The 288,358-nt window shown below is 34.2% G+C and overlaps 13 protein-coding genes, 9 long non-coding RNA genes and 3 pseudogenes across 25 annotated transcripts in view; 8 read left to right on the top strand and 17 right to left on the bottom strand.

Moving 5' to 3' along the window:
- LOC124448180 overlaps positions 1-33,669 on the bottom strand; it is a 35,819-nt gene extending 2,150 nt beyond the window's left edge. Inside the window, exons 1-7 of the mRNA XM_046999190.1 lie at positions 33,279-33,669; positions 32,816-32,863; positions 29,789-30,028; positions 15,814-15,872; positions 5,618-5,699; positions 945-1,013; positions 1-323 (exon numbers count right to left, since the gene is read on the bottom strand). The exon at positions 1-323 is cut by the window's left edge and continues 1,342 nt beyond it. Coding sequence (XP_046855146.1) covers positions 1-323; positions 945-950 — 329 coding nt within the window. The 5' untranslated portion in view covers positions 951-1,013; positions 5,618-5,699; positions 15,814-15,872; ... (1 more) ...; positions 32,816-32,863; positions 33,279-33,669. The remainder of the gene's footprint in view (positions 324-944; positions 1,014-5,617; positions 5,700-15,813; positions 15,873-29,788; positions 30,029-32,815; positions 32,864-33,278) is intronic.
- LOC124448176 lies at positions 31,439-32,464 on the top strand. The gene is made up of 2 exons (XM_046999187.1): positions 31,439-31,736; positions 31,794-32,464. Exons 1-2 carry the CDS (start codon positions 31,439-31,441, stop codon positions 32,462-32,464), a joined length of 969 nt encoding a protein of 322 aa, XP_046855143.1.
- Positions 33,670-34,530: 861 nt separating the features above from the next.
- Positions 34,531-44,487, bottom strand: LOC124448955. 3 transcript variants are annotated; one of them, XR_006949340.1, is made up of 10 exons: positions 44,338-44,487; positions 44,106-44,203; positions 42,679-43,237; positions 40,589-40,715; positions 39,938-40,068; positions 39,524-39,628; positions 38,962-39,098; positions 36,039-36,401; positions 35,524-35,725; positions 34,531-34,786 (listed from the first exon to the last, which is right to left on the bottom strand). It is a non-coding gene; the product is annotated as an uncharacterized LOC124448955 (long non-coding RNA). The 3 variants fall into 3 exon arrangements; XR_006949339.1 differs by having other exon boundaries at positions 44,106-44,487; XR_006949341.1 differs by having other exon boundaries at positions 42,679-43,201; positions 44,106-44,487.
- A 2,485-nt stretch (positions 44,488-46,972) lies between these two features.
- LOC124448175 (kinesin light chain-like) lies at positions 46,973-48,869 on the bottom strand (the record flags this gene model as incomplete). Its single annotated transcript, XM_046999186.1, has 2 exons — positions 48,584-48,869; positions 46,973-47,035 (listed from the first exon to the last, which is right to left on the bottom strand). Coding segments are annotated over exons 1-2 (297 nt in total), but the record flags the coding sequence as incomplete, so codon positions are not given.
- Positions 48,870-62,547: 13,678 nt separating this feature from the next.
- Positions 62,548-63,821, bottom strand: LOC124448172. Its single transcript, XM_046999183.1, has 3 exons — positions 63,348-63,821; positions 63,133-63,249; positions 62,548-63,009 (listed from the first exon to the last, which is right to left on the bottom strand). Exons 1-3 carry the CDS (start codon positions 63,819-63,821, stop codon positions 62,791-62,793), a joined length of 810 nt encoding a protein of 269 aa, XP_046855139.1. The 3' UTR covers positions 62,548-62,790.
- Positions 63,822-82,485: 18,664 nt separating this feature from the next.
- Positions 82,486-85,310, top strand: LOC124448958. Of its 2 annotated transcripts, none has more exons than XR_006949345.1 (4): positions 82,486-82,825; positions 84,054-84,178; positions 84,366-84,584; positions 85,225-85,310. It is a non-coding gene; the product is annotated as an uncharacterized LOC124448958 (long non-coding RNA). The 2 variants fall into 2 exon arrangements; XR_006949344.1 differs by having other exon boundaries at positions 84,495-84,584; positions 85,225-85,300.
- Positions 83,190-85,257, bottom strand: LOC124448951 (annotated as a pseudogene).
- Positions 85,311-91,246: 5,936 nt separating the features above from the next.
- On the bottom strand, positions 91,247-101,768 carry LOC124448961. The gene is made up of 3 exons (XR_006949348.1): positions 101,757-101,768; positions 98,623-98,629; positions 91,247-92,068 (listed from the first exon to the last, which is right to left on the bottom strand). It is a non-coding gene; the product is annotated as an uncharacterized LOC124448961 (long non-coding RNA).
- LOC124448962 lies at positions 93,932-96,157 on the bottom strand. The gene is made up of 2 exons (XR_006949349.1): positions 96,059-96,157; positions 93,932-95,650 (listed from the first exon to the last, which is right to left on the bottom strand). It is a non-coding gene; the product is annotated as an uncharacterized LOC124448962 (long non-coding RNA).
- LOC124448963 lies at positions 97,817-98,053 on the bottom strand. Its single transcript, XR_006949350.1, has 2 exons — positions 98,014-98,053; positions 97,817-97,914 (listed from the first exon to the last, which is right to left on the bottom strand). It is a non-coding gene; the product is annotated as an uncharacterized LOC124448963 (long non-coding RNA).
- Positions 101,769-103,632: 1,864 nt separating the features above from the next.
- Positions 103,633-105,986, top strand: LOC124448952. Its single transcript, XM_046999904.1, has 7 exons — positions 103,633-103,664; positions 104,254-104,368; positions 104,706-104,886; positions 104,984-105,073; positions 105,184-105,261; positions 105,394-105,514; positions 105,765-105,986. The coding sequence occupies exons 1-7, from the start codon at positions 103,633-103,635 to the stop codon at positions 105,946-105,948; spliced, it is 801 nt and encodes a 266-aa protein (XP_046855860.1). The 3' UTR covers positions 105,949-105,986.
- Positions 105,987-116,263: 10,277 nt separating this feature from the next.
- Positions 116,264-126,823, bottom strand: LOC124448171 (tetratricopeptide repeat protein 28-like; the record flags this gene model as incomplete). The annotated part of the gene is made up of 6 exons (XM_046999182.1): positions 116,264-116,431; positions 118,781-119,191; positions 119,543-119,596; positions 120,634-121,197; positions 124,811-125,206; positions 126,419-126,823. Coding segments are annotated over 6 exons (1,998 nt in total), but the record flags the coding sequence as incomplete, so codon positions are not given.
- A 6,075-nt stretch (positions 126,824-132,898) lies between these two features.
- Positions 132,899-150,473, bottom strand: LOC124448170 (tetratricopeptide repeat protein 28-like; the record flags this gene model as incomplete). Its single annotated transcript, XM_046999181.1, has 7 exons — positions 132,899-133,275; positions 146,245-146,463; positions 146,832-146,942; positions 148,208-148,318; positions 148,421-148,583; positions 149,512-149,667; positions 149,793-150,473. Coding segments are annotated over 7 exons (1,818 nt in total), but the record flags the coding sequence as incomplete, so codon positions are not given.
- LOC124449541 lies at positions 143,309-144,172 on the bottom strand. The gene is made up of 2 exons (XR_006949438.1): positions 143,987-144,172; positions 143,309-143,563 (listed from the first exon to the last, which is right to left on the bottom strand). It is a non-coding gene; the product is annotated as an uncharacterized LOC124449541 (long non-coding RNA).
- LOC124449540 lies at positions 145,021-145,317 on the bottom strand. Its single transcript, XR_006949437.1, has 2 exons — positions 145,249-145,317; positions 145,021-145,123 (listed from the first exon to the last, which is right to left on the bottom strand). It is a non-coding gene; the product is annotated as an uncharacterized LOC124449540 (long non-coding RNA).
- A 12,015-nt stretch (positions 150,474-162,488) lies between the features above and the next one.
- Positions 162,489-165,118, top strand: LOC124449538. The gene is made up of 8 exons (XR_006949435.1): positions 162,489-162,832; positions 162,917-162,998; positions 163,148-163,308; positions 163,504-163,640; positions 163,836-163,950; positions 164,291-164,646; positions 164,768-164,838; positions 164,918-165,118. It is a non-coding gene; the product is annotated as an uncharacterized LOC124449538 (long non-coding RNA).
- On the bottom strand, positions 164,576-173,635 carry LOC124449536. The gene is made up of 14 exons (XR_006949434.1): positions 173,404-173,635; positions 172,753-172,883; positions 172,339-172,443; positions 171,776-171,914; positions 168,776-168,919; positions 168,548-168,649; positions 167,520-168,345; positions 167,264-167,321; positions 167,073-167,188; positions 166,891-167,001; positions 166,639-166,805; positions 165,503-165,576; positions 165,065-165,167; positions 164,576-164,964 (listed from the first exon to the last, which is right to left on the bottom strand). It is a non-coding gene; the product is annotated as an uncharacterized LOC124449536 (long non-coding RNA).
- A 283-nt stretch (positions 173,636-173,918) lies between these two features.
- LOC124448169 lies at positions 173,919-175,629 on the top strand (annotated as a pseudogene).
- Positions 175,630-193,993: 18,364 nt separating this feature from the next.
- LOC124448168 (protein ADP-ribosylarginine hydrolase-like) lies at positions 193,994-195,229 on the top strand. The gene is made up of 2 exons (XM_046999179.1): positions 193,994-194,165; positions 194,865-195,229. The coding sequence occupies exons 1-2, from the start codon at positions 193,994-193,996 to the stop codon at positions 195,227-195,229; spliced, it is 537 nt and encodes a 178-aa protein (XP_046855135.1).
- A 42,114-nt stretch (positions 195,230-237,343) lies between these two features.
- On the bottom strand, positions 237,344-238,076 carry LOC124448167. The gene is made up of 2 exons (XM_046999178.1): positions 237,856-238,076; positions 237,344-237,761 (listed from the first exon to the last, which is right to left on the bottom strand). The coding sequence occupies exons 1-2, from the start codon at positions 238,074-238,076 to the stop codon at positions 237,344-237,346; spliced, it is 639 nt and encodes a 212-aa protein (XP_046855134.1).
- A 4,327-nt stretch (positions 238,077-242,403) lies between these two features.
- LOC124448165 lies at positions 242,404-243,856 on the top strand (annotated as a pseudogene).
- Positions 243,857-244,149: 293 nt separating this feature from the next.
- LOC124448164 lies at positions 244,150-260,905 on the bottom strand. Its single transcript, XM_046999177.1, has 6 exons — positions 260,866-260,905; positions 259,442-259,520; positions 247,154-248,671; positions 245,081-245,977; positions 244,254-244,306; positions 244,150-244,165 (listed from the first exon to the last, which is right to left on the bottom strand). The coding sequence occupies exons 3-6, from the start codon at positions 248,669-248,671 to the stop codon at positions 244,150-244,152; spliced, it is 2,484 nt and encodes an 827-aa protein (XP_046855133.1). The 5' UTR covers positions 259,442-259,520; positions 260,866-260,905.
- A 15,532-nt stretch (positions 260,906-276,437) lies between these two features.
- On the top strand, positions 276,438-278,183 carry LOC124448159. Its single transcript, XM_046999171.1, is given in 4 exon segments — positions 276,438-276,453; positions 276,599-276,751; positions 276,852-277,972; positions 277,974-278,183. Coding segments are annotated over 4 exon segments (1,500 nt in total).
- A 481-nt stretch (positions 278,184-278,664) lies between these two features.
- Positions 278,665-279,727, bottom strand: LOC124448158 (the record flags this gene model as incomplete). Its single annotated transcript, XM_046999170.1, has 2 exons — positions 278,665-279,493; positions 279,579-279,727. Coding segments are annotated over 2 exons (978 nt in total), but the record flags the coding sequence as incomplete, so codon positions are not given.
- A 6,974-nt stretch (positions 279,728-286,701) lies between these two features.
- On the bottom strand, positions 286,702-288,054 carry LOC124448151. The gene has a single exon (XM_046999163.1). It carries the CDS (start codon positions 288,052-288,054, stop codon positions 286,702-286,704), a length of 1,353 nt encoding a protein of 450 aa, XP_046855119.1.
- Between the last annotated feature and the right edge of the window lie 304 nt (positions 288,055-288,358).

Genomic DNA, 288,358 nt, shown 5'->3' with positions numbered 1-288,358 from the left:
CGAAGTGCATGAACAGCATCTTTTGTTTTTTCGTCAAGATACTTTTTAATTGAGTTTGAAAAAACTATTGCATCAAATAATATCGTACAGTCCCATTTACTGGTGTCTCCATTCTGATATTTTTGTCGTGTTTTTTGGTCTAATTTTCTTCCTGATTCTAAACTGTAAAATTTGTTGCCACTTTTGTGTGTATCATCCCATTCTCCATAAGATGATTTGTAATGAATGTTCCATTGTTCGATGAAAAACGAAGCAAGTTCCTTTTGAACAACATTAATTATTTGCCTAATGTAAAATAGGTTTCTTTTTTCTCTTGATTCTATCTGCAAAAAATTGATGTATCAACAATATTAAAATAAAGTACTTTACTGGAAAGTTCACGTAACTTTCCGAAAGACAGACATAGGGATTTAGATTTCTATAATCTTAGATCGTCATTTTTTGACGTCTTATATCTTTTAGACAGTGTCTAAGAATATGGTATAATGTTCTAGCTGATAGCCTTTTCTTGAATCTTGAATATACCATGTAACGCTTATAGTAATGCCAACCATAGTCTATAATGCGTTTATTCAAACATAATTTAGTAAATGTATTTGTTTTGCAACATGCTGTAACACATTATCGTTTTTATCTTTGGCTACGAGGATTGAATGGTAATCGTAGAAACTTTTTATCAAATTTTTAGAAGACCATAAACTACTAAATTAATAATTATAGCTAACTTTGATAAATTTTACTTGAAACGAAAGTTTTTAAATTATGTTGATAAAATGGTTTTTTTTGGGAATACCATTTATTTAGTTGTTGAATATTACTTTTCGATTATGCTCAACTTTTTAAGATGAGTATTTTAAATACTCCTAAAAACTTTAGCATTTTAATCACAATTTTATTGCATTTACAATTGTAATTTTTAACATAAAAATAATTAAAAGTCGCACCTGCATGTCAAAGAGCTACGTCATAAATCGTTTCTGAGCTTTTAGAAAAGACTTTCCGTTTTCAAAATGCTATATATAGAGAGAGAAGAATGTTTGTGAGTTACCCCAATGATATGCTCAAACTGAATACGCGAAAATGTTTGAGCGCTATTTTGATTTACTCGTTGATTGCGTGCCATTTACTTTACAATTGTCTATGGTCTCCACCGATTTACGAATAACGTTTGAAAAATCTGAAGTTATTGAAATGCTTTTGTAAAAAAATTCAAAAGGTTTCAACGTCATTAGGTCCCAAGATATTGCTTCAAATGAATAGTCGTTTTGCTTCCATGTTCATAGAAAAATATAAAATTGTTGCCTTCAAAATGTTCAACGAATTTTTCCTAATCACTACAATTAAGATTATGTTTGTCAATTTTAAATACTGGAGAAAGAACTTTTTAGGACTTATTTCAATTCACTCGCTAGCAGCGAGTTATTTTATTCACTCGCAAACTTCTCACACTCGAGAGTGCCTCGCAACTGCATCGCGAGTCACTCGCTCAATCGCGAATCATCACTCTCGAGTGATCTGCAATTGACTCACGAGTCACTCACTCACTCGCCATTCGATACTCGTGAGTCAAGTCATTTAACTCGAGGTCGGTACTGTAGTGAAGGTCACTCAAACAGAGAAGGTGCATGCTGCAAAAGAATGTCTAAATTTAGAAGTATGGAATCAGAGGTTTGCAACGTAAAGAATGGAGGAAATTTCTAAATTTCTAAAGATAGATACAATGGAAGGAATGGTCAGTGTAAATGATGATGTACTGAAGCATGTGTAGATAGAAAAACTACTGAAGCATGTGTAGATAGAAAAACTACTGAAGCATGTGTAGATAGAAAACTACTGAAGCATGTGTAGATAGAAAAACTACTGAAGCATGTGTAGATAGAAAAACTACTGAAGCATGTGTAGATAGAAAAACTACTGAAGCATGTGTAGATAGATCAACTACTGAAGCATGTGTAGATAGAAAACTACTGAAGCATGTGTAGATAGAAAACTACTGAAGCATGTGTAGATAGAAAACTACTGAAGCATGTGTAGATAGAAAAACTACTGAAGCATGTGTAGATAGAAAAACTACTGAAGCATGTGTAGATAGAAAACTACTGAAGCATGTGTAGATAGAAAACTACTGAAGCATGTGTAGATAGAAAACTACTGAAGCATGTGTAGATAGATCAACTACTGAAGCATGTATAGATAGAAAAACTACTGAAGCATGTGTAGATAGAAAAACTACTGAAGCATGAGTAGATAGAAAAACAACTGAAGCATGTGTAGATAGAAAAATTACTGAAGCATGTGTAGATAGATCAACTACTATAAAATAAAGAAGTGTTATTGTTATTAATATACACCGTTTTGCAGTTGTTGGGATTGCCTAGTGTGTTTCAGCCCGGACTACTGAAGCTTAACGGACACCTTGGACACTGACCCAAACCCTACCATATATTCATAAGCCAAAACGAGGCCAAGCTCCCTATACAAGCGCTTCGGGTGTCCGCTAAACTGCAGTCTAGCCAAAAAAAAAACTGACGGTCAGCTTAATTGAAAAAAACTTTTTGTTGTTCTGACAAGCTTTTTACACTTGAACGAATCCCCCACCAATTGTTGCCAATTATATAGCAATGTAAATGTTAAAAATATTGTCTCGAAGCGCCTTGTGTCATGCCTTGCCAATGCTTTATTTGTTTGCTGTACTAGATGCCCTTGTTGCCTTGACAATTTCGCTAAGCTGAGCAAAGCAATTAAAACAGTGATTCTTTTTTTGATTCGAACTAAACAATGTCCTGTTTCTATGCTGATTTTGTTAGAATTAGCCTTGAAATTAGCAGGAAACGCAGTAAAATGGTCGAAAAGCAAAAATTACAATAACTCATTCATAGAGATAGACAAGGAATTTGTTAAAAAACTCAGAGATAGCTTTTATGTCGATGATCTAGTGTCCAGTGAACAATCCAAGAAGAAAGTAAGAGGTTGTATGAGTCAGCAAGTGAGCGATTGGCTGCAGGAGGATTTAGCCTTAGGAAGTGGCTAAGAGCTGATGAGAATGTTTTGAAAGAAATAGAAACAAGAGAAAGAAAAATTTTAGAGGAAAGAAGGGCAGAATTTAGTAATTCGAAAGTGGTTGATGAGCAAACTTATGCCAAAGCATCAGTTGGAGAAAATAGTATCAGTGAAAGTTTTGAGAAAGTACTATGATCGGGACGGGAGTGTTAGTCGGAGCGCTTTGTATTTGGCCTCTGGAAATTGGCTGAAAGAGCAAAGGCATTCATTCCAAGTAAACGAAGTATACTAAATATACTTGCGGGATTATTCGATCCTTTAGTTATTTTAAGTCCAGTTGTAGTTTTTGCTAAGTTATTGTTTCAGGAGCTGTGTATTGAGAAAGCTGAATGGGATAATGAGCTGAAAGGTGACAAGAAAAAACGTTGGGAGAGGTGGATAGAAGATTTAGAGAGAGTCAGGGATTTAGTTGTGACGAGATGTGTGTATGGTAATTTACTTGGTAAGGTAAAGTGTCACTTGCATGGGTACGCAGTTGCCAGCCAAAAGGTATGATGCCTACCACGTAGAGTTGCTTACGTGAAAACAAAGATAGTGCCAAAAAAATTGCAGACAATTCCTGGACTAGAAGTGATGTCAGCTGGAATATTAGCACAGTTGATGGACACAGTGAACTTGGCCTTAGAAGGTTACGTTCAATTTAATGGTACAAACTATTGTTTGGATAATATGAATGCATTGTGCTGGATCAGTAATAGGGGAGAATGGAAACAGTTTGTGTGCCATAGAGTCAACGAGATTTTAAGATTGAGCAGGAAGGATGAGTGGAAACATTGTCCGGGTGTAGACAACCCAGCGGACTTTGGTTCATGTGGAGTTACGACATCACAATTAAAGGAAAGTGAACTTTGGTGGAAAGACTGAAGTGGTTGTCAGGTCCCCATTGTGATTGGCCAATGCCAAAAGAGGTTAAAACTATAGAGGAAAGTCTTGCGGAAGTCGAGAAGACAGTATTGGCTAACACAAAGGTAGTAGATAAAGATTGTGTGATAAAATTTGGCAAATTTAGCAATGTAAAGACACTAATAAGGGTCATAGCTATCATTGGGCGATTTGTAGACAATTTGAAGGCAAGAGTTAAACTTGGGACAAAGAGGACTAAAACATTGGAAGTGCCAGATTTAGAGCTAGAAGCTAGAGAACCAATTTTTTTGCCTAAGAATCATCACTTAGCCGAACTAATTATTAAAGATTGCCACAGCAAGGTTCATCATAGTGGGGTAAGAGCGACCTTAGTTCAGCTACGAGCCAAATATTGGGAAATAAGGTAGACAGATCACGAAGAAGGTGATAGGACATTGCAGGATTTGTAAAAGACATCAAGGAGAGTCTTATAAAACACCAGTGCAAACGCATTTAGCAGATTTTAGAGTTAAGTATTCACCAGCCTTTTCTAAAGTAGGAGTAGATTTTGCTGGTCCATTGTTTGCAAAAGAAGGTGGACAGATGGTAAAAGTATACATCACATTGATTTCCTGCTGTGTTACAAGAGCAATTTATAATGATTTAGTTGATAGTTTAAGTGCACGTAGTTTTTTGAATTGCATGCGAAGATTTACTGCTAGAATGGGAGCACCCTCTCTAATAGTTTCGGACAACGCCAAAACATTTAAAGCAACTGAGAAAGCGTTGAAGGGGATTTATGAAATTAAGGAAGCAAAATCATATTTGGAAGGTATTCGGTTAGTATGGAAGTTTAATTTGCTGGGGACACCCTAGTGTGGTTGATTTTTTGAAAGAATGGTAGCATTGGTGAATGGCTGTCTGAAGAAGGTGTTGGGTAACGTTAAATAGAACAAGGAAGAATTGTAAGCAATATTAGTTGAGGTACAAGGTACGTTAAACTCTAGTCTATTGACTTAAGTATACGAAGATGAAGTGAATGTAGATGTGCTGACTCTTGCACATCTTATGTTTGGAAGAAGATTAACATCTATTCCAGACGAAGGATTTCTGCATACTATTAATGAAAAAGATGCAGGAGAGGTCAAGCGTAGGTTTAGGTATTTACAGAGATTGAAAAAGCATTTTTGGTCCAAGTGGAGGAAGGAATACTTAACAAGTTTAAGGAAGTGTCATAAGGTTGGCAAAGTAAAGGGTAGTTTATGTCCGAAAATAGGTGATGCAGTTCTTGTGTTTAAGGAAAGTTTGAAAAGAGGATTTTGGAAAAAAAGCGAGAATCGAGAGATTAATCAAGGGAAAAGTTATTATAGTTAGAGGAGCGGAAGTCAAAGTTCTTAGCAAGGGAAGGCCACTGCACATAAGCAGGCCTCTTCAGAAACTGTATCCACCAGAAATGGATGCAAAGGTAGGTAAAGAAAAGTCAGCGTCCTACATGTAAAAAATACAATCATGCTATTCTTCCTCCCAATACTTTTGAACAGGTTTTACTGTTTTCCCTACCATGCACCTTATGGTCAATAAGTAAAAAGTTGGTATATCAACTTAGATAATATTTCTCATGCACGTTTATCCATACTTCATCTAGATGCTTTCTTAGCTAATTTATTAGGTCCGTAATGTGGATGTAAATCTCGCTTTACTTTTGTAAAATTACCTTTGTTGTAGAAGTAAGACTTCATATCTGACGACCTCATCGTCCAAATGAAGCTTGCTTTAGTTCTTTACATGTCACATACCTAACAAAAGATGAAAGATTTAATATAAAAACACCACCACATACTGACATACATATCAGTTTAAAAATGGTGATCATAATTCATACTTTATTGTCGCATCAAACTTTTATCCATATAAGTTTTTTTACATAAACACATTTAAATAGTGAACGAATATGAAGAGTGAGTCAGGAACTCCTTGAACAAACGGTATTATAAAACATTAATGACATCTATGCAGAACATTCTAGTTAAACAACTAAGTATACATCACTGACTGAAAACAATTGTTATTGAAATAAAAATACATAAATAAGAGCCTTATGCAGAGTACGTAATAACATTGAAATGAGTCAATTACCAAAGGAGTACTGTTAAATAATATAAAGTTTAACAAGTTTAAACTCAGGAATAGATAATCATCTATCTAAGACAGGATTTGAATGCCAATGATTAAGGCATGATTTTCGCAACTGTGAATGGATTTTTTCCCTTCATTTATCAGAAATTCCATACATATATATTCTTGCATAAGTCAGTTCTTAGTATAAAAAACCTTTATTATTAAATAAACCATTGTAAATTATGAATACATGGAAAACATCAATTGCACGCAATTATAATTACTTATGATCTATAAAGACACTGTGGATACAACATTAAAGGTTGCAATGAAAATAAATCTTAAAACTGTAAAACATGATCAAAAATATAAATTTAAAAGCTCGCTGTGTTGCATGAATCAACATTTCCCAAAAAAGATTCGGTTGCGTTCTTTCTCTGTGTAAATACATTCTTCCTGTGCTCAACATTTGCTTATTTTACAAATGTTCTTACTTTTAAAATGAAAGGTTTGCTTAATACATTTAAAAACATTTTGTTAGACACACAACGATTAGTCAAAAGTGGCGTCGGCAAAAAATGGATGTGACGTATGATTAGACGTGCTATCCCCTCTACATAAATTTTTATAGATCCCCCTTTTTTCCATAGACAAGTATTCTATTTCACCTCTCCCATACCTTTGAACAGGTTTTGCTTTCCTTTACCATGCATCCTATTGTCAGTAGTTAGAAAGTTGGTATATCAATATAGATATGATTTTTCATGCATATTTAGTCATACTTTATCGAGATGCTGCTTTAGCTAATTTGTCATGTGCTTAGTGTAATTCTAAAATATCGGTTAATTTTTCTAAATTACTTTCTTGTTAGAAGTAAGACGACCGTGTGAACAAAATTATACTTGCTTTAGGTCTTTACATGTCACATACTCAACAAACGGATGAGAGATTTAATATAAACAACGCGACCTTATACATATCAGTTAAAAATGGTGATCATAGTTCATGCTTATTGTAACATAAATTTTTATCCATGTGAGTTTTGTTACAAAAACACTTTTAATGATTAATGTGAATGATTAAGACACAATTTTTTGAAACTTTAGATGGATTTTTTCACTTCGTTAATCAAAAACTTCATACGTTATATTATTGCAAAATTCACTTCATATTATAAAAAGACCTTTGTCATTGACTAACCCATTGTAAATTACCAATACGTTTTAATTATCAACTGGACGCAATTGTAAATACTTATGTTCAATAAGAAACACTTTACATATAACAGTAAAGGATGCAATTAAAGTAAAATAATTCAGGATCTACTTCAACAAACATTATTATGAAACATTAATGACATCTATGTCGCAGTATAGGAAATATACAGTAGGAGCACTTCGTGTGCAGCTGGCTGCTGTATATTTAATTAGATTACTGGCTGCCGTTAGTCATTTCATCATTCCTATTCGTCAAAAAAAGCAATTAACTGGCTGCCACTATGGTAATCACATGCGTAATAAGATATACATAAAAGATAAAAGTTTTTCCCGATTTTTTAATGACTTTTATTGAGCTTTCGACTCTTTGCTTCAAATCGTCATCAGAATGAGGAAATTACTATTTACATGTGCTTTTTTGCTTGTAGACGCTTAAAGCGTCTAATTGGATTAGAGAGTGGAATAATGTGATTAGATGGAGGGAATGCGTTGCCATGGATTTTAGTTATTTCTGTCTTTTAGTTGTTGAAGACAAAACTGAACAAATCCTACACGCCATAAATAATACCACAAAAAACATTACCTTCACTAAAGACGAAGAGCACGACAAACAACTTATCTTCCTCGACATCCTACTAACCAGAACAGATGACGGTACACTAAGCACACAAGTATACCGCAAAACCACCCACACAGACCAAATACTCGATTTCAACATAATCACCCAACACAACACAAAATAAGCTGCATTCTTAAGACTTTTTAACAGAATAAACACTCATTGTAACACCGAAAAAAAACAAAAAAAACATAACGCAACTACTTATACTCCACATTTATTAAAAACAATTATCCTAGAAACTTCATAAACAAAACTATAAAAAAAATACAAAACAAAATACGAACCGACAAAAGCAACAAGAAACCGGACGAAACAGTAAAAATTGTCACATTACCATACATAAACAGAACATCAGAAATGACTGCCAGACTTCTTAGACCATTTAATATTAGCGTCGCCCACAAACCTACTCAAAAACTCAAATCGTGTTTCACCAAACATAAAGACAAAGCAACAATTCGAGATATAACTGACGCAAACTACATGATACCATGTAAAGACTGCTCAAAGCAATACATAGGACAAACATTAAAGAAAATTGAAACAAGACTCGCACAACACAAAAACGCCATAAAACGACGAGATCCGAACTCACTACCGGCAGAATATACCCACGTAAACAACCACACATTCGACTGGACAGAAACTAAAGTACTCAGACGCGCACAGACTAAACACGCACGCGAATTTAAAGAAGCTTGGTACAGTGAAGACAACGACACAATAAACAGACATATCGACATACCCATCATATACTCACAACTAAAGAAAAATGACAAAAAAATACAAACAACACCAAAACTACAACATTATACTTTAATAATATCAACACTGATCATATTAACAATACACCAAAACCCTTAGCAACGCATTCCACCCCATCTAATCACGTTAATCCACACTGTAATCCAATTTTACGCTCTAAGCGTCTACAAGCAAAAAAGCACATGTTAATAGTAATTTCCTCATTCTGATGAAGGCTGGAAGCAACGAGTCGAAAGCTCAATAAAAGTCATTAAAAAATCCGGAGAAACTTTTATCTTTTATGTATTAAATGCCTGTATAACCAATTTTCAAACTTGCAACAAGATATGTGTGGCACGAAAAATTTCAATAGAGTGGCTCTACTGTATGTTCTTGTATATTGTTTCTATGTAGGACATCTCAGTTATATAACTAAGTATACAAAGACTAAAAACAATTGTCATAGAAATAAAAATACGTAAATAAGTACCGCATACAAAGTGCATAAAAACATTGAGATTAGTCAATTTCCAAATGACTAGTTTAAAATGTAATAAAGTTTCACAAGTTTTAACTCAGAAGTTGAGGATCAACTATCTAAGACAGGATTTGAATGTCAATGCTTAAGACACGATTTTCGAAAATGCAATTTTTTTTTTCATTTCATTAATAAAAATTTCATACAAATAAATTATTGCATATGTCATTTCATATTATAAAAAAAAATTTGTTATTTAATAAACTATTGTCAATTATAAATAATTTTCGAACTCCAGCTACACGGAATTATAATAACTTATGATAAGAAAACACTGCAGACACAAGAGTAAAGAATGTAATGAAAATAAGATGCTTGTCTCAAATGTGTAGTAACGATGAAAAATACATTGCAGTTGAGTCTCAGTAGGCAAATTTAAAAGATTAGTGGTACCAGTAAGAGATAAAACACCCACAAGAGCGCATTTACGATTTCCAAAAATGAATGCTTAGAGTAAGTTAAATCACAGTATAGGAATATACAGTAGGGGCACTTGGCTGTGCAACTGGTTGCTGTATATTTAATTAGGGGCTGGTCACACGAGCCCAATAGCCGGGATTCAGCGAAGCGTTAAAACACTTTGGCAGTGGAAAAGATTAAATACTTCACAACAAAATTTTATTTAAGCAATTTCTCTGTACTACGACTTTGAAAATTTACAAAACCTTTAAAGTAAAAACAAATAATTTAGCTTTATTTGAAAATTACGACTAAAATGACTTATGACGCTTAAGAAAAGGTTGTAAATTTTGCGCTTAAAGCTTTAACTCTTTTCAATGACTTAAAATCATTTTACGCCTCGCTAAATCCCTGTTACCGGGCTCATGTGAACAAGCTCTTAGTTTACTGGCTGCCGTTTGCCATATCGTCGATCTTATTGGTCACATAATGCAATTTACTGGCTGCCAATATGGTAATCACATGCGTAATAAGACATGCGTGGCACGAAAAATTTCAATGGAGTGGCTCTACTGTATGTTCCCTATACTGTGCACTTTCAATGGAGTGGCTCTACTGTATGTTCTCTATACTGTGCACTTTCAATGGAGTGGCTCTACTGTATGTTCTCTATACTGTGGTTAAATGTTCTTTTTCATCTCATTCGATTTTTTTTAAAAATATGACAATTCAATCACTGCCAAAAATATTGCTTATTTGTGAAAAATTTTACATTTGACCAGAGATGGTACATAGTTATTCTCTCAGTAAATATCGATGTTATGCAAAGTTTTTCCTCCCATGACCACCCCTAAAGTGAACCTTCTAAACATGTCAAGATTTTAAGAAAAGTTATTTCTTATTGTTTTTTAAAGTTAGAACTATGTTGACATTGCAATTTTAGTGGGGTGTCAATTTTAGGTCTCGTCCAGGATTAAAGAATTGGCGCATGTACCAGGTTGTTTGTCGTGGTCATTTTATTCCTTTAAGTTGAGATTACTTCTGGTAGACGAAGTGCATACAAACTCTTATACAAGTAGTTCATGACCACTAACTCATTCATTACACGTTTGTAATTGATCAATCGGTGTGCATAAATTAAACATTTGTTACTTTTTCAAAACTTGACGTTACTAACGTTATTAACATTGGTTAGTAACAAAGTGTTGCACTACGAGTCTACGACAAAGACACACTATGTTTCATCAATACCAATTTAAAGTCTAATCTACAACGATAGAGTCTCACGTTTTCAAATGTCCTTCCATATTTGCTAAATTTCAACATGCTACGGTCGTTTACTGCATAAAAACAACAGCTTGCATTACTTAACTTTATAAAAGGTTATTTTATGCATGCGCAGAAGCACAACACAAACAGAAATACACGAACGCAACCAAAAGTAAATTATTTTGAGTTTAATCGATAAATTCCATAGCATTTCTAATTCAAGTTGTGCTCTTTTAAATAAGTTGAAACGGTATGTGTTGCGTTGACGCAGGAATGTTGTAAATGAAGATCGTATCGGACAATCTATTTTACGAGAACTCAATGAATGCGATATTATGCTTGGATATAGAGCTATTTGGAGGCTTTTTCAATCTAAGTATAACGGGCTAGTAAGTTATTTGGCTATTCAAACTATACTCAAAGAAATCGACCTTGAAGCAACGAGACCTCGACGAGCAAACAGAGTAAGAAGAAGAAACTACTTGAATCCACGCCCTAAATATACTTGGAAAGATAAACTAAAGCCGACGGGTAAGACAAACTGAGGCCGTATGGCTTTGCATTTCTCGGATACATTGACGGGTTTATATTCAAATTTATCGGCTGTCGGATAGTTATAATTAAAATTATGCGATAACCTATAATTATAAATGAATTTACGCCAAAGGACATCATGTCGTGGTGAATTGTGCGTGAGAAATTGAGTTACATCAAATCATTTTCTAAAGATGATTGATTTTTAGCCAATCGTGGGGAAACTTGGACAGGACTTGTTTTTATTTTTATTTCGGTATTCGAATGAATTTTTTGAAGCATAAGATAACAAAAAGTTCAATCTGAAACTATCTACCGTCGAGGGTTCAATCTCAACAAAAAGCTCTATCTCAAACTATCTACAATCAAGAGTTCAATCTCAACAAAAAGCTCTATCACAAACTATCTACAATCAAGAGTTCAATCTCAACAAAAAGCTCTATCTCAAACTATCTACAATCAAGAGTTCAATCTCAACAAAAAGCTCTATCACAAACTATCTACAATCAAGAGTTCAATCTCAACAAAAAGCTCTATCACAAACTATCTACAATCAAGAGTTCAATCTCAACAAAAAGCTCTATCTCAAACTATCTACAATCAAGAGTTCAATCTCAACAAAAAGCTCTATCTCAAACTATCTACAATCAAGAGTTCAATCTCAACAAAAAGCTCTATCACAAACTATCTACAATCAAGAGTTCAATCTCAACAAAAAGCTCTATCACAAACTATCTACAATCAAGAGTTCAATCTCAACAAAAAGCTCTATCACAAACTATCTACAATCAAGAGTTCAATCTCAACAAAAAGCTCTATCTCAAACTATCTACAATCAAGAGTTCAATCTCAACAAAAAGTTCTATCTCAAACTATCTACAATCAAGAGTTCAATCTCAACAAAAAGCTCTATCTCAAACTATCTACAATCAAGAGTTCAATCTCAACAAAAAGCTCTATCTCAAACTATCTACAATCAAGAGTTCAATCTCAACAAAAAGCTCTATCTCAAACTATCTACAATCAAGAGTTCAATCTCAACAAAAAGCTCTATCTCAAACTATCTACAATCAAGAGTTCAATCTCAACAAAAAGCTCTATCTCAAACTATCTACAATCAAGAGTTCAATCTCAACAAAAAGCTCTATCACAAACTATCTACAATCAAGAGTTCAATCTCAACAAAAAGCTCTATCTCAAACTATCTACAATCAAGAGTTCAATCTCAACAAAAAGCTCTATCTCAAACTATCCACAATCAAGAGTTCAATCTCAACAAAAAGCTCTATCTCAAACTATCTACAATCAAGAGTTCAATCTCAACAAAAAGTTCTATCTGAAACTATCTACCGTCGAGAGTTCAATCTCAACAAAAAGCTCTATCACAAACTATCTACAATCAAGAGTTCAATCTCAGCAAAAAGCTCTATCTCAAACTATCTACAATCAAGAGTTCAATCTCAACAAAAAGCTCTATCTCAAACTATCTACAATCAAGAGTTCAATCTCAACAAAAAGTTCTATCTCAAACTATCTACAATCAAGAGTTCAATCTCAACAAAAAGTTCTATCTGAAACTATCTACCGTCGAGAGTTCAATCTCAACAAAAAGCTCTATCACAAACTATCTACAATCAAGAGTTCAATCTCAACAAAAAGCTCTATCTCAAACTATCTACAATCAAGAGTTCAATCTCAACAAAAAGCTCTATCTCAAACTATCTACAATCAAGAGTTCAATCTCAACAAAAAGCTCTATCTCAAACTATCTACAATCAAGAGTTCAATCTCAACAAAAAGCTCTATCTCAAACTATCTACAATCAAGAGTTCAATCTCAACAAAAAGCTCTATCACAAACTATCTACAATCAAGAGTTCAATCTCAACAAAAAGCTCTATCTCAAACTATCTACAATCAAGAGTTCAATCTCAACAAAAAGCTCTATCTCAAACTATCTACAATCAAGAGTTCAATCTCAACAAAAAGCTCTATCTCAAACTATCTACAATCAAGAGTTCAATCTCAACAAAAAGTTCTATCTGAAACTATCTACCGTCGAGAGTTCAATCTCAACAAAAAGCTCTATCACAAACTATCTACAATCAAGAGTTCAATCTCAACAAAAAGCTCTATCTCAAACTATCTACAATCAAGAGTTCAATCTCAACAAAAAGCTCTATCTCAAACTATCTACAATCAAGAGTTCAATCTCAACAAAAAGCTCTATCTCAAACTATCTACAATCAAGAGTTCAATCTCAACAAAAAGTTCTATCTGAAACTATCTACCGTCGAGAGTTCAATCTCAACAAAAAGCTCTATCACAAACTATCTACAATCAAGAGTTCAATCTCAACAAAAAGCTCTATCTCAAACTATCTACAATCAAGAGTTCAATCTCAACAAAAAGCTCTATCTCAAACTATCTACAATCAAGAGTTCAATCTCAACAAAAAGCTCTATCTCAAACTATCTACAATCAAGAGTTCAATCTCAACAAAAAGCTCTATCTCAAACTATCTACAATCAAGAGTTGAATCTCAACAAAAAGTTCTTTCTCAAACTATCTACCATCAAGAGTTCAATCTCAACAAAAAGCTCTATCTAAAGCAATCTACAATCAAGAGTTCAATCTCAACAAAAAACTCTATCTCAACTTGTCTACCATTAAGAGTTGAAACTTAACAAAAAACTCAATCTCAAACTATCTACAAGCAAGAGTCCGATCTCAACAAAAAGCTTTATTTCAAACTGTCTACAATCAAGATTTATGTCATTATATTTGGTGTTGTTATTTTTCTCTAAATCATTGGTATTTTATTTGGTATTGGAATAAAACACCTCACTTAAAGGGAAAGGGAAAAATTGCCGATTGGTGTCAGCTAATATTTTTGGACCGACCGTTTTACCGTGAGTAATGTAAAAGTTCGTCACATTGCTCATGCTTAAAGCAATATTTTAAGCAAAAAGGACTCACTTAGTGAAATGAAACAATCTCATTACTGACGTAAATGACACTACCATATTGTATAAAATCAGTTTTATTTTCTCGCTGAGTCGGTTGATGCAGTTGATTAAAAAAAACGTTTGTCTTTGAAGATCTAAATCAGGCAGAAAACTTCCTTGGCATAACAAATGATGAAAATGGTATTTATCAAGAATATTTTTCATACAATACACGTTTAGCTAAAACTTGAAACACTGCGAAACTGGTTATATAGAAAGTATTATTTACAAATCTTGAACAGAATTGAAGTAAATAATATTAATAATTTTAATTTACTTTAACTATGTTGATTAAATCTACTTCATTCAGTAGCTGTATACTTGCAAAATAGTAGCGAGAGACTTCCCGAGCGGAAATCGAATTCGTGTAATGAAATTTAACGCCCAACATAAAGTTTTACTTAGAAACATAAAAATAGACCGAAATTGTAAAATTGAATTCATTGTAACGTTTTGTCTTTACTCAAGACATCTTCAGACAATTAATAAATAGGATGTTAAGACAAGATATTATATTTACAAAAGGTGTAAAATTACTACTAAAGGAGGCGGTGTCAAATGGATTATATGATAAGGAAGTTAGGAAGTCAAATAAAGAGAAATTAGAAGAGATTAAGTGGAATGGATATATTTAACTACAAGCTGTTTCCGGTAATCTGAATTGATTAGTAAGGTGGCAAAAGTTAAGTTTATCAAAATCACAAGTCAAAACGATTCCACACCCAGAATACAAAATGTTCATTGCTGTAATTAAATTAAATGATTAGTTTATAATTAGTTAATCGGTCTAATTTTAACCAGAAGAGCTTCAAACGTGGCAGAATTACATTAGAATTTCAGCTGTACACCACCATGTGGTCGAAAAGCTCTGTTTTTACAAATCAGAAATCAAAGATTTTCAGTTTTTTTTAATGCTATGAATTTGCATGTATCATCTTAGCGTCAACAGCTCGACGAAAGATAATTGCAACGTTACAAAACGATTAAATATTAAAAAAAAACGACTATATATTTAAAATATTCAACGATGGCATGCATGAGTCCATTTGCAGTTTCAAAATTTTCCTCCCGATCCATAAATTTCATACTATCACAAGTATAATGAAATAACACATATTTTATAAATATACTGTCCGGACACAAAGATAAATATAATTGCATGCTAGCAAGCAATCTGAATTCCTAGGCAAACAAACATATCACGACAAACAGGCCTTCCTTTCAAGGGCAGTAGTTTTTTTTTGTAAGTAAATTGTTTGTATGTGTAACTTCGTTTTATTGGTATACAAGTACAGGATTATAAATTGCTACTGGTATCTATAATGTATATTTCATAGTACTAAGGTGTGACTAATATTTAGTAAAAATGTATTAATTAAATATGTCAAACATTTTGTATTTAAGGTCACATTTATACATCGTAAACACATATTGATAATTCTTTATGTTTTGTCTTACAAACCTTTTACTGGTCGACGGTTGAAACTTTGAACATTCAATCTTTCAGATAAATTAAAGGTTCTGAAAAGTTAAGCGTCAAATGTCAGCGTCGTTTGAGTTGATACGTGGCAAATAATTTTGTGCAACTTAATTTTAAACATTAAAAGTTTATTGTTATGTAAAGCAAAGATACGGAATTATGATTTTTATTGCTTCTGTCAACATGTTTGAATTTTATTGCCGTTACCTAGGTATTTTGTACGGAAGCCGAGAAGGGCCACCATGGAAATATATTTTTAATCGCAAAATATTTTTTAAATCTAAAAATATATTTCCAGTCTGTAATTATAAATCGAAAATCTAAAAAATATTTCTAAATCGGAAAATATTTTGAAAATCCGAAAAGATATTTCAAATCCGTAAACATTTTTTGATCAGAGCATAGACACCTAAATGTTGTCGAACATGAAGCATTGATCACTAAATTTTTAAAACATGTCATTTCCATAACAAAATGGCGGAAAAAGGAGCGGCATTTTGCTCTTCTTGTAGAAATGAACTAAGTTTTACGGACAGGTTTTGTTTCAAATGCGGATCTAAAGTAGAAGCAAAATTGTCGTTATGAAATCAGGCGAAGACATTAGACCATAACATGTCTATAAAAGGAGAATGTAGAGTAGCATTCAACACGAAGAGCTCGAGCTCGTCATCGAAAAGGAAATCAACTAGCCAATGTCCACTTTTAAAAAAGCCTGTGGATAATCGTGTTGTGATACAGGTAGGCATAATCACCGAAAGCGATGGTATTCTAACAGCGAAAAGAGGCTCCAATGCATTGAGTTCTTGTTGAATATGTCGATGGATCGCGAGTAGTTCAGAACGATTTATTTTATTTAAGAAAATACTAGTTTTACATAAAATAGCTCAACAATAATAACCTCACTAGAAAAACGTATATAGCACGTTTTGTTCATATCACCATATTTGGTATATGGTCAGCGGTTAGTATATTTAATACGAATACTACTTTAAATAAACACCAACAGCTCTATACACTGAGTTCTATTATAACTGGAGCGGCTAACTTTACTGAGGCGAGGACGACAAAAAAATGGCGGCCAAAGGACGTATTTTCGCTGAAATGATCACTTTGCAGAAAAATAATATTCTCGACCTCCCCCTGGTGTCTATAGTAAATAATAAAGAATTTTTCAAAAACAAACACGATATCACAGAATATGGATATCGTTAGTTCCATATTCTGTGACGATTCTTTTTTGGCATTTCTTTTATAATGTTAACACTTCAATCGTTCAATTGTTGGATGTCGTAGTTTCCACAAAAACGAACATATCGCTTCTCACAGGTGAGGTAGTTTTTTGTTTTGTTAGTCCGTCAACGATTGAAAAGCAATTATACATGCACTTGAAAAGCCATTAAATACATATTAAAGATCGTATTTTTTAAGACTGACTTGAACGCCAAATATACTGATGTTTTCCTGTTTTTGTTTATAAAATTCTGCGTACTTTTCTATCATCTGTTAATACATGAAATCGTAAATTTACCCATCTATTTGCAAAATAGTTTCCCTAAAGCAAAAAAGACCCTGCACACATTTTGCTCTGTGAGTAAGTATCAAAAAGAAATGATCTGCCCCAACGGTACCCATGATTTGGAGCAGAGCTTGTTATGATCTATTTGCTGACAACATGCAGGGAAGATCAAGGAGTAAAGATGACTGGAAGATGTTATTCACCAGGCAGAGCCTTAAAAAATGATAATGCTGTAAAGATGATTGATTTATTGTCTGCCCTATCCAGAGTTATTTAATTTGATCGTGGTCAAATTCTATGGACGGAGACAATGGATTCACTAAGGATGCCTTGAATGCTTTGAAGTTAAAGTTCATGATCCAAAGAAAGATGGCAAGAAGGTTGTGTGTGTTTTGATGCTTAATGAAATGTCAATTCACAAACATGTAAAATGGAAGGCCAAAGAGTTTGTGTCTATGTAAACATTTGTACTGAGATTGATGACGACTCGATGCAGATGTGAAGCTTCAAACTTTAGAAGCCATTGGGATTAATGTAACTTAATGTTTCAATCATGTCGTTTCTTTGTCAAAATATTTTAGCTGAGTGTTGTTTGAATGTTACTAATATCTAATGCACTATACTGAAGCATTAAAGATTCAGTGATGAAACCTTTAAAGTTACTGTACTGTATGTTTCTTATATATTTCTTATATTTCTTTAAGAAAAATTTGAGCTTATTTACCTATTAGAGTACAGAATGGAGATTTATCATATGCATTATTGCTGCTTTTTTAAAGAAAAGTTTTTCACTTTTCAAAGCTTTTCTAAAAATTTTTTGCTTCTTATTTCTTATCATGAGATTGATGATATAGAGGTAATATAATCCAATAACTTTCTAATTTCTAAAAGCTTTTAAGCTTCTAGCATAAAAGTACACTATAGGTATGTAATTCATTTGGTTTTATTGCCTTGCTATGACATATCTACTTGCACTTCATCATTCTTGTATGAAGAAAACACCAGATGTGGATACTCATAGAACAAAATGCACTACCAACTGCTTATGAAATTTATTATTGAGGTGAAAACTGTGTTAATCATTCAAATTATAGTGCACTTTTATTGCAAATATAGGAAAAACAAAACAAAGTGAAAAAGAAAGGTAGAAGTATTAAAACTACAAATGAATTATAAACCCCATTGGAAGCATAAGTGTTTTGTTGATTATTTGCATTTTGCCCAATTCATATATCAATACAAAAAAATCAAAATGTGCAACAACTTTACAAGTATTTGATGCAGTTGCACTTCAGAACATCACAAAAAGGTTACTTGAAGTAATTTCTATACAATATTGTTTGTTTTCATTTACCAAACCTATGCAGACTTGAGTCTTTTTGAAATTTCATATGAAACTCAATTACAGAAAATCCGTAAATATCCAGAGATTTACTATGTACTTTTTTAAAGAAACAAGTAAAAATCCTACAATTGTGGCGAAAAAAGCCATTGCCCATTGCATGAAAAGAAGCAAAATAGCAATGATAACAAATAAGCTAACTTCTCTCTCGTGAACCGTGGAGATGAACTATGATATACTTTTTTGTATGGACTAAAGAGTTTAATCGATCAAACAAGTTCGACGCTGCTAAGAAAACGACGCACATCTGCATTCATACATGTGTAGCCGACATATAGGTCTTTCTTCTATAGATATAAATGCATCCTCGTAGGAGCAGATAACTGACAACCACAGTTGACTCGCTGTTATGAATTTAAGCTTTTTACCTTGATTTTCATCAAAAAATTGCTTGCCGAATCCCAAATACACACATACATTTTCCTCACTCTTTCCTCAGGAGGGAGTGGGAAATTGTGAAATTTTTGGAAAAGCGGTCAATTTCGGTAAATCTCAGCGGCAAAGGACGAAATCCGCCATTTTTTTGGCATCATCAGATATCAAAGTTCGCGTTTGAGATAGCCGCTCCAGTTATTATAGAACTCAATTGTTCTATAAGACCTGGAGGGGAAATGACAACCAAATTACTATAAATTATTAGCGCGTGGCCGCGTAGTCAAAAACATGGCGGATTTTGGTTTTCAAAGTCAGCGGAAAGACGCGGGCTCATAAAATAAAATTTTTTTCGCCCACCAGGATTTGACAACCACAATTGCGATTATATAAAATTTCAATGCCAAGCTCAAAAACTTTTAGAAATTTTATTTTTAAAACATGCTGCAAACTTGTTTGGTATACAGATGCTGAAGTAAAGCCAAAAAAGGAAACATTTCATGACACCGGTAAGCAACATAAGATTGTTTACTATTTAAAGTGTTCAGTGTTTTGTTTTAAGTCAATACTTGAAGTGTGATGGTATATATTTTGTGAATGTTTTTACTCCTAAGTTATGATTTAAGTTATGTATATCCAGTCTTATTTGTTCTTTACTTAATAGGTTGCTGGACGAGGCAAAGCAACCAATTCTTATCAAGATACACATGTCTTAAAACTCCTTGTTTCAACTGACTTTACCTCCAAGAAATGGAGGATTTTTTCATGATATTTTTCTGAAAATATGAAGCAAATGTCAAGAACAGAGCTGTATTGAAATCAAATGCAGTGCAGGATTAATTAATGAACTTTTTGGTAATTGGTACATGTCGTATAATAAAAAATACCTATCTTAAACAGCTAGCTGAACAATTTGACAGGTTATGGACAATCATGATGATGGTGTGTAAATGTTTGCTTTATGCTAACAGTTTTAAATGCCATCTGGTGTTTCTGTAAATGAATTGTTTGTTATAGTAAACAGGTTAGTACATCAAAACCAAGATAAAAACTACTTTGTTCAATGTGCCAAATTTTGCTCCAACCTTGAAATTTTTGCTCAAGTAAAGCTTATTAAGACATGCATGAAACATTAACTATAGTATTGCATCATCTGACAAAATCCATACGTTTTTCAATTCCAGGTGATTAAAAATTCACTGGGTTGGTTGCAATGAAGTTGAATGTGAAGAAGCAAAAATTGATGGCAAAGAACTTTTTATGTCTTATGAAGAATTACAATATTATTTAAAAGAATAAGAATAGCAATCTAGTAAAAGAAGCGACATCTGTCTTCAACATGAGACTTTTCCAATTATGTATAGTTTGTTTGTACAAAATACTATTTTAGAAAACATGATTTTTAAGTCATTCACTGATATTTTTACCAAAAGACAAAAAGAAAAATTCAAAGGCATAGTGTAAAATTCAAAAGTTTGTTAAGTTGTTTGAACTTGGAAAAAATTAGTATAGGTACTAGTAATTTGTAAGGACACAAGAGAGAAGTAGTGCAAGAAGGTTAGCATTTTTGAGAAATAATATGTTCTTCTTGACATACATTACACAAGGCCATAATATTTAAATGATGACTGTACAATAACAATTATACAACATGCTAAAAATCTTTACCTACATTATAATTATTTAAACAGGTTTGCCTTCATGCAGCAATAAGAAAAGTGCTATGTCAGAGAAACCAATGCACTTTAATTTAAGAAATCGTATTTTCAATGGGAAATTAATATAGTTTTGTCCAGTAGTAGATCCATGGTTGTCAATGACAATCCAGTTTCTAATATCTTGGCTAAAAAAACAAAACCAGCAACATGATTATAGAATTTCTGAATTTCGTTCTTTTGCTTTCCTAGTTCAAGATATTTTCTTCATAAGTTCTCAGTAGATTTTTCAGAATATCATAATACCTTATAAGACACCTAGAATCAATCCTACCAAAAAAACTCAAAAAAATACATACCTACTTATAATATTATTCCAGTCGACTTAAGTCTTAGGGGTAAGCTAACTTTTTCCAACTCCTTTTTGGATATTTTAAGTAAGATTTACCCATCTATTCAAGAAAGACAGTTGCACCAAGCTCTTCACAAACAGTCAAAAACACAAGTATTGCGCATGAGATATGCATTAAAGCTTAACGACACATTGACAGTATAAAGAATGCCGTTTAATATTTATTTCTAATATAGCTAAAGCATTACTTGACAAAATATACGTTATTTTACCATAGATTTTCCTCATTTAAATGTGTGTGTCTATTTCACAAAAACCTGAAGCATTATTTTCAATATTTTATGCTTACGGTATCGTGGTTGTTTTCGCTGGTTGTCAGTATAAGCAGTAATAGACATTCGGATTCGGGAGGGAGCCAATGTTAAAAATATTTCTCAAAGTGGAAGTTTTGACAACAAAAATCCGCCATTACCGCCATGTTTTTGACCACGGGTCCAGGCCCCTTTTCCCCTCCAGGTCTTATAGAACTTAATGGCTCAATGGCCTAGACTTGTCTAAAGCCACTTAGAAGCTGATTTGCCGCTTCGCGTGTATCTCGCGTGGACTGTTTTATTTGCGTGACGGATTGTTTTGCATACTGCAAAACTACATACTACAAACTGCTAACTTTGAAATAGAATGCTAGCCTAAATGTTTTTTCTTTTTCAAAACCGTTAGCAAAATTTTGTTATTAATGTGTTAAGATGCATTGTGGACGTTCCAAGACATGTTTTGTATACGTAACGCTGTATTCTATAAAACAAAAAAGGAGAACTTGCTTCGAAATATGAATTTCTCATTTGTCGTCGAAAGACCAAAAATTTAAGATAAAACTGATAACAGGTATTCTGTATCTTCGAATGCTATGCAAAATACACACTATTCACTTAATACAACATGTGTCATAACAATTTTATTGCTTTTAAAGTTAGACTTGCTTTGTAAGAACATCACATGCTCTTTTTGTAATGTGTGAAAGTGATGATTTGAAATTTTGAACTGTGGGTGATTGTTGGTTCTTGTCATTTACTTCTCCCACTTCCTAAGAACTGGTGGAAGATTTGACATGCATCCATATTTGTGTATTGAGCATTTCATCAGAAAGTTCAAGCTTATAAATAAATAGCCAAGTGTACAACATGACAAGTATTGCTAATATAACTTGCTCTATATAAATGCCAAAAAGAAACCCTCATCCTCAGTGGTTTGAACCAGGTTTTTAAAATGATTATAAAGCAAGCAAAGCTATATCATGTATCAACATTTTATAGCATATCATATTGATTGTAACATTAGTTTTTTCTTGTAATACAGATGATGATAAATGTATAATTAATAGATTATATTTTAGGATGTGTGTTTAAAATGTTTGGTCATATTTGCGAAAATATATGATGATTCTATAATATTAGGCTAATAATCTTTTTCATACTTGTATTACATTACAATTTTTGCTTAGGTGTTTAAAAGTTATGAATATGGAATGTTATTTGTTTTTTTGTCTTTTTTTTAAGTGGATATTGACCCTTTTTTAATATTGTCTCTTTAATGGTGCAACTAATAATAACACAATAGTATGGCCTAACATTTTTTTTAAAACGAACTCAAAATATTTTGTTGCTAACTTTTTGAAATATTTTGCAAAGTGTTTTCCTTTTTGTTTACGCTCTGAACTTTCTGGGGCAAGCAAATTTTGCTCGGAAACACAAAAATTACCAAACAACATCGTTTTTTGCCCTGACAGCTTTATTTTCAAAGATTCAAACAATATTATAAGGATAGACAAGAGTATTTTACATCCTTTTAATGAAAAAAAACGAGGGGTGTCAGTTTTTTATTCAAGTTATAAGGCATGTTTTCACGTGCCAAAACAAAGTTCGCTTTTTATCATTCTAAAAAGAAGCTTAAACATTTACAAATGTCGTTCAAACTTGTTTTATATTAAAGTCCATACATTGTTTAAGGTTTTTAGACATTAAGCTAGCTCGAAGAGCACTGTTTTTTGCAAAAAATCCGGCAATTTCGAAGTGATGTATTTCGCCTCCATACCCTCAATGGCGGCGATCATGCAGGCTTCAAAGATGGCAGCCAAGATAGCCTTTCAGTTGTTATAGAGTTCATTGGACAATATACAATATGCCGCCAAAATATAAAGTTCAAAATGGCGTCAAACGAATCAATTCGGTGGTTTCAGAACTCTTTTATTTCATTTTTATCAATTTATTATTGAGTTCACTGATTCAGACTAGTTGCAGGAAGAATTTTCCCTTGAAAGACTTATCTTCTTTAATTTCTATAAAGGATTTATGAATAAAGGATATCGTATGTTTTTAAGAAAACATCATGACATACATTATGTTAAACATTAAGCATTGCTACAATTAAAAGGCTAATGGCCAGTTTTAAGCAAAAAACGCGAAATATTGACTACAACTATGATGACCTTGAGAGATAAATTAGGGAGCTCGTTGACGCACATGTTTGATTAAAAGGATATTGTTCCGTTTGGCGTAAATTTCAGCTAAACACAAGTTTACCCACATAAGCTCTTAAACATGCTGTGCAGTCAACTTTGCGAGAAATTGACACAGAAGGAACCTAGACAAAAAAGGGTCATCGACTTTATAGAAGAACTTGCTATAATCCGTCCTAACTACAACGTGATGGATACAAGTAACGGATTTAGCGATGCATCTGGCGCAATACATAGAATTGTTCTTATGCAATCGCGTACGCTATTTTGATAGGATACAATAACGGGCCCTGGCTGAAACTTAGCCCGTGCTGAAATTGCTTTATGTAATCGGTCCTTTACTTAGCTAAAAGTTCTGCCAGCGATTTTTATTGTTTTTTGTTACAATAACTTGAAGTGTTTTATTTGAAGATTTGTGCTAAGATTGATTAAATAATGTAGCCTTACAATACAGTAATAACTAGGGGAATTAAAGCACATATATCAGCGAATGGGGAACAAAGTAAAAGGTTAAAAATGAACCAAACAAGAAACTTCCTTTACATCAAAACAAATGTACAGCTTTACAGCTTCCCTTTTCTCTATCAGTTCGTGTGTCTGCATTTTTCATTTAGTAACCGCCGTGGCGAACAATTCAAGCCAATAGCGGCCATTGTTTGCGCGAGCAATAATCACGAAACGAAACTTAATTGAAAAAACATCTGGCCCCAAGAGAGTCACAACACGATGCTACACACATTACGTGTATCCGCCTAAAAGTTTGTCAATCTCGAGTTCTTTAACGTAGAACGCATGGAGTAGTTATATTATGATGCATTTCACTACATAAGGCCCTTAGAGCGTTAAGTACAAGTTTCGGTTAATAGAAAATATTTAACACTAACAGGGACCTGTTATGACTCACATCACAGCAGTTTCTCTCTATAAATGCCATGTCTGAAAATAGTGACATTTAAAACGGTACAAATCTTATCCTGTGAGAATAGACGAACTTAGTAGCTATTATAAGAGCAACAAGAATCACTTTGGCAATATCGCGAGTATATTTTTGAACGCTTTGTTAGTCATTTATCACACATCAGAAACCAAACAATTAAAAAAATTGTTCTTTGAACAAACGTCTCTACTTATATATGGCAAAATTCGTGTAAATCAAACGTACCTGTGTCGAGAGGAGTGAAGAGCTTGTTCAAATCAGAAATTTGTCATTATACCGTAAAAAGTCTTGAGGAAAATGATGCTTTCTGTTTCAACGTGATTGCTTTTAGAATTTGTGAAGCTCCTTTGTCATAGTAGACGTAGAGTCGCAATCAAACACTGCAGGTTGCTAAGACTGAAGGAAAGTTGATGAAATTGAACGAATCTTATTGGTTGGCAAATAATTAGTTACGCTACTAGCAACTGTTGCTACCATGCAAGAAAAATTTTTAATTAAAAACAGTGGATTTCAGTAAATGGACAGCTGTTTTTACATTTGTAGTTCACCCATTTGATCTAAACTATCCGAAATTATGTCTTCTCATTTGTATTTAGCATTTCCTTGACATATAGAATTAGCATATCTCATAAACTTAAATAGTCTGCAAGTGAAGAATGTCAAGTCACGATAAAACTTTTACACACATAAATTATTCGTAAGGACAGGAGCACTACATGCGGTCTTTCCCACAGGAACTAGCTAATGCAAGCCTGAAAATTCAACTAGCAATCTTATGTTCTATTATAATAAATTACCTTAAAATGGTTTCCATCTTAGTTTTCAGTGTGTTCTCCTCGAAACACATCTTATTCATTTCACTTTAATATAATAGTGAAAGAAATCAAGTTCGTATTCTTTTCTTCCCCGAATGACAACTGACAAATTTGCATTATATAAAATAAAAGCAATAAAACGCCTGCGTTGATTGGTTGATAGCTGAGCCTCATCAATTAAATCAATGAAAGAGTATTTACTAATCAATCATGAATACATGTTAGAGGAAATATTAAAACCTTTGCTTTGAATTTATCTTTATTACATTATTGTTATTTTATAAAAGATGTTTTTGCCCTGATCTGCTTTTGAGTACTCCCAAAGGTCTCCTCGGTTTTTAATATTTCCACAATAAACATCTGCAAATCTTGCAAAGTACACCGAGCGGAAACATTTGTTTCCTCCTTAGAAACGTACGTCAATTTGAAACCTCCACAGCAGCAAACGTTTCTATGGCACTTTAATAAGTTCCCACAAAATGAAATTTTTGCTAATTGAATCGTGTTTTTATTGAATAGTGAACACAAAAAGTCTGTCCATAAGCTAAGAGAGGATGAAAAAGTTAGTGTGGCTAAAACCTGGGCAATTTTTATCGAAGACAAACACTGAATATGCTGGTCCTAGCTGCTGCAACTTTTAAGACATAAATGACTTGAATATGGAGCCTAAGAGTTTGGACAACTATATATATGATAAAATGTTTGAAAGAGACACATAAAGCTAATTGGAACCAAAAAGTTAAAAATAAGCATAATCCGTAAAAGGGCGTCTTGTAATCTCAAGTAGTGTAACCTAGTGTAACTCATAATGTAACCACAAAGTTATAAAACAAGACAATTACGCTGCAATATTCGGTATTATTTAAAACCATCATCAAAAAGAATGACATATTTACAAGTTGCCAGTTGATTGTACGTATATATACATAATTCGTATATATATACAGGTGTTCAGTTACAATACGAGAAAATTTAGGGGCTGTATACATGATCCCGGGTAGCCGGGATTCAGCCAAGCGTTAAAGGATTTTGGCAAATGGAAAAGATTTAATTCTTATCATCAGATGAATGTTCTTCAGCCCTTTCAAAATATTCTGATTTAATAACTATACGCATAACATCAAAATCGAACAACAAATTCGGCCTTATTTGAGAATATACATGACGAAATCAATCTTATTTACTTTTGATTTATTTATTAAACTTGCTATAAATACAATACATAGATAACTAAATGACAGAAAACATACTACAGCTTTTGGAGGCCAACATTATGTCACAAACATTAAAAACAACACAATATTCCACTGGACAGTTGACGTGTCTTGTTACAAGATAGAAATATAGTTTTCCATGTTCTTGAACGGTCAATGTCATCATGTATTGTTTCTAAGGATAATTTATAACATACTCATAGCTTTTCCTTGAATTGACTAAGGCTGATCTTGTTGTCATACATTTAAATTGCTTAGTAATGCATTCTTGAGTCTAATGCACCTATTTAGAAACGACTTTTGGACTGAACTTGTTTTGTAACAATTAGTAACAAATGACAAATGGTTTGGATAGCACATAACCGTGTTTTACATTGGCTTAAAGATTGGTTTGTAGCGGTAAAATTTCTTTATATAATATAATTATATGTATTTAAATAGTTCATTTAGGGCCTGTTTAGGGCGAGTAACTCGCCATGCCGGGTAACTCGTTTTGTGTAAGCGAGTTACCCGGCTAGGCGGGATGAATTTTTCCATATAAAAGCATTTGCCGGGTAACTGGGCGAGGCGAGAAAATGGCTCTGTTCGTACGCATGCGTAATAATACCTCGCCTAGCCGGGTAACTTGGCTCCATATAAACAGGCCCTTAGTTTTAGTTGAAACGAAATCTTTACTCTATAATGATATGGAATGGTCAGACTGAAAACGAGAGGTAGCAACTTCTAACCGTCTTGATAATAAAAGAAAGACTGGTTGTGTGCTAGAGTGAAAAGACAACAGTTGCTTGCTGACCCTACTTTCTGTCTCATCTAAATCAAAAACTTGGACAAACATTGGTTTCGTAAAAAGCATCAATTGTTGGACGGTTTCCAATAACATAAAAACTGAAATTACTTTTTTCAAATTTACAAAATGTTGTACACGATAGACAGAGATGTTAACCAGAGTGAATGTAGAAAACATATTTTAAGAACAAGAATAGGCTTGGAGGAAACATAATGAGAACGAAAGCCAGAACAGTGGAGAAAATAATGTCACTATCTTGTCTAAACAAGTGCTAGCATTCAGAGGAGATGATGAATCCGTATCTTGTTTTAATCATATTCCGTTTTTTGACAATTGCTCGCATGCCAAACAACTTGAGTAAGAACGTAGTGATGGCTAATGCAGGAGGTGTTTTCATCTGCATGTGTATCACCTGATCTCTGGAATTATTTGATTGTCCTTATTGATGAAGTTATTCATGGTCAGATTGATAGGAAAATCAGGGAATGCCAGTTTCATTGTTCCTAATGTGATTAATTTTTGAATAAATCACCCCAAAATCAGCTTACCTATACTAACCGTCTGATTAAAAGCGTGTTTGGAGCATTTTTATATGTATATCGAAGCGTATACTTTTTTAAAATAATTTGTTAAATTATCGTAAGATTAAGTATGGACATGTCGACGGTTTTCATATAAATACAGAAGTTGAATGGGAAAAAATATACATGTTGGGCATTCAACACGCGTTTGTATCTGGAAAATGTGGCTGTCATATACGTTATGGGTGACGTTATCATAATAATGTTTTTATTGCTAAAGGATCCACTTATAAAAAAAAGTTATTGGGGAGCTCAACCAATGCTAAGGGCTACTCTGAACTATAAATAAACTTAAACTACTAATATACAACAGTGGCTTTGTTTGATCATGCGGATGGATCAGTTAAAATTTCACCCAAAGACGCGTCTGATCAGGTGAAGCGAATTGCTTCGAAGAAAGTTTTTTCATTTGTTTAGGGGCCGAAATAGATCAGCATAGCAACAACAACGAAAGAAGCATGGGATATTTTAAGAAATCAGTTCGCCAAAACTTCTATTTTACAGTTCATTCGACTACACCAGCAATATTAATCGCACCAGTTTAAAAGTGAAAACATACTCGACCATATCAGCGAATTGAAATTTCTTCACGATCAACTAAAAGAAATGGGATATAAAAACAACGATCGCCAATTGGCAATGACTTTACTTGCAAGTTTGCCAGGAGAATACAAGCCGCTGATCACAGCTTTCGATGCGATTGGAAAGGAATCTTAAATTTATCAAAAAGTTAAAGGAGTGTTGCTTAATTATGTAAAATAAAATGTTAGGTACAAAGAAAGATGAAGAGGCGTATGCTGCTCACTGATAATTCAGGAGAAAAGAAAAGAAAGAAGATTACAGTAGGAAAGAAAATGAAAACCAGCATTCTTTTCAAGAAGTTTGTGGCTCATGTAAAAAAAGAGAACATTTGGCATGAGATTTTTGCCAAAAGAAAGAACGATTTAAGTAGTAAATTCCACAATAAACGAGAGAGGTCAACATATTGTGCCAAAGAAAATGTGATTGATGAGGAAAGTATTGATAAGGTAGCGTTACTCACAAAAAGAAATGAAAATAGATATGATTAGGCAATCAATTATGTTGCGATTCAACATGTGTAAACGTGACAATTTATCAGACTACGAAGAGTTGTGAAAGCCAAAGAAAGTAAATCTTCAGGATGATCGTGTCATATTGGCTTAAGGAAAAGAAACTCATCGTTTGACCGTTTATTTATATGGCTCACATCAACGCCCTAAAAAACGTACTCTATCTGCCCGAGCTAAAGAGAAATTTGCTGTCTGTTCAAGCTATGTCTAAATTTGGTGAAACTGTAGTGTTTAAAAAAAAACGAATACAAGATCTCCAAGAATTTTAGATTATTGGGAGTTTGCGAGGTGTATGGAAAACTATATAAAGTCATTCAAAAAGAGAAAGCGCATGCTGCAAAAGAACATCTGACTTTAGAATTATGGCATTAGAGGTTTGCACACTTAAGAAGAGAAAACATTTATAAATTGGTAAATACAGGTAAAGTGGAAGGTATGGTCATTCTTTTCCAACAATACAGAGTTGCTAGGAATGAGTATTAAATGAAACCGTCATTTACGTACAATGTCCATAACTCAAAGGAAATACTTGGAAGGAGTGCGAAAGAAATTTGGTATGGAAAATTGCAAGCTAGTTTCCCTCCCATTGGAACTAGGTAAGAAAAACGAAAAACGATCAAAAGGCGTTGAACCATTCGATAAGAAAACATATTGAAAGAGCTATTGTTTTTTTTAACTTATCATGCAAGAATTATCAGCAAAGATTTATCAACTTTTGCTTACCTAAGTTTATGTCAAATCCTGGAGTTAAGCATCCAAATGGAGTAAAACGAGTACTACGTTATCTTCAAGGAACGCTAGAGTATGCTCTTCTATGTTCCACTAACGATTCAAGTATAGTTTGTTAAAGTAGTAAACGACAAGCAAGTGTAGCTAGATCAACAACTCAAGCAGAGTATATAGTAGAGTATAAGCACAGCCAGTCAAGAAGTAGTTAGGCAACGAAGACTACTTGGCAATGTTCTAAAAAAACAAAAAAAAAACAAGATTGTTTTACTACTTTACATGAAGACAACAAATGAATAATAGATAGTCAATAAGTGGTTAGGCAACGAAGACTACTGGCAATGTTCTGAAAAAACAAGATTGTTTTACTACTTTACGTGAAGTCAACGAATGAACAATACAATAAAGCTCACCAGAAATCTTATAAACAAATAATATGTTAAATCATTATGTGTGAGAACAAGTCAAAAATAACTGTCAAGTATTGATGAACAAAGAATATGCTAGGCGATACAAAGACCAAAAGACTCTCGAAAGTTTAATTTTAAAACTTTCATAAACTATTGGGAGTAGTTAAATTTTTTTTTTGTTTTATTTTGTTAGTTTTATTCATATCTTTAGACACGTGACATGAATGACGTGCATATGCATGCTTTCTTCCGTTGTGCTTTTGTATCTGGGCAAGCGCAGATATATTACTATCATGTCTTTTAAGTTTGTAAGCTTTCTCCAAGAAAATATTTTGGAAATCATACAAATCACATCTTAGCTACGAATTACTCACAAACGATAGGCTACGTTTTATTTTTGATTATTCCAATATAGAAACTGACTAAATATAGCGAGGATTTTATAGGTGAGTGTATGTAAAAACCATTGGTAACAGCTCGAAATATTGTCTGACAAACAGCCATCCACATAAATTCGCTGTTTCGACAGTACTGCCGTTGACAGTTTAGAAAATTCAGTAATATTGCTTGTGCTTTCGTAAGACATATTTCTCAAATGTTCTATATTTTGATGATTTGTCAGTTTGTTCGATAGCATTATCAAACGTAAAGAAAAATTATTGACAAATTCTAAGGCACCTCGGACAGTTTAATATATTTATAGCATATTCTGATAAGACAAATCGTATATCTTAACAGGAAAAATACATAGTTATTGCACTTAAATGGCTTGTAAGTTGTTAAAATTGTTTAAGCCAAACATGTAAGGGCGGATCTCCACTAGACGATTTTTATGACGATCGTCTTAAAAATTCGCTGCGCCACATGCGCAGTAGGAAATAAAATCGTCAACAAAATCGTCAACAAAATCGTCAAAGACGATTGCAAATTGCAATGTGAAATTGAGAAAATGGCGGATGTGAATCAAACTTTAATGCATTATTTACTTCTTCGAAGGCATTTGATTTTACTGCATGCATGGAGAGTAAGATCCATGAAAACAAAGCGAAAACGACCAAGATTTTGGATGCGTAAACTGTACGAGGAAAGAAATGAGAAAGGTGAGTACAATTTGCTGGTTAAAGACTTGCGATTATACGATCATGAAATATTTTTCAGATATTTCAGGATGTTACTTGACACTTTTGAGACCTTGTTGGGGTATATTGCCCCGATGATAAGAAAGAAATAGACAAAAATGCGAGAACCAATAAGTTTAGATCAAAGACTTTTAGTCACTCTGCGATATTTGGCAACTGGGGATGCTCATACAACTATCGCTGCCAATTATAGAATGAGCTCAACGACTGTTGGTCGAATTATCTACGAAACAAGCAACGCACTTTGGGACAAACTAAAGGAAATGGGTTTCATGAAAACACCTTGCACTGAAAGTGACTGGAAAAAAGTATCGAAAGATTTTGAAGATCGATGGAACTTTCCTAATATGCTGGGAGCAATTGATGGAAAGCATGTGCAGATGTTTGCTCCTGCTGGTTAGGCATCGAGTTTTTTTAATTATCAAAAGACTCATAGCATTGTTTTGTTGGGAGTTAGTGATGCAAATTATAAATTCACACTGGTTGATATTGGTGATAGTGGGCGGCAAAGTGATGGCAGCGTGTATGCCAACAGCAATCTTGGCTATGCTATTGAAAACAAGCTTCTCATCATGCCCACAGATGGCAAGATTACCCATTCAACGAAAGTACTACCCCACTTATTTGTAGGGGATGATGCATTTGGCTTAAAACGCCACATGATGAAGCCCTATCCTTTTTCAAACCTGTCTGAGAGGAAACTAATTTTCAATTACAGGCTAAGCAGAGCCAGACGTGTCATTGAAAATGCTTTTGGTATTTGTGCTAGTCGGTTTCGTGTGTTTCATAGGCCTATAGTTGCCAAAGTTGATAATGTGATTGCCATAAGTAAAGCTGTTGTGGCATTGCATAACTTCCTTAGGAGCATAAATGAAGATGACGATTCAAATCTATACTGTCCACCATCATTTGTTGATCAAGATGGGCAAATGGGTAATGAGTTTAAACCTGGTGAGTGGCGACAAGATGTAAATTGTATGAATGGATTGGGTGACATTACAGATGTTGGTGTATCAAATAACTATGGTGCAGAAGCTAAGTGGGTTCGTGAACAATTTGCTGATTATTTTAATAATGAAGGAGCAGTTGACTGGCAGTGGCATATAGTAAGGTGTTCAAAATAAAAACAAATTTAAAGCAATTTATATTCAATATGAGCATTAGTGATGTGATGGATTTTCATACGAAAGGGGTTTTTCACTTATGTAGTTAGCAATACATGTTTAAGCTATAATTCTAAAAATAAATTATTTCACTTGCTATATATCTGTATTCATATACTATATATATTATTGCTATATATATAATTGAAGACTTAGCCTTTGCACTTCATACGTTGCTTCGTTGTAGGGTAAGACTAAATTTATAAAAAGTGTATAAATGACTTAACAGTTGGCGAACAATTTACATTTTAAAGTCACATTTATACATCGCGTAAACACGCATGATAATTCTTTGTTTTATGTCTTACAAACCTTCAACTGGTCGACGGTTGAAACTTTCAGGTTTTGATATTTAACGTTCTGGAAGTTGTATGAATAGATTGTTATGAAAAACAAAGAATGAAAGCAAAGGCGCATTAAATTGGACACAATCGACATTGATAATGTTATGTCGTGACAATATACAAAGATGAACAAAACTATTTTGCTGCATTGAAAATTAGGAACTTAAATTTAATAAGCGATGCTGTATATTTTAATGCAAAGATACACCGATTTCATCATTAAAATAATGGTATTTCTGCTTCTAAAACGACCTAAATATTTAACTATTCAATGATGACATGATTACAATTGCAATTTCAAGTAAATTTGCTTCCTCAAGCATGAATATAATAACACATATTTTACAAATATAACGACTTAACCGAACGACAAATAACTGCTATAATAAGCAATTTAACTTCCTTATATACAGACATATCAACACACATACCTTGTTGTAGACGGCAGTGATTTGTTTTTTGATAAGCAGATTGTTGTTGGAAATGTTGTTCGGATAAATTTTTAGGTTTTCATCTTTAACGTTCTGGAAAGCTAAGACTTCAGCAATATCATATAAACTTTTGAGTGGTGAAAGGTGAGAGCTTCAACAGTCGATACAAGGCCAATATCCTATCCACTCTTGCGTGTCCAAACACTTGTGCGGTGGCCGAGGAGTGCCAATACAAATTAATTAATGTATTTATTGTAGAAACTAAAGATCAATGAACAAGAATTGTATGCGTTTGTCAATTCTTTAAAAGTTTCACAAAAAATTAACTGCTCATCGCTTTTGAATTATGTAATAGTACATATATGTATCACGTGATTCGAGACAAAGCTCATAATTAAAGGTAAAATTGGTAACAGTGACTGTATTAAAGTGGAACCCATTTGAGCTCAATCAATTAAATCAATCAAATAAAAAGACTTTTCAAATCAATCATTAATACATGTTACCTTAAAAACAACAAATATCTGTTTTGCATTTGTTATTTTATAAAAGAGAAAAAGATTTTTGACCTTCAGTCTCGAATTTCTAATTATCTACTTTCAAGTTCCAGCAAATATATCCTCGGTTTGCATAAGCATATGCAAAGATGAAAGTTGTTTTTGCCATTGTTCTTCCTTTTGTCTCTATACTACAGCTGTCATAATCTGTGTCATAATGTTGTTATTATGTAAATAAGCTCATCATGTGAGAGATGTGAAATGAACAACTTTTAAAGATAATGATTTTGTTGTTAGTTTGTCTAGGGACTATTACTGCACCTTAATTTACAGCCTATGCTTTAAAAAAGGTACTTGTAAAAAGTTGGTTCAGCCCTTACAAAATAAACTAAAGTTTTTCAAGTCAAAAACTATAGTTTTGAAAACTGTACTAATTTGGAACAAAAACTATAGTTGCGAAAACTATAGTTGTATGAATAAACTATAGTTTTCGGAACTATAGTTTTGGGGATACTATAGTTATAGAAACTAAAGTTTTGGGAGAACTATAGTTTTACAACTGATAGTTTTGTTCCCAAACACTACAGTTTTCAAAACTATAGTTTTCCGTGAACTACAGTTTTCCAATGAATCTATGTTATGATGTAGTTCATTAACTAAGGGTTACATAAACACAATTTAGCAAATTCCCTGTACAGGTTCTAGTAGTACACATTATTGTATACAGAATTCAATAAAACCATGAATCCACGATATTTTAATTATACATTGTATTTTAACCAGATAAAAATATTCACCAATTTTCTTCCTTTATAGAAAAATATCATTAAGTTACATAGATAGAATTAATAGAAAAATATAGTATATACCGCTAATGTTACTCTTTACAGGATTCGTGTTGTTTTTTCCATGCTTGTTCCTCGTTATTAAGTTTGAACTTTACAGCTTTTACAACATCTTCTTCTATAACCTGGCGTGGCATATTTGAATACTTCACACTCGTTGCATGCTCTAGAAAAAAGATAGAGGAATAATGTCCACCTCAACTCTAAAGGATATTTTCTGATAGATCATAAGGTGGGAAGTCAGCAAAAACAAAAGGTAATAAACTTGACTAGGTCTTCAATACAAACACAAAGTATCAAAACAACATAGTAGTTCACAACAGTAAGTTTAAAATATTAGAAGATACATTAAATTGTTGAGTCATGCTCATAAACCACAGAAACATGTTAAGAAAATAGTATGTGCGTAGTTTGGTTTACCAATGTATCCGTTCCCACACGGCTAACAGCCAAGGAACAGTTATTGACTTTAATTAAATTTCCTTATGTACCATATATAGCTTAAATAGAGGAACTATACCGACCAATAATAATATTTGTTGTTTGTAATAAAGACTATAAATACTGCTCTGTAAGATAATAAAAATCAGTTCGATCATTAAGTTCACTCGTGGTTGTTACTGAAGGTATAGAGTATATTACGAAAAGAGATATGGCGAGTAACTCGAACTCAACATAAATTTTCATTATTACCACTTATTGTCCCATACAAGACATGGCACAGGGGATGTTTGAACAATATACTATGTCTGCATAGCAGAACATGTAAAAAATAGATGTTTACGGCTGGTCAAACGTGCTTGAAAATGCAGAGTCTAAATATTTATACTGAAAAAAGTCCTTGAAATGTTTAAAGTTTAATTTCAACAGTACTCAGACTCAAACAACCATATATGCACTTACGAATTAAAGAAGTAGTGTATGTGGGATCAAGCTGAGGTTTGACCTGACCATTTTTCCTTTTTTGGTCCTTGTAGCTGTGGGTAGCCATGTGTTCACGGGATAAGGTTGTCCCCAGTAAGTTAGCAACATATGATCCAACTTTCTTTGCCTCGATTCTTTTAAAGACGTGCTTTTTGACAACCAAAATTGGTCCCAAAGTGACCTGAAATAAATTGAAGAATAACAGCATGTGAAATTTATATTACTGGAGTTGCAAATGTTCCATCTCCAATTAAATGGAACTATTTTATTTACTTAAAGTGTTCATGAAAAAGCAACCCTCAGTTACCATTCTAAAGACAAACGTAAATAATTTTAAAAAGGATTGCTGCATATTACAACTTGAATTATGTCCATTTGATGAGTCAGTATTACATAATTAATTGATTGTAATAGATCTGTTTTAACTGCATGTTAGTTTATCAACCAAATCTAATGCTTAGTACCATTTAAAGCTAGGTATAGACAAAACACACCATTTCGAGGAGAGAAGTATCTTCAGTTGTTGCATTTTAGCAATCCAGAGGGCTTTCTTCCATAGTTTGGTTGGTTTCATTTGATAGTCCATTGATAGAGCTCTCAAACACAGCAGTTGGTATGGGGGAAGGGTTTTCTTCTGGAAGATTTGAAAGGTTTGAGTAAGAGCTACTTCTCCCAGATGAAACTGGGGTGAATCTATTCTCCATCACAGGCAAACCTTCAATGGGTGACAAAGATGTGGTGGATGGGGTGGACGAGGATTTACTGAGAGAAGTTCTAGTCAGAAATGATCTTTGTAAAAGTGACCTGGCGGAATCTTCCAAGGTAGACACATATCTTCTTAATTTTTTAATGAAGTTCTAAATAAAGTAAATGGTTTGAACCCGGGATTATCGTTACATGTTTGTAAATGATAATCGTCCAGATTGGTGTAGTCCTGAGAAGGACTGTTTTTGTTGTTGTTGACTGACTACGTTTCGACAACCTTAGCGGTAGTCGTCTTCAGAGTCAAATGAGTAGAAAACGTCAGGTTAGCCGTATTTGTTATCTGGTTCTTACGTCATTGGATTGTGTGTACAGGAAATGTGTATTGTCATTGTGAATTAGTGTGAAGTGAAATATTTTTATTTTTAGTTGTGATGTGTGATTTAGGTGTGATGTTTTTAGTTGTAATGTGTGGGTGTCAATTGTGTATTGTCATTGTGAATTAGTGTGAGGTGTAATGTTTTTAGTTAATCGTTTGTTTGTATTGTGAATAAGTCGTTTTTAAGGTGCCGGTAATTGCTATGATCTGTTCAGGGGGGTTTGTTCCAAGTTGCTATACCAACTTTCTAATGTAAGCCGTTGTCCATAGTCAGTACTGTAAGTAATGCATTTTGCCGAGTCCCAGTCAATGTTGTGCTTTGTGATTCGGTGATGTTCGGCAATGTGATTAGTTTTGTCTTGTTTCTTAGTAGCTCGTTTGTGTTCAGTAAGTCTTATGTTTAAGTTCCTGCCAGTTTCCCCGATATAGGAGGCGTGGCAGTCGGAGCAGTTTATTTTGTAAACTGCACCTTGTCGTTCGTTGGGTTGTTCTTTGTCCTTTATGTTCGTTAGTACTTGTCGTAACGTTGTGATTGGTTTATGTGCGACACGTATGTTGTAAGGTCGTAAGATACGCGAGATAGTCTCAGACGCACCTTTGATGCCAGGTATCATTGCTGTTGTCACTGAGTTGTTTGTTTCGTTGGGTTTGTAAGTGTTGCGTTTGATAAAGTCAGAGTTATAGTTGTTTTTGTCAAAAACACATTTGAGATAGTTGTTTTCGTTGTGTAGAGCGTCCGGTGAATCACATATGATTTGTGCACGTCTTGTTAATGTTCTGATTGTGGTGGCTTTGTGTGATGTAGGGTTGTAAGATGATTGATCTAGTAGTCGGTCAGTATGTGTTGGCTTGCGATAAACTGTTGTTCGTAGTTTTTGATTGTCATGTTTTACCAAACAGTCGAGAAAAGGAAGAGTTCCGTTTTCTTCGACATCTTTTGTAAATTGTATGTGGCTGTTCTGTTTGTTGATGTGAGTGTGAGTCATCAATCTCGTCTGCATGTAGTGCTGTGATTGTGTCATCTACGTAGCGAAACCAAAAAGGTAGTGCATGTTTGTAAGTCGTGAGCGCCCGTTCCTCTATAGATTGCATTACAATTTCAGCAACTACAACAGAAACGGGTGAGCCCATTGCTGTTCCATGTAATTGTTTGTAGTGTGTACCTTTGTACTGGAAGTAAGTCAAGGTGAGGGAGAGCTCAAGTACCTCCATAATGTCTTCTGTCGGTAATGGCAGTACGTCCGTGGTGTTTGTAATGAGGATTTTTTTACAAGTAAGTGCCAGATTAAGTGGAATACTGGTGAACAGTGATTTCACATCAAAAGACACTAGTATATAGTTGTCCGGTATTTGTATAGTGCTCAGTTTTTTAATGAAAGTTTCAGTGGATTGCAGCTTGTGTTTTGATTTGTTTGTAAGTGGTTGCAGTATGTCAGTCAAGTACTTTGAGAGTTCGTAAGTAGGCGAACCACAGAATGATACAATTGGTCGCATGGGTATTTGTGGTTTGTGAAGTTTTGGTAGTCCGTATAGTCTGGGTGGTCGTGGTACTGAACATCTGAGTCGATAGTAAATACGTTCAGATATAATGTTAGATTTTCTCATAGAGAAGACCTTGCTGTTAAGTTTGCGTATTAGTGATGGTGTTGGGTCTCGTTTGAGTTGTTCGTATGTTTGTCTGTCGTTAACAAGGGTGTCCATTTTGTTAAAGTAATCATTCCTGTCCATGACCACAGTCACGCGTCCTTTGTCTGCTGGTAAAATGACGATGTTGTTGTCGTGTTTTAGTCGTTTGAGTGCTTGTTGTTCGTTCTTTGTCAAGTTGTTGTCACGTATAGAGGACGATTGTAAAGTGGAGGCTATCCTGCTTCTGATCTCGTCTTTGGTTGTCTCTGACAAGTCTCTTTGATACGCTATTTCACATTTCCTGTACACACAATACAATGACGTAAGAACCAGATAACAAATTCGGCTAACCTGACGTTTATTCCTCATTTGACTCTGAAGATGACTACCGCTAAGGTTGTCGAAACGTCGTCAGTCAACAACAACAAAAACAGTCCTTCTCAGGACTATACCAACCTGGACGATCTACATTTACAAACATGAAGTTCTTAAATCTATAAATTTAAAATGATATATCATAAGCTTCTAAAGGTTGATGACACTACGTAATATTGAGTTGTTATTTTTCACCCAAACACTAAATTTCAAATCAAAAATATACTGAATAGAACAAGCAATTTACAAATTTCTCCATTTTGGAAGACAAAAGTGAAAAGCAGAGAAAGCATTGATTTGAAAATACAAATGAAGTAAATTTTCCTCGAGCTTACCATTGCCATTGTCAATTTGCTCATTAAGTCTTTTCATCTGATTTTCCAGCATTTTTACCCTCTCTTTGAGTTCCAAGGCTTTTTTTATACTTGCATTTATCATTGCAAAGTGCACTACCTTCATCTGACTGACTCTCCTAAATAATCAACAAGAACTTAGGCAATATTTAACAATATTTCCTTTTAGTACCAACTATTAAGGTGTACTTTACTAACAACAAGTACAATATATTATAATGTAAATCTCAATTTTTTAATTTCATAAGCCCCACTGATTGAAAATTCTTTTGTATGACTGCCTTATACAAGCCTTACACTGTACAATGTTTGCATTTTAAAAGATTTTTCACTTAGAAACAAGAAATGAATTTCAAATTAACAGCATTTTATGATTAACGGGAACATATCATAAAGTATTAATAACTTTTTTAGCATTTAACCAAACAACATCCAAATTTTATTCTGAAAAATGACCTTAAATCCCTAGCATTCCACATTAATAATAAAATTGCATAATTTAGAGATAAGAATAATTAGTGTTATCATTGTGTATAGTACATACCTTGCTTAATCACTCTTTTATAAGTGAAGCAAGACTGGCTGAGCAGCAAGCCTCTGTTTTCTTTGCCCTGGATGCCTTTAGCTTTTTAGGAATACTGTGCTCCTGCTGGTAACAAGAACAACAATACAAAATTTTATACATGTTGTTTCAAAAGTTTTTTATTAGCTACTATATCTCATTTAAATTCTTAGGCTCATAGCCTTGTTCAGCAATGTAGACCTTCAAACATAAAATTAGTAGCTAATAACATTTGAATCATGAATACCTTATGGAGTACTTAACAAATTTCCATGAATGCATCATCACATTAGTGACATGAGTGCTAACTATAGATGATGGCAGCAATAATTGAGAAACATGCAGTAAACACCATTTAAACAAAATGTGGTCAATGTAATATTTCGGGAAACTCACCACATCATCTGATTCACTATCACTTTCAATTGTAAACTTTGCTTTGTGAATTCTTTTGCGACACCCTTTGCCAGTATTTATAGAGAAAGTTTCTTCTTTTCTCATTGTCTTGAGTAAATAATCTTAACTATCTGTTTATACAAAATAATGGATGACTATTTAACAACTATTAAAAAATAATAATTTTCAATTGGAAGCAGTAGCGTGCCTGAAATTATAAGGAAACAACCTTATGCAAAGTTTGGCCTAATGTATTGCTACATGTATTTAAGAGCAAACAAGTTAAAATCTGGGAAATAGACACATCCTTATTGTCAGTATTGTAATTGAACTATTGCTATGTAGAAGAAAGAACAACATTTGAGCAAAAGCTTTTTATCAGAAAGTATTTCCCTCCTAAAAAAGCAGTAAATTGAATTGATAACAGCAATCTTCATATCAACTATGACTATTTCTACTAACAAGACAGAGAAATAAACAAATAGATTTTCACACAGAAATTTACAGATATATAGCAAAGCTAAGATGTTTCATGAAAGAAATGATGACAAAGAGAAAGAGCTTGATGCACTAGCAATTAGCTTTTTGGCTGAATTATACAAGCTTTTACAAATTTTACAAAAAATTCTACAACAAACTAAAAATACTAACCTGAAACCTCTATTATCTCTGCAGGAAATTCCCTCGACTTGCCGTTTCCCTTTGTTTTTCCATCGCTCCACATGACTAATGTTTTGAATCCTTTAAGTTCATCTTTGTCTTTCGACATATTTTCATCCTAAAAAATGATGTTAGAATATGGAATGATATCCATGTATTTTCGTTGTAAAAATTCACCAATGCAAACGCCATATTTTCGAATATTATCGCTAAAAAAGCTTTTTCAACTCTTAACGTATCTTTGCAACAAGCAACATGCTAATCAGATTGAAGATCATGGAATCGGGTAAAGATTAAAGATTTCAAAATAACAGTCCCAGTCTCCCAACGCTCTCGTCTAAATCTGAACAGAATGAATGAATGAATGAAAATCTGTATTTTGACACGCTGGCCTTGTCAACTGGGGTGGATTTCCACAAGGGGCGTGCTTTTTTTCAAAAACAATTACAAAATTTACTAAGAAATAAATTATCTACAGAAGAGAAGTTTAAATATTTACAGAGTTTAGCTTATTCCATCAGTTACATGTTAAACTTAATCATAAAATGCAAGCAGCAATTTTCTTTTGAAAAAGTGACACGCTTTTGCTATTTCTGATTTCTGCTGGAATTGAATTCCAAACAGAAGCCCCATCATACGCAAAGCTTTTCTTCAAGGAGTTAGTACTAGGCATAGGAAAATTTAGACAACTTGTAATATTACGTAGATTGTAATCAGTGATGTCTTTTTTATAGTTAAACAATCTAGTAAGTGAATTTGGTCCAGCCTTTTTTAATAATTTAAACATCAGCTTTGCTTTAGCTTTTTTTCTAAGTATATCAAGAGGTTCCCACTTCAATTCTTGTAATGCGTTACAATAATCGACATCAATGCCCATGCTTATGATAATTTTTGCAGCTCTATTTTGAAGTTTTGTAGTCTTTGGACTGAGTTTCCCCAATACACCCCAAACTTCACAGCAATATGTGAAGTAAGGATGTACCAGGGCATTATAAATAGAGATAAGTGTTTGTTTGTCTGTGTATTGCTTTAATTTTCTAGGGCGGAGATACCGGCTGCTACTTTTTTGCAAATTTTATCAGTGTTACTCCTCCAAGATAAGTGTTGGTCAATTATTAAACCCAAACTTTCGTACTCATAAATTCTATTTATAACGTAATTGCCAATTGCAATTTGCAAATTAGAAGTAAAAACATTCTTGATCATTTGTTTCGAGCCTATGATCAAATATTCTGTCTTGGTTGAATTCAAACTAAGTTTGTTTGCTATCAACCATTTTTCAAGATTATTCAAGTCAGAGTTTACTGTCTTTTCTAGTTCAACTATATCATTATTTGAAGCAGTTATGCTAGTATCATCAGCAAACATTTTTGGTTTACATTGCTCTAAGCATAAGGGTTAGTCATTTATAATAGTTTGAAACAATATTGAAACAAAGCAAAGAAAAGATTTTTGTTTTTATAAGTTGAGGTTAGCCTGGTGTTTTCCGCGTTTCAAAAACCCATGTTAAGCGTTCATGAAAATACCCTGAAGTAAACATTAAAAATGGCTTATGAAAGTACGGTCGAATTATCCGAGAAATACAAAGCAGTTATGGTTCTCAGTGGAGTGGGGGGGTTAGTCTAGGTTATAAGAATGGTTTGTGGGAATTCTGTTACAGTGGTACTCAAATTCATGAAGAACTAGAAAAACTCGGAGGACTTGATAAAATTGACATTAAAGGATAGAGGGTTAGTGACGACACTGTACTACACATTGCTACAGCAGAAGCGATAGTTTCTGAATGGGCAACAACGGAAGAGTTATTGTGCATTATGGCTACAAAGTACAAGAAGACATGTGCTGAGGATATTTGGGAAAGAGCTCCTGGGCAGACCGCAACAAAGGCATGTTTCATGTTACAACCTCTTGAGGAAAAAGGTTACATTACACCATTTAATGAACGAGGTGGCGGATGTGGTGCAGCTATGAGATCCATGTGTATAGGTTTGATGTTTCCTTGTGAAGATCAAATAGAAATGTTAATTGAAATTGCTGTTGAAAGTGGAAGGATGACTCATAATCACTCCACAGGTACTCACCTTTCATAATAAAACAACGATTTCAGATCATGTATCAATTATCAAGTCACTAATGTCTAGAGTTCTGTCTATCAACACGTCTTGCTTTGTATAAAGTTTGCTAGGTTTTCCTGTTATCTGCATTTCTTTTCATTTTGACAAACCTTTATAGTAATTTAGCTTTTCAATCCTTTTTCTTTTTTAGATGTTTTACCTTCAACTCTTCCTTCGATTACTTACTTGAACAAGCCATTGCCATGAATGTTTCATATCCTTTTATCTAATATCAATTTATAAATGAAATAAAAGATGGTTGAACTTAGGTTTGCATAAGTTTATCCAATCCATCATTTTCCAGAATCACATCTTAAATGCCTCCATCCTTCTAACATTCTCACTTTTAATCACCATATCTTTGATCCATCCTTTTCATCGTTTTCCACATTTCCAAATTTCTGTCTTCTAAAAGCAATTGCCATTGCTGTTTTGTTTTTATATTTTCACTACTACATCCATTGAATCCATGATCCATTTCAAAATGTCGCTATTATGTAAATATGGTCATCATAATGTAAGTGACCTAAAATTAGCAATCTTTAAAGATTATTTTATTTTTAGGTTATCTTGGGGCTGTTACTGCAGCTTTATTTACAGCCTATGCTATACAGAAGATAACTCCAAAAAAATGGGGAGTAGGACTTTTAGATGTTTTACCCAAAGTTTGGGAATACATTGAGAAGGTTGGTCGTGATGTAGAAGAAAACAAGAAATCTTGGGGCTACTTTAAAAGTAGTTGGGAGTCATATCTTGAACTACGGGGATTAACAAATGGAACCAGTGAACCAAAATTTCCAGTGACATATAACATACGTGAACGTGAGGCTTTTTATAAATATGTGAGTTATGCAGGTTGGGGTGGGTCCAGTGGTGATGATGCACCAATGATTGCTTATGATGCTTTGATGATGGCTAAAGATTCCTGGTTTCAATTGTGTTCTTGTTCTATGTTTCATGGTTGAGATAGTGACAGTACAGAAATATTGGCTGCAGCATGGTTGGGTAGTATGTATGGTATGAAAGGGGTACCTCTTGGAAATTATAGGAACCTGGAATTTGGTCATAGGCTTATGGAGCTGGGTAAAAAATTACTGAATGCATCAAAAAAATAGGAAAATGACTGGATAGTTTTTATCTAACAAAATTTATGTCATAAAATTCTGTCATCTCAATAAACTTTAGTATGTTTGTAAATTAAAAAGTACTCCTTCGTTATAACATAAAAATAAATCACTTTAGAAATAAAGTCTAAAGGAGAATGTCAGATTCAGGGCATGGGCAGTTTTAAGTTCTACTTGGGATGATTCCTGGGTTGTAGAGTAAGTTTATTGACTAGATATCAATGAAACTATATATAGACAAGAACCACAACACCTTTAGGTTCATCTTACCTCACAAAATGCAAACTCCGAACGTTTTGTCAGTACCAAAAATACCTTCTCAGGGAGAAGGGAGTTGACTTGGCAGATGGAAGCTTTGCTCCTACGGTCTATGTGTAAAATATAGGCTTAACATAATTTGGAATGTACAATTTTCTTTAAAACACGTAGCTTTTCAACTTTTTCAAGCACATTAACAAGATTGTTTAAAGACGCAGCGACATTAAATTGATTTGGAGCTAACCGTTATTTTTGAATTTCCAGAGCTTTTTCTTAAAATTCTATAGCTTTGTCGCAGTTTCCAGTACTAGAATACACAGCACCAAGATTGTTTAAAGACATAGCGACATCAATATGATTTGAACCTAACGATTGTTTTTGAATTTTTAGAGCTTTTTCGTAAAACTCTATAGCTTTGTTGTAGTTTCCAGTTTTATAAAATTTCAGACCAAGACAGTTTAAAGACGCAGCGACATCAAAATGATTTGGACCTAACGATTGTTTTTGAGTTTCCAGAGCTTTTTCGTAAAACTGTATAGCTTTGTCGTAATTTCCAGTTATATAAAACACATTACCAAGATTGTTTATAGTCGCAGCGACATCAACATGATTTGGACCTAACGATTGTTTTCTTATTTCCAGAGCATTTTGGTGAACCTCAATAGCTTTGTCGTAGTTTCCAGTTTCATAATACACATCACCAAGATTGTGTAAAGACATAGCGACATCAACATGATTTGTACCTAACGATTTTTTTTCAATTTCCAGAGCTTTTTTTAAAAACTTTATAGCTTTGTCGTAGTTTTTAGTTTCATGTAACACCGCACCAAGATTTTTTAAAGACACAGCGACATCAACATGATTTGTACCTAACGATTGTTTTTGAACTTCCAGGGCTTTTTCGTAAAACTGTATAGCTTTGTCGAAATTTCCAGTTATATAAAACACTTTACCAAAATTTTAAAAGACGCAGCGACATCAACATGATTTGGACCTAATGATTGTTTTCGAATTTCCAGAGCGTTTTCGTGAACCTCTATAGCTTTGTCATAGTTTGCAGTTTCATAATACACATTACCAAGATTGTGTAAAGACGTAGCGACATCAACAAGATTTGGATCTAACGATTATTTTTTAATTTCCAGAGCTTATTCGTAAAACTCATAGCCATGTCGTAGTTTCCAGTTTCATGTAACACTGTACGAAGATTGTTTATGACGCAGCGACATCAACATGATTTGGACCTACGATTGTTTTCGAATTTTAGCTTTGTCGTAGTTTCCAGTATAATAATACACATTACCAAGATTGTTTAAAGACATAGCGACATCAACATGATTTGGACCTAACGATTGTTTTTGAATTTTCAGAGCTTTTTCGTAAAACTCTATAGCTTTGTTGTAGTTTCCAGTTTTATAAAATATTAGACCAAGACAGTTTAAAGACACAGCGACATCAACATGATTTGGACCTAACGATAGTTTTCGAATTTCCAGAGCAATTTCGTGAACCTCTATAGCTTTGTCGTTGTTTCCAGTTTTATAACACACATTACCAAGATTGTTTAAAGACATAGCGACATCAACATGATTTGGACCTAACGATTGTTTTTGAATTTTCAGAGCTTTTTCGTAAAACTCTATAGCTTTGTTGTAGTTTCTAGTTTTATAAAATATTAGACCAAGACAGTTTAAAGAAGCAGCGACATCAACATGATTTGGACCTAACGATTGTTTTCGAATTTCCAGAGCATTTTCGTGAACCTCTAAAGCTTTGTCGTAGTTTCCAGTTTTATAATACACATTACCAAGATTGTTTAAAGACATAGCGACATCAACATGATTTGGACCCAACGATTGTTTTTGGATTTTCAGAGCTTTTTCGTAAAACTCTATAGCTTTGTTGTAGTTTCCACTTTTATAAAATATTCGACCAAGATAGTTTAAAGACGCAGCGACGTCAACATGATTTGGACCTAACGATCGTTTTCGAATTTCCATAGCTTTTTCGTGAAACTCTCTAGCTTTGTCGTAGTTTCCAGTTTTATAATACACATTACCAAGATTGTTTAAAGACGCAGCGACATCAACATGATTTGGACCTAACGATTGTTTTCGAATTTCCAGAGCTTTTTCGTGAAACTCTATAGCTTTGTTGTAATTTCCAGTTTTATGAAATATTCGACCAAGACAGTTTAAAGACGCAGCGACATCAACATGATTTGGACCTAACGATCGTTTTCGAATTTCCATAGCTTTTTCGTCAAACTCTCTAGCTTTGTCGTAGTTTCCAGTTTTATAATACACATTACCAAGATTGTTTAAAGACGCAACGACATCAACATGATTTGGACCTAACGATTGTTTTCGAATTTCCAGAGCTTTTTCGTGAAACTCTATAGCTTTGTTGTAGTTTCCAGTTTTATAAAATATTAGACCAAGACAGTTTAAAGACGCAGCGACATCAACATGATTTGGACCTAACAATCGTTTTCGAATTTCCAGAGCATTTTCGTGAACCTCTATAGCTTTGTCGTAGTTTCCAGTTTTATAATACACATTACCAAGATTGTTTAAAGACATAGCGACATCAACATGATTTGGACCTAGCGATTGTTTTTGAATTTTCAGATCTTTTTCGTAAAACTCTATAGCTTTGTTGTAGTTTCCAGTTTTATAAAATATTAGACCAAGACAGTTTAAAGACGCAGCGACATTAACATGATTTGGATCTAACGATTGTTTTCGAATTTCCAGAGCTTTTTCGTAAAACTCTATAGCTTTGTTGTAGTTTCCACTTTTATAAAATATTCGACCAAGATAGTTTAAAGACGCAGCGACGTCAACATGATTTGGACCTAACGATCGTTTTCGAATTTCCATAGCTTTTTCGTGAAACTCTCTAGCTTTGTCGTAGTTTCCAGTTTTATAATACACATTACCAAGATTGTTTAAAGACGCAGCGACATCAACATGATTTGGGCCTAACGATTGTTTTCGAATTTGCAGAGCTTTTTCGTGAAACTCTATAGCTTTGTTGTAATTTCCAGTTTTATGAAATATTCGACCAAGACAGTTTAAAGACGCAGCGACATCAACATGATTTGGACCTAACGATCGTTTTCGAATTTCCATAGCTTTTTCGTCAAACTCTCTAGCTTTGTCGTAGTTTCCAGTTTTATAATACACATTACCAAGATTGTTTAAAGACGCAGCGACATCAACATGATTTGGACCTAACGATTGTTTTCGAATTTCCAGAGCTTTTTCGTGAAACTCTATAGCTTTGTTGTAGTTTCCAGTTTTATAAAATATTAGACCAAGACAGTTTAAAGACGCAGCGACATCAACATGATTTGGACCTAACAATCGTTTTCGAATTTCCAGAGCATTTTCGTGAACCTCTATAGCTTTGTTGTAGTTTCCAGTTTTATAATACACATTACCAAGAATGTTTAAAGACATAGCGACATCAACATGATTTGGACCTAGCGATTGTTTTTGAATTTTCAGATCTTTTTCGTAAAACTCTATAGCTTTGTTGTAGTTTCCAGTTTTATAAAATATTAGACCAAGACAGTTTAAAGACGCAGCGACATTAACATGATTTGGATCTAACGATTGTTTTCGAATTTCCAGAGCTTTTTCGTAAAACTCTCTAGCTTTGTCGTAGTTTCCAGTTTTATAATACACATTACAAAGATTGTTTAAAGATGCAGCGACATCAACATTATTTGGACCTAACAATTGTTTTCGAATTTCCAGAGCTTTTTCGTGAAACTCTTTAGCTTTGTTGTAGTTTCCAATTTTATAAAATATTAGACCAAGACAGTTTAAAGACGCAGCGACATGAACATGACTTGGACCTAACGATTGTTTTCGAATTTCCACTGCATTTTCGTGAAATGCTCTAGCTTTGTCGTAATTTCCAGTTATATAAAACACATTACCAAGATTGTTTAAAGACATAGCGACATCAACATGATTTGGATCTAACGATTGTTTTTGAATTTTCAGAGCTTTTTCGTAAAACTCTATAGCTTTGTTGTAGTTTCCAGTTTTATAAAATATTAGACCAAGACAGTTTAAAGACGCAGCGACATTAACATGATTCGGACCTAACGATTGTTTTCGATTTTCCAGAGCATTTTCGTGAACCTCTATAGCTTTGTCGTAGTTTCCAGTTTTATAATACACATTACCAAGATTGTATAAAGACATAGCGATATCAACATGATTTAGACCTAACGATTGTTTTTGAATTTTCAGAGCTTTATCGTAAAACTCAATAGCTTTGTTGTAGTTTCCAGTTTCATAAAATATTAGACCAAGACAGTTTAAAGACGCAGCGACATCAACATGATTTGGACCTAACGATTGTATTCGAATTTCCATAGCTTTTTCGTAAAACTCTCTAGCTTTGTCGTAGTTTCCAGTTTTATAATACACATTACCAAGATTGTTTAAAGACGCAGCGACATCAACATGATTCGGACCTAACGATTGTTTTCGAATTTCCAGAGCTTTTTCGTGAAACTCTATAGCTTTGTTGTAATTTCCAGTTCTATAAAATATTAGACCAAGACAGTTTAAAGACGCAGCGACATCAACATGATTTAGACCTAACGATTGTTTTCGAATTTCCACTGCATTTTCGTGAAATTCTCTAGCTTTGTCGTAATTTCCAGTTATATCAAACACATTACCTAGATTGTTTAAAGACATAGCGACATCAACATGATTTGGACCTAACGATTGTTTTTGAATTTTCAGAGCTTTTTCGTAAAATTCTATAGCTTTGTTGTAGTTTCCAGTTTTATAAAATATTAGACCAAGACAGTTTAAAGACGCAGCGACATCAACATGATTTGGACCTAAGGATTGTTGTCGAATTTCCAGAGCTTTTTCGTAAAACTCTCTAGCTTTGTCGTAGTTTCCAGTTTTATAATACACATTACCAAGATTGTTTAAAGACGCAGCGACATCAACATGATTTGGACCTAACGATTGTTTCAGAATTTCCAGAGCTTTTTCATTATGATTTTTGGCTTTGCTATACTGTCCGGTGTCATGGTATAAAAGACCGAGGATACTAAAATACCAAGATTTGTCATAACTAGATTCTTCTGATTTAAATTTATCCAATAGTTCAAGAGCAAGATAGTATTTTCCATAATGTCTTAATCTGTCAACAAAATATTGGAAAACATATAATGTATTCATGTTGATTTTTGTCTTGTTGGTCTTTAATAATTGAACAATTTTTTCAAGATGTGTCATCAATTTGATTTCGTCGTCTCTCTTTTTAAACATGTAAAGTGCTTTACATATTTGATCAACGGTATGTTGATAAGAAGTCAAATTGCAGCCTTGCTCCATTTTATGTTCTTCATTCAACTGTTCAGATTGATAAATAATAATTGCTTTGTGAACAATGCGATGTAGACTAATGTCATTTATTTCTGAATGCAACAGCAACGAACAGTTATTTAAACAAAGACATATATCTTCCTTTGATTGTTTGGGATCAATTTCTTGAACATAAAAAACAATAATGTCTCGTGGTATAGGATCAAACGATATCACGGAAAAAAAGTTTATAACATTTGCCAATATTGAGGACTCTTCAGCATTTTGTTTGACAGCTAAAAGTGAAGCTTGTAACATACTTCTAGGATATACCGAGTTAAATTTAACAAAAGTGGCGTCCATGTTTTCTTCGTCTTCTGAAAACATTTTCTCTAAATATTGACTCCAAGTAAATGAGCAGTTTGTTTTGTTTACACGACTTACATAATAACCAGCAGCAGCCAAAGACAGCGGTTGACGATCTAATGCGTGCGATACTTCATTCAACAAGTGATCATCAGCATGTTCAATAGTGTAATGCTTCAACAGTTGAAAACATTCCTTATCATTCATTCCACTTCTGATAGAAATATGTTTGTTAAACTCATCGTCATGAGGTACGGCATCTGTGTTCTGGATGGTTACTATTATTTGTCCATTTATCCACATGGGATTACCAACTTGGGGAAGTAACGAAGAAATGTTGCTGAGCTGTACCACGTTGTCTACAATGATCAACCAAATTTGCCAGAATTTTAATCGTGTGGATACTAACGATCGCAAATTTTTCACTTTATCTGTAATGGAACAGTTTTCATCTTCAAATTTTTTAATCATATACTTGTCACAGTTTAAACGGTATCCAAGTTCACAGTAAGTTTTTAAAAGAGATTCCTCATTTTTTCCATCGAGAGTCATTACAAACGAAGTTTTATTTTTCCAATCACACGATATTTTTTCACAAATCTGTCTTGCAAGTTGTGATTTACCACTGCCAGGATTACCAGTGATGTAAAAATATGTCAGTTTATAATTTTTATCATTCCTTAAATTTTGAAGATCTTTTATAATTTTATCTCGTAATTCAGTGCGTTCAACGAAAAAATGATTAGGTTTTGAAGGCAGAACTTGGAACGAATTAAAACAGTTTCGATGATTTTTTATTTCAATGATTTCATCGAGAGAAAATTTGATATCTTGAAATGATTTTTCAATGATACTGACTATATTATCAAAATCGTCATCTGAGCATTCCCTTTCATACCAATGTGCGCACTTGTTTCTTTCACAACGAAGTGCATGAACAGCATCTTTTGTTTTGTTGTCAAGATGCTTTCCAATTGAATTTGAAAAAATTATAGCATCAAATAATATCGTACAGTCCCACTTACTGGTGTCTCCATCCAGATATTTTTGTCGTGTTTTTTGGTCTAATTTTCTTCCTGATTCTAAATTGTAAAATTTGTTACCACTGTTGTGTGTATCATCCCATTCTCCATAAGTTGATTTGTAACGAGAGTTCCATTGTTTAATGAAAAATTGATTAAGTTCCTTTTGTACCACATTAATTATTTGCTGAATGTACGATAGATTTCTTATTCCTGACGATTCCATCTGTAAAAATTTTTTGTATATATCAATAAGATAAAAATCAAGCAATTCCAAACATTCTATACAACCCTTATCAGATTCCATTTAAGTCCGAATTTACATGATGACGAAATCAAACTTATTTGTTAGTTGATTTAACTTTCCCAAAAACGTACTTAAATTAAAAAAGAATCTGAAAACTAATAATGACACAGAGCATGTATGCTACAGCTTTTACCAACTGCAGTATCCTGTCAAACAAACTTTAGAAAAATTAAAACAACATGATATTTTACCTTAAAGTTTACGTTACAAAACAGACATAGGAATATATTCTTCAATAATTTGCATAGTCATTTGTGAATGTCATGCATCTATAGCTAAGAATATGTTATGATGTTGTAGCCTTTTTTAAATTTACTAAGGTTTATGTTTATTTAATTTCATAGAAAACAAAAAAGAATATCTATTTTAAATATTGAATATGTATTGAATATATAATCAATAAATATTGAATATTTATACTTTTTTAGTTTATTATATTGTTCATTTGTTTAAAACTGATTTCATAGTGAGTGCACACATAAATATTTACATAACTGAATTAAGTGATCGGACTGGGGGGGGGAGGGGATAACTCCAAAGTATGCTTTTTGTGTAAATAATGCACTATCCTTGGATTTCTAGTTGAACCATTTTTAACAGCTTTTCACAAACTACATTTGTAATTATAAAATGAAATATAGATTTTTAACCTCATTTGCAATTTACTTTCAAAAACTCGCAGATAGTTGCTTTATGGAATATTGTAGCTTCTTGCCAACGTCTGTACACCATGGACAAAACACAAATAAATGTAACCCGTTAGCGTAGTTCTGTTTTTTTCTTATCGTCGTCCCTGTGACTTTAGTAACGCTTACTGTCGTCCATTTTTCTTACAGTTAAATTTCATGGTAAAAAACTGACTAAATCAATCTTGGAGACGAGCGGTGTGTACATTGTCGACTGCCATACCGAAATATTTACGTGGTAAGTTTTGTTAATGCTTTGTCAAAAATGGATAATCTTCTTATGTTGCATGACTTAAAATTAAATCGGAGTTGATGTTTTAAACAAGTTTAAAGTTGATTGAAATTATTAGTCAAAAAGGCGGCGCTTATTGGCAGCTCTATGCTATACCTGGATTCCTAGCTAAGACTTTCAGGTTTTGTGAACCTAAAATATCTTCAACTGTTCACGTTTTTAAGGTTGGGTAGAAAGTCGCCTCGTTTGGTGCGTGCAGCTGCTCTCAAACTTGCTCAAGAAATGAGAAATATGATTTCAAGACCGGATGAGGCTATCGTTAGTAGAAACTTGGGGAAGTAAGTGCTTCAAGGGCTTCGAACCGAATGTAAAATTAAATTTAGTTGTGGTTGAAAACAAGAAATGTATATTTTGTTTTGAAGAGACGAAACCTGGATTTTCAAGTCAAAGTTTCACGGCTGAGATGACGTGTTGCAAGTTGATTTCACCAGAACAGCTGAATCTGTGGCCAACAAAAGAAAATTGCCTGTGGCTAAGGTTCAAAACTATACATTTTTTTACAAATTTTATAGCGAGCACCTTAATTTTACAATGGTCAACTTGAGTTGATGGTTGTCAACTTGATTTGTTGGTGGTCAACTTGTCTTTATGGTGGTCTGCTTAATTAGGTGGTGGTCAACTTGTCTTGATGGTGGTCTGCTTGATTAGTGGTAGTCAGTTCAACTTAATACTAACAACTGGTTTTGTTGTGGTTGACTTAATTTTGTGTAGTCCCGTGCACCGCAGTTCCAGAGTCATTTTTGTCGTTTGTGCTGTGAAATTTCTCCAAAAAATACATGCATTGCATGTAACACAGTTGAAAATTTACTGCAAATGAAACTGATGCTCAAATGCATTTATTTGAATAACATTTAGCCCAAGAACAATAATGAAGTTGAACTAACTGAAAAAATTGCCAAGGTAAAGATACAGAAATTATAGAGCATGAATTGGTTTTGAGGACGTTAAAGACTTTCTGTGTTTGACATTTAATAGTTGTTTCATATTTATACCTAAATGTCACTTATTTAATGAGGTTGATTATATACGATGAAGAATTCGGCAAACCCATATCATTTGCATTAATCATTTACATCAACCTAAATATTGTAACTATAGACTTGCCGTGCGGAAAACAGATTCTTAGTAAAAACACGATGAAGAATTGTGCAAAGCCATATCATTTGCATTAACCGTTTACATCAACCTAAATATTGTAACTATAGATTTGCCGTGCGGAAAATCTATTTGCCATGGGTTCTTAGTAAAAACACGATCGCCCAACAGAAAATTTTAACACCATTAAATGGGTTTTTTTAAATTTTAATGAGTGACATTAAGTGATTCCCAGTGTCATAAGAAGTTTGAAATTACATATTACATACATGACTTACTGTTGATAAGTCTGTGCATTTTATAAAGAACAGCATTACTTTTTACGATTACTTTTTGTTCGCTTGCATGCATAAATGTTGTTTCACTTTTTTTCGCGTCATAAAGCAGTAGCATGCACAAAGAAAGTCCTATCCTTCGTTTTAACGAAACATGCATGAAAATTTTTATGAAAACATTGTTTTTTACATTATGATGGAAGTTTCTTAATGACACTTGGGTTGACTTAACGGCATTGTTTACACAACGACAAGCTCCGATGCCAGATTCCGAAGTTGTGAGTTGAATATATCATTGCATTCTTCTGCACGCATCGTGTTATCATCATGTAACCTTTATTGTACTTTGTGATCCCTTAGGAACAACTCGTGGAAGAGTGAAACGAGGATTTAGATGGCATGGAATGTTTTGTGTTAGAAGGAAAGAAATTCACCTGGCTACCTGAGGAGGAAATATGTAGATTTAGGGATTGTATAATATAGTATTATATGAATTAGTCCTTTGAGAGATAATATGCAAGACTCGATGATGTAGTAATCCTAGAGTATTTTGGCCTTATTGCAACAGCATCATCAAGAAAGTCCTCAAACTTTCTATAGTTATTATTATCACACGACAAGAGCGAAGTATAAACACGATTGTCATGTTTTACTTTAGAGTCATTTCTACAGCGGCACGTTTACGTATTTCTGTGTAAAAGAGCGAAGTATTAATACCACTGTAATGTTTTACTTTAAGGTCATTTCTGCAGTGGCACTTGTTACGTATTTTTGTGTAAAAGAGCGAAGTATAAATACCACTGTAATGTTTTACTTTAAGGTCATTTCTATAGTGGCACTTGTTACGTATTTCTGTGTAAAAGAGCGAAATATAAATACCACTGTCATGTTTTACTTTAAGGTCATTTCTACAGTGGCACTTGTTACGTATTTATGTGTAAAGAGCGAAATATAAATACCACTGTCATGTTTTACTTTAAGGTCATTTCTACAGTGGCACTTGTTACGTATTTTTGTGTAAAAGAGCGAAGTATAAATACCACTGTAATGTTTTACTTTAAAGTCATTTCTAAAGTGGCACTTGTTACGTATTTCTGTGTAAAAGAGCGAAGTATAAATACCACTGTCATGTTTTAGTTTAAGGTCATTTCTATAGTGGCACTTGTTACGTATTTCTGTGTAAAAGAGCGAAGTATAAATACCACTGTCATGTTTTACTTTAAGGTCATTTCTATAGTGGCACTTGTTACGTATTTCTGTGTAAAAGAGCGAAGTATAAATACCACTGTCTTGTTTTACTTTAAGGTCATTTCTACAGTGGCAGTTGTTACATATTTCTGTGTCGATATTTTGTTCCTGTTGAGATGTCTGGAGGCAAAGAAGATGAAGAAAATGATCATGAAGAACAGGAAGAAGATTTTCAATGTGTTGTTTACTTCTGGGAGGTAATTGACTTTGAGTCTTTTTCCTGTCGTGGAAAGGATTTCTGAAGTTTGTTTTATTTTAGGGTGGCGATGCAGGAAATATGGGTTGGCTTATCTTCACCTTCAGGTAAGTTTATAATTACTGTATTTTATTATATGGCAAGCGTTGCTTCCAGCTAAATGGCGCGCTTTGATTGGCTCAGAAACATTTTTGCCTGTCCATTATTTTCCCGTAATCGACCACTGTCAAAAACGCGTAATTTTACAGTCAAATGTAAGCAAACTTCCTAATGCAAACCGCAAAACGCAAAAAAAAACGAAACAAAAAACCATTTACGAATGTGAGTCGAAGGAAAAACATTTGGAAAACAATTTAACTATCCAAACGATACAATTTGAAACGATTTATTTTTTATGGACGAAAACTAGAAAAGTGAAAGTCAACTGGTAAAAAAACAGCAAAGACGAGAAAGAAAGCAAGCTTCGTTTCAGGTCAAATAATGCCATATAATAAATCTTTTAATAATCTCGCTTTCTCGGTCTTTATTGAGAAATATCAGACCTCTGTCTTTTCGTACAAACCTCACCCTACGGGCTCTGTCTGTACAAAAATCCTCGGTCCGATATTTCTCCGTTAAAACCTCGCGCTCGGTTATTAAGGGCTTAGTATTGCAATCGTTATTCGTCGTCATCTCTCTTGCCTGATTTATTACTGGGATTTTAAGTTCTTTGAATTTGAATTTTCGGTGTAGATTATTTTCACCACGAGAAAAAACTTCTTTGTATTCTCTATGTAGTTTGCAGAAAAAATTTGAGGCACATTTTGGTAAAAAACCTGAAGTTCTTCGCACTCCACAAGTAAGATGTTTGGGTATAGTTAGGGATAAATAACGATCATAGATGGTAATTTTGGTGAAAAACTTGAAGTTGTCCGCACTTCACAAGTAAGATGTTTGGGTATAGTTAGGGATAAATGAAATACAATAAATTTACATTGTTTTTTATATGCATACAGTTACATATTAAAGGTTCCTTTTGATAACGACAGTGGTGGGATTGTGTACGTTTGGAATGGAAGGTGTGGTTTGAAATGTATATCTTGTTGTTAGAACTTCCTCATTGAGTTTGTGTTAAATTTTTAGTAAAGTAAACGATGCTGATTCGAGCCATGCCACAGTTAATGGACAAGAAAGATGGGATGTAAGTTTTAAAGTTATTATAATTGACAACTAACTCGGGTGATTTTTTGAAGTTACTGGTAACAATATGGAAGTACATGTTGCAATGTAGAAGTACATGTAACAATTTTGAAGTACATGTAGCAATTTTGAAGTAATGATAACAATTTAGAAGTTTATGTTGCTACGTAGTGCTATGTAAAAGTACATGTAGCAATTTTGAAGTATATGTAGCAATTTACAAGTACATGTAGCAATTTAGAAGAACAGTTAGCAATTTAGAAGTACGTACATGTAGCAATTTTGAAATACAGGTAGCAATTTCGAGGAACATGTAGCAATTTAGAAGTACATATAGCAATTTAGCAGAACAAGTAGCAATTTAGAACTACATATAGCAATTTAGAAGTAAAGGTAGCAATTTAAAAGTGCATGTAGCAATTTAGAAGAACAGTTAGCAATTTAGAAGTAAGTACATGTAGCAATTTAGAAGAACAGGTAGTAATTTCGAAGAACATGTAGCAATTTAGAAGTAGATGTAGCAATTTAGAAGTACAGGTAGCAATTTAGAACTACATATCGTAGTTTAGAAGTATAGGTATTAAAAAAAGCAAAAACTAGTTAAAGCATTCTTTGATTGATTATTTTATTAGGACACGACATCAGTTCAGGCCATCAGAGAGGGCGCTGAGCCAGAAAACGTTTTCTGGGCCTCTTTAGGAGGAAAGAGTGATTACGACAAAGTAAGTGAAACATTGCATATCACGTTGTGCAGTAAGTAATATGTTTTTAATGTATGACAATGTGTTTGCGCCTGTTGTGTTTATAGTCAGCGGGCTACATGCGCACGTGCCGCCTGTTCCGCTGCTCCAATGAGCATGGATATTTCAAAGTGTCTGAGAAATGCTCAGATTTTTGTCAAGATGATTTGGCAGATGATGACTGTATGATACTGGACAGTGGTGACGAGGTAAAGAGAAACATTTGCAAGTTGTGCTGTTTTCCTTATCACCTTGGTTCTTATCTCATCTGTTATTTGTTGAATACTTCATTTTATATTAATTTAAAATAGATATTCTTATGGATATCATTGCATATACATATGCCTATCTGTATTGATAAAGTTATAAAATTATTCAATATCAGATTGATGAGGAAATCAGAGAATTTCAGTTTTTTAATTATTTATTACGACGAAACTTTGCATCGACAAAAGACATTTGCGAAGTTACAAAGATTATCTAAAGGCTGCATTTAAAATCAGGAACTATAAAATTTAAAAAGAAATCTTTGATAGGGTACCTAACTTTGAGGTTTTAGCAATGATGATATTCCTTCTTTCAGTGGTCTGTTGTTTTTTCTACCACTAGGAGGTGTGATTACAATCTCAAGTTAACCTCAACTTTGAACTCAGTATTTTACTTCACAGTAACTGAGTAGAAACTTCTGTGCAACTTCGCAACTTCCTAATCACAAACACTGACTCCAGCATTTAGCATATATCGAATTTCACGATCCCTTCGCCTTTTTTATTCTGATATATCTGCAGACAGTGTCTTGTTCGTCACTCTTAACAATTCAATTTCTTTATTTTCATGTATACGTTGCGTTGGTTTTAAAAATTTCTTGATGTTTGTGTTGATTTTTGTTGCAATATATAAACACGACGAATTATTTCAGTGTTGCAGGACTGTCAACATTTCTGCACATGCACAGTTTTTTTGTAAATTACTGCATAAGTATTGTCGTTTACTAGGAATGTTGTTTTTATTACGATTATTTCTGAACAATTTTTTGATTTCAGGAATTTTATATACAAAACTCATATTTTAATACGGGGACACTTTTTTTTGGTCACCCACTGTTGATGTGTCGTATCACTATGTGTGACAACACGTCAAAAATAACATCATTTCTTTTAAGTGTTGCCAAACAGAAGACATGTTTGGTGATATAATGACCAAAAGACTGTGAAAAGTTTAATATCAAAACTTTACAAAGCTATTGGAAATAGTTAAAGTCAAAGAACAATGACAAGTTTTAAGTTTGTATCATGAAGATTTGTTAGTTTTGTTAATATGACTATTAAGTGGGAGTGTTAAAAGGAATTAATAAGTTGTAATATTCATATAGTAGGACACGTGACACTAATGACGTCACATATGCATGCTTCCTTTTACACAGATGTGCAGAATTAATTGATTGCCTAGTTGCATCTATAAAGTTATTCATCATTTAATTTATAAGAAATCAAAGATTTTCAGTTTCTTATTATTTAATGCGATGAATTTCCATACATCAACCTTAGCGTCAACATCTTAGCCTTGACGAAAAGACATATGTAAAGTTACAATAATTAGCAAAATTCTTTGGCCGCCTTTAAAATGCAGACCTACAAAATTTAATAAGCTATTCTAGTTTATGACAAAGATAAACACAGTTGCTGATCAATGATGACATGCATGAGTCAATTTGCGATTTTAAAGTAAATGTACTTCGTGGTGAGTCATAAATAATTAAGTATACTTTAAAAAAGCCTTACCTTGTTTAAGATGGCAGTGATTTGTTTTTGGTAAGCATATTGTTCTTGTTTGGAATTGTAACTTCGTTTGATTTATCTACAATTACAGAATTTACAAGCTTCCATAGGTCACATTTATACGTCGTAATCAAGCATGAAAATTCTTTGTTTTTTGTCGAACAAACCCTTTACTGGTTAACTGTGTGTAGCCTTGAACAGTTAAACTTTTAGAAAGATTTAAAGTTCTGACAACTTAAGCATTATATATTCTTCCTTCGAGTCGATATGTGGAAAATTTTTTTGTGCCACAGAATTTAAAACATCTTAAAAATAGATTGTTATGTAAAGCAAAGATATGCTTTTTATTGTTTTATGCTTTTTATTGTTTTATGCTTTTTATTGTTTTGGTCATAAGTTTGAATATAATTTGGATAAAAATGATCAATAGAAATAAGTATACAATAATAAGTTATAAGAAATAAGAAATAAGTTATACCGTTTTTAAGATAGTTTGGAAGTAAGTACGTGGTGATAAATCTCAGCTACATACTCAAGGTATGAAAATTTACAATGTCAGATTTCGCAACTTTTTCTCGTTTAGTTTAAGATATGACCATAAAGTAGGAGTGTTAATAAGGAATTAATAATTTGCAATACTCATATCTGCTTTAAAATGTATTGTAACTATAATGCGATGGATTTGCATTCATGAACCTTCGCAATCAAAGCTTGACGAAAGACAATTGTAACGTTAAAAAGGTTAGCAAATTCTTTAGCCGCATTTAAAATGTTGACTTACAAACTATTTTATCACAAGGATAACACACTTCCTGATCAATATTTCTACTTCTAAAACGACTTAAATATCTAAACTATTCAATGATGACATGCATGAGTCCATTTGCAATTTCAAAGTAAAAATTGAGTCATAAATTTCCTTCAATAATAACACAAGCCATAAGGTGAAAAATGAAATAACACATATTTTACAAGAAGACCTTGTGGGGGCCAACGACTAATAGTTACTATAACAATCATTTTAACTTCCTTATAAACAAACACATCAACGTAAACATACCTTGTTTAAGATCGCAATGATTTGTTTTTGGTAAGCAAACTGTTCTTGTTTGGAATTGTAACTTTTGTTTGACTTTGATTAATCTACAATTACAGAATTATAAATTTAAGCACATTTACATGTCGTAATCGCGCATGAAAATGAAATATCTGAGCCGTTAAACGAAGCTTAAGCTTAAAAGTCAGTCAGTGGCTTCTCCGTGATGTATGTCATGTAAGAAAAGTAAAATTTAACACATTTTTTTAAAACGGAAAAAGTATGGCGGCCGTCAAATGAAGACATTTTGCGAGAAAATTTTACTTGGTTCGACAAAGTTCTGTAGGGTTAACAAGTATTTTGAGTAATTTTGTGTAATATAAGGGGGGTGGGGTGAAAAATTTCGTGCTAGGAACAGTCCAGGGGGGCAATCAGCTATCACTGAAAATGGCCCTCAAATATATATACTTAAAAAATGGGGCCCAAAGCCTGAGCCGAGAACCTTAGGTGCGAGTCGTGTTTGGGGAGTCCGTGGGCAAATGCTCCCAAGGAAAATTCTTTATTAAGAAGGGCTAAAATGCCATTTTCTGGACTTTGGGGAGTGAAATCATACTAACCGTATAATGCCAAATGCGTTTCTCCAACACAATTTTAAAATTTGACGCCCTTGTTCATTTCAGCGCCTCTTAAATCAACAGCTGAGAGAGCCACGGCCCGTGCCCTCCCCACCTTCCAGCACGACACTGAGAGGATGTTGGTAATTTCTCCACAGTTTTATAGTTTGGATGTTGTTGCTTGAACTGAAACGTCGTTTTATTAAAAAATGCCTTTGACAACATTTGTATTTAAGATTTTGAATACCGTACTACCTTGGAGAAAGTGAGACTGTCGCCATATTGAGTATGATCATAAGATATTATGTGTCTAGCGTACCTTAATGTGTGTTTTTTCGTTTATGTTGTAAATTTGAAGCGACTAAAGACCATTGAAAAATATTTTCTCAAATAGGTTTAATTCTTTGCTTCAATATTGATTGCACCAAAATGAAATATGTATTTGAAATCTAATTGTCGGAACTTATGTAAATAAGCAATTGATAATAGACCCTTTGCACATGACGTCACAGCTGATGTTCAGCTTCTTCTGGGGGTCAAGTAAGATGCTGCCATTTATAAATAAGTATTAGGTAGTAAAACGTTCGGTCATCATAGTTCACTTTTGTGCTGTTTTTGCATGCTCGAATCGATCTAATAGAGAAAAGAATGGACGGTTTTTTCGCCTACCTGCTGTCAAAAGTAATGTGAATGTGAACAAGAAGCAACTTCAACTTGAAAGGCAAAAGGAATGGCTTCGACGAATTTGCAGGGAAGATCTTACGCCAGAAAAGTTTGCGAATGCTCGTGTGTGTAGCGACCACTTCATATCAGGTTAAAAACACTTGTCTTTATCAGTACCAAGATACTAGTGTTCAGCTAAATGGTTAGCTAAATAAGTGATGTGTTATTTGTGATAAATATCTTTGTATTATCTGCATATATTTTGTATTAAATTTTTGTATGGCATTTTGTATTCCATGCAAGGAAGCAGTCAGCAAATGGGATTTTGCCTTAAGTTTCGATCAACCTTTCTTGTAAATGTCATAAAATAGAATGAATTAATTCCTACAAGCAAGCCAGCAGACCTACAAAAGAAAGATGACCCAGACTGGGCACCAAGTCAAAATCTTGGCCACAACAATGTGAAAAAGATAAACACAGAACAATCGTCTCCCTACAAAAAGATAATTAAAAAGAAGAGAAGATCTGAAACTGCTAATGCCCTTATAGCAATGTCAAGCGAGCAGCCCAATGAGGTTGCTGATAAAATGTACACCTCTGAACCAAAGGCAAATGAAATGTCAACACAGACTGATAAAACTGTCAATGAGCTGAGGTTACTTGAAGATGAGGTGGATTTTCTAAGGAAGGAAAATTCTGATTTAAAGAAAAAATTATTGCAAAAGGAACTAAATGAGGATGCATTTAAAGATGATGATGAAAAGGTACTCTTCTATACAGGTTTACCTACCTGGAAGCTTCGCTTGTGCCTTTACAACTTTGTGTCTGGCTTCTTGTCACAATCATTTAGGTGTATGCTTAGCCCTTTCCAGAGACTCATTCTTACATTAATGAGAATGAGACTCAACCTTTCTGGTAAAGACGTAGCCTATAGGTTTGGTGGAATTCATGAGGCAACTGTTTCCAGAGTTTTTATTCAAATGATGGATATTCTACATAGCAGGCTTTGTCCACTTATCCATTGGCCTGAACAAGAAGCCTTATTGAAAACAATGCCTATGGATTTTTGCAAGAACTGCGAAGCATGTGCTGTGATAATTGATTGTTTTGAGATTTTCATTGACCGTGCATCTAATCCTTTAGCCAGGGCACAGACATACTCACACAAACACCATAACACTGTCAAGTATTTGATAGGAATTACTCCCCAAGGTAGTGTAAGCTTCATATCTGATGGATGGGGGTCGTGTCAGTGACAAACACTTAACAGAAGAATGTGGTCTTCTAGAAAATCTTACTCCAGGGGATGTAATTCTAGCAGACAGAGGGTTTGACATACAAGAATCTGTTGGATTGTATTGTGCTCGTGCAAAGATACCAGCTTTTACAAAAGGAAAAAAGCAATTAAGCGGGATTGAGGTGGAACAAACTAGGAAGATTGCTAATGTAAGAATCCATGTGGAACGTGTAATTGGCAATGTTCGAAAAAAATATGGAATCCTTTCTGCAACTCATCCAATAGACTTTGTTGTTTCAAAAGGAGGAAAGACCACACTTGACAAAATAGCAACAGTCAGCTGTGCATTGAATAACATGTGTGATTCAGCAATCCCATTTGAATGAATGTTTATTATTTAGAGGCAATAGTGGATCTAAGGTAGGTCAGAATATGTTGATATAAATATATTTCCCATTTAAAATACTTTACAACTAGCATTTTTGATGATGTTCTGGTTCTTAAATATTTTTTTGAAAATTCTAACCAGCAACATTGCTGTTAAATTATTTTGAATTTAAAATTAGCTACTATAATGTATTCTGACCTACCCTGGATCTGCTAATGTATGTAGCTTTATACATTGAGTCGTATTCTTTTGTCCTGATGTGTGCAAGAGTAAAATTTCCCAAGCAGCTCGGGAAGGATCCCTTTGATAATAAATTTCTCTACTCGAGATACATTTTCTTTCCAAAACTTCTCATCTGGCAAAATTCTTTCTATGTAGAGCATTTTCTCACTCCACACAACAAAATCACAATAGCTGCGTGCACTGCAAAACAATTGAGCTTGGACCTGAAATAAAATGACATTATAACATTACTGTTAAGTAGATGTATGCAATATATATTTGTGTGTTGACTCAGCTGATACTGATTACAATTAACCACACATTTTCGCACATATCTGAAAATGCACCTGATAATAATAACAATGCTTCCTTTTAAGCCGTTTTCCAACTGGTTTTTCTTCCAGACAAAAGTCCTTGTCAGCTAGTGATGTGTCTAATGTGTCATCTTTATGGCAATAGGGACACTAAACATATACAATAACAAAAAATTGCTAAGACTCTAATTATTGATATAATTAATGCTCCATTATGTTATATGCTTAGATATATCATGATCAAATACCTTAATCTCACAGACACCATTGCCACAGCACTTGCAATTGACCAGCCCATCTGGACTTGCACCAATGAAGTCATGATCAACATTAATGAAGAAGCCACATTCTTCTACTTTAAAGGCCTCATGTTTAGTTCTTTGAAAGCTTTCATATGCATCCCTAGCTTGCTTTTCATGGTGACACCCCAATCTTGTAGCAGCAGTGCTAAACTTTCCTAGCTCAGGATGACAAATGATCAAAATTAAAGATTTTGATGGGCTATCTGGGCATGTCCGTGAGGCAGCTTTGAATCTTGAGGCAGTCACCCGGCCAATCCTCATTCTGAACCAAAGTCTGGACTCAGATTGCTGTCTAGTCATCTCTTCGACAATTCTTTGCTGCTCTGGAAGGACTGTATAGAGTAGTAGCTTGTGGGGAGCAACCTCTATCAAGGTAGCAAGGTCAGCACCTAACAAGCTTTTGTCATAAATATCAGACATCACAATTGGCAAATCAGGGCAACAGGACTTTGGAACAAATGGGTCAGAGTCTACTTTCTGTAGGTGGAGGCGGAGGAATTGTTATGGAAATAGGTGTGGGAGATGTTGAAGCTCCATTTTTTGAGAAGCAGATGTGTCTTACTCTTGCATATAGCACTTTCTTTACGGCTGAGGCATTTTACTCAATTAGACCCAGTAGGCTTTTTTGTCAGTGACACGAAGAGAGTCCCTTTTTCTGACACCAGCCTCTAAAGCCCATAGCAATGATGCTACATGGGAGCAGCTTTTCCCTAAACCAGCCAAATAATCACAGTGACCAGATAAAATCTTCCCTTCCTTCTCACAGATAACCCATGGAGTCAGTGGCTTCTCAGACATTTTTTGGGAGTGATTTACATGGATAGCAACAAATGATTGATGAGAAATATGGAGGGTGTTTGAACAAATCATTGCTAATTTTTAAATGTAATAAATTTAGCGTTTCACATTTATCTATTAGAAATAGAAGCCGATATCGTTTATTAAAAGTGAAGATAATTAATGAACACACATACCTTCGCAATCATCAGCCGATTATCGCCAAATTCTTTTACCAAAACTTCTCGAACCCAGCCAATCGCGAAGTTCTGGTAGCAGGAAAGACTTTTGTAGTTCATAAGCTCGTCCTGTGTATATGAGCTTGCCGAAAACAATAAATACATGCCCACGTTTATGTAAGAAACATACGGCCATAATTCCACACAATCTTCCCATTCGTTTTTTGGTATCTCGTATGGGTCAACAGAATGTAACAATGAAATTTTTGCCTCCTATCTCTCCCTACATTCTTTTGACCTTATACTAGCGTAGTAACCGGGCAGGAAACCTTTATGAGTTGGTTTTTTTGGAGGCATTTTACTCAATTAGACCTTTCACACAGTATTGCTCATAGAATAAATCATTGGCTTGCCACAATCATAGAATAGAGAATACATAAAAGGGCAACTTGCGTCGCTAACCTTTGATGTAAGCGTGGCGCGCAGTTTGTTTCGCGCATACCGGAAATGCGACGGCCGCCATTACTCTCGCCAGTAAAGTGTTGAACATTTACTATGAAAATACATGGAATGGAAGCCGTAAATGGGGTAGAAATGTAGATTTTGTGAGTTCTTGGCTGTTATTGGCACCTTGAAAGAAATTTAATAAAAATATGCCACGCGTTTCACCCGCGAGTTGCCCTTCTATGTATTCTTTATTCTATGCCACAATGCCATTGACCCCCAGAACATAACTTCCGGCGGTGACGTCGAAAAATGTGACGTCAGTGCAATGGGTCTGTTGTTTTTTGATACGAGGAATTTATGTTAATACTTTATTAGGTGTGACACGTTGAAAGTCAGGGTTCTTCTGTCGCTGGCTGTTAATGTAAAAGCTTGAGATGTTTAAGATTATATTGTGGAATAGTTATATTGAGTAAAATTGAGAATTGTGTGTCCACTGCGCGTGCAGTAGGATAGTATACAGTCTCAAAAAACGAATTGGCAGACGTATAACTGCTTTGTAATGACGTGATAAGAAGAAAATTGCTACACGTAGTCCTTCGAGTCGGAGATATTTTAGTTGGAGATCTATTTGGAAATTCAAGTTTGTTAGTCCAATAGCAGAATGGATGAATTTATGAGAAAGAAACGAAAGCGCGCAGGACATAGAGGGTCAGCGAGGAAAATTGCTAGTAAATTAAAGAGAAAATACGAGAAACGGACGGCGAGATCGATAGAAACGAACTGAGACAACTACGAGATGGATTGAACGACAAGATCGCAACATTGAAAATCCTTGATGATGCGATTATCGATATGCTGAGCAAAAGCAATGAGGAGAATGCGTAAGAAGAATTGGGAAAAGAAACTAAAGATGCAGACGAGATACGGGCAGAATTCGAGCGAGCAATTTTGGATGTGAACGACATCGTCCTGTAAATACGACATCGTGCGTATTTAAGGAATCTTTTACTCGAACCTGCAAGATCGACAATATCGGGATTCACCATAACTTCAGCGAACTATCACAAAGCTGTAGAATTGTTGAAACGAAGATACGGGAAAAAGAACGTGATCAAGAAAGCGCATAACCAGGAGTTAATAAACGTAAAACCCATAACGGACGAAAGAGACATGGACAAGCTTCGGCGGTTATACGACACCTGCGAGACAAGCTACTGGGGCTTAAAGGCCTTTAGAGTGGACGAAGCCGTATATTCTTCAATCGTAGTACCGGAAGTCATTGCAAAGTTGCCGGACGCTTTTCCATTGACAATAACAAGAGGATTCGATTTCACGGAATGGTCAATGAACGATACGTTGAGCGCAATTCTTAAAGAGTTGGAGCTTCGAGAAGCTCACACACCGTTCGGCGAGAAAACCAAGAGACAGGATGGGGAGAAACAACGAGAAACGTCGTAACAAAGACATATGGCGTCAGCATCAGCACTGCACGCAAAGCACAAGAGTTGCAACGAGGAGTCAACGAACGGTAAAGCGAAAAGAAAATGCGTTTATTGTCTCGGAACACAATCCTGAAGAATGTAAGAAAATAAACAATGTAACTGAGAAAAAACAACTCATTCGTAAGTACGGAAGATATTTAATTTGTTTGAAGAAAAGACATGTCAGTACGAATTGTAATAATGTAATGCATGTGGGAAGGCACACCATAGGTCAATTTGTGAAGCCAATGGGACTCTTACAGGCGATGTTGAAACCAACCATCTATTGTGGGATCTCATTGTTGGTTAGGGTCAGAAGGTCGTTTGATTCAGGAACTCACAATCACTTGTGAATAGAAAGATTATACAGGTAGCAGGTGTTCAGGCTAGTAAAAAGGAATGGATAGAAATCAAGTCGTTTGGTCAAGAGAAGGCTAAAGGTAAGCTGCGAGAAGTATTTCAATTAGAGTTGTCGTCACTTACGAGGGGAGAGAGTGTAAGCATCGAGGCATACAGTGTTGACTGTATATCTCAAATTAGGAATGAACATGTAGAGTTGAGAAAGATGGATTATTCACATTTAAAGGGTCTGTGGTTTACAGATGTTTGCAAGGATAAGGAAGTTTTAGATATTGAAGTTTTGAATGGAGCAAATTATCTTTTGTGGTTTCAAAAAGGGAATGTTTTTCGGGGACAGGTAGATGAAGCAGTTGCTGTGTCTACTAAGTTAGGTTTGGTATTATCCGGCCCCATGAAAGCGAGAAATGATTTGGATAACATGCACACTCAAGTAAACTTCATTGCACATGAAAGTTCAGGAAATTGAAGTTTAGATAAGAATGTCAACCGTTTGTGGGATTTTGAAATTTTGGGAATGGCAGAAGAAGATGAAGCTCATGAATCGTCAAGGGATTCTATTGTGCTTAATGGTAACAGATAGAGTGTCAAATTGCCTTGGAAAGAAAGACATATTTTACACTATACAAATTACAACATAAGCTTGAGAAGATTAAAGGGTCAGTTAGTACGGCTGAAAAGGTAACCAGAAATTTTAGAAGAGTATGAGAAGACAATCAAAGATCAATTGAGGAAGGGTTTTATAGAACCAGAGATAGAACTAGAGAAAGCTGATAAATACATTACTTACCACATCATGCGGCTACTCGCAGGGAAGCGAAAACAACTAAGATAAGAGTTGTTTATGATGCATCGTGTGAAGAGTCACTCAAGGCTTCCTCGCTCAATGACTGCTAGCATGTGGGACCCAAATTTGCACCTTTGCTCTTTTTATACTTTGATAAGTTTTAGAGAGAAGAGAGTCGCTTTAGTGGAAGATATTGAAAAGGCATTTTTGAATATAGAAGTTGATACTTTGGATATGGATTGCCTAAGACTTTTATGGGTTGATGGCATATATAATGAGAGAGGGAGACCTTTAGAATATCGATTTTGTAAAGTAGTGTTTGGGGTTAACTGCTCTCCATTTTTGTTGAATGCAACACAGCAGTATCATTTAGATTCATTACTAGAGATAGACAAAGAATTTGTTAAAAAACTCAAAGATAGCTTTTATGTCAATGATCTAGTGTCCGGTGAAAAATCCAAGAAGAAAGTAATGAGGTTGTATGAGTCAGCAAGTGAGCGATTGGCTGCGGGAGGATTTAGGCTTAGGAAGTGGCTAAATAATGATGAGAATGTTTTTAAAAAAATAAAAAAGAGAGAAAGAAGCATTTTAGAAGAAAGAAGGGAAGAATTTAGTAATTCGAACGTGGTTGATGAGCAAACTTATGCCAAAGCATCAGTTGGGGAAAATAGTATCAGTGGAAGTTTTGAGAAAGTACTAGGATTGGGACGGGAGTGTAATTAGGAATGCTTTGTATTTAGCCTCTGGAAATGCTGAAAGAGCAAAGGCAATCATTCCAAGAAAATGAAATATACTAAGTATACTTGCAGGATTATTCGATCCCTTATTTATTATGAGTCCAGTTGTAGTTTGTGCTAAGTTATCGTTTCAGGAGCTGTGTATTGAGAAAGCTGAATGGGATAATGAGCTAAAAGGTGACAAGAAAAAACGTTGGGAGAGATGGATAGAAGATTTAGAGAGAGTCAGGGATTTAGTTGGGGCGAGATGTGTGCATGGTAATATACTTGGTAAGGTAAAGTGTTACTTGCATGGGTACGCAGATGCCAGCCAAAAGGCATACTGTGTGGTCTCATATTTTGTGACAAAGCTAAACGGTGCCTACCACGTAGAGTTGCTTACGTCGAAAACAAGGATAGCGCCAATTAAAAATTTCAGACAATTCCCAGACTAGAACTGATGTCAGCTAGAATATTAGCACAGTTGATGGACATAGTCAAGTTGGCCATGGAAGGTTACGTTCAATTTAATAGTACAAACTATTGGTTGGACAATGACTCCATATGACTGCATTGTGCTGATTCAGTAACAGGCGAGAATTGAAACAGTTTGTGCGCCATAGAGTTAACGAGATTTTAAGATTGAACTGGTAGGATAATTGAAAACATTGTCCGGGTGTAGACAACCCTGCGGACTTAGGTTCATGGGGATTTACGGCATCACAATTTAAGGAATGTGAACTTTGGTAGAAGAGACCGAAGTTGTTTTCAGGTCCCAAGTGTGATTGGCCAATGCCAAAAGAGGTTAAAACTACAGAGAAAAGTCTTGTGGAAGTCGGGAAGACAGTACTGGCTAACACACAGGTGGTAGATAAAGATTGTGTAATAAAATTTGGCAAATTTAGTCAAATTAAAGTATACATCGCATTGTTTTCCTGCTGTTTTACAAGAGAAATTTGCCTTGATTTTGTTGATAGTTTAAGTGCACGTTGTTTTTTGAATTGTATGCGAAGATTTATTGCTACAATGGGAGCACCCTCGCTAAGTTTTCGAGCAACGCCAAAACATTTAAAGCAACTAAGAAAGCGTTGAAGGAGATTTATGGAAATAAGGAGGTAAAATCATATTTGGAAGGTAATCAGTTGATATGGAAGATTAATTTGGCGAGGATACCCTGGTGGGGAGGATTTCTTCAAAGAATGGCAGCATTGGTGAAAGGTTGTCTGAAGAAGGTGTTGGGTAACGCTAAATTGAACAAGGAGGAACTGTTAACAACATTAGTTGAGGTACAAGGTACGTTAAACTCTAGACCATCGACTTATGAATACAAAAATGAAGTGAATGTAAATTTACAGACTCCTGCTTATCTTATGTTTGGAAAAAGATTAACATCTATTCCAGACGAAGGAATTCTGCATACTATTAATAACGAACATGCAGGAGTGGTCAAGCGTAGGTTTAGGTATTTAGCGAGATTGAGAAAGTATTTTTGGTCCAGGTGGACGAAGGAATACTTAACAAGTTTGAAGTAGTGTCATAAGGTATGCAAATTAAAGGGTAGTTTGTGTCCGAAAGTAGGTGATGTAGTTCTTGTGTATGAGGAAAGTTTGAAAAGAGGATTTTGGAAAATAGCAAGAATCGAGAGATTGATCAAGGGAAAAGATAATATAGTCAGAGGAGCGGAGGTCAAAGTTGTTAGCAAGGGAAAGCCACTGCACATAAGCAGACCTCATCAGAAACTGTATCCACTAGAGATGGATGCAAAAGGCAAGTAAAGAAAATTCAGCGTTTACATGTAGAAAATACAATCATGCTATTCTTCCTCCGCATGCTTTTGAACAGGTTTTACTGTTTTTCCCTACCACTCAGCTTATGGGCAATAGTTAAAAAGTTGGTATATCAACTTAGATAATATTTCTTATGCATGTTTATCCATACTTCATCTAGATGTTTCCTTAGCTAATTTATTAGGTCCCTAATGTGGATATACATCTCGCTTTACTTTTGTAAAATTACCTTTGTTGTAGAAGTGAGACTTCATATCTGACGACCTCGTCGTCCAAATTAAGCTTGCTTTAGTTCTTTACATGTCACGGGCCTAAGAAAAGACGAGAGATTTATTAAAAAGAACGCGACCACATACATATCAGTTTAAAATAAGTTATACCTTATTGTTACACCAATCTTTTATCCATGTAAGTTTTGTTACATAAACACATTTAAATAACGAACGAAGATGAAGAGTGAGTCAGGATCTCCTTCAAAAAACAGTATTATCAAACATTAATGACATCAATGTAGAACATTCTAGTTATATAACCAAGTATACATCACTGACTAAAAACAATTCTTATGGAAATAAAAATACATAAATGAGAACTTATGCAGAGTACATAATACATTAAAATGAGTCAAATTCTAAAGGACTACTGTTAAATAATATAAAGTTTAACAAGTTTAAATTCAGGAATAAAGGGATCACCTTTCTAAAATAGGAATCGAATGTGAATGATTAAGGCACAATTTTGTGAAACTTTAAATGGATTTTTTCACTTCGATAATCAAAAATTCCATACATGTATATTATTGCAAAAGTCAGTTCATATTATAAAAAAACCTTTGTTATTGAATAATCCATTGTAAATTATCAATACATTTTAATTATCAACTGCACGAAATTGTAAATACTTATGATCAATAAAAAAACGCTATACATATAACAGTAAAGGATGCAATGAAAGTAAACCTTAACACTGTTAAACTAACATATGATCGGAAGTATAGTTTTGAAAGCTTTGTGTTACATGAATCTACATTTCACAAAAAATAGATTCGGTCGCGTTTTTTCTCTGTTTGTAAATACATTCGTCCTGTGTTTAACTTTTGCTTATTTGTCAAAATTTCTTACTAATAAAAGAAATGGTTTGTTGTATACAACTATCAACATTTTGCTAGACACACAGAGATTGGTCAAAAGTGGCGTCAGCAAAGAAGGGAGGTGATGCGTGATTGGACATGTGCCCCCTCCCCCCCCTACATAAATTTTTACAAATCCCCCTTTTTTCCATAGACAAGTATAGTTTATAAAGAAAAATTCGGCGTCCTACATGTTGGAAATGTTCTCATGTTATTCTGCCCCTCCATAGTTTTGAACAGGTTTTACTGTCCTTTACTATGCAGCTTATTGTCAATAGTTAGAAAGTTGGTGTATCAACTTAAACATGATTTCTCTTGAATGTTTAGTCATACATTATCGAGATGCTTCAGTTTCAAATTTGTTATGTAAAGTTAGTAATATTATTTCAGAATCTCGCTTTACTTTCAACCAATTATCTACTTTTATAGATAAGACTTCATACATGACGACCGTGTGAACAAAATTATGCTTGCTTCAGTTCTTTACATGTCACATACTCAACAAACGGATGAGATATTTAATATAAACAACGCGACCACATACATATCAGTTTAAAAATGGTGATCATAATTCATACCTTATTGTTACATCAATCTTTCATCCATGTAAGTTTGTTACATAAACACATCTAAATAACGAACGAAGATGAAGAGTGAGTCAGGATCTTTTTCAACTGTAAAGACAATTTAGTAAAAGATTACATTGACATTGTTTAGAACAGAAAAATTTAAACTGATTTTGCTCAGAGATTGATCCAAAAATATTTTGTTCGGTAAAATGCTTAGGCAAGCGGCGCTTGCCTACGCTTGCATGACCGCACGCCACTGAATACACCCCAAACTTCACAGCAATATGTGAAGTAAGGATGTACCAGGGCATTGTAAATAGAGATAAGTGTTTGTTTGTCTGTGTATTGCTTTAATTTTCTAAGGGGAATTCAAACTAAGTTTCTTTGCTATCAACCACTTTTCAAGATTATTCAAGTCAGAGTTTACTGTCTTTTCTAGTTCAACTATATCATTATTTGAAGCAGTTATGCTAGTATCATCAGCAAACATTTTTGGTTTACATTGCTCTAAGCATGAGGGTAAGTCATTTATATATATTAAGAAAAATAACGGACCTAGAATAGAGCCCTGGGGAACTCCACAGGAGAGGAGTTGTTGGGATGAAATAAAATTTTTGCTTTGGCATTTTTGAGTTCGCTTTGACAGATAGGATTCAATTAGGTTGTAGGCTTGTCCTTTAATTCCATACAACTCAAGTTTTCTTAATAAAATTTTGTGGTCTACAGTATCAAAAGCCTTTTTTAGATCAATTTGGACTACAAGGTTGAGCAACCTTTTATACATGTTTGTGTACCAATCATTCGTACTGTCAATTAAGGCAGTTGTTGTTGAATGCGATTTTCTGAAACCAAATTGACAATCACTTAGGACTTCAGATTTAGAAAAGTAGTTGTAGAGTTGATCGTAAAGTATACGTTCAATGATTTTACTGACGACTGGAAGAATTGAAATTGGTCTATAGTTTCCAGGCAAGTTACGGTGTCCATTTTTGTAAAGAGGTATAATTCTTGCTGTTTTCCATTCATCTGGGAAGACAGACAAAGTTATGAACTGATTGAAAATATAGATTAATGTTTCAGATATGAAAGGTGCAGATAGGAATATGGTCATAGGGTTATGGAGCTGGGTAAAAAACTACTGAATTTATCAAAGAATATGAAAAACTAACAGGATAGTATTTATTTAACAAAACTTATGTCATAAAATTCTGTCATCCCAATATACTTTAGTAAGTTTGTGAATCATACAATAAAAATTACTACTTGGTTATAACATAAAAACAAATTAAACAAAAAGAATGATAGCACAGCGCTACAACCAACAACTACAAACAATAACGACCTTATCTAACAACATAACGATCTTATCTAACAACATGTTGTTGGATAAGGTCATTATTGTTTGTAGTTGTTGGTTATAGCGCTGTGCTATCATTCTTTTTGTTTAATAACATTCCAACTATTTAAACCTTGTAAAAACAAATTACTTTAGAAATAAAGGCTAAAGGAAAATGTCAGATTCAGGGCATGGGCAGTTTTAAGTTCTACTTAGGATGATTCCTGGGCTGTAGAGTAAGTTTATTGACTAGATATCAGTGAAACTATATATAGACAAGGACCATTACATCTTTAGGTTCATTTTACCTCACAAAATGCAAACTGCAAACGTTTTGTTCAGTACCAAAAATACCTTCTCAGGGAGAGGGGAGTTGACTTGGCAGGTGGAAGCCTTGCCCCTACGGTTTATGTGTTAAAAATAGGCTTAACATAATTTAGAAGTCACAATTTTCTTTAAAACGCGTAGCTACCAAAGTGTAACTGTAAAGCCTTGTCATATTCCAGAGTTTTATAATACATCACACCTAGATTGTTTAAAAGACTTAGCAACATCAACCTGAGTAGTTCCTAACGTTTTTTTTTTCGAATTGCCTTGGCTTTTTCGTGAAGCTCTATAGCTTTGCCGTAGTTTTCAGTTTTATTAAACACATTACCAAGATTTTTAAAGATGTAGCAACACTAACATGATTTGGACCTAACGATTGTTTTCGAATTTCCAGAGCTTTTTCGTGAAATTCTTTAGCTTTGTCGTAATTTCCAGTTTTAAAAAACAGCAAACCAAGATTGTTTAAAGACACAGCGACACTAACATGATTTGGACCTAACGATTGTTTTTTCATTTCCAGAGATTTTTCGTAAAACTCTATAGCTTTGTCGTAGTTTCTAGTATTATAATACACACTACCAAGATTGTTTAAAGACTGAGCGACACAAACATGATTTGGACCTAACGATTTTTTTCGAATTTCCAGAGCTTTTTCGTAAAGCTCTATAGCTTTGTCGCCGTTTCCAATATTATTATACACATTACCAAGACTGTTTAAAGACCAAGCAACATCAACATGATTTGTACTTAACGATTGTTTTCGAATTTCCAGAGCTTTTTCGTGAAACTCTATAGCTTTGTCGTAGTTTTCAGTTTTATGTAACACCGCACCAAGATTGCTTAAAGACGCAGCGACATCAACATGATTTGGACCTAACGATTGTTTTCGAATTTCCAGAGTTTTTTCGTAAAACTCTATAGCTTTGTCGTAGTTTTCAGTTTTATGTAACACCGCACCAAGATTGCTTAAAGACGCAGCGACATCAACATGATTTGGACCTAACGATTGTTTTCGAATTTCCAGAGCTTTCTCGTAAAACTCTATAGCTTTGTCGTAGTTTCCAGTTTTATCAAACACCATTCCAAGATTGTTTAAAGACGCAGCGACATGAACATGATTTGGACCTAACGCTTGTTTTCGAACTTCCAGAGCTTTTTCATGAAACTCTATCGCTTTTACATAGTTTCCAGTTCTATCAAACACCAAACCAAGATTGTTTAAAGACGCAGCGACATCAACATGATTTGGACCTAACGATTGTTTTCGAATTTCCAGAGCTTTTTCGTAAAATTCTATAGCTTTGTCGCAGTTTCCAGTTTTATCATACACCGAACCAAGATTATTTAAAGACGTAGCGACATCAACATGATTTGGACCTAACGATTGTTTTAGAATTTCCAGAGCTTTTTCGTGAAACTCTTCAGCTTTGTCGTAGTTTCCAGTTTTATCAAACACCACTCCTAGATTGTTTAAAGACGCAGCAACATTAACATGATTTGGACCTAACGATTGTTTTTGAATTTCCAGAGCTTTTTCGTAAAACTCTATAGCTTTGTCGTAGTTTTCAGTTTTATGTAACACCGCACCAAGACTGTTTAAAGACGCAGCGACATCAACATGATTTGGACCTAACGATTTTTTTCGAATTTCCAGAGCTTTGTCGTACAACTCTATAGCTTTGTCGTAGTTTCCAGTATTACCAAACACCAATCCAAGATTGTTTAAAGACGCAGCGACATGAACATGATTTGGACCTAACGATTGTTTTCGAATTGCCAGAGCTTTTTCATGAAACTCTATCGCTTTTACGTAGTTTCCAGTTCTTTCAAACCCCAAACCAAGATTGTTTAAAGACGCAGCGACATCAACATGATTTGGACCTAACCATTGTTTTCGAATTTTCAGAGCTTTTTCGTGAAACTCCATAGCTTTGTCGTATTTTCCAGTTTTATCAAACACCATACCAAGATTGTTTAAAGACGAAGCGACATCAACATGATTTGGACCTAACGATTGTTTTTGAATTTCTAGAGCTTTTTCGTGAAGCTCTGGAGCTTTGTCGTAATTTCCAGTTTGAACAAACACCATACCAAGATTGTTTAAAGACCTAGCAACATCAACATGATTTTGACCTAACGATTGTTTTTGAATTTCCAGAGCTTTTTCGTAAAACTCTATAGCTTTGTCGTAGTTTCCAGTTTTATCAAACACCATTCCAAGATTGTTTAAAGACGCAGCGACATCAACATGATTTGGACCTAACGATTGTTTTTGAATTTTCAGAGCTTTTTCGTGAGCCTCTTTAGCTTTGTCATAGTTTCCAGTTTTAGCAAACACCATTCCAAGATTATTTAAAGACACAGCGACATTAACATGATTTGGACCTAACGATTGTTTATCAATTTTTAGAGATTTTTCGTAAAACTCTATAGCTTTCTCGTAGTTTCCAGTTTTATCAAACACCATTCCAAGATTGTTTAAAAACGCAGCGACATCAGCATGACTTGGACCAAATGATTGTTTTCGAATTTCCAGAGCTTTTTCGTAATGATTTTTAGCTTTGCTATACTTCCCGGTGTCATGGTATAAAAGACCCAGGATATGAAAATACCAAGCTTTGTCATAACTAGATTCTTCTGATTTAAATTTATCCAATACTTCAAGAGCAAGATCGTATTTTCCAAAATATCTTAATTTGTCAACAAAATATTGGAAAACTTGTAAAGTGTTCATGTTGATTTTTGTCTTGTTGGTCTTTAATAATTGAACAATTTTTTCAAGATGTGGCATTAATTTGATTTCGTCGTCTCTCTCTTTAAACATGTAAAGTGCTTTTGATATTTGATCAACGTTACTTTCCATTTCATGTTCTTCATTTGAATGTTCAGAGTGATAAACAGTAATTGCTTTGTGAACAATGCGATGTAGACTAATGTCATTATTTTCTGAATGCAAGAACAATGAACAGTCCTCTAAGCAAAGACATATATCTTCCTTTGAGTATTTGGGATCAATTTCTTGAACATATAAAACAATAATGTCTCGTGGTATAGGATCAAACGATATCACCGAAAAAAAGTTAATAACATTTGCCAATATTGAGGATTCTTCGGCATTTTGTCTGACAGCTAAAAGTGAAGCTTGCAACATACTTCTAGGATATACCGAGTTAAATTTAACAAAAGGGGCGTCCATGTTTTCTTGTTCTTCTGAAGATAATTTCTTTAAATATTGTCTCCAAGTAAATGAACATTTTGCTTTGTTTACACGACTGACATAATAACCAGCAGCAGCCAAAGCCAGCAGTTGACGATCTAATGCATATGATGCTTCATTTAACAATTGATCATCAGCATGTTTAATAGTGTAATGCTTCAACAGTTGAAAACATTCCCTATCATTCATTCCACTTTTTATGGAAACATGTATGTTACACTCATCGTCTTGAGGTACGGCATCTGTGTTCTGAATAGTTACTATGATTTGTCCATTTATCCACATGGGATCACCTACTTCGGGAAGTAACGAAGAAATTTTGCTGAGCTGTTCCACGTTGTCTACAATGATCAACCAATTTTGCCAGAATTTTAATCCTGTGGATACCAACGATCGCAAATTCTTCACTTTGTCTGCCATGTAACAATTTTCATCTTCAAATTTTTTAATCATATACTTGTCACAGTTTAAACGGTATCCAAGTTCACAGTAAGTTCTTAAAAGAGATTCCTCATTTTTTCCATCGAGAGTCATTACAAACGAAGTTCTATTTTTCCAATCACACGATATTTTTTCACAAACCTGTCTCGCAAGTTGAGATTTACCACTGCCAGGATTACCAGTGATGTAACAATATGTCAGTTTATCATTGTTATCATTCCTTAATTTTTCAAGATCTTTTATAATTTTATCTCGTAATTCAGTGCGTTGAACGAAAAAATGATTAGGTTTTGAAGGAAGAACTTGGAATGAGTTAAAACTGTTTCGATGATTTTTTATTTTATTGATTTCATCAAGAGAAAATTTCAAATCTTTAAATGATTTTTCAATGATACTGACTATATCATCGAAATCATCATCTGAGCATTCCCTTTCATACCAATGTGCGTACTTGTTTCTTTCACAACGAAGTGCATGAAGAGCATGCTTTGTTTTTTTGTCAAGATGCTTTCTAATTGATTTTGAAAAAAGTATCGCATCAAATAATGTCGCACAGTCCCACTTACTGGTGTCTCCATTTTGAAAGTTTAACTGTACTTCTTTATCCAACTTCCTACCCGATTCTAAATTGTAAAATTTGTTACCACTGTTGTGTGTATCATCCCATTCTCCATGCGTTGATTTGTATCGAGAGTTCCATTCTTTGATGAAAAATTGAGCAAGTTCCGTTTGTACCACATTGATTATTTGCTGAAAGTAAGACAGATTTCTTGTTCCTCTGGATTCCATCTGTACAAAATATATCATCATGATTGGAATGAAGAAATTCCAAAAATTAAATATACAAAATATGACATTTAAAATATACTTGTTTTGCAGGAAATTGTAACAAATGACACATTGTCTGGGTAGCACAATTGTGTTTTCCATTGGCTATGAAGACAGATTTGTAATGGCAAAAATTCTTTTTTAATTTTAAGAAACCACAAATTGTTTACTAAAATTGTTAATTTATGATAATAATCAAGCATAAGCTAAGGTAAACGATTTACTATATAATTTATACATTGTACGTGAAACGAAAGTTTTTACTTTGCATTAATATGACAATGCGTTTTAGTTGGTGGATCTTTAACGTGTAATATAAATAAGCTCAGAAAAACTATGATAGTAAGCTGTAAGCTATCCCTTTGTTATGCTACTCAGAGAAAAAACAAGAGACAGGAGCTTCTAGCCGTCTTCGTAAAAGAGGAAAGTATGGTTTTGTGCTAATTTCAACGGACAGCAGTTTTTTACTGACCCTACTTTCAGTTTTATCTAAATCAAAACTTAGACAACATTAGTTATGTAAACATATGCATCACTTTTTTGGACAGTTTGCAGGAACGTAAAAACTTAAATTGCTTTTTCAGAAGTACAAAATGTTAAACACGATGGACATGGATTAAAACAAGTGTGTAGAAATTATTTTTTAAAAACGATAAGAGTGGCCATGAAGCAACATAATGAGAATGAAAGCCAGAAAAGAGAAGAAAACAACAGTGATGTTGTCCTGTCTACAGACGAGCGCGCACTTAAAGGACATAATGAATCCAAGTGTTCCTCAAATCAAGACAACTATAGAAAGTTTTCAAAACCATTTGGTAAATTTTATTCTGTTTTTAGCGATTTCTTGTATGCCAGACTACTTGAGTAAGAACGTGGTGATGCAGAAGATGTTTTAAATAATGTATCAGGTGATGTGCTCAATATTTAATTTAGATTGTCTATATTGACGTAGTTATTCAAGGTAAGATTGATGGGAAATCAGGGATTGCCCGTTTCCATTTATTTAATGAGATAAAACTTTGCACGTGACTTAAATGATGTCACACATAAAAGGTCCGTCTTATTATTTTAACAGGTCATGGACTAGGAGACTTGAATGCGTGTCTGGAGCGTTGTTATATGTATATTGAAGAGTCTATTTTTTAAATAAGTCGTTAAATTATCTTAAGATTAAGTATGGCCTTGTTGACGGATCTTTCATGTAAAATACCGAAGTTAAAAAGAAAAAATAATAGAAATTGGGCACTTAATACATGTTTGTATCTGAAAAGTATTAATTTGTTTGATTAAGCGATGGATCAGTTGAAATCCTACCAGAAGACGTGTCTCATCTGGTGAAGCAAGGGTTTGGAATTGCTTCGAAGAAAGGATGGACGCACATTTGTTTGGGGGTCAAAAAGATTAGAAAACCCATGTAAGGAATACACATACAGCGAAAGAGACATGGGATATTTTAAGAAATTAGTTTTCCACAATTTCTATTTCAAAGATTGACTTACTGCGACAAGAATATAATTCTTGAAGGTTAAAAAGTGGTGAAAACAAACTTGATCATATCAACAAATAAAAATCTCATCACGACCAACTAAAAGAAATGGGAATATGAAAATAATGATCAAAAATTAGCAAAGACCTTGCTTGCAGATTTGCCGGAAGGCTAAAAGCAGCTGATTATAGCTTTAGATACGATTGAAGAAAAATCTTATCAAAACGTTAAAGAATGTTACTGAATGATGCAGATCTAATACTAAATACCAAAAAATATGAAGAGACTGACGCTGCTCACTGATCATTTAAGGTGAACGGTAAAAAAGGACTACAGCAAAAACAAAAATGAAAACCAGCATTCTTATAAATGAATATGTCACTCATGAAGACACTTTACACGATATGTTCTACAAAGAAATAATAATTTAATCTGTTATTTTCACTACGAAGGAAAAAAGTCAGCACATTGTGCCAAAAAATATTTACGTGGCGTTTATCACAAATGTAAACAGAATAGATTTTATTGCATAATTGATTCTGGTGCAATTTAATATATGAAGTGTGAACGTAACAATTTATTGGACTATGAAGAGTTTAGAAAGACAACGAAGTAAATCATGAGGATGAACGTGTCATATTGTCTTATGGGAAAGAAACATATCGTTTGAACACTGGGTTAAATAAGTTAAATCAACGTAAAGGAATGGAAAATGTGCTCTATCTTCCCAAACTAAAGAGAAATTTGCTGTATGTTCAAGCTACGAGTAAATTAGGAACAACTGTTGTGTTTAAAAAAGTGAATACTGACAATATGTCCAAGAATTCTAAAATGTTGCTAGTTGGTGAGGTGTGTAGAACACTATATATAGTCAAAGTCATTCAAAAAGAGAAGATGTATGCTGCAAAGAAAGTGCAAATTTAGTACAATGGAATCAGAGGTTTGCAACCTAAAGAATAGACAACAATTCTAAAGTTATAAAGATAAATATGATGGAAAGAATAGTCAATGTAAAGGATGATGTACTGAAGCATGTGTAGATAGATCAACTACTGAAGCATGTGTAGATAGAAAAACTACTGAAGCATGTGTAGATAGAAAAACTACTGAAGCATGTGTAGATAGAACAAATACTGAAGCATGTGTAGATAGAAAAACTACTGAAGCATGTGTAGATAGATCAACTACTGAAGCATGTGTAGATAGAAAACTACTGAAGCATGTGTAGATAGAAAAGCTACTGAAGCATGTGTAGATAGAAAACTACTGAAGCATGTGTAGATAGAAAAACTACTGAAGCATGTGTAGATAGAAAACGACTGAAGCATGTGTAGATAGAACAAATACTGAAGCATGTGATAGAAAACTACTGAAGCATGTGTAGATAGATCACTACTGAAGCATGTGCAGATAGAAAAACTACTGAAGCATGTGTAGATAGAAAAACTACTGAAGCATGTGTAGATAGAAAAACTACTGAAGCATGTGTAGATAGAAAAACTACTAAAGCATGTGTAGATAGAAAATCTACTGAAGCATGTGTAGATAGAAAAACGACTGAGCATGTGTAGATAGATCAACTACTGAAGCATGTGTAGATAGAAAAACGACTGGAGCATGTGTAGATAGAAAAACTACTGAAGCATGTGTAGATAGAAAAACTACTGAAGCATGTGTAGATAGAAAAGCTACTGAAGCATGTGTAGATAGATCAACTACTTAAGCATGTGTAGATAGAAAAACTACTGAAACATGTGTAGATAGACAATCTACTAAAGCATGTGTAGATAGATCAATTACTGAAGAATGAGGAGATAGGAAAACTACTGAAACATGTGTAGATAGAAAAACTACTGAAACATGTGTATATAGAAAAACTACTGAAGCATGTGTAGATTGAAAAAAATTAGAGAGAGCGATTCTTTGAGTGCAGTAGGTAATGAATGAGACTAAATATTTTTTTCAAATCGTAAAATGACTTAACAGTTAGTGAATAATTTAAAAAAGTCACATTTACATATCGTAAACACGCATGATAATTCTTTGTCTTTTGTTTTACAAACCTTTTACTGGTCGACGGTTGAAACTTTCAGGTTTTGATATTTAACGTACTGGAAGTTAAGTGTGATATGAATAGATTGCCAATGTATTTATTAAGATTGCTATGCACGGTGGCCCACAAGTGTCACGGCAATAAACAAAACTCCACGGTGGAAGTGAAATATACTAGACATTATACAATATGTTTGTAAACATATACAATAGGACGCCAAAAAATCAAATTCAAAATGGCATCAAACGATTCGATTCGGTGGATTCAGAACTCTTTTATTTCATTCTTACCAATTTATTATTGAGTTTACTGATTCAGACTAGTTGCACGAAGAGTTTTACCTTCAAACACTTATCTTCTAGAATTCCTCTAAAGTAATAATGTATGAAGAAATTCGTGTGTTTTCAAAAAAACATCGTGACATACAGTATGTTAAGCATTTAACATTGCTACAATTAAAAGGTTAATGGCCAGTTTTAAGCAAAAAACGCAAAATAATGACTACAACTATGATGACCTTGAGAGATAAATTAATGAGTTCGTTGACGCACATGTTTGACTAAAAGATATTGTTCCGTTTAGCTTAAACGTCAGTTAAACACAAGTAAACCCACAAAAGTTCCTAAACATGCTGTTCAGTCAACTTTGCGAGAAATTGACACAGAAAAAACCTAGTGAAAAGAGGGTCATCGACTTAAAAGAAGAACTTGCTATAATCCGTCCTAACTACAACGTGATGGATACAAGTAACGGATCTAGCGATGTATCTGGCACATTACATAGAATTGTTTTCATGTAATCGCGTACGCTATTTTGATAGGATACTATAACGGGAACTGGCTGAAACTTAGCCCGGGCTAAAATTGCTTAATGTAATTGGTCCTTACTTAGCTAAAACCTCTGCCGGCCATTTTTATTGTTTTTTGTTACAATAACTTGAGGTGTTTTATTCGAATATTTGTGCTAAGATTGACTAAATAATGTAGCCTTACAATACAGTAATAACTAGGGGAATTAAAGCACATATATCAGCGAATGGGGAACAAAGTAAAAGGTTAAAAATGAACCAAGCAAAAGACATCCTTTACATCAAAACAAATGTGCTTCTTTACAGCTTCTCTTTTCACTATTTGTTCGCATGCACTGTAAATTTTAGGGGGTAAAAGTTATCTTTTTTTAGGGTAATATTTACTACCTTCAGATGGGTAATTCACTAAAGGGTAATATTTACTCTAAAATCTTGGGTAGTTTGCTATCCGTGGTTTAAATTTTACCCTCAACATAATGGTAATGTTTACAATGACCCTCTTTGGGTGTAAATGCAACATGTGGGTGTAAAAATTACCCCATGCGTTTGGTGTAATGCCAAGTGCAACGCATGTTTTAAAATCAACATGGCGGAATTAAGCAAGAGTGGAAGAAACATGCTTCTTCGTCAACAGAGTCCAAACCACTTTGTCGGAATATTAGCATTTATGGTCTATTTCTCCAAGATTTCTTGAAGAAAGTAAGTATATTAAATATATATATATATATATATTGATTTATAGTGTAATTAACTAACACCTCGTAATGTAAGAGTTGTAAACGAATACTGAATACATGCTCTCATTACTCTGAAGTTCTGAACTTCGTTGTATTTTGAATAGGCTCTTGTATTACTAACCATTTAAGATATTTGCGTACTATGGAAAAGGCTGCATTTAGGTTATTTTGGCAAAATGACCTGGAGATAGAATCTTAACTGTCTAGGGTTCCGACTATTTTCTTTTGAGTACGTTTCTCTTTGCGATTGTTGCTCTTGATCAACTCAAATGCAATAGAGGTTGTGTTTTGTTTCAATAGGAAACATATTTTCCTACTAGAGAAGGTTTATGCTTCTGATTATGTTTTAATTCATATTATGCTCGCCTTTTAATTCAACGTAAAAATGCAAAGTTTTGTTCCTTAAATAACAGGTATTTGATATTTTGGACACACAAATATTTTGTTTTGCCCATGAACTGAAATATTAATCAAATGCAGTGGCAATGGGTATAGTAGCTCTTGCTGTTTAATTATCTGTAGCTCAGTTGTGTCAACCATTTCATATGCACTGAAATGCTCATGAAATTTGACAGTTCCAAGTTTCTGAGTAATGAACCATGCTCTTTCCAAATTCCTTTCTACCACCAAAATCTCTTTCAATATCACAAAACATGGCATTTCTTCTTTGTCATGACTAACCCACAAAACACATCCAGCTTTGAATTTCGTACCATGAACTGAAATCCATTTTGGTCTAAAATATTGAGAAAAACAATTTGTATTTTTGTTCTGTAAATCTACTTAATTGAATAAGTGCATTAATAACTAACTGCCAAAAGCTAAAAAAAACTAGGAAAAGGAATGTTCAATCATGAAAATTGCAAATAGTCATTATTTGTATAAATTTTTCTTAAAATTACATTTTTTACTTCTTTATACATAAAAAAGTATGTGCAATAACTGCATTTTACCTGAATTTTTTAAAAATTACCTTTTCAATTATTGATAAAAGCTTTGCCATGCGTATTTCACTCAAGTTTCAGTGAGTATTTTTAAAGTATACCTGGCAATAGAAGTAGTTTGATGTATGAAGACATCCTGGTTGCTTAATAAGTCATAGTTCTCATGATCTCCTGCACATAGTGTTGGACCTTTAAATTTAAAAATTTAAATTTACATTTGTAATTCATGCTCATTTCTTGCTATAGCTCCTTTAAATTATTTGCTGTACCTGGTCCAACTTCAATGCCTTTTTCAAGAAATCTTGATTCATGATTGCCAGACTGCAACTTATAGCAAACCCATTGTTGGTGTCGCATGGCCAAAGTAAATGGTAAGTTTGTGTAGTTACCAATTAAAGTGCTCAACTTCTTAAAATAATGGTGTTTTGCTTCAAATCGCATGCACCAAGCACGAACTAGAGGGCCCATTCTAGAAGTTTTAAATATGGTACCTTGCTATTTGATTTCTATTGAAGGGAATACTCTATTACTGTTTGATTTTGCAATACCTGATTATAGCACTAGGAATGTGGACCATAAAATGCATTTTTGGAATTATGCTGCAGTGGGGATAAAGCTCCTTGAACTTATTGTGGTGGTCATTGATTAGGACTTGAAGATATGCCACTTCATCTTTTGATATTACAGGTGAAAAGCAAAGAGATGTGATTTGTAGCAAACTAAGAAAAAGTTTCTATCGGTCATTTTCTGGAGGAACAATATTTCCAATTATGAGTGGTAAGTGAATTGCCAAGCACCACATCTGAGCAGCTGCAATCAATTAGAATAAAAACACATACCTCAGCTACCTAGCTGTTGGAACTACATCAACATATTACGATAATAATTATTATAAGTCATTGTGCATTTCCAATGAACAACGTACCATGTTGTTTTAAACTGTTGTCATTTGATGATAACTTTGCTTCTGATATTGGTGATGGTTTGTTGGTGTCATTGTAATATCCAAAGTCGTATTTGGCAATTTTTTCATTCAATGTATCCAGAGTGAAATAACGTTCCTCTCTTATATAATTTTTTAATAATTCCTTTGTTTCGTATTGCAGAACCCCCTCTAAAATGTCATGCATTATGTCTGGTGGTAAGCCACCAACAACATGGTAGTAGCTGCTTAGATTTAGGATTGATGTACGGTTGATGCCATACACTTTACTGAAGTGTTCGCCATACTGTACAACTTGAGAAGCATGGGTGTTATAATTTTCTTTTGTTCTCAAAACAAAGTCTTTTTCATGATACTAAAAGTAATAGTTGCGTTATTGTATGTAGAGTAACCACTAACTAATTCAAGTTTGAATTAAGTTGATAGCTGCTGCAATGAGAGATGTTTTTTATACCTTTGTTTTCATTTCCTCAGCACTTGCAAGACAATATCGACATGGCTTGTTTGCACTGCAACTCTCTTTAAATCCTCCTAACAACTGTGCCCCAAGATTGTCAGCAGATGTGTATGCTATGGATCCACAGAAGGTCTCGTCTACACCTTTAATGTCGAAGGAATGACCACTGTTCAGAAACAAAAGGGGAAAAGTGAAGTTGTTTACTTTATTATGCTGCTGTGTGAGCTGAGCATACCTTTTCTAACTTTTTTAAATCAGTAACGAGTGGTTTTAGTACTGCATCAATTCCATACTCTTTAATGTTAGACGTTTTGCATAGACACAGAAGCTGAATTGCCTTCATCGATGACCGATTTAAGGGATCAATATTACCCAGTGTATAGTAGAATGTTCCTAAAAATTTATATGTGTAATTATGAAAGTTCTAATTTAATAATTTCGCGTTTAATTAATTTATTTTACTTTACCAATTTTATGTTTAGTTGCCCTCGATCCAAGCGGATTGCATGTTTCTAAATCGTCGTAATACAACATAATCTGAAGAGCCTCTGTTTTTTTCGAAAAAATTGGGTGCATTTTGAACTGATGACCATCACAACAGTCTCTCAGAAGGCTATCTGAACTCATGTGAGGATTTTTGACCTAAAATTTCAAGGTGAAAGAAATAACTTCTAAGAAACATCATTGTGAAGATGATAATATCTCAAGTGAAATCATCGTAAATGCAACTTTTCGAATTTGCCATAATGTATATTTGACTTAACTATTATTTAATTTCAAAGACCATGCACCTGACCTCTGCTAAAATGAAGTCGTCATTTAGAAGCTGTTGCAGACTATCCAAAAGTGGTATATAATATGCCTCATCATTAACTTGAATTTGCTCTAATACACCATTTCTTCTTTTGAAGACTCTCTTTTGACCCAGAATAATTCTACGTGGTTCCTGTTTAAAAAAAGCAAAGACGTCCAGGAAAGCTTTTTCATTGTTTTACCATATGTTTCTGCGTTCTCGTTAATAAAATGGAATACCTTTAATCCAAAATTGTCTTTGTAAAAACGTCGTCGTTGTGCTTCAGTTTCCAAGTTTTTGAATGGATTGGCTATTGCGTTGTTCTCTTCAAAAATCTCTTGCATCCCAGGCACAATTTGACACGAAATATTTTCATTACCTAATCACCTTTTTACTTGTGTTTCCACCGTTTTTAATGTGTCTTGAATGAGTGATTTTGTGTTTTCTATAATACTTGTAACAGTAGTCTTCGGCATCGAGAACTCTTCTTGTATCTTGAGAATATATAATGCAGCCAATCTGGTGTTTTCTATGGTATCGATATTTTCTTCCAATACTACGCCTCCATTTTCATCATTTTCATTATTATTTCTTACGTTTGTATGCTCCTCAACATTATTTGGCTGTGATGAATGCTCTTTTTTTACATGCTTTCTCCAAGTATAATAACTTTTAAATGTTCTTGTACAACCACTTATGCCACACAAACAATGGAAATTTGGATCATTCCTGTGACACCTTCCAATGTGGTTTATCAATTGACTGCGATGTTCAGCAGAAAAATCTCCACATATATTGCACTGCCAGGGCATGTAAGCATCGATGTATATGTAGATATGGCAAATTTTCCTTTTATTGTCTTGTTTATTATAAAAGCTTGAGGTTTTTCAGTCCATTTTTAAGAGCTGTTATTTTACAAAGCTTCTTGTGACTTCTTTCCAAAGTACCGGAACAGTGTTTATCCCAATAACCAGGACAAGCAAACAATTTCAAGTAATACAAAATAAAACAAATAAAATCATAGCTAAAATAATTTGTCATAACTGTCATTTCCGCTTGTAAAGACATTTATAGCATTGTATTCTGTAAATGAAACTGTTTTGCTATGGACAAAAATTTGAGGGAGAAACTCGTTAATTCCGGCGTAGAAGAAGCAACAGTTTCTATATTGGAAAATCAAAAAGTAAGTGAAGTGCATCTACAAATAAAAATCATAGCTAAAAATTATGAGGCGCCGTTCGTTGCAAAAATCAAAAATGTTATTCTCATGTATTTAATTGCTCTCACCACACATTGAATTCGTTATCCACATGATTCATAGACTGAAATCTTTTCATTCCATATTAAAAAGCCATAGACTTTTGATTTTGCTAAATTTTACCTTGTTTTGTAAAATCTCACTTTGTTTTTAAATTTCACTTTGTTTTGTAAAATCTCACTTTGTTTTGTATAAATCTCACTTTGATTTTGTTTAATCTCACTTTGAAATGTGAAAATCTCACTTTGTTTTTGTGAAAATCTCGATGTAATTGACGTAAAATTTTACAAATACAAAGTGAGATTTTCACAAATCAAAGTGAGATTAAACAAAATCAAAGTGAGATTTATACAAAAACAAAGTGAGATTTTTACAAAAACAAAGTGAAATTTATACAAAAATAAAGTGAGATTTTTACAAAAACAAAGTGAAATTTATACAAAAACAAAGTGAGATTTTTACAAAATCAAAGTGAGATTTATACAAAAACAAAGTGAGATTTTTACAAAAACAAAGTGAAATTTATACAAAAACAAAGTGAGATTTTTATAAAAACAAAGTGAAAATTTAGCAAAATCAAAAGTCTATGGCTTTTTAATATGGAATGAATCATGAATCATGTGGATAACGAATTCAATGTATGATGAGAGCAATTCAATACATGAGAATAACATTTTTGATTTTTGCAACGAACGGCGCCTCATAAAAAATAATTTGTCATAACTGTCATTTCCGCTTGTAAAGACATTTATAGCATTGTATTCTGTAAATGAAACTGTTTTGCTGTGTTGTTTTTGGGCAGGATGGACAAAAATTTGAGGGAGAAACTCGTTAATTCCGGCGTAGAAGAAGCAACAGTTTCTATATTGGAAAATCAAAAAGTAAGTGAAGTGCATCTTGCATAAATCATAATAAAGTAAATGGTTTGAACCCGGGAGTATCGTTACAAACATATAAATACCGGAGGGTATCGTTTACAAACATATAAATCATAATGTTAAATATCGCATTGATTTCCAAACTTTCTCTATCTAGTTGAATGACTGTTTTATATTAAATGAAGCGGATATCAGTGTTTTGGTTTTGTGTGGAGTAAAGGCAGGTGATGCAATGCGAATTAAAAAAATTTGCGCAGAAATGGTGGTTCAGAACAAAGACACGACTGCATCTATGGTAAGTGTTCATGCTTGTGTGTTGTGTATAAAATAATATTCCTAATATTTATAACCGTGTCACCCACAGTGACTATTATTGATTGACCTTGACTGGTCATATTGCTGGTCATAGGAAGTTTATAATCAGTCATAACTCCTTATCACAGACAGTCTTGAATCAAACTGGTATGTTTGTTAGGTTAAAACTAAACTTAGGATGTTTTATATAAGTGCGCTAGTTCCAGTCTTCAGTTGGAAGTTCGGACTGATGTGGATGATGCCCCGATGGAAAACGAAAATACAAAAAATAGCACACTGCCATTACCCTTTGCATATCAAGAAAAACGAAACCGGCTGTATTTCAAAGACTATAAACTGCTCGAAACGGTACAGTCTAATTTCTCTCTTTACTCTTATTTTGATAAATTTAGTAACCACGGAAAACTATCGTTGAAATGTTCTTATTTAAGAGCAAGTTCTTTTTATTTTACACATATGTTCATATGGACCTGTTTACTTTACCAGTTTTCACCTGCTGTAACATCTGCTTTGGCAAATAATTGCTTGACTCGGACACTAAGGAGCGAATTTATAAGGGATATATGTACAGACATATCATCTCATGGCATCGCTTACATAAACAAGGAGGAAAGAAATAAAGTTTCTTTTGCAATTGTCACTAAATACCCTCATCTCAAGGATGCTATAGGAAGTGGATTGGTATGTCATAACTCAGAGTAATTAAACGTACAGGTATATTTAAATTTTGCGAAATGATCTTGCGTGACAGTATAGTTAGCACAAACTTCTTTTACCATAAACGACGACAGGCAAGCATTTCTGCCTGAATTTGAACTTGTTCCTATTATTGTGTTTCCCATGTAAGAATTAAATGATGTTCTGTTTATAGCTACAAAGCATAACTAAAACTTTTAATCTAGTTAGATCACTGCATGTTCCCTCACATTTATCATAATGATCAAAGTCAAAGAATGTCTAAGCGTAAGTCAACATTCTTCTATTTAAGGAAAATGAACAAGTGTGCGCTTTTCTTCAAAAGTCATAAATATATACAATAAGTGGTGATTTGAAAATTTTTAGGGGTCTTGGTCTGAATCAATCAAAAATCGATTTAAACATGTTCGAAAATACGAGAACAAAAAGAAACGAAAGTCATCGACTGTTGACTTTGATGTCCAGGGCAGCGTGACTCCTCGTAAAGAAAGGCCAAGACAAACAAATATCTGGAGCGAAGTACCATCATGTAACAACACAACGGAGACCATTCACAAGGAGCATATTTTGCACTTGCAAAGTGAATGCCGCAAATCATCATCCATTCAGGATTATGGAATTATTAAAGAATTAATGAGGAGAAGAAACGTATTTTATTATGATCATTTATATTTTTATTACAAATATAAAAGTTAAAAAAACTGAATCAAATATGACTAAAATCAGTGTTTAAAAATATCCATGATAAAGGGACAGTCAAATGTAAAGACAACTTTCCCAATAACCTAGGTCAATATTTAAAGTATGTTTGCGAGTTGAGGCAGATCGACTTCCTCGTATCGCAGTAATTGCTGACCTAATCAGTGCGAAAGACAGTTTACAACGCATCCACGCTAGCGTGATGCCATATTGCAGCTTTCTCTTTTGTGCCAGCAGATCAGCTAGCCGTTTATAAGCAATTGCAGTCTCTTTCGCCATACCACTTGATGTTGAAAAGACCAGTGGTGTAAAAGCAGCATATTCAATCTCTCTTACTCGATCACCATATTCCCTTTTCTTAGCCATCTCATGCTGACGATAGAGTGCAGGTAGATTGGTGTTTTGGTAGCTCGACGCGTTTGGGTGAAATACCCTTACATCAAAAAATGCATCTTGCTGTCTAGACCAAAAACCTTTAGCACGAATATCTAGTCTCGCTTCTTCTTGTCTATTGGCTGTACGAGGTAATATCACTTCCCCAGAAAGAGGTTGTAGTTGTGGCTCTTTCACAACTGTCGAGCAAACTTCTGCCATCCACTGTGCTGTTATGTGCTGTTATATCTCGAACTTCATTATGTCTCACTATTGGTAAACCACCATGAGGACATATCATCGCGTCATCGGCTGCAAAAGCCCTTCCACAAATGCAGTGCAGAGGGGTATTTTTCAATTGCCATCCATAACGTAAACTTAATGCATCTCGAAATTCCCCTTTGTTCAAATTAAAGCCTTGATCTTGTAATGGAAGTACACTTAATCATGATGACGATCCTTTTTCGCTCAGTATATCTAGCTTCCTTTGCATTGTTGGCGTAGAACTATCTCTTATTTCCTGGATCATATCATCCACTTCTTCTTCTTTTGCTCTCGTAAAGTCATTTTGATTGACTGTAACTGAGGTTTATGAAGTATCTCTTTCTGTTGAACAATCATGTCTTTCAGGCATTGACTGATCTTTTTGGAAGCAAGATATTCTTCATTTGCACTTTTAACTGGGTTGATAATATTTAGACCACCAAATCGTATAGGAAGTGAAAGGAGTTTTCGCTCATCTGGATTGCATTGCTTCGTCTGATATTGTAAGTTGAATTCATTAAAGAATTAATGAATTCAACTTACGATAACAGACGAAGAAACATATTGACTACAGTTGTTCCTGTTGAAGATATCGTACAACAATATCCTCCTTTATCCACACTTAAAGGGGTTAGGGGTTGAATACGTTACATTGTGACAAAGTCTTGCTTTCACCATATTTTACAATAAATCAGATATTTCACAAATATTATTTTGCAATTTTAGATTCGCCATGAATACTGCAGAGTGATGAGAGATGATTGTGCCGTTAAAGACATGAAGTCTTCATTCTCTACTTATCGAAAAGCAATCTTAAAGTACTGTAAAGAATTATATCGAAAAAGTCCATTCATCAAGAATACTTTAAGGTGCCTAGAAAAAGCAGTATCAGAAGGAATAGAGGACTCCTCCGGTAGGTAAAAATAGCCTAGTAATAAAGCCATTTTTTTTATTTTTTTTTCGAATTTTATGTTGGGCAATTGTTTCTTTAATACGTATCCGTTTCCCACCTCGCAAGTCTCTCGCTTTTAGTTACAGAGTGTTATAAATTACAAGGTGTAGCGATGACACTGTCATCCCTATATGCTTTCCGCGTGGTAAATCTATTATCACAATATTTAAGGAAAATATAATATTTTATAAATGCTAAGTTGTGTTAACGTTTAAACAGACTTTGAAACAACAAGTTCAGTGATGCTGTTAGTCCATTTGCTAACCAAGAAAACGTCTAAAAACAGCCTGATGGAAATGCTGTCGGTAAGCAATGATAAAGACTTCTTAGTGAACTGCATGCAACGCTTGTGTCGATGTTCTTTAATTTACTAGAAACGTTTTCCATACAGTGCATTCATCGAGGCAACTTTCAAACACTGAAGCATTTTCTTTTTTGTGTATGTTTTAGGAAGATGATGATTTGCCTAACAAAACAACCCGCACCACCTATCCACGGGTTTTGGTTATTGGTGAAAACATACTGAAGAATGACAGGCTACTATTGTGCGTCGAAGGACGACAACTCGTTGACGTAACTTCATTTTCTTTAGACACAGTCCTTTTTACGCTCTATGCAACATACTATGTATTTTCTATAGCTTATCCACAAGATCATAAGGATGTATTTCTTTTTATTGATTCCGTTTTTGTTGGGTTGCAGCACACTGCTATCAATAGAATTAGCTTGCAAAAATTTATTAAAGCTCTTGCCAGTTTAAAGTAAGCATTAAGTGGACATTTAAACCATTACACTGGACATTTAGACAATTTTTTCTGTTACGGTGTACAAATGTTTTATGTTGGCGTAGCTAGCTCAATTATTGAGGGGAGTACTCAAGGGCGGCGGAGTATTGAAAATTGGGGGGCGCTATTATTAATTTGTGCCCGTTCTACTTTACATTGAAATTGATTAGTTTTAGGAATTATAGCATTTGAATATATGAATCCCCCCCCCCAAATATCAATGTTCTGCCAATGGTAGAGTATTTATGTTTGCCAATACTCTGTCAATGGTTGAGTAATTATGTTTGCATGTTGAACCTCGTTACTTTTCCTTGAATCTAATCTTTTTTATTGATAATAACGCGCATTTTTAATATTTGCCTCCCTTCACTCCATTCTCGAGATAGCTACGCTCATTCCTTTTCTGTTGAAATAAAGAGATTGTTTTTTTGATCTATTTTCATTTATTCTTACTATAGATTCAGAGTTCGTTTTAACCCCATTGAAGCATTACCTCCTGTATTTGCTCATGTGCCCTAAAAAATGCAGCATTCTGTGTAATTTATTTTACCCCAAATTATGGGGGAATTGCATGTCCATCAAAATCACCCCTTTAAAATTTCCCCCCATAAATTTTACCCCTTGATAAATTTCACCCCTTAATAGAAGTTACCCCTAACTAAATATTACCACCGTAAATTTTACCCCTAAATAAATATTACCCCCATAAAATATTACCCTTCAAAACTGGGGCATTCTGTGGCACTCATTTCACCCCTAACGTTAAGGGTAATTTTTACCCCTCAAATATTACAGTGGCATGTCTGTATTTTTCATTTAGTAACCGACATAGCGAACAACTCATCCTGTTGGTGGCCATTGTTTGCGCGAGCAATAATCACGAAACGAAACTTAATTGAAAAAATATCTGGCCCCAAGAAAGTCACAACACGATGCTACACACATTATGTTTGTCCGCCTAAAAGTTTGTCAATCTTGAGTTCTTTGACGCAGACCGCATGGAGTAGTTATATTATGATGCAATTCACTACATATGGCACTTAGAGCGTTAAGTATAAGTTTCGGTTAATAGAAAATATTTAACACTAACAGGGACCTGTTATGACTCATATCACAGCAGTTTTTCTCTAGAAATCCCATGTCTGAAAATAATGACATTTATAACGGTATGAATCTTATCCTGTGAGAATAGACGAACTTAGTAGCTATTATAAGAGCAACAAGAATCACTTTGGCAATATCGCCAGTGTATATTTGAACGCTTTGTTAGTTGTTTTATCAAACATCAGAAACCAAACAATTAAAAAACTTTTTCTTTGAAGATATGTCTCTACTTATATATGGCAAAATTCGTTTAAATCAGACGTACCTGTGTCGAGAGGAGTGAAGAGCTTGTTTAAATCAGAAATTTGTCAAAATACCGTAAAAAGTCTGGAGAAAAATGATGCTTTCTGTTTCAATGCGATTGCTTTTAGAATTTGTGAAGCTCTTTATCATAGCAGACGTAGAGTCGCAGTCAAACACTGCAGGTTGCTAAGATAAAGGAATTTTGATGAAATTGAACGAATCTTATTGGTTGGCAAATAATTAGTTATGCTACTAACATTTTTTGCTACCAAGCAAGAAAAGTAATTAATTAAAACAGTGGATTTCAGTAAATGGACAGCTGTTTTACATTTGTAGTTCACCCATTTGATCTAAACTCTCCGAAATTATGTCCTCTCATTTGTATTTAGCATTTCTTTGACATATAGAATTATAGCATATCTTATAAAATTTAAATAGTGTGCAAGTGAAGAATGCCAAGTCACGATAAAACTTTTACACACATAAATTATTCGTAATGACAGGAGCACTACATGCGGTCGTTCCACAAGAACTAGCTAATGCAAGAGAAGAGTTTTACACTTATCTTCTTTAATTTTTCTAAAGTATTAATGTATGAAGAAATTGGTGTGTTTTCAAAAAAACATCGTGACATACAGTATGTTAAACATTTAACAATGCTATAATTAAAAGGTTAATGGCCAGTTTTAAGCTAAAAACGCGAAACATTGACTACAACTATGATGACCTTGAGAAATAAATTAAGGAGTTCGTTGACGCACATGTTTGATTAAAAGATATTGTTCTGTTTAGCTTACACGTCAGTTAAACACAAGTAAACCCACATAAGTTCCTAAACATGCTGTGCAGTCAATTTTGCGAGAAATTGACACAGAAAAAACCTAGAGAAAAAAGGTTAATCGACTTTAAAGAAAAACTTGCTATAAGCCGTCCTAACTGCTACGTGATGGATACAAGTAACGGATCTAGCGATGCATCTGGCACATTACATAGAATTGTTTTCATGTAATCGCGTACGCTATTTTGATAGGATACTATAACGGGCCCTGGCTGAAACTTAGCCCGGGCTAAAATTGCTTAATGTAATTGGTCATCTACTTAGCTAAAACCTCTGCCGGCCATTTTTATTGTTTTTTGTTACAATAACTTGAAGTGTTTTATTGGAAAATTTGTGCTAAGATTGATTAAATATTGTAGACTTAAAATACAGTAATAACTAGGGGAATTAAAGCACATTTATCAGCGAATGGGTAACAAAGTAAAAGGTTAAAAATGAACCAAACAAGAAACTTCCTTTACATCAAAACAAATGTATTGCTTTACAGCTTCCCTTTTCTCTATCAGTTCGTGTGTCTGCATTTTTCATGTAGCAACCGCCGTGTCGAACAATTCAAGCCTTTAGCGGCCTTTGCTTGAGCGAGCAATAATCACGAAACGAAACTTAATTGACAAAAACATCTGGCCCAAAGAGAGTCACAACACGATGCTACACACATTATGTGTATCCGCCTAAAAGTTTGTCAATCTTGATTTCTTTAACGCAGAACGCATGGAGTAGTTATATTATGATGCATTTCACTACATATGGCACTTAGAGCGTTAAGTACCAGTTTCGGTTAATAGAAAATATTTAACACTAACAGGGACCTGTTATGACTCACATAACAGCAGTTTTTCTCTAGAAATCCCATGTCTGAAAATAGTGACATTTATAACGGTACGAATCTTATCCTGTGAGAATAGACGAACTTAGTAGTTATTATAAGAGCAACAAGAATCACTTTGGCAATATCGCCAGTATATTTTTGAACGCTTTGTTAGTCATTTATCAGACATCAGAAACCAAACAATTAAAAAAAATTGTTCTTTGAACAAACGTCTCTACTTATATATGGCAAAATTCGTGTAAATCAGACGTACCTGTGTCGAGAGGAGTGAAGAGCTTGTTTAAATCAGAAATTTGTCAAAATACCATAAAAAATCTGGAGAAAAATGACGCTATCTGTTTCAATGCCATTGCTTTTAGAATTTGTGAAGCTCTTTATCATAGCAGACGTAGAGTCGCAGTCAAACAATGCAGGTTGCTAAGATACAAGGAATGTTGATGAAATTGAACGAATCTTATTGGTTGGCAAATAATTAGTTATGCTACTAACAACTGTTGCTACCATGCAAGAAAAATATTTAATTAAAAACAGTGGATTTCAGTAAATGGACAGCTGTTTTTATATTTGTAGTTCACCCATTTGATCTAAACTCTCCGAAATTGTGTCCTCTCATTTGTATTTAGCATTTCTTTGACATATAGAATTAGCATATCTTATAAAACTTAAATAGTCTGCAAGTGAAGAATGCCAAGTCACGATAAAACTTTTACACACATAAATTATTCGTAACGATAGGAGCACTAAATGCGGTCTTTCCCACAAGAACTAGCTAATGCAAGCCTGAAAATTCAACTAGCAATCTTATATTCTATTATAATAACTTACGTTAAAATGTTTTCCATCTTAGTTTTCAGTGTGTTCTCCTCGAAACACATCTTATTCATTTTACTTTAATATAATAGTGAAAGAAATCAAGTTCGTATTCTTTTCTTCCCCGAATGACAACTGACAAATTTCCATTATATAAAATAAAAGCAATAAAACGCCTGCGTTGATTGGTTGATAGCTGAGCCTCATCAATTAAATCAATCAAAGAGTATTAGCTAATCAATCATGAATACATGTTAGAGGAAATATTAAAGCCTTTGCTTTGAATTTATCTTTATTACATTATTGTTATTTTATAAAAGAAATATACAGATCTGCTTTCGAGTACTCCCAAAGGTCTCCTTAGTTTTAATATTTCCACAATAAACATCTTTTATTTCTGAATTGAACATCTGCTTAGTAACAATTTAATATGGAAATCATCTGGGCATGCGCTCCAGCATACGTAGTCCATTCAACTAATTGTTCATAGCCATGGCAATGACTAACTATATGTTCTTGCACTACATTTGCGGCAATTAGATAACTTAGTCGCAAATTATGAAAGAAATAATCTGGGCTTGCGCAGTAGTGACGTTAATGATACCACAACTTTTGCAAGCCTTTGAATTTTTGTATATATATATAAAGCTAAAACTTCAACTAGTAGATGTCAACTAGCAGTGGAAGCTGGGTGCGATTAGGTATGTAGTGGCTTAGGGGCCCAGACTTAGCCACCGCACTCTCCTTGCGTACCCCGAGCAAAGCCTAGACAATCTCGCAGACAATCTCAGGGTCTGATGGGCTGAAGCTTGCTATTGCATCTCCCAAGTAGGATAGCGTGGAGCCGTCGAAACCTCCTACCGAAACGTTAACATGCGGCGTTCTAGTACCATACGCTTAAGAAGGTAAGAAGGTATGTGTCATACAAGTTTTATTGGTTTATATTTTTCTGATTTAACTCTCTCATTTACTGTTTCTTAAGTATCACAAGCAAACAATCCATTGACTTTGTAGCAGACAGAATTATCTGGTTCCCTTAATTAAAATGAGACGCTCTAGTGCTAAACTATCTCGGGGTCTCAGGAGACATGGACCGAAAACGGATTTTTGTTTCCAAAATTTTTCATTTTTTCTTTACAAGAACTCTTCTCATAAACGAAACTAGTATTAACATTCACCCAACGAGCAAACGAAAGCGATATATGTTGAAACGTTTAATGAGCAAAATACAAAAGTAAAATATATGTGCTTCTACATCTATAAATCAACAATGCCAATGTGCTTATATTACCTCTAAAATAATTAACATAATTAAATTACATCATCACCCAAACAACGACCTGTTAGTAAACTTTACGCGGGAAAGTTATCACTCGTTAACAACTAGAACATCCAAGGATACTGCTAATGTTCAAACAGCTTCTGCCATTTTCACTTATAATTTAAGCCAACTCTAAGCATGTTTATACGTTTTTTACTCATTACCTTTTGCAACGTAACTTTCTCATAACTCTCTCGTGATGAACTAGAGGCTCCTTATACAATATGACTCTCTCATTATGAACGAAAGCATCCATGGGCTTCATGGAAAAAGGGGATTATCTACTTTGTTATAATAGTTTCTACAAAGATAACATTTAATAAGCCAAGCAATTTGTATCGTCTAAATTGAGCCTCGCTTTGAACCATTATGATATAAAATTTCGAATCTTTTTTGGATAGTAAATTTTTTTTTAACTTACAATATTTTCATGATTCAATCTAGAAAATAACTTCTCTCCTCGAGTAATTTTGCGATTAAACAGCACACTTTTCGGATTCAAAGGAATTCTTTTGATCTCATAGAGACAGCCGTCCAATTCATTACATACCTAAGCGTATATAAAGCATTTCTAAATCACGTATAAAATTTCCTTCACATGACCAAATTACCGTCTATTTAAAGGATGTTGTATGTAATAAAAATTTACCTTGACAGCTGAAGCAAACCCTCCTTTTTTTAAGCATTTGCAACACCTCAAATTCATTTCGAACTGTTGAATTTCTCGAAGCGTAGCCGAAAGGAATTGGCATCAAATAAGGATACTCATCTCCATCATAACAGCTATTTTGATTTCTCCCTTCATCTTTTTCAGCGTCAAGCTTATCTGAAGTGATGTTATTTGCTAAACAGTATGACATGGGATTTGGAGAGATAAAACGATGTCCAAGAAGCTGCTGTGCTAAGCATTGGTTAAGGCTCTCCGGATATAGACATCTATACAAAGTATATGACATTAAAAAACAGTAGTTATAAATTCTTCGTCACTTTACTGCTTGTTTTTCTTAATGATCTTCATAATTTCAAGCGGAAGCCTTGAGTGGCAGTTTTCAAGCATGCCTAACATTATATTAACAAATACATATTTCGAGAAGGGTAAAACTTTCTTTTTGACACTGCTATTCAATGAAAAGGAACTTGCATGTCCAAAACGAGCTTTTCAATGTATCCAAAGACCAAACTCTTTTCCTCGACATTAGTTGACTTTTTAAATAAAACACCTAAAAAATGTAAAAAAAAAACCCAAAAATGCCCAAACGCGTTTACTTGCATCATTGCCGCAGAATTCACTGAGTTCGTCCAGAAAATTGATGTGCACTCTGATTCGGTTTGTTTTATGGAGTTTATTAGCAATGAACAATCTACAAAATCTCCCCGACTATTACAAATTTGAGTCTATTTATATGTTTACATTTCGTGACACGTGCACTACTAAAACATGAATTAATTAAGAGAGAAAATACTTAGGAAGTGTTAAGTATATACACCCTAATTTAATTATAATTTTGGCACACATAAAACTCCGCATGGGAACTTATAAAATCTGGCATGCAATAAAAAATATAAATGAAATATCCTAAATTATACAACAATCATAATACCCTACTGGTAAAATTTGATAAAAATAGCAAATAATAAGTCTTTATACATATCTATTGAGCTAAACGAAAATTGTTAACATTTTTTCCCTACCTGTGAATGAACGTGAACTAATCCTTCTACAATCTCATGGAGAATCCACCACATTCTCTGTTGGTCCTTGTACTATCCCTCGTCAATAGAATTTGTTAGATGTTAACAGACATTATGTCAAACAAAAAGACATCCTACTTTGTAATGAAACAAGACAGATAAGTTAATCATAGTTTTTTTTATGTTACTTATTGTAGCTAACTGGGTGTTTTTTCTACTGCTATGCTTACATATCTTTAGTACAGAATGTCTGGTTATTTGACTGATTTGGAAGAACCAACAATGTTTGTTAAGTTGTGCTTGAAGTGTGCTTTGAGAAGTTTTTCATAAAATTAAATTGCAGCTCAACAATAGATAAATTCATTTTGCAGAGTTTATTACATAAAATTTGATTTTTAAGTTTATACAAAAGAACCTCTTGGAAAAAACACCCGAAAGCCACTTCTAATGAGAAGTTGTGTTAAGATAAGATGACTACATTTACATATAAAGTTTTATTAAAGCAAAGCAAAGATTACTGGATTTCACACAATGTCAAATCAGGCATTTGCTACCTGTATTATCCTTAAATACATATTTTTGTCATGATTTTAATCACAGGGTGGATGTTCTAAGTTTTCTTCTCCGACAACATACCTGAAGTAATCCATCAATTCTATATCATTTTCATCCATTGCCAATTCTGATTCTGTGTATACATCTCTCTGCTTCAATATACCACAAACATTGTTATCAGAAACAGTGATTGTACAGTTCCTATGTCTAGTGCTTTCAGGCAGAAAAAAAAGTTTATCAGGTACACCCAAAATCGAGTTGTCTATGAAATGCCGTATGCAATGTATGTTCCATTCTTGCTTTACCTTGTTAAGTTTTGACTGTAAAAACTCTGAATAAAAAAACCAAATACATTTCATCTGCAAGTGATTTCCCAATGCAAGCTTTCCTTCATGAACAAGATGTTTAAAATGATTGATAACGCATCAAGAAAATCCTCATCTATAGTGAGACCGCCAGTTCTCAATCCATTGATTAGCATGAGATGATGAATAACGATGCCCTTGCTCACCACCAACAAGGCTACATTACATCACTGTCAAAATAGTATTCTCTGTTCCACAATCTGTCTGTACCATTGAGTTCTATAATAACTGGAGGGGCTAACTTTACTGGGGCGAGATGCCAAAAAAATGGCGGCCAACGGACGTATTTCCGCTGAAATGATCGCTTTGCAGAAAAATAATATTCTCGACCTCCCCCTGGTGTCTATAGTAAATTATAAAGAATTTTTCAAAAACAAACACGATATCACAGAATATGGATATCGTTAGTTCCATAATCTGTGACGATTCTTTTTTGGCATTTCTTTTATAATGCCAACACTTCAATCGTTCAATTGTTGGATGCCGTAGTTTTCACAAAAAGGAACATATCGCTTCTCACAGGTGAGGTAGTTGTTTGTTTTGTTAGTCCGTCAACGATTGAAAAGCAATTATACATGCACTTGAAAAGCCATAAAATACATATTAAAGATCCTATTTTTTAAGACTGACTTGAACGCCAAATATACTGATGTTTTCCTGTTTATAAAACTCTGTATACTTGTAAAATTCTTATAAAATTCTGTATACTTTTCTGTCATTTGTTAATGCATGAAATCGTAAATTTACCCATCTATTTGCAAAATAGTTTCCCTAAAGCAAAAAAGACACTGCACACATTTTGCTCTGTATCAAAAATGTGATCTGGTATCAAAAAGAAATGATCAGCCCCAACGGTACCCATGATTTGGAGCAGAGCTTGTTATGTTCTATTTGCTGACAACATGCAGGGAAGATCAAGGAGTAAAGATGACTGGAAGATGTTATTGACCAGGCAGAGTCTTAAAAAATGATAATGCTGTAAAGATAATTGATTTATTGTCTGCCCTATCTAGAGTTATTTAATTTGATTGTGGTCAAATTCTATGGATGGAGACAATGGATTCACTAAGGATGCCTTGAATGCTTTGAAGTTAAAGTTCATGATCCAAAGAAAGATGGCAAGAAGGTTGTGTGTGTTTTGATGCTTAATGAAATGTCAATTCACAAACATGTAAAATGGAAGGCCATAAAGTTTGTGTCTATGTAAACATTTGTACTGAGATTGATGATGACTCGATGCAAATGTGAAGCTTCAAACTGTATAAGCCATTGGGTTTTATGTAACTTAATGTTTAAATCATGTCATATCTTTATCAAAATATTTTAGTTGAGTGTTGTTTGAATGTTACTAATATCTAATGCACTATACTGAAGCATTAAAGATTCAGTGATGAAACCTTTAATGTTACTGTACTGTAGATTTCTTATATATTTCTTATATTTCTTTAAGAAAAATTTGAGCTTATTTACCTATTAGAGTACAGAATGGATATTTATTATATGCATTATTGCTGCTTTTTTAAAGAAAAGTTTTTCACTTTTCAAAGCTTTTCTACAAATTTTTTGCTTCTTATTTCTTATCATGAGATTGATGATATAGAGGTAATATAATCCAATAACTTTCTAATTTCTAAAAAGCTTTTAAGCTTCTAGCATAAAAGTACACTATAGGTATGTAATTCATTTGGTTTTATTGCCTTGCTATGACATATCTACTTGCACTTCATCATTCTTGTATGAACAAAACACCAGATGTGGATACTCAGAGAACAAAATGCACTACCAACTGCTTATGAAATTTATTATTGAGGTGAAAACTGTGTTAATCATTCAAATTATAGTGCACTTTATTGCAAATATAGGAAAAACAAAACAGAGTGAAAAAGGAAGGTAGAAGTATTAAAACTACAAATGTATTATAAACACCATTGGATGCATAAGTGTTTTGATGATTATTTGCATTTTGCCCAATTCATATATCAATACAACAAAATCAAAATGTGCTACAACTTCACAAGTATTTGATGCAGTTGCACTTCAGAACATCACAAAAAGGTTACTTAAAGTAATTTCTATACAATATTGTTTGTTTTCATTTACCAAACCTATGCAGACTTGAGTCTTTTTGAAATTTCATATGAAACTCAATTACAGAAAATCCGTAAATATCCAGAGATTTAATATTTACTTTATTAAAGAAACAAGTAAAAATCCTACAATTATGGCGAAAAAAGCCATTGCCCATTGCATGAAAAGAAGCAAAATAACAATGATAAAAAATAAGCTAACTTCTCTCTCGTGAACCGTGGAGATGAACAATGATAAACTTTTTTGTATAGACTAAAGAGTTTAATCGATCAAACAAGTTTGACGCTGGTAAGAAAACGACGCACATCTGCATTCATACATGTGTATCCGACATATAGGTCTTTCGTCGATAGTTATAAATGCATCCTCGTAGGAGCAGATAACTGACAACCACAGTTGACTCGCTGTTATGAATTTAAGGTTTTTACCTTGATTTTCATCAAAAAATTGCTTGCCGAATCCCAAATACACACATACATTTTCCTCACTCTTTTCTCAGGAGGGAGTGGGAAATTGTGAAATTTTCGGAAAAGCGGTCAATTTCGGTAAATCTCAGCGGCAACGGACGAAATCCGCCATTTTTTTTACAACATCCGATATCTAAGGCCGCGCTTGAGATAGCCGCTCCAGTTATTATAGAACTCAATGGTCTGTACTAGGATGGAGCAAAACTTAAATTCCTCCACTGACCGTAAAAAATTAGATGGGATAACTGGACTGTTATTGCTTTTGCAAACTTTTAGGCATATTATTCGTCAAGAAAACCCGTCAACACAACCGTGAATTGGTAAACCGTAGGGCTTCAGATTATCGTATCCATCTACATGCCAGGTTGCATTTGGTCCATCAGATACGTAAGTTCGCGGAAGCAACTTTCTAGCTTTACGGAGTGCCGATGCTTCTGGGTCGAAGTCTTTTAGGATTCTCATAACTGTGTCTCGAGGAACTGTTATATTGTAACTTGTTCTTAACTTATTCCACATACCCCTGTAACCAAGAGTCGATGATGGTCCCTTAATTTCGTTCTTAATGACTTGCCGAACGGTGTCTTCTGAGACAGCTTGGTCCACTTTTTGCAAGCCGTATGACTGAAGCCTTCGCTTTAATGTTCTCATCGACATTGAAATATCATGGTATTGGAACAAGAACAAAGTTATTGCGTTCCAATCATAACCACATATTCCCTTCTTATGCAACCACAAAAAGGTATCCTGTCATTATAGATGCTTTTGAAGAATATAGGTAACTGCATGTAGTTCACTGATTTATTACACTGCTGTACTAGGTATAAATTGCTGGGAAAGTTGCAGTAGTCTAAGAGTTGCAGTAGTCTAGTAGAAAGTTTTATAGCCTAAGAATCTCATCTTAAGAGAAGTATTTAATTGGAGAAAATCAAAATGCTAAAGTTTATGATGGGAAAGGATTTTTCCTCAAGTATTATTATATTGCACTGTATTTTGTTTATGTCATTTGTTTAAGAGTGCATAACTGCTTTCTTTGTGTCATTGCTTTTTTCAGAATTTACAGACATAAACTAAACATGTTGAGCTGTGTTATGCCTGAGCTTGATGAAGGAAATATCTGTCCTGCTTGTACCAAAGTGAGTATGTTCATATTACTTGTTTAACAAGAAAAATTAGGAAAAAGAACATTAGCAATGCTATCTCAAACACCTTTTTGACTGCATCATTGAACTCAAATACATTGCATGATTTTATCCTTCATCATTTTATTGAATATTTGATTTTTTTTCATTTTCTACCACATAGTTTTTATTTTCAATAAATTTTTGCCATGGGCTTTAGGAAATAAAACTCTTGTATACTTTTTTGTTTGTTACATATTGATATTTATAAAAATGTCATGGTTTTCTTGCTGGAAATGCTGTTTGATCAATGAGTCACTACAAAGCTCTTGATGAAACAGCAATCTTTGGACGAGGCTGTTGACATGAATTTCCTAAAAAATTCTTAAATTTGAAACATAGAGATAGGTCTGTTACAAACATTTTTGTCTATTTTTTACCTAAATGTTCTTGGTTTGAAAGAGGTGGTTAGGATGCATGCATTTGATGGTATAAATTTATTTTTTTCAGTTGGTTTGCTACTTTCAATGCTTTGTGCAAGTGCTGAAGCTTTTTGCATACATGTGGTTGCATTATTTAAAAAAATATCCTACATATTTTATAGATTGAGCTATGCAGTTTATGTTCTCCAAAAATTAGAGAAAGATAATGCTGATAATCCTGCACTCAAAATAAACATATTGTATGATGTTGCATGCATGTTGGTGAAACACTTACAGGCAATATTCAATTGACAATAGTTGCTTTGTTACCTGTTTCCTTAGTCAATAGCTTTCCCTCAACACTTTTTTTCTTTGAAAAGGTAGTCTTTCACATGTTTTTCTTTATTTTGTTTTTTACAAAAAGAATTTGGACTATTCGATTGTTGACAATTTTCAATTCCAATTTTTCACTGCTATGGGCATGTTGGACGATGCCAAGTTAGTTGTTATTTTTATTTTTCATACGAATAAACAGATGTTGATACCTGGGTTTTTATGCTATCATAACTAATGGTATTGTAGATAATAAATGATGAAAATTCAATAATTGTTTACTAAATCTTTCTTGTAAAAGGTTAAATTTAGTCCCCGTCGTAAAGAAGGATTTGGCCTAACTGACGGTGAGATGTTGGAGAGATTGTGGGCTTACATTCGCAAATTTAGCAGAATGACTAAAGAAATGCGTCCAAGTCACAGAGTTGATGTACTCAGTTATGCTCTTTTACATTATGGAAAGAAAACGAAGATTAATTTAGGTATAGCTAGTTTTTCTTTCTTTGTTTGAACATATACATAGCTAACATGTCATCATATTATGTAATAGCAGGTATGAATTAAATTTTGTTTTTTGAGGCAATTTGCTGATGGCAAGGATGAAGCGAGCTGTTGACGTGAAAGAAACTGCAAAATTAGATTTTGAAAAGTTATGCAGGTGCTTTCCGTGTGAGTATATGTTTGTATTTCCTTTTGATTATATTTGACTCCGATTTTGGATATAAACTATTTACGACTCACATGAAAGCAGTAGATTTTCTTTTTTTCATTATCTAAAGCTCACAGGATTTCAATAGATGATATTCATGAGTGGATGAAGGACGAATCGACTTTTTTTGGTCGTGAAATTGAGACTGGTTAGTAAATGAGAAATAATGGCTTGTAGCTAAGGAACAGATTTGACACATAATTATTGCTCATTATGTGGAAATGTTTTACCCACAGAAAACTTTTTTAACAAATATACGTAAATCTTCAACAACTTACAGAAGAAGAAGATTGGAAATGCAAGTACGTTATATACCTGGTCTTGTACGCTGATCTTTACCATCGATGGAATGGTTGCACTGATCCAAGTGAACTGACTGTTCGATTTAATCAGATGAAAAAGTATGTTCGAAAAGTTCAACTTTTTTCTAGAGATATTAAAGTCTTAAACAGTGTGAATTTAGAAAAATAAAGTGGGAAAATTTTGAAGCTATTAATGTACGTCGCAACATTGTGAATAATAAGTTGGAATATCGAATAACAAATTATTTCTTGTTTTTATACGTACGTACAAGTAGAGATGTATATGCAACTGGCAGGTGCTTGTCCAACTGTGCCTTATATTTGTAATGATTTGGTATTTACTGTTTAGAATTGACGAGCAGTTGAAGATCATGGAAAGGGAAAACTCAATTTCTGCAAGCTGGCAAAATACTGACTCAGAGTACGAAAATGCAAAACGCGAGGTTGCGTCTAGGAAAGAAAAACGTGTTTTGTCTCGAATGAGGAAAAATGTTGCTGAAAGATGGTTTCTCCTAAATCTTAAGTCTAAATAATGTGGTAACTATACGTATCTCATAAATGTTCCATACAACTTGCAATGTTTGTAAATTACTTTTCATGTTGCCTTCTATGTAATGTTCTCTGTATGTTTGTAAATGTTTCTGTATGTTTGTTCTGTTTTTCAGATGGTCAAGCGTTGGCATCCAGACTTTCGAAGCAAATTACTCGAGTAACAAAGGATGTCAATAAAGATATCGCAGCTTATAACTAGGCGAAACAATCACATTCTAATCATTCACATACCGCATTAACATTTGATGCTGTCAAAGATCCTGATAATGATTTTTGGTGTGAATATCTAGCTGCACCCACTGATGAAGATTGTTCAGTTCCATTTACTGTTAAACGGAAGGCTATAGATTTATGACATTTGCTTGACTGATCCAAGGAAGAGGAAATCCTGTTGAAGTCAGAAATGGAAAATACGTGGAGTCACTACTTTCAGCAGCACGGCAAGATTACTGACTTTTTGAATAGTTTTATTAACCATGAAAACGTACTTGATGTTGAATATGGTGAAGCGATATTTTTACACACGACTATGAAAGCACCAGCGATGATGTATAACAGGGTTGTGCAGTCACTGTAGTATTGGTAGTTATACAATGTAGTATATGATGAAAATTGATGTTTTATATACATGGGTAATAGCCACCCAACGTACGTGCGCTGGATAATAAAGGTGTTTAAATAGGCTTTTTGTTAAACAAATACTTTTTGAACAGTCATATGTAACTTTTTGGTAGTTATACAATGTAGTATATGATGAAAATTGATGTTTTATATACATGGGTAATAGCCACCCAACGTACGTACGCTGGATAATAAAAGTGTTGAAAAAGTTGAGGTTTTTTTTGAATAAATACTTTTTGTCCATCAAAGCACATATGAAACAACTGTTATGTTAGCTAAATAGCTAATGTAGTTTATAGCGTTGCATAGTGGTGAAAAGATTTACTTGTGTTTTTGAGGTAACTATTTTGATTTTTAGCTAACTTTGATATGAAATATATCTATAAATTGGCCCAACTTAGTCACCAGTTCAATTAATCGTTAACTGGACTCTGTTTGACATACTTGTTTTCTACGTCTTGTAGTTGTAATTAAAGTCATCTTTTATTTTAATTATAGACAAAATTGAAGTATAATTGTCTCCTGTACAAGAATTCATTATTTTTGATAAAGTAGTAGAACTTAGCTAAAAAAGAAAATCGTATTCAGTAAACCTAAACTAAAAACAGCGCTAGTTCATCGTCAATAGTATGTTTAGACGACATTGAGTGATAAGAGTAAATCAGTATGATACATTGTCAAGTCACCTCAAATTTTTACAAGATCCACTACAGCTTTCAGGTACTTCGGTATACAACAAGGTTAGTCACTTTCAGAGTCTGCACCGTCTTGAACTCCACTCGCACAATTATAAATTTTTTCAGCGTTATTTCGGAGACAACGCTCAGTTTTTCGTATACAATATATGCAGGCCTATAAGAAATATCATAGTTTCACTGTCACATAGCTTTCACAACAAAAAAAACGTCTTGGAATTTGGCGTTAGATGAACAACAAACCTCAGGGAATAAAACGTTATACATGTAGTTGATGTTCATTGAATTTGTTTCATCAAAGGATCGAAAAATATCTGTGACTATTTCTTTGACTACATTCAACAGATCTTTTGACTATATATACAAAAATGACGAGTTAAGACACCAGTGGGGCTCTATTTCTAACAGAGAATATGTTTTTATACTTGAGTTCGAGTTAAAGGACACGTCATGTAGAGATCGGTGAGTTCAGTCTGAGCTTGATTTCGCCCATGGATGATTTACTGGGTATGGCACCGTTGACGATTTTTGTTAAATGTGTCTAAAATTCAATGTTAAAATATTATAGGTATGTTTATCTGCAACTGATATTAAATAATTTAAATTCTAGCAGAACCTTTAATCTTCTGAACGAGCGATTTCCCTTTATATTTATGTCAAATGTTTTCGCAGATCTGTCAAAGAAAAATGAAAAGAAATGAAATATATTTATTCGTGTGTGTTCAAGAAACTCACATTTTAGAAATAAAACATTTAAGAGCACGAGGTACGTATTAATAACTGTTATGAATACGTATGCAAATAAATCGGTGATATGCGCAAAAATGAACGGACTAACAGTTCGTAGTTTAGAAAAAGTGGAAGTGGATGTATAATTTACCCATGAGTAAAGTAAGATACATTGCATCCGCAATCAAATTTTCCTTTCGGCTTCGTCGTAATGCCAACGCAATCATAATGGTACCATTGTTGACAAACATCACACAACACCCAATCCACCATTCCATTATCTTTGGAAGATGGTTGTTGACGAAGAAAGGCTTTACATTTGTCATAGGATGTCAAATGACTAGCTCTTTTCTTTGCACAAGACACACTATTTCTGTCACTGGACTTTGCCTCTTTTCTTTTTCTTTTGTTGTTACTTCTTCCCTTCCTGTGTTCTTTATCAACTTTCTTGGGCACGGCGTTTTCTGTTACAAGGTGTCCGTCACCTTCATTAACTGTTCCGTCTCGTCCACAAAATACATTCCCAGAATTACCACCATCATCGCCACCATTATTTACAACATCTTCTCTATCGCCGGGGACATCACCATTTTTACAACCATTATTAACATTATCAGTTCTTTGTCCATGGCCAACATCATATTCGTCGGAAACGTTGTTAACAAGTTCGCCATGACTATTATCATCATTCTCACCACTAACTTCAACAACTTCTTAGATGTGGCCGCCATTGTCTTGCTCTTTGTCCCATTCCTCAACATTTTCTGCATGAAGAACAACATTTCCTTAAACTATCTCACTTTCTACAAACGTAAACTCATTTGATTTTTCAATAAATAAATCCAATGCTGCTTCTCCCATAGTCGATGGATCCCGTAATGATGCGTGTTCCGGAATTCCACATAATACATATTTGAAATCCCTTTTCAAAAGAGAAGTGTATGGCACTTTTGCTTTGTCCATTCCAGTTGCTTCACCTAGAATGTTTTTTGAAACTAGTATAAGCTATTCTTACTGAAATTGCTGCAGGATTGTGTGCAACTCCTTTTATTAATCATTGCTTCTAATATTACAAATTTTCATTCAGAAGTAATTGTACTTATTTAAAAAAAATATTGACCAAGAACAACCTTTTCATATTCCATCTAAAAAGTTTTACAATTAGTTACAAGTTCATACTTACAGTATTTCTGATTTAAAATATCACGCAAAGATTTTCTCTTCTGTTTCAATTCTCGGTAACAGTTTGAACGTTGTCGTTTGACTCAATTGCTACAACCAAAAAGTTTGTATTAGATTAAAATTAAATAAGAAACAAAAATCACAAGTTCTCAGTTGTCCTGGAAAGAAAAATGTATTTCCTCAAAGGCATGATGTAAAGTGGCGACCACAAACCTCTAGAGCTGTTTACAAAAGCAAAAAATGAAGCGGGGATGCTCTTTCTTTTGCAGTATTGTAAGGCAGACTTTGAGTCATGCATTTCAACACCAGATTCCACGGCAGCCACGAAAAAGTAATCAATGTTCAACCCTTATTTTGACCCAATAAACATACCTTCTTCAAAATTTTTTTCAACTCTCGTTTCTTGCGCGTTTCGTAGTCTAAAACAGAGAAATCTGCCTTTGCCCTATTTATATAGCCTTCTCGTTGGTTTTCATCCAGGCAGCGCCATCGTTGTCTCAATTCAACATTTCTAGCTTGAAATGTCAAAGACTTTAAGGAGTCTAAAAAAAGAATAAAAATGTGCATAATGTTAATAGAGACAACTTTGTGTACGTAGCTATTCTCACCATCGTTAGAAGCTTCTTCTTTACAAAATAATTGGTATCCATTCATTCCACTAAAAAAGTAAATGAATTTTATGTTTTATTTGAAAATTTTGAAAAACTTGCAGTCTTTTGAAATGATTTCCTTTGGCTGCCTATTGATGGACAATTGTACCGTTTTGAAAAGCTGAAAAGTGAGTGAAGAGTCAAGAAATTTTCAATTCGTTATTGCAACCATGTGGAACTATCTTGTTCTTGAGTATTGAAATACTCAGGGAAAGCCCCGCATAATTTCCCGCGATTAAGGGAAAATCCCTATGCGAACAAACCACAATATTTACAACATTACTGCGGCTTGTAGATCTAAATTTGGCACAAATTATAGCACAGAGATATGCATGCTCACCATAAGGTGAGATTAACGAGCAGATATGGAAAAAGTTATAAAACAGCGATGTAGACAAATAAGGAGCTTTATAAAATAGATTTATATTGAGGTAGAATAAATCTTGGAATGAAAATGAACTTGTTAATAAAATATCACAATGGATAGCATTATTTTACCTTGGCATGATTCCTATCCTGCTTAAAATCAACCAGAAGAGTTTATTTGGTGTGCAATATAGCCTAGTTTGTTTGAAACAACACGAAGGGAAAAGATAAGGTTATGTTTATTAATCACCAGACCCCTGTCTAAGGCCGTGCTCGGTAACCACCAAAGGAGCCTGGCGCGAACGTACAGCGTACGTGTACTTTGACGGCTATCAGCCAAGTACTTTTTTGCACTAAAATACGGCTATTAGCCATATGCTTAAGATGAAGAGGGTGTTTATGTTTGTCTCCTTTTATGTACGCATTTGGACGATAAACGTATTCATTTTGCATAATGTTATATTTGTCTCGTGTGTTGTATTATTTTTTCTTAATCACAGGTATGTATGTTTGGATTGCCAGTATAACTTTCTCGACCGCATGTTTACGCGTTTAAAGCAATCGTATATACAACTGGATACACAATATATTCTTCTCGATGGACTTTTGTCATGTACGGCTTGCTATATTCTTCTATTGTGCTTTTGTATCTGGGCAAGCGCAGATATATTGCTATCATGTCTGTTAAGTTTGTTATCTTTCTCCACGAAAATATTTTGGAAATCATACAAATCACATTGTAGCTACGAATTACTTACAAGCGCTAGGGTACGTTTTATTTTTGATTAATCCAATATATAAACTGACTAAATATAGCGAGGATCTTATAGGTGCATGTATGTAAAAACCATCGGTAACAGCTCGAAACATTTTCTGATAAGGAGCCATACACATAAATTCGCTGTTTCGACAATACCGTTGTTGACAGTTTAGAAATTTCGGTAATATTGCTTGTGCTTTCGTAAGACATATTTCTCAAATGGGTAAGTTCTATATTTAGATGATTTGTCAGTTTGTTTGATAGCATTATGAAACGTACAGAAAAATTATTGACAAATTCTAAGGTACCTTGGAAGAAGTTCACGATCGTGACTAAAACACCACACGAGTACATACAAGTACATACAAGTACATACGAGTGACATACAAGTACATACGAGTGACATACAAGTACATACGAGTGACATACAAGTACATACGAGTGACATACAAGTACATACGACTGACATACAAGTACAAACGAGTACATACAAGTACATATGACTGACATACAAGTACATACGACTGACATATAAGTACGTACGAATGACATACAGTCGTATGTGACTATATACTTGTCACAAATGAGGAATAACACAATTTCTTCAATAATACATTGATATTTGCGTTCAATTTTTCTTGTATTTGTCTTGACTCTGGGGCGACCATTTGATGGATTTAAATGCTGAAAAGGTATTTTACTTTCATACTACATTCATTTGTATGTTTCAGTTGAATTTGTTATACGTATTTTGTCGATGTGATTTGCCAGTATTTTAGCGCTTTTTGACACACTATATTTATGAAAGCGATTAAATATACAACGTATAAATAATGCCTTGAAAACGTGCTATATGAAATAAATGTACATTATATATATTTGAATTAAATGACAGTTGCACTGTGTTACGTATATGTGTCATATTATGCGTACGATTTCTGATTACTTTTAATGTTTTTAAAGTTCTAGCTGATGTAATTCAGTCTTTGAGCAGCAAAATCAGTATCTTAAAGACTTAAATTATTTATAAATTTTAAAAAAGAGGCTGGATGTGAGCTAATGTGCAATCTGAATGATTCCTTACTAAACTACCTCATATTTCTTTGGTAGAATAAATAAAATGAATGCACATTTGAGGAGCAAATCCACATTAATTAATTATATTACAAGTACATCTAATTGTTATTTTTGTCCAAGATTTTTAACTTGTTAATATATTAATATAAGAATACAAATAGTGTAAACATGCGCTAATAGTTCTCAGAGTAACTGCTCAATATTTTTTGTACGGGAGTTTACTTTATGGCAAATCCAGCGCAAAACTACCATTGTTAATAGATTTAAACCGTTTAATAGATTAAGACATTGCGCACAAAAGAACCAAATTTAACTGAAACATACAAATGAATGTTCGAATAAATTACCTTTTCAGCATTTAAATCTATCAAATGGTCGCCCCAGAGTCCAGACAAATACAAGCAAAAGTGAATGCAAATATCTATGTATTATTGAAGAATTGTGCTATTTTTCATTTGTGACCACTATATAGTTGTATGTCACTTGTATGTACTCGTATGTACTCGTATGTACTCGTGAGGTGTTTTAGTCACGATCGAAGTTCACAATCTTTTTAGCTATTTTGTGACTTATTGTCGATTTCAGTTAACATTTCAAATGGCGGTTGCCAAAGTTACTTTCTAAAGTTGCCAGTTACATTTCCAAATATGGAATATTCGATATGAACTTGTCAACTTGAGTACTGAAATTGTGTACTTGAGTACTGAATTGTGAACTAAAGTTGCGAAGTACTGGCAAACGCGAAAGGTCTTTGTACCCTGTAGACATTTGGCAATAAATCTGTTCAGTAAGCAAGGAAAAGCTTTAGCAATTCTAATCCGTTTGACGGCCCTCTAAGAATGTCATAATGCGATACGCGGTTTACATTATGTAATAAATTCACAGTAAATGTGGCACAAGAAGAGTATCGTTGGATTTTAAATGCAGGAGTACCCTGCATACTGTGCCCTCGACGTCTGTTGCCACTCGTAACAACTACAGACGACTCGTCAAAGAAATGCATACGGTTGCAATCAATCAATGAAATATTTGCTACGTAAGCTTCTAACTTCTCCATAACGTCCGGCGTTCTGTCTCTCGAGTAATTTTACCTATTATCTTGTAAGAGTAACCAAGATCTTTATTCAAAATTCTACTAATGGATGACCTGCTAGGTATGTTTGCTGGAAGGCAAACTTTGTTATTTTCTAGGTATTGCTGAAACTCTTTTGCGTAAATAGATGGTTTATTAATTTTTAGATATTCAGTGTATGCAATAACGTCATCTGTACGCGTGGTTCGAACATCACGTTCGCTCTGGCGAGGTGCAATAGACCAGTGATCTATTATATTAGATATAGTCTTACACGGTGGATTTACTTGTTTCGAAATGTTTTTCAAACGCTCGCTATTTAACCATATTTCAAGTATTTCATTTTTTACCTCTATTGGTAAAGTTTTTCCTTGCTTAATGAACGGATTCATTGCCAAATGTCTACAGGGTACAAAAACCTTTCGCGTTTGCCAGTACTTCGCAACTTTAGTTCACAACTTCAGTACTCAAGTACACAACTTCAGTACTCAAGTACACAACTTGTCAACTCATGTTGACAAGTTCATATCGAATATTCCATATTTGGAAATGTAACTGGCAACATTAGAAAATAACTTGGCAACCACCATTTGAAAAGTTAACTGAAATCGGCAATTAATCTTACTTATGTAACCATTACAGTGTTGTAATTTTGGCTGCCAAATTTATTAAATTTCAGAGCAACTAAACGTTATAAGATTTAGGTAAACGTTCATTCATTATTTCTTTTTGCAAACATGAGTTAATATTCAATATCATGACAGTAAGAAGAAATGATTCAATGGAAAATTGCTTTAACAACTAATAGCCAATAAAGTAAATGGTTTGAACCCGGGAGTATCGTTATATGTTTGTAAATGATGATCGTCCAGGTTAATAAAGTCCTGAGAAGGACTGTTTTTGTTGTTGTTGACTGACGTTTCGACAACCTTAGCGGTAGTCATCTTCAGAGTCAAAGTTCATTATGTTGTTCATTATGTTAGATTATGTTTACAGCTGTCATAATCTGTGTCATAATGTTGCTATTATGTAAATAGTTCATCATAATGTGAGAGTTGTGAAATAAACAACTTTTAAAGATAATTATTTTGTCGTCAGTTTGTCTGGGGGCTATTACTGCACCTTAATTTATATCCTATGCTTTAAAAAAGGTACTTGCAAAAAGTGGTTCAAATTGGACTTTTCAGTTTTTTATCAAAAAGAAGACAATAAAAGCTTGAACTACAGGGAGTAATGAATGGAACCAGTGAATCAGTTTCCAGTGACATATACCATACCTGAACATGATGCTTTTCATAAATCAGTGAGTTATGCAGGTTGGGGTGGATCCAGTGGTTATGATGCACCAATGATTGCTTACGATGCTTTGATGATGGCAGAAGATTCCTGGTTTCAATTGTGTTCTTGTTCTATGTTTCATGGTGGAAATAGTGAGAGTACAGCAATATTGGCTGCAGCATGGTGGGGTGATAGTATGGTATAAAAGGTGTACCCCTTGGAAATTGTAAGAACCTGGAATATGGTCATAGGCTTATGGAGCTGGGTAAAAAATTACTGAATGTATCAAAGAATATGAAAAATTAACAGGATAGTATTTATTTGACAAAATTAATGTCATAAAATATTGTCATCCAAATATACTTAAGCATGTTTGTGAATCATACAATAAAAACTACTACGTGGTTATAACATAAAAACAATTTACTTTAGAAATAAAGTCTAAAGGAGAATGTCAGATTCAGAGCATGGGCAGTTTTAAGTTCTTCTTAGGATGATTCCTGGGCTGTAGAGTAAGTTTATTGACTAGATATCAGTGAAACTATACATAGACAAGGACCATTACATCTTTAGGTTCATTTTACATAAGAAAATGCATACTGCAAACGTTTTGTTCAGTACCAAAAATACCTTCTGAGAGAGAGGGAAGTTGACTTGGCAGGTGGAAGCCTTGCTCCTACGGTCTATGTGTTAAAAATAGGATTAACATAATTTGGAAGGTACAATTTTCTTTGAAACACGTAGCTACCAAAGTGTAACTTTAAAGCTTTATCATATTCCCGAGTTTCATAATACATCACATCTAGATTGTTTAAACGACTTAGCGATATTAACCTGACTAGTTTCAAACGTTTTTTTGCGAATTTCCAGAGCTTTTTCGTGAACTTCTATAGCTTCGTCGTAGTTTCCTGTTTTTTCAAGCACATTACCAAGATTGTTTAAAGACCTAGCAACATCAACATGATTTGAACCTGACGATTCTTTTTTAATTTCCAGAGCTTTTTCGTAAAACTCTAAAGCTTTGTCGTAGCTTCAAGTTTTTTTAAACACATTACCAAGATTGTTTAAAGACGCAGCGACAACAACATGATTTGGACGTAGCGATTGTTTTCGAATTTCCAATGCTTTTTCGTGAATTTCTTTAGCTTTGTCGTATTTTCCAGTTTTGTTAAACACCACACCAAGATTTTTTAAAGACGCAGCGACATCAACATGATTTGGACCTAACTATTGTTTTCGAATTTCCAAAGCTTTTTCGTGAAGCTCTATAGCTTTGTCGTAGTTTCCAGTTTTTTCAAACACATTACCAAGATTGTTTAAAGACCCAGCGACATCAACATGATTTGGACCTAACGATTTTTTTCGAATTTCTAGAGCTTTTTCGTAAAATTCTATAGCTTTGTCGTAATTTCCAGTTTCATAATACACCAAACAAAGATTGTTTAAAGACGCAGTCACTCTAACACGATTTGAACCTAACGATTGTTTTCGAATTTCCAGAGCTTTTTCGTAAAACTCTATAGCTTTGTCGTAGTTTCCAGTTTCATAATACACCAAACCAAGATTGTTTAAAGACGCAGCCACTCTTTAATGATTTGGACCTAACGATTGTTTTCGAATTTCCAGAGCTTTTTCGTAAAACTCTATAGCTTTGTCGTAATTTCCAGTTTTATAACACACCGAACCAAGATCGTTTAAAGACCCAGCGACATCAACATGATTTGGACCTAACGATTGTTTTCGAATTTCCAAAGCTTTTTTGTAAGACTCTACAGCTTTGTCGTAGTTTCCAGTTTCATAATACACCGAACAAGGATTGTTTAAAGACTAAGCGACATCAACATGATTTGGACCTAACAATTGTTTTCGAATTTCGAGAGCTTTTTTGTAAAACTCTATAGCTTTGTCGTAATTTCCAGTTTCATAATATACCAAAACAAGATTGTTAAAAGACGCAGCCACTCTAACATGATTTGGACCTAACGAGTGTTTTCGAATTTCCAGAGCTTTTTTGTAAAACTCTATAGCTTTGTCGTAGTTTCCAGTTTTATAATACACCGAACCAAGATTGTTTAAAGACCAAGCGACATCAACATGAGTTGGACCTAACGATTTTTTTGAATTTCCAGAGCCTTTTCGTGAACCTCTATAGCTTTGTCGTAGTTTCCAGTTTTTTCAAACACCAAACCAAGATTGTGTAAAGACGCAGCGACATCAACATGATTTGGACCTAACGGTTGTTTTAGAATTTCCAGAGCTTTTTCGCAAAAGTCTGTAGCTTTCCCGTACTTTCCAGTTTTATAATTCACAGTACCAAGATTGTTTACATATGAAGCGACATCAACAGCAATTGGACCTAACGATTGTTTATAACTTCCAGAGCTTTTTCGTAAAACTCTATAGCTTTGTCGTAGTTTCCAGTTTCAGAATACACATCACCAAGATTTTATAGACCTAGCAACATCAACATGAGTTGGAGCTGACGATTGTTTTCGAATTTCCAGAGCCTTTTCGTGAACCTCTATAGCTTTGTCGTAGTTTCCAGTTTTTTCAAACACCAAACCAAGATTGGGTAAAGACGCAGCGACTCTAACATGATTTGGACCTAACGATTGTTTTTGAATTTCCAGAGCTTTTTCGTGAGCCTCTATAGCTTTGTCGTACTTTTCAGTTTTTTCAAGCACAATACCAAGATTGTTTAAAGACGCAGCGACATCAACATTATTTGGACCTAACGATTGTTTTTGAATTTCCAGAGCTTTTTCGTAAAACTCTATAGCTTTGTCGTAATTTCCCGTTTTATCAAACACCAAACCAAGATTGTGTAAAGACGCAGCGACATCAACATGATTTGGACCTAACGATTGTTTTCGAATTTCCAGAGCTTTTTCGTGAACCTCTATAGCTTTATTGTAGTTTCCAGTTTTTTCAAACACCAATCCAAGATTGTGTAAAGACGCAGCGACATCAACATGATTTGGACCTAACGATTGTTTTTGAATTTCCAGAGCTTTTTCGTAAAACTCTATAGCTTTGTCGTAATTTCCAGTTTTATCAAACACCAAACCAAGATTGTGTAAAGACGCAGCGACATTAGCATGATTTGGACCAAATGATTGTTTTCGAATTTCCAGTCCTTTTTCGTAAAACTCTATAGCTTTTTCGTAATTTCCAGTTTTTTCAAACACCAAACCAAGATTGTAAAAAGACGCGGCGACATTAGCATGATTTGGACCTAACGATTGTTTTCGAATTTCCAGTCCTTTTCGTAAAACTCTATAGCTTTTTCGTAATTTCCAGTTTTTTCAAACACCAAACCAAGATTGTGTAAAGACGCAGCGACATCAACATGATTTGGACCTAATGATTGTTTTCGAATTTCCAGAGCCTTTTCGTGAACCTCTATAGCTTTATTGTAGTTTCCAGTTTTTTTAAACACCAAACCAAGATTGTGTAAAGACGCAGCGACATGAACATGATTTGGACCGAACGATTGTTTTCGAATTTCCAGAGCCTTTTCGTGAACCTCTATAGCTTTGTCGTACTTTTCAGTTTTTTCAAGCACAATACCAAGATTGTTTAAAGTCGCAGCGACATGAACATGATTTGGACCTAACGATTGTTTTTGAATTTCCAGAGCTTTTTCGTAAAACTCTATAGCTTTGTCGTAATTTCCAGTTTTATCAAACACCAAACCAAGATTGTGTAAAGACGCAGCGACATCAACGTGATTTGGACCTAACGATTGTTTTTGAATTTCCAGAGCTTTTTCGTAAAACTCTATAGCTTTGTCGTAATTTCCAGTTTCATAAAACACCAAACCAAGATAGTATAAAGAATCAGCGACATCAACGTGATTTGGACCTAACGATTGTTTTTGAATTTCCAGAGCTTTTTCGTAAAACTCTATAGCTTTGTCGTAATTTCCAGTTTTATCAAACACCAAACCAAGATTGTGTAAAGACGCAGCGACATCAACATGATTTGGACCGAACGATTGTTTTCGAATTTCCAGAGCCTTTTTGTGAACCTCTATAGCTTTGTCGTACTTTTCAGTTTTTTCAAGCACAATACCAAGATTGTTTAAAGTCGCAGCGACATGAACATGATTTGGACCTAACGATTGTTTTTGAATTTCCAGAGCTTTTTCGTAAAACTCTATAGCTTTGTCGTAATTTCCAGTTTTATCAAACACCAAACCAAGATTGTGTAAAGACGCAGCGACATTAGCATGATTTGGACCTAACGATTGTTTTCGAATTTCCAGAGCTTTTTCATGAACCTCTATAGCTTTGTCGTAATTTTCAGTTTTATAATACGCAGTACCAAGATTGTTTAAAGAGCAGCGACATCAGCATGATTTGGACCTAACGATTGTTTTCGAATTTCCAGTCCTTTTTCGTAAAACTCTATAGCTTTGTCGTACTTTCCAGTATTATGATACACATTACCAAGATTGTGTAAAGCGCTCGCAACAACAACATGATTTGAACCTAACGTTTGTTTTTGAATTTCCAGAGCTTTTTCGTAAAACTCTATAGCTTTGTCGTAGTTTCCAGTATTATGATACACACTACCAAGATTGTATAACGACCTAGCAACATCAACATGAGTTGAACCTAACGATTGTTTTCGAATTTCCAGAGCCCTTTCGTCAACCTCTATAGCTTTGTTGTAGTTTCCAGTTTCACAAAACACCAAACCAAGATAGTATAAAGAATCAGCGACATCAACGTGATTTGGACCTAACGATTGTTTTTGAATTTCCAAAGCTTTTTCGCAAAACTCTATAGCTTCGTCTTAGTTTCCAGTTTCATATAACACCGCACCAAGACTGTTTAAAGACCGAGCAACATCAACATGATTTGGACCTAACGATTGTTTTTGAATTTCCAGAGCTTTTTCATAAAACTCTATAGCTTTGTCGTAGTTTCCACTTTTATAAAACACCACACCAAGATTGTTTAAAGACGTAGCGACATCAACATGATTTGGACCTAACGATTGTTTTTGAATTTCCAAAGCTTTTTCGCAAAACTCTATAGCTTCGTCTTAGTTTCCAGTTTCATAAAACACCAAACCAAGATTGTTTAAAGACGCAGCGACATTAGCATGATTTGGACCTAACGATTGTTTTTGAATTTCCAGAGCCTTTTCGTGAACCTCTATAGCTCTATTGTATTTTCCAGTTTTTTCAAACACCAAACCAAGATTGTATAAAGACGAAGCGACATCAACATGATTTGGACCAAACAATTGTTTTCGAATTTCCAGAGCTTTTTCGTGACACTCTATAGCTTTGTTGTAGTTTCCAGTTTTATGAAACACCGCACCAAGATTGTTTAAAGACGCAGCGACATCAACATGATATGGACCTAACGATTGTTTTCGAATTTCCAGAGCTTTTTCGTAAAACTCTATAGCTTTGTTGTAGTTTCCAGTTTTTTGTAACACCACACCAAAACTGTTTAAAGACGAAGCGACATCAACATGAGTTGGACCTAACGATTGTTTTTGAATTTCCAGAGCTCTTTCGTAAAACTCTATAGCTTTGTCGTAATTTCCAGTTTTATCAAACACCAAACCAAGATTGTGTAAAGACGCAGCGACATTAGCATGATTTGGACCTAATGATTGTTTTCGAATTTCCAGTCCTTTTTCGTAAAACTCTATAGCTTTTTCGTAATTTCCAGTTTTTTCAAACACCAAACCAAGATTGTAAAAGACGCGGCGACATTAGCATGATTTGGACCTAACGATTGTTTTCGAATTTCCAGTCCTTTTCGTAAAACTCTATAGCTTTTCGTAATTTCCAGTTTTCAAACACCAAACCAAGATTGTGTAAAGACGCAGCGACATCAACATGATTTGGACCTAATGATTGTTTTCGAATTTCCAGAGCCTTTTCGTGAACCTCTATAGCTTTATTGTAGTTTCCAGTTTTTTTAAACACCAAACCAAGATTGTGTAAAGACGCAGCGACATGAACATGATTTGGACCGAACGATTGTTTTCGAATTTCCAGAGCCTTTTCGTGAACCTCTATAGCTTTGTCGTACTTTTCAGTTTTTTCAAGCACAATACCAAGATTGTTTAAAGTCGCAGCGACATGAACATGATTTGGACCTAACGATTGTTTTGAATTTCCAGAGCTTTTCGTAAAACTCTATAGCTTTGTCGTAATTTCCAGTTTTATCAAACACCAAACCAAGATTGTGTAAAGACGCAGCGACATTAGCATGATTTGGACCTAACGATTGTTTTCGAATTTCCAGAGCTTTTTCATGAACCTCTATAGCTTTGTCGTAATTTTCAGTTTTATAATACGCAGTACCAAGATTGTTTAAAGACGCAGCGACATCAGCATGATTTGGACCTAACGATTGTTTTCGAATTTCCAGTCCTTTTTCGTAAAACTCTATAGCTTTGTCGTACTTTCCAGTATTATGATACACATTACCAAGATTGTGTAAAGCGCTCGCAACAACAACATGATTTGAACCTAACGTTTGTTTTTGAATTTCCAGAGCTTTTTCGTAAAACTCTATAGCTTTGTCGTAGTTTCCAGTATTATGATACACACTACCAAGATTGTATAACGACCTAGCAACATCAACATGAGTTGAACCTAACGATTGTTTTCGAATTTCCAGAGCCCTTTCGTCAACCTCTATAGCTTTGTTGTAGTTTCCAGTTTCACAAAACACCAAACCAAGATAGTATAAAGAATCAGCGACATCAACGTGATTTGGACCTAACGATTGTTTTTGAATTTCCAAAGCTTTTTCGCAAAACTCTATAGCTTCGTCTTAGTTTCCAGTTTCATAAAACACCAAAACAAGATAGTATAAAGACGTAGCGACATGAACATGATTTGGACCTAACGATTGTTTTTGAATTTCCAGAGCTTTTTCGCAAAACTCTATAGCTTTGTTGTAGTTTCCAGTTTCATAAAACACCAAACCAAGATAGTATAAAGAATCAGCGACATCAACGTGATTTGGACCTAACGATTGTTTTTGAATTTCCAGAGCTTTTTCGTAAAACTCTATAGCTTTGTCGTAATTTCCAGTTTTTTCAAACACCAAACCAAGATTGAATAAAGACGCAGCGACATCAACATGATTTGGACCAAACAATTGTTTTCGAATTTCCAGTCCTTTTTCGTAAAACTCTATAGCTTTTTCGTAATTTCCAGTTTTTTCAAACACCAAACCAAGATTGTAAAAAGACGCGGCGACATTAGCATGATTTGGACCTAACGATTGTTTTCGAATTTCCAGTCCTTTTTCGTAAAACTCTATAGCTTTTTCGTAATTTCCAGTTTTTTCAAACACCAAACCAAGATTGTGTAAAGACGCAGCGACATCAACATGATTTGGACCTAATGATTGTTTTCGAATTTCCAGAGCCTTTTCGTGAACGTCTATAGCTTTATTGTAGTTTCCAGTTTTTTTAAACACCAAACCAAGATTGTGTAAAGACGCAGCGACATCAACATGATTTGGACCAAACGATTGTTTTCGAATTTCCAGAGCCTTTTCGTGAACCTCTATAGCTTTGTCGTACTTTTCAGTTTTTTCAAGCACAATACCAAGATTGTTTAAAGTCGCAGCGACATGAACATGATTTGGACCTAACGATTGTTTTTGAATTTCCAGAGCTTTTCGTAAAACTCTATAGCTTTGTCGTAATTTCCAGTTTTATCAAACACCAAACCAAGATTGTGTAAAGACGCAGCGACATCAACATGATTTGGACCTAACGATTGTTTTCGAATTTCCAGAGCCTTTTCGTGAACCTCTATAGCTTTGTCGTACTTTTCAGTTTTTTCAAGCACAATACCAAGATTGTTTAAAGTCGCAGCGACATGAACATGATTTGGACCTAACGATTGTTTTTGAATTTCCAGAGCTTTTTCGTAAAACTCTATAGCTTTGTCGTAATTTCCAGTTTTATCAAACACCAAACCAAGATTGTATAACGACCTAGCAACATCAACATGAGTTGAACCTAACGATTGTTTTCGAATTTCCAGAGCCCTTTCGTCAACCTCTATAGCTTTGTTGTAGTTTCCAGTTTCACAAAACACCAAACCAAGATAGTATAAAGAATCAGCGACATCAACGTGATTTGGACCTAACGATTGTTTTTGAATTTCCAAAGCTTTTTCGCAAAACTCTATAGCTTCGTCTTAGTTTCCAGTTTCATAAAACACCAAAACAAGATAGTATAAAGACGTAGCGACATGAACATGATTTGGACCTAACGATTGTTTTTGAATTTCCAGAGCTTTTTCGCAAAACTCTATAGCTTTGTTGTAGTTTCCAGTTTCATAAAACACCAAACCAAGATAGTATAAAGAATCAGCGACATCAACGTGATTTGGACCTAACGATTGTTTTTGAATTTCCAGAGCTTTTTCGTAAAACTCTATAGCTTTGTCGTAATTTCCAGTTTTTTCAAACACCAAACCAAGATTGAATAAATACGCAGCGACATCAACATGATTTGGACCAAACAATTGTTTTCGAATTTCCAGAGCTTTTTCGTGAGACTCTATAGCTTTGTTGTAGTTTCCAGTTTTATGAAACACCGTACCAAGATTGTTTAAAGACGCTGCGATATCAACATGATTTGGACCAAACAATTGTTTTCGAATTTCCAGAGCTTTTTCGCAAAACTCTATAGCTTTGTTGTAGTTTCCAGTTTTATTTAACACCACGCCAAGACTGTTTAAAGACGTAGCGACATCAACATGATTTGGACCTAACGATTGTTTTTGAATTTCCAGAGCTTTTTCGCAAAACTCTATAGCTTTGTTGTAGTTTCCAGTTTCATAAAACACCAAACCAAGATTGTTTAAAGACGCAGCGACATTAGCATGATTTGGACCTAACGATTGTTTTTGAATTTCCAGAGCCTTTTCGTGAACCTCTATAGCTCTATTGTAGTTTCCAGTTTTTTCAAACACCAATCCAAGATTGTGTAAAGACGCAGCGACATCAACATGATTTGGACCTAACGATTGTTTTTGAATTTCCAGAGCTTTTTCGTAAAACTCTATAGCTTTGTCGTAATTTCCAGTTTTATCAAACACCAAACCAAGATTGTGTAAAGACGCAGCGACATTAGCATGATTTGGACCAAATGATTGTTTTCGAATTTCCAGTCCTTTTTCGTAAAACTCTATAGCTTTTTCGTAATTTCCAGTTTTTTCAAACACCAAACCAAGATTGTAAAAAGACGCGGCGACATTAGCATGATTTGGACCTAACGATTGTTTTCGAATTTCCAGTCCTTTTCGTAAAACTCTATAGCTTTTCGTAATTTCCAGTTTTTCAAACACCAAACCAAGATTGTGTAAAGACGCAGCGACATCAACATGATTTGGACCTAATGATTGTTTTCGAATTTCCAGAGACTTTTCGTGAACCTCTATAGCTTTATTGTAGTTTCCAGTTTTTTTAAACACCAAACCAAGATTGTGTAAAGACGCAGCGACATGAACATGATTTGGACCTAACGATTGTTTTCGAATTTCCAGAGCCTTTTCGTGAACCTCTATAGCTTTGTCGTACTTTTCAGTTTTTTCAAGCACAATACCAAGATTGTTTAAAGTCGCAGCGACATCAACATGATTTGGACCTAACGATTGTTTTTGAATTTCCAGAGCTTTTCGTAAAACTCTATAGCTTTGTCGTAATTTCCAGTTTTATCAAACACCAAACCAAGATTGTGTAAAGACGCAGCGACATCAACATGATTTGGACCTAACGATTGTTTTTGAATTTCCAGAGCTTTTTCGTAAAACTCTATAGCTTTGTCGTAATTTCCAGTTTCATAAAACACCAAACCAAGATAGTATAAAGAATCAGCGACATCAACATGATTTGGACCTAACGATTGTTTTTGAATTTCCAGAGCTTTTCGTAAAACTCTATAGCTTTGTCGTAATTTCCAGTTTTATCAAACACCAAACCAAGATTGTGTAAAGACGCAGCGACATCAACATGATTTGGACCGAACGATTGTTTTCGAATTTCCAGAGCCTTTTTGTGAACCTCTATAGCTTTGTCGTACTTTTCAGTTTTTTCAAGCACAATACCAAGATTGTTTAAAGTCGCAGCGACATGAACATGATTTGGACCTAACGATTGTTTTTGAATTTCCAGAGCTTTTCGTAAAACTCTATAGCTTTGTCGTAATTTCCAGTTTTATCAAACACCAAACCAAGATTGTGTAAAGACGCAGCGACATTAACATGATTTGGACCTAACGATTGTTTTCGAATTTCCAGAGCTTTTTCATGAACCTCTATAGCTTTGTCGTAATTTTCAGTTTTATAATACGCAGTACCAAGATTGTTTAAAGAGCAGCGACATCAGCATGATTTGGACCTAACGATTGTTTTCGAATTTCCAGTCCTTTTTCGTAAAACTCTATAGCTTTGTCGTACTTTCCAGTATTATGATACACATTACCAAGATTGTGTAAAGCGCTCGCAACAACAACATGATTTGAACCTAACGTTTGTTTTTGAATTTCCAGAGCTTTTTCGTAAAACTCTATAGCTTTGTCGTAGTTTCCAGTATTATGATACACACTACCAAGATTGTATAACGACCTAGCAACATCAACATGAGTTGAACCTAACGATTGTTTTCGAATTTCCAGAGCCCTTTCGTCAACCTCTATAGCTTTGTTGTAGTTTCCAGTTTCACAAAACACCAAACCAAGATAGTATAAAGAATCAGCGACATCAACGTGATTTGGACCTAACGATTGTTTTTGAATTTCCACAGCTTTTTCGTAAAACTCTATAGCTTCGTCTTAGTTTCCAGTTTCATATAACACCGCACCAAGACTGTTTAAAGACCGAGCAACATCAACATGATTTGGACCTAACGATTGTTTTGAATTTCCAGAGCTTTTCATAAAACTCTATAGCTTTGTCGTAGTTTCCACTTTTATAAAACACCACACCAAGATTGTTTAAAGACGTAGCGACATCAACATGATTTGGACCTAACGATTGTTTTTGAATTTCCAAAGCTTTTTCGCAAAACTCTATAGCTTAGTCGTAGTTTCCAGTTTCATAAAACACCAAACCAAGATTGTTTAAAGACGCAGCGACATTAGCATGATTTGGACCTAACGATTGTTTTTGAATTTCCAGAGCCTTTTCGTGAACCTCTATAGCTCTATTGTATTTTCCAGTTTTTTCAAACACCAAACCAAGATTGTATAAAGACGAAGCGACATCAACATGATTTGGACCAAACAATTGTTTTCGAATTTCCAGAGCTTTTTCGTGACACTCTATAGCTTTGTTGTAGTTTCCAGTTTTATGAAACACCGCACCAAGATTGTTTAAAGACGCAGCGACATCAACATGATATGGACCTAACGATTGTTTTCGAATTTCCAGAGCTTTTCGTAAAACTCTATAGCTTTGTTGTAGTTTCCAGTTTTTTGTAACACCACACCAAAACTGTTTAAAGACGAAGCGACATCAACATGAGTTGGACCTAACGATTGTTTTTGAATTTCCAGAGCTCTTTCGAAAAACTCTATAGCTTTGTCGTAATTTCCAGTTTTATCAAACACCAAACCAAGATTGTGTAAAGACGCAGCGACATTAGCATGATTTGGACCTAATGATTGTTTTCGAATTTCCAGTCCTTTTTCGAAAAACTCTATAGCTTTTTCGTAATTTCCAGTTTTTTCAAACACCAAACCAAGATTGTAAAAAGACGCGGCGACATTAGCATGATTTGGACCTAACGATTGTTTTCGAATTTCCAGTCCTTTTTCGTAAAACTCTATAGCTTTTTCGTAATTTCCAGTTTTTTCAAACACCAAACCAAGATTGTGTAAAGACGCAGCGACATCAACATGATTTGGACCTAATGATTGTTTTCGAATTTCCAGAGCCTTTTCGTGAACCTCTATAGCTTTATTGTAGTTTCCAGTTTTTTTAAACACCAAACCAAGATTGTGTAAAGACGCAGCGACATCAACATGATTTGGACCGAACGATTGTTTTCGAATTTCCAGAGCCTTTTCGTGAACCTCTATAGCTTTGTCGTACTTTTCAGTTTTTTCAAGCACAATACCAAGATTGTTTAAAGTCGCAGCGACATGAACATGATTTGGACCTAACGATTGTTTTTGAATTTCCAGAGCTTTTTCGTAAAACTCTATAGCTTTGTCGTACTTTCCAGTATTATGATACACATTACCAAGATTGTGTAAAGCGCTCGCAACAACAACATGATTTGAACCTAACGTTTGTTTTTGAATTTCCAGAGCTTTTTCGTAAAACTCTATAGCTTTGTCGTAGTTTCCAGTATTATGATACACACTACCAAGATTGTATAACGACCTAGCAACATCAACATGATTTGAACCTAACGATTGTTTTCAATTTCCAGAGCCCTTTCGTCAACCTCTATAGCTTTGTTGTAGTTTCCAGTTTCACAAAACACCAAACCAAGATTGTATAAAGAATCAGCGACATCAACATGATTTGGACCTAACGATTGTTTTTGAATTTCCAAAGCTTTTCGCAAAACTCTATAGCTTTGTCGTAGTTTCCAGTTTCATATAACACCGCACCAAGATTGTTTAAAGACCGAGCAACATCAACATGATTTGGACCTAACGATTGTTTTGAATTTCCAGAGCTTTTCATAAAACTCTATAGCTTTGTCGTAGTTTCCAGTTTCATAAAACACCACACCAAGATTGTTTAAAGACGTAGCGACATCAACATGATTTGGACCTAACGATTGTTTTGAATTTCCAAAGCTTTTCGCAAAACTCTATAGCTTCGTCTTAGTTTCCAGTTTCATAAAACACCAAACCAAGATTGTTTAAAGACGCAGCGACATTAGCATGATTTGGACCTAACGATTGTTTTGAATTTCCAGAGCCTTTTCGTGAACCTCTATAGCTCTATTGTAGTTTCCAGTTTTTTCAAACACCAAACCAAGATTGTATAAAGACGAAGCGACATCAACATGATTTGGACCAAACAATTGTTTTCGAATTTCCAGAGCTTTTTCGTGACACTCTATAGCTTTGTTGTAGTTTCCAGTTTTATGAAACACCGCACCAAGATTGTTTAAAGACGCAGCGACATCAACATGATTTGGACCTAACGATTGTTTTCGAATTTCCAGAGCTTTTTCGTAAAACTCTATAGCTTTGTTGTAGTTTCCAGTTTTTTGTAACACCACACCAAAACTGTTTAAAGACGAAGCGACATCAACATGATTTGGACCTAACGATTGTTTTGAATTTCCAGAGCTTTTCGAAAAACTCTATAGCTTTGTCGTAATTTCCAGTTTTATCAAACACCAAACCAAGATTGTGTAAAGACGCAGCGACATCAACATGATTTGGACCTAACGATTGTTTTCGAATTTCCAGAGCCTTTTCGAAAACTCTATAGCTTTTCGTAATTTCCAGTTTTTCAAACACCAAACCAAGATTGTTAAAGACGCAGCGACATCAACATGATTTGGACCTAACGATTGTTTTCGAATTTCCAGAGCTTTTCGTAAAACTCTATAGCTTTTCGTAATTTCCAGTTTTTCAAACACCAAACCAAGATTGTGTAAAGACGCAGCGACATCAACATGATTTGGACCTAACGATTGTTTTCGAATTTCCAGAGCTTTTTCGTGAACCTCTATAGCTTTGTCGTAGTTTCCAGTTTTAGTAAACACCAAACCAAGATTGTTTAAAGACTCAGCGACATCAACATGATTTGGACCTAACGATTGTTTTCGAATTTCCAGAGCCTTTTCGTGAACCTCTATAGCTTTGTCGTACTTTTCAGTTTTTCAAACACAATACCAAGATTGTTTAAAGTCGCAGCGACATGAACATGATTTGGACCTAACGATTGTTTTTGAATTTCCAGAGCTTTTTCGTAAAACTCTATAGCTTTGTCGTAATTTCCAGTTTTATCAAACACCAAACCAAGATTGTGTAAAGACGCAGCGACATCAACATGATTTGGACCTAACGATTGTTTTCGAATTTCCAGAGCTTTTTCATGAACCTCTATAGCTTTGTCGTAATTTTCAGTTTTATAATACGCAGTACCAAGATTGTTTAAAGACGCAGCGACATCAACATGATTTGGACCTAACGATTGTTTTCGAATTTCCAGAGCTTTTCGTAAAACTCTATAGCTTTGTCGTACTTTCCAGTATTATGATACACATTACCAAGATTGTGTAAAGCGCTCGCAATCAACATGATTTGGACCTAACGATTGTTTTGAATTTCCAGAGCTTTTTCGTAAAACTCTATAGCTTTGTCGTAGTTTCCAGTATTATGATACACTACCAAGATTGTATAAAGACCTAGCAACATCAACATGATTTGGACCTAACGATTGTTTTCGAATTTCCAGAGCTTTTCGTCAACCTCTATAGCTTTGTCGTAGTTTCCAGTTTCACAAAACACCAAACCAAGATTGTATAAAGAATCAGCGACATCAACATGATTTGGACCTAACGATTGTTTTGAATTTCCAAAGCTTTTTCGCAAAACTCTATAGCTTTGTCTTAGTTTCCAGTTTCATAAAACACCAAACCAAGATTGTTTAAAGACGCAGCGACATCAACATGATTTGGACCTAACGATTGTTTTGAATTTCCAGAGCTTTTCGTAAAACTCTATAGCTTTGTTGTAGTTTCCAGTTTCATAAAACACCAAACCAAGATTGTATAAAGAATCAGCGACATCAACATGATTTGGACCTAACGATTGTTTTGAATTTCCAGAGCTTTTTCGTAAAACTCTATAGCTTTGTCGTAATTTCCAGTTTTTCAAACACCAAACCAAGATTGTTTAAAGACGCAGCGACATCAACATGATTTGGACCTAACGATTGTTTTCGAATTTCCAGAGCCTTTTCGTAAAACTCTATAGCTTTTCGTAATTTCCAGTTTTTCAAACACCAAACCAAGATTGTTAAAGACGCAGCGACATCAACATGATTTGGACCTAACGATTGTTTTCGAATTTCCAGAGCTTTTTCGTAAAACTCTATAGCTTTTTCGTAATTTCCAGTTTTTTCAAACACCAAACCAAGATTGTTTAAAGACGCAGCGACATCAACATGATTTGGACCTAATGATTGTTTTCGAATTTCCAGAGCCTTTTCGTGAACTCTATAGCTTTGTTGTAGTTTCCAGTTTTTAAACACCAAACCAAGATTGTTTAAAGACGCAGCGACATCAACATGATTTGGACCTAACGATTGTTTTCGAATTTCCAGAGCCTTTTCGTGAACCTCTATAGCTTTGTCGTAGTTTCCAGTTTTTCAAACACAATACCAAGATTGTTTAAAGACGCAGCGACATCAACATGATTTGGACCTAACGATTGTTTTGAATTTCCAGAGCTTTTTCGTAAAACTCTATAGCTTTGTCGTAATTTCCAGTTTTATCAAACACCAAACCAAGATTGTGTAAAGACGCAGCGACATCAACATGATTTGGACCTAACGATTGTTTTCGAATTTCCAGAGCCTTTTCGTGAACCTCTATAGCTTTGTCGTACTTTACAGTTTTATCAAACACAATACCAAGATTGTTTAAAGACGCAGCGACATCAACATGATTTGGACCTAACGATTGTTTTTGAATTTCCAGAGCTTTTTCGTAAAACTCTATAGCTTTGTCGTAATTTCCAGTTTTATCAAACACCAAACCAAGATTGTGTAAAGACGCAGCGACATCAACATGATTTGGACCTAACGATTGTTTTCGAATTTCCAGAGCTTTTCGTAAAACTCTATAGCTTTGTCGTAGTTTCCAGTTTTATCAAACACCAAACCAAGATTGTTTAAAGACGCAGCGACATCAACATGATTTGGACCTAACGATTGTTTTGAATTTCCAGAGCTTTTCGTAAAACTCTATAGCTTTGTCGTAGTTTCCAGTTTTTCAAACACCAAACCAAGATTGTTTAAAGACGCAGCGACATCAACATGATTTGGACCTAACGATTGTTTTGAATTTCCAGAGCTTTTCGTAAAACTCTATAGCTTTGTCGTAATTTCCAGTTTTACCAAACCAAGATTGTTTAAAGACGCAGCGACATCAACATGATTTGGACCTAACGATTGTTTTTTAATTTCCAGAGCTTTTTCGAAAAACTCTATAGCTTTGTCGTAGTTTCCAGTTTTTTCAAACACCAAACCAAGATTGTTTAAAGACGCAGCGACATCAACATGATTTGGACCTAACGATTGTTTTCGAATTTCCAGAGCTTTTCGTAAAACTCTATAGCTTTGTCGTAGTTTCCAGTTTTTCAAACACCAAACCAAGATTGTTTAAAGACGCAGCGACATCAACATGATTTGGACCTAACGATTGTTTTTGAAGTTCTAGAGCTTTTTCGTGAACCTCTATAGCTTTGTCGTAGTTTCCACTTTTACAATACACAGTACCAAGATTGTTTAAAGACGCAGCGACATCAACATGATTTGGACCTAACGATTGTTTTCGAATTTCCAGAGCTTTTCGTAAAACTCTATAGCTTTGTCGTACTTTCCAGTATTATGAAACACATTACCAAGATTGTTTAAAGCGCAGCGACATCAACATGATTTGGACCTAACGATTGTTTTGAATTTCCAGAGCTTTTCGTAAAACTCTATAGCTTTGTCGTAGTTTCCAGTATTATGATACACACTACCAAGATTGTATAAAGACCTAGCGACATCAACATGATTTGGACCTAACGATTGTTTTCGAATTTCCAGAGCCTTTTCGTCAACCTCTATAGCTTTGTTGTAGTTTCCAGTTTCACAAACACCAAACCAAGATTGTTTAAAGAATCAGCGACATCAACATGATTTGGACCTAACGATTGTTTTTGAATTTCCAGAGCTTTTTCGTAAAGCTCTATAGCTTTGTCGTAGTTTCCAGTTTCATAAAACACCAAACCAAGATTGTTTAAAGACGTAGCGACATCAACATGATTTGTACCTAACGATTGTTTTGAATTTCCAGAGCTTTTCGCAAAACTCTATAGCTTTGTCGTAGTTTCCAGTTTCATAAAACACCAAACCAAGATTGTTTAAAGAATCAGCGACATCAACATGATTTGGACCTAACGATTGTTTTGAATTTCCAGAGCTTTTCGTAAAACTCTATAGCTTTGTCGTAGTTTCCAGTTTTTCAAACACCAAACCAAGATTGTTTAAAGACGCAGCGACATCAACATGATTTGGACCTAACGATTGTTTTCGAATTTCCAGAGCTTTTCGTGAACTCTATAGCTTTGTCGTAGTTTCCAGTTTATCAAACACCAAACCAAGATTGTTTAAAGACGCAGCGACATCAACATGATTTGGACCTAACGATTGTTTTTGAATTTCCAGAGCTTTTTCATAAAGCTCTATAGCTTTGTCGTAGTTTTCAGTTTTATGAAACACCGTACCAAGATTGTTTAAAGACGTAGCAACATTAACATGATTTGGACCTAACGATTGCTTTTGAATTTCCAGAGCTTTTTCGTAAAACTCTATAGCTTTGCCGTAGTTTCCACTTTCATAAAACACCAAACCAAGATTGTTTAAAGACCTAGCGACATTAACATGATTTGGACCTAACGATTGTTTTTGAATTTCCAGAGATTTTTCATAAAACTCTATCGCTTTGTCGTAGTTTCCAGTTTTTCAAACACCAAACCAAGATTGTATAAAGACGCAGCGACATCAACATGATTTGGACCTAACGATTGTTTTCGAATTTCCAGAGCTTTTTCGTGAAACTCTATAGCTTTGTCGTAGTTTCCAGTTTTATGAAACACCGCACCAAGATTGTTTAAAGACGCAGCGACATCAACATGATTTGGACCTAACGATTGTTTTCGAATTTCCAGAGCTTTTCGTAAAACTCTATAGCTTTGTCGTTTTTCAAACACCAACCAAGATTGTTTAAAGACAGCGACATCAACATGATTTGGACCTAACGATTGTTTTGAATTTCCAGAGCTTTTCGTAAAACTCTATAGCTTTGTCGTAATTTCCAGTTTTATCAAACACCAAACCAAGATTGTTTAAAGACGCAGCGACATCAGCATGATTTGGACCTAATGATTGTTTTCGAATTTCCAGAGCTTTTCGTAAAACTCTATAGCTTTTTCGTAATTTCCAGTTTTTTCAAACACCAAACCAAGATTGTAAAGACGCGGCGACATCAACATGATTTGGACCTAACGATTGTTTTCGAATTTCCAGTCCTTTTTCGTAAAACTCTATAGCTTTTTCGTAATTTCCAGTTTTTTCAAACACCAAACCAAGATTGTATAAAGACGAAGCGACATCAACATGATTTGGACCTAACGATTGTTTTCGAATTTCCAGAGCTTTTTCGTGACACTCTATAGCTTTGTTGTAGTTTCCAGTTTTATGAAACACCGCACCAAGATTGTTTAAAGACGCAGCGACATCAACATGATATGGACCTAACGATTGTTTTCGAATTTCCAGAGCTTTTCGTAAAACTCTATAGCTTTGTTGTAGTTTCCAGTTTTTTGTAACACCACACCAAGACTGTTTAAAGACGAAGCGACATCAACATGAGTTGGACCTAACGATCGTTTTTGAATTTCCAGAGCTCTTTCGTGAAAGTCTATAGCTTTCTCGTAGTTTCTAGTTTTAAAATACACATTACCAAGATTGTATAAAGACACAGCAACTTCAACATGAGTTGCACCTAACGATTTTTTTTTAATTTCCAGAGCTTTTTCGTGAACCTCTAGAGCTTTGTCGTAGTTTCCAATTATATTAAGTACAATACCAAGATTGTTTAAAGATGAAGCGACATTAACATGATTTCGACCTAACGAACGTTTGCGAATTTTCAGAGCCTTTTTTAGATAAGTTTTAGCTTTGCTATGCTCCCCCGTGCAATCGTATAAAATTCCGAGGAAATTAAGATACCAAGCTTTGTCATGACTAGAGGCTTTTGATTTAAATTTATCCAATAGTTCAAGAGCAAGATCGTATTTTCCAAAATATCTTAATCTGTCAACAAAATATTGGAAAACATGTAAAGTGTTCTTGTTGATTTTTGTCTTGTTGGTCTTTAATAATTGAACAATTGTTTCAAGATGTGGCATTAATTTGATTTCGTCGTCTCTCTCTTTAAACATGTAAAGTGCTTTAGATATTTGATCAACGTTACTTCCCATTTTATGTTCTTCATTTGAATGTTCAGATTGATAAACAATAATTGCTTTGTGAACAATACGATGTAGACTAATGTCATTATTTTCTGAATGCAAGAACAATGAGCAGTCATTTAAACAAAGACATATAGCTTCCTTTGTGTGTTTGGGATCAATTTCTTGAACATAAAAAACAATAATGTCTCGTGGTATAGGATCAAACGATATCACCGAAAAAAAGTTAATAACATTTGCCAATATTGAGGATTCTTCAGCATTCTGTCTGACAGCTAAAAGTGAAGCTTGTAACATACTTCTAGGATATACCGAGTTAAATTTAACAAAAGTGGCGTCCATGTTTTTTTCTTCTTCTGAAGATATTTTCTTTAAATATTGTTTCCAAGTAAATGAGCAGTTTGCTTTGTTTACACGACTGACATAATAACCAGCAGCAGCCAAAGCCAGCGGTTGACGATCTAATGCGTGCGATACTTCATTCAACAATTGATCATCAGCATGTTCAATAGTGTAATGCCTCAACAGTTGAAAACATTCCTTATCATTCATTCCACTTCTGATAGAAATATGTTTGTTAAACTCATCGTCTTGAGGTACGGCATCTGTGTTCTGGATGGTTACTATGATTTGTCCCTTTATCCACATGGGATCACCAACTTGGGGAAGTAACGAAGAAATTTTGTTGAGCTGTAGCACGTTGTCTACAATGATCAACCAAATTTGCCAGAATTTCAATCGTGTGGATACCAACGATTGCAAATTCCTCACTTTGTCTGTGATAGAACAATTTTCATCTTCAAATTTTTTAATCATATACTTGTCACAGTTTAAACGGTATCCAAGTTCACAGTAATTTTTTAAAAGAGATTCTTCATTTTTTCCATCGATAGTCATTACAAATGAGGTTCTATTTTTCCAATCAAACGATATTTTTTCACAAACCTGTCTTGCAAGTTGTGATTTACCACTGCCTGGATTACCACTGATGTAAAAATATGTCAGTTTATCATTGTTATCATTTCTTAATTTTTCAAGATCTGTTATAATTTTATCTCGTAATTCAGTGCGTTCAACGAAAAAATGACTAGATTTTGAAGGAAGAACTTGAAATGAATTAAAACAGTTTCGATGATTTTTTATTTCATTGATTCCATCAAGGGAAAATTTCAAATCGTGAAATGATTTTTCAATCACAATGACTATATCATCAAAATCATCATCTGAGCATTCGCTTTTATACCAATGTGCGTACTTGTTTCTTTCATTACGAAGAGCATCAACAGCATTCTTTGTTTTTTTGTCAAGATGTCTGCCAATCGATTTTGAAAAAAGTATAACATCGAATAATGTTGTGCAGTCCCATTTACTTGTGTCTCCATCTTGATATTTTAACTGTAGTTTTTTATCCAACTTCCTACCCGATTCTAAAGTGTAAATTTTTTTTCCACTGTTGTATGTATTATCCCATTCTCCATGTATTGATTTGTAACGAGAGTTCCATTCTTTGATGAAAAATTGAGCAAGTTCCGTTTGTACCACATTGATTACTCTTTTGATGTAAAATAGATTTCTGTTTTCTTTTGATTCCATCTAAAAAATTTGTTGTATCAACAAGACAAGTAAAATCAAGCAATTTTAAAAATTTAATGTAGAAGATAAATGTGTTAGTTATCATGAAAGTCGAGAATTTTTCACATGTGATGAAATCAAATATATTCTCTCATACATACATTTATTTAGTTAATTATTTATTTATTCAACTTTGCCTGCATCATGCTATAAATGCAAATGAACATAGGTAACTATTATATAACAGGATACATGCTACAGCTCTTGTCAATTAAAGCAGCCTTAACCCTCTAGAGACCGTTGTTGCTCACAGGCAAAATCACCAAACGAGACGTGTACGAACTTTTAAAAAGGCCTGGCTCCTAGAGGATTAATATAAACAAATGCCACAAACTTTAAAAACAACACGATATTAACAGGATTGTTCACATTTTTTATCGTCATGAACAGCAAATATAGCTACTCTTTTTAAGGATTGATTAAAATTTTGTAATAGCCTTTTCTTCAATAGACTAAGGTTGATATTAATGCATTCTATAGTCTAATGCACCTGCTGGAATATGACTTTTGAAATTTTTTTGTTTTGCAACCATTTGTAACAAATTATAGATGATTTGGATAGCACCCAATCGTGTTTTTTATGGCTACGAAGATTGACAGTTTAAAGGTTAAAATTCTCTATCAATTTTAAGACCATGAACTACTAATATCAAGTAAAAGTTAAGGTAGTCAATGAACTGATTTCAATGAAATTTACTTGCATTGTAAGTTTTTGATAAATGCTGATGAAATAATGCCTTTTTTCTGGATGTGGGGTGTGGGATCATTTATAAATCAGCCGCTGAATTTTTTCTTTTGAGGGTGCTCATATTTTTTAGGGCAACTATTTTAAATACTCTCAAAGTTTTCATCGTTTTAGCTACAGTTATATTGCATTTAAAAATACATTTGCACCTCTAATCTGCAGATAAAAGAGCAAGATATATTAATTAATTCTCAGCTTTTACAAAGGCTTTTCCGTTGCACAAAATGCTAAAAAGCAGAATGTCGCAAGCCATGAAATTTGCACTCTAAGACTTGAAATGAGAGGCAGGAGATTCTGATCATCTTGATAAGGAAGGAAAGATTGTTTACATGTGTGTTTGTAAGGATAAAAATCAGTAGTTAACTGCATGGTTATACTTCTTGCTATTTCGTTCAAATCAAAAACTTGGACAAACATCAAATGTATTAACAAGGATCATTTTCTGACGGTTTCAGGAAATATAAAATGAAATTTTGTTTCTCAAGTTTATAAAATGTTGAACTTGATGAACAGGGATTTTTACTAGTGTGTTGAAGTTTTATTTTCAAGAACAAAAGGAGACACGACATGATGAGGATAAAGGCATAATAAGAAAATAAGGTAAATGTTTGTCTAAAAAAGAGCTGCCATTCAGTGGACACTATGAATCAAGCTTTAGTTTGAATCAACACAATTATAGAAGTTTTCCAAAGTCATTTGTAAAATTATATCCTGTTTTTGACTCGCAGGCAAGCAACCACTTTAGCAAAAAAGAACTGATGCAGCTTGTGTTTTCATTATTGTATCATCTGATGTCCTATATACGTTTATTGTCTGTATTGATGAAGCTATTAGATTGATGAGAAAACCGGGGATTCTAAGTTTCTTTTTAATTAATGCGATGATACTTTGCATATATTAACCTCAAAACAACTTAATGATTTATCAAATCGTTTTTAAAATTTCAGCATTGATTACAATGCCAAAGGATTTTTACGTCGAGGCTTTTTATGCAGACTTTTCGTAAATGTAGATGTATCATGTACTTAATGAAACATGGAGAACTTTCATGATTTGGTTTTGACGAAATTTATTTAAAAGAGCGTAGGGGCTCAAATTCCAGTGCAGATGATTAAAAAGAGTTGTTGTAGGAAAGTTTTTTTTACGGCTGGTAATTTTATCCTAAAACTATCATAATTCATGAGAAATATTATCATCATATTTTTATCATTCTCTTCATCTTACATTCACATCATATCCTGCTTTAGAATATCAATAACAAGATGATTTTATTGAGTATGATTATATTTATGAACACCAAATTTTAATAATTCATATTTTTCTGCCTTAAATACATGTGAGGAAACATAAGGTATATTGTATTATGAGTTTGAAATGACTGAGATGAGATGTACAATAGAGTAACTGTATAAAAACGAAATGATCCAAAAGTTTCCTAGTCTAACCAAACTTCTTTTCTTTCATTCCGCAGTAAGTTTCACGTAAATAATATATAATTTCATTTTAACTATCTACTTCATTCAGAAGCTGTATACTTGCAGGGTATCAATAGGTACGCATAGCGTACCTATTTTGTTAAATTGCAGTGTTTTGGGATGAGCCCAAACGCCAAGAAATGAAAAAGAAACGTGAATATTAATGATAACTACGATAAATGATGTTATGACAAATGGCTTCGCTTGGCCCCAAATGTGGACACTGTTTTTTCAAAACAAAACGAAATGTGATGGAAAACCGGTGGATCTGGTAAAAAAACCCTCCAATAAAAAAAAGATCAAAAATTTAGAAAAATTTCCTCAAATTTTTTTTGTTTTAAAATGTTTCATATTTTTGTTGTTTTCAATGATCCCGATGGTCTACTTTAACATGCAACGTAGTCGGATCGTACGTTGTTCATATAAAAATTTAAATTTACAGAGCGACAAAAAAGTGGACTGACTACCCTATTAAACACAGTGAATATTTTGTGTTGAAACAAAAGAAACGCTAACTTTGGTAGAGATTAAGAAATGAAAGGGCGCAGAGTGCAAACAGAAATTTAAATAAATAGACGAAAAATTAAAACAAACAGCAGCCCATATATAAATCATGTGAAAAATTATGCAGTCTATACGACCTGACCATTCACCTGCCAATAACAATGAAAAATGAAATGACCAAAATGACGTCATGACTTGCATAAAAATCATTTTCGATGTCTACTAGACTTCATTCGACTCAAAATTTCTATATTGCTTCATTAAAAACCTTCATTAATAGCTGGCTTTCACTCGTGTGTTTTGTCAGAATATTTAACAATTGTGAAAACTTAATTTTACTGAAATTTTTAACGGTTGAATTTGAAAATGTGCTATACTGGTGAACATTATGCATAGAGAAAGTCGCAAGTGTGAATCTTTCAGTAAAGTAGAATGTTCCAATCAACTCAATTCAAGTTTGTAGAATAGTCCAATTACTTCAATGTTAATGTTCATACGTACATATGCCGTTATGCGTTGTCCATTCAATATGTTTATACCATTTTTTACATGAAGTAACCAGCATCATCAACCAATAAAGTTGTTCCTAAATCATGAACCGCCTTTTCAATCGAATACAATTTACAATGCACTCTTATGGTAACTTCGAGCGAAGGAAAAGGGACCACTTGAATACTCCAGTTATATTATCACTCAAAGAATGCTTAGTGCAGAGTTGATCTTCTGTGAGTATCAGTTGACCACCTTCAGGTGGGCTCATATAACAATGGGGCCCATCATTATATGAACAAACAACTGACATCAGCAAAGAATCCAAACTACAAATGAACATTCTTGGCCATGAATCACCATGACACATGAGTAATGACAAACTTGTAAGAGTAATAGAAGTGAATGACACAGGTGATAAAGGGACTTTCACAACTCCATCCATCTGGGTCTACAATATAAGAAAATACGAAACACATGTATGAGATTTCATGATGAATAACTTTGCATAAGACGATAGTTTGCGTTTTTAAATTCTTAATCAGATATATTGAGAATGAGCAAATTGTAATATGTTTTCTGATGGACTATCCAAATGGTAGAACATTTACCTAAATTGCACGAATGACTTTAGTCAGTTGAGTTTAAACGATGCAACAAGAAATTTCAAACGATCAAAGGCTTAACATTGTGATCAAAGCATTTTACAGTGAGAGCTTTCATAATTGGAATTCGAGGACAACACTAAGACTAGTTGATTATTCCAAGTAACTCATACTTACTTACACAGTAAAAAATCAGAATTTACCTTTTTTTCTACAAAGTTAAAGCGACTAATTTTCCGTTGTAGTTGAAGATAAAACACACGAATTTACATATGTTAAAATTTTTTTAATTGACGTCATGACTAAATTTTTCTATTTTGACTGGCCCCTTTAGGAACTTGTAACCTTTCATAAAGACAATAAGTAATCCTTCAATGCATTTAAACAAAAAAATTCATAAGAATTGTCAGATATTTGCGTTTTAATGTCGTTATGCAAAGTAACGAAACATGATGTGGTAGGGTAAGATTAATGACACGATAATGAATTTAGAAAGTAGACTTTAATTTTGTCCAAGTATTCATTGAATCTTGTAGCCCTAATTTAACTCGAGAAATAATGCATTAAATGTGTGTATTTTTCGATCGCCATTGTGTACATGCAAGCGAAGCCGCAGTCCAGCAGCGGTTTTTCGTCGTGACGTCACTGCTCGGTGATCGTTGTCAACATAAGACAAAATATACTAGCAAAAGTAGAAATTACGCATAAGCATATTCATCGTTGCATTTTATTTTCTAAGTTTTTAAATTATTTTGCGCAATGGATACGGATTACTCAAACGATTCCTCTAGTAATTATTCTGGAAGCAGTGTTTCAAACTACGAAGAAATGATTAACGATCAAAACATGATTCAACCATATGCTTATGAGCCGATTGAAACAGACTCTAGCGACGAGCCTATGGACGACTCCGACGAAGTTCAGCTGTTGTAACAATGAATGAAGACTCAGCACAATTTGAGGGAATAGATACTCCGGACTGTATTACAGATAATCCTGTTTTTCGAAATCTTTGTTTAAATTATTGGGTATTACGACTGGCATGGAGTGAGTACAAACAACACTATGGTTCAAGAGCTGAAGAAGGACCTGAACACAAAGACAAAGACATGTGGCTTACAGGCAACTGGTTCGATGGTGTTGGAATGTATTGGGCAAAGAAATTAGAGTACCACTACCATCTTTGCTGTTAGCTACATTCGAGCACATTTCCAACCACCAGGTCTAGAAGAGGACTTTGTCTTTGAGGGTTTTAATTCGCTGATGAATAATAATGGTAATGTAAACTATTATAGCCATATTTATAAGTATCGTTAATGATGAATTACTAATAAATAAAAATATAAATTGGATTTAGTAAATGAACAATAAATACAAATTATAATGGCCAAAGCCAAACCAATTCTTTATTTGTGCTATGCAAGGATTTTGGTGTACATAATTAAAAGTGCCTTTTCTAATGAATTTGCATAGCAAAACAAAATTTTGCTACTTTACTATTAGAGTCTCTTATTATTAATTATAAATATTGATATATACATAACTATTTTGGGGACTGTTTACCCATTCTTGATTGTGTGCTTGTAAAACACTTTCTTTGTTTGGCTTTTCTGTAGATGCAATATTTCTTGGAATGTTTGCTGGTAAAGAAATCTTGTTATGTACATTTTACATTAAAACAGCAGACATCTTCTATCATACCTTGCACAAAGAATATGACTTACTCACCATAATTGGCTTGGCTACCCAATTTTTCACCTTTTGGGAACATGATAAGCACAAGAGGAAGGAGGAAAATACTTTATTAAAAGTGCTTTTCGTATAAAGGTATGCTTGCAAGAACCAAGTTGGCAGTGATAGACCACAATGTAAACACTGGCAGAAAACAAGCACAAGTTCAATGTGGAAAGCAGCAAGGGGAAAAGTGATATAATATCGTGTTCCCAAAAGGGCGAGAAAATTGGGTAGCCAAGCCAATTATGGCGAGTAAGTCATATTCTTTTGTGCAAGGTATGATGGAAGATGTCTGCTGTTTTAATGTAAAAATGTACATAACAAGATTTCTTACCAGCAAACATTCCAAGAAATATTGCATCTATAGAAAAGCCAAACAAAGAAAGTGTTTTACAAGCACACAAATCAAGAATGGGTAAACAGTCCCCCAAAAATAGTTATGTATATACCAATATTTATAATTAATAATAAGAGAATCCCTAATAGTAAAGTAGCAAATTTTTTGTTTTGCTATGCAAATTCATTAAAAGGCACTTTTAATTATGTACACCAAAATCCTTGCATAGCAATAATTGGTTTAATTTATTGTTCATTTACTAAATCCAATTTATATTTTTATTAATAATTCATCATTAACGATACTTATAAATATGGCTATAATAGTTACATTACCATTATTATTCATCAGCGAATTTAAAACCCTCAAAGACAAAGTCCTCTTCTAGACCGGTGGTTGGAAATGCTCGAATGTAGCTAACAGCAAAAGATGGTAGTGGTACTCTAATTTCCTTGCCCAATACATTCAACACCATCGAACCAGTTGCCTGTGCCATGTCTGTCTTTGTGTTCAGGTCCTTCTTCAGCTCTTGAACCATAGTGTTGTTTGTACTCACTCCATGCCAGTCATAATACAATAATTTAAACAAAGATTTCGAAAACAGGATTATCTGTAATGGTCGAGTATCTATTCCCTCAAATTGTGCTGAGTCTTCATTCTGTTACACACTGAACTTCGTCGGAGTCGTCCATAGGCTCGTCGCTAGAGTCTGTTTCAATCGGCTCATAAGCATATGGTTGAATCATGTTTTGATCGTTAATCATTTCTTCGTAGTTTGAAACACTGCTTCCAGAATAATTACTAGAGGAATCGTTTGAGTAATCCGTATCCATTGCGCAAATAATTTAAAACTTAGAAAATAAAATGCAACGATGAATAATTATGCGTGTCTGCTGTATATTTTGTCTAATGTTGACAACGATCACCAGCAGTGACGTCACGACGAACTACGCTGGACTGCGGCTTCGCGCATGTACACAATCGAACAAGAGGCAAAATACACACATTTAAGGCATTATTTCTCGAGTTAAATTTGAATTGGAAACCTAGGATTTCGTGAGAGAGGTAAGAACAATATACACTTTCATATGAGCGAAAGTTGTGTTAAGGTCAGACTACCCCTTTAAGAGAAGATTTAAGGGCATTCTCTTTGCCGTGAGGTTTCTCAACTGCTAAAAATATGGCAGTGAGTCGTAAAAATTTGAGCAAAAGGGAATTACGGCTCTCCTTCATTGCAAGTATACACCACAATCTGTGAAAACTGTACCTCTGTGCACACAACCACATGGTGTGTTAGACAATAGTAATGACCAATATCACGTTGAAAAACCAAATCAAAAATTAGTAGCATCAATAAAAACCATTGAGATTTTTACGAAAACAATAGAGATAAATCGAAAAGCAAATAATCATTTATAAACTAACTAAATATAGCGAGGATCTTATAGGTGCATGTATGTAAAAACCATCGGTAACAGCTAGAAATATTGTCTGGAAAACAGCCATGCACATAAATTCGTTGTTTCGACAATACTTTCGTTGACAGTTTAGAAATTTCAATCATATTGCTTTGTTTTCGTAAGACATAATTCTCAAATGGGTAAGTTCTATATTTAGATGATTTGTCAGTTTGTTCGATAGCATTATGAAACGTACAGAAAAATTTTTGACAAATTCTAAGGCACCTTGGAAGAAGTTCACAACTTTTTAGCAATTTTGTGACTTAAATCTTACTTATGTACTCATTACAGTGTTGTAATTTTGGCTGCCAAATTTATTAAATTTCAGAGCAACTAAACGTTATAAGAGTTAGGTAAACGTTCATTCATTATTACTTTTTGCAAACATGAGTTAATATTCAATATCATGAAAGTAAGAACAAATGATTCAATGGAAAATTACTTTAACAACTAATAACCGACATAATCACAGTTGCAGTGCGCCGCCAAAACGATATTTGGCGGGAAGAAATACTCATGAATGTATTATGCATATGATAATTCGCTAAAAAATAAATTTCAAAGCATTTTTATACAGCATATCCAATACATATGAATATTCTCCTTCGCTTCAAATATCGTTCAGGCGACGCCACAGCACAGTTTAATATCTTTATAGCATATTCTGATAAGACAAATCGTATATCTTAACAGGAAAAATACATAGTTATTGCACTTGAAACGTCATGTAAGTTGTTAAAAATGTTTAAGCAAAACATGTAGCACACATCAGTATTAAAACAAAGTGCAATTCAAATAAGTTCACCTAAGAAAGTCTTTTTTTCGCTTTGTATGCACAGATATGAAAGGCAAGTGTTTGGTACCTTGAGCTTTACACAAAGTTGTCCATATTTGAATCACAAGTTTGCCATTTCTCAATGATGTCAGATAAAGTGTTTGTAGCAATAAAGATGGCTTTATGAACCTATATTAAATAAGAAAATGTGTTAATAAACAACAAAAACATTTGATACTATTTTCACAATGGCAGATCAAGGTTAAGTCAGAATACAACATTATAGCACCTCACCATATATTTAAAATACCATAGCAATAATTCTGTTGGTTAAAGTTTATAAAGAATATTTTGACGATAAATTTTTAACCAATTGAGTTGTTTAAAAAATATTTTGGTAGTTTATAAAGAATACTTAAACTATTCAAAGATGACATAAATATTCAATTTTAAAATAAATTTAATCAGGCGTAAATGTGATTTAATACATCAAAAACTAAAAGAAATAACACATATATTTTTTTAACAAATAGACTGTCTTCATTGAACAACTAATAATTTCTACCAGGTATTAAACTACTTTAACATACAAACACATCATCGTAAACATACCTGGCTTCAAATGACAGTGATTTGTTTTTAGGAAGCAATTGTTGTTGTTTGAATTTGTAACTTTGTTAGATTGATGTGCAACTACAGCATTACAAGTTGCTAAGGGTTGATCGTGACTAAAACACCACACGAGTACATAGGAGTACATAGGAGTACATAGGAGTACGTACGAGTACATACGAGCGACATACGAGTACATACGAGTGACATACGAGTAACATAAGAGTACATACGAGTACATACGAGTAACATACAAGTACATACAAGTACATACGAGTAACATACGAGTACATACGAGTAACATACAAGTACATACGAGTGACATACGAGTACATACGAGTGACATACGACTATTTTCTGGTCAACAAATGAGAAACAACGCAATTTCTTTAATACATTGATATTTGCGTTTATTTTTCTTTGTATTTGTGTGGAGTTTGGGGCAACCATTTGATGGATTTATATGCTGAAAAGGTATTTTACTTTCATACTACATTCATTTGTATGTTTTAGTTGAATTTGTTATAGATATTTTGTCGATGCGATTTGCCAGTATTTGAGCGCTTTTTGACACACTTTCACTTAGGAAATACATATTTATGAAAGCGATTATACATTCATTTTGGTCTTTAAGATACTGATTTTGCAGTTAAAAGACTGAATTATATCAGCTAGAACTTTAAAAACATTAAAAGTAAGCTGAAATTGTACGCGTAATATGATATATATACGTAACACAGTGCAACTCTCATTTAATTCAAATATATATAATGTACATTTATTTCATATAGCACGTTTTGAATGCATTATTTATACGTTGTTCATTTAATCGTATGTACTCGTGTGGTGTTTTAGTCACGATCGTTGCTTGATCCAGTCTTGGACCTAACGATTGTTTCCTAATTTCCAGAGCTTTTTCGTAAAACTTTATAGCTTTGTCGTAGTTTCCCGTATTACAATACACATTACCAAGACTGTTTGCAGACGCAGCGACATCAACATGATTTGGACCTAACGATTGTTTTTGAATTTCCAGAGCTTTTTCGTAAAACTCTATAGCTTTGTCGTAGTTTCCAGTTTCTTCATACATCGTGCCAAGATTGTTCAAAGACATAGCAACATCAACATGATTTGGAACTAGCGATTGTTTCCTAATTTCCAGAGATTTTCGTAAAACTTTATAGCTTTGACGTAGTTTTCCGTATTACAATACACATTACCAAGACTGTTTGCAGACGCAGCGACATCAACATGATTTGGACCTAACGATTGTTTTTGAATTTCCAGAGCTTTTTCGTAAAACTCTATAGCTTTGTCGTAGTTTCCAGTTTCTTCAAACACTGTTACAAGATTGTTTAAAGACATAGCGACATTAACATGATTTGGACCTAACGATTGTTTTCGAATTTCTAGAGCTTTTTCGTAAAACTCAATAGCTTTGTCGTAGTTTCCAGTTGGGGAATACACCATACCTAGATTGTTTAAAGACACAGCGACATCAAGATGATTTGGATCTAACGATTGTTTTTGAATTTCCAGAGCTTTTTCGTAAAACTCATATGCGTTGTCGTAATTTCCAGTTTCTTCAAACACCATACCAAGATAGATAAAAGACACATCGACATCAACATGATTTGGAACTAACGATCATTTTCTAGTCTCAAGAGTTTTTCGTGAACCTCTATAGACTTGTCGTACACCAGTTTATAAAGCACCATACCGATTGTTTTAGAGGCAACATCAACACTATTTGGATCTAACGATTGTTTCCTAATTTCCAGAGCTTTTTCGTAAAACTCTATAGCTTTGTCGTAGTTTCCAGTTTCTTCATACATCGTACCAAGATTGTTCAAAGACATAGCGACATTAACATGATTTGGACCTAACGATTGTTTTCGAAATTCCAGAGCTTTTTCGTTAAACTCTATAGCTTTGTCGTAGTTTCCAGTTTCAAAAAACACCACACCAAGATTGTTTAAAGACGCAGCGACATCAACATGATTTAAACCTAACGATTGTTTCCTAATTTCCAGAGCTTTTTCGTAAAACTTTATAGCTTTGTCGTAGTTTCCCGTATTACAATACACATTACCAAGATTGTTTAAGGACGCAGCGACATCAACATGATTTGGACCTAACGATTGTTTTTGAATTTCCAGAACTTTTTCGTAAAACTCTATAGCTTACGTAGTTTCCAGTTTCTTCATACATCGTACCAAGATTGTTCAAAGACATAGCGACATTAACATGATTTGGACCTAACGATTGTTTTCGAATTTCCAGAGCTTTTTCGTTAAACTCTATAGCTTTGTCGTAGTTTCCAGTTTCAAAAAACACCACACCAAGATTGTTTAAAGACGCAGCGACATCAACATGATTTAAACCTAACGATTGTTTCCTAATTTCCAGAGCTTTTTCGTAAAACTTTATAGCTTTGTCGTAGTTTCCCGTATTACAATACACATTACCAAGATTGTTTAAGGACGCAGCGACATCAACATGATTTGGACCTAACGATTGTTTTAGAATTTCCAGAACTTTTTCGTAAAACTCTATAGCTTTGTCGTAGTTTCCAGTTTCTTTATACATCGTACCAAGATTGTTCAAAGACATAGCGACATTAACATGATTTGGACCTAACGATTGTTTTCAATTTCCAGAGCTTTTTCGTTAAACTCTATAGCTTTGTCGTAGTTCCCAGTTTCAAAAAACACCACACCAAGATTGTTTAAAGACGCAGCGACATCAACATGATTTAAACCTAACGATTGTTTCCTAATTTCCAGAGCTTTTTCGTAAAACTCAATAGCTTTGTCGTAGTTTCCAGTTGGGGAATACACCATACCTAGATTGTTTAAAGACACAGCGACATCAAGATGATTTGGATCTAACGATTGTTTTTGAATTTCCAGAGCTTTTTCGTAAAACTCAATTGCGTTGTCGTAATTTCCAGTTTCTTCAAACACCATACCAAGATAGATAAAAGACACATCGACATCAACATGATTTGGAACTAACGATCATTTTCTAGTCTCCAGAGTTTTTCGTGAACCTCTATAGACTTGTCGTAGTTTCCAGTTTTATAAAGCACCATACCAAGATTGTTTAGAGACGCGGCAACATCAACACTATTTGGATCTAACGATTGTTTCCTAATTTCCAGAGCTTTTTCGTAAAACTCTATAGCTTTGTCGTAGTTTCCATTTTCTTCATACATCGTACCAAGATTGTTCAAAGACATAGCGACATTAACATGATTTGGACCTAACGATTGTTTTCAATTTCCAGAGCTTTTCGTTAAACTCTATAGCTTTGTCGTAGTTTCCAGTTTCAAAAAACACCACACCAAGATTGTTTAAAGACGCAGCGACATCAACATGATTTAAACCTAACGATTGTTTCCTAATTTCCAGAGCTTTTTCGTAAAACTTTATAGCTTTGTCGTAGTTTCCCGTATTACAATACACATAACCAAGATTGTTTAAGGACGCAGCGACATCAACATGATTTGGACCTAACGATTGTTTTTGAATTTCCAGAACTTTTTCGTAAAACTCTATAGCTTACGTAGTTTCCAGTTTATTCATACATCGTACCAAGATTGTTCAAAGACATAGCGACATTAACATGATTTGGACCTAACGATTGTTTTCAATTTCCAGAGCTTTTCGTTAAACTCTATAGCTTTGTCGTAGTTTCCAGTTTCAAAAACACCACACCAAGATTGTTTAAAGACGCAGCGACATCAACATGATTTAAACCTAACGATTGTTTCCTAATTTCAGAGCTTTTCGTAAAACTTTATAGCTTTGTCGTAGTTTCCCGTATTACAATACACATTACCAAGATTGTTTAAGGACGCAGCGACATCAACATGATTTGGACCTAACGATTGTTTTAGAATTTCCAGAACTTTTTCGTAAAACTCTATAGCTTTGTCGTAGTTTCCAGTTTCTTTATACATCGTACCAAGATTGTTCAAAGACATAGCGACATTAACATGATTTGGACCTAACGATTGTTTTCGAATTTCCAGAGCTTTTTCGTTAAACTCTATAGCTTTGTCGTAGTTCCCAGTTTCAAAAAACACCACACCAAGATTGTTTAAAGACGCAGCGACATCAACATGATTTAAACCTAACGATTGTTTCCTAATTTCCAGAGCTTTTTCGTAAAACTCAATAGCTTTGTCGTAGTTTCCAGTTGGGGAATACACCATACCTAGATTGTTTAAAGACACAGCGACATCAAGATGATTTGGATCTAACGATTGTTTTTGAATTTCCAGAGCTTTTTCGTAAAACTCAATTGCGTTGTCGTAATTTCCAGTTTCTTCAAACACCATACCAAGATAGATAAAAGACACATCGACATCAACATGATTTGGAACTAACGATCATTTTCTAGTCTCCAGAGTTTTCGTGAACCTCTATAGACTTGTCGTAGTTTCCAGTTTTATAAGCACCATACCAAGATTGTTTAGAGACGCGGCAACATCAACACTATTTGGATCTAACGATTGTTTCCTAATTTCCAGAGCTTTTTCGTAAAACTCTATAGCTTTGTCGTAGTTTCCATTTTCTTCATACATCGTACCAAGATTGTTCAAAGACATAGCGACATTAACATGATTTGGACCTAACGATTGTTTTCGAATTTCCAGAGCTTTTTCGTTAAACTCTATAGCTTTGTCGTAGTTTCCAGTTTCAAAAAACACCACACCAAGATTGTTTAAAGACGCAGCGACATCAACATGATTTAAACCTAACGATTGTTTCCTAATTTCCAGAGCTTTTTCGTAAAACTTTATAGCTTTGTCGTAGTTTCCCGTATTACAATACACATAACCAAGATTGTTTAAGGACGCAGCGACATCAACATGATTTGGACCTAACGATTGTTTTTGAATTTCCAGAACTTTTTCGTAAAACTCTATAGCTTACGTAGTTTCCAGTTTATTCATACATCGTACCAAGATTGTTCAAAGACATAGCGACATTAACATGATTTGGACCTAACGATTGTTTTCGAATTTCCAGAGCTTTTTCGTTAAACTCTATAGCTTTGTCGTAGTTTCCAGTTTCAAAAACACCACACCAAGATTGTTTAAAGACGCAGCGACATCAACATGATTTAAACCTAACGATTGTTTCCTAATTTCCAGAGCTTTTCGTAAAACTTTATAGCTTTGTCGTAGTTTCCCGTATTACAATACACATTACCAAAATTGTTTAAGGACGCAGCGACATCAACATGATTTGGACCTAACGATTGTTTTTGAATTTCCAGAACTTTTTCGTAAAACTCTATAGCTTTGTCGTAGTTTCCAGTTTCTTTATACATCGTACCAAGATTGTTCAAAGACATAGCGACATTAACATGATTTGGACCTAACGATTGTTTTCGAATTTCCAGAGCTTTTCGTTAAACTCTATAGCTTTGTCGTAGTTCCCAGTTTCAAAAAACACCACACCAAGATTGTTTAAAGACGCAGCGACATCAACATAATTTAAACCTAACGATTGTTTCCTAATTTCCAGAGCTTTTTCGTAAAACTCAATAGCTTTGTCGTAGTTTCCAGTTGGGGAATACACCATACCTAGATTGTTTAAAGACACAGCGACATCAAGATGATTTGGATCTAACGATTGTTTTTGAATTTCCAGAGCTTTTTCGTAAAACTCAATTGCGTTGTCGTAATTTCCAGTTTCTTCAAACACCATACCAAGATAGATAAAAGACACATCGACATCAACATGATTTGGAACTAACGATCATTTTCTAGTCTCCAGAGTTTTTCGTGAACCTCTATAGACTTGTCGTAGTTTCCAGTTTTATAAATCACCATACCAAGATTGTTTAGAGACGCGGCAACATCAACACTATTTGGATCTAACGATTGTTTCCTAATTTCCAGAGCTTTTTCGTAAAACTCTATAGCTTTGTCGTAGTTTCCAGTTTCTTCATACATCGTACCAAGATTGTTCAAAGACATAGCGACATTAACATGATTTGGACCTAACGATTGTTTTCGAATTTCCAGAGCTTTTTCGTTAAACTCTATAGCTTTGTTGTAGTTTCCAGTTTCAAAAAACACCACACCAAGATTGTTTAAAGACGCAGCGACATCAACATGATTTAAACCTAACGATTGTTTCCTAATTTCCAGAGCTTTTTCGTAAAACTTTATAGCTTTGTCGTAGTTTCCCGTATTACAATACACATTACCAAGATTGTTTAAGGACGCAGCGACATCAACATGATTTGGACCTAACGATTGTTTTTGAATTTCCAGAACTTTTTCGTAAAACTCTATAGCTTTGTCGTAGTTTCCAGTTTCTTTATACATCGTACCAAGATTGTTCAAAGACATAGCGACATTAACATGATTTGGACCTAACGATTGTTTTCGAATTTCCAGAGCTTTTTCGTTAAACTCTATAGCTTTGTCGTAGTTCCCAGTTTCAAAAAACACCACACCAAGATTGTTTAAAGACGCAGCGACATCAACATGATTTAAACCTAACGATTGTTTCCTAATTTCCAGAGCTTTTTGGTAAAACTCAATAGCTTTGTCGTAGTTTCCCGTATTACAATACACATTACCAAGATTGTTTAAAGACGCAGCAACATCAACATGATTTGGACCTAACGATTTTTTCCTAATTTCTAGAGCTTTTTCGTAAAACTTTATAGCTTTGTCGTAGTCTCCCGTATTACAATACGCATTACCAAGACTGTTTACAGACGCAGCGACATCAACATGATTTGGACCTAACGATTGTTTTTGAATTTCCAGAGCTTTTTCGTACAACTCTATAGCTTTGTCGTAGTTTCTAGTTTCTTCATACACCGTACCAAGATTGTTTAAAGACCTAGCGACATCAACATGATTTGGACCTAACGATTGTTTTTGAATTTCCAGAGCTTTTTCGTGAACCTCTATAGCTTTGTCGTAGTTTCCAGTTTCAAAATACACCGTACCAAGATTGTTTAGAGATCCACCAACATCAACATGATTTGAACCTAACGATTGTTTTCGAATTTCTAGAGCTTTTTCGTAAAACTCAATAGCTTTTTCGTAGTTTCCAGTTTTTTCAAACACCCCACCAAGATTGTTTAAGGACGCAGCAACATTAACATGATTTGTACCTAACCATTGTTTTTGAATTTCCAGAGCTTTTTCAAGAAACTCATTAGCTTTGTCGTAGTTTCCAGTTTGGGAATACGCCATACCAAGATTGTTTAAAGACACAGCGACATCAAGATGATTTGGATCTAACGATTGTTTTTGAATTTCCAGAGCTCTTTTGTAAAACTCAATTGCTTTGTCGTAATTTCCAGTTTTTTCAAACACCATACCAAGATAGATAAAAGACGTAGCTACATCAACATGCTTTGTACCTAACGATTGTTTTCGAATTTCGAGAGCTTTTTCGTGAAACTCTATAGCTTTGTCGTAAATTCCAAGTTTTTCAAACACAAAACCAAGATTGTTTAAAGACGTAGCGACTCTATCATGATTTGGACCTAAAGATTGTTCTTGAATTTCCAAAGCTTTTTCGTGATGATTTTTAGCTTCGATATACTTCCCGGTAGCAATGTATAAAAGACCAAGGATACTAAAATACCAAGCTTTGTCATAACTAGATTCTTCTGATTTAATTTTATCCAATAGTTCAAGAGCAAGATCGTATTTTCCAAAATGTCTTAATCTGTCAACAAAATATTGGAAAACTTGTAAAGTATTAATGTTGATTTTTGTCTTGTTGGTCTTTAATAACTGACAAATTTTTTCAAGATGTGGCATTAATTTGCTTTCGTCGTCTTTCTTTTTAAACATGTAAAGTGCTTGAACTATTTGGTCAACGTTTGATTGAAGAGAAGGCAAATTGCAGCCTTGGTCTATTTTGCATTCTATATTCAATTGTTTAGATTGATAAACAATGGTTGCTTTGTGAACAATGCTATGTAGACTAATGTCATTATTTTCTGAATGCAAGAACAATGAGCATTCGTCTAAACAAAGACATATATCTTCCTTAGCTTGTTTGGGATCATTTTTTTGAACATAATAAACCAAAATTTCTCGTGGTATAGGATCAAAAGATATCATGGAAAAAAAGCTAATAACATGTGCCAATATTGAGGATTCTTGTGCACTTTGTTTGACAGCTAAAAGTGAAGCTTGTAACATACTTCTAGGATATACCAAGTTTGCTTTAACAAAAGTGGTGTCCATGTTTTCTTCTTCTGAAGATATTTTTTTTAAATATTGACTCCATGTAAATGAACAGTTTTTTTCATTCACGCGACTGACATAATAACCAGCAGCAGCCAAAGCCAGCGGTTGACGATCTAATGCGTGCGATACTTCAATCAACAATTGATCATCAGCATTTTCATCTTTGGTGTAAGAATTTAACAATTGACAACATTCTCTGTCATTCAATCCTCTACTGATAGAAATATGTTTGCTGGACAATTCATCGTGAGGTACGGCATCTGTGTTCTGAACAGTTATTATAAGTTGTCCATTTTTCCACATGTGATCACCTACTTGTGGTAGTAACGAAGAAATTTCGCTCAATTGCACAACGTTGTCGACAATAATCCACCAATTTTGCCAGAATTTCAATCGAGCAGGTACTAACGATCGAAGGTTCCTGACCTTCTCTTTCGCGGAAAAATTTCCATCTTTAAATTTTTCAACCATAAACTTGTTACAGTTTAAACGATATCCAAGGTCACAGTAAGTATTTAAAAGAGATTCAACATTCTTCCCATCGAGAGTCATTACAAACGAAGTTTTATTTTTCCAATCACACGATATTTTTTCACAAACCTGTCTTGCCAGTTGAGATTTACCACTGCCAGGATTACCAGTAATGTAGAAATATGTCAGTTCGTTATTGTTATCATTCCTTAATTTTTCAAGATCTTCTATGATTTTATCTCGTAATTCAATGCGTTCAACGAGAAAAAGTTTGGATTTAGAAGGAAAAACGTGAAATGAATCAAAGCTGTTACGATGATTTTTTATTTTTTTGATTTCATCGAGGGAAAATTTTAAATATTGAAATGATATTTCAATGATGTTGACTATTTTATCAAAATCATCATCTGAGTATTCGCTTTTATACCAATGTGCGTACTTGTTTCTTTCACAACGAAGTGCATCAACAGCTTCCTTTGTTTTTGTGTCAAGATGCTTTCCAATTGAGTTTGAATAAAGTATTGCATTAAATAATGTTGTACAGTCCCACTTACTGGTGTCTCCATCTTGATATTTTAACTGTAGATTTTTATCCAACTTCCTACCTGATTCTAATGTGCAAAATTTTTTGCCACTATTTTTTGTATCATCCCATTCTCCATAAGTTGATTTGTAACGAGAATTCCATTCTTTGATGAAAAATTGAGCAAGTTCCGTTTGTACCACATTCATTATTTGCTGAATGTAAAGTAGATTTCTGTTCTCTCTTGATTCCATCTGTACAAATATTAATATATCAACATTATTCCAAAAATTCAGTTTACATTATGTATAATTTTTTTTTGAAGTTGAGAGTTTATATGGTGAGGAAATCAAACATGGGCGTACGGGACCAAGAAAATTGGGGGTGCTGACATGTTTTTGCCCGACGAAAACGAAAACTGCCCTACATTAAATTCACTGATATAAAAAATACTATAATCCAGAATGGAATGGCTATAGCATATTATTAAGGTGAAAAGTATCGTTAAACTGTCTTTATACTTTATATTTGTGTATGTATTGCTACAGTTTTTTAACTTTCACCAACTGATATCGTACCTTAATTACTAAGTTGTTTGTAGATAAACTATTTTTTGCATTTAGACTAAGTTCAAATGTCAACGGTTTGTGCTCATTTCTTTTTGGTGGGAATTTTATTTGCACAAAAGCGAGGTAAAGAAAGCATGTAAGAACGGAAAAAAGATATAATTTATTGCAAATAATACCTAGAAGTCTAAATGGTTAAAAAAGAAGCAAAGAAAAAGCAGTGACATTGGAAAAGGAAGGCCCGGGAGCCAGGGCTTACTAAAGGATTTTGCTACATGATGCATTATATGACTATGAATTCATTAGTCAAACATCATACAAATAAGAGCTGGATGAATTCGTTATTGCTGATTATCAAATAATTACTAAAGTGTTAGGAAAATGTAAATATGTCGTACAATTTGTATTTTTTCCATCCTTTCAATTTCAATGTTTTTGCATTTCTATGTAACACGTTAAAGACATTCAACCGTACTGGATGTTCATCAATCATAACCTCATTAAATGAAGATATGATTTTCGCACTTTGCTGGACAATTTAAGCAATTGTCTCATGAGCCTGAAAAATTCAGGTGACTCAACGGGATTTGAACCCATGACCTCTGCGGTGCCGGTGCAGTGCTCTGACCAACTGAGCTATGAAGTCACAAAGTGGTGAGCAGGTCAATTTAGTTGGGCTCATGTTTTCTCGTGAAAGGAATGTCTTTGTCTCAGTTTAAAAAATTTTGAAGAGACCTATGCTTGACAATTCACTGAAGATGGGCTTTGGGATCGAATTAAAATTTAACCATTGAAGAAAAATTTATTTAAAGTGAAAGACACAGCCAAACTTTATAGTTTTTTTGTCATTATACGACTTAAACTGTAAACTTATTCGACAAATATTTAATTTAGTTGAAACGTGAAAGCCAAAAAGACGTATGTAATTACGAATGGCAAAAACTTCCACGAAAATTTTAAAAACGTGCTACTGCAAAGCCCCCCCCCTTCTCAAAATAAAATAAAAAGTCAAATTATTTCTATCATTGGACAGTTGACGTGTCTAGATAAAAGATAAACATACAGATTAGATTAAAATGTTTTTGCATCGTCAACGTCACGTACTGTTTCCAAAGATAGTTGTCATAGCGCTCTTTTGAATTGACTAAGGCTGATGATTTTGTCATGCATTAAGTTGTTTAGTAGTGCATTCTTGAGTCCAGTGCACCTATTTAAATGCGACGTTTGAAATATGCTTGTTTTGCCATATTTTGTAACAACTGACACATTGTCTGGATATTACAATTATGTTTTTCATGGGTACGAGGATTGATTTGGAATAGCAAAAATTCTTTATTATATATTTAAGAAACCATGAATTGTTTACTAAAAATTGTCAATTTAAGATAAATAATCAAGCATAACTTAACGTAAACGATTAACTATATAATTAATAAATTCTACGTGAAACGAAAGATTTTACTTTGCTTTATTAAAACAATGCGTTTTGGTTGGTGGATCTTTAACGTGAAATGTAAATAAGCTCAGTGTTGAATATTTCCTTTCCGTTGGCAAAATACTAAAGAGCAGAAAAACTATGATCGTAAGCTGTAAGCCATCCCTATGATATGCTATTCAGAGAAAAAACAAGATAAGCTTCTAGCCTTTTTGGCAAGAGAATAAAGATTGCTTGTGTGCTATTGTGAACAAGCAGCAGTTTTTTACTGACCCTACTTTCAGTCTTATCTAAATCAAAACTTAGACAAACATTGGTTATGTAAACATATGCATCATTTGTTGGACCGTTTCCAGGAACGTAAAAACTTAAATTGCTTTTTCAGAAGTACAAAATGTTGAACACGATGGTTATGGATTAATAGAAGTGTGTAGAAATTATTTTTTAAGAACAATAAGAGTGGCCATGAAGCGACATAATGAGAATGAAAGCCAGAAAAGAGATAAAAGTACTATTGATGTTATCTTGTATAAAAAAGAGCGGGCATTTAAAGGACATAATAAATTCAAGTCTTGCTCAAATCAAGACAACTATAAAAAGTTTTCAAAACCATTTGGTAGATTTTATTCTGTTTTTAGCGATTCCTTGCATGCCAGACTACTTGAGTAAGAACGTGGTGATGCAGATGATGTTTTCAATAATGTATCAGGTGATGTGCTGAATATTTAATTTAGATTGTCTATATTGACGAAGTTATTCAAGGTAAAATTGATGGGAAATCAGGGAATCCTAACAGAAGACGCGTCTCATCAGGTGAAGCGAGCATTTAGAATTGCTTCAAAGAAAGGAATGACGCACATTTGTTTGATCATGCGGATGGATCAGATGAAATCCTACCAGAAGACGCGTCTCATCAGGTGAAGCGAGCATTTAGAATTGTTTCAAAGAAAGGATGGACAAACCTTTGTTTGGGAGTCGTAAAAGATCAGCAAATCCGTGCAAGAGATACACATACAGCGAAAAAGACTTGGGATATTTTAAGAAATCAGTTTTCCACAACTTCTATTTCAAAGATTGACCTACGACAAGAATATAATTCTTGAAGATTAAAAAGTGTAGAAAACATACTCGATCATATCAACAAATGAAAATCTCATCACAAATAACTAAAAGAAATGGAAATTGGAAAAAATAATCAAAAATTAGCAATGACCTTTCTTGCAGGTTTGCCGGAAGACTACAAGCCGCCGATACAGCTTTAGATACAATTGAAGAAAAATCTTATCAAAAAGTTAAAAGAATGTTACAGAATTATGTAGATCTAATACTAAATACAAAAAAGATAAAAAGACTCACGCTGCTCACTGATCATTTATTTAGGGAGAAAGAAAAAAAAGGACGACAGCAAAAACAAAAATGAACACTGACATTCTTAAAAATGAATATGTCATTCATGAAGATATTTTTAACGATATTGTCTACAAAACAAAGAACAATTTAATCTGTTATTTCCACTACGAAGAAAAAAGTCAGCACATTGTGTCAAAAAGATTATCAAGAAAATATTGATTAGATGGTGTTTATCACAAATGTAAACCGAATAGATTTGATTTGATAATTGATTCTGGTGCCACTAAGCATATGACGTTTGAACATGACTATTTGTCGGATTGTGAAGTGTTGAGAAGGCCAACGAAAGTAATTCATGGGGATGAACGTTTAATATTGATTTATGGGAAAGGAACTTAATGCGTGGCCATTGATTTATATAAGTCACATCAACGTAGCGTAATCTGGAGCAAAGTGCAACATTTCCCATTGAAAATGAAATATCTGAGCCGTTAAAAAAACTTAAGGTTAAGAGTCAGTCAATTTGTTACAAAACTCAAAGATAGCTTTTATGTCGATGATCTGGTGTCCGGTGAACAATCCAAGAAAAAGTAATGAGGTTCTATGAGTGAGCAAGTGAGCGATTGGCTGCGGGAAGATTTAGGCTTAGGAAGTGGCTAAGTAACGATGAGAATGTTTTGAAAGAAATAGAAAAGAGAGAAAGAAGAATTTTAGAGGAAAGAAGGGCAGAATTTAGTAATTCGAAAGTGGTTCATGAGCAAATTTACGCCAAAACATTAGTTGGGGAAAATAGTATCAGTGGAAGTTTTGAGAAAGTACTAGGATTGGGATGGGAATGTAAGTCAGATCGCTTTGTATTTAGCCTCTGGAAATTGGCTGAAAGAGCAAAGGCAATCATTCCAAGTAAACAAAATATACTAAGTATACTTGCAGGATTATTTGACCCCTTAGGTATTATAAGTCCAGTTGTAATTTGTGCTAAGTTATTGTTTCAGGAGCTGTGTATTGAGAAATCTGAAGGGGATAATGAGCTTGAAGGTGACAAGAAAACACGTTGGGAGAGGTGGATGGAAGATTTAGAGAGAGTAAAGCGTAGGTTTTGGTATTTAGCGAGTTTGAGAAAACATATTTGGTCCACGTGGAGGAATGAATACTTAACAATAATTAGGAGATGTAGTTCTTGTGTTTGAGGAAAGTTTGAAAGGAGGATTTTGGAAAATAGCAAGAATTGAGAGATTGATCAAGGGAAAAGATAATATAGTAAGAGGAGCGGAAATCAAAGTTGTTAGCAAGGGAAAGCCACTGCACATAAACAGGCCTCTTCATAAACTATATCCACTAGAGATGGATGCAAAGGTAAGTAAAGACAGATGTGTAGAAATAGAGAAAGAAGAAAGTAGTGAGAGAGGAGAAGTTTCAGAAAGGGTAGCAGTGTAGAAAGTCATAGGAAACCCAGAGGGGTGGCAACTGTGGATGCAAGTTGGACAAAAGTTTTGTTTCACCCTAAAGCTCAAAGGGGGTGTGTGTCGGAACTTATGTAAATAAGTAATTGATAGTTGTTATTTGATAGGAACTTATGTTAATATTTTGAAAGTCAGGGTTCTTCTGTCGCTGGCTGTGAATGTAAAAGCTTGAAATGTTTCAGATTATCTGTGATGCAGAATCGTTATATTGAGTAAAATTGAGTATTGTGAGTCGACTGCGCGTACAGTAGGATAGTATGCAGTCCCGAAAAAGAATTGGCAGACGCATAAATGCTTGTGCTAAAGCGCTAAGAAGAAAATTGCTACACTAATGTCTAGTTTGTTTTTAACAGAGGTTAGAGATAGGTAGAAATCATGTGCAATAGACATGCCAAGATTTCCGGAGTGAGTATAATATGAAAGAAGAGATACAAATTGTCTAATGAAGAAGATGGTCAAATGACGAGCATAAATGCTTGAATTTTCATATATCAACCTTAGAGTCAACAGCTTAGCATGGACGAAAAACAATTGCAGCAAGCTTACAAAGTTTACCAAAATTCTTTGGCCGCATTTAAAGTAAAAATTGAGTCATAAATTTCCTTCAATAATAACACAAGCCATAAGGTGAAAAATGAAATAACACATATTTTACAAACAGACCTTGTGGGCCAACGACTAATAGTTACTATAACAATAATTTAAACTTCCTTATAAACGAACACATCAGCGTAAACATACCTTGTTTAAGATCGCAATGATTTGTTTTTGGTAAGCAAATTGTTGTCGTTTGGAATTGTAACTTTGTTTGACTTTGATTAATCTACAATTACAGAATTATAAGTTTCCATGGGCACATTTATACGGTGGCCTATAAGTGTCACGGCAATATTTGAATACAAAAATCTCACGGCAACATTTAAATACAAAAATCTCACGGCAACATTTGAAAACTCACGGCAACATTTGAATACAAAAATCTCACGGCTACATTTGAATACAAAAATCTCACGGCAACATTTGAAAACTCACGGCAACATTTGAATACGAAAATCTCACGGCAACATTTGAATACAAAAATCTCACGGCAACATTTGAAAACTCGCGGCAACACTTAAAAACTCACGGCAACATTTGAATACGAAAATCTTACGGCAACATTTGAAATTCTTACGGCGGAAGCAAAGTGAAGGAAGTTAAATCATTGACTTATAGTCTAAAAAATATAAAATGGCGGAAACCATTAAAGAATACGATGTCGATGACCATGAAAATCTTGAACAAAGCAGTGAGGAGAGATCATACGTTATTATTTCCTAAAAGAATTTCAATACAAAGAAATTCTTAACTTCATAAGAAAATATCACGGTAAGCAGATTAGCATGAGTACATTAAAGCGAAGAATAAAACATTTTGGTCTTCGACGAAAAAACAGCCATTATGATATGGACGTTGTACGTGATGCAATTCGTGCGGAATTAGACGGTCCAGGAGGTTGCCGAGGTTATAGTTTAATATGGCATGCCCTTCAAATGAAGGGAATAACTGTACCTAGAGACGTTGTGGCAGGATTGTTACTTAAGAGAGCTTGATCCAGAAGGAGTGCAAGAAAGATCTAGACGCAGATTGAAGAGAAGGATTTACTGGAATCCTGGACCAAATTTTTCCTGGCATTGTGACGGATATGACAAGTTAAAACCATATGGCTTTCCAATCCATGGATGTATAGACTGATGGAGCCGTAAAGTCCTTTGGTTATATGTTACTAAGTCAAATAATCTACCAAGTAATATTGGAACGTATTATTTGGAGGCTGTGGAACAATTTAATGGCTGTCCTGCAGATTTTATTACAGACCTTAGTACAGAAAATGGCCTTGCCGCTGCCATTCACTCATTTTTTCGTAATGACCCAAGCAGTCATAAAAGTATGTGTCTTTACCCAGAAACCAAAGGATAGAAGGGTGGTGGTCATTCCTGAGAAAAGATCATGCAAATTTGTGGATCAGTTTTTTTAAAGATCTGGCTGAAGAAGGAACTGTAGATCTCTCCATTCCTCTTCATGTGGAATGCCTTTGGTTTTCTTTTGCAGATTTGCTCCAAAAAAATTTAAATGAAGTAAAAGAGCTGTGGAATTCACATTACATCCGAAAATCAAGGTATGACACTCTACAAGGAAGGCCAGATTCTCTGTACTATTTTCCCGAACTTCAGAATGGTGAATGTAATTTGCTTTTGCCTGTTCTTGAGTCTGAAAGACTATATGCTAGAGAGCATATTATATGTGAACATGATGCACCAAACAACTATCAGAGACATTTTTTGTATATGATGGAAAATTGCTCATTACAGAAACCCCAATTGATTTGACCAAAGTTGATGATAAATATTTAACTGAAAAAGAAAAAGAAAAACTTTATGACATTAGACTTGATTGTTTTAATAAGCTGGAGAACTTAAATTAGAGCCCTCTAATGAAACTAATCTTGTCACTTATGTTAAAGTTTTGTTTTCATTTTAACAACAAGAAGCTTAGTAAATCAGTCAGAATTTGTTATGTTATCAATAAAAATCTATGCTATTCTCAGTCCACAATGTTTGCGGTATTAGTGTAACAAACAATTCTAGAGCTTGCCTCCATGGGGTTTCTGTAGCAATTTTCCATCATACAAATATCTCTGATAGTTTGATGCATCATGTTCACATATGATCTCAATAACTCTCTCAAGAGCTAGAAAGGAAAAGCACATTCACCATTCTGGACGGAGCAGAATTGGCCTTCACCAATAATGTTGATTTGCCGGATGTAATGAATTCCAGCTTTAATTTTTGAACAAATCTGAAAACAACTTCACATGAAGAGAATGTGAAGTCTGTTCCTTCGCTGATCTAAAAATTGATCACCAATTTCATGATCTTTTCTCGAACTCCCATCCCTTCTTTCTGGTGAACTGCATGGTACTGTTTCGCGGTCGTACCGAAAAAAAATTGAATGGTAGCGGTAAAATTTTCTTGCGGGTCTGTAATTATCTGCGGACACGTGTTCCCTCCAATAATGCGTTCTTGCTGGTAGATTGTTTGACTTATTTACATAAACCAAAGGGCTTTCGGCCGTATCATTCATGCGTCGTAGTTGAACCCGTATCCGGCTTATGCCAAGGAAAGGTTTGGTCGAGGTTCCGTAAATCGCTTATCATCTGCGTCTAGTCTTTCTTTGCGCTTCTGAATCAGCTCTCTATCCTGAACAGCGTCTCTGTGCGTTATTCGAAGCATACCATCAAACTCGGCAACTGACTCTATTTCGCGAGAAATCGTGCAACGTCATTCATAATGGCTGATCGAACACCCAAATGTTTATTCTTCGCTATGTACTCATCCCTTCTTGAAGTTAGAATTTCTTTTTGTATTAATCCTTTAGGAAATAATAACATATGATACTCTTCCCAGATTTTCAAGGTCATCATACATCGTATTCTTCAATGTTTTCCGCCGTTTTATATTTTGGACAATAGTCAATATTTTGCTTTCACTTTCCCGCATATTCCAAATGTTCCATTTTTGTATTCAAATGTTCCTGAGTTTCAAATGTTGCCGTGATTTTGCATTCAAATGTTGCCGTGAGTTTTCGTATTCAAATGTTTATTTCAAATGTTGCCATTAGTTTTGTATTCAAAATGTGCCATTGAGATTTTGTATTCAAATGTTGCCGTGAGATTTTTGTATTCAAATGTTGCCGTGACACTTATAGGCCACCGTACATTTACATGTCGTAATCGCACATGATAATTCTTTGTGTTTTGTCTTACAAACCTTTTACTGGTCGACAGTTGGAACTTTGAACATTCAATCTTTCAGATAAATTTAACGTTCTGAAAAGTTAAGCGTCAAATGTCTGCGTCGTTTGAGTTGATACGTGGCAAACAGAGGCGTAACTAGAACGTTAATTGCGGGGGTGCATATTCATATATTTCGTCGTGCCCTACTAATTTCTTTTGAAAGTAATTTGAATTTCCAAAGAAATCAGTAGGGCACAACTGAATATATAAATATACACCCCCAATTAACGTTCTAGTTACGCCTCTAGTGGCAAAGAATTTTGTGCAACTTAATTATAAATATTAAAAGTTCATTGTTATGTAAAGCAAAGATACGGCCTTATGATTTTTATTGTTTCTGTTGAATTTTATTACCGTTTCCTAGATATTGTGCACGGATTCCGAGAATGGCCACCATGAAAATATATTTTTAATCGCAAAATGTTTTTTAAATCCAAAAATATATTTCCAGTGTGTAATTATATCGAAAATCTAAAAACAAATTTCTAAATCGGAAAATACTTTGAAAATCCGAAAAAATATTCAAATCCGTAAATATTTTTTGATCAGAATTTAGACACCTAAATGTTGTCCAACATGAAGTATTGCCCACTAAACTTTTAAGACATGTCATTCCGTAACAAAATGTTGGAAAAAGAAGCAGCATTTTGCTCTTTTTGTGGAAATGAACTAAGTTTTACGGACAGGTATTGTTTCAAATGCGGATCTAAAGTAGAAGCAAAATTGTCGTTATGAAATCAGGCGAAGACATTAGACCAGTACATGTCTATAAAGGAAGAATGTAGAGTAGGATTTAACATGAAGATCTCGAGCTCGTCATCGAAAAGGAAATCAACTAGCCAATGTCCACCTTCAAAAAAGCCTGTGGATAATCGTGTTGTGATACAGGTAGACATTATCACCGAAATGGAGGAAATCAAAATGCTAAAGCTTATGATGGGAAAGAGTTTTTCCTCAAGTATTACTGTATTGCACTGTATTTTGTTTATGTCATTTGTTTAAGAGTGCATAATTGCTTTCTTTGCGTCATTGTTTTTTTCAGAATTTACAGACATAAACTAAACATGTTGAGCTGTGTTATACCTGAGCTTGATGAAGGAAAAATCTGTCCTGCTTGTCACAAAGTGAGTATATTCGTATTACTCGTTTAACAATGACAATTTAGTAAAAAGAACATTAGCAATGCTATCTCAAACGCCTTTTTGACTGCATCATTTTGCATCATTGAACTCAAATACATTGCATGATTTTATCCATCACCATTTTATTGAAGACTGATGGTGTGATCTTTGAGTCTCTTGATGCTTTATTTATTGGACAAAGGAAAAAGCTGAGCAGAGTCTTGGAAAACCTCTGTTTGGACAGCTGATGTTCTATGATCAGAAACTTGTTGATCAATTTGTTGCCAATTATACCACACCTACATCAAACAAGGTCAATGTAGCTTTAATATACTTTATTCTAATAAAAATTCAGGATGCAAACATGGAAGTGACAGTGCTTTGAATATATTTGATTTTTTTTTTCATTTTCTACCACATAGTTTTTTTTTCAATAAATTTTTGCCATGGGCTTTAGGAAATAAAGCTCTTGTATACTTTTTTGTTTGTTACATATTGATACTTATAGGAATGTCATGGTTTTCTTGCTGGGAATGCTGTTCGATCAAAAAATCGCTACAAAGCTCTTGATGAAACAGCAATCTTTGGGCGAGGCTCTCAACATGACTTTCCTAAAAAATTCTTAAATTTGAAACATGGAGAGAGGTCTGCTACACATTTTTTTGTCTATTTTTGATTAAATGTTCTTGGTTTAAAAGAGGTGGTTAGGATGTGTGCATTTGATGGTGTAAATTTATTTTTTTCAGTTGGTTTGCTACTTTCAATGCTTTGTGTAAGCGCTGAAGCTCTTTGCATACATGTGGTTGCATTATTTAAAAAAATATTCTACATATTTTATAGATTGAGCTATGCAGTTTATGTTCTCCAAGAATTAGAGAAAGATAATGCTGATAATCCTGCACTCAAAATAAACATATTGTATGATGCTGCATGCATGTTGGTGAAACACTTACAGGTAATATTCAATTGACAATAGTTGCTTTGTTACCTGTTTCCTTTGTCAAAAACATCCCCTCAACACTTTTTTTCTTTGAAAATGTAGTCTTTCACATGTTTTTCTTTATTTTGTTTTTTACAAAAAGAATTTTGAGGATCCGATTGTTGACATTTTTCAATTTTCAATTCCAATTTTTTACTGCTATGTGCGTGTTTGACGATGCTAAGTTAGTTGTTATTGATTTTATTTTTCATACACATTAGCAGATGGTGATACCTATGCTATCATAACTAATGGTGTTGTAGATGATAAAATGATAAAAATTTAATAATTGTTTACTAAATCTTTCTTGTAAAAGGTTAAATTTAGTCCCCATCGTAAAGAAAGATTTGGCCTAACTGACGGTGAGATGTTGGAGAGATTTTGGTCTTACATTCGCAAATTTAACAGAATGAATAAAGAAATGCGTCCAAGTCACAGAGTTGATGTACTCAGTGATGCTCTTTTACATTATGGAAAGAAAACTAAGATTAATTTAGCTAAAGCAAGTTTTTCTTCTTTGTTTGAACATATACATAGCTAACATGTCATCATATTATGTAATAGCAGGTATGAATTAAATTTTGTTTTTTGAGGCAATTTGCTGATGGTAATGATGAAGCGAGCTGTTGATGTGGAAGAAACTGCAAAATCAGATATTGAAAAGTTATGCAGGTGCTTTCCGTTTGAGTATATGTTTGTATTTGCTGTGTGATTATATTTGACTCCGATTTGGATATGAACTATTCACATGAAAGCAGTAAATTTTCTTTTTTTCATTATCTAAATCTCACAGGATTTCAATAGATGATATTCGTAAGTAGATGAAGGACAAATCGACTATTTTTGGTCGTGAAGTTGAGACTGGTCAGTAATTGAGAAATAATGGCTTGTAGCTAAGGAACAGATTTGACACATAATTATTGATGCTCGTTATGTGGATTAGCTATAGATTTATGCCATTTGCTTCACCGATCCAAGGAAGAGCAAATCCTATTGAAGTCAGAAATGGAAAATACGTGGAGTCACTACTTTCAGCAGCACGGCAAAATTACTGACTTTTTGAATAGTTTTATTAACCATAAAAACGTACTTGATGTTGAAATATGGTAAAGCGATATTTTTACACACGACTATGAAATCACCAGCGATGATGTATAACGGGGTTGTGCAGGCACTTCAAGCTCTTGAAAATCCTTTAATTAGAAAATTAATTTACGTAAAGGGCACTTGAAAAGTTGCTACGAAATCAAAATCAAAGAAAGCGCTTAAAAAGTGCTTATTAGTCACAAAATTAAAATGAAATCTACTCAGTATTATTCCATATAAAGCTGAACAGAATTGAATGTTTTTTGAGTTGCTAAATTGTGAAGTTTTCCTAAAAATCTATTAATTATTATTTCGATTTATTGGAAGCCTAAAAAACCGTATGCCAACGGAAGCAGAAATGCGAAGGTTGTGTAAATTTAGTAACTGCCTCTAAAATGTAACACATGAAAATTTCTAATATAATTAATCAATAGCAAAATACCTTTTGTACATTTGACGATGTAAATCGCACCCCAAAAATTTTTTAGTTCTTTTTGCTTGCGTACTGCACAAATCCTGTATGATAAAGATGAAGAAGATGAAGAAAAAGCTATATTTTTAACTGCAAAGAATGTGTACTGTTTCTAAACTAAAGACTGTACGTTTATGTACAATATCCATTGTTTTTGCTTTATAGAAAAAGAAAATATTATAAAAAATGTATACTAACCGACGTACGTACGCGGCATAATATACATGATAAAAAAAGGGTTTCTTATTCCTTCTCGATGATTGGGTACACAGCATGGTGAGACTACAATACAATTTCAATAATGTGTAACCGTACATCCTGTTCCCAAGTGCAGGAATCACCTCTCTTCTATGGTGATAAACGGGAGGGCACATTGTTAATAGTGGTAAAGGAATTTTGGTGTGTGAAAACTTTTTAATCAGTCAATAATGATGGGTAATAGCCACCCAACGTACGTACGCCGGATAATAAATGTGTTTAAAAAAGTTTTTTGTTGAATAAATACTTTTTGAACAGTTATATGTAATTTTTTGGTTGTTATACAGTGTAGTATATGGTGAAAATTGATGTTATATATACGTGGGTAATGGCCGCCCAACGTACGTACGCTGGATAATAAAAGTGATGAAAAAGTGGGGGGTTTTTGAATAAATACTTTTTGTCCATCAAAACACATATGTAACAACTGTTATGTTAGCTAAATAGCTAATGTAGTTTATAGCGTTGCATAGTGGTGAAAAGATTTACTTGTGTTTTTGAGGTAACTATTTTGATTTATAACTAACTTTGATATGAAATATATCTATAAATTGTCCTAACTTAGTCACCAGTTCAATTAATCGTTAACTTGACTCTGTTTGACATATTTTTTTTCTAAGTCTTGTAGTTGTAACTAAAAGCATCTTTTATTTTAATTATAGACAAAATTGAAGTATAATTGTTTCCTGTACAAGAATTCATTATTTTTTGATAAAGTAGTAGAACTTAGCTAAAAAAAATCTTATTCAGTAAACCTAAACTAAAAACAGCGCTAGCTCATCGTCAATAGTATGTTTAGACGACATTGAGTCATAAGAGTAAATCAGTATGATACATTGTCAAGTCACCTCAAATTTTTACAAGATCTACTACAGCTTTCAGGTTTTTCGGTAAACAACAAGGTTAGTCACTTTCAGAGTCTGCACCGTCTTGAACTCCACTCGCACAATTATAAAATTTTTTCAGCGTTATTTCGGAGACAACGCTCAGTTTTTCGTATACAATATATGCAGGCCTATATAAAATATCATAGTTTCACTGTCACATAGCTTTCGCAACAAAAAAACGTCTTGGAATTTGGCGTTAGATGAACAACAAACCTCAGGGAATAAAACGTTATACGTGTAGTTGATGTTCATTGAATTCGTTTCATCAAAGGATCGAAAAATATCTGCGACTATTTCTTTGACTACATTCAACAGATCTTTTGCCTATATATACAAAAATGACAAGTTAAGACACAAGTGGGGCTCTATTTCTAACAGAGAATATGTTTTTATACTTGAGTTCGAGTTAAAGGACACGTCATGTAGAGATCGGTGAGTTCAGTCTGAGCTTGATTTCGCCCATGGATGATTTACTGGGTATGGCACCGTTGACGATTTTTGTTAAATGTGTCTAAAATTCAATGTTAAAATATTATAGGTATGTTTATCTGCAACTGATATTAAATAATTTAAATTCTAGCAGAACCTTTAATCCTCTGAATGAGCGATTTCCCTTTATATTTATGTCAAATGTTTTCGCAGATCTGTCAAAGAAAAATTAAAAGAAATGAAATATATTTATTCGTGTGTGTTCAACAAACTCACAATTTAGAAATAAAATATTTAAGAGCACGAGGAACGTATTAATAACTATTATGAATACGTATGCAAATAAATCGGTGATGCGCAAAAATGAACAGACTAACAATTCGTAGTTTAGAAAAAGTGGATGTATAATTTACCCATGAGTAAAGTAAGATACATTGCCTCCGCAATCAAATTTTCCTTTCGGCTTCGTCGTAATGCCAACGCAATCCAAATGGTACCATTGTTGACATACATCACGCAACACCCAATCCACCATTCCATTATCTTTGGAAGATGGTTCTTGACAAAGAAAGGCTTTACATTTGTCATAGGATGTCAAATGACTAGCTCTTTTCTTTGCACAAGACACACTTTTTCTGTCACTCGACTTTGCCTCTTTTCTTTTTCTTTTGTTGTTACTCCTTCCCTTTCTGTGTTTTTTATCAACTTTCTTAGGCACGGCGTTTTCTGTTACAAGGTGTCCGTCACCTTCATTAACTGTTCCGTGTCATCCACAAAATACATTCGAAGAATTACCACCATCATCGCTACCATTATTTACAACATCTTCTCTATCGCCGGGGACATCACCATTTTTACAACCATTATCAACACTATTAGTTCTTTGTCCATGGCCAACATCACATTCGTCGGAAACGTTGTTAACAAGTTCGCCATGACAATTATCATCATTCTCACCGCTAACTTCAACAACTTCTTGGACGTGGCCGCCCTTGTCTTGCTCTTTGTCACATTCCTCAACATTTTCTGCATGAAGAACATCATTTCCTTCCACTAACGCCCTTTCCACAAACGTAAGCTCAATTGATTTTTCAATATATACATCCAATGCTGCTTCTCCCATAGTCGATGGATCCCGTAATGATGCGTGTTCTGGAATTCCGCATACTACATATTTGAAATCCCCTTTCAAAAGAGAAGTGTATGGCACTTTCGCTTTGTCCATTCCAGTTGCTTCACCTAGTTTTTTTTTAAACTAGTATAAGCTATTCTTACTGAAATTGCCGCAGGATTGTGTGCAACTCCTTTTATTAATCATTGCTTCTAATATTACAAATTTTCATTCAGAAGTAATTGTACTTATTTCAAGAACTATTGACCAAGAACAACCTTTTCATATTCCATCTAAATGTTTTACAATTAGTTACAAGTTCATACTTACAGTATTTCTGATTTAAAATATCACGCAAAGATTTTCTCTTCTGTTTCAATCTTGCCATGCGATTCTCGGTAACAGTTTGAACGTTGTCGGTTGACTTAATTGCTACAACCAAAAAAGTTTGTATTAGATTAAAATATTAAATAAGAAACAAAATTCACAAGTTCTCAGTTGTCCTGAGAAGAAAAATGTATTTCGTCACAGGCATGATATAAAGTGACGACCACAAACCTCTAGAGCTGTTTACTAAAGTAAAAATGAAGCGGGGATGCTCTTTCTTTTGCAGTATTGTAAGACAGACTTTGAGCCATGCACTTCAACATTCACGTCAGCCACGAAAAAGTAATCAATGTTCAACCCTTTCAAAACATCCAACTAAACAATGGCACCGATAGCATTAAAAAAGGTACTTGCAAAAAGTTGGTTCAACCCTTGCAAAAATAAACTATAGTTTTGAAAACTTTAGTATTTTGGAACAAAAACTGTAGTTCCGAAAACTATAGTTGTATGAATAAACTATAGTTTTCGGGACTATAGTTTTGGGGATACTATAGATATAGAAACTAAAGTTTTGGGAGAACTGTTTTACAATTGATAGTTTTGTTCCCAAACACTTCAGTTTTCAAAACTATAGTTTTCCGTGAACTACAGTTTTCCAATGAATCTATGTTGTAATGTAGTTCATTAACCAAGGGTTTCATAAGCACAGTTTAGCAAATTCCCTGTACAGGTTCTAGTAGTACACATTATTTTATACAGAATTCAATAAAACCATGAATCCACGATACAATTGCGGGAGTATCGTTACATGTTTGTAAATGTAAATGTAAATCGTCCAGATTGGTGTAGTCCTGAGAAGGACTGTTTTTGTTGTTGTTGACTGACTACGTTTCGACAACCTTAGCGGTAGTCGTCTTCAGAGTCAAATGAGTAGAAAACGTCAGGTTAGCCGTATTTGTTATCTGGTTCTTACGTCATTGTATTGTGTGTACAGGAAATGTGTATTGTCATTGTGAATTAGTGTGAAGTGTAATGTTTTTAGTTAATCGTTTGTTTGTATTGTGAATAAGTTGTTTGTAAGGTACCAGTAATTGCTGTGATCTGTTCAGGGGGGTTTGTTCCAAGTTGGTATACCAACTTTCTAATGTAAGCCGTTGTCTATAGTCAGTACTGTAAGTAATGCATTTTGCCGAGTCCCAGTCAATGTTGTGCTTTGTGATTCGGTGATGTTCGGCAATGTGATTAGTTTTATCTTTTTTCTTAGTAGCTCGTTTGTGTTCAGTAAGTCTTATGTTTAAGTTCCTGCCAGTTTCCCCGATATAGGAGGCGTGGCAGTCGGAGCAGTTTATTTTGTAAACTGCACCTTGTCGTTCGTTGGGTTGTTCTTTGTCCTTTATGTTCGTTAGTACTTGTCGTAACGTTGTGATTGGTTTATGTGCGACACGTATGTTGTATGGTCGTAAGATACGCGAGATAGTCTCAGACGTACCTTTGATGTAAGATATCGTTGCTGTTGTCACTGAGTTGTTTGTTTTGTTAGGTTCGTTGGGTTTGTAAGTGTTGCGTGTGATAATTCAGAGTTATAGTTGTTTTTGTCAAAAACACGTTTGAGATAGTTGTTTTCGTTGTGTAGAGCGTCCGGTGAATCACATATGATTTGTGCACGTCTTGTTATTGTTCGGATTTTGGTGGCTTTGTGTGATGTAGGGTTGTAAGATGATTGGTCTGGTAGTCGGTCAGTATGTGTTGGCTTGCGATCAATTGTTGTTCGTAGTTTTTGATTGTCTTGTCTTAACAAACAGTCGAGAAAAGGAAGAGTTCCGTTTTCTTCGACATCTTTGGTAAATTGTATGTGGCTGTTCTGTTTGTTGGTGTGAGTGTGAAAATAATCAATCTCGTCTGCATTTTAGTGCTGTGGTTGTGTCATAACCAAAAAGGTAGTGCATGTTTGTAAGTCGTGAGCGCCCGTTCCTCTATAGATTGCATTACAATTTCAGCAACTACAACAGAAACGGGCGAGCCCATTGCTGTTCCATGTAATTGTTTGTAGTGTGTACCTTTGTACTGGAAGTAAGTCGAGGTGAGGCAGAGCTCCAGTAGCTACATAATGTCTTCTGTCGGTAATGGCAGTACGTCCGTGGTGTTTGTAATGAGGATTTTTGTACAAGTAAGTGCCAGATTAAGTGGAATACTGGTGAACAGTGATTTCACATCAAAAGACACTAGTATATAATTGTCCGGTATTTGTATAGTGCTCAGTTTTTTAATGAAAGTTTCAGTGCATTGCAGCTTGTGTTTGGATTTGTTTGTAAGTGGTTGCAGTATGTCAGTCAAGTACATTGAGAGTTCGTAAGTAGGCGAACCACAGAATGATACAATTGGTCGCATGGGTATTTGTGGTTTGTGAAGTTTTGGTAGTCCGTATAGTCTGGGTGGTCGTGGTACTGAACATCTGAGTTGATAGTAAATACGTTCAGATATAATGTTAGATTTTCTCATAGAGAAGATCTTGCTGTTAAGTTTGCGTACTAGTGATGGTGTTGGGTCTCGTTTGAGTTGTTCGTACGTTTCTCTGTCGTTAACAAGGGTGACCATTTTGTTGAAGTAATCATTACTGCCCATGACCACAGTCACGCGTCCTTTATCTGCTGGTAAAATGACGATGTTGTTGTCGTGTTTTAGTCGTTTGAGTGCTTGTTGTTCGTTCTTTGTCAAGTTGTTGTCGCGTATAGAGGGCGATTGTAAAATGGAGGCTATCCTGCTTCTGATCTCGTCTTTGGTTGTCTCTGACAAGTCTCTTTGATACCCTATTTCACATTTCCTGTACACACAATACAATGACGTAAGAACCAGATAACAAATACGGCTAACCTAACGTTTACTCCTCATTTGACTCTGAAGATGACTACCGCTAAGGTTGTCGAAACGTCGTCAGTCAAAACAACAACAAAAACAGTCCTTCTCAGGACTATACCAACCTGGACGATTTACATTTACAAACATTAAGTTCTAAATCTATAAATTTAAAACGATGTATCATAACCTTCTAAAGGTTGATGACACTACGTAATATTGAGTTGTTGCTTTTCACCCAAATACTAAATTTCAAATCCAAAATATACTGAATAGAACAAGCAATTTACAAATTTCTCCATTTTGGAAGACAAAACTGAAAAGCAGGGAAAGCATTGATTTAAAAATACAAATGAAGTAAATTTTCCTCAAGCTCACCATTGCCATTGTCAATTTGCTCATTAAGTCTTTTGATCTGATTTTCCAGCATTTTTACCCTCTCTTTGAGTTCCAAGGCTTCTTTTTTATACTTGCATTTATCATTGCAAAGTGCAATACCTTCATCTGACTGACTCTCCTAAATAATCAACAAGAACTTAGGCAATATTTAATAATATTTTCCTTTTAGTGCCAACTATTAAGGTGTACTTTACTAACAAGAAGTACAATATCTTATAATGATAAATCTCAATTTTTTAATTTCATAAGCCCCACTAATTGAAAATTCTTTTGTATGATTGCCGTACACAAGCCTTACACTGTACAATGTTTGCATTTTAAAAGATTTTTCACTTATAAACAAGAAATAAATTTCAAATTAACAGCATTTTATGATTAAAGGGAACATATCATACAGTATTAACTTTTTTAGCCTTTAACCAAACAGCATCCAAATTTTATTCTGAAAAATGACCATAATTCCCTAGCATTCCCCATTAAAAGTAAAATTGCATAATTTAGAGATAAGAATAATTGGTGTTATCATTGTGTATAGTACAAACCTTGGTTAATCACTCTTTTATAAGTGAAGCAAGACTGGCTGAGCAGCAAAACTCCGTTTTCTTTGTCCTGGATGCCTTTAGCTTTTTAGGAATACTGTGCTCCTGCTGGTAACAAGAACAAAAATACAAAATTTTATACATGTTGTTTGAAAAGTTTGTTATTAGCTACTACTTCTCATTTAAATTCTTAGGCTCATAGCCTTGTTCAGCAATGCAGACCTTCGAACATAGAATTAGTAGCTAATAACATTTGAATCATGAATACCATATGGAGTACTTAACAAATTTCCATGAATGCATCATCACATTAGTGACATGAGTGCTAACTATAGATGATGGCAGCAATAATTGAGAAACATGCAGTAAACACCATTTAAACAAAATGTGGTCAATGTAATATTTCGGGAAACTCACCACTTCATCTGATTCACTAACACTTTCAATTGTAAACTTTGCTTTGTGAATTCTTTTGCGATACCCTTTGCCAGTATTTATAGAGAAAGTTTCTTCTTTTCTCATTGTCTTGAGTAAATAATCTTTATTATCTGTTTATACAAAATAATGGATGACTATTTAACAACTATTAAAAAATAATAATTTTCAATTGGAAGCAGTAGCATGCCTGAAATTATAAGTAAACAACCTTATGCAAAGTTTGGCCTAATGTATTACTACATGTATTTAAGAGCAAGCAAGTTCAAATCTGGGAAATAGACACATCCTTATTGTCAGTATTGTAATTGAACTATTGCTATGTAGAAGAAAGAACAACATTTGAGCAAAGGCTTTTTATCAGAAAGTATTTCCCTCCTAAAAAAGCAGTAAGTTGAATTGATAACAGCAACCTTCATATCAACTATGACTATTTCTACAAATAAGACAGAGAAATAAACAAATAGATTTTCACACAGAAATTTACAGATATATAGCAAAGCTAAGATGTTTCATGAAAGAAATGATAACAAAGAGAAAGAGCTTGATTCACTAGCAATTAGCTTTTTGGCTGAATTATACAAGCTTTTAGAAACTTTACAAAAATTTCTACAACAGACTAAAAATACTAACCTGAAACCTCAATTATCTCTGCAGGAAATTTCCTCGACTTGCCGTTTCCCTTTGTTTTTCCATCGCCTCACATGACTAACGTTTTGAATCCTTTAAAGTTCATCTTTGTCTTTCGACATATTTTCATCCTCAAAAATCATGTTAGAATATGGAATGATATCCATGTATTTTCGTTGTAAAAATTCACCAATGCAAACGCCATATTTTCGAATATTATCGCTGAAAAAGTTTTTTCAACGTATCTTTGCAACAAGCAACATGTTAATCAGATTGAAGATCATGAAATCGGGTAAAGATTAAGGATTACAAAATAACAGTCCCAGTCTCCCAACGCTCTCGTCTAAATCTAAACAGAATAGTTTGAAACAATATTAAAACAAAGCAAAGAAAAGCTTTTTGTTTTTATAAGTTGAGGGAAGCCTAGTGTTTTCCGCGTTTCAAAAATCCATGTTAAGCGTTCATCAAACTACGGTGAAGTAAACATTAAAAATGGCTCTTGAAAATACGGTCCAATTATGCGAGAAATACGAAGCAGTTATGGTTCTCAGTGGAGTGGGGATGCTCTAGGTTATAAGAATGGTTTGTGGGAATTCTGTTACAGTTGTACTCAAATTCATGAAGAACTAGAAAAACTCGGAGGACTTGATAAAATTGACATTAAAGGATGGAGGGTTAGTGACGACACTGTACTATACATTGCTACAGCAGAAGCGTTGGTTTCTGAATGGGCAACAACGGAAGAGTTATTGTGCATTATGGCTACAAAGTACAAGAAGACATGCGCTGAGGATATGTGGGAAAGAGCTCCTGGTCAGACCACAACAAACGCATGTTTCATGTTACAACCTCTTGAGGAAAAAGGTTACATTATACCCTTTAATGAATGAGGTGGCGGATGTGGTGCAGCTATGAGATCCATGTGTATAGGTTTGATGTTTCCTTGTGAAGATCAAATTAAAATGTTAATTGAAATTGCTGTTGAAAGTGGAAGGATGACTCATAATCACCCCACAGGTATTCACCTTTCATAATAAAGCAATGATTTCAGATCATGTCTCAATTATCAAGTCACTAATGTCTAGTGTTCTGTCTATCGACAAGTGTTGCTTTGTATAAAGTTTGCTAGGTTTTCTTGTTATCTGCATTGCTTCTCATTTTGACAAATCTTTATAGTAATTTAGCTTTTCAATCCTTTCGCGTTTCTTAGATGTTTTATCTTCAATTCTTCCTTCGATTACTTACTTGATCAAGCCATTACCATGAATGTTTCATATCCTTTTATCTAATATCAATTTATAAATGAAATAAAAGATGGTTGACCTTAGGTTTGCATAAGTCTATTTAATCCATCATTTTCCAGAACGACATCTCAAATCCTCCATCCTTCTAACATTCTTGCTTTTAATCACCATATCTTTGATTTATCCTTTTTATCGCTTCTCCACATTTCAAAATTTCTGTCTCCTAAAAGCTGTTTAAATTGCCATTGCTGTTTTTGCTTTTATATCGCCACTACTACAGCCATTGAATCCATGATTCATATCAAAATGCCGTTATTATGTAAATAGGGTCATCATAATGTAAGTGACCTGAAATTAGCAATCTTTAAAGATAATAATTTTAATTATAGGTTATCTAGGGGCTGTTACTGCAGCTTTATTAACAGCCTATGCTATACAGAAGATACATCCAAAAAAATGGGGAGCAGGACTTTTAGATGTTTTACCCAAAGTTTGGGAATACATTGAGAAGGTTGGTCGTGATGTAGAAGAAAACAAGAAATCTTGGGGCTACTTCAAAAATAGTTGGGAGTCATATCTTGAACTACGGGGATTACCAATGGCACCAGCGAACCAAAGTTTCCAGTGATGTATAACATACCTGAACGTGATGCTTTTTATAAATCTGTGAGTTATGCAGGTTGGGGTGGATCCAGTGTTCATGATGCACCAATGATTGCTTACAATGCTTTGATGATGGCAAAAGATTCCTGGTTTCAATTGTGTTCTTGTTCTATGTTTCATGGTGGAGATAGTGACAGTACAGGAATATTGGCTGCAGCATGGTGGGGTGGTATGTATGGTATGAAAACGGTACCCCTTGGAAATTATAGGAACCTGGAATATGGTCATAGGCTTATGGAGCTGGGTAAAAAATTACTGAATGTATCAAAGAATATGAAAAACTAACAGGATAGTATTTATTTAACAAAATTTATGTTGTAAGATTCAGTCATCCCAATATACTTTAGTATTTTTGTGAATCATACAATAAAAATTACTACTTGGTTATAACATAAAAACAAATTACTTTAGAAAAAAAGTCAAAAGGAGAATGTCAGATTCAGGGCATGGGCAGTTCTAAGTTTTACTTAGGATGATTCCTGGCCTGTAGAGTAAGTTTATTGACTAGATATCAGTGAAACTATATATAGACAAGGACCATTACATCTTTAGGTTCATTTTACTTCATAAAGTGCATACTGAAATTGTTTTGTTCAGTACCAAAAATACCTTGTGAGGAGGGGAGGGGAGTTGACTTGGTGAGTTGACCTTGCTCCTTCAGTCTATATATCAAAAATAGGCACTGTGATTTGATCTAAAGATATTTGAAAAATTCCGAAGCGTATAGAGTTTACTGTATCGCTTTTTTCGTATACTGACTGCAGTTTTACAAAACACCAATGAAAGATTATAATATCAAAGACACGGCGAAAATAATATGATTAGAACATAGTAATTTTTAGTTACCAAAGCTTTACTGCATGTTTACTGTTATTTATAAACAAAGATATACATTAACATAATTTGGATCGCACAATTTTCTATAAAACACGTGTAGCTACCAAATTGTAACTCTAAAGCTTTATCATATTCCCCAGTATCATTACACATTACACCTAGATTGTTTAAAAGACTTAGCAACATCAACATGATTTGGACCTAACGTTTTTCGAATTTCCTGCGCTTTTTGTAAAACTCTATAGCTTTGTCGTAGTTTCCAATTTTATCAAACACCGTTCCAAGATTGTTTAAAGACGCAGCGACATCAACATGATTTGGACCTAACGATTGTTTTTGAATTTCCAGAGCTTTTTCGTAAAACTCTATAGCTTTGTCGTAGTTTCCAGTTTTATGTAACACCATACCAAGATTGTTTAAAGACTCAGCGACATCAACATGATTTGGACCTAACGATTGTTTTCGAATTTCCAGAGCTTTTCGTGAAACTCTATAGCTTTGTCGTAGTTTCCAGTTTTATAATACACTATACCAAGATTGTTTAAAGACGCAGCGACATCAACATGATTTGGACCTAACGATTGTTTTCGAATTTCCAGAGCTTTTTCGTGAAACTCTATAGCTTTGTCGTAGTTTCCAGTTTTATAATACACATTACCAAGATTGTTTAAAGACGCAGCGACATCAACATGATTTGGACCTAACGATTGTTTTGAATTTCCAGAGCTTTTTAAAAACTCTATAGCTTTGTCGTAGTTTCCAGTTTTATCAAACACCATACCAAGATTGTTTAAAGACGCAGCGACATCAACATGATTTGGACCTAACGATTGTTTTGAATTTCCAGAGCTTTTCGTAAAACTCTATAGCTTTGTCGTAGTTTCCAGTTTTATCAAACACCATTCCAAGATTGTTTAAAGACGTAGCGACATCAACATGATTTGGACCTAGCGATTGTTTTCGAATTGCCAGAGCTTTTTCATTCAACTCTATCGCTTTTACGTAGTTTCCAGTTTTATCAAACACCAAACCAAGATTGTTTAAAGACGCAGCGACATCAACATGATTTGGACCTAACGATTGTTTTTGAATTTCCAGAGCTTTTTCGTAAAACTCTATAGCTTTGTCGTAGTTTCCAGTTTCATCAAACACCATTCCAAGATTGTTTAAAGACGCAGCGACATCAACATGATTTGGACCTAACGATTGTTTTTGAATTTTCAGAGCCTTTTCGTGAACCTCTATAGCTTTGTCGTAGTTTCCAGTTTTACGAAACACCATTCCAAGATTGTTTAAAGACGCAGCGACATGAACATGATTTGGACCTAACGATTGTTTTCGAATTTTCAGAGCCTTTTCGTGAACCTCTATAGCTTTGTCGTAGTTTCCAGTTTTATGAAACACCATTCCAAGATTGTTTAAAGACGCAGCGACATCAACATGATTTGGACCTAACGATTGTTTTTGAATTTCCAGAGCTTTTTCGTAAAACTCTATAGCTTTGTCGTAGATTCCAGTTTTATCAAACACCATTCCAAGATTGTTTAAAGACGCAGCGACATCAACATGATTTGGACCTAACGATTGTCTTCTAATTTCCAGAGCCTTTTGATTAGAATTTTTAGCTTTGCTATACCTCCCGGTGTCATGGTATAAAAGACCGAGGATATTAAAATACCAAGCTTTGTCATAACTACATTCTTCTGATTTAAATTTCTCCAATAGTTCAAGAGCAAGATCGTATTTTCCAAAGTGTCTTAATCTGTCAACAAAATATTGCAAAACTTGTAAAGTGCTCATGTTGATTTTTGTCTTGTTGGTCTTTAATAATTGAACAATTTTTTCAAGATGTGGTACTAATTTGATTTCGTCGTCTCTCTCTTTAAACATGTAAAGTGCTTTGGATATTTGATCAACGTTAATTTCCATTTCATGTTCTTCATTTGAATGTTCAGATTGATAAACAATAATTGCTTTGTGAACAATGCGATGTAGACTAATGTCATTATTTTCTGAATGCAAGAACAATGAGCATTCGTCTAAAAAAAGACATATATCTTCCTCAGCTTGTTTGGGATCATTTTTTTGAACATAATAAACCATAATTTCTCGTGGTAAAGGATCAAATGATATCATAGAAAAAGCTAATACCAGTGCCAATATTGACGATTCTTCTGCACTTTGTTTGACAGCTAAAAGTGAAGCTTGTAACATACTTCTAGGATATACAGAGTTAAATTTAACAAAAGTGACGTCCATGTTTTCTTCTTGTTCTGAATATATTTTCTTTAAATATTGACTCCAAGTAAATGAACAGTTTGCTTTGTTTACAAGACTGACATAATAACCAGTAGCAGCCAAAGCCAGCGGTTGACGATCTAATGCGTGCGATACTTCATTCAACAATTGATCATCAGCATTTTCATCTTTAGTGTAAGAATTTAACAATTGACAACATTCTCTGTCATTCATTCCACTACTGATAGAAATATGTTTGCTGGACAATTCATCGTGAGGTACGGCATCTGTATTCTGAACAGTTATTATTAGTTGTCCATTTTTCCACATGTGATCACCTACTTGTGGTAGTAACGAAGAAATTTCGCTCAGTTGCACAACGTTGTCGACAATAATCAACCAATTTTGCCAGAATTTCAATCGAGCAGATACTAACGATCGAAGGTTCTTGACTTTCTCTTTGGCGGAAAAATTTTCACCTTTAAATGTGTCAACCATAAACTTGTTACAGTTTAAGCGGTCTCCAAGGTCACAGTAAGATTTTAAAAGTGATTCCACATTCTTCCCATCGAGAGTCATTACAAACGAAGTTCTATTTTCCCAATCACATGATATTTTTTCACAAACCTGTCTCGCCAGTTGAGATTTACCACTGCCAGGATTACCAGTGATGTAAAAATATGTCAGTTCGTTATTGTTATCATTCCTTAATTTTTCAAGATCGTTTATGATTTTATCTTGTAATTCAGTGCGTTCAACGAAAAAATGATTGGGTTTTGAAGGAAGCACTTGGAAAGTATTAAAACTGTTACGATGATTTTTTATTTCATCGATTTTATCGAGAGAAAATTTCAAATCTTGAAATGATTTTTCAATGATATTGACTATTTTATCAAAATCATCATCTGAGTATTCGCTTTCATACCAATGTGCGTCTTTGTTTCTCTCACCACGAAGTGCATGAACAGCATCCTTTGTGTTTTTATCAAGATGTTTGCCAATCGATTTTGAAAAAAGTATAGCATTGAATAATGTTGTGCAGTCCCATTTACTGGTGTCTCCATCTTGATATTTTAACTGTAGTTTTTTATCGAACTTCCTACCCGATTCTAAAGTACAAAATTTTTTACCGCTATTTTTGGTATCATCCCATTCTCCATGTGTTGATTTGTAACGAGAGTTCCATTGTTTGATGAAAAATTGAGCAAGTTCCTTTTGTACCACATTAATTACCATTCTGATGTAAAATAGATTTCTGCTTTCTCTTGATTCCATCTAAAAAAGAATATAAGGTGTCAAGAAGACAGTTAAAATCAATCAATTTCAAATGTTCGACCTACAACATGTATCACTCTTCTTTAAAGTCGAGGATTTACATGATGAAATCAAACTTATTTATTCGTTTATAAATTCAACTTCATCAAAAACATGCTATTCATACAAATTGAGACATAGACAACTACTAAATGGCAGAGATAATGCTAGAGCTTTTGCCAATTACAGCAGCTTTTCAACAAAACATTAAAAAAAGATGTGACTTGTTACAAGATAGACATTGCTAGTGCTAGATTTTTATGTCCTTGGATCGTCAATGTCAAATATCGTTTGTAATGGCGAAAATCCAAGTTAGAAATGCTGGAGATACCTCTGTACTTGACGGTATTTCTATACATCAGTTGATTGTTACGTGACACGTTAATTCACACTTTAACTTACATACCTTAACTGACATGTGTGGCATTCAAAATTAGAATATCTAATTTTACTCGTTTTGTAGGAAATAAAACAGCAAAGAAAAAGCGCCTATCTCAAAACACCAATATGCCTTACATGTCAGGTGAATGTTGATCAAAATAGACTTAGTAAAGAAAAAAGCGGTATGGTGTAATAAGTGAGAAGGGAAATAGTTCCTTCAGCAAAAAGTGGAAAGACTTGTTTCTAGAGAGAATTTACAATATTAAAATAACCTTGTCTTGAATAGACTAATGCTACGAGTTTATTTTACATAACCTTGTTACTAGCACATGTTGGAAAATAAACCATCATAATAATTCAGGTCGCGTGACGTGAAGTAAAATTGATTACTGTTAACCAATGAGATAATAGGGCAGGGCACGTTAAGAAAAGTTTTATTCTATTTCAAGGGTAATCTAGTTGACTGTCGTAGCGAACTGTGATACATTATGTTCTTTAAACATTCGACACTTTGCGTTGTAAATTTCGTGAGACTTTTTGCAGATTCATACCGGGCAGGTAACTTGCAAAACACAAAAGCTTTTTTGCTTCTGAGAATTCGACATAAATTTTGACAGAAAAACATGCAAAGATGCAAAACGTTAAAGGAATGTTACTGAATGATCCAGATCTAATACTAAATACCAGAAAAGATGAAAGACTCACGCTGCTCACTGATCATTTAGGGTGAAAGGAAAAAAGGACTACAGCAAAAACAAAAATGAACACCAGCATTCTTATAAATGAATATGCCACTCATGAAGACATTTTACACGATTTTTTCTATAATAATTTTGTTTAACATAGGGGGATCAGTTGCATGCTAGGAGCACTCCAGGGGGCAGTCAGCTACCACTGAAAACGAGCCTTAAATATATACTCTTTAAAAACGGGGCCCAAAGCCTGAGCCGAGAAAGGTGCGAGTCATGTTTGGGGATTCCTGGGGTAAGTTCTCTCAGGAAAAATTCTTTATTAAGAAGCTCTAATATGTCTTCCAGCACACCACTGAAAGGATGTTCGTAATTTCTCCACAGTTTTATAGTTTGGATGTTGTTGCTTGAACTGAAACATCGTTTTATTAAAAAATGCCTTTGACCACATTTATATTTGAGATTTTAAATACCGTACTACCTTGGAGAAAGTGAGACTGTCGCCATATTGAGTAATGATCATAAGATATTAAGTGTCTAGCGTACCTTAATTTGTGTTTTTTCGTGTATGTTGTAAATTTGAAGCGACTATAAGGCCAATGGAAAATATTTCCTCAAATAGGTTTAATTCTTTGCTTCGATATTGACTGCACCATAATGGAATATGTATTTAAAATCTAATTGTTGGATCTAATGTAAATAAGACATTTTAAATGAACGACGAGTTTTATTGTAAACATGTTTCGGCATGCTCATGCCATCTTCAGTACATAGAATGAAGGTGATTATGCTATTTACATGATATATATATATATATGTGTATGTGACTATCGTTAAGTGTATTAAATTGCATAAGAGTATGTTTATCTTTTTCGTAATAGTCTTAGCCAGAGCTTTTTCTAGAATGTACCAGTCGACTGTATTTAGTATTGCTTTGAGTTTCGATGATATCTTGTCCATATCATTCTCAAGTTTCCTCTTTTCTTTTGACCGTTTTAATATAGCAGAGCGAAGCAATCGCTTACGAATCACATGGACATCCTGGGCATTGACATTTGGAAGAGGGAAACAAATAAATTTCGGAAAAACTTCGAATGACTGACAATCCCTCAAGAAATTCACATCGAGATCGGCTTTGCGTTTCTTCGTTGATAGCTTCTCAACTGATCGAAAGTCGGACAGGGAAACCTTCCCTTTGTATTTATGTGCCAAGTCGTGTATGATATTTCCGTAATTTCTTAATTTCCATATGATATTTCGATAATTCGTGTATGAATTATCCATATGATATTTCGATATTTCGTGTATGATACTTCCATAATTTCGGCATAAGCATGCCGAAACATGTTTACGATAAAAAAACTCGTCGTTCATTTAAAATGTCTGATATCCATCGTCCTTTTAAGAACTTATGGTAATGTAAATAATTAATTGATAATTTAAAGATGGATTTTAAAATAGCAAATACCATGGTGAATGGTGATAATAACAATGTAATAGTTCTTAAAAGAACTGTTTTAAGCAGAACACTAACCCAACAATTCAAAGGAACCGTTATTTACAGCTAGAAAGAGACGCTATGCATTTCGGCATACTACTCCTCAGGTGTCAACGTCTGCTAAATGAGAACCTCCAAATCATGCTATATTTATAAGGTTACAAAAGGTCAATGTCATCCCTATTTTTAGAGATAACACTTAAAACAGAGACAGATTAAACACGTATTCCTTTTGTCGGCAAAGGACAAGATTGGTCAATTTAATTAATACCGACTCCATGACGCGTAGCTGGAATAACGAGCGACATTTTTCATGGCCTACTTAAATTACACGGCCTCATATCTTGCCATAGCAAGGCCAAAAATACAAGGCCATTGAATTTTCCGGCGGTGCTCTTCGAAATTTTGATCTTCTTCCTTCAAAATTGTTCATTGGCCTTACTTTATGGTATAATCTTGTAGCTAAAAGTCTAGGGATCATTTCAAGAGTTTATTGGCTGAAATGGTTCATTTTTCGCCGAGAAATCATAGTTTATAAATTGGTGCGATCGGCGGTTGTTTTGTTTATCACGCGCTCGTCTTCGTTCGAAAATTTTAGCTCTTAAATCTATCGTGGATTATCTATATTTGGTATCTACGTGTTCCTGGTACTCTCCTCTACATTTCTACAAGATTTTTGGAGTCGAATTGTATACATTTTTTCTTTTATTTACGAAAATCTTCAAACCCATAATTATAGCGATGGTGCTTCCTATTTTTAACGTGTCCTTCCTACTCCAACTACGCCTAAGAAAATTTCATCAAATCCAAACGATTTCATTGGTAAATCATACTATCCCTTACCTTTTCAAGCTTCCCCATTAATTGGAAATCTTGTTATTGGTTCTTCTCCATCCTGGGACATCAATATAAACAATAAATCGATCAAACTTAAAATAGAATGGTATGTTGAAAAGAACAATAACAGTTCTCATGAATTCCCAAAATCTCTACTTAACATACTATCAGCCTACAACCTTGTACAACCTACCTGGTCCTCCTCCTTTGCTGAAGAGAAACTGTCTTTCAAGTTTGAATGGAAACTACTCTCTGATGCTACTAACCAACCTGAACAAGTTAAAACTCCATCTACTAACTTACCTTTTCATACTCCTGACTTTGGCTATACATCAACATCTAAATCGTATGTATATTCACCACCCAATCTTACAACTCCTACCAAACTCTTCCACAATCATGCTGCTGCTTTTCTAAATCCTCTCACTCCTCCATACACCCTTACCATCAATACTTTTCAGGTTAATAAGTTGAAGGACTGTTTTGTTATTGTTGATGACGTTTACCTTGGTAGTCATCTTCAGAGTCAAATGAGGAGTAAACGTCAGGTTAGCTCTAACGTCAGGTTAGCTCCTAACCTGACATTTACTCCTCATTTGACTTTAAAGATGACTACCGCTAAGTTGTCGAAACGTCAGTCAACAAACAACATCCTTCTCAGGACTTAACCTGGACGATCATCATTTACAAACATATAACGATACTCCGGGTTCAAACCATTTACTTTAAGGTACTTTTCCTCATAAAGGAAAAATACTCCATCTACACAAACTAAATCCAAGGACAAACCTAAACACAACACAATACATGTTCCTGACTCAACTAACAAAAAGACTTCATCTCACAGGTGGTGAATATACATACGATTTAGATGTTGATGTATAGCCAGAGTCAGGAGTATGGAAAGGTAAGTTAGTAGATGGAGTTTTAACTTGTTCAGGTTGGTTAGTAGCATCAGAGAGTAGTTTCCATTCAAACTTGAAAGACAGTTTCTCTTCAGCAAAGGAGGAGGACCAGGTAGGTTGTACAAGGTTGTAGGCTGATAGTATGTTAAGTAGAGATTTTGGGAATTCATGAGAACTGTTATTGTTCTTTTCAACATACCATTCTATTTTAAGTTTGATCGATTTATTGTTTATATTGATGTCCCAGGATGGAGAAGAACCAATAACAAGATTTCCAATTAATGAGGAAGCTTGAAAAGGTAAGATAGTATGATTTACCAATGAAATCGTTTGATTTGATGAAATTTTCTTAGGCGTAGTTGGAGTAGGAAGGACACGTTAAAATAGGAAGCACCATCGCTATAATTATGGGTTTGAAGATTTTCGTAAATAAAAGAAAAATGTATACAATTCGACTCAAAATCTTGTAGAAATGTGAGGAAGTACCAGGAACACGTAGATACCAAATATAGATAATCCACGATAGATTTAAGAGCTAAAATTTTCGAACGAAGACGAGCGTGTGATAAACAAAACAACCGCCGATCGCACCAATTTATAAACTATGATTTCTCGGCGAAAAATGAAATAAACTCTTGAATGCTAAACACAGCTAATTTACCATAAACAGGCCAATGAACAATTTTGAAGGAAGAATCAAAATTTCGTCCCGCCAATTAAATGGCTGTATTTTTGGCCTTGCTATGGCAAGATATCAGGCCGTGTAATTTAAGTAGGCCACGCATTTTTTAATAATTCTAAAGTTTTCATCAGAATAAGCATTGGCACAGCGAGTGTTGCTCAAAAGATGTTTTGAATCGCTGAATCACATAGAATCGTTTTCACTTTTACACCCACGTTTTGGTAGTTGTCGTAAAGGAACAGTTTTATTCCTGACAGAAGCTGGTACATGCTGTTTTATTCTTTCACTGAACCTTTGAGAAGTCCTACCTACATAGAGAGCATACACACTCACTTTAAATTGTAAACTACATTGCAATTTTGAACAGGGAAGACTCTTTACTCTACAGTGAAGAAAAGTTACTTTTGAAATATAAAACAACATTAAACAAAAACAAACTATTATGATATTTTAAAACCTCTCGATGATACAGGACGACCAACCAGGGATAGTGACATTACCATATATAAACGGAACATCAGAAATGACATCAAGACTACTCCGACCATTCAAAATAAACATCGCACATAAACCAACACACAAACTCAAATCATACTTCACTAAACATAAAGACCGAACAACGACATTCGACACAACCAACGCAGTCTACATGATACCATGTAAAGATTGCCCCAAACAGTACATAGGACAAACGTCCAAGAAAATTGAAACAAGACTCACTGAACACAAGAATGCCATCAAACGACGCGACCCAAAATCACTACCAGCAGAACATACCTACGATACCAACCACACATTTGACTGGACAAAAACACAACTTCTTGGACGCGCACAGACAAAACACGCACGAGAATTCAAAGAGGCATGGTACAGCAAAGACAATAACACAATTAACAGACATATTGACATCCCCATCATCTATTCACAACTAAAGACAAAACCAAAACAACAAACTAATAACACAACGACTAAAATAAAACACTCGAATTTCATTAACGTAATCGCTACACCCGAAACCATGACAACGCATCTTATACCATCCAATAATAACTCAACTGCCAACCAACCAATCAGACGCTCCAAACGCCTACAAAAATCTTTGTAAATAATATATTGTCACATTCTGACGAAGGCTCGAAGCACCGAGTTGAAAGCTTAATAAAAAAAAAATTTAAAACAAATCCAGAGAATCCTTATCATTATCATATATATATATATGTGTAGTGGTGTTGAGAAAAATACACAAAAACTACAATTTCATCCCGACAAGCCTGTTTCGTGATTGCTCACTCTTCAGGGGATTTAACGAATAAAATACTTAAATGCTTAAAATATATATACAAGATGACGGAAGTTAGTGTATTAATCAAGGTGTATAGTTTCAAGTTAGATGACGCAAGTTAGAGTATTAATTAAGGTGTATTAATTAATACATCTAATACATTATTACATTAATACATTATTTACGCTCTGCTCTCGGGCATCGAGCATTAATTAATACATTATTTACATTATTACATTATTAATTAATTATTAATATTATTATGTATATTAATGTTATTAATATTATTAATATAATTATATTATTAATATAATGTTATTAATATTATTAATAATATTAATATGTATTAATTATTAATACATTAATACATTATTAATTAATACATTAATTAATACATTATTATCGGGCATTAATTAATACATTATTTACGCTCTGCTCGGGCATCGAGCACTGTTTTATACGGAAAATCATAAATTATAAAATTCCTATATATATATATATATATATATATATATATATAAATATCACGTGATTCGAGAATAAGCTCATAAATGGTAACAGTGACTGTGTTAAAGTGGAATCCATTTGAGTTCAATCAATTAAATCAATCAAATAAAAAAAATTTTCAAATCAATCATTAATACAAGTTATCTTAAAAACAACAAATATCTGTTTTGCACTTGTTATTTTACAAGGTTATGTTAGATTATGACTACAGTTGTCATAATCTGTGTCATAATGTTGCTATTATGTAAATAGGCTCATCACAATGTGAGAGATGTGAAATGAACAACTTTTAAAGATAATGATTTTGTTCTTAGTTTGTCTAGGGGCTATTACTGCACCTTAATTTACAGCCTATGCTTTAAAAATGTACTTGCAAAAAGTTGGTTCAACCATTACAAAATAAACTATAGTTTTTCAAGTCAAAAACTATAGTTTTGAAAACTATAGTTTTGAAAACTATAGTTTATTCATAGTTTTCGGAACTATAGTTTTTGGCGATACTATAGTTATAGAAACTAAAGTTTTGGGAGAACTATAGTTTTGCAATTGATAGTTTTGTTCCCAAACACTACGGTTTTCAAAACTATAGTTTTCCGTGAACTACAGTTTTCCAATGAATCTATGTTATGATGTAGTTCATTAACTAGTTCATAAATACAATTAAGCAAATTCCCTGTACAGGTTCTAGTAGTACACATTATTTTATACAGAATTCAATAAAACCATGAATCCACGATATTTTAATGATACATTGTATTTTAACCAGATAAATATATTCACCAATTTTCTCCCTTTATAGAAAAATATCATTAAGTTGCATGGATAGAATTAATAGAAAAATAGACTATAGACAGCTAATGTTACTCTTTACAGGACTCGTGTTGTTTTTTCCATGCTTGTTCCTCGTTATTAAGTTTGAGCTTTATAGCTTTTACAACATCTTCTTCTATAATCTGGCGTGGCATATTTGAATACTTCACACTCGTTGCATGCTCTAGAAAAAAAGATAGAGGAATAATGTCCACCTTAACTCTAAAAAATATTTTCTGATAGATCATAAGGTGGGAAGTCAGCAAAGACAAAAGCTAATAAATTTGACTAGGTTTTCAATACAAACACAAAGTATCAAAACAACACAGTAGTTCACAACAGTAAGTTTAAAATATTAAAAGATACATTAAATTGTTGAGTCATGCTCATAAACCACAGAAACATGTTATGGAAATAGTTTGTGCGTACTTTGGTTTACCAATGTATCCGTTCCCACATGGCTAACAGCCAAGGAACAGTTATTGACGTTAGTTAAATTTTCTTATGTACCATATATAGCTTAAATAGAGGAACTATACCGACCAATAATAATATTTGTTATTTGTAATAAAGACTATAAATACTGCTCTGTAAAATAATAAAAATCAGTGCGATCAAAAAGTTCACTCGTGGTTGTTACTGAAGGTATAGAGTACATTACGAAAAGAGATACGGCGAGTAACTCGAACTCAACATAAATTTTCATTATTACCACTTATTGTCCCATACAAGACATGGCACAGGGGATGTTTGAAAAATATACTATGTCTGCATAGCAGAACATGTAAAAAATAGATGTTTACGGCTGGTCAAAGGTGCTTGAAAATGCAGAGTCTAAATATTTATACTAAAAAAAGTCCATGAAATGTTTAAAGTTTAATTTCAACGGTACTCAGTCTCAAATAACCATATATCTACTTACAAATTAAAGAAGTAGTGTATGTGGGATCAAGCCGAGGCTTCACCTGACCATTTTTCCCTTTTTGGCCCTTGTAGCTGTGAGTAGCCATGTGTTCATGGGATAAGGTTGCCCCCATTAAGTTAGCAACATATGATCCAACTTTCTTTGCAACGATTCTTTTAAGGACATGCTTTTTGACAACCAAATTTGGTCCCAAAGTGACCTGAAATAAATTGAAGAATAACAGCATGTGAAATTTATATTACTGGAGTTCCAAATGTTCCATCTCCAATTAAATGGAACTATTTTATTTACTCAACCATTTCGGGGAGAGAAGTATCTTCAGTTGTTGCATTTGAGCAATCCAGAGGGCTTTCTTCCATAGTTTAGTTGGTTTCATTTGATAGTCCATTGATAGAGCTCTTAAACACAGCAGTTGTTATGGGGGAAGGATTTTCTTCTGGAAGATTTGAAAGGTTTGAGTAAGAGCTACTTCTCCCAGATAAAGCTGGGGTGAATCTATTCTCCACCACAAGCAAACCTTCAATGGGTGACAAAGATGTGGTGGATGGGGTGGACGGGGATTTACTGAGGGAAGTTCTGGTCAAAAATGATCTTTGTGGAAGTTACCTGGCGGAATCTTCCAAGGTACACACATATCCTCATTACTTTTTTAATGAAGTTCTAAATCTATAAATTTAAAACGATATATCATAAGCTTCTAAAGGTTGATGACACTACGTAATATTGAGTTGTTATTTTTCACCCAAATACTAAATTTCAAATCCAAAATATATTGAATAGAACAAGCAATTTACAAATTTTTTCATTTTGGAAGACAAAAGTGAAAAGCAGAGAAAGCATTGATTTGAAAATACAAATGAAGTAAATTTTCCTCAAGCTCACCATTGTCATTGTCAATTTGCTTATTAAGTCTTTTGATCTGATTTTCCAGCATTCTTACCCTCTCTTTGAGTTCCAAGGCTTCTTTTTTATACTTGCATTTATCATTGCAAAGTGCACCACCTTCATCTGACAGACTCTCCTAAATAATCAACAAGAACTTAGGCAATATTTAACAATATTTTCCTTTTACTACCAACTATTAAGGTGTACTTTACTAACAACAAGTACAATATATTATAATGATAAATCTCAATTTTTTAATTTCATAAGCCCCACTGGTTGAAAATTATTTTGTATGATTGCCCGATACAAGCCTTACACTGTACAGTGTTTGCATTTTAAAAGATTTTTCACTTAGAAACTAGAAATGAATTTCAAATTAACAGCATTTTATGATTAACGGGAACATATCATACAGTATTAACTTTTTTAGCATTTAACCAAACAACATCCAAATTTTATTCTGAAAAATGACCTTAATTCCCTAGCATTCGTCATTAATAATAAAATTGCACAATATAGAGATTAGAATAATTAGTTTTATCATTGTGTATAGTACATACCTTGGTTAATAACTCTTTTATAAGTGAAGCAAGGCTGGCAGAGCAGCAAGCCTCTGTTTTCTTTGCCCTGGATGCCTTTAGCTTTTTAGGAATACTGTGCTCCTGCTGGTAACAAGAACAACAATACAAAATTTTATACATGTTGTTTGAAAAGTTTGTTATTAGCTACTACTTCTCATTTAAATTCTTAGGCTCATAGCCTAGTTCAGCAATGTAGACCTTCGAACATACAATTAGTAGCTAATAACATTTGAATCATGAATACCATATGGAGTACTTAACAAATTTCCATGAATGCATCATCACATTAGTGACATGAGTGCTAACTATAGATGATGGCAGCAATAATTGAGGAACATGCAGTAAACACCATATAAACAAAATGTGGTCAATATAATATTTCGGGCAACTCAGCACATCATCTGATTCACTCACTTTTAATTGTAAACCTTGCTTTGTGAATTTTTTTGCGAGACCCTTTGCCAGTATTTATAGAGAAAGTTTCTTCTTTTCTCATTGTCTTGAGCAAATAATCTTTACTATCTGTTTATACAAAATAATAGATGACTATTTAACAACTATTAAAAAATAATAATTTTCAATAGGAGCCGTAGCATGCCTGAAATTATAAGGAAACGACCTTATGCAAAGTTTGGCCTAATGTATTACTACAAATATTTAAGAGCAAACAAGTTAAAATCTGGGAAATAGACACATCATTATTGTCAATATTGTAATTGAACTATTCCTATCTAGAAGAAAGAACAACATTCAAGCAAAGGCTTTTTATCAGAAAGTATTTCCCTCCTAAAAACTTGTATATGCAGTAAGTTGAATTGATAGCAGCAACCTTCATATCAACTATGACAATTTCTACAAACAAGACAGAGAAATAAACAAATAGATTTTCACACAGAAATTTACAGATATATAGCAAAGCTAAGATGTTTCATGAAAGAAATGATAACAAAGAGAAAGAGCTTCATGCACTAGCAACTAGCTTTTTGGGTGAATTATACAAGCTTTTACAAATTTTACAAAAAATTCTACAACAGACTAAAAATACTAACCTGAAACCTCTATTATCTCTGCAGGAAATTTCCTTGACTTGCCGTTTCCCTTCGTTTTTCCATCGCCCCACATGACTAACGTTTTGAAACCTTTAAGTTCATCTTTGTCTTTCGACATATTTTCATCCTAAAAAACGATGAAAGAATATGGAATGATATCCATGTATTTTCGTTGTAAAAATTCACCAATGCAAACGCCATATTTTCGAATATTATCGCTGAAAAAGTTTTATCAAGTCTTAACGTATCTTTGCAACAAGCAACATGTTAATCAGATTGAAGATCATGGAATCGCGTAAAGATTAAGAATTTCAAAATAACCCTCCCAGTCTCCCAACGCTCTCGTCTAAATCTAAACAGAATAGTTTGAAACAATATTGAAACAAAGCAAAGAAAAGATTTTTGTTTTTATAAGTTGAGGTAAGCCTGGTGTTTTCCGCGTTTCAAAAACCCATGTTAAGCGTTCATGAAAATACCCTGAAGTAAACATTAAAAATGGCTCATGAATATACGGTCGAATTATCCGAGAAGTACGAAGCAGTTATGGTTCTCGGTGGAGTGGGGGCAGGGGCGTAACTGTTGGGGGGTGTGGGGGGGTGTGACACCCCCCCAATTGCTGAAAACAGTGTTTTTGCAGGGCATATTGCCGTCAAGTGGCAGGGCAGTGTTCAGGAAGTAGAAAAATTGCCATACCATCGAGAACAACTAAATGATTACTAAGTGGAAATAACAAACCTTCATTTTTGACAATTTTGGCTTAATTCTACAGGCTGAAACAGCGTGGTTACTAAGCTAGTAGCGTAGTCGCCTCAGCTAGTCGCTTTGAAAGTTCAACATGTTGAACTTTTGACATTGGTCGCTTCAGTCGCTTTACACTGATTGGCCAATAGATACATTTTAACTTCCTAAATGCATATCATATTTCCTGTCATAAGCATCATACGAAATTTATAGATTATACCTTGGAAAACGATGGCAATATATAGTGAATTCATACTGGAATCTTTCAGTTTTTATATGACTTATCAAATAGGGACAATAGGAGCTACAAACTGGAATCCTAATGCACAACCTAAATGCACAGAATAAGATTATCCACGATATACGCGTAATGGGCTATGATCATATTGGCGTGTTTTAACTGTCTTGTTCTCTTTTCTCCACATAGTAGTTTGTACTGAGTAAATATTCATATATTAGTAGCTATAATAAAGGCCCAAATGTGATGTCTGTGTCTGTAACAAACAGAAATCTTCGCCATGTTCAATAGACGCCACGGTAAATGTCGCGATGGTCGCTGCATGTGTGCTTCTGTGATATACAGATAGAAGTAGTCCGTAATCTGTGACCGATTTTCTTTCATTCCCGTTGGACACCTCAAGGAAGGTCGTGAAAATTTCAAGATAGAACGACTTTTACATGCTTAATACAATTTTAGTGAATCAATTGAAGCGGTATGGACATCTTTTGAAGCCATACAAAATGCCTTAGCGGACATAGCAAAAATTGACAACAACTCATTAACCACAACCAAAGCAACCTCGATCTGTAAGAAAATGGTCAAATTTGAGTTTGTTTTTGCACTTATGTTTATGAGGTTTATCATGAGGAAGACAAAGATCCTGACAGTACAGATGTAGAAGCCAGAGCTTAATATCCTTGATGATCTTCAACTGATTGATGAAACTGTTAGATCACTGGAAAGAATACGGCACACTGAATCGGAATTGAATGACCAAATAGATGCCAGTGTTGAGTTTGCGAAGACTCTAGGCTCCAATCCCGAGGAAGAGTTTGCTAGAAAGAGTAATAAAAGATCAAGTAGACGTTTGGATGACAACCCTGAGACTTTGGCAATTATGTCACTAAAAACGAACTATCGAAAATGCATGATTGAGGTCCTCGATTCCCTCATCAGAGAATATAGAGATAACATAAAAAGTTGTTTGCAAAAAATAAAACCTTAGCTGTTATCCTTCAGCCTCCACTGACTAAAAAAATTTTGAACAAGTTGAAAAGGTCACCGAACTTTTTCCTCCATCAATAAGCGTAGATTGTATGTCACTGTATGCAGAACTTGAGATTTTTGTTAACTTTGTAAATGAGACAGAGAAAGAATGTAAGACAGTCCACGACGTCGGAAACACTGCTTTCAAAAATAAAGAAATTTTCCCAAACGTTTATAAATGTTACAAACTTCTGTTTACTGCTCCAGTAAGTGTGGCTGATATTGAAAGATCATTCAGCAAAATGAAAATTGTCAAGAACTATTTGCGCTCAACAATGAAAGGTGAAAGGCTGGAAGAACTCATTGTCCTCTCGACCGAGAAGGATTTAACAGATACAATTCATCTGGATGTAGTACTAAAATCTTGGGCAGCCAGAAAAAACCGTAAACTCAGAATAAAATTCAAGTAAAAAGCAACATCTCAAGAGTACGTTGAGATGATTCTCACTTAAGACTCTTGATATGAGAACAAATATACATTGTTTTACTGTTATGTCCGAAACGGTTAAGGTTTATATTTGAAAAACAGGTTTTGTAATAATGTATGTGTTAGAAACCTAATCTTCAATAATGTTTACTAATAAACAACGTATTCAATAATAGAAATGATTATAATTTGCTAGTCATAATGATTTAAGGGGTTTTTGTGGGCAACGCCCTTTTGCAGGGCAAATTTTCTCCACACCCCCATTACTTCAAGTCTAGTTACGCCCCTGAGTGGGGGGGATGCTCTAGGTCAGGGGTCTCCAAACTTTACAGCCAGAGGGCCACATGAACTTTCATCCAGCTTGTTAAGGGCCGACGAATCGTATACTGCTGGTCAAAGAGCGAATACTTTAATAAAACGAAGTACATGACACAAGCTTCATTAGTTAAGAAAATATTTATTCAAAATTTAAAAGTTAAATTTCAACCAAGTGTAATATCATAACAAAATCACAATTAGTCTGTTCAGTTTTCTCAATGTGAGTGGTGAAATTGGCTTTCTTAAGTGTCTCTGCGGGCCGGATTAAGAGGCCCAACGGGCCGCATCTGGCCCACGGGCCGTAGTTTGGAGACCCCTGCTCTAGGTTATAAGAATGGTTTGTGGGAATTCTGTTACAGTGGTACTCAAATTCATGAAGAACTAGAAAAACTCGGAGGACTTGATAAAATTGACATTAAAGGATGGAGGGTTAGTGACGACACTGTACTACACATTGCTACAGCAGAAGCGTTGGTTTCTAAGTGGACAACAACGGAAGAGTTATTGAGCATTATGGCTGCAAAGTACAAGAAGACATGTGCTGAGGATATGTGGGAAAGAGCTCCTGGGCAGACCACAACAAAGGCATGTTTCATGTTACGACCTCTTGAGGAAAAAGGTTATATTATACCATTTAATGAACGAGGTGGCGGATGTGGTGCAGCAATGAGATCCATGTGTTTAGGTTTGATGTTTCCTTGTGAAGATCAAATTGAAATGTTAATTGAAATTGCTGTTGAAAGTGGAAGGATGACTCATAATCAGCCCACAGGTATTCAACTTTCATAATAAAGCAACGATTTCAGATCATGTCTCAATTATCAAGTCACTAATGTCTAGTGTTCTGTCTATTAACAAGTGTTTCTTACTATAAAGTTTGCTAGGTTTTCCTATTATCTGCATTTCTTTTTATTTTGACAAACCTTTTTTATAATTTAGCTTTTTAATCCTTTGCTTTTCTTAGATGTTTTACCTTCAACTTTTCCTTCGATTACTTACTTGAACAAGCCATTACCATGAATGTTTCATATCCTTTTATCTAATATCAATTTATAAATGAAATAAAAGATGGTCGACCTTAGGTTTGCATAAGTCTATGCAATCCATCATTTTCTAGAACCACATTTCAAATGCTCCATCCTTCTAACATTGCTTGCTTTTAATGACCATATCTTTGATCCATCCTTTTCATCGCTTTTCCACATTTCAAAATTTCTGTCTTCTAAAAACTGTTTGAATGGCCAATGCTGTTTTGCTTTAATATCTTTACTACAGCCATTGAATCCATTATCCATATAAAAATGCTACTATTATGTAAATAGGGTCATTATAATGTAAGTGACTTGAAATTAGCAATCTTTAAAGATAATGATTTTAATTATAGGTTATCTGGGGGCTGTTACTGCAGCTTTATTTACAGCCTATGCTATACAGAAGATACCTCCAAAAAAATGGGGAGCAGGACTTTTAGATGATTTACCCGAAGTTTGGGAATACATTGAAAAGGTTGGTCGTGATGTAGAAGAAAACAACAAAGCTTGGGGCTACTTTAAAAACATTTGGGAGTCATATCTTGAACTATGGAGTTTAACTAATGGAGCCAGTGAACCAAAGTTTACAGTGACATATAACATACCTGAACGTGATGCTTTTTATAAATCTGTGAGTTATGCAGAATGGGGTGGGTCCAGTGGTCACGATGCACCAATAATTACTTACGATGCTTTGATGATGACAAAAGATTCCTAGTTTCAATTGTGTTCTTATTCTATGTTTCATGGTGGAGATAGTGACAGTACAGGAATATTGGCTGCAGCATGGTGAGGCGGTATATATATCGTATGAAAGGGGTACCCTTTGGATATTATACGAACCTGGAATATCGTCTTAGGCTTATGGAGCTTGGCAAAAAATTACTGAATGCATCAAAGAATATGAAAAACTAACAGGACAGTATTTATTTAACAAAATTTAAGTCATAAAATTCTGTCATCCCAATATACTTTAGTATGTTTGTGAATCACACAATAAAAATTACTACTAGGTTATAACATAGAAACAATTTACTTTAGAAATAAAGTCTGAAGGAAAATGTCAGATTCAGGGCATGTGCAGTTCTAAGTTCTACTTATGATGATTCTTGGGCTGTAGAGTAAGTTTATTGACTAGATATCAGTAAAACTATGTATAGACAAGGATCATTACATCTTTAGGTTCATTTTACCTCACAAAATGCAAACTGCAAACGTTTTGTTCAGTACCAAAAATACCTTCTGAGGGAGAGGAGAGTTGACTTGACAGGTGGAATCCTTGCTCCTACGGTCTATGTCTTAAAAATAGGCTTAACATAATTTGGATGGTACAATTTACTTTGAAACACGTAGCTACCAAAGTGTAAATGTAAAGCTTTGTCATCTTCCCGAGTTTTATAATACATCACACCTAGATTGGCTAAAAGACTTAGCGACATCAACCTGACTAGTTCCTTACGGTTTTTTGCGAAGCTCCTTAGCTTTTTCGTAAAGCTCTATAGCTTTGTCGTAGTTTCCAGTTTTTTTAAATACCAAACTAAGATTGTTTAAAGACGCAGCCACATCAACATGATTTGGAACTAACGATTGTTGTCGAATTTCCAGAGCTTTTTCGTGAAAATCTATAGCTTTGTCTTAGTTTCCAGTTTTATAATACACAATATCAAGATTGTTTAAAGACGCAGCGACATCAACATGATTTGGACCTAACGATTGTTTTTGAATTTTCAGAGCTTTTTCGTGAAACTCTATAGCTTTGTCGTTATTTCCAGTTTGGGAATACACCAAACCAAGATTGCTTAAAGACCTAGCGACATCAACATGATTTGGACCTAACGATTGTTTTCGAATTTCCAGAGCTTTTTCGTAAACCTTTATAGCTTTGTCGTAGTTTCTAGTTTTACAAAACACCGTACCAAGATTGTTTAAAGACCTAGCGACAACAACATGATTTGGACCTAACGATTGTTTTTAATTTCCAGAGCTTTTCGTGAAACTCTATAGCTTTGTCGTAGTTTCCAGTTTCATCATACACCATACCAAGATTGTTTAAAGACGCAGCGACATCAACATGATTTGGACCTAACGATTTTTTGAATTTCCAGAGCTTTTCGTGAAACTCTATAGCTTTGTCGTAGTTTCCAGTTTTATAATACACAATACCAAGATTGTTTAAAGACGCAGCGACATCAACATGATTTGGACCTAACGATTGTTTTCGAATTTCCAGAGCCTTTTCGTAAACCTCTATAGCTTTGTCGTAGTTTCCAGTTTTATCAAACACCGTACCAAGATTGTTTAAAGACTAGCGACATCAACATGATTTGGACCTAACGATTGTTTTTAATTTCCAGAGCTTTTCGTGAAACTCTATAGCTTTGTCGTAGTTTCCAGTTTCATCATACACCATACCAAGATTGTTTAAAGACCCAGCAACATCAACATGATTTGGACCTAACGATTGTTTTTAATTTCCAGAGCTTTTCGTGAAACTCTATAGCTTTGTCGTAGTTTCCAGTTTATAATACACAATACCAAGATTGTTTAAAGACGCAGCGACATCAACATGATTTGGACCTAACGATTGTTTTTGAATTTCCAGAGCTTTTTCGTAAAACTCTATAGCTTTGTCGTAGTTTCCAGTTTCATCATACACCATACCAAGATTGTTTAAAGACGCAGCGACATCAACATGATTTGGACCTAACGATTGTTTTCGAATTTCCAGAGCTTTTCGTGAAGCTCTATAGCTTTGTCGTAGTTTCCAGTTTTTGAAACACCGTACCAAGATTGTTTAAAGACGCAGCGACATCAACATGATTTGGACCTAACGATTGTTTTCGAATTTCCAGAGCCTTTTCATGATGATTTTAGCTTTGCTATACTTTCCGGTGTTATGGTATAAAAGACCAAGAATACTAAAATACCAAGCTTTGTCATAACTAAATTTTCTGATTTAAATTTATCCAATAGTTCAAGAGCAAGATCGTATTTTCCAAAATGTCTTAATCTCTCAACAAAATATTGGAAAACTTGTAAAGTGTTCATGTTGATTTTGTCTTGTTGGTCTTTAATAATTGAACAATTTTTTCAAGATGTGGCATTAATTTGATTTCGTCGTCTCTCTCTTTAAACATGTAAAGTGCTTGAGATATTTGATCAACGTTAGTTTCCATTTCATGTTCTTCATTTGAATGTTCAGATTGATAAACAATAATTGCTTTGTGAACAACGCGATGTAGACTAATGTCATTATTTTCTGAATGCAAGAACAATGAGCATTCGTCTAAACAAAGACATATATCTTCCTCAGCTTGTTTGGGATCATTTTTTGAACATAATAAACCATAATTTCTCGTGGTAAAGGATCAAATGATATCATAGAAAAAAAGCTAATAACCAGTGCCAATATTGTGGATTCTTCTGCACTTTGTTTGACAGCTAAAAGTGAAGCTTGTAACATACTTCTAGGATATACCGAGTTAAATTTCACAAAAGTGGGGTCAATGTTTTCTTCTTCTTCTAAAGACATTTTCTTTAAATATTGACTCCAAGTAAATGAGCAGTCTGCTTTGTTTACACGACTGACATAATAACCAGTAGCAGCCAAAGCCAGCGGTTGACGATCTAATGCGAGGGATACATCATTCAACAATTGATGATCAGTATTTTCATCTTTAGTGTAAGAATTTAACAATTGACAACATTCTCTGTCATTCATTCCACTACTGATAGAAATATGTTTGCTGGACAATTCATCGTGAGGTACGGCATCTGTATTCTGAACAGTTATTATTAGTTGTCCATTTTTCCACATGTGATCACCTACTTGTGGTAGTAACGAAGAAATTTCGCTCAGTTGCACAACGTTGTCGACAATAATCAACCAATTTTGCCAGAATTTCAATCGAGCAGATACTAACGATCGAAGGTTCTTGACTTTCTCTTTGGCGGAAAAATTTTCATCTTTAAATTTTTCAACCATATACTTGTTACAGTTTAAGCGGTATCCAAGGTCACAGTAAGATTTTAAAAGAGATTCCACATTCTTTCCATCGAGAGTCATTACAAACGAAGTTCTATTTTTCCAATCACACGATATTTTTTCACAAACCTGTCTCGCCAGTTGAGATTTACCACTGCCAGGATTACCAGTGATGTAGAAATATGTCAGTTCGTTATTGTTATCATTCCTTAATTTTTCAAGATCGTTTATGATTTTATCTTGTAATTCAGTGCGTTTAACGAAAAAATGATTGGGTTTTGAAGGAAGCACTTGGAACGTATTAAAACTGTTACGATGATTTTTTATTTCATCGATTTTATCGAGAGAAAATTTCAAATCTTGAAATGATTTTTCAATGATATTGACTATTTTATCAAAATCATCATCTGAGTATTCGCTTTCATACCAATGTGCGTCTTTGTTTCTCTCACCACGAAGTGCATGAACAGCATCCTTTGTGTTTTTATCAAGATGTTTGCCAATCGATTTTGAAAAAAGTATAGCATTGAATAATGTTGTGCAGTCCCATTTACTGGTGTCTCCATCTTGATATTTTAACTGTAGTTTTTTATCGAACTTCCTACCCGATTCTAAAGTACAAAATTTTTTACCGCTATTTTTGGTATCATCCCATTCTCCATGTGTTGATTTGTAACGAGAGTTCCATTGTTTGATGAAAAATTGAGCAAGTTCCTTTTGTACCACATTAATTACCATTCTGATGTAAAATAGATTTCTGCTTTCTCTTGATTCCATCTAAAAAAGAATATGATGTATCAAGAAGACAGTTAAAATCAATCAATTTTGAAAGTTCGACCTACAACATATATCACTCTTCTTTAAAGTCGAGGATTTACATGATGAAATCAAACTTATTTATTCGTTTATCAATTCAACTTCATCAAAAACATGCTATTCATACAAATTGAGACATAGACAACTACTAAATGGCAGAGATAATGCTACAGCTTTTGCCAATTACAGCAGCTTTTCAACAAAACATTAAAAAAAAGATGTGACTTGTTACAAGATAGACATTGCTAGTGCTAGATTTTTATGTCCTTGGATCGTCAATGTCAAATATCGTTTGTAATGGCGAAAATCCAAGTTAGAAATGCTAGAGATACCTCTGTACTTGACGGTATTTCTATACATCAGTTGATTGTTACTTGACACGTTAATTCACACTTTAACTTATATACCTTAACTGACATGCGTGGCATTCAAAATTAGATTATCTAATTTTACTCGTTTTGTAGGAAATAAAACAGCAAAGAAAAAGCGCCTATCTCAAAACACCAATATGCCTAATATGTCAGGTGAATTTCGATCAAAATGGACTTAGTAAAGAAAAAAGCGGTATGGTGCAATAAGTGAGAAGGGAAATAGTTCCTTCAGCAAAAAGTGGAAAGACTTGCTTCTAGAGATAATTTACAATATTAAAATAACCTTGTCTTGAAGGGACTAATGCTACGAGTTTATTTTACATATCCTTGTTACATAGCACATGTTGGAAAATAAACCATCATAATAATTCAGTTCGCGTGATGTGAAGTAAATTTGATTACTGTTAACCAATGAGATAATAGAGCAGGGCATGTTAAGAAAAGTTTTAATTTTTTCAAGGGGAATCTAGTTGACTGTCGTAGCGAATTGTGATACATTATATTCTTTAAACGTACGACACTTTGCGTTATAAATTTCGTGAGACTTTTCGCAGATTCATACCGGGGAAGCAGGTAACTTACGAAGCACAAAGGCTTTTTTCCGTCGGAGAATTCGACGTAACTTTGACGGCAAAACATGCAAAGATGCAAAACGTTAAAGGAATGTTACTGAATGATGCAGAACTAATACTAAACTCCAAAAAAGATGAAAAGACTCACGCTGCTCACTGATCGTTTAAGGTGAAAGGTAAAAAAGGACTACAGCAAAAACAAAAATGAAAACCAGCATTCTTATAAATGAATATGTCACTCATGAAGACACTTTACACGATATGTTCTACAAAGAAATAACAATTTAATGTGTTATTTTCACTACGAATGAAAAAAGTCAGCACATTGTGCCAAAAAATAATTACGTGGCGTTTATCACAAATGTAAACAGAATAGATTTTATTGCATAATTGATTCTGGTGCAATTTAATATATGAAGTGTGAACGTAACAATTTATCGGACTATGAAGAGTTTAGAAAGACAACGAGGTAAATCATGAGGATGAACGTGTCATATTGTCTTATGGGAAAGAAACTTATCGTTTGAACACTGGGTTAAAAAAGTTACATCAACGTAAAGGAATGGAAAATGTGCTCTATCTTCCCAAATTGAAGAGATATTTGCTGTCTGTTCAAGCTACGAGTAAATTAGGAACAACTGTTGTGTTTAAAAAAAGTGAGTACTGATAATATGTCCAAGAATTCTAAAATGTTGCGAGTTGGTGAGGTGTGTAGAACACTATATATAGTCAAAGTCATTCAAAAAGAGAAGGTGTATGCTGCAAAGAAAGTGCAAATTTATCAGAGATTCTGGAATCAGAGATTTGCAACCTAAATAATAGACAACAATTCTAAAGTTATAAAGATAAATATGATGGAAATAATAGTCAATGTAAAGGATGATGTACTGAAGCATGTGTAGATAGAAAAACTATTGAAGCATGTGTAGATAGAAAAACTACTGAAGCATGTGTAGATAGAAAAACTACTGAAGCATGTGTAGATAGAAAAACTACTGAAGCATGTGTAGATAGAAAAACTACTTAATCATGTGTAGATAGGTCAATTACTGAAGAATGAGTAGAGAGAAAAAGTACTGAAATATGTAGATGGAAAAACTACTAAAATATGTGTAGATAGATCAATTACTGAAGAATTAGTACATAGGAAAATTACTGAAGTATGTATAGAGAGAAAAACTACTGAAGCATGTGTAAATAGATCAACTACTCAAGCATAGGTAGATAGATCAACTACTGAAGCATGTGTAGATAGAAAAACTACTGAAGCATGTGTAAATAGATCAATTACTGATGAATAAGGAGATAAGAAAACTACTGAAGCATGTGTAAATGGAGAAACTACTGAAGCATGTGTAAAAGAAAAACTACTGAAGCATGTGTAAATGGAGAAACTACTGAAGCATGTGTAAAAAGAAAAACTACTGAAGCATGTGTAGATATATAAATTACTGAAGAATGAGGAGATAGGAAAATTACTGAAGCATGTTTGATAAAAAAACAACTGAAGCATGTGTAGATAGAAAAACTACTAAAGCATGTGTAGATAGAAAAACTATTGAAGCATGTGTAGATAGATCAACTACTATAGTATGTGTAGATAAAAACTACTGAAACATGTAGATAGAAAACTACTGAAGCATGTGTAGATAGAAAAACTACTGAAACATGTGTAGATAGAAAACTACTGAAGCATGTGTAGATAGAAAAACTACTGAAGCATGTGTAGATAGAAAACTACTGAAGCATGTGTAGATAGGTCAACTACTGAAGAATGAGTAGAGAAAAACTACTGAAATGTGTAGATAGAAAAACTACTAAAATATGTGTAGATAGATCAATTACTGAAGAATTAGTAGATAGGAAAACTACTGAAGTATGTGATAGAGAAAAACTACTGAAGCATGTGTAAATAGATCAACTACTCAAGCATATGTAGATAGATCAACTACTGAAGCATGTGTAGATAGAAAAACTACTATGACATGTAAATAAGATCAGATTACTAGAAGAAGGAGATAAGAAAACTACTGAAGCATGTGTAAATGGAGAAACTACTGAAGCATGTGTAAAAAGAAAAACTACTGAAGCATGTGTAGATGCATCAATTACTGAAGAATGAGGAGATAGGAAAATTACTGAAGCATGTTTTGATAAAAAAACAACTGAAGCATGTGTAGATAGAAAAACTACTGAAGCATGTGTAGATAGAAAAACTACCGAAGCATGTGTAAATAGAAAAACTACTAAAGCATGTGTAGATAGAAAAACTATTGAAGCATGTGTAGATAGATCAACTACTATAGTATGTGTAGATAAAAAAACTACTGAAGCATGTGTGTAGATAGAAAACTACTGAAGCATGTGAATGAAAAACTACTGAAACATGTGTGAATGGATCAACTACTAAAGCATGTAGATAGAAAAATACTGAAGCATGTGTAGATAGAAAAACTACTGAAATATGTAGATGAAAACTACTGAAGCATGTGTAGATGAAAAACTACTGAGCATGTGTGGATGAAAAACTACTGAAGCATGTGTGATAGATCAACTACTATAGCATGTGTAGATGGAAAAACTACTGAAGCATGTGTGAATGAAAAACTACTGAAGCATGTGTAGATAGAAAACTACTGAAGCATGTAGATAGAAAACTAGTGAAATGTAGATAGAAAAACTACTGAAACATGTAGATAGAAAAACTACTGAAGCATGTGTGAATGAATCAACTACTATAGCATGTAGATGGAAAACTACTGAAACATGTGTGAATAGGAAAACTACTGAAGCATGTGTAGACTACTGAAGCATGTGTGAAAACTACTGAAGCATGTGTAGATAGAAAACTACTACTGAAGCATGTGTAGATAGAAAAACTACTGAAGCATGTGTAGATAGAAAAACTAGTGAAGCATGTGTACATAGAAAAACTACTGAAGCATGTGTAGATAGAAAAACTACTGAAGCATGTGTAGATAGATCAACTACTATAGTATGTGTAGATAAAAAAACTACTGAAGCATGTGTGTGAAAGAAAAACTACTGAAGCATGTGTAGATAGAAAAACTACTGAAACATGTGTAGATGGATCAACTACTGAAGCATGTGTAGATAGAAAAACTACTGAAGCATGTGTAGGTAGAAAAACTACTGAAATATGTGTAGATAGAAAAACTACTGAAGCATGTGTAGATAGAAAAACTACTGAAGCATGTGTGATGAAAACTACTGAAGCATGTGTGAATAGATCAACTACTAAGCATGTACATAGAAAAACTACTGAAGCATGTGTAGATAGAAAAACTACTGAAGCATGTGTAGATGAAAAACTACTGAAGCATGTGTAGATAGAAAACTACTGAAACATGTGTCTTGAAAAACTACAAGAGCATGTGTAGATGAAAAACTACTGAAGCATGTGTAGATAGATCAAACTACTGAAGTATGTGTAGATAAAAAAACTACTGAAAGCATGTGTGAATAGAAAAACTACTGAAGCATGTGTAGATAGAAAAACTGAAACATGTAGATGGATCAACTACTGAAGCATGTGTAGATAGACTACTAGAAGCATGTGGGTAGAAAAACTACTGAAATATGTGAGATGAAAACTACTGAAGCATGTAGATAGAAAAACTAATGAAGCATGTGTACATAGAAAACTACTGAAGCATGTGTAGATAGAAAAACTACTGAAACATGTATTAGATAGATCAACTACTAAGCATGTGTGAATAAAAACTACTGAAGCATGTGTAGATAGAAAAACTACTGAAGCATGTGTAGATAGAAAAACTACTGAACATGTGTAGATGGATCAACTACTGAAGCATGTGTAGATAGAAAAACTACTGAAGCATGTGTGAGTGAAAAACTACTGAAATATGTGGAATGAAAAACTACTGAAGCATGTGTAGATAGAAAAACTACTGAAGCATGTGTAGATAGAAAAACTACTGAAGCATGTGTTAGATAGATCAACTACTATAGCATGTAGATAAACTACTGAAGCATGTGTAGATAGAAAAACTACTGAGGAAACGTAATGTGAATAGAAAAACTACTGAAACATGTGTAGATAAACTAGTGAAGCATGTGTAGATAGAAAAACTACTGAGCATGTGTGAATGAAAACTACTGAGCATGTGTAGATAGATCAACTACTATAGCATGTAGATGGAAAACTACTGAAGCATGTGTAGATAGAAAACTACTGAAGCATGTGTAGATAGAAAAACTACTGAAGCATGTGTGAATAGAAAAACTACTGAAGCATGTGTAGATAGAAAACTACTGAAGCATGTGTAGATGAAAAACTACTGAAGCATGTGTAGATAGAAAAACTAATGAGCATGTGTACATGAAAAACTACTGAAGCATGTGTAGATAGAAAACTACTGAAGCATGTGTAGATAGATCAACTACAAGCATGTGTAGATGGAAAAACTACTGAAGCATGTGTGTGATAGAAAACTACTGAAACATGTGTAGATAGAAAAACTACTGAAGCATGTGAATAGATAGAAAACTACTGAAGCATGTGTAGATGAAAAACTACTGAAGCATGTGTAGATGAAAACTACTGAAACATGTGTAGATAGAAAAACTACTGAAGCATGTGCAGATGAAAACTACTGAAGCATGTGTAGATAGATCAACTACTATAGCATGTGTAGATGGAAAACTACTGAAGCATGTGTAGATAGGAAAACTACTGAAGCATGTGTAGATAGAAAAACTACTGAAGCATGTGTATATAGAAAAACTACTGAAGCATGTGTACATAGAAAAACTACTGAAGCATGTTTAGATAGATAAACTACTGAAGCATGTGTAGATAGATCAACTACTGAAGCATGTGAGGATAGAAAAACTACTAAAGCATGTGTGAATGAAAACTACTGAAGCATGTGTGAATGAAAACTACTGAAGCATGTGTAGATAGAAAAACTACTGAAGCATGTGTAGATAGAGAAACTACTGAAATGTAGATAGAAAAACTACTGAAGCATGTGTGATAGAAAAACTACTGAAGCATGTGTAGATGAAAAACTACTGAAACTGTGTAGATAGAAAAACATAAACATTGTAAATAGAAAAAATTACTAAAGCATGTGTAGATAGAAAAACTATTGAAGCATGTGTAGATAGATCAACTACTATAGTATGTGTAGATAAAAAAACTACTGAAGCATGTGTAGATAGAAAAACTACTGAAGCATGTGTAGATAGAAAAACTACTGAAACATGTGTAGATGGATCAACTACTGAAGCATGTGTAGATAGAAAAACTACTGGAAGCATGCAGAGGTAGAAGAAACTACTGAAAATATGTGTAGATAGAAAAACTACTGAAGCATGTGTGAATGAAAAACTACTGAAGCATGTGTAGAATAAACTACTAGTAGATAAGATCAACTACTAAGCATGTGTACATAGAAAAACAAACATGTGTAGATAGAAAAACTACTGAAGCATGTGTGTGGATGAAAACTACTGAAGCATGTGTGATGAAAAATTACTGAAGCATGTGTACATGAAAAACTACTGAAGCATGTGTAGATAGAAAAACTACTGAAGCATTTGTAGATAGATCCTTCTATAATGTGTAGATGGAAAAACTACTGAAGCATGTGTGAATGGAAAACTACTGAAGCATGAATGAAAAACTAACAAAGAGCATGTGTGGATAGAAAACACTGGCTTGTGTGTAGATGAAAAACTGAAGCATGTGTAGAAGGAAAAACTACTGAGCATGTGTGGATGAGAAAAACTAGTGAAGCATGTGTACATAGAAAAACTACTGAAGCATGTGTGGATAGAAAAACTACTGGAAACATGTGTAGATAGATCAACTACTATGGTATGTTAGATAAAAAACTACTGAAACATGTGTAGATAGAAAAACTACTGAAGCATGTGTGAATGAAAAACTACTGAAACAATGTGTAGATGGATCAACTACTAAACATGTGTAGATAAACTACTGAAGCATGTGTAGATAGAAAAACTACTGAAGTATGTGTGAATAAACTACTGAAGCATGTGTAGATAGAAAAACTACTGAAGCATGTGTAGATAGAAAAACTACTGAAGCATGTGTAGATAGATCAACTACTATAGCATGTGTACATAGAAAAACTACTGAAGCATGTGTAGATAGAAAAACTACTGGAAGCATGTGTAGATGAAAAACTACTGAAACATGTGTAGATAGAAAAACTATTGGAAGCATGTGTACATAGAAAAACTACTGAAGCATGTGTAGATAAAAGAAAAACTACTGGAAGCATGTGTAGATAGATCAACTACTATAGCATGTGTTAGATGGAAAAACTACTGAAACGTGTGAATGGGAAAACTACTAAAACATGTAGATAGAAAAACTACTGAAGCATGTGTAGATAGAAAAACTACTGAAACGTAATGTGAATGAAAAACTACTAGGCATGTAGATAGAAAAACTACTGAGCATGTGGATAGAAAAACTAGTGAAGTATGTTGCATAGAAAAACACTGGAAGCATGTGTACAGATAGAAAAACTACTGAAGCATGTGTGGAATGGTCAAAACTACTATAGCATGTGTGAATGGAAAAACTACTGAAACATGTGGATAGGAAAACTACTAAGCATGTGAATGAAAAACACTGAAGCATGTGAATGGGAAAACTACTAAGCTTGTGTGTAATAGAAAAACTATGAGAGAATGTATTATATATGAGAAAAACTACTGAAGCATGTGCATGGAAAACACAAACATGTTTAGATAGATAAAACTACTGAAACGTATTAGATAGATCAACTACTGAAGCATGTGAGGATAGAAAAACTACTAAAGCATGTGTAGATAGAAAAACTACTGAAGCATGTGTAGATAGAAAAACTACTGAAGCATGTGTAGACAGAAAAACTACTGAAGCATGTGTAGATAGAGAAACTACTGAAGCATATGTAGATAGAAAAACTACTTTAAAGCATGTGTGTGAATGAAAACTACTGAAGCATGTGTGAATGAATAAACTACTGAAGCATGTGTAGATAGAAAAACTACTGAAGCATGTGTAGATAGAAAACTACTGAAACATTTGTAGATGATAGATCAACTACTATAGCATGTGTAGAATGAAAAACTACTGAAGCATGTGTGGATAGAAAAACTACTGGAAACATGTGTAGATAGAAAAACTATGAACATGTGTGTATAGAAAAAACTACTGAGCATGTGTACATAGAAAAACTACTGAAGCATGTTTAGATAGATAAACTACTGAAGCATGTGTAGATAGATCAACTACTGAAGCATGTGTAGATAGAAAAACTACTAAAGCATGTGTAGATAGAAAAACTACTGAAGCATGTGTAGAAGAAAAACTACTGAAGCATGTGAATGAAACTACTGAAAAGCATGTGTAGATGAAAAACTACTGAAGCATGTGTAGATAGATCAACTACTGAAGCATGTGTAGATAGAAAATCTACTGAAGCATGTGTAGATAGAAAAACTACTTAATCATGTGTCGATAGGTCAATTACTGAAGAATGAGTAGAGAGAAAAAGTACTGAAATGTGTAGATAGAAAAACTACTAAAGTATGTGTAGATAGATCAATTACTGAAGAATTAGTACATAGGAAAATTACTGAAGTATGTATAGAGAGAAAAACTACTGAAGCATAGGTAGATAGATCAACTACTCAAGCATAGGTAGATAGATCAACTACTGAAGCATGTGTAGATAGAAAAACTACTGAAGCATGTGTAAATAGATCAATTACTGATGAATAAGGAGATAAGAAAACTACTGAAGCATGTGTAAATGAAGAAACAACTGAAACATGTGAATATATCAATTACTGAAGAATGAGGAGATAGGAAAATTACTGAAGCATGTTTTGATAAAAAAACAACTTAAGCATGTGTAGATAGAAAAACTACTGAAGCATGTGTAGATAGATCAATTACTGATGAATAAGGAGATAAGAAAACTACTGAAGCATGTGTAAATGAAGAAACAACTGAAGCATGTGTAGATATATCAATTACTGAAGAATGAGGAGATAGGAAAATTACTGAAGCATGTTTTGATAAAAAAACAACTTAAGCATGTGTAGATAGAAAAACTATTGAAGCATGTGTAGATAGAAAAACTATTGAAGCATGCGTATATAGAAAACTAGTGAAGCATGTGTAGATTGCAAAACATTAGAGAGAGCGATTCTTTGAGTGCAGTAGGTAATGAATGAGACTAAAATTTTATTCAAATCGTAAAATGACATAACAGTTAGTGAATAACTTAAAAAAGTCACATTCATATATCGTAAACACGCATGATAATTCTTTGTCTTTTGTTTTACAAACCTTTTACTGGTCGACGGTTGAAACTTTCAGGTTTTGATATTTAACGTTCTGGAAGTTAAGTGTGATATGAATAGATTGCCAATGTATTCACTAAGATTGCTATGTACGGTGGCCCACAAGTGTCACGGCAATAAACAAAACTCCACGGTGGAAGTGAAATATACTAGACATTATACAATGTGTTTGTAAACATATACAATAGGTCGCCAAAAAATCAAATTCAAAATGGCATCAAACGATTCGATTCGGTGGATTCAGAACTCTATTTCATTTTTACCAATTTATTATTGAGTTCACTTATTCAGACTAGTTGCACGAAGATTTTTCCCTTGAAAGACTTATCTTGTTTAATTTCTATAAAGGATTTATGTTTGAAGAAATTCGTATGTTTTTAAGAAAATACCATGAAATACAGTATGTTAAGCATTTAGAATTGCTTTAATTAAATGGCTAATGGCCTGTTTTAAGCAAAAAAAAACGCGAAATATTGACTACAACTATGATGACCTTGAGAGATAAATTAGAGAGTTCGTTGACGCACATGTTTGACTAAAAGCATAAATTTCAGTTAAACGCAAGTGTACCCATATAAGTTCCTAAACATGCTGTGCAGTCAATTTTGCGAGAAATTGACAAAGAAGGAACCTAAGGAAAAAAGAGTCACCGACTTAAAAGAAGAACTTGCTATAATCCGTGATGGATACCAGTAACGGATCTAGCAATGCGTCAGGCGCAATGTATAGAATTGTTTTCGTGTAATCGAGTACGTTATTTTGATAGGATACTATAACGGGCCCTGGCTGAAACTTAGCCTGGGCTGAAATTTCTTCATGTAATCGGTCCTTTACTTAGCTAAAACTTCTGTCAGCCATTTTTTTTTTCTTGTTACAATAACTTGAAGTGTTTTATTCGAATATTTGTGCTAAGATTGATTAAATAATGTACACTTACAATACAGTAATAATTAGGGGAATTAAAGCACATATATCAGCGAATGGGGAACAAAGTAAAAGGTTAAAAATGAACCAAACAAAAGACATCCTTTACATCAAAACAAATGTACAGCTTTACAGCTTCCCTTTTCACTATTTGTTCGCATGTCTGTATTTTTCATTTAGTAACCGACATGGCGAACAACTCATCCTGTTGGTGGCCATTGTTTGCGCGAGCAATAATCACGAAACGAAACTTAATTGACAAAAATATCTGGCCCCAAGGAAGTCACAACACGATGCTACACACATTATGTGTGTCCGCCTAAAAGTTTGTCAATCTTGAGTTGAGTAAAGCAGACCGCATGAAGTAGTTATATTATGATGCATTTCACTACATATGGCACTTAGAGAGTTAAGTACAAGTTTCGGTTAATAGAAAGTATTTAACACTAACAGGGATCTGTTATGAGTCACATCACAACAGTTTTTCTCTATAAGTCCCATGTCTGAAAATAGTGACATTTAAAACGGAACGAATCTTATTATTTGAGAATAGACGAACTTAGTAGTTATCATAAGAGCAACAAGAATTACTTTGGCAATATCGCCAGCATATTTTTGAACGCTTTGTTAGTCATTTATCAGACATCAGAAACCAAACAATTAAAAAAAATTGTTCTTTGAACAAACGTCTCTGCTTATATATGGCAAAATTCGTGTAAATCAGACGTACCTGTGTCGAGAGAAGTGAAGAGCTTGTTTAAATCAGAAATTTGTCACTATACCGTAAAAAGTCTTGAGAAAAATGATGCTATCTGTTTCAATGCGATTGCTTTTAGAATTTGTGAAGCTCCTTATCATAGCAGACGTAGAGTCGCAGTCAAACACTGCAGGTTGCTAAGATAGAAGGAATGTTGATGAAATTGAACGAATCTTATTCGTTGGCAAATAATTAGTTATGCTACTAGCAACTGTTGCTACCATGCAAGAAAATTTTTTAATTAAAAACAGTGGATTTCAGTAAATGGACAGCTGTTTTTACATTTGTAGTTCACCCATTTGATCTAAACTCTCCGAAATTATGTCTTCTCATTTGTATTTAGCATTTCCTTGACATATAGAATTATAGCATATTTTATAAACTTAAATAGTCTGCAAGTGAAGAATGTCAAGCCACGATAAAAGTTTTACACACATAAATTATTCGTAAGGACAGGAGCACTACATGCGGTCTTTCCCACAAGAACTAGCTAATGCAAGCCTGAAAATTCAACTAGCAATCTTATATTCTATTATAATAAATTACGTTAAAATGTTTTCCATCTTAGTTTTCAGTGTGTTCTCCTCGAAACACATCTTATTCATTTTACTTTAATATAATAGTGAAAGAAATCAAGTTCGTATTCTTTTCTTCCCCGAATGACAACTGACAAATTTCCATTATATAAAATAAAAGCAATAAAACGCCTGCGTTGATTGGTTGATAGCTGAGCCTCATCAATTAAATCAATCAAAGAGTATTAGCTAATCAATCATGAATACATGTTAGAGGAAATATTAAAACCTTTGCTTTGAATTTATCTTAATTACATTATTGTTATTTTATAAAAGATGTTTTTGCCCTGATCTGCTTTTGAGTACTCCCAAAGGTCTCCTCAGTTTTAATATTTCCACAATAAACATCTTTTATTTCCTAATTGAACATCTGCAAATCTTGCAAAGTACACCGAACAGAAACATTTGTTTCCTCCTTAGAAACGTACGTTAATTTGAAACCTCCACAGCAACAAACGTGACTATAGCACTTTAATAAGTTGCCACAAAATGAAATTTTTGCTAATTGAATCGTGTTTTTATTGAATAGTGAACACAAAAATCTGTCCATAAGCTAAGAGAGAATGAAAAAGTTAGTGTGACTAAAACCTGGGCCATTTTTATCGAATACAAACACTAAATATGTTGGTCCTAGCTGCTCCAACTTTTAAGACATAAATGACTTGAATATGGAGCCTAAGAGTTTCGACAACTATATATGATAAAATGGTTGAAAGAGACACATAAAGCTAATTGGAAACAATAAGTTAAAAATAAGCATAATCCGTAAAAGGGCATCTTGTAACCTCAAGTAATGTAACTCATAATATAACCACAAAGTTATAAAACAAGACAATTCCGCTGCAATATTTCGGTTTTATTTAAAAACCATCATCAGAAAGAATAACATATTTACAGGTTGCCAGTCAGGGGCGGATCTAGAGTATGTCAAATCCGTCGCGCGACTGATGTTTGAAATTCAAAAATTACCTATTCATATTAATTAAAAATCATTAATTATTCTTTCTTTATTATCGCATTTACTTTGTGATAAAAATCCAGCTTTATTTATTATTGAAAACTAATGACTAATCCAATGAATATCTCGTTGGTAACCAGATCAGTTGAATTTTAATTGACCTGGAATAACCGACTGATAAGCGGGATGGCTTGACTGGTTCGACGGATAAAGGAGTCTATGAACGCCAAAAACGCTTATTTTATTGGTCAATGGCCAGATCAGTGGACAGTCTGGAATGGTCTCGACTGATAAGAGGGGTGGCCGGACGTATAAGGGAGTCCAATTGCTATCTTACAATTGGTTCATTTGAATTTTTGTTGTATTGTGATTGGTTTGACGGATTTCGACTGATAGCCAACTGAACTAACATAGTCAAGCTCACTGTCTGAATTGAATGTTTGATCGTTTCATAGTAATTTTATAAGCATGATAGAAACTAAACTACAATCAGATGGAATTTATGGAAATCTTTACAAATTCATATATTGACATGAATGCTGCTGTCCAAACTGTGAATTTTTCAAGAGGGTGAAAAATTTATGGATAAATTGTAAATGCTTGGCAAAGACGATCTCGCGAGCGACATTTCAGTCATTGATGTTCAAAGAAAGCCAACATTGTTTTGAGTTTTATCAGCAGAAATTTACATCCAAAATCGTAAGTAAAGGACAACTGAAGTGTATGCATGAATGTAATACATCAAAGTCAATTTATGCGAGTGTGTGATGCGATTTATGTCAATATGGCATATGGTAAGCAGATTGATGCTTCTAAAATTGTTGTTGCCAAAGGACTTTTAGCTATGATTTCTTTAGTGCTTGGGAATCGTGCTGTTATATGGCAGCGAAATCCTACATTCCTGCAAATATATTTCAATGGACAAAAAATCTGTAGCCATAAGGCGCCATACTATTATTTACTTTATCATAAACAAATGTTTGGGGCTTTTCAGTTTATGATCATTGATCATTCAATCATTGGACAGTTATACTACATATTGTTTAAGATTTGAGAAAAATAACATTGATTACATGAGAAGCTGTTTACTATAACCTGTGATTTTGAGTCTTCTGATCCATGAAGCTTTTTATTTTGACAATTTGACTGGAATGGTATTAAACCTGAGTATTTCACATACATGAAATGTTGTCCCATGTCACATATTGTCCCCTTTTCTAACTGAACACCTCATGTAGAGATGTAAAGGTGTGTTAATCTACGGCTCATACCAGATTGTTTGCCATAAATTCCAAAGGGCTATTGATGTATGAAAAGCATTTTCTATAAAGTAAAAATGTCTTTCTATGTATGCAGATAAACCTTGAAATTTGGCAAAACAGCAAAGTATTTTTCATCATCACTAGGTAATTTTTCTGATGATCATTATACTTTCTAAACTAAATTATTTCAGATTTACATTTAAACAAGCTTTGATCATATGAAAAGATATTTATCACAACCAGTAAGCATGACACATAAACCATTTTTAACATTCATGTAATTATATAATCAAAGACATGTTGGTTACATTCTGTTTGTATTTGCAAATACAATGCTACTAGTGATTGCTATATAGCACACCTTGCATATACTTACAGAAAATAATAGTCTAGTGAAATGCCTAAAAAACATTTATGGCATTAAGCTGTCCTTAACTGCAAATTTTCACTCTGATAATTTTTGCTTAATCTTTGGCAGAAAAAAATTTTGATTTTTTTCTCAAAAAGTGAATTTGCTGGCACTGATGTGGAGATGGGTAAAGGGCTACAATAAACATGCATGGCTTGAAGTTTGAGCTTTTCTATATCTATGAACTGTCACTTGTAGTACCAAATTTCTAACTTAACTCATTACATAGAGGTTTAAAGGGGGGTCTCTAGGGGGGTCTATGCCTGACAACTTGGTAGAAATTTTTAAAGACTATATCTGTTTTTGAATAGCATTATTGTAAAATAAACTTTACGTTCCTAGACATGCTAATGAGCCATATATTTGGCATGATAATAATTCTAAATATTTGGCAAAACATTCAAGTATTGTTCACTTCATTTTTTTTTAAAAAAACGTAAGCAAAATGTGTTGTTTTTACGCAAGAACGATGCCCACAAAATACATTTTGTATTGCTCTAAAACGCTGAAAATGGCATTTTTCAAGGCTCTGAAATTCAAAATTTCTCAGGGGAGAATGCCTCAGAACCCCCCAGGGGCGGAGCGCCTCCGACGTTTTATGACTGATGTTTGAAAAATCCTAGATCCGCCCCTGTTGCCAATTGATTGTACATATATATATATACATAATTCGTATATATATACTGGTGTTAAGTTACAATACGAGAAAATTTAGGGGCTGTTTACATGATCCCGGGTAGCCGGGATTCAGCCAAGCGTTAAAGGATTTTGGCAAATGGAAAAGATTTAAAATTTTAAATCAGATGAATGTTCTTCAGCACTTTCACATTATTTTGATTTAATAACTATACGCATAACATTCAAAATCGAACAACAAATTCGGCCTTATTTGAGAATATACATAACGAAATCAATCTTATTTACTTTCTTTTTTTTATTAAACTTGCTATAAATACAATACATAGATAACTAAATGACAGAAAACATACTACAGCTTTTGGAGGCCAACATGATGTCACAAACATTAAAAACAACACAATATTCCACTGGACAGTTGACGTGTCTTGTTACAAGATAGAAATATACTTTTCCATGTTCTTGAACCGTCAATGTCAACATGTATTGTTTCTAAGGATAATTTATAACATACTCATAGCTTTTCCTTGAATTGACTAAGGCTGATCTTGTTGCCATACATTTAAATTGTTTAGTAATGCATTCTTGAGTCTAATGCACCTATTTAGAAACGACTTTTGGACTGTACTTGTTTTGTAACAATTAGTAACAAATGACACATGTTTTGGATAGCACATAACCGTGTTTTACATTGGATTAAAGATTGGTTTGTAGCGGTAAAACTTCTTCGTATAATATAATTATATGTATTTAAATAGTTCATTTAGGGCCTGTTTATATGGAGCCGAGTTACCCGGCTAGGCAAGTAACTCGCTCAACCGGGTTTAAAAAAGTGATCTGTTTATATGGCACCGGGTAACTCGGCAAGTACTTCCGTTCAATTTTCTTAAATGAAGTTTGACTAGGCTAACTTCGAGTAAAGGCGCGAGATTTTAAAAAGCCTCACAGTTTCGCAGCAAAAATGGAATGGGTGAATATAAAATTGAAAATTATGATATGTGTATGTTTGTGTATAATAATGCTGCAAGTACAAGGCGTAGTACGCATGCGTACCAACAGAGCCAATTTCTCGCCTCGCCGAGTTACCCGGCAAATGCGTTTATATGGAAAAATTCATCCCGCCTAGCCGGGTAACTCGCTTACACAAACCGAGTTACCCGGCAAAGCGAGTTACTCGGATGTGTCATATAAACGATTCACCGGGAAATGCATCATTTTATATAAGGGCCGAGTTACCCGGCTTAGTTACCTAAGTTTATGTCAAATCCTAGAGTTAAACATCGAAATGGAGTAAAACGAGTACTATGTTATCTTCAAGGAACGTTAGAGTATGGTCTTCTAAGTTCCAAAAACGATTCAAGTATAGTTTGTTAAAGTAGTAAACGACAAGCAAGTGTAGCTAGATCAACAACTCAAGCAGAGTATATATAGCAGAGTATAAGCACAGCCAGTCAAGAAGTAGTTAGGCAACGAAGACTACTTGGCAATGTTCTAAAAAAACAAGATTGTTTTACTACTTTACATGAAGACAACGAATGAATAATAGATAGTCAATAAGTGGTTAGGCAACGAAGACTACTTGGCAATGTTCTAAAAAAACAAGATTGTTTTACTACTTTACATGAAGACAACGAATGAATAATAGATAGTCAATAAGTGGTTAGGCAACGAAGACTACTGGCAATGTTCTAAAAAAACAAGATTGTTTTACTACTTACTACTTTACGTGAAGTCAACGAATGAGCAATACAATAAAGCTCACCAGAAATCTTATAAACAAATAATATGTTAAATCATTATGTGTGAGAACAAGTCAAAAATAACAATATTACTGTTAAGTATTGATGAACAAAGAATATCCTAGGTGATACAAAGACCTAAAGACTCTCGAAAGTTTAATTTTAAGACTTTCATAAACTATTGAGAGTAGTTAAAGTCAATAAAACAATCATAGAATTTCAGTTTGTATTATAATGATTTGTTAGTTTTATTGAAATGATGACTATTAAGTGGGAGTGTTAAAAGAAATTGATTAGTTGTAATATTCATATCTCTAGACACGTGACATGAATGACGTGACATATGCATGCTTTCTTCCGTTGTGCTTTTGTATCTGGGCAAGCGCAGATATATTACTATCATGTCTGTTAAGTTTGTTATCTTTCTCCAAGAAAATATTTCGGAAATCATGCAAATCACATCTTAGCTACGAATTACTCACAAACGATAGGCTACGTTTTATTTTTGATTATTCCAATATATAAAGTTAGTAACTAAATATAGCGAGGTTTTATAGGTGCATGTATGTAAAAACCATCGGTAACAGCTCGAAATATTGTCTGATAAACAGCCATCCACATAAATTCGCTGTTTTCGACAATAACGTCGTTGACAGTTTAGAAATTTCAGTAATATTGCTTGTGCTTTTGTAAGACATATTTTTCAAATGGGTAAGTTCTATATTTAGATGATTTGGTAGTTTGTTCGATAGCATTATCAAACGTACAGAAAAATTATTGACAAATTCTAAGGCATCTTGGAAGAAGTTTACAACTTTTTAGCAATTTTGTGACTTAATTCTTACTTATGTACCCATTACAGTGTTGTTATTTTGGCTGCAAAATTTATTAGATTTCAGCTAAATGTTGTAACATTTAGGTAAACGTTCATTCATTATTTCTTTTTGCAAACATGAGTTAATATTCAATACCATGACAGTAAGAACAAATGATTCAATGGAAAATTACTTTTACAACTAATAGCCAACATAATCACAGTTCCAGTGCGCAGCCAGAACGATATTTGGCGAGAGGAAATATTCATGAAGCATTATGCATATGACAATTCGCTAAAAACAATAAATTTCAAAGCAACTTTATACAGCATATCTAATATATATGAATATTCTCCTTCCCCTCAAATATCGTACAGGCGACGCCACAGCACAGTTTAATCTCTTTATAGCATATTCTGATAAAATAGTAGCGAGAGACTTGCCGAGCGGAAATCGAATTCGTGTAATAAAAATTAATGCCCAACATAAAGTTCTGATTAGAGCCATAGAAATAGACCAGAAAAATTGTAATTTATTGTAACGTTTCGTTTTTACTCAAGACATCTTCAGACAAATAATAAATAAGATGTTAAGACAAGATATTATATTTACAAAAAGGTGTTAAATTACTACTAAAAGAGGCGGTGTCAAATAGATATATGATAAGGAAGTTAGGAAGTAAAATAAAGGGAAATTAAAAGAGGTTAAGTAGAATGGAGTTTCCTTGCACAATAAGTGAAGGCTTGTATTTATTGATTAGAAGGCTTTCATGAATGGAGAGTTCATAAGAATCGTTAGAAGAGGAGATTATTTTAAAGTCGTCTAAGTTGGGGGTGTGTCCAGTTGCTGTGTCAACTTAGACGACTTTAAAATAATCTCCTCTTCCAACGATTCTTATGAACTCTCCATTGATGAGAGCCTTGTAATCAATAAATACAAGCCTTTACTTAATGTGCAAGGAAACTCCATTCCACTTAACCTCTTTTAATTTCTCTTTATTTTACTTCCTAAATTCCTTATCATATATCCATTTGACACTGCCTTTTAGTAGTAATTTAACACCTTTTTGTAAATATAATATCTTGTCTCAACATCCTATATATTATTTGTCTGAAGATGTCTTGAGTAAAGACGAAACGTTGCAATATATTCTGATAAGATAAACCGTATATCTTAACAGGAAAAATAAATAGTTACTGGACTTGAAACATCTTGTAATTTGTTAAAATTGTTCAAGTCAAACATGTAACACACATCAGTATTAAAACAAAGTGCAATTCAAATAAGTTCAACTAAGAAAGTCTTTTTTTCACTTTGCATGCACAGATATGAAAGGCAAGTGTTTGGTACCTTAAGCTTTACACAAAGTTGTCCATATTTGAATCACCAGTTTGCCATTTCTTAATGATGTCAGATAAAGTGTTTGTAGCAATAAAAGATGGTTTTATGAACCTAAATTAAATAAGAAAATGTGTTAATAAACAACAAAAACATTTGATACTTTTTTTACAGTGGCAGATCAAAGTTAAGTCAGAATACAACATTATAGCACCTCATCATAGATTTAAAATACCATAGCAATACTTCTGTTGGTTAAAGTTTATAAAGTATTTTGGTAGTTTATAAAGAATACTTAAACTATTCAAAGATGAAATAAATATTCAATTTTAAAATAAATTTGCTTAATCAGGCTTAAATGTGATTTAATACATCACAAAGTAAAAGAAATAACACATATATTTAACAAATAGACTGTCTTCATTGAACAACTAATAATTTCTACCAAGTATTTAACTACTTTAACATACAAACATATCATCGTAAACATACCTGGCTTCAAATGACAGTGATTTGTTTTCAGTAAGCACTTGTTGTTGTTTGAATTTGTAACTTTGTTTGATTGATTTACAACTACAGCATTACAAGTTGCTAAGGGTTATCTATAATATAAAATTTATGTTATTAGAAAAGGATGCTTAAACCGTTGGGGGGGGGGGGAAGGGGTTTGGGGAGCTGAAGTTACTATTTTGAAGGTTTTAGTAAAACATTACAGTGGAACATATATAATTGAAGACTTAGCCTTTGCAATTCATACGTTGCTTCGTTGTAGGGTAAGACTAAATTTATAAAAAGTTTATAAATGACTTAACAGTTGGCGAACAATTTACATTTTAAAGTCACATTTATACATCGCGTAAACTCGCATGATAATTCTTTGTCTTATTTCTTACAAACCTTTAACTGCTCGACGGTTGAAACTTTCAGGTTTTGATATTTAACGTTCTGGAAGTTGTATGAATAGATTGTTATGAAAAAGAAAGAATGAAAGCAAAGGCGCATTAAATTGGGCACAATCGACATTGATAATGTTATTACGTGACAACGTATAAAGATTACCAAACCTATTTTGCTGCATTGAAATTAGGAACTTGAATTTAATAAGCGATTCTGTATATTTTAAGGTTCAATTTACCACAAGCGGAGAGGGAGGCTGACCTTGCAGGCAGTTTTACAAACAAGGTTATGGCAAAGTCAACATTACGGCAACTTGCATGAAAAAATTGACCACATTGATCACAACCCAGCCAGTCTTCATTGTCATCCTCTCTGCATATTTTGCAAACAGCCACATTTCACTCCCTAAAGATCTTCGTAACGAGTTCCATATAAAATTATTCAACCAAAATTTATGTAATTTATGCCTTAACGTGGAATATCATCTTGGCAAGACCCAAGTAATGTTGAAAGGATATGTTTTCTCTCAGTCTCCATGTTTGTTGGTTTTTGATAGTCCTAGCCAAGGGCTAGACGTCGAGCAAACTGATGTGAAATGAGCAGTTACTGAATAATCATGTTTGTAAAAATAGCTATTCAAGTAAAGTTAGGCCATTTTAAGCTTGCCAAGCATATATGTAAACTCCACAGTTATGCATACCTTCCTGTTTACAATTGAGTGGCTCAAAACATTGCCATGAGCTTGAGTTCCGACCTGTTTTTACATCTACCAAAGCACTAAAGCAGTGACAAACAATGACCATATAAATGATAATATTGATTGTTGAAAATGATTTTTGCGCAAATCGTTTAAAGTCAAGTTTGATAATTACCTTAGTTTGTTTATATGATACATCATCTGTGTATTAGGTGTCTTTTTGTCTGCACTTCCTCCAAGTGGGTCAAAGTAGAGTCCTGTTTTTGAGAACTTATCTATAGTCTATTTTACACAAAATTACTGTTGTATTTAGTTGAAAATTTTCTCTTTATTAATTAAGGAATTAAATAAGTTAATGTTTCTATAGATTCTAATTTTTGCATGTAAATCTGTGGACTCATGTGGTCTAAGTATGTGTATATGCATGTCTATATTTTATTATTGCCTGCATTGATTAGCTCAAATACTTACCAGTAGTGTCCAGTGAATGCCGTGGATGTTGATTGGAAAAAGGATAATTTTGGTTTGGTGAAAAGATCTATAGCCCATGTGCGTCTTGTGCTTGAGCTGTTTTTAACAATCTCTGAAATAAATAATTCTGCTGCAAGAACAGTAGTATAGTTTTCAGTCAAACTCAAAAAAAGCGTCTATTATCTAAAATCAAAAGAAAGCCTAGTTTGAAGAGATTTCCTCTCCAGTTTTATGTGTACATTGCACTCATGGTTATAAACAATTACTTATAATGATAAAAAAGAAGACTATATTAGACGCTTTTTTCTCTTACAGAGACAGTCAGCCAACCAAGTTTGAATGTGGTGACTTTTTTTTCTATAATTTTTAATTCTTTTTCAGTTATATCTTTTGGACTGACAAGTGACCAAAGATCTACTGTTGATAACCAAATTCCAGCACAGTATCCCCAAGACACTGTCTTTCTGTAAATGCATTTATTTGTTGTCTTTGAGTCCAAACAATGAATTGTATGTCAAGTGTTCGCAAGTATCAGTGTAGGTGCTATATTATTTAAAAACATAGTGCGTCATAATACATTCACAATTTCAGCTCGTTTTGCAATAAATCACTGACCTTTCTTGTTGTTCCAAGTTCCGGAATAGCGGTACTTCAGTGCTTTCTTGTGATGCCTGGATTTCCTCTGTTTCACTCTCATACAACAATTTTTATTCAACTGGTTCTTCAAGTGCATTCTGGGACTTAAATTGTGAGGGAAAATTATAATTTGTAAAAAAGAGCTCGTCAGTCGAGGTTGCCAAAATAAAAATTATCTCACCTTGTTTAATGATATTGTGCGCTTTTTACTTATGTCTGGGATCATTGTTGTGATATAGGTATTAGCATGCTTCTTTTTGCGACGAAGAGGCAATTTTTCATGAAATACTTGATGATACTCCACACTTGTTAGACCTGCGTCGTTTGTTTGAAGGCAACGCATTGCTACGTCGTCTTGTACGTATCGAGGTTTCGGATGAAAGCCGCATGAAGCTCGATTATGATTTAGGCCTTCGTATTGAAGACTTCTTGGAGCGACGTCTTCAAACTCAAGTTTTCAAATCGTCTGCGCATGCGCTCGAGCATGCGCAATCCACTCGAGTAATTGTTCATAGTCATGACAACGACCAACTATATGTACTTGCACTACATTTGTGTCAATTAACTCACTTAGTCGCAAATTATCAAACAAATCATCTGGGCATGGGCTAACGATAACAATCATCCCACAACTTTCGTACGCCTTTAAATTTTTGTATATATATATAAAGCTAAAACTTAATATAGTAGATGTCAACTAGCAGTGTAAGCTGGGTGCGATATAGTATGCAGTCGCTTAGGGGCCCACACTTCGGTGGCGACCGCACTCTCCCTGCGTATCCTGAGCAAAGCCTATCGCAGGTGATCTCATGGTCTGATGGGCGGAAGCTTGCTATTGGCATCTCCCAAGTGTGGAGGCGCCGAAATCTCCTACGGAAACGTTAACATGCGGCGTTCTAGTGTCTTAAGCTTAAGGAGGCATCGGGAAGCATGGACCGAAAACGGGGTTTTTTTTGCTTTCGAATTTTGTCTTTTTATTTTCTTCCCATAAAAAAAACCAAGCAATGTTTCAATTAACTTCTTATGACCCTGTCTTTATGTGACAATTATAATTAAAGACAACCTTAAACATGTTTTATACCATTTTTATCGCTTTATATCTTTCTGATTTAACTCTCCCATTCACTGTTTCTCATGTATCACGAGCAAACCATTCATATGCTTCATGGCAAACAAACAAGGATTATGTGGTTCTCTTAGTTAACATGCGACGCTCTAGTGCTCAACTATCATGGGTATCGGGAGGCACGGACCGAAAACGGGATTTTTTTGTTTTCAAAATTTGTCTTTCTCTTTACAAGAATTCTTCTCATTAAAGAAACTAGAACGTCCAAGGATACTTCAAAGGTTCAAACAATTTCTGCCTTTTTGAATTATAATTTAAACAATTTCTAAGCATGTTCATACGTTTTTACTTTTTACCTTTTACAATGTAACTTTCTCATAACTCTCTCGTGATGAACGCGAACCTCCTTATACATTATGACTCTTTCATCATGAACGAAAGCATCCATTGGCTTCATGGAAAAAAGTGATTATGTGCTTTGTTGTAATAGTTTCTACAAAGATAAGATTTAATAAGCTGAGATATTTGAAAATATATATATTTGAGTTATTATGGAAATAACAAGTCGAGAATTGATTAATCATACCCATTCCAATTGGTCTGGAACAACCATTACATTTATAAGTTTGGCCATCTAACACATTTTCCCGGGTTATATTTTTAATTAATTACAGTAACTTCAGACGTCGTTCTTGCTGAACATCTTCAGGTGAAGTAGGATCACCAATAATCTATTAAGTATAAAAACATAATTTATCCATAGAATTATAGCAAAGTTACGATAGACAGATAAGAGTTATTAAAGCTATAAAACTTAAATTCAATATGTCGTATAAAGTACCACAAATCCCGAGCATTTCTCGTATCGAAAGGATTCTAAACTAGAGATGAAAAATAAGATGAGAAATTTTGAAGAATTGAAACTGGAGAGTTTTTCAACAAAAAATCGTTAAAAATACCTGGACTACCACTAGATTCTTCAATGTATATGCTCTAAAATAATTGTCATTAAAACGACAATTTGAAAAAACATAAAAAACTAAGCATTTGTAAAATTGGGGAAAGATACAAAATGAACATGAAACCTTCTCAGAAGACGATGGAACGAGACCAGAAATATTTGATGTGAACTTCTTGCTAACAACGTTCACGTAATCCGCTAGCATACCATGAAAACTAATTTCTGGTTTGGGTGACGCTTTACTAGCAACCTCCTCAACGTCTTCAGGACAATTAACGTCAACTGAACTGGTGTCACAAGGCTCAAATGACGATGATCAACCACTAGCCATACCTAACATGTTACCACCAGAGATCTTTCTTGGGTAGATCAAGGTTTTAGGGACTTCAAACAAGGGTTGTGTTGAGCTGAGGCCTAAAATAGAACAAATATGGATACATGATGAAGTGGAGAACAAGAATAGAGGTTATATAAGACACAATACGTATGGTCATTGGTGTTTCACAGGGGTATACATTACAGGATAACAATGGATCCAATTAGACTAAGCAACTAGGTACATTTAAGCAATCCATCTTTCCGATGGTAAACACACGTGTCAAAAAAACGTAATCAAATTACAAAATTCGTGCAATCAAATAGCCGGACATATTATTGTATTGTAGAAGAGAGGCAATAAAATAAAAAGATTCTCTTGGGGCATTTGTAAATATTATTTTAGAAATATAGATCGACTAATTATAAAGGCAGAATGTGTAAGACTGAATAAAAATCATTGTCCGTCAAATCCAAGGAAAGCTTGGATATTGAATTTGAAAATGTGCTATACTGGTGAACATTATACATAACTAAAGTCGCAAGTGTAAATCTTTGAGTAAGGACACTTGCCTCAGAGTGCTTCTGTCCGACTTGCTCAATTCATTCATTATCCAGTTAGTAGGTCTAGAAACATAGAGCTACTCTATAAAAAACACGTTATAAATGTCAGCATAATGAGCGATCAAAAACAAAACTTAAATATATTAAAAAAATAAAACTTTAATACCTGATTTCCAAACGTTTTCGTGGTCAGTCTGATTCAGGTGAATTTGTAGGTTTCTTCCTTTTTTTCTCACCGCGCAGTTTTCACGTGTATATCAGAAATTTGTTGTAACATTTTATTTTAGAATTCAATGAACCCTACCTGCAGCGTTGTAATTTTCCTTACAAACGTTTAATGTAATTAGAAAAAGTAGCAATTGAAAGCCAGCTATTTTCTCAAAGCAAGTGACATCTTTTGTTGACATTTTTTCCTAGTGAGAATGTTTTTCATAATTAAGGTTCAAATTATAAAAATAGACCACCAGGATCCCTTTTTAACTTTCTCATGCAGTTACTCATACAGCACTTATCTACTAAACGTTCAAACCACAAGACATGAATCATGTTTTTCCATTCGCTTGTTTTCCATCTTTGTAGAATAGTCCAATCACTTCAATGATAATGTTCATACGTACATATGCCGTTATGCGAAGTCCATTAAATATGTTTATACCATTTCATATACAAAGTAGCCATCATCAACCAATAAAGTTGCTCCTAAATCATGAACCGCCATTTCAATCGAATACAATTCACAATGCACTCTTATTGTAACTTCGTGCGAAGGAAAAGTGACCACTTGAATACTCCAGTTATATCATCACTCAAAGAATGCTTAGTGCAGAGTTGATCTTCTGTGAGTATCAGTTTACCACCTTTAGGTGGCTTCATATAACAATGGGGCCCATCATCATTATGTGAACAAACAACTGACATCAACAAAAATCCAAACTACAGATAAACATTCTTGGCTATGAATCACCATGAAACATAAATAATGACAAACTAGTAAGAGTAATAGAAGTGAATGACACAGGTGGTAAAGGGACTTTCACAACTCCATCCATGTGGGATCTACAATATAAAAAATACGAAACACATGTATCAGATTTCATGATGAATAACTCTGCATAAGACGATAGTTTGCGTTTTTAAATTCTTAATGAGATATATTGAGAATGAGCAAATTGTAATATATTTTCTGCTAGACTATCCAAATGGTAGAACATTTACCTACATTGCACGAATAGCTTTAGTCAGTTGAGTTTAAACGATGCAACAAGAAATTTCAAACGATCAAAGGCTTAACATTAGGATCAAAGCATTTTACAGTGAAAGCTTTCATATTTGGAATTCGAGGACACTAAGACTAGTTGATTATTCCAAGTAACTCATACTTACTTTCTCAGTAAAAAAAAAGAATTTCCCTTTCTTACTATAAAGTTAAAATGACTAATTTTCCGTTGAAGTTGAAGTTAAAACACACGAATTTAAATACGTTAATATTTCTTCAATTGACGTCATGACTAAAATTTTCTATTTTGACTGGCCCCTTTAGGAACTTGTCACCTTTCATAAAGACAATAAGTAATCCTTCAATGCGTTTAAATAAAAAAATTCATAAGAATTGTCAGATATTTTGCGTTTTAAAGTCGTTATGCAAATGACACGATAATAAATTTAGAAAGTAGACTTTACTTTTGTTCAAGTATTCATTGAATCTTGCAGTCCTCTACTACAGGAGAAGATTTTTAGGGCATTCTCTTTGCCATGAGGTTTCTCAACTGCTAAAAATATCGCAGGGAGTCGTAAAATTTTGAGCAAAAGACAATTACTGCTCTCGTTCATTGCAAGTCTACACCACAATCTGTGAAAACTGTACCTCTGTGCACTCAACCACATGGTGTCTTCGAGACAGATGGCAAATTTAGTGTATTTGTGTTCATTGCATAGTAAAGACCAATGTCACATTGAAAAATCAAACCAAAAATCAGTAGCATCAATAAAAACCTTTCAGATTTTTACGAGAACAATAGAGATAAATCGAAAAGCAAATAATCATTTATAAACTGACTAAATACAGCATATCCAATAAATATGAATGTTCTCCTTCCCCTCAAATATCGTTCAGGCGACGCCACAGCACAGTTTAATATCTTTATAGCATATTCTGATAAGACAAATCGTATATCTTAACATAAAAAATACATAGTTATTGATCTTAAAACGTCTTGTAAGTTTCTAAAATTGTTTAAGCCAAACATGTAACACACATCAGTATTAAAACAAAGTGCAATTCATATAAGTTCACAGAAGAAAGTCTTTTTCGCTTTGCATGCACAGATATGAAAGGCAAGTGTTTGGTACCTTAAGCTTTACACAAAGTTGTCCATATTTGAATCACAAATTTGCCATTTCTCAATTATGTCATATGAAGTGTTTGTAGCAATAAAACATGGTTTTATGAACCTAAATTAAATAAGAAAATGTGTTAATAAACAACAAAAACATTTGATACTTTTTTCACAGAGGCAGATCAAGGTTAAGTCAGAATACAACATTATAGCACCTCATCATAGATTTAAAATACCACAGCAATAATTCTGTTGGTTAAAGTTTCTAAAGACTATTTTGACGATAAATTTTTAACCAATTGAGTTGTTTACAAAGTATTTTGGTAGTTTATAAAGATTTGGAGAGATAAAACGATGTCCAAGAAGCTGCTGTGCTAAGCATTGGTTAAGGCTCTCCGGATATAGACATCTAAACAAAGTATATGATATTAAAAAACAGTAGCTATATATTCTTCGTCACTTTAATGCTTGTTTTTCCTAATGGTCTTCATATTTTCAAAAGGAAGCTTTGAGTGGCAGTTTTCAAGCATGCCGCCTATCATTATATTACCAAATACATATTGTGAGAAGGGTAAAACTTTCTTTTTGACACTGCTATTCAATGAAAAGGAACTTACAGGTCCAAAACGAGCTTTTCAATGTATCCAAAGACCAAACTCTTTTCCTCGACATTAGTTGACTTTTTAAAGAAAACAACTAAAAAATGTAACAAAAAAACCCAAAAATGTCCAAACGCGTTTACTTGAATCATAATACCCTATTGGCAAAATTTGATAAAAATAGCAAATAATAAGTCCTTATACATATCTATTGAGCTAAACGAAAATTGTTAACATTTTTCCCTAACTGTGAATGAACGTGAACTAATCCTTCTACAATCTCACGGAGAATCCGCCACATTCTCTGTTGGTCCATGTACTATCCCTCGTCATTAGAAATCGTTAGAGTACTGTTGTTAAAGCACTCCATTTTTATAAACGAAGTTTGCAGACTACACTTTGAATCTTCTTGTATATCTCCTGTGGTGATTGCTTCCTCTTCACTTTCGAAATCAGATTCTTAGTCCTTAACGAAAGACGCAAGTAGTTATTTTTACATATCTTTGGCAACATCATGAATAGTTCCCACTTCTTTATACCACGTAAGCCAACGAGCTTCCAAGCTGTATATGCGATTTATCGATATTTCTTTTGAAAATATCTACAGTGTTATTAATGGTCGTTTTTATATTGGAGTGTCGTCCTCGCTAAAGCTTTTATCGTCGTCAACATGTTTTGAATCATTCGTGTTTTTAATGGTCAACGAATCTTCCTCCAAAACTCTCGAGCGTACGCAAGATGCTTAAATTACGTTCAATTCCATCTCGATATCTTCAAACTAGCGTCGTTGTTTCTCCTCTGTCAAGCCTGATTGTGTTTAACTGTTGGAAGTTCCATTTTGAAGTATTTCTTGTACCTCAATCCACGATAAAAAATATCTGTCATAAATATTAGAGCATTGTTTATGCACAAAATATGCAGATACAAAGTCAAGGAGAAAAATAAAAACATCTTCAACATCGTCACAGATACTACGAGTGGCGTAACAAAATGTTGATGAGTTTGATATGCATTTGTCAAATTATGCTTAAGAAGACAAAGAGCGTGCCAAAAATGAATGATTGAAAATTTAATAAGTGCATATACAAGCACCAATTTAAGAGCTCACTTCATTACAAATTTAATTGAGAATTAATCTGAGCATGCGAAGTTAACTGCACCAATGCTCCGAGTTCATGGTCATGGCAACGACCAACTGTATGTACTAATACTGATTGTAGAGTAATTAGCTCGCTCAGTCCCAAATTTACTGGAAAATTTTCTGCGCATGGGCACTCCACTTGACCAGTTTTCCAAATTCTGGGTCATAACAACGACCAACTGCATCTATTAGCACTAAGCTTTTCTTATGGTGACACCTAGGCTGGAAGGTTAGTTTATTAACTACATATCTGTGAAACTAGATAAGGACCAGCATCTCTAGACTCATTTTACCTCACAAAGTGCAGGCTGTAGATGTTTGATTTAGTTAAGACATTGACCATTTGAGGGGAGGGGTTGACTAGAAGGGGGGGGGTTTGCCCCTCAATCCGTTTGTTAATATAGGTACTGTGATTAGACCAAACGATATTTGAAATGTTCCTGGCGCTTATTGTGACACTATATTGCTTTGCCATATAGTCTACAGGGTGTATAAAAACTAAACAGTTTGGAAAACGTCTCCAAAGTCATCAGCATACAAGATATTCATAAACCTTGGGTGTAAATATTTAGTTGAGCTTTCAATGGTTTATCTGAAAAAAATTTTGCAAGTAATAACCATTTTTATTCAAAGTGAAAATTATGTTCACGCAAATAAGGTTAAATTATGACTCATGTTCAAGGTAAGAACTAAGGACGTCTTTGGAAATTTGGCTTGTACTAGGTCATATAAGTAAAGAACATTTTCAAATCTTGATCAAGTTTGACGTAAATAATATTAAGTATATAACTTTATTTTAACTATGTTAATTAAATCTACCTCATTCAGTAGCTGTATACTTGCAGGGTCCCAATATGTACGCATAGCGTACCTATTTTGTTAAATTTCAGTGTTTTGGGAGATAAACCCAAACGCCAAGAAATGAAAAAGAAACGTGAATATTCATGATAACTACAATAAATGTTATGACAAATGGCTTTGCTTGGCCCCAAATGTGGACACTGTTTTTTTCAAAACAAAATGAAATTTGGAGGGAAAACCGGTGGATCTGGTAAAAAAACCCTCCAATAAAAGAAAAGATCGAAAGTTTCGAAAAATTTTCTCAAATTTTTGTAGTTTTAAGAAGTTTCATATTTTTGTTGTTTTCAAGATTCCCGATGATCTACTTTAACATGCAGCGTAGTCGGATCGTACGTCGTTCATATAAAAAATTTAAATTTACAGAGCGACAAAAAAGTGGGCTGACTACCCTATTAAACACAGTGAATCTTTTGTGTTGGAAAATAGGAGCACAAAATTTTAATAAATAGATGAAAAACTACCGGCAGCCCATTTATAAATCATGTGAAAAAATTATTCAGTCTGTACGACCTGACCATTCACCTGCCAATAACAATAAAAAATGAAATGACCAAAGTGACGTCATGTGTTGCATAAAAATCATTTTTGATGTCTACAAGATTTCATTAGATTTAAAATTTCTGTATTGCTTCATTAAAGACCTTCATTAATAGCTGGCTTTCACTGGTGTGTTTTGTCAGAATATTTAACAATTGTGAAAAGTTAATCTTACGGAAATTTTTAAAGGTTGAATTTGAAAATGTGCTATATTGGTGAACATTATGCATAACTAAAGTCACAAGTTCGAATCTTTCAGTAAGGACGCTTGCTTCAGAGTGCTTCTGACTTGCTCGGTTCATTCATTGTCCATTTAGTAGGTCTAGAAACATAGCGCTACTCTATAAAAAACACGTTATAAATGTCAGCATAATGAGTGATCAAAAACAAAACTTAAATATATCGAAAAGAACAAAACTTAAATACCTGATTTCCAAACGTTTTCGTGGTCAGTCTGATTCAGGTGAATTTGTAGGTCTCTTCCTTTCTTTCTCACCGAGCAGTTTTTACGTGTATATCAGAAATTTGTTGTAACATTTTTATTTTAGAATTTAATGAATTTTCATTATAAACGTTTGATGTAATTAGAAAAAGTAGCAAGTGAAAGCCAGCTATTTTCTCAAAGCAAGTGACATTTTTTATTGACATTTTTTCCTAGTTTGGGTGCTTTTCATAATTAAGGTTCAAATTATAAAAATAGACCATCAGGATCCTTTTTTAAGTATTTCAGCACTTATCTACTCAACTTACAAATCACAAGACATGGATCGTGTTTTTCCATTCCCTTGTTTTCCATTTTTGTAGAATAGTCCAATCACTTCAATGATAATGTTCATACGTACATATGCCGCTATGCGATGTCCATTCAATATGTTTATACCATTTCATACACGAAGTAATCATCATCATTAATCAATAAAGTAGCTCGTATATCATAAACCGCCATTTCGATCGAATATAATTTTCAATGCACTCTTATGGTAAATTCGAGCGAAGGAAAACGGGCCACTTGAATACTCCAGTTATATTATCACTCAAAGAATGCTTAGTGCAGAGTTGATCTTCTGTGAGTATCAGTTGACCACCTTTAGGTGGGTTCATATAACAATGGGGCCCATCATCATTATATGAACAAACAACTGACATCAGCAAAGAATCCAAACTATAAATGAACATTCTTGGCCATGAATCATCAAGACACATGAGTAATGACAAACTTGTAAGAGTAATAGAAGTGAATGACACAGGTGATAAAGGGGCTTTCACAACTCCATCCATGTGGGATCTACAATATAAGAAAATACGAAACACATGTATGAGATTTCATGATGAATAACTCTGCATAAGACGATAGTTTGTGTTTTTAAATTCTTAATCAGATATATTGAGAATGAGCAAATTGTAATATATTTTCTATTGAGGATGAGCAAATTGTAATATATTTTCTGCTGGACTATCCAAATGGTAGAACATTCACCTACATTGCACGAATAGCTTTAATCAGTTGAGTTTGAACGATGCAACAAGAAATTTCAAACGATCAAAGGCTTAACATTGTGATCAAAGCATTTTGCAGTGAAAGCTTTCATATTTGGAATTCGAGAAGTACACTAAGACTAGTTGATTATTCCAAGTAAATAATACTTACTTTCTCAGTAAAAAAAAAACAGAATTTACCTTTCTTTCTACAAAGTTAAAGTGACTAAAGTACCGTTGAAGTTGAAGTTAAAACACACGAATTTAAATATGTTAACATTTCTTTAATTGACGTCATGACTAAAATTTTCTATTTTGACTGGCCCCTTTAGGAGCTTGTAACCTTTCATAAAGACAATAAGTAATCCTTCAATGCGTTTAAATAAAAAACTTCATAAGAATTTTGAGATTTTTTGCGTTTTAGTGTCGTTATGCAAAATAACGAAACATGATGTGGTAGGGTAAGATTAATGACACGATAATCAATTTAGAAAGTAGACTTCAATTTTGTCCAAGTATTCATTGAATCTTGCAGTCCTATACCTTGCTTAAGAGAAGATTTAAAGGCATTCTCTTTGCCATGAGGTTTCTCAACTGCTAAAAATATCGCAGGGAGTCGTAAAAATTGATCAGAAGACAATTACGGCTTTCGCTCTTTGCAAGTCAACACCACAAGCTGTGAAAACTGTACCTCTGTGCCCCTAAGCACATGGTGTATTCGAGACAGATGGCAAATTTAGTGTATTTGTATTCATTGCATAGTAATGACCAATGTCACATTGAAAAATCAAACCTAAAATCAGTAGCATCAATAAAAACCATTCAGATTTTTACGAGAACAATAGAGATAAATCGAAAAGCAAATAATCATTTATAAACTGACTAAATATAGCGAGCATATTATAGGTGCATTTACGAAAAAACCATCGGTAACAGCTCGAAATATTTTCTCATAAACAGCCATCCACATAAATTCGCTGATTTGAAAATACCGTCGTTGACAGTTTCGTGTATTTAGTGTATTATAAAATGTATTTCGTCTATGCATTTGGTTTTGTTTGGAATGTGTGATACAATCTCATCGAACCGGCGTGAATAACCGTCCCCCGAGGCAATGTACCCTTGTGGCGCTGACTTATACCGATAGCGACCCCAGGGAGTGATAAAGGTGGTGAGGTGTCTGTCGTCTGGGTGAAGGGGAACGCTGTGATAACCGTTCCAGCAGTCGAACATTGACTTCTTTTTGCCACTAGGAACAGAGCGGGCCTGGTGGAAAGGGCTTTGGGTGTGGAGGGTCTCCTTAGTGTCATTTGCATTTAGTGGCTGTAGGTCAACTGTTCGTCGTGGTGTACTGTTCTTTTTTGCACAGATGACCATCCTGTGGCACCAGGTGACAGGCTCCCCGATTGGGACATGTGTGAAGTGAATAAAAAGTGCTCACGCTTTGTGCCAAGAGATGTGAAAAGTGCAAAGAACAATAAATCTTATTTTTCTTACTGGTCGTTACAATCACAACTTGAACTGATTCGGCAGGATAATACTGCTGCCCTGTGTTTACTTAAGCAACCTGTAAAGCATAATGATAATGATTTTATAACTGATGCCCCAGATGGACATGTGTACAAAAAACTTAAGGAAGTTTATGGTTATGGACCAAATGATATTTCTCTGCTTTGGAATGCTGATGATATTCCTGTATTTCGGTAGGTAATTGTCTTTGTTTAATTTGCATGGTTCTTCTGCTTTGCATTTGATTACATAATGCATCTGTTTTATGAAGTAAAAGACTAAGCCAAACTGCATATTGTAGTGATTATCAAAGCTAGTGATTTGAACATTTGCAATTTATGTTAAATTTACAAACCATTTGTAGTGTATGAATAAATTTAATTAGTAAGTGCTTGATCTGCTTAGCTACCTTCAGATATGTTTAAATTGTCTTTGATAAGAAATTTCTAATAACTATTTTATTGAAAATGTGCTAGCTATAATAAACTATTTTATTATCTCATAAAGACCATTTGCTATTTTTGTTTAAAAATTTTATTGCTTATTTTATGGGTCATCTAATAAAGATCTATGGCTAATACTGTGTATCATTATAGAACTACCATCATATCTTCGTAAAAAGCATATTGTCATGCCAGCATTATGGTTTTCAAAGTGCAAAGTAAACATGAATCTTGTGCTGCAACCTTTTGTTGAAGAAACTGAACAGCTGCCAACTAAAGGTAACAACATCATGTGCATGTACCAAGTTTCAATTATATTTGGGCAGTTTACCAATATGTTAGACCAAATAAGCACAGCGCCAAAGAGGGAGCTTGATTGACCCATTCCCCCCCCCCCATTTATTAAATGAATCAAAAAGATTTATTTTCGTGGTTCTGATAAGTTCAATCTATGCTAAAAAAACTGTATCAATTTGTCTTAGAATTCTTATTCCATGGTCATCGTATATGGGGTTTTGCCCCTATTTGCTCTGCTGATGTCCCCGCAAGACCTAAACTGAAAAATACGAAGCAGTTTAATAACGTTTGTGGGTGAGATTGGTCTCTCCATGCAGGTATACTGTGCTTTATTTTTATCATATGCGATTTAACTGTGACATTTGATTCTAACCAAATCTGCAAGTTTACTCTCAACGACATTTCTCTCATAATCTTCCTTGTACAGACCCAGAAATGTTTGTCATTTGAGACGGCAAGGAAGTTCATCGAGGAAAATTATTTAAGTAACATTCATTCTATGAAATTTGCCAAATACAGATACGGCTTAACTTGTTTCCTTTGGAACTTTCAGACAAATCTTGCCCTTTTCAACTCGTTTTGCCATTGCGAGAATGATTCAAATGACTGACATTTCTGCGCAAGTCGTTGACTCAAAACTAGAGTCAAAGCCATGTGACTTCATGTAATTTAATAAACAACTTGCAAGCAGGATTATGCTATGCATTGTATTCATATTATTTGGTTACGTTTCGCGTTTTAGGAATACCAGTAGTGCGTGGTAGAGGGAGCACGTGAGTTTATCCTTTTGACGAGGCTCAAAAACAACGCACCCATCATGAAATGGAATTGTGGACATTAGAAGCTTTTAGAAAAGAAAACTGCAATAATGGGTGTGAAAGGGCCAAGTATGCTTTCAAAGATTAGTCACTTTGACATGGTTAATGGTTTTGTTCCTGACTTTTTACATTGTGCTCTACTTGGAGTGGCACATCAACTTGTATCTCTTTGGTTTGACAGCAGTAACCACGAAAGCCCATGGTACATTGGACAGCCTTCCAAACAAACAATTTATGACAGTCTAATCAAGAACATCGTTGTTCCAAAAGAAGTACGACGGCTTCCAAGATCTATAACTACACGCGAACACTGAAAAGATAATGAATACAAAACGTTTGTTTTGTATTACTCACTTTATAACCATTTTTTCCTGTTCGTGTGGGGTCTTCATAAGCTGCTTCGTACTTCTATTTCAAAAAAAGACTTGGCAAACGTTAAAGCTGCACTTGATAAGTTTATTGTGAAGATGGAACAGCTGTATGGTGTTTCCCATTGTACATTTAATGCTCACCAACTGTCTCACCTGACTAAGAGTAATGAGATGTGTGGACCACTATGGGCTGTATCAACATTTTTGTTTGAGAGCAACAATGCTACTCTGAAGAATATGATCCAAGGAACACAGTATGTTTCTGGTCAGATTTGCCATACGTAAGCTGTTTTTGAAAACGTTACCGTTGTTCATGAAACAATGTGCGCAAGGAAACGAACTGGTCTCTGAAATTTTTGAAAAACGTGTACATGGAACGTCTTTGACAAAAAAAGCAGTGAAACTGTTGCAGAATCTTACAGCGTTGAGTAAAGCATAAAGTCGTTACGTTACCGTTGAAGAAAGAGTACCATTGACAGTGGCTACTGGTGGAGTGGTCGACTGCGTTGTGTGCGAATACAACTGATTCATTGTTAAAGGGGAAGTCAGACCCCAAAAAAACTTTTTATCAAATGAAAGATTTTATTTTTACAAACCATATTCCAAAGTTTGAAAGCTCCAATTAAAATTATACCGGAGATATGAAACCACAAAATCATGAAATTTTGCTGTAAAAGCTGCAGCCATTGTATACATGCGAGCGAAGCCGCGATCGAGCAGCGGTTTCCGTTCTTGACGTCACTGCGCGGTGAGCGCGGTAGCGCTCAAAATTTCATATACAAAACAAACACAAAGTCTTCGATGCGTATTTCTTTCTCGATATTTATTTTCCTTTCTTTATAAATATGCCTTACTGTATGGTACCCGGTTGCACTAATTGTTCAAAAAAAACCAAAGGAAGTGAAATATCTTACCATCGCTTGCCAAATGATCAATATATTCGTAAAATGTGGCTAGGGCGAATTCGACGTGATAATTTGCCTAAACCTAATTCATGCTATGTGTGCAGCGCGCATTTCACGCCAGATTGTTTTGAAGGTTCCCTGAAAGATTTATTTGGAATGAAAGCAAAAAAAGCATTGAAACCCGGCAGTGTCCCTTCAATATTCCCCTTTCTGAAGCGTAAACCAGAGCGGGAATCCTCAAGTAAGAGGCAGAAAAGAAAAGCGATGCAAGAGGTAGCCCATTAATGTTATTTTTACAGAATAATTTTTGATATTATTTATCTTGAGCATGAATAAGTATGTATTGATATATATAAGTGAGATCATTATATTAAAATTTCCTTTTGAACATTACACTTGAAACATTTTTTAATTAAATGAATCTAAATTCCACAATGTGCAGGAATTAGCCAGTATGCTTGAACAACCCAGTGATGTTGAAGACTCTTCATTCACATTGTCCATGACCATGACTGAGATAGAGCCAGAAATAGATACTTCAGCTGGAAGAAGTGTGGCACTACTATGTGATAGTGATACTCCAAGTAGTGTTGATGCTGAAACACAGTGTGAAAAGATTTCAACACGCAGTATTGGAGTTCAGACACTGGCACAGAGGAAAAAGCCAAGAAGGAAAATAAAATACAGTAACTTTTCAAAAACCTCTAGTCCCATGAACAATAGTGCACATTCAATGTCAAACCTACCATTAGCTTCTGTTGTTATACCACCAATCATGCATGACATCACCCAGATTGAGAATGCATCATGTGGGGAAGATAATTGTTCAGAGCATGAGGAGACTGTGAATACCATAGATAAAAGCTCAACTGAAAGTGATCTGTCAGATGGTAGTGATGAAGATTATGTGTGTTCTTCACCAAGTTCCAGCAATGAATCGGATGATGATAAGCAAAACACAGAGAGAAAATTCATTGTTTTTGAAAGAAAGCTAGATGAGTTGTTCATATCATGCAAATTTTGTTCTTCCATATGTGAGATTGAAAAATCTACAGTGGGTAGCATGATGATGTACAAGGCAATTTGCCACAAAAATCATATCTTCAAGTGGAAGTCACAGCCTATGTTGCACAATAAACCAGCTGGAAATGTTTTGATACCAGCAGCAACAATCTTTACTGGTTCAACATATGAGCCATTGAAGCAATTTGCAAATGCTTTGAACTTAGGTTTTGTGAACAAGGACCAGTTCTATAATATGCAGGATGAAATTGTCTTTCCAGTGATTAATAGCACCTATAGAAAACAGCAAAAAACTATAATAGAAAAATATACCAAGGTAGACATACCAATAGATTTATGTGGTGATGGAAGATGTGATAGTCCAGGTCACAATGCAAAGTATGGCACATACACGCTGATGGAAGAAAACAGTGGGAAAATTGTTGATTTTTCTTTGATACAGGTATCTGAAGTGTCTTCTTCCAATGCAATGGAGAATGAAGGTTGCCAGAGATCCTTGAATAATGTCATGGGTGAAAAAATCCAAATTAGATCATTGACCACAGATCGCCACATCCAAATAACATCAGAGTTGCTGAAAAAATATCCTCATATTATTCACCAATATGATGTATGGCACTTATCTAAATGGATAACAAAAAAGCTTACCAAAAAAGCAAAAAAACATGCTTCCCTTCAAAAGTGGATTCAGTCAGTGTCGAACCATCTGTGGTGGTGTGCGCAAACATGTGAAGGAAACGCTGATATTCTATGTGAAAAGTGGGCGTCTATTTTGAATCATGTTATAAACATACACCAATGGAAAAATGGTAAGTATTTTAGGAAGTGTTCACACGAGAAGCTTTCTAGGAGGAGAGAAAGAAAGACAAAATGGTTAACACCAGGGTCTGCAGACTACATTGCCTTAGAAGATGTTGTTTTGAACAAGAAATTGTTGAAAGACATAACAAAACTTACAGAATTCCATCACACTGGCAACCTGGAAGTGTACCATTCATTACTATTGAAATATGTTCCAAAACGCCTTCATTTTTCATACAATGACCTGGTTGCAAGAACCCAATTGGCGGTGATTGATCATAATTCAAACACTGAAAGAAAACAAGCTCAGTTGAAAAATGGCAATTCCAGATACAAAATAGTTTTTCCAAAAGGCCGTAATAAATGGATAGCCAAACCAATAACAGAGAACAAATCATTTTCCTTTGTGCAAAGCCTAATGGAAAATGTTGCCTCATATGACCATCAAATTCCAACAGCAAGGTTAAGTAACATTCCCAAAAACATTGTAAATGTACCCAAGCCAAGTAAAGAGGAAGTGATATATGCTCATAGGTCAAGGATGGGCAAGAAAAAATAATGAAACTATACTTGCATCACTCATCAGCAAATTCAAAACCTTTAAATACAAAATCTTCTTCTAGACCAGGTGGAGGGAAATATGCCCGAATACAACAAACAGCACAAGATGGCAAAGGATTCCTTATTTCTTTTCCCAAAATTCCCCAACACCATCTTACAAATTGTCTGTAAGCAACATGCCTTTGCCTCTTATGCTCTGGTCCTTCAAAAGCACTTTTCCCATACTGCTGCTTATATTGACTCCACGCCAATCTCAATACCCAGTAATTTAAACATAAATTTTGGAATACAGGGTTGTCAGTGATACATTCTGGAACATCAATACCCTCGAATTCAGCTGACTCTTCATTAATATCCCTGCAAGCAGCAATCTCTTTGCAACATATACATTCTTCATGTCTGTCCATTATTTGACAATGACCGCATGTACACCTTGAAAGAAGAAAGTCATTTACGGATTTGACTTTGGCGTATATTTCGTACACTTAATGAAAAAAAAAATCAAATATTTGTAGATAACTATTACCAGTACTTATCTTGAAGTCTTTTTGAGCCAGATTCAATTGAAGACTCAGCACTCGTTCCTTGCGAATCGTCGTCGGCGTCGCTACCCGAGTCGATTTCAACCGGTTCATATGAGTAAGGCTGAATCATGTTTTCGTACGCCATTATTTGCTCATTTTCCGGAAATGTATCACTCACAACAGAGTGATCACTTAAAAATTCGTATGAATCATTCGTATCCATCACGTTATTTATTAAGCAAGTTTAAAATGATAAATATAGAGAGCTTTCACAAATGATTATGTGTTATGTGATGTTGATTGAAAGTTCCTTACCGCGCAGTGACGTCAAGAACAGAAGCCGCTGCTCGATCGCGGCTTCGCTCTCATGTATACAATGGCTGCAGCTTTTACAGCAAAATTTCATGATTTTGTGGTTTCATATCTCCGGTATAATTTTGATTGGAGCTTTCAAACTTTGGAATATGGTTTGTAAAAATAAAATCTTTCATTTGATAAAAATTTTTTTTGGGGTCTGACTTCCCCTTTAATGGCAAACTTTATGAAAGTGATCAATACAACAGCTCTATGAAGCGGAAAAACTGCTACGTTAAAGTAACACGTCAAGTTAAAACATTTTTTTGTAAAATAACTGAATTGGTTTCTTTGAAAAGATGCAACTGTCACATACAGTATCACGAAGAATGTGTTAGTCCTAAATTAAACGTAATTGCATGCACCCTTTTCAACGTTGTAAGAAATCAAATTCATAGGTGTACTGTTTTGAACATTACATCTGATTTTATATCAGAGGTGATAGAGTAACCAGAGGTAGTTATATTGAACTTAAATGAAATCGTCTCCAAATGTATCAAAGTTTTCCATAAAAAATAAATTTATCTGATTAGTATGCCTAATATGGTTGAAATGGAGTAGTTATATTCCTGTCGGTCGGTTATGTTTATTAATTGTGCACAAGGTCTATTGTGCCGTAAACAGCACGTAAGCTTTGTAAATATAAGATAAGCCATGTTAATAGCATATTTCTTGCAATATTCCAATTTAAATATAATGTATTTCCATAAAATGGCGCCTTTAAGATACATAATAAAGAATCTTTGTACTATAGTGTTGTTAGAGCATGTTGTTTTGCGTGAACAAACCTTAACAATGGTGTTTAAAACATATTTTTAACAAAATGAGAACATTTGAGTACAGTTTAATGCAAACGATGTAACCGTAATTTTTATATTAGCTATATGTCTTTGTAAACAAATTGTATTAATATCGTTGAAATCTCTCTCTTTTTTCTAAACACGATAGTTTTATCACAATAACTATAACTTTCTTGCAAATGCAAAAGATGTCCACTGTATTTTTCAAAAACACTAATTTTGTGAACAAACTACATTAATACTGTTTGAAAACTAGAGTTTTCGTTTAAACACGACAGTGTAGTTTTTTCATATAAACACTAAAGTTTTCTCACCGTTTGTTTCAGATGAACTACATTTTTCTCCTCTACACATATAAACAAATGTTGTCTCCTAAACACCATAGTTTTTTATAAAAACTATAATTGTCTCCTAAACGCTATAGTTTTCCATATAAACTATAGTTTTCTCCTGTACACAATAGTTGTTTCTTATATAAACTTAGTTGTCTCCTAAACGCTGCAGTTTTCTCATAAAACTATAGTTGTCTCTTTCGTAAGCACTATAGTTTTCCCAGATAACTATAGTTTTCTACTATACACAATAGTTGTTCCTTATATAAACTGTAGTTATCTCCTAAACGCTGCAGTTTTCTCATAAAACTATAGTTGTCTCTCTCTTACGTAAACACTATAGTTTTCCCAGATAACTATAGTTTCCTACTATACACAATAGTTGTTCCTTACATAAACTATAGTTTTCTCATAATGACTACAGTTATCTCTTAAACACTGTAGTTTTCCCACATAAACTATAGTTTTCTGCTATACACAGTAGTTGTTCTATATATAAACTATAGTTGTCTCAAAAACGCCACAGTTTTCTAATAATAACTATAGTTTTCTCCTGAACACTATAGTTTTCTTATAAAAAATGTATTTTGCTCCAAAAAAACTATAGTTTTTATTGTAAGGGCAAAGCTTGACAAAAGACAATTATAAAATTAAAACGATTAGCTAACTCTTTAGCCGCATTTAAAATGTGGACTTACAAACTAGTTTATCACAAAGATATCACACTTCCTGATCAATATTTCTACTTCTAAAACGAGCTAAATATCTAAACTATTCAATGATTACATGCATGAGTCCATTTGCAATTTCAAAGTAAAAATTGAGTCATAAATTTCCTTCAATAATAACACAAGCCATAAAGTGAATAGTAAACACATATTTACAAACAGATGTGTGGCCTTAACGACTATAACAAGCATTTTAACTCTCTTATATACAATCACAACACAAACATACCTTGGTTAAGATGGCAGGGATTTGTTTTTTGTAAGCAAATTGTTGTTGTTTGAATTTGTAACTTTGTTTGATTGATCAACAACTACAGCATTACAAGCTTCCATGGATCACATTTATAAGTCGTAATCGCACATGAACTGAATTCTTTGTTTTCTTGTCTCACGAACCTTTTACTGGTTAACGGCGTGAAGCTTTGAACAGTTCAACTTTCAGATAGATGTAAAGTTCTGACAAGTTAAGCGTCATATACTCATATTCTTCCTTTGATTCGATATGTGGAAAATTATTTTTTGCCACGGAATTTAAAACAATTTAAAAGTGGATTGTTATGTAAAGCAAAGATACAGCCTTATGATTTTTACTGTTTTTGTTCATAAGTTTGAATATAATTTGGAACAAAATGATCAATAGAAATGAGAAGTATAAATTTTACTAAATTATACCGTTTTCAAGATACTTTGGGAGTAAGTGGTGAAAAAACTCTCAACTCCTTACTCAAAAGTTCGTCTTATACAGATGAGGTGCTACAAAAATTCACAATATCACATTGTGGAACTTTAGCTCGTTTTAGTTGAATAAGACAAAATAGGCGTTTGTTGCCTTTAATACAAATGGGAAAAGTAGATCTCATCCTTGTATATAAGATAATTATACATTACATTATAATCTAATAAATCAAATGGAGAGAAAGCTGATAGAGATTCCTTCGGTAGAAATTACAAAGATTTGTTGAGATCAAGACCAATGTTTGGTTGTATGTCCATTGCTGTAATTGGATTACATAATTAGTGTTTGATTAGTTGATTGACCTAATTTTAACCCAAAGAGCCTGAAATATGGCGAAAACTAAATTAGTCAAGAACTGTAAACCAAACAGAACTTCTGTTTTATAGACATATAAACCATCATATGCTTCAAAAGCTCTGTTTTTTTACAAACAAGGTTGTCGAAACGTCAGTCAAAAACAACAAAAACAGTCCTTCTCAGGACTATACCAACCTGGACGATCTACATTTACAAACAAATAACGATACTTCCGGGTTCAAACCATTTACTACATATGTGAACTGTGAAGCGTCTCTTTCCGTACAAAGATGAAGCAGAAGTTATATGCAATAAGCAAAGAATCGTCGGTGACATTATCCTGCCTAAATGTTGTTATTTTAAGAAATATCTAGAAACATTACGAAACAAAAATTGACTTGTATTATGTTGCATGTTGCTATTTATTCAGTCAATCGGAACTAAACAAAATTAGCACACCGCTGTACTTATTCGAACAATTACAGTATTCATCATTACGGAGAAAAACGTTCTCTGGACGACATGTAAGACACGTCAGAAAAGTTTTTAAAACACAATCATAGAAAAAATGGTTTTCAGTGAAAAACGCTCTTTAAAAGTCACAAGAAATCTAAACGACGTTACTTTCTTTGGTGCGATTCTTGTGAGCACATGCATTTATGAGGCTTAGGTGCAATCTAAGCTAAAACGTTCAAAAAATGCAGAAATGGTTAAACACTTACTTAGTCATATAACTTAAATTAATATTTAAATATTGAATGAGTTTGGTGTAAATGATATTAAATATACAATTTTATTTCAATTATGTTCATTTACCAACTTCATTTAGTCCTATTTACTTGATTGGCTACCACGTGTACGCTTTGCGCACCATTTTTTTATAGTCAATGATTTCAAAAAAAGTGTGAGTTTTGTTTGATATATATGTTTCTCTCTTCTAATTTACTCTCTGCGTAATTTCGTGAAGTTTGTTCAAATTCTTTCATGGGCAATCAAATTGTCAAGTCAGGATTAAATCTATGATTGGATAATCCATGATCTAAGGAAGGAACTTATAAATTTGCAACAAGTAAACTGTTAATCGGATTGAAGATCATGGAATCAGGTAAAGATTACAGAGTAACCAAATCCCAGTCTCCCAATGCTCTCATCTAAACAAAATAGTTTGAAACGATTTTGAAACAAAGGAAAGAAAATGATTTTTGTTTTATTAGTTGACTAAGTTGAGGGAAGCTTGGTGTTTTCCTGGTTTCAAAAACCCATGTTAAGCGTTCATTAAACTACGGTGAAGTAAACATTAAAAATGGCTCTTGAAAATACGGTCAAATTATCCGAGAAGTACGAAGCAGTTATGGTTCTCAGTGGAGTGGAGGATGCTCTAGGTTATAAGAATGGTTTGTGGGAATTCTGCTACAGTGGTACTCAAATTCATGAAGAACTAGAAAAACTCGGGGGACTTCATAAAATTGACATTAAAGGATGGAGGGTTAGTGACGACACTGTACTACACATTGCTACAGCAGAAGCGTTGGTTTCTGAATGGGCAACAACGGAAGAGTTATTGAGCATTATGGCAACAAAGTACAAGAAGACATGTGCTGAGGATATGTGGGAAAGAGCTCCTGGTCAGACCACAACAAAGGCATGTTTTATGTTACGACCTCTTGAGGAAAAAGGTTACATTATACCATTTGATGAACGAGGTGGAGGATGTGGTGCAGCTATGAGATCCATGTGTATAGGTTTGATGTTTCCTTGTGAAGATCTAGTTGAAATGTTAATTGAAATTGCTGTTGAAAGTGGAAGGATGACTCATAATCAGACCACAGGTATTCACCTTTCCCAATAAAGCAACGATTTCAGATCATGTATCAATTATCAAGTCAGTAATGTCTAGTGTTCTGTCTATCGACAAGTGTTGCTTAGTATACAGTTTGCTAGGTTTTTGCTAGGTTGACCTTAGGTTTGCATAAGTCTATGCAATCCATCATTTTCCAGAACCACGTCTCAAATGCCTCCATCCTTCTAACATTGCTTGCTTTTAATGACCATATCTTTGATCCATCCTTTTTATCGCTTTTCCAAATTTCCAAATTTCTGTCTCCTAAAAGCTTTTTGAATTGCCATTGCTGTTTTGCTTTTATATCTTCACTACTACAGCCATTGAATCCATGATCCATATCAAAATGCTGCTATTATGTAAATAGGGTCATCATAATGTAAGTGACCTGAAATTAGCAATCTTTAAACATAATGATTTGAATTATAGGTTATCTTGGGGCTGTTACTGCAGCTTTATTTACAGCCTATGCTATACAGAAGATACCTCCAAAAAGTTGGGCAAAACACTTTTAAGTGTTTTACCCAAAGTTTGGGAATACATTGAGAAGGTTGGTCGTGATGTAGAAGAAAACAACAAAGCTTGGAGCTACTTCAAAAATAGTTGGGAGTCATATCTTGAACTACGGGAATTAACCAATGGAACCAGCGAACCAAAGTTTCCAGTGACGTATAACATACCTTAACGTGATGCTTTTTATAAATCTGTGAGTTATACAGGTTGGTGTGGGTCCAGTGGTTATGATGCACCAATGATTGCTTACGAAGCTTTGATGATGGCAAAAGATTCCTGGTTTCAATTGTGTTCTTGTTCTATGTTTCATGGTGGAGATAGTGACAGTACAGGAATATTGGCTGCAGCATGGTGGGGTGGTATATATGGTATGAAAGGTGTACCCCTTGGAAATTATATGTAAGAACATGGAATATGGTCATAGACTTATGGAGCCGAGTAAAAAATTACTGAATGTATCAAAGAATATGAAAAACTAACAGGATAGTATTTTTTAACAAAATTTATGCCATAAATTCTGTCATCCCAATTAACTTTAGTATGTTTGTGAATCATACAATAAAAATTACTACTTGGTTATAACATAAAAACAAATTACTTTAGAAATAAGGTCTAAAAGAGAATGTCAGATTCAGGGCATGGGCAGTTCTAAGTTTTACTTAGGATGATTCCAGGCCTGTAGAGTAAGTTTATTAACTAGTTATCAGTGAAACTATACATAGACAAGGACCATTACATCTTTAGGTTCATTTTACTAACAAAATGGAAACTGCAAACGTTTTATTCACTACCAAAAATACCTTTTGGGCAAGAGGGGAGCTGACTTGTCAGGTGGAAGCCTTGCTCTAACGGTCTATGTGTTAAAAATAGGTTTAACATAATTTGGAGGTACGATTTTCTTTGAAACACGTAGCTACCAAAGTTCAACTGTAAAGCTTGGTCATATTCTCGAGTTTCATATTACAACACACCTAGATTTTTTAAAAGACTTAACGACATCAACCTGACTAGTTCCTAACGATTGTTTTCGAATTTCCAGAGCTTTTTCGTGAAAATCTATAGCTTTGTCGTAGTTTCCAGTTTCACTATATACATTACCAAGATTGTTTAAAGACATAGCGACATCAACATGATTTAAACCGAACGATTGTTTTCGAATTTCCACAGCTTTTTCGTGAAACTCTATAGCTTTGTCGTAGTTTCCAGTTTCATGTAACACCAAACCAAGATTGTTTAAAGACAAGGCGACACTAACATGATTTGGACCTAACTATTGTTTTTTAATTTCCAGAGCTTTTTCATGAAATTCTATAGCTTTGTCGTAGTTTCCAGTATCATTATACACATTACCAAGATTGTTTAAAGACCCAGCAACATCAACATGATTTGGACCTAACGATTGTTTTTGAATTTCCAGAGCTTTTTCGTGAAACTCTATAGCTTTGTCGTAGTTTCCAGTTTCATGTAACACCAAACCAAGATTGTTTAAAGACTTGGCGACATCAACATGATTTGGACCTAACGATTGTTTTTTAATTTGCAGCGCTTTTTCATGAAATTCTATAGCTTTGTCGTAGTTTCCAGTATCATTATACACATTACCAAGATTGTTTAAAGACCCAGCAACATCAACATGATTTGGACCTAACGATTGTTTTCGAATTTCCAGAGCTTTTTCATGAAACTCTATAGCTTTGTCGTAGTTTCCAGTATCACTATACACATTACCAAGATTGTTTAAAGACGTAGCGACATTAACATGATTTGGACCTAACGATTGTTTATGAATTTCCAGAGCTTTTTCGTGAAACTCTATAGCTTTGTCGTAGTTTCCAGTTTCATGTAACACCAAACCAAGATTGTTTAAAGACGAAGCGACATCAACATGATTTGGACCTAACGATTGTTTTTTAATTTCCAGAGCTTTTTCATGAAATTCTATAGCTTTGTCGTAGTTTCCAGTATTATTATACACATTACCAAGATTGTTTAAAGACCCAGCAACATCAACATGATTTGGACCTAACGATTGTTTTCGAATTCCCAGAGCTTTTTTATGAAATTCTACAGCTTTGTCGTAGTTTCCAGTATCTTTATATACATTACCAAGATTGTTTAAAGACCCAGCAACATCAACATGATTTGGACCTAACGATTGTTTTCGAATTTCCAGAGCTTTTTCATGAAACTCTATAGCTTTGTCGTAGTTTCCAGTATAACTATACACATTACCAAGATTGTTTAAAGACGTAGCGACATCAACATGATTTGGACCTAACGATTGTTTTCTAATTTCCAGAGCTTTTTCATGAAATTCTACAGCTTTGTCGTAGTTTCCAGTATCTTTATACACATTACCAAGATTGTTTATAGACCAAGCAACATCAACATGATTTGGACCTAAGGATTGTTTTCGAATTTCCAGAGCTTTTTCATGAAACTCTATAGCTTTGTCGAAGTTTCCAGTATCACTATACACATTACCAAGATTGTTTAAAGACGTAGCGACATCAACATGATTTGGACCTAACGATTGTTTTTTAATTTCCAGAGCTTTTTCATGAAATTCTATAGCTTTGTTGTAGTTTCCAGTATCATTATACACATTACCAAGATTGTTTAAAGACGTAGCGACATCAACATGATTTGGACCTAACGATTGTTTTTGAATTTCCAGAGCTTTTTCGTAAAACTCTATAGCTTTGTCGTAGTTTCCAGTTACATGTAACACCGCACCAAGATTGTTTAAAGACGTAGCGACATCAACATGATTTGGACCTAACGATTGTTTTTTAATTTCCAGAGCTTTTTCATGAAATTCTATAGCTTTGTTGTTGTTTCCAGTATCATTATACACATTACCAAGATTGTTTAAAGACCCAGCAACATCAACATGATTTGGACCTAACGATTGCTTCCGAATTTCCAGAGCTTTTTCGTAAAACTCTATAGCTTTGCCGTAGTTTCCAGTACCAACATACACATTACCAAGACTGTTTAAAGACGCAGCGACATCAACATGATTTGGACCTAACGATTGTTTTCGAATTTCCAGAGCTTTTTCGTGAACCTCTAGAGCTTTGTTGTAGTTTCTAGTTTTTTCAAACACTATACCAAGACTGTTTAAAGACGCAGCAACATCAACATGATTTGTACCTAACGATTGTTTTTGAATTTCTAGAGCTTTTTTGTGAAGCTCTAGGGCTTTGTCGTAGTTTCCAGTTTTATCCAGTACATTACCAAGATTGTTTAAAGACATAGCGACATCACCATGATTTGGACCTAACGATTGTTTTCGAATTTCCAGAGCCTTTTCATGATGATTTTTAGCTTTGCTATACTTCCCGGTGTCATGGTATAAAACACCGAGGATATTAAAATACCAAGCTTTGTCATAACTAGATTCTTCTGATTTAAATTTATCCAATAGTTCAAGTGCACGATCGTATTTTCCAAAATGTCTTAATCTGTCAACAAAATATTGGAAAACTTGTAAAGTGTTCATGTTGATTTTTGTCTTGTTAGTCTTTAATAATTGAACAATTTTTTCAAGATGTGGAATTAATTTGATTTCGTCGTCTCTCTCTTTAAACATGTAAAGTGCTTTAGATATTTGATCAACGTTACTTTCCATTTCATGTTCTTCATTTGAATGTTCAGATTGATAAAAAATAATTGCTTTGTGAACAATGCGATGTAGACTAATGTCATTATTTTCTGATTGCAAGAACAATGAGCAGTCCTTTAAACAAAGACATATATCTTCCTTTGAGTGTTTGGGATCTATTTTCTGAACATAACAAATAATAATGTCACGTGGTATAGGATCAAACGATATCACGGAAAAAAAGTTAATAACATTTGCCAATATTGAGGATTCTTCAGCATTTTGTCTGACAGCTAAAAGTGAAGCTTGTAACATACTTCTAGGATATACCGAGTTAAGTTTAACAAAAGTGGCGTCCATGTTTTCTTGTTCTTTTGAAAATATTTTCTTTAAATATTGTTTCCAAGTAAATGAGCAGTTTGCTTTGTTTGCACGACTGACATAATAACCAGCGGCAGCCAAAGCCAGCGGTTGACGATCTAATGCAGGCGATACTTCATTTAACAATTGATCATCAGCATGTTCAATAGTGTAATGCTTCAACAGTTGAAAACATTCCTTATCATTCATTCCACTTGTTATAGAAATATGTTTGTTAAACCCATCGTCTTGAGGTACGGCATCTGTGTTCTGTATAGTTACTATTATTTGTCCATTTATCCACATGGGATCACCTACTTGGGGAAGTAACGAAGAAATTTTTCTGAGCTGCTCCACGTTGTCTACAATGATCAACCAATTTTGCCAGAATTTTAATCGTGTAGATACTAACGATTGCAAATTCTTCACTTTGTCTGTGATGGAACAGTTTTCATCTTTACAGTTTTTAATCATATACTTGTCACAGTTTAAACGGTATCCAAGTTCACAGTAAGTTTTTAAAAGAGATTCCAAATTTTTTCCATCGAGGGTCATTACAAACGAAGTTCTGTTTTTCCAATCACACGATAATTTTTTACAAACCTGTCTTGCAAGTTGCGACTTACCACAGCCAGGATTACCAGTGATGTAAAAATATGTCAGTTTATCATTGTTATCATTCCTTAATTTTTTAAGATCTATTATAATTCTATCTCGTAATTCAGTGCGCTCAACGAAAAAATGATTAGGTTTTGAAGGAAGAACTTGGAATGAATTAAAACAGTTTCGATGATTTTTTATTTCAATGATTTCATTGAGAGAAAATTTCAAATCTTGAAATGACTTTTCAATGATATTGACTATATCATCAAAATCATCATCTGAACATTCCCTTTCATACCAATGTGCGTACTTGTTTCTTTCACAACGGAAAGCATGAACAGCATCCTTTGTTTTTTTGTCAAGATGCTTTCCAATTGAATTTGAAAAAATTATTGCATCAAATAATATCGTACAGTCCCACTTACTGGTGTCTCCATCCTGATATTTTAACTCTCGTTTTTTATCCAACTTTCTACCCGATTCTAAAGTGCAAAATTTTTTGCCACTATTTTTGTTATCATCCCATTCACCATGTATTGATTTGTAACGAGAGTTCCATTCTTTGATGAAAAATTGAGCAAGTTCCGTTTGTACCACATTGATTATTTGCTGAATGTAAGACAGATTTCTTGTTCCTCTTGATTCCATCTGTACAAAATGATATATCAACATGACTATAATCAAGAAATTCCAAAAATTAAATATACAACATATGACATTTGAAATATACTTGTTTTGCAATAATTTGTAACAAATGACACATTGCCTTGATAGCACAATTGTGTTTTCCATTAGCTATGAAGATTGACCTGTAGAGGTAAAAATTCTTTTTTAATTTTTAAAAAACCATGAATTGTTTACTAAGACTTGTCAATTTAAGATAAATAATAAAATTTAAGCTAAGGTAAACGATTAACTATATAATTAATAAATTGTATGTGAAAAAAATTTTACTTTGCATTAATAAAACAATGCGTTTCGGTTGGTAGATCTTTAACGTGAAATGTAAATAAGCTCAGAAAAACTATGATAGTAAGCCGTAAGGCATCCCTATGATATGATGATCAGAGAAAAAACAAGATACAGGAGCTTCTAGCCGTCTTGGTAAAAGAGGAAAGGTTGGTTGTGTGCTATTGTCAACGGACAGCAGTTTTTTACTGACCCTACTTTCAGTTTTATCTAAATCAAAACTTAGACAAACATTGGTTATGTAAACATACGCATTATTGGTTGGACAGTTTCCAGGAACGTAAAATCTTAAATTGCTTTTTTCAAACATACAATATGTTGAACACGATGGATATGGATTAAAACAAGTGTGTAGAAATTATTTTTTAAGAACAATAAACGTGGCCATGAAGTGAAATAATGAGAATGAAAGCCAGAAAAGAGAAGAAAGTAATATTGATGTTGTCTTGTCCAAATAAGAGCGGGCATTTAAAGGACATAATGAATCCAAGTCTTGCTCAAATCAAGACAACTGTAGAAAGTTTTCAAAACCATTTGGTAAATTTTAGTCTGTTTTTAGCGATTCCTTGCATGCCAGACTACTTGAGTAAGAACGTGGTGATGCAGAAGATGTTTTCAATAATGTATCATGTGAAGCGAGCATTTAGAATTGCTTTGAAGTAAGGATGGACATACATTTGTTTGGGAGTCAAAAAAGAAAATCCATGCAAGGGATACACATACAGACACACAAGCATCAGATGAACCTAGCCAAAACAAACCAAACATATAGACCCTTTGTAGTGACGTCACGCAACCTTAGCAACTGTTGCTGGCGGAGCATCTGGAGGACAAGCACATGTGCACGCTTTATATATTAATATGGCTAGTAACATAAAGTCAGCGCTTTATAGGTCAAAAAAAGGTTTTTTGCCTGGATATATAGAAAATACTCAGTGTAAGAATAGTAAAGCGCGTTACAAAATGAAATTAGGACATTGCAATGAAGATGATCCGTACGAAATACCAAAAAATCAATGGCTCGACGATATCGATCTGTGGCCTGCCTGCTGTCAGCTACATTGATGTTGGCATGTATTTATTATTTTCGGTCAGTGCGTACATTAAAGAGCAGTTAAAAAACTATAAGAGTCTTGATAGTTATCAAACTTTTGTGAATAGACGGGTGCGTGAAGTGTCGGTGAAAAAATATGACGATCATTGCTTGCTTATAGCTAAGGTAAATGCTTCTCAGTTGTCACTAAAAACATTGCACAAAGGTTCAAAGCAGCTTGTCGTACCAACAGAGATTCACCTTCCAAGAGTCGGATCACAAGCATTTGCTATCCAGAGCTGAAGATATTTTCAACTGCAGCAACAAGATGGGGTTGCCAGCATGAAGAGGTGGCAAGAGACAAATATCGGAAATGAGTAAACACAAACCATGAAAATGTTTCAGTAACAAACAGTGGATTCTGGATTCATTTGAACCATTAATCTCTTGGTTCTTCTCAAGATGGAAAATGGTGCTCAAGACCCAAAAAATTGAATAAATGAAATATAATGAAATCAAATGTCTTATGAATATTATTAGTACATTTTTAAGTGTATGCATGCAAAATCTTTTAAAAGATATTATTTAGTCATAAGGTAAGACAGAATCACAAATGTTAATTAGTGCACAGCTAACAGTAACTATTTTGTCAATCTTAGTGGGCTCATTTTCTTTAGAATTGACAAAATCAATTGGCTGAGTTGAACTCAGAAGTGTATATTTCTTTCTAATGTTTCCAATCACTCTTTCCACATGAATCCTCACATTAGCAATTTGTCTGGTTTGTTCAAATTCAATGCCACTACCCTTAGTAAAAGCTGGCATCTTGGTAGTTGCACAGTACAAACCAACTGACTCCTAGATATCAAAGCCTCTATCAACTAAGATTACATCTCCAGGTAAGAGCTTATCAAGGAGACCACTGTTCTCAGTCAAATGTTTGTCACTGACTCTCCCTCCCAGCCACTGGAAACAAAGCTTACTGTACACTGGGGGAGTGACAGCATTTAAATACTTAATTGTGTTGTGGTGCTTGTAGGATGAGTAAGTTTGTGCCCTCGCAAGAAGATTTAATGCAGGATACAAAAAAATCTCAAAGCAGTCAACGATGGAAACAAAAAAAAAAAAATCCATGAGCTTGGTCTAAAATCCATGAGCAAGGTCTTTCTTAAGGCTTCCCTATCAGGCCATAAAATAAGAGGGCTTAATCAATTATAAAGAACAATTACTTGTAAGAAAATTCTTGATACAGTTCCCTTGTTGATGTTTCCAAATCGATAAGCCAAACCTACACTAGTTAAATTAAGTCGCAGTTTCATAACTGTTAAAAGCAATTGCCTATATGGTGACAAAGAGCATTTGGGAGAATGCATAAGGTAGGGGCGTACCAGTTCCAGTGTTGCTGACAAGATCTTCCAATTTGGCAGACCAGTGTAAAAGAGGTCTTTTCGTCATCATTTAAGAAGGATTTCTCGTCAAGCGTCATGTCACTTATCTTGTTTTTTAACTCAAGATTTTCTGGGGTCAAGCGATTTATCTCGCTCTTCATTGCAGTTATTTTATCCAAACTCAGTTCTGTTTGTGAAAATTTGTTGTTGGATTCTGATTCTGACAACGAAGCAGATGTGGCTGATATGACTCCGTATTCTTCGATTGAGTCACTGCTGACAGTACTGTTTCAACGGATTCACTTTTTTTCGTTTTTCATTTCTTTCCGAAATACGAGCAAAGCGATCGACATCAACTTTTTCGACATATGTATGTCAAAGGTTTTGATATGGAGCCCAGTCTGGATTAGTTTAGTCCGTTAAAGCCTATGGTTTCCCTGTCATTGTAAACTAAACAACAAATGGTATAAAATGACACAAACGAACACAACAAAGCTTTTTTCAACTCATTGGCTTACCAGTAACAAAATGAAGGCTGCACACTCGTAAATACGTGCATTTAGAATCGTCAATGTCTGCCCGACGAATTCTTCGAAGCCACAAAGAACGACGTTCCTTGTGTAAATCTTGCAATATTTTGCTCGCATTGGTTTTCACAGCTGGTATGCGATAAAAACTTAATTCCTTATCCGTATCAGCACGCTTTGAACAGCCATAAATTCCGCAAAAGTTAACCATCCTTGACAATAATATTGCTTTGCTATTTACATGTCGCGTTTGCTTGTCCTCCAGATGTAACGTCACCGGGACTGTGACGTCACATGCAATGGGTCTATACTATTTCAAACTTCCTTACATTGGCTCATACTCACACACCACGCAACAAAAACTACGGAAGTTAATAAAACGCTTCTGTGTTGACTTAAAAATCAAATTGGTCTTCTCATCTTACAAAATAAAAAATCTTTTTAGTTTTAAAAACAGTATTCCATCTCTACTCAAATCTTGCGTGGTTTATGAATTTTCATGTGCGGGATGTAATTCCCGTTACGTTGGTGAGACAACTCGCCATCTCTCCACACGCATCAAAGAACACACACATTCCGACAAAAACTCACATATTTATAAACATCTTCACACTTCACCACATTGCAAATCAAAATACAACCATTCATGTTTTCGCATCTTAGACACCGCCAACTCTCCTTTTTCTCTTAAACTGAGAGAAGCGCTCTACATTAAAAAGCTCAAACCAGACCTCAACAAACAAATATGCCACATTAATACAATATTTAACACTAATTCTGTAATTTAACACACTTAACGATAGTCACATACATATATATATATCATGTAAATAGCTAATCACCTTCATTCTATGTACTGAAGATGGCATAAGCATGCCGAAACATGTTTACGATTAAAAAACTCGTCGTTCATTTAAAATGTCTAACAATATAATTCCTGAAGGTTGAAAGTGTTGAAAATAAACTCGATCAAGAAATTAAAATCTCATCACGACAAACTAAAAGAAATGGGAATTGGGAAAAATGATAAAAGATATTGCTTGCAGGTTTACCGGAAGACTACAAGCCACTGATTATAGCTTTAGATGCGATTGGAGGAAAATCTTTTCAAAACGTTAAAGGCATTTTACTGAATGATGCTCATCTAATACTAAATACCAAAAAAGATGAAAAGACTCACGCTGCTCACTGATCATTTAGGGTGAAAGGAAAAAAAGGACTACAGCAAAAACAAAAATAAACGCCAGCATTCTTATAAATGAATATGTCACTCATGAAGACATTTTACACGATATTGTCTACAAAGAAAGAACAATTTAATCTTTTATTTCCACTACGAAGGAAAAAAGTCAGCACATTGTGCTAAGAAAGATTATCAAGAAAAATTGATTAGGTGGCGTTTATCACAAATAAAAAGAGAATAGATTTGATTGGATAGTTGATTCTGGTGCCACTTAGCATATGATGTTTGAACATGACTATTTGTCGGACTATGAAGAGTTGAGAAAGCCAACGAAAGTCATTCATGGGGATGAACGTTTAGTATTGATTTATGGGAAAGGAACTTACCACTTGGCCATTGATTTATATAAGTCACATCAACGTAGCGTAATCTGGGGCAAAGTGCAACATTTTCCAGTGAAAATGAAATATCTGAGCCGTTAAACAAAGCTTAAGCTTAAAAGTCAGTCAGTTGCTTCTCCGTGATGTATGTCATGTAAGAAAAGTAAAATTTAGCACATTTTTTTAAACGGAAAAATGATGGAGGCCGTCAAATGACGACACTTTGCGAGCAAATTTTAATTGGTTTGACAAAGTTCTGTTGGGTTAACAGATATTTTTAATAATTTTGTTCAATATAGGGGGGTTAGTTGCGTGCAAGGAACACTCTAGGGGGGGGCAGTCAGCTATTACTGAAAACGGGCCATAAATACATACACTTTAAACCTAAGGTGCGAGTCGTATTTAGGGAGTCCGGGGGTAAATGCTCCTAGGGAAATTTTTTTATTAAGCTCTAAAATGCCATTTCCTGTACTTTGGGGAGTGAAATCATACTAACTGTACAATGACAAATGCGTTTCTCCAATGTAATTTTAAAATTTGACACCCTTGTTTACTCCAGCGCCTCCTAAAAATCAACATTAAGGGAGCCACGGCCCCTGCCCACCATTAAAGCACGCCACTGAGAGGATGTTGATAATTTCTCCACAGTTTTATAGTTTGGATGTTGTTGCTTGAACTGAAACATCGTTTTATTAAAAAATGCCTTTGACAAAATTTGTATTTAAGATTTTAAATGCAGTACTACCTTGGAGAAAGTGAGACTGTCGCCATATTGAGTAATGATCATAAGATATTATGTGTCTAGCGTACCTTAATTTGTGCTTTTTCGTGTATGTTGTGAATTTGAAGCGACTATAAGGCCAATGAAAAATATTTCCTCAAACAGGTTTAATTCTTTGCTTCAATATTGACTGCACCATAATGGAATATGTATTTGAAATCTAATTGTCGGAACTTATGTAAATAAGTAATTGATAATTGTTATTTGATACTAGGAACTTATGCAAGAACGGAAATAGGAACTTATGTTAATATTTTATTAGTTGTGACACGTTGAAAGTCAGGGTTCTTCTGTCGCTGGCTGTGAATATCAAACTTTGAAATGTTTAAGATTATCTGTGATGCGGAATAGTTATATTGAGTAAAATTGAGAGTTGTGTGTCCACTACAGTAGGACAGTATACAGTCCCGAAACGAATCGGCAGACGCATAACTGCTTTGTAACACGCAAAGGAGAAAAATGCAATACGTGGTCCTTAGAGTTGGAGATATTTTAGTTGGAGATCTACTTGGAAATTCAAGTTTGTTTGTCCAATAGCATAATGGATGAATTTATGAGAAAGAAATGACTGCGAGCAGGATATAGAGGATCAGCGAGGAAAATTGCTTGTAAATTAAAACACAAAATACGAGAAACGGACGGCGAGATTGATAGAAACGAACTGAGACAACTACGAGATGGATTGAACGACAAGATCGCAACATTAAGAATCCTTGATGACGTGATTATCAATATGCTGAGCAAAAGCAATGAGGAAAATGCAGAAGAAGAATTAGGAAAAGAAATTGAAGATGCGGACAAGATACGGGCAGAACTCGAGCAAGGAATTTTGGATGTGAACGACATTGTCAAGGAGTCCAATGTCCCAGTTGAAACAGCAACAACGACATTAAATGGCACGCTGAACAGCAGTTTGAGTAGTGAGACGCGCAGAGTTATAAGAGCAAAACTCTAACAGTTGGAAGTAGAGAAATTTAGCGGACAGCTGCAACAATGGCAAGAGTTTTGTGAATCGTTTGATAGTCTGATGAATAATAATGACGGATTGGCTGACATAGACAAGTTTGCATATTTAATGAGTCTTCTACTGGAACCTGCAAGATCGACAATATCAGGATTTAACCAAACTTCAGCGAACTATCACGAAGCTGTAGGATTGTTGAAACGAAGATACGGGAAAAAGAACGTGATCAAGAAAGCGCATATGCAGGAGTTAATGAACGTAAAACTCGTAACGGACGAAGGAGACATCGACAAGCTTCGGCAGTTATACGACACCTGCGAGACAAGCTACCAGGGTTTAAAAGCCTTAGGAGTGGACGAAGCCGTATATTCTTCAATCGTAGTACCGGAAGTCATTGCGAGGTGGCCGGACGCATTTCGATTGACAATAACAAGAGGTTGGATTTCACGGAATGGTCAATGAAGGATGCGTTGAACGCAATTCTTAAAGAGTTGGAGCTGCGTGAAGCTCACACACCGATCGGCGAGAAAACCAAGAGACAGGATAGGGAGAAACAACGAGAAACGTCGCGACAAAGACATATGGGGTCAGCATCAGCACTGCACGCAAAGCACAAGAGTTGCAACGAGGAGTCAACGAACAGTAAAGCGAAAAGAAAATGCGTTTATTATCTCGGGGAACACAATCCTGAGGAATGTAAGAAAATAACCACTGTAACTAAGAGAAAACAACTCATTCGTAAGTACGGAAGGTGTTTTATTTGTTTGAAGAAAGGACATGTCAGTAAGAATTGTAATAGTAATGATAAATGTAATGCATGTGGGAAGGCAAAACATAGGTTAATTGGTGGAGCCAATGGGATTCTTACAGGCGATGTTCAAACCAACCATCTATTCTAGGATCTCATGGTTGGTTAGGGTCAGGAAATAACAAGTCCTTTGTAAATAGAAAGATTATACAGTGAGCAGGTATTCAGGCTAGTAAAAAGGAATGGATAGAAATCAAGTCGTTTGGTCAAGAGAAGACTAAAGGTAAGCTGCGAGAGTTATTTCAATTACAGTTATCGTCACTTACGAGGGGGAGAGAGTGTAAGCATCGAGGCATACAGTGTAGACCGTATATCTCAAATTTTGAATGAACATGAGTTGAGAAAGATGGATTATTCACATTTAAAGTGTCTGTGGTTTTCAGATGTTTGCGAGGATAAGGAAAATTTAGATATTAAAGTTTTGATTGGAGCAAATTATCTTTGGTGGTTTCAAGAAGGCAATGTTGTTCGGGGACAGATAGATTAACCAGTTGCTGTGTCTACTAAGTTAGGTTGGGTGTTGTCCGGCCCCATGAAAGCAAGAAATGATTTGGATAACATGCACACTCAAGTAATCTTCATTGCACATGAAAGTTCAGGAAATTTAAGTTTAGATAAGAATGTCAACCGTTTGTGGGATTTTGAAACTTTAAGAATAGCAGAGGAAGATGAAGTTCATGAATCGTTAAGGGATTCTATTGTGTTTAATGGTAACAGATACAGTGTCAAATTGCTTTGGAAAGAAGGACATAGTTTAGACTATACAAATTACAGCTTAACCTTGAGAAGATTAAAGGGTCAGTTAGTGCGGCTGAAAAGGGAACCAAAAATTTTAGAAGAAGTATGATAAGACAATCAAAGATCAATTGAGGAGGGGTATTATAGAACCAGTGATAGAACTAGAGAAAGCTAATAAAATACATTATTTACCACATCATGCGGTTATTCGCAGGGAAGCAAAAACAACTAAGGTAAGAGTTGTTTTTGATGCGTGGTGTAAATAGTCACCCAAGGCTTCCTTGCTCAATGACTGCTTGCATGTAGGACCCAAATTAGCACTATTGCTCTTTCATATTTTGATAAGGTTTAGAGAGAAGAGAGTGGCTTTAGTGGCAGATATTGAAAAGGCATTTTTGAATATAGAAGTTGATACTTTGGACAGGGACTGCCTGATATTTTTATGGGTTGATGACATAAACAATAAGAGAGTGAGACCTTTAGAATATCGATTTTGTAGAGTAGTGTTTGGGGTTAACTGCTCTCCATTTTTGTTGAATGCAACACTGCAGTATCATTTAAACTCATTCATAGAGATAGACAAGGAATATGTTAAAAAACTCAAAGATAATTTTTATGTCGATGATCTAGTGTCCGGTTAACAATCCAAGATGAAAGTAATGAGGTTGTATGAGTCAGCAAGTGAGCGATTGGTTGCTGGAAGATTTAGGCTTAGGAAGTGGCTAAGTAACGATGAGAATAATTTGAAAGAAATAGAAAAGAGAGAAAGAAGCATTTTGAGGAAAGAAGGGCAGAATTTAGTAATTCGAAAGTGGTTGATGAGCAAACTTATGCCAAAGTATCAGTTGGAGAAAATAGTATCAGTGGAAGTTTTGAGAAAGTACAAGGATTGGGATGGGAGTGTAAGTCGGATCGCTTTGTATTTAGCCTCAGGAAATTGGCTGAAAGAGCAAAGGCAATTATTCCAAGTAAACGAATTATACTAAGTATACTTGCAGGATTATTCGATCCCTTAGGTATTATAAGTCCAGTTGTAGTTTGTGCTAAGTTATTGTTTCAGGAGCTGTGCATTGAGAAAACTGAATGGGATAATGAGCTGGAAGGTGACAAAAAAAAAACGTTGGGAGAGGTGGATAGACGATTTAGAGAGAATCAGGTAATTTACTTGGTAAGGTAAAGTGTTACTTGCGTGGGTACGTAGATGCCAGCCAAAAGGCATACTGTGCGGTCGTATGTTTTGTGACAGAGCTAAACGGTTTCTATCACGTAGAGTTGCTTACGTCGAAAACAAGGATAGCGCCAATATATATGCAGACAGTTCCCAGACTAGAACTGATTTCAGCTAGAATATTAGCACAGTTGATGGACACAGTGAAGTTGACCTTAGATGGTTACGTTCAATTTCATCGTACATACTATTGGTTGGACAGTATGACTGCATTGTTCTAGATCGGTAATAGGGGAGAAAGGAAACAGTTTGTGCGCTATAGAGTTAACGAGATTTTAAGATTGAGCAGGTGGGATAATTGGAAACATTGTCCGGGTGTAGACAACCCTTCGGACTTAGGTTTATTGGGATTTACGACATCACAATTCAAGGAAAGTGAATTTTGGTTATCTTTGTTTTTTGAATTGTATGCGAAGATTTACTGCTAGAATGGGAGCACCCTTGCTAATAGTTTCGGACAACGCCAAAACATTTAAAGCAACTGCGAAAGCGTTAAAGGGGATTTATGGAAGTAAGGAGGTAAAATCATGATTTGAAGATAATCGGTTGATATGGAAGTTTAATTTGGCGAGGACACCGTGGTGAGGTGGATATTTTGAAAGAATGGCAGTATTGGGGAAAGGTTGTCTGAGGAAGGTGTTGGGTAACATTAAACTGAACAAGGAAGAATTGTTAACAACATTAGTTGAGGTACAAGGTACGTTAAACTCTAGACCATTGACTTATGTATTTGAAGATGAAGTGAATGTAGATGTACTGACTCCTGCTCATCTTATGTTTGGAAGAAGATTAACATCTATTCCAGAAAAAAGAATTCTGCATACTATTAATGACGAAGATACAGGAGTGGTCAAACGTAGGTTTAGGTATTTAGCGAGATTGAGAAAGCATTTTTGAACCAGGTGGAGGAAGTATTACTTAACAAGTTTAAGGATGTGTCATAAGGTTGGCAAAGTAAAGGGTTGTTTGTGTCCAAAAGTAGGTGATACAATTCTTGTGTTTGAGAAAAGCTTGAAAAGAGGATTTTGGAAAATAGCAAGAATTGAGAGATTGAAAAAGGGAAAAGATAATATAGTCAGAGAGGGCAAGTCAAAGTTGTTAGCAAGGGAAAGCCACTGCACATAAGAAGGCCTCTTCAGAAACTGTATCCAGTAAAGATGGATGCAAAGGTAAGTAAAGAAAATTCAGCGTCCTACATGTAGAAAATACAATCATGCTATTTTTTCTCCTCACACATTTGAACAGGTTTTACAGTTTTTCCCTACCACGCAGCTTATGATTAATAGTTAAAAAGTTGGTATATCAACTTAGATATGATTTCTCATGCATGTTTATTCGTATTTCATCTAGATGATTCTTTAGCTAATTTGTTAGATCGGTAATGTAGATATAAATCTCGCTTTACATTTATAAAATTACCTTTTTTAGAAGTAAGACTTCATATCTGACGACCTCGTCGTCCAAATCAAGCTTGCTTAGTTCTTTACATGTCACATACCTAACAAAAGATGAGAGATTTAATATGAAGAACGCGACCACATACATATCAGTTCAAAAATGGTGATCATAACTCATACTTTATTGTTACATCAATCTTTTATCCATGCAAGTTTTGTTACATAAACACATTTAAATAGTGACCGAAGATGAAAAGTAAGTCAGGATTTCCTTCAATAAACAGTATTATAAAACATTAATGACGTCTATGTAGAACATTTTAGTTATGTAACTAAGTATACATCACTGACTAAAAACAAGAGTTATTGAAAAAAAGTACATAAAAAAGAGCCTCGTGCAGAGTACATTATAACATTGAAATGAGTCAAATTCCAAAGGACTACTTTAAATAATATAAAGTTTAACAAGTTTAAATTCAGGAATAAAGGGTCACATTTCTAAAATAGGACTTAAATGTGGATGATTAAGACACAAGTTTTAAAACTTTAAATGCATTTTTTCGTTTCGTTAATCAAAAATTCCATACATGTATATTATTGCAAAAGTCAGTTCATATTATAAAAAGACCTTTGTTATTGAATAACCCATTGTAAAATATCAATACATTTTAATTATCAACTGCACGCAATTGTAAATACTTATGATCAATAAAAAAACACTCTACATATAACAGTAAAGGATGCAATGAAAGTAATCCTTAAAACTGTAAAACATGATCAAAAGTATAATTTTAAAGCTCACTGTGTTGCATGAATCAACATTACACAAAAAATAGATTCGGTCGCGTTCTTTCTCTGTGTGTAAATACATTCTTCCTGTGTTTAACTTTTGCTTATTTTTCAAATTTTCTTACTTACAAAAGAAATGGTTTGTTGTATGCAACTATCAACATTTTGCTAGACGCACAGAGATTAGTCAAAAGTGGCGTCGACAAAAATTGGAGGTGATGCATGATTGGACATGCTATCCCCCCTAAATAAATTTTCACTGATTCCCATTTTTTCCATAGACAAGTCTGCTATTTCACCTCTCCAATACCTTTAAACAGGTTTTACTACCCTTTACCATGCAGCTTATTGCCAATAGTTAGAAAGTTGGGAAATCAACTTAAATATGATTTCTCGTGCATGTTTAGTCATACATTATCGAGATGCGTCAGTAGCAAAGTTGTTATGTAAAAATAGTAATATAGTTTCAGAATCTCGCTTTACTTTCGACAAATTACCTACGTTTTAGAAATAAGACTTCACACATGACGACCGTGTAGACAAAATTGTATTCGCTTTAGTTCTTTAAATGTCACATACCATACAAAGATGAGAGATTTAATATAAAGAACGCGACCACATACATATCAATTTAAAAATGGTAATCCTAATTCATACCTTATTGTTACATCAATCTTTTATCCATGTAAGTTTTGTTACGTAAACACATTTAAATAGTGAACGAGGATGAAGAGTGAGTCAGGATCTCTTTCAACAAACAGTATTATAAAACATTAATGACGTCTATGTGGAACATTTTAGTTATATAACTAAGTATAAATCACTGACTAAAAACAATTGTTATTGAAATAAAAATACATAAATAAGAACCTCTTGCAGAGTACATAATAACATTGAGATTAGTCAAATTCCAAAGGACTACTGCTAAATCTTATAAAGTTTAACAAAGTTTTAACTCAGCAATAGAGAATCATCTATCTAAGACAGGATTTGAATGCCAATGATTAAGACATGATTTTCGCAACTGTGCATGGATTTTTTTCCTTCATTAATCAAAAATTCCATACATGTATATTATTGCATAAGTCAGTTCTTACTATAAAAATCCTTTGTTATTAAATAAACCATTGTAAATTACGAATACATGGCGAACATCAATTGCACGCAATTATATTTACTTATGATCAATAAAGACACTGTAGATACAACAGTAATGGTTGCAATGAAAGTAAATCTTAAAACTGTTGAATATGATCAAAGGTATAAATTTAAAAGCTCACTGTGTCGCATGAATCAACATTTCCCGAAAGTAGATTTGGTTGCGTTCTTTTTCTGTGTAAATACATTCTTGCTGTGTTTAACATTTGCTTATTTTACAAATGTTCTTACTTTTAAAATGAAGGGTTTACTTAATACAATTAACACCATTTTGTTAGACACACAACGATTAGTCAAAAGTGGCGTCGGCAAAAAATGGAGGTGATGCATGATTGGACATGCTATCCCCCCCACATCAATTTTCACAGATTCCCATTTTTTCCATAGACAAGTATGCTATTTCACCTCTCCCATATCTTTGAACAGGTTTTGCTTTCCTTTACCATGCAGCTTATTGTCAATATTTAGAAAGCTGGTATATCAATTTAGATATGATTTCTCATGCATGTTTAGTCATATTTTATCGAGATGCTGTTTTAGCCAATTTGTTATGTGCTTAGTGTAGTTCTAAAATATCGCTTAATTTTTCTAAAATTACTTTCCTTTCAAAAGTAAGACGACCGTGTGAACAAAACTATGCTTGCTTTAGTTCTTTACATTTCACATACTAAACAAACGGATGAGAGATTTAAAATAAACAATAAGACCACATATATATCAGTTAAAAATGGTGATTATAGTTCATGCCTTATTGTAACATTATTTTTATCCATGCGAGTTTTGTTACATAAACACATTTAAACAACGAACGAAGATGAAAAGTGAGTCAGGATCTCCTTCAATATTACAAAACATTAATGACATCTCTGTAGAACATTCTAGTTCTATAGCTAGGTGTACATCACTGACTAAAAACAATGGTTATTGAAATAAAATACATAAATAAGAGCCTCATGCAGAGTACATAATAACATTGAAATGAGTCAACTTCCAAAGGACTACTTTAAATAATATAAAGGTTAACAAGTTTCAACTCAGGAATAAAGGGATCACCTTTCTAAAATAGGATTTGAATGTGAATGATTAAGACACAATTTTTGAAAACTTTAAATCGATTTTTTCACTTCGCTAATCAAAAATTCCATACATGTATATTATTGCAAAAGTCAGTTCATATTATAAAAAGACCTTTGTTATTGAATAACCCATTGTAAATTATCAATACATTTTAATTATCAACTGCACGCAACTTTAAATAATTATGATCAATAAAAAAACACTATACATATAACAGTAAAGGATGCAATGAAAGTAAACCTTAACACTAACATATGTTAAAGTAACATATGATCAAAAGTATAGTTTTGAAAGCTCTGTGTTGCATGAATCAACATTTCACAAAAATAGATTCGGTAGCGTTCTTCCGCAGTGTGTAAATGCATTCTTCCTGTGTTTAACATTTGCTTATTTTTAAATTTTCTTACTTGTAAAAGACCTTATTTAAAGTCGCAATTTATGTCATAAAATTTGGTCATTCAAATAAACATTAGGATAAATCATACAATAAATATTAGTATTGAGTTATAATATAAAAATAAATTACTTTGTAAAGAAATAAAGTCTAAAGGAGAATGTCAGATTCAAGGCTTTGACAGTTCTATGTTTTCCTTAGGGTGACCCTGGGCTGGAAGGTTAGTTTATTAACTAGATATCTGTAAAACTAGATGAGGAACATCATCTCTAGATTTATTTACCTCACAAAGTGCAGGCTGTAGATGTTTGATTTAGTTAGGACATTGATCATTTGAGGGGAGGGGTTGACTTGGAGGGGGGGACTTTCCCTCTCAATCCGTTTGTTAATATAGGTACGGTGATTAGACCATACGATATTTGAAATGTTCACGGCGCTTCTTGTGAAGCTATATTGCTTTGCCATGTAGTCTACAGGGTGTATAAAAAACTAAACAATTTGGAAAACGTCTCCAAAGTCATCAGCGTACAAGATATGCATAAACCTTGGGTGGAAACAGTTAGTTGAGCTTCCAATGGTTTATCTGACGAAAAATTTTAGCAAGTTATAACCATTTTCATTCAAAGTGAAAATTATGTTCACGCAAATAAGGTTAAAATATGACTCATGTTTAAGGTTAGAACTAAGGAAGTCTTTGGAAGTTTGGCTTGTGCCAGGTCATATAAGTAAAGAACATTTTCCAATCTTGAGCGAGTTTGACGTAAATAGTATTAAATATATAATTTTATTTTAACTATGTTAATTAAATCTACTTCATTCAGTAGCTGTATAATTGCAGGGTACCAATATGTACGCATAGCATATCTATTTTGTTAAATTGCAGTGTTTTAGGAGATAAACCTAAACGCCAAGAAATGAAAAAGAAACGTGAATATTCATGATAACTACGATAAATAATGTTATGACAAATGGCTTCGCTTGGCCCCAAATCTAGAAACTGTTTTTCTTTTCAAAATAAAACGAAATGGGAGGGAAAACAGGTGGATCTGGTAAAAAACCCTCTAATAAAAAAAAGATCGAAAATTTTGAAAAGTTTCTTCAAATTTTTGTAGTTTTAAGATGTTTCATATTTTTGTTGTTTCCAATGATCCCGATGATCTACTTTAACATGCAGCGTAGTCAGATCGTAAGTCGTTCATATAAAAATTTAAATTTACAGAGCGACAAAAAAGTGGGCTGGCTACCCTATTAAACACAGTGAATATTTTGTGTTGGAACAAAAGAAACGCAAACTTTGGTAGGGAACAAAAAATGAAAGAGTGCAGAGTGCTAACAGAATTTTTAATAAGTAGATGAAAAATAAAAACTAACAGAAGTCTATATATAAATCATGAGAAAAAATTATTCAGTCTGTATGACCTGACCATTCACCTGCCAATAACAATGAAAAATTAAATGACCAGAGTGACGTCATGACTTGCATAAAAATCATTTTTGATGTCTACTAGATTTCATTAGATTTTAAATTTCTATATTGCTTCATTAAAGACCTTCATTAATAGCTGGCTTTCACTCGTGTGTTTTGTCAGAATATTTAACAATTGTGAAAACTTAATTTTACGGAAATTTTTAACGGTTGAATTTGAAAATGTGCTATACTAGTGAACATTATGCATAACTAAAGTCGCAAGTGTGAGTCTTTCAGGGAGGACGCTTGCTTCAGAGTGCTTCTGTCTGACTTGCTCGGTTCATTCATTGTCCATTTAGTAGGTGTTGAAACATAGCGCTACTCTATAAAAAACACGTTATAAATGTCAGCATAATGAGTGATCAAAAACAAAACTTAAATATAGTGAAAAGAACAAAACTTTAATACCTGATTTCCAAACGTTTTCGTGGTCAGTCTGATTCAGGTGAATTTGTAGGTCTCTTCCTTTTTTTCTCACCGCGCAGTTTTTACGTGTATATCATAGACATTTGTTGTAACATTTCTATTTTAGAATTTAATGAACCCTACTTGCAGCATTGCAATTTTCTTTATAAACGTTTAATGTAATCAGAAAATGTAGCAAGTGAAAGCCAGCTATTTCCTCAAAGCAAGTGACATCTTTTATTGACATTTTTTCCTAATTTGGGTGTTTTTCATAATTAAGGCTCAAATTATAAAAATAGACCATCAGGATCCTTTTTTAACTATCTCATGCAGTTACTCATACAGCATTTATCTACTCAACTTACAAACCCCACAAGACATGGATCGTGTTTTTCCATTCGCTTGTTTTCCATCTTTGTAGAACAGTCCAATCACTTCAATGTTATTGTTCATGCGTACATATGCCATTATGCGATGTCCATTCAATATGTTTATACTATTTCATACACTAAGTAACCGAAATTTTAACCAATAAAGTAACTTCTATATCATGAAACGCCATTTCGATCGTATACAATTTACAATGCACTCTTATTGTAACTTCGTGCGAAGGAAAAGGGACCACTTGAATACTCCAGTTATATTATCACTAGTGAGAGACCAGAATGTGGAACTATGGCGGTGGCTTACACTAGCTAGAGATCACAACGTGGTACTGTGGCGGTGGCTAACACTAGTGAGAGACCGAAGGTGGAGCTTTTATGGTAGCTAACACTAGCGAGAGACCAGAACGTGGTACTGTGGCGGTAGCTAACACTAGTGAGAGACCAGAAGGTGGAACCGTAACGGTGGCTAACACTAGTGAGATACCAGACGGTGTAACCGTAACGGTAGCTAACACTAGTGAGAGATCAGAAGGTAGAACCGTAACGGTGGCTAACACAAGTGAGAGACCAGAAGGTGGAACCGTAACGGTAGCTAACACTAGTGAGAGATCAGAAGGTGGAACCGTAACGGTGGCTAACACAAGTGAGAGACCAGAAGATGAAACTTTGGCACTAGCGAACACAAGTGAGAGACCAGAAGGTGGAACCGTAACGGTGGCTAATACTAGTGAGAGACCAGAAGATGGAACTGTGGCAGTGGCTAACACTAGTGAGAGACCAGAAGATGGAACTGTGGCAGTGGCTAACACTAGTGAGAGACCAAAAGGTGGAACTGTGGCAGTGGCTAACACTAGTGAGAGACCAGAAGATGGAACTGTGGCAGTGGCTAACACAAGTGAGAGACCAGAAGGTGGAACTATGGCGGTGGATAACACTAGTGAGAGACTAGAAGTTGGAACTGTGGCAGTGGCTAACATTAGTAATCGTATCTTTATAAATATATGTGTATTTAATGAAACATGGGGAACCAAAGCCTAAAGCAACTACTTTCATAAGAAATATCATCGTCATAATATTTTTAATCTTTACAAAATCAGAGTCGAAATGTTCCTATGGAAGGTGATCGATTTTGTTGAACAATAAATTTTAATATTTTATGCCTTAGGGGAGGATACTACATGGGTATATTGCATCAGGGAGAGGGTTATGAGTTATGACTCATTTTTAGCATGTAGAGCTTTCTAATAAAGAATTGTCCTGACATGATAATCTTTTGTTTACTGTTTCAATGGAATGATTTTACAGATCTTAAAATTAAACTACTATGAGAGCTCGATATGTGTCATCGCAATCTCAAGCTAAAAATTAGTCTATGAACGTGAAGTTAAAATGAATCCCATTTACAATTATCGCGTATTGACAACAAACACCTTCCAACCTATCGAACAGAACTGTACTGCTGAATATGAAGTGTTTTAAAAAAGACTTTCATTTATATCGTAGTGTTCAGGAATTTCGTGTTTAGTTTTAATAATCCATTATCTGTTGAAAATATTTGAGGTCATCCTAAGCAGAGAAGCTTTGTTGTTGCTTTGACGAGCTTTTTACACTTGAACGAGTCCCCCACCAATTGTTTCCGATTACATAGCGCAATGTAAAATTTAAACATATAGTCTTGCCGTGCCTTTTGTACAACGTCTTACCGATGCTGTATTTGTTTGCTGTAACATGTGTATACCCGATCCTAAGCTAGGCAAAAAATCAAACCAATGAAATTCTTTGTTGTATTCGAACTAATCAATAATAGCTCCGTTTTTAAGCCGACGTTGTAAAAATTAGAAGGAAACGCAGCAAAACCGAAAAGTAAAAAGTTTGACAAGTTTGTAAGGCAAGTGCCTGGTATCATAAGCTTTGCACAAAGCCGTCTATAACAAATTCTCAATGATCTCAGATATTGTGTTTTTAGTATAAAGTCTAAAAGATTGTTTGGTATAAATGGTATTTTTCAGGCACTTCAAAAAGCTACATTTCTAAAGTAGTAGCATTATACTAAAAGTCAAAGATCGCTCTATACTACGTACTTTATAGACTTGAATTAAATACGAAAAGCGATGATTGACACCAATAAAATTTGGCATATTTCGACACGAGTTACAAGAACCAAGAGAAACGAAAGACTTGTATCGTTACAAAGATTATCGACATTCTTTAGCTGCATAAAAAATCAGGAAATCTAAATTTAATGAGCGATATCATTTTAAAGATAAACCGATTTTAGGATCAAAATTTCTACATGTTAAACGACTTAAATATTTAAACTATTCCATGATAGAAAATATGTCCATTTATAATTTTAAAACGAATTTCCTTCATGAGTCATAAATGTCATTTATTAATATCAAACGGTGAATGAAATAACACATATTTAGCTAATAGACGGTGTGGACCTAACGAATAATAATTGCTTACAAAGAAATTGAAATTCCTTAACATACAAACATTATCATCATAAATACGCAATCTTTTGAAAGACAGTGATATTTGATTTTGTTAAGTAAAAATTGTTGTTGTTTGTATTTGTAACTTTATTTGATTGATTTTCAATTACAAGATTACAAACTTCTACAGGCTACGTAAAAATATATATAATTTATGGTGTTAGAGTGAGACTGAATTATTCAAAGTGCATAAACAATACGACAAGCAACTCACATTTAATGTTACATTTATACATCAAAAGCCCGCAATGACATGTTGGATTTTTGTCTTTTTTTACAAACCTTTCACACGCTAGCAGCTTGAAGTCTTGAATAGTTGAACTTTGAGATAGATTTAACATTTGGACAAGTTAAGCGTCATGTGTCGTCGATAGGGGGCGAAATGATTTTAATTATACAACGGAATTTAAATCATCTTAAAGGACATGGGACATATATTTTTTCATGTCGCGATATCATTCATTGCAGTTTAGTATTCCGTAAAACATTATTTTTCCGGTTTGAAAATATATATTTAAAGCGCAATTTAGAATGAAAGTTTGCTTATTTCAAGGGCTGTTCCGCCATCTTGAAATGAGCAGCCAAAATAATTAGATTTCATATGTGACGTCACAACAGGGAGACTTTCGCTGATGAACATTGTTTATATTGCAAATTGACAAGCATTCTCATTTATTACGCAAAGTTTGGGACTTTTCACTGCTGTTACAGCACTCAAAATGGAAAATATTAACAAAGATGCTATGGTTCAGCCATATATGTTTGAGCCAATGCCAGATAAATTTGTAGAGAGTGAGAATTCTGACTCAGAAAGTTCTTCGTCGAGCGAAGTAGATGATCAGATACACGAGGAGTTTGAAGATATGTATAGTTGGCGTAAAACTTCACTCAGTTGGTGTAAATGCCGCCATTGTGAGTTGATGGCAAAAACGATTGAATGCTTTTGCTTTCATGAAAAAGCGGTTGAATATGACGAATATGATGGCAAACTTAAATCGGCACAGGATGCAGGCTTGTCTTGCGTGACTGAACTTGCTTCCTTCAATCAAAACATATCGGCAAAACGCCTAGAAATAGATACTTGGCAGTATATTGAAGAAAACAGTCCGTTAGGTGATGACAAACTTGCAGTCATACACAAAATATACCGTCATGTTGCGTATCGAAGATGTTCGAGATGGATTTTTCATATTCTTGGCAAGAAATGTCGTAGGCCATTTCCATCTTGCATGTACAAATGCATACGAGGGAAGTATTGGTCATCTGATGCACTTTACACTCATTTCAAATATGCCAAGTAAATTGAAATTGGATTTGAGGTATTTGACATTTCAAGGCTTTTAAATTTTCATCATGTATTGTTGCATTTCATGGTTTGGCAACCACAACTTTCCGTACATGGACGATTCTTATTCCTACAATATCATCGGCTCTAAAGCAATATTAGATGTGTTGCAAAACATGGGTATCATTCCTGGCTATAATACTAAGGCTGGAATGAAAAAAACGGACAATGACTGTCTTCGTCATTCAACCAGAAACAGCTCAGAGAAGCAGAAAAGTAGGAGAAAGAGAATAAGACAAAGAAAAAAAGGATATTTTGACAAACTTACAGAAAAAGAAGGCAACCGCTATTAAGCTGGAGCATTGCTTTGGTGATCCTAAACTTTGCAGCTAATTTTCTCAATTTATCATTTTCAGCCTAGACCGAATATGTTTTTCGTGATTTCTGAAGAACTATTAGACCTACTGATCTGAAATTTTCACTGAAGATTTATGATCATATTATTTGTGCAAAGAAGTAGAATTTTTGATGTGGCACTAACTCAACACAAGTTATAAGCATTTTGGTCAATGGAATTTTGACGATTTTTATTACCTTACTTCAAGATACTAATTTTTAATGAAAGGATAGCCATATCAAGCTGATTCTAGTTCATTGCATAGCTCAATGATTGTTTATAATATGATAAAAGATTGGGAACCACACCTATTATAGTTTTAGCAATAATAAGTTTCTTGGGACCCCATAATTTTCATTGCCGGAAAAACAGGCTCAACTTGCCAGGTCACTACACTTTTAGAATTGTATGAATATATACCAATTTTTTATGGTTAATTTGCTTAAGTGTTTTGTTTCTGTCCCCCAAAAATCATGGCATTCCAATAATTCTGTAATGATAACATAAGCTTTTGGAAATGGCGAATTTTGCCTATCGAGCCACCTTAACATGACTATACTATTATAACTTAACATGACTTAACATGACTTTACTATTATTTTACATCAACATAATATCCGTTGTATCTTATAATCTATAATATGACACAGTCACACACTACACAACATAACATGACAAATCAAATCATATATTCAAAACAAATCAAAATGGCCGCGGAACTTTGAAATTGGAGTCAGAAAAACCTTTCTTACATGAAGACAAAAACTTTGGTTGAACTAACAAAGGTATATTATAAGTCTATGCGATATTTCCCGTTAATTAAGCCTAACTTAAAATATACGTCCAATGTCCTTTAAGAATATAGATTATGCAAAGAAAAGATACGGCCTTATGATTTTTATTGTTTTTGTTCAAATGCTTGAATTTATTTTGGGTCAAAATGATCAATAGAAATGAGAAGTGTAATTGTTACTAATTTACATCGTTTTCCAGGTTTGTGACTGCGTAGTGTGTTTCTGCCGGGACTACTGAAGTTTAGCGGACACCTTGGACACTGACCCGAACCCTACCATATAATCGTAAGCCAAAACGAGCCCGCGCTCCCCGGTGTCTGCTAAACTGCAGTCTATCCAAAAAAGTGGCGGTCATCTTAAGCAAAGAAGCTTTGTTGTTGTTCTGACGAGCTTTTTACACTTGAACGAGTCCCCCACCAATTGTTGCCAATTATATAGCAATGTAATTGTTAAAAATATTGTCTCGAAGCGCCTTGTGTCATGCCTTGCCGATGCTGTATTTGTTTACTGTACTAGATGCATTGTTGCCTTGACGATTTCGCTTTGCTGAGCAAAGCAATTAAACCAATGAAATTCTTTGTTAGATTTAAACAAAACAGTATCCTGTTGCTATGCCGATTTTGTAAGAATTAGCCTTGAAATTAGCAGGAAACGCAGTAAAATTGTCAAAAAGCGAAATAGACAATAACTGCTGAAACTCTCTTTTTGACCGCTTTTCATTCAATATTCATCGTAAAATCTAGAAGCAGCGTTTAAAATTGGGAAAAAAGAACAAAACTATCATAATGAATATGGGAATTGCATTAGTTAGCTATGGTTAACATTGCTATAAGTAAATGGTTTGAACCCGGGAGTATCGTTACATGTTTGTAAATGTAGATCGTCCAGGTTAGTATAGCCTTGAGAAGGACTGTTTTTGTTGTTGTTGACAGACGTTTCGACAACCTTAGCGATAGTCATCTTCACAGTCAAATCTTCAGAGTCATTTTGACTCTAAAGATGACTACCGCTAAGGTTGTCGAAACGTCAGTCAACAACAACAAAAACAGTCCTTCTCAGGACTATACCAACTTGGACAATCTACATTTACAAACATATTGCTAAAAGTATTATTTTAATCATACATGAAATATGCATAAATTTTGAAAATTTTACGTGTAGCGCTTGCCCGTTTTGCTGTACCTTAAATCATCGTCATTGGTTATGAGTTAAATATAGATGAGATGAAGATGAGATGAACAATTGAGCAATTGTACAAAAATGAAATAATAGAAAAATTTTCCACATATCGACACATGACGCTTAACTTGTTCAAATGTTAAATCTATCTCAAAGCTCAACTGTTCAAGACTTCAAACTGTTAACAAGTAAAAGGTTTGTAAAAAAGAGACAAATAACTATCATGTGCGCTCTTGATGTGTAAATGTGAGTTGCTCGTCATATTATTTATGCACTTTGAATAATTCTGTCTTACCTTCACACCATAAATTATATAATTTTTTACGTAGTCCGTAGAAGTTTGTAATACTGTAATTGCTAGTTCTTTTTACTATAAAAACATGCACAGAATCCTGTGTAAAAGCCGAGTTTAAAATTAAAGACAATAAATAATACTACACAATAAGTGATGTAGGATAAAGTAGATATGACTTTAATGTAACGTTACACATTTTTCAATTTTCAGTGAAACTTTATTATGTTAAATCAATGCAAATATATCAACAACGTGCAGTGTAAATATATCAACAACGTGCCATACAAGATAATATGTATGAACTCTTAGCTTCTAACTATAATGTGGTTGGCTATAAATCTTACCTAAGAAAACAAGAAGAAAAAATCTCTACATGCATTTGAGTTATCTATTTCTACATAACTGCGTCTGTATATTGAGTTGTTCCTAAACCGTTAACCAACGAACGACAAAAAAGCAACTGTGATTGCAATGATAAATGTAAAACCAATGCTTGGAGAAAACTTGGAAGATGGCGTATTACGTTCATTTGTACCTTCAACACAGACACTTGGATCACATTCGTTTGCTTTAATTTCAAATTCTGCTGAGTCCGCTGTTGGACGTCACCGAGATGTAGATGGGTCAGAGATTTTCTTGACTTGATCGCTTTGATCGTCTCATGGTGGCGCTTGCTGAAATCACAATAACTTTATCCTTCTGTGATGCTCGTTCAAATTTTAAATCGTAGTAATAACGGTAAGGATGTGGGGTCGTACGAGACACGTAAAGAATAGTACTGCCCAGGAAGTCTTTTAAATCCATTTTAAGGTTCAAATTAAGCTTGACTTTATAATTGAAGTATTTTTTTGCGCCCTTTTTAACATTCGCTCTGATCGTTTCGTTATTTGCCACCACTCGAGGCTCGTAGCATTTAGACGACGTTATTGCGGAAATAAAAGCAATGAGATTTGAGAAAGAGCTCAATGTAAGGACGAGTTGATTTGATGAAGCAATCTTCTTTACCTGTGTTATGTCGTAATTGCCAATTCCAATGGGAAAAATTGCAATTTCATTATTTCTAATAATTTTTGCAGGCACTGTGACACTATCATACGATTTTCCGTCAGTTAGAACGATGAGTATTAGGGATATTCCGTCTACCGTTTTACGAAGACCGCGATATGTTGTGAATTGATCGGTTAAGATTTGTCGAAGTGCGTTGCCAAGTTTTGTACCACTGCGCTTGTAGGCGATTGACGAAATTGCCCGGATATGTTCCGATAGTCTTTCAAGTGGAAACTGGAAAAATAACTTCCTGCAAAAGTTGATAAACCAAATCTTGCACCTTTTTTTCCCTGTTAAATTTTCCTCAGGGAAATGACTTGATAACATTTTTTACAAAGTTAAGAACTTTTCTGAAAGTTAAATAGTCTAATAGTGCTTGATTTTTCAAGGGAAAAACAATATCCACCGAACTATAGCTTTTGGAAAACGTTCCTTCAATTAAGTCTGCTTCGTCATTACGTCGTCTCAAATCTGCAATCTTTTGTGCTTTAGGATTTCTAAAAAAATTTCTTATTTCTTTTACGGCTCCTTTCCAGTCATTTGTTGTCAGAGCATTACAAAATCTTGGATATTTTGGATTGACATGTGGAGAATCAAATCGAAACCAAACGCTGACCATTGCCGTACGAACACCACGTGCAATAGATTTGAATTCTGTTGAACCGATTTTCAATGATGGTGCATGCAGCGTCGTCTTTTTGCAAACCAGAATACGGTTGTAGTTATCCAACGACTTTATTCGGTGTTCCATTAAAGGATGTCTGTGACGTACTTCCTGTCAAATAATGTTTCATTGAAGGATGTCTGTGACCTGCTTTCTGTCAAAAAATGTTCCATTAAAGGATGTCTGTGACTTACTTCCAGTCAAATAATTTTGATAGCATCGTTATATACTTAGTTTTTACGTAATTTTATGGGAGATATTAGGGTATATAGCATAAGTCAACTTTCGCTTTTACTGTAGGCTTCAGGAAGGTGATTCCTTTTCTTATATAATAAAACACAAAACTTTTTTAATGGAAGGGCTTTTTTACCAGAAGTAACCACTGGATATAAGTAGCAAATGTGAAGCCTAAATACACAGACGACTAAATTCGGTCTTGTGTTTTTTTCCTATAATATCCACCTTAGGTACAAAAATTTGATTCTTAATGCGTCTTCTGTTTTTATTTTGACTTTGCGTTTTAGACCTAGACTTTGGCGCTTATAACTTCTTCATACTATAGAATTTACTATAGGATTTTATCTTTGCTGAGCTGAAGTCATAAGAAAAGTAGAGCTAGCGTTATTGCTTTCAATAAGATGGCAAGCGTCACCTCCGGCTAATCGTAATTTTTTAACTATCTCATGCAGTTACTCATACAGCACTTATCTACTCAACTTACAAACCAGAAGACATGGATCGTGTTTTTCCATTCCCTTGTTTTCCATCTTTGTAGAATAGTCCAATCACTTCAATTTTAATGTTCATACATACATATGCCATTATGCTATGTCCATTCAATATGTTTATACCATTTCATACACGAAGTAGCCATCATCAACCAATAAAGTTGCTCCTAAATCATGAACCGCCATTTCAATCGAATACAATTCACAATGCACTCTTATTGTAACTTCGTGCGAAGGAAAAGGGACCACTTGAATACTCCAGTTATACTATCACTCAAAGAATGCTTAGTGCAGAGTTGATCTTCTGTGAGTATCAGTTGACCACCTTTAGGTGGGCTCATATAACAATGGGGCCCATCATCATTATATGAACAAACAACTGACATCAACAAAAATCCAAACTACAGATAAACATTCTTGGCCATGGATCACTATGACACATAAGTAATGAGAAACTAGTAAGAGTAATAGAAGTGAATGACACAGGTGGTAAAGGGACTTTCACAACTTCATCCATGTGGGATCTACCATATAAGAAAAAAAGAAACACATGTATGCGATTTCATGATGAATAACTCCACATAGGACGATAGTTTGCGTTTTTAAATTCTTAATCAGATATGTTGAGAATAAGAAAATTGTTATATGTTTTCTGCTAGACTATCCAAATGGTAGAACATTCACCTACATTGCACGAGTAGCTTTAGTCAGTTGAGTTTGAACGATGCAACAAGAAATTTCAAACGATCAAAGGCTTAACATCGTGATCAAAGAATTTTACAGTGAAAGCTTTCATATTTCGAATTCGAAAAGTACACTAAGACTAGTTGATAATTCCAAGTAACTCATACTTACTTACTCAGTAAAAAAACAGAATTTACCTTTCTTTCTACAAAGTTAAAGTGACTAAATTTCTGTTGAAGTTGAAGTTAAAATCCACAAATTTAAATATGTTGACATTTCTTTAATTGACGTCATGACTAAAATTTTCTATTTTGACTGGCCCTTTAGGAGCTTGTCACCTTTCATAAAGACAATAAGTAATCCTTCAATGCGTTTAAATAAAAAAATTCATAAGAATTGTCAGATATTTGCGTTTTAATGTCGTTATGCAAAATAACGAAACATGATGTGGTAGGGTAAGATTAATGACACGATAATCAATTTAGAAAGTAGACTTTAATTTTGTCCAATTATTCATTAAATCTCGTAGTCTATACCTTGCTATTTTAATCTTCGGAGAAAATTTAAGGGCATTCTCTTTGCCATGAGGTTTCTCAACTGCTAAAAATATCGCAGGGAGTCGTAAAATTTTGAGCAAAAGACAATTACGGCTCCCGTTTATTGCAAGTCTACACCACAATCTGTGAAAATTGTACCTCTGTGCACTCAACTACATGGAGTGTTCGAGACAGATGGCATATTTAGTGTAATTGTATTCATTGCATAGCAAAGACCAATGTCACATTGAAAAATCAAACCAAAAATCAGTACTATCAATAAAAACCATTGAGATTTTTACGAAAACAATAGAGATAAATCGAAAAGCAAATAATCATTTATAAACTGACTAAATATAGCGAAGATCTTATCGGTGCATGTATGTAAAAACCATCGGTAACAGCTCGAAATATTGTCTGATAAACAGCCATCCACATAAATTCGCTGTTTCGACAATACCGTCGTTGACAGTTTTGAAATTTCGGTAATATTGCTTGTGCTTTCGTAAGACATATTTCTCAAATAAGTAAGTTCTATATTTTGATGATTTGTCGGTTTGTTCGATAGCATTATGAAACGTACAGAAAAGTTATTGACAAATTCTAAGGCACCTTAGAAGAAGTTCTCAACCTTTTTAGATATTTTGTGACTTAAATCTTACTTATGTACCCATGATGATGATGATGATGAAACTTTATTAAAAGAGGGTAACATGTGAGACAACAAGTGTGAAAAACTTGTGGCCTTTAAACTAACAAACTAAGAGATAAATTACAATTTAAAAACCAGAATTACACAAGACTAAAATACCAAAAAAACTAAATAATAAATTATTCTGTGAGCATATCTGAATTAGCTTTATCATAAAGTTTCTTTTTAAAAAGTGTGATGAATGTTTTAAGCATAGTAAGAGGTAAACTGTTCCAAAATCGAATTGCCGTAGCAGCAAAAGATCTCCCACCATCATTTTGTCTCTTCATATTGGGTAAACAAATAGTTAAGTCTTTATAACGAGTATTTCTATTGTGGCGACTGGCATTTATTGGTAGAATATCAATAATACAAGATGGACAGTTACCATAGAATAGGCCTTTTGCAGCTAGAGGTCACGTGCTTAGGTAACGCCATACTGGAGAGCACGCTTTCCATTAAACAATGGCGAGTACAAGGCAATTTAATATGTAGAGTAAATTTTCTTTGTTTTTGTGGCGATTTCGGCTAGAAAACACTAACATGGCGTCGAATCAAGGTATGTGACAAGCAAAATTTTTCATCAATTCTTTTTCTTGACTTTTTTTAATCGAAAAATGAGTCACAAGTAGGAGATTTGGCTTTCGGGAAGGTATTAATGATTAATCTAATGTATTTTCATGTTTTTATGGATGCTTCTCCAGATGATTCGTGTACCGAAAGTAAAGACATAAGTTCTCTTCCTATTTTGACTTTTGCATTTGTCGAGAAGTATGCAAAAGAGTTGTCAGGATGTCAGAGTACCACAAAGGCCTACAAGTTTTTTGCTGAACCTGGATATTTACATGAAATGAAAGGTAAATTGCCAATCATTGTTCGCGTTTTCTTTAGTTACTAAGCTTACTTTCAGAGTGTGATTAATTTGATCTCATAAAAATTTTAATATTCTTTTGTCAGTTACAACCAAGGATGATTTAGCTGTCATAAATGCTCGATGCTATCGATCAATGAAGAAAAATGAGCCTCCACATGTACTTGAAACCAAGATCAACATTGTTAACAGTTCAATTTCTGCAAGGTGTTCATGTGTAGCTGGTGTTGGGGGATACTGCCATCATGTCGTTGGATTGCTGTTCTTTCTAGCCCATTGCAAACAGCTAGGTCTTCGCTCATTGCCCGATTCATTGACATGCACTAGTATGCCTCAAAGATGGAGTGTACCCAGAGGAAAAAAGATAGAACAGAAGAAGATTCAAGATGTGCTTGTCAAAAAACCAAGAGCAGGGGCTAATTTCACCAAATTTATTAAAAGCACACTATATTCACCTTCAAATGTTTATTTACCAATGACAAAAGAAAATTTTGATGATTTTGAAAGCAAACCATTAATAGCAAGTATACTTCCAAGTGAAAAGAACCTTGCAAGTATCCCACTTGTGCAAAGTAAATTTGGAGAAGTTCCTAAAGGATGTGTTCTTTCTTACCAGCAAAAGCTCTCTCAAGACTATGTTATCAATGATTTCAGTTGTACCAACTTTCCAACACTACCATTGGCTTCAGCGGAAATGAGATTTAAGAATAATTGTTCCAGTTGTCTCACAAAGCAACAACAAGCTTCTTTAGATGCTATAATGATTACTCAAGAAGAGTCACTCGATATCCAAGAGAAAACAATCACTCAAAGTGCAAACAGTTTGTGGCATATGTTAAGAAGTAAAAGAATCACAGCAAGTAAGTTTGGGATTGTTGCAAGACGGTCGAGGGCTTTTGATAATCTTGTAAAACAGCTCAATCCATCTCGTCATGTCATAACTGCAGCTATGAAAAGAGGCATTGATTTAGAATCTACAGCTGCAATGGCCTATGCTAATGTTGCTAAGAATGGGTCTGTGAATCTATTTCCTTCTGGATTAATTATTCATCCCAGATGTCCTTGGTTGGGCTGCAGTCCAGACCGATTGGTATATGACCTACAAGCAGCTGAGAGTTGTTGCAACCCTTTTGGATTGTTGGAAATCAAAGTTGTCAAGGAAGGTGAAAATGACTTTGCTAATGTTAGATATCTTTCAAAAAAATGTGGCTACAAATGACTTTATTTTGAAGAACACTGATATTTACTTTTACCAAGTACAGTGTCAGTTAGCTTTGACAGGTCTTGAGTGGTGTGACTTTTTTAGCTACATAAGTGACACACATTTTGTTTGCAATAGGATTAAATTTAAGAAAGACTTTTTTCAAGAGGCAAAAAATAAGGTTGATGGTTTTTATTTTCAATATTTTTTAAAGTGATTGTCGTAAACTTGGGATAATTTTCTACAATTTTGTGAAAATCTCTTTTATTCTCATAGTCATAGTCTGTTACATGTTTTTTAGCTACATTTAATTATTTTTGAAAAGACAACTGTAATCCAATATTTACAATTGTTAATTCTTACTAGGATCAGAAATTAGTGGGCCTTGGAAATTGGTAAGCAAACATGCAACTGTGTATATTTGATTAATTGACCCCAATGAATTAAGTGGTATATCAGAATCAAAAATATGATACTCTTTTATCCTTCGGATAGCCCTTTCCACATGTATGTAATGACACTTGCAATTTCTTTGGTTTTTTGAACATCATTTTGAGTAAACTGAACATTACTCTCTAAGAAGGGGGGAATATTAAGTATTGCTTTCTATTCTAATAACAGATATTCTATATCAAAACCTTTGTCTGCCATTATTGAATCTCCCTCCTCAATTAAATCTAAGATGCCACAACACCTAGTTATTTCTTTATCTGAGATTGCTCCAGTATATAACCCAGATACAAAAGAGACTGCCCCATGAGGAGAGATCCCAACCAAACCTTTAAGGGTAGTGTTGCTTTTATAGCTTGAGTATAATTGTGACTGTAATAATAAGGAGCTGGGAGTTTGTACAAAATTTCTGTGCAATCTATTATAACTCTAGTACTTGGGTAAAGCCTACGAAAACACTGGGGCATGTAATTATTGACATTTTCCCTAGAAGGCCAGATTACTTGACATCCCAACATGAAATATAAGTAATTGCTCCATGTAACTATTTTTCGGCTAACAGTGGATATATGTATTATAAATCTGTGAGCAAGGTCTTGCTCAAATAAGCCCAATCTAATACGAACCAGGAACATAAACAACTCGTCTATAACTAGCATGGTTCGTGCTTTTGGACGACTTTCTCTATCTCCTGTAGCATAACAATAGGTCATTCTCTCAGCAGTGGGTTTTATGATTTCATAAAAAGCCTTAATGTGTTCATAAGAAACAAATCCTGTGTAGAATCTGACTAAGTCATTGTTAGTTGAAAATCTTTCTAAGCCAAATTTGGATAGTGCTAACTCCTCGGCGGCAGCCTTCTTGGTATTTTCAATTTCTTTATGTGCTCGGGCCTTGAATGCATTCATTTCTTCCATAACAGAAGCTGTTTCTTCCTTACTTTTTTTTAATTCTTGGGTTTTCAGAATTACCTCCAATCTTAATCCTTCCAACTCTTCTTGCATTTTTAGCAAAGGATCGACTGTGCACACTTCACTGCCAGTTTCTTCAATTGCAGTTTCTTCAGTTTGTGTCTCTCTAAAGCAAATAACATTTTAATCATTAAGAAACAAGGTACAGGTGAAGGCGATAACATAAACTTATTATTGACAATTCCGCATACCCAGTACAAGTGCGAATTAGTTTTCTTCTTTTTGGAGTCATTGAAGACCAGTCAAATTGGCTGGGAACAGACCCTTTTTTTAATAAACACCGTCCTGCATTATCAGGAGGTAGGTAATCGTCCTCTAAAAAGTGTCTCGAGCAAACCCTTGTACTGCTTGATATCTTATAAAGTTAAAACAAAACATAGCATTAGTGCGTATTTATTTACAAATGATGCACTATCTAAGATTCACTGAAGAAATATGCAAGAGCTTTTTTTATAATAATACAAAGCTACCTTCAAATCAGGCCCTTCGTCTCTTTGTATTTTGACCAGCCAAAGTTTACGGGTTTCTTTGCCGTCATTGGCACTTGGAATGCGATGGAACTTCAGGTCTTAGTGATATCTGGAATCTCCATTACATAGAGGCACACAACAGTGGTAAATTGATCTTTTTTTTGGCTTTAAAGTCGCTGAGCACTGAAGTTTATTTTGAACACTTGCGGAATCTTCGAGAATGAGTGAAAATTTACTCCTTTTCAGTTAAAAGTCAAGAAAAAGAATTGATGAAAAATTTTGCTTGTCACATACCTTGATTCGACGCCATGTTAGTGTTGTCTAGCCGAAATCGCCACAAAAACAAAGAAAATTTACTTTACATATTAAATTGCCTTGTACTCGCCATTGTGTAATGGAAAGCGTGCTCTCCAGTATGGCGCTATTAAGCGGTTTCTAAGCACGGGACCTCTAGCTGCAAAAGGCCTATTGTTTATGACAAATCATGGCCTTTCTAATTTCCACTTCCTTACCAAAAGGTATCCAGCCAAATTTGGAAAAGAGTGGAATACTTCTATCGCGTGTTGAGGCATCTAGAATTACGCGAGCTGCTCTCTTTTGCAATTTTGTAATTTGATCCAAGTTATCTTTTGTTGTATTTGACCAAACACAGCTACCAAACATCATAGCAGATTTAATAGTGGCATTATAAAACGCAATGCGTTCATCCAATGGTAGATAATATCTTAACTTTTTAAGAAGGCCAATTCGTTTAGTTAATTTGGAACATAGCTTATCAATATGATTTGAAAAACTTAGGTCTTCATCTAAAATGATTCCCAGACGCTTCTGATTGTCGATGCAATAAACATCATTATCGCGAAATTTGCGCGATGGTTTAAAAGGGCATACTTAAATGCCCTTTTAAAATAATGTGTTATTGCATTTTTCTCGCAAGAAAATGTTGGAAAAGTACGCTGGTCGCTTTTCCGCTGTGTGCCACATAGTGGACAAAACAATTCTAAATATTGAAATCTTCTTCCACACCGATGACAAAACATCAGTCTGCTATTGTTGTGCTAAGTTCATTTCCACAAGAAGAGCAAAATGGCACTCCATTCGTGTTATGAGATGTGGCTAATAGCCGTTAAAGTACGGGTACGAAATGTCGGCTGGTAGTCGTGGGAGATACATACGTTGTACTTTGGTCGTTTAAGTTATGCTATTGTGTCATTGGTAATATCGATAATCTTTTCTTATTTGTGATTTTCTTCCTGGTAATTTTAAATGATGCCAATGTACACCTAATAACGGCCTTATAGCTGTTAGACGTTTCAATATTTATTATCATTTTATTGATTTTTATGATAGTTTTTGTAGGAGCAATAAAAGGTTGGCCATGTTGAGAGAGAGGAGGTGGATTTGTCAGAATTGGTTACTGAGGATCATAGAGGAAGATGTTCTATTAACAGTCCTGATAATAGAACTGATTTATAATTTTGGCCATCTAACCCTTTTTCCCGGGCTATATTGTTAATTAACGACAGTATCTTCATACGTCGTTCTTGCTGAACATCTTCAGGTGAAGTAGGATCACCAATAATCTATTAAGTATAAAAACATAATTTATCCATAGAATTATAGTAAAGTTACCATGGAAAGATAAGAGTTATTAAAGCTATAAAACTTAAATTCAATATATCGTATAAAGTACCACAAATCCCGAGCATTCCTCGTATCGAAAGGATTCTAAACTAAAGATGAAAATAAAGATGAGAAATGTTGAAGAATTGAAACTGGAGAGTTTTTCAAGAAAAAAAATCTTAAAAATACCTGTACTACCACTAGATTCTTCAATGTATATGCTCTAAAATAATAGTCATTAAAACGACAATTTCAAAAAACATTAAAAACTAAGCATTTGTAACATTAGAGAAAGATACAGGATGAACATGAAACCTTCTCAGAAGACGATGGAACGAGACCAGAAATATTTGATGTGAACTTCTTGCTAACAACGTTCGCGTAATCCGTTAGCATACCATGAAAACTAACTTCTGGTTTGGGCGACGCTTTACTAGCAACCTCCTCAACGTCTTCAGGACAATTAACGTCAACTGAACTGGTGTCACAAGGCTCAAATGACGATGATAAACCACTAGCCATACCTAACATGTTACCACCAGAGATCTTTCTTGGGTAGATCAAGGTTTTAGGAACTTCAAACAAGGGTTGTGTTGAGCTGACACCTAAAATAGAACAAATATGGATACATAATGAAGTGGAGAACAAGAATAGAGGTTATAGAAGACACAATACGTATGGTCATTGGTGTTTCACAGGGGTATACATTACAGGATAACAATGGATCCAATTAGACTAAGCAACTAGGTAAATTTAAGCAATCCATCTTTCCGATGGTAAACACACGTGTCAAAAAAACGTGATCAAATTACAAAATTCGTGCAATCAAATGGTCGGACATAGTATTGTTTTCGTAGAAGAGAGCCAATAAAATAAAAAGATTCTCTTCGGGCATTTGTAAATATTATTTTAGAAATACAGATCGAATAATTATAAAGGCAGAAGGTGTAAGAGTGAATAAAAACCATTTCCGTCAAATCAAAGGAAAGCTTGAATATGACATGCAATATACAAGCATTAAGTTATAGAGATTTCACGGATATTACGAGTAACGTAACAAAGTGTCGATGAGTTTCATATGCATTTGTCAAAACTAGATTAAGAAGACAAAGAGCATTCCAAAAATATATGATTGAAAACTTGCTCAGCGCATTTACAAGTACCAATTTCAGAGCTCGCTCTGTCACAAATTAATTGAGAATCTGAGCATGTGTTGTCAACACCACTAACTCTCCAAGCTCATGGTAACGACCAACTGGATGAACTAGTGCCGATTTTGGAGTAATCAGCTCGCTCAGTCACAAGTTTTAACGAAAATCATCTGCGCATGCGCAGTCTGCTTGAGCATGCGCAATAAACTTGACGAGATACACAAGTTCATGGTCGTGGCAACGATGAACTGCATCTACTAGCACCAATTTTTAAGTAAATAGCATGCTTAGTAACAATTTAATAGAGAAATCCTCTGCGCTTGCTTTCGAGCATGCGCAGTCCATTCGAGTAGTTGTTCATGGTCATGACAACGACCAACTATACGTATTTGCACTACATTTGTGTCAATTAACTCACTTAGTCGCAGATTATCGAAGAAATCCTCTGCGCATGCGCAGTAACGATAACAATCATCCCACAACTTTCGTACGCCTTAAAATTTTGCTATATTTTTATAAAGCTTAAACTTCATATAATAGATGTCAACTAGCAGTGGAAGCTGGGTGCGATATAGTATGCAGTGGCTTAGGGGCCCACACTTCGGTGGCGACCGCACTCTCCCTGCGTTCCTGAGCAAAGCCTATCGCAGGTGATCTCAGGGTCTGATGGGCGGAAGCTTGCTATTGGCATCTCCCAAGTAGGATAGCGTGGAGGGGCCGAAATCTCCTACCGAAACGTTAACATGCGGCGTTCTAGTGCCTTGAGCTTAAGGAGGTATCGGGAAGCATGGGCCGAAAACGGGTTTTTTTTGCTTTCGAATTTTGTTTTTTTGTTTCCTCTCATAAAAAAACCAAGCAATGTTTCAATTAACTTCTTATGACCCTGTCTTTATGTGACAATTATAAATAAAGCTCCTAGCAACCTCCTCAACGTCTTCAGGACAATTAACGTCTACTGAACTGGTGTCGCAAGGCTCGAATGACGATGACCAACCACTAGCCATACCTAACATGTTACCACCAAAGATCTTTCTTGGGTAGATCAAGGTTTTAGGAACTTCAAACAAGGGTTGTGTTGAACTGAGACCTAAAAAGCAACAAATATGGATATATGATGAAGTGGAGAACAAGAATAGAGGTAATAGAAGACAAACTACGTATGGTCATTGGTGTTTCACAGGGGTATACATTACAGGATAACAATGGATCCAATTAGTCTAAGCAACTAGGTAAATTTAAGCAATCCATCTTTCCGATGGTAAACACACGTGTCAAAAAAACGTAATCAAATTACAAAATTCGTGCAATCAAATAGTCGGACATAGTATTGTATTGTAGAAGAGAGGCAATAAAATAAAAAGATTCTCTTGGGGCATTTGTAAATATTATTTTAGAAATACAGATAGACTAATTATAAAGGCAGAATGTGTAAGAGTGAATAAAAACCATTGTCCGTCAAATCAAAGGAAAGCTTGGATATTGGAATTTGAAAATGTGCTATACTGGTGAACATTATGCATAACTAAAGTCGCAAGTGTGAATCTTTCAGTAAGGACGCTTGCTTCAGGGTACTTCTTTCTGACTTGCTCGGTTCATTCATTGTCCAGTTAGTAGGTCTAGAAACATAGAGCTACTCTTTAAAAAATGAGCGATCTCTTCCTTTTTCTCTCACCGCGCAGTTTTTACGTGTATATCATAGAAATTTGTTGTAACATTTTATTTTAAAATTCAATGAACCCTACTTGCAGCGTTGCAATTTTCCTTAGAAACGTTTAATGTAATTAGAAAAAGTAGCAATTGAAAGCCAGCTATTTTCTCAAAGCAAGTGACATCTGTTGTTGACATTTTTTCCTAGTGAGAATGTTTTTCATAATTAAGGTTCAAATTATAAAAATAGACCTCCAGGATCCCTTTTTAACTTTCTCATGCAGTTACTCATACAGCACTTATCTACTAAACGTTCAAACCACAAGACATGGATCGTGTTTTTCCATTAGCTTGTTTTCCATCTTTGTAGAATAGTCCAATCACTTCAATGATAATGTTCATACGTACATATGCCGTTATGCGAAGTCCATTAAATATGTTTATACCATTTCATACACGAAGTAGCCATCATCAACCAATAAAGATTGATTGATTGATTGATTAAACTTTATTAAAAGAGGGTAACACGTGACACAACAAGTGTGAAAAACTTGTGGCCCTCAAACTAACAAACTACGAGATTAATTACAATTTAAAAACCAGAATTACACAAGACTAAAAATACTAAAAAACTAAATAATAAATTATTCTATGAGCATATCTGAATTAGCTTTATCATAAAGTTTCTTTTTAAAAAGTGTAGCTGATGAAAGTTTACGCATAGTAAGAGGTAAACTGTTCCAAAATCGACTTGCACTAGCAGCAAAAGCTCGCCCACCATCATTTTGTCTCTTCGTTTTGGGTAAAGAAATAGTTAAGTCTTTATAACGAGTATTTCTATTGTGGCGACTGGCATTTGTTGGTAGAATATCAATAATATAAGATGGACAGTTACCATAGAAACGTTTATGACAAATCATGGCCTTTCTAATTTCCACTTCCTTACTAAAAGGTATCCAGCCCAATTTGGAAAAGAGTGGAATACTTCTATCGCGTGTTGAGGCATCTAGAATTACGCGAGCTGCTCTCTTTTGCAATTTTGTAATTTGATCCAAGTTATCTTTTGTTGTATTTGACCAAACACAGCTACCAAACATCATAGCAGATTTAATAGTGGCATTATAAAACGCAATGCGTTCATCCAATGGTAGATAATATTTTAACTTTTTAAGAAGGCCAATTCGTTTGGCTAGTTTGGAACATAGCTTATCAATATGATTTGAAAAACTTAGGTCTTCATCTAAAATGATTCCCAGAAGCTTCTGGTGGGAAACCTGCTCTAACATATTCCCATTAATATGAACACACAATAATGTAGATGAATTTACCAGTTCCTTTGCAATTCTTTTTCCAGTGATAAGCATAGTTTTTGATTTTGTAGAGCTAAGCACAATTAAATTTTTATTTGCCCACGAGTTCAAATTAGTTGTATCCTCTTGTAATATGCGTTCAATAGAGGAAACATCTGAGTAATGATTAGATTTAATAAGAGTTGTATCGTCAGCAAAAATATTCGTTGAGGCGTTTTTTATTGATTTAGGCAAATCATTAATAAATATGATAAACAACAGGGGGCCCAAGACTGAACCCTGTGGTACACCACGATCAATAATAGTTGTAGCTGAGGAGACGCCATTCACTGACACGTATTGAAACCTGTTTGACAAATATGAGTTGAACCATTTGATGGAATTAGTACTAAGACCACAGGCTTTAAGTTTACCCAAAAGTAGATTATGATTCACCATATCAAATGCTTTTTTAAAATCTCCAAACAGCACGCCACTAGGATTGTCATTATCAAAATCAGATAATATCTGATCAACAATTTTAATAAGAGCCGTTTCAGTAGAATAGCCATTCCTAAAGCCAGATTGCAGAACATAAAACATGTCGTTGGATTGAAATTCGCGAACCAAACAATTATAGACATGACGTTCAAGAACTTTGGAAATTATCGGTAGCGTAGAAATAGGTCGATAATTATCTGGATCTGTGGCATTTCCATTTTTAAATAGGGGAAAAACTTTGGCTGTTTTCCATGACTGTGGAAATTGACACGAAGTAATACAATGATTGAAAAGCTTTGACAACGACAATGAAATAATTGGGGCAGCAGTCTTCAAGATCTTTACACTAATATTGTCTGGACCAGGTGCTTTTGATGAGGGAATATCTTGAATTATTTGAATAAACTGCTCAGCACTTATTTCAGGAATATCTAAACTCAAATTGCCAAAAGATAAAAAATCGTTATCATTTATAACAGTGGTATCATCTAAAAGATTAGAAGCCACATTTGCAAAGTGCAGATTAAACGCTTCAGCAATTTCTTTGTTATGATGGAAAAGAGATCCATTAAATAACAATTCTTTCACTTGAACGGGATCATTTGTATCACCAGAAAGAGATTTGAGTATTTTCTAAAGCTTCTTAGGATTTTTACGATTTTCAATAAGAGATGACTTGAAATAGACTTGTTTGGCTTTAAATACTGAATGATTTATTTTATTTCTAATTTTTCTAATTGACTCCCAGTCTTCATGGGAACGAGAGGATTTCGCTTTTTTGAGAAGCATATCTCTTTTTCTCATCATTGAAGATATATCCTCAGTAAGCCATTTAGGCTTATTCACCTTTTTAATGCGCTTAGAAATTAATGGGGCATGTTGATCAAGTATACTATTGAAGAGAGAGTACCACGTAATTACAATATCCTCAATATCATCGAAGATAAATGATGTATTCCAAGGCACATTTTGCAAAGAACTCCGAAATTTTTCTTCATCAAAGCTTTTCATATCGCGATAAGTCATAACAGTATGCGTTTGCATAAATTTCCCACAAAAATTTTTTTTTTTAAAACGACGCAAGAAACATACAGGTAAATGATCAGAAATAAAGATATCAGCAGTCGAGCAATGAGATAAAAATTCGGGTCTATTTGACCAAATATCATCGAGTACTTTACCACTGATTGGACGTGTAGCATCGATAATATGTTGTTGAAAAGATAAGGATAACAAATGCTTAACCAAGCGATGATGCTTGAAATAAGTGTCAAGATAATCGATATTAAAGTCCCCAAGGATTAACGTTTCTTTACCTTGCATGGAAGCATTTTCGATATTCATACCCAATTGAACATCGTAATTTTTGTCGGAGTTTGGTGGGCGATAAATGCCACATATAATGAGACTTCTCTTCGACTTAAATGGGCACAATTCCAACCATAAAACTTCCAACTCGATTGTTTCCAAGTCATGTCTTCTTTTAGCAATTAAATCACGATTAACATATATTGCAATACCACCACCATTCAAAGTTTTCGAAGTACTATTCCGATTTCTTATATATAAGTCAAAGCCAGGTATATTAAACAATTCAGTAGAGGTTTGCGAATTCCAAAACGTTTCATTTATAATCAAAATATCCAGACGTACCTCGTTATAGTCATGGCCAAGGATTTCAATTTGCACTTGCTCAAACTTTGTTTCATTCAGACGGTTTACATTCCATTGGCCTATCCGAAGGCCACGACTTGGTAGACTAAAACAACTATTTCCTTGCGGGGAAGACACAAGATTTTGTGCACGAACTGGACCTGGATTTAGATGAATGTCGCCATCCAATGCCAGTAATAAATAGCGATGAAGCAAAGATAATATTACAGACCTCATTACTTGTTTAGACATCACCACAATTGCACAGCCAAATTGAAAGTTACTTGATTTACTTGATTTGTTCGGCGTAAGCAACGACACATTATTCTTCATATTTATAAAACAGGTTTGAGAATGCGATTTTGCCACATAAAAATAGTTTAAACAACGATCTCTACTGTTATCCAGTATTTGATGAATAAAAATATCTTTAAAATTAAAAACCAAATCAAAATAAATAAAACTGAGGCGGAACTACACGAAACACGTCTAGTCGCCATGTTGACTATAGATCAAAGTTGCTCCTAAATCATGAACCGCCATTTCAATCGAATAAAATTCACAATGCACTCTTATTGTAACTTCGTGCGAAGGAAAAGTGACCACTTGAATACTCCAGTTATATTATCACTCAAAG

Source organism: Xenia sp. Carnegie-2017, unplaced genomic scaffold (assembly GCF_021976095.1).
Source record: "Xenia sp. Carnegie-2017 unplaced genomic scaffold, XeniaSp_v1 HiC_scaffold_23, whole genome shotgun sequence".
Classification (NCBI taxonomy): domain Eukaryota; kingdom Metazoa; phylum Cnidaria; class Anthozoa; order Malacalcyonacea; family Xeniidae; genus Xenia; species Xenia sp. Carnegie-2017.
Note: the sequence above shows the minus strand (reverse complement) of the source record. Positions and strands in the feature narration are given on the sequence as shown.

Coding starts and splice junctions, on each gene's coding strand:
- LOC124448176 (XM_046999187.1), top strand. CDS start 31,439: ATGCGAGAACCAATAAGTTTAGATCAAAGACTTTTAGTCACTCTGCGA. Junction 31,737..31,793: donor GCAGATGTTTGCTCCTGCTG/GTTAGGCATCGA, acceptor TTTTGTTGGGAG/TTAGTGATGCAAATTATAAA.
- LOC124448172 (XM_046999183.1), bottom strand. CDS start 63,821: ATGTCTGATATTTATGACAAAAGCTTGTTAGGTGCTGACCTTGCTACC. Junction 63,250..63,347: donor ATGGTGTCTGTGAGATTAAG/GTATTTGATCAT, acceptor GTATATGTTTAG/TGTCCCTATTGCCATAAAGA. Junction 63,010..63,132: donor AGCATTGTTATTATTATCAG/GTGCATTTTCAG, acceptor ATTTTATTTCAG/GTCCAAGCTCAATTGTTTTG.
- LOC124448952 (XM_046999904.1), top strand. CDS start 103,633: ATGAAGGAAATATCTGTCCTGCTTGTACCAAA. Junction 105,074..105,183: donor GTTATGCAGGTGCTTTCCGT/GTGAGTATATGT, acceptor CATTATCTAAAG/CTCACAGGATTTCAATAGAT. Junction 105,515..105,764: donor CGATTTAATCAGATGAAAAA/GTATGTTCGAAA, acceptor TTTACTGTTTAG/AATTGACGAGCAGTTGAAGA.
- LOC124448168 (XM_046999179.1), top strand. CDS start 193,994: ATGGCTGCAAAGTACAAGAAGACATGTGCTGAGGATATGTGGGAAAGA. Junction 194,166..194,864: donor AATGAGATCCATGTGTTTAG/GTTTGATGTTTC, acceptor TTTTAATTATAG/GTTATCTGGGGGCTGTTACT.
- LOC124448167 (XM_046999178.1), bottom strand. CDS start 238,076: ATGGATACGAATGATTCATACGAATTTTTAAGTGATCACTCTGTTGTG. Junction 237,762..237,855: donor AGACTTCAAGATAAGTACTG/GTAATAGTTATC, acceptor TCTTCTTTCAAG/GTGTACATGCGGTCATTGTC.
- LOC124448164 (XM_046999177.1), bottom strand. CDS start 248,671: ATGGAATCAAGAGGAACAAGAAATCTGTCTTACATTCAGCAAATAATC. Junction 245,978..247,153: donor CAGAAAATAATGACATTAGT/CTACATCGCATT, acceptor CAATCGTTAGGT/CCAAATCATGTTGATGTCGC. Junction 244,307..245,080: donor TAGGTCCAAATCATGTTGAT/GTTGCTGGGTCT, acceptor TTTAACACATAG/ACCGTTAGAGCAAGGCTTCC.
- LOC124448151 (XM_046999163.1), bottom strand. CDS start 288,054: ATGAAGAATAATGTGTCGTTGCTTACGCCGAACAAATCAAGTAAATCA.